At 45.1% G+C, this 283,521-nt stretch overlaps 5 protein-coding genes and 2 long non-coding RNA genes across 15 annotated transcripts in view; 5 read left to right on the top strand and 2 right to left on the bottom strand.

Moving 5' to 3' along the window:
• The first annotated feature begins 55,004 nt into the window (after positions 1-55,004).
• On the top strand, positions 55,005-173,024 carry LOC125325119. Its single transcript, XR_007203210.1, has 9 exons — positions 55,005-55,116; positions 82,748-83,079; positions 90,322-90,578; positions 113,168-113,217; positions 165,253-165,344; positions 165,515-167,057; positions 167,148-167,809; positions 169,875-169,917; positions 170,305-173,024. It is a non-coding gene; the product is annotated as an uncharacterized LOC125325119 (long non-coding RNA).
• A 5,242-nt stretch (positions 173,025-178,266) lies between these two features.
• On the bottom strand, positions 178,267-183,487 carry LOC125325120. Its single transcript, XR_007203211.1, has 3 exons — positions 183,378-183,487; positions 182,720-183,219; positions 178,267-181,147 (listed from the first exon to the last, which is right to left on the bottom strand). It is a non-coding gene; the product is annotated as an uncharacterized LOC125325120 (long non-coding RNA).
• A 17,003-nt stretch (positions 183,488-200,490) lies between these two features.
• On the top strand, positions 200,491-219,892 carry LOC125325014 (endonuclease domain-containing 1 protein-like). 3 transcript variants are annotated; one of them, XM_048301656.1, is made up of 4 exons: positions 200,491-200,635; positions 214,603-214,736; positions 217,410-217,729; positions 219,161-219,892. In XM_048301656.1, exons 3-4 carry the CDS (start codon positions 217,445-217,447, stop codon positions 219,704-219,706), a joined length of 831 nt encoding a protein of 276 aa, XP_048157613.1. In that variant the 5' UTR covers positions 200,491-200,635; positions 214,603-214,736; positions 217,410-217,444; the 3' UTR covers positions 219,707-219,892. The 3 variants fall into 3 exon arrangements, with proteins under 3 accessions (XP_048157613.1, XP_048157614.1, XP_048157612.1); XM_048301657.1 differs by lacking the exon at positions 200,491-200,635 and adding an exon at positions 205,183-205,343 and having other exon boundaries at positions 214,628-214,736; XM_048301655.1 differs by lacking the exon at positions 200,491-200,635 and adding an exon at positions 205,183-205,343.
• Positions 207,972-225,355, top strand: LOC125325016 (endonuclease domain-containing 1 protein-like). 2 transcript variants are annotated; one of them, XM_048301661.1, is made up of 3 exons: positions 207,972-209,727; positions 211,757-212,009; positions 223,878-225,355. In XM_048301661.1, exons 1-3 carry the CDS (start codon positions 209,443-209,445, stop codon positions 224,105-224,107), a joined length of 768 nt encoding a protein of 255 aa, XP_048157618.1. In that variant the 5' UTR covers positions 207,972-209,442; the 3' UTR covers positions 224,108-225,355. The 2 variants fall into 2 exon arrangements, with proteins under 2 accessions (XP_048157618.1, XP_048157617.1); XM_048301660.1 differs by lacking the exon at positions 223,878-225,355 and having other exon boundaries at positions 211,757-212,406.
• Positions 225,356-227,752: 2,397 nt separating this feature from the next.
• LOC125325015 (endonuclease domain-containing 1 protein-like) lies at positions 227,753-245,710 on the top strand. 3 transcript variants are annotated; one of them, XR_007203171.1, is made up of 4 exons: positions 227,753-227,870; positions 229,922-230,241; positions 232,036-232,643; positions 245,666-245,710. XR_007203171.1 is itself a non-coding variant. In XM_048301658.1 (3 exons), the coding sequence occupies exons 2-3, from the start codon at positions 229,957-229,959 to the stop codon at positions 232,573-232,575; spliced, it is 825 nt and encodes a 274-aa protein (XP_048157615.1). In that variant the 5' UTR covers positions 227,753-227,870; positions 229,922-229,956; the 3' UTR covers positions 232,576-232,695. The 3 variants fall into 3 exon arrangements, 2 of the variants coding, with proteins under 2 accessions (XP_048157615.1, XP_048157616.1); XM_048301658.1 differs by lacking the exon at positions 245,666-245,710 and having other exon boundaries at positions 232,036-232,695; XM_048301659.1 differs by lacking the exons at positions 227,753-227,870; positions 245,666-245,710 and adding an exon at positions 228,281-228,368 and having other exon boundaries at positions 232,036-232,696.
• On the bottom strand, positions 243,755-259,400 carry LOC125325018 (interleukin-2 receptor subunit alpha-like). 2 transcript variants are annotated; one of them, XM_048301663.1, is made up of 8 exons: positions 259,142-259,217; positions 252,697-252,763; positions 250,301-250,486; positions 249,964-250,086; positions 249,436-249,663; positions 247,034-247,087; positions 246,066-246,129; positions 243,755-244,790 (listed from the first exon to the last, which is right to left on the bottom strand). In XM_048301663.1, the coding sequence occupies exons 2-7, from the start codon at positions 252,752-252,754 to the stop codon at positions 246,086-246,088; spliced, it is 693 nt and encodes a 230-aa protein (XP_048157620.1). In that variant the 5' UTR covers positions 252,755-252,763; positions 259,142-259,217; the 3' UTR covers positions 243,755-244,790; positions 246,066-246,085. The 2 variants fall into 2 exon arrangements, with proteins under 2 accessions (XP_048157620.1, XP_048157619.1); XM_048301662.1 differs by lacking the exon at positions 252,697-252,763 and having other exon boundaries at positions 259,142-259,400.
• A 17,793-nt stretch (positions 259,401-277,193) lies between these two features.
• The window catches only part of RBM17 (RNA binding motif protein 17), a 12,382-nt gene continuing 6,054 nt past the window's right edge, over positions 277,194-283,521 (top strand). The window contains exons 1-6 of one of the 3 annotated variants that reach the window (XM_048301856.1): positions 277,194-277,263; positions 278,470-278,610; positions 279,737-279,853; positions 280,713-280,879; positions 282,761-282,858; positions 283,385-283,441. In XM_048301856.1, the coding sequence (XP_048157813.1) occupies positions 278,488-278,610; positions 279,737-279,853; positions 280,713-280,879; positions 282,761-282,858; positions 283,385-283,441 (562 nt within the window). In that variant the 5' untranslated portion in view covers positions 277,194-277,263; positions 278,470-278,487. Of the gene's footprint in view, positions 277,264-277,741; positions 278,072-278,469; positions 278,611-279,736; positions 279,854-280,712; positions 280,880-282,760; positions 282,859-283,384; positions 283,442-283,521 lie in introns of those variants that run through there. The other 2 variants (XM_048301857.1, XM_048301855.1) reach the window with 2 other exon arrangements.

Below are 283,521 nucleotides of genomic sequence, written 5' to 3'. Positions count from 1 at the left end.
TGCACTGTGGGCAGCAGAACCCTGCCGCTTTCCAAGGAAATTGATCTTTCTCAGAAGAGCTTGACTGTGGAAAGGGAAGAGATGGGATCTCCATCCTTCACTAGGATGGGAGCCTTTCTGAGGATACAAACTGTTTGTGTCAGCACACCTACAGCCGGTCCCTGTGGCCGTAGTGGGCTGCAGCATCTCCAGATCCCACCCAAAACCTCCTCCTCCTCTGCTGCCAGCTGATCCCTGGGCTGTGACATCCCAGGGTTTTGCTGACAGCGAGTGTGGCAGCATCCATGCAGCCAGGGGTTTTGGAGTGTCACCCCTAACTGGAACTGGCAGTGGAATTTGGGATGCCTGGCTTTGCTGCTGAGGCCCCAGGGAAATGGGGACAAGGCACTTCGCTGTTCTGTGCCTCAGTTTTCTCAGCTGTAAATGCACATTAAAACAATTTCCTAATTTGTCGGGTGCTGACAACCTCCGGCAGCGCCAGTGAGGAGCTCTGCCAGCCTGGGGGAAAGGTGCTGGTTCAGTGCAGAACAGTGTCGTGGCTTTCATGGCACAGTGTGTCTGCCATACGTTGCACTTATGTAACATTTCTTAGCACTCAGTCGGCACTTCAGGTCTTTAACTAATTACACACATTCAGACAATTTACCAGCGTGAACAGAAAAATATCCAATAATGACTGATGTGGAAGTGTTGGACTGATTTCCAGATTTCTCCAAGAGTGAGCATTTGCAGAAGGTGGGAAATAGGGTTTTGAAAAAGAAAGGCCAAACAAACAGATGCATTAAAAGAGAAAAAAAAATTGTATAAAAAGTGTGTCTGCATGGAAGGAATTGCAGGGTGAAACAGCCGACTGCAATTCCTTGTGGAAACACCCAGCCACGGCTCAAGCTGCAGCATCTCCAAAGTGCATTTAAAATTCACCTCCTCCTTCTTTTTGCAATTAAACACATATTCTTATGCACCTCGACATTTAAAATAAATAATGACAATTTTTAGTGCTGGCAATTAAAAGCGATGCTGTTTACATTTTAATGAGCTCCTCGAATGTGACTAGCTCAGCTTCTTTCAATCAGAAATGGATGGATTTAGAAACAAGACATCTTTAAATGCGCTTCAGATTTCTGTAAACAGTAGCCCAGCTCTGCTTTCAGGTTCTCAGGGTGGAGGGAACAGAGAGGCAATCTGCTGGATAGAGAACTCTGCACAGCTTTTCTTCCTGGTGGCGATTCTCTGTGGGAGTGCAGAAAAGGAAGTTTATTTTGGAAGTGAGAAAAATAAAGCAAGGTTTTGTTCCAGGAAAACACAAAGATAAGTAGCATCTGTGCAGCTGGAAGTCCTGTATGTGGCTGTGAAGCCCATATTTACAGCTGCAAAATGCCAGGTACATTTTCACATCCTGGTAAGACTTCAGAAGGCATCAAAGTGCTACTGAGCTGATTTCCAAGATGTATTTTCCACCCACCTTTGGCTTGTGCTTGGAAAACCATTAATCATGTTTCGGCTCAGAGCCATCCAAGGGTCTTGATTCGGCATAGTGAGGGTGGATGAAAACTGTACTTCTGATTTCAGTACAAATAACTGTGTTGTTCCAGCCTGGGTAATATGGGTGGGGGACACTGGGCCCTAGGGCTCTGCAGATCAACACTGCTCCATCTGAGCCTCCTCCAACAATTCCAGGGCAGCAGGCAGCAGGTTGGAGCCGGCACATCTGCATCTCAGATGCAAACCTCTTGGAGAAGAGGTAGATGTCAAAACACCACTAGGAAAGCTTTTGCTGCTAAATAATTCCAGCATAAACAGCAACTGTGAATAAGTTGACAAAGCAGGCAAAGGAGAAGCAGGTTCAGAAGCCCAGCAATAATAGGAGCGGGGTTGGATTTAGTGCTGCTAAAGCAGTATTCTCCTTCCTGCACCCTCATGCTGCTTGGTGATGAGGTGTCAGCATTTCTGACTCACAAAGAGACTCAGGCTTGCACAGGGCAGCAGGGAAAGACTTTGGAGGTAGGGTGAGAATTTAATGCTTTTTTGGGGAAAGTTATCATAGAATCATAGGATGGCCTGGATTAGAGGGGACCTTAAAAATCGTATGGTTTCAATCTCCCTGCCATGGGCAGGGACACCTTCCACTATCCCAGGTTGCTCCAAGCCCTGTCCAACCTGGCCGTGGACACTTCTGTTCCAGTGCCTCACCACCCTTATAGTAAAGAATTTCTTCCTAATTTGTAATCTAAATTTACCCTCCTTCAGCTTAAGTTCTGCCCAAAAATCCCTGTTTCCCAGTGATTTCAGCCCTGGCAGGCTGTCAAGGGAGGTCAAGAGGCACCACAGTCCCTGACAGCTCTAGCTCTGAAAAACACATTTACCTTGTCTCTGTGCTTCAGTTTCCTTCTACAAACAGCACTCCTTGGCATGGGGTTAATGTAGGGAAAATGCCCTATAAAGACCAACCATTGTTATGGAGTTGGGAGAGGAAAGGCAAATCGCTGTGATTTGAAAGATAATAGAGCATCCCTGCCACGGCTGAGTGTGTAAGAGGTATTGGGGGTTGTCTGGGATATTCCCGTGGGGAAATGACTCCTTTGTTCAGTGGATAAAGGCTGTAGAGATCCCCCCTTCTGCGATTCCTGGTGATTCCCCACGGGGGTGGCTTCTGGTAAGTGAAGGCTGGTCCCTGCCAGCCCCCGGATCCCATGAGGCTGGGACATTCCCTCACTGCTCGGTCTCCTCCAGCCACACAATAAGCAGATAAAATAGTAAGGGACCTCCAACGGCGTTGCATTAACTCGAGGACACCGCGGGCTGGGATCCGCCGGGTGCGCGCAGCCAGAATCACACCCGGGTACTGAGTCACTTTCAGGGAAATCCATTAACAGCAGGGCTCTGGGGAAGGAGAAGGACCTGGAGAGAGCCATTCCCTAGGGAAATGCATTTTGCAGGCTGACATCACCGCTCCTGTTTGCCCAGTGAGACGACGACCACCGAGTCCTTATGATTTAGCAATTATTTCTCATAGCAGGGCTGAAATCTGACACTGAATTCTCAGTTTAATCATGATAATGATTAAAGCGGGATATTTTTCCCCATTTTTGGTGCTTTCTACATAGCAGGAGTGGTATTTCCGGCATAGATGGGCATCCCCCAAAATGCTTCTGCATTTGAAACTCTCATCCTTTCCCCTTCCACAGAAGCCCATCTGGGTGGTGAGCGTAGAAACACTGGCACAAAATGTGTCCCCCGCCAAGGCCAGCACAGGGGACATTTGACCCAAAGCCAGGAGCCTCCCAGCTATTTTGAGAGCAGCCCTTGCCAGTGTCTCTCCTCAGAACCCCGAGCTCCTGGCAGCCCAAGGTGAGGAAGCTGCCAGCAAGGACTGATTGCTCAGGGTGATGTGGCAGAGCCTGGAGGCAGCACAGCAAGTGCAGGAGAAATCAGAGCTGTCACAGCTGGTTACGGCTGCAGCCCCGAGCTTGAGTCGCTGGTTCCTTGGATGCTTTGAAAAGAAGCCCGTGGTTCATTGGCTCCTGCTCTAAGGCTGGAGGACCACCCCAACCTCCCAAAAACTGCTGGGTTGCTCTGTCTTGTTGCTTCGAGGCTGCACTGAGCTTTTACATTTTTCCAGCCAATCCTCCACCCAGTCCCTGCTTCTCTCCAACTCAGCTGCTCATCCCAAAGTAAGGATCCAATGCAAGGGTCCAGAGCACGCACTCATGTGATGAGTTATGCTTTGGAAAACCTTCCTAACCCTACTTCTTATAGACTGGGAGTAGAGGGGAATTCTTGGACATGCAGCTTGTGAAAGGAGCTCAGCTGGCCCACAGTGAGGATTGCATAGAGAAAGAAAGAAAGAAAATAAAACAGGGATTTTGGGGGTTTTAAGTCTCTGCTTGAAGGGACAGTAAAAGCCAGAGGTGAGGGAGAAGGCTGGAAAATCCCAAGGAAGGTTCTACCTAGGGATGAAGTCCAAGGGTTTGTCCAACATAAAAGTTGTCCAAGGCTGAGTCTCAAGAGGCTCTTCAGGGATGGGGAGCCCTGGACAGATGTGTGCTCCTTGATCCAGCTGTGCCACTGGACATGCTCCTCCTCCAGCCTCTCCTCCCCACCCCCCAGCTTCTCCAGCCCTTTCAACATGGAGCAGCATCGCTTGTTGGAGCAGATTTGGGGTCAGAATGATACTTCATGGACACCATGGGGCAGACTGTCCTGTGCTGCTGAGGATTATTGGCTGGGGCGCTGTGACATTTCCAGCTGGCGCAGCCCTCTGCAGAGTGGACATCTGCCCATGGATGGAAAATATAGGGAGGTAACCATGTGGGAGCCTTTGGAGACAGTGAAGAATTGCTGGGAGGACGACAGTGAGCCAGGCAGGAAAACAGATTGGTCTTCATTGAAGGATTAAGAGGAGATTTACACCCAAAAAGGAAGCAGGGAGGTAAGTGAGGAGGAAAATGACACTACTGACAAGCCAAAAGAGCCAATACTCTGAGTGATCCTTAAAATCCTGTACTCCAAGTGCAGGGAGAAAGAGGAAAAAGGCGTTCTTGAGAAACTTTAAGAAACAAATCTGTGTGGGTTGCAGACATCCAGTATCCATTCTCAGCTACTAACAATGGGATTCTTTAATGAACATATTGATCTTTGGGTGGTTACATTTTGAAATCCTTGGACAGTGTGATCTTGAGAGGCAGAAGAAAGGAAATGAGGTGGTGATTTAAAACAAAGAAGGGGAGAATATAATTATGGCAATCACCAGCATATAAAAGTAGCAGAACAAATATTTTCTAAAAAATCAGGATGAAATATTTACAGCTTGGTTCTGTCCACACAATAGTGTCAATGGGGAGAAAATTTGCAGAAGCCAGATTCTGAATAAAATTACAATGAGACAACAGTCAGACTCAAGGGATGATGGGCACAGAAAACTGCCAGTTTTCTTATTTTCCAACTTTTTTTGGTGTGAAGAGAAATGCTGTTAGAGATCGGCATGGCCAGAGGATGAAAGCAGTGCAGCCTTTTATGAACATGTGGTTTTGTTTTGACTGATGTATTTTGCTTCTTTGTCTTAGGAAATACGAAAATTAGGCAAAAAAATGCCTTGGTCTGAAATGTGGTTTGTACAAACTGAAAACACATTGGGATGCAGTCAGTAATCCTGAACAGGAGTGGGCTACACGGTGCAAGGCGCAGTTACCAGGGCAGAACAAGAGTCAGGCCTAAAGATCAAGTTTCATTAACATCTTTGCTAATGATCTGGAAGGGCAGTGCATAAAATGAGAAACACAGAGGATGGTAAATTTGAAGCAGTTTGGTAAATAATGAGGAATTGTCTCTGGTTTTGTTGCAGACACCTGGAAATTTCCATCCAATATCAAGTGGTGTTGAACACCCTGAAACATCTCCTCTTGCTGAGTGACATCTCCATTACTCACCACTTAGCCCACTCAGTGTCTCTTTTTAACCCTCCCAATTTACTTACCAGCGTCTTTCCCGGGTCTTGCTGCAGACCCAGCCTTGGGTTGATATTTAGAGAGACATTTCTGGAGCAAACAGAGCAAACCAGCACACGTAGCCGCCTTCTCCAGGTTCAGTCTCCTTTCCCCTCCTGCAATGAACACCGCTGGGAAGGATGATGATGATGAGTACTGTGCCTTCAACTGTGTGTCCCACCCTGCTTTTCGTCAAGTGCTCCGACCTAACGTGGCATAAACTGGTCCCCTCAGCAGCCTCTGAGGTCTGTGCTGGCCTCAGGCTCCTCTGGCCGCCTCCTCTTTGCACTGTTTGGGTGATTCACGGCTGTTGCTCAAGACCTTTCCATCCGTGAGGGCTTGAGCAACAGCCGTGAGTCGCTGGAGTAGCCTGATCCAGGTCCCTGGAGCACTGAGCCGAGCTCTCTGGGCCGTCAGGAGACAGGGAGCAGCAGAGGACAGGGACCTGGGAGCATCTGTGTCCTCTCTAAGCAGGCTAGAAGGACACAGGATGTTTCTGGGGAGGACTTCATGGCTTTTCTCACAGATCAAGCTCAGTGGTGGAAGGGAATCAGGTAGAGCGTTACCCTCAGTGAGGGAACCAGGTGTCACTGTGGGAAGGGGACACCTTCATCTGGCAGTCTTCTCAGGACCTGCTGGGATTGAAGGGAGAGAAGGAAGAGCTGAGGCTTGCAGCAGAAGTGGTTTTCACCTATGTTTTTTATGGTCCCAAAACCTCACTCTCTGTCCTGGCTGAGTCTGCCTGTGCAGAGGCCCTGGTCGCCAGTTGTCCTTGGGGCTGCAGCACCGTGGTCTCAGACACCAGCACCACACAGGGAGCAGGAGGCCTGAAAAGAGGAGGGACATAAAATATTGACACCCTTTGGTCTGCAGATGTGATGAGATCTGGTCCTCAGGAGGTGCCTTTTGCAACTCCAGAGCTTTTGTAACTTAAAACAGGAGTTAGGGTTTGCAAAGTCTATCATCACCCACTGGAAGTCTTGAGTGCCCCTGAGATAGAGGGGGAAGAAACCTGGAGAGATCAGAAATGATGGCTACAGTGACTGATGAGCAAAATTACCAGGGATGGGATCTGGTTGGATCAGCTGTGGAGGCCATAACCTGCGCAGGGCAGGAGCAGGTGGTGTGGGGTAAAACCTTCTGGAGAGACAATATTTATCCAGTTTGGTTTGAGACTGTTTGAAGCTGCTAGAGAATTTGCTCCCAAACAACCAAACAAACAGAGGAAAAAGAAATGCATGTGAATGGATCCAAATGTCTCCTTACGGTGTGGGGGATTTTTTCTTCTTTTTTTCTTAATGAAATACATGGATTTTGCATTTGCAGCACATCAGGGCTAATTTAAGGAATGTGCAATTATTTTCTTAAAAAAAAAAATAGCCAGGGGGTTGCAAAAACCCTGCAGAAGATAATACATGGTCTTCAGCCCCAAAGGCTGAACCTTTGGCTTTCCTGCCAGAGAAGCAGCAATCCCTGGGGTGGGAGAGCAGGCTGTCAGCAAGGCCTTCCAACCAAGCCATGATCCTTGAGCAGGGCGGGGGACCAAAGAAAACTGCTGTGTTCCAAGCATGGGAAGCAGGGTGGCCTTCCCAGGGAAAGCAGCTCCAGGATTACCAAGAGCTGGTGGGACCCGCTGTCTGGTACCTCCTTGTCCCTCCCAGCCTCCAAGGGACCTCCTGGCTTAGCAGGGACAACACAAACCACAGCTGACCCTGTCCCCTCCCTTCATGCCGCTCTCCCGGACCATGCTGGAATTGGTTGCGGGCGCCTCGTTCTCTGACTCAGCCGTTATATCTGGGGAATTTATGGCTTTTCCTTCCTGCCAGCCTTAGTAAATAACCCTGTCATCTGACTGGCTTTTGGGAACTGACCAGGAGCAGGAGTCTCGCAGGCAGGCTGAGAGGAGGACCTGCATCCAAGTAGGAAGCAGCATTGCCACGGCTGGGGGGCTCCCAGCGGCACCCTCACTCGTGGCATCACCGTCCCCAGTGGGACTCTCACCTGCAGCATCACCATCCCCAGTGAGACCCTCACCCGTGGCACCACCATTCCTGGTGGGATGCATGGCATCACCATCCCCAGCAGAATGCAGAGCCACGACCAGGGAGTCTAACCCAAAGTGTGTCCCCATTCAGGATAGGGAACACTGGGCACAGCTGTGCTCCCACACCTGTGATGCCTGGCTGCGATTTGGCTTTTCTTTTCCTCTTTCTCGGAAGATTAGCCATGAAATTGGGAGGAGGACAGGAGGCAGCAGGAGGGCTGAGGCCATGGAATAAACAGGTCTCCATCAGCCACGTGCTTCAGCAGTGCTGGTACCTCCTCTGCTTTCTTATTCACCCAGTGGCAGCTGTTCCCCCAGCCCAGGTAAAAAGATGCTTTCACTCAGGGCATCCAAAGAGCCGGGGGATCCAGTGGACTGAGCAGAGCAGGGAGACCTGGGTTCTGCTGGAGGGACACCTCATTGCTCCAGGACAGACCAAAGTCACCTCCACAGATCCCCTACAGTAAATTTGGGCATCCTGGCTTGCCCCCTGGAGGCAGCCCCAAGCACTTGGATGGAGGCAAGGAAAATGATGCAGCAACAAATATGAGGATGAGCTGATGGAGAAGTTCAGGTACATCTGAAGGGCTGCAGGGAGAAGTATGCACTTTTGGGATGTTGAAGCAGCTCTTTTGGATAGATGGAACCATGCTGGACTGGGGATGGGATGAGCCAGAACCCAAATCCAGTGTCTAAGGTGAGGAGTGTCCCAGGACGGATGCTCATCCATCCCAGAGCACTTTCTCCCATCAGGCACCTCAAAGTTAATGGGAATTTTGAGCAGGAAGATCAGAGAGGTATTTTAACTCCCTGTGGTGAGGGAGGTCAGGCTGAGCCTCGGGGACTGCTGTGGAAACTGCCATCCATGTGCCAGGAATTACATGCTGCATCCTCCTGGCATGGGTGCGGGAAGTGCCTCTTCCTTCCTGGCTTTCCTCTTCCCTGTCATCACCTCGGCAGGCTTTGAGGACTGCTCCAACACGGGGTCTCAGCTCCACATGGCATTTCTGGAGCCGGGATGCCCAGGAAATGCCATCAGGCAATGAGTGCCATCTCTCCACCCCCTTTCCAGGAGTCTGCCCTTTGGAGGGTCTTCCAAGCAGCCCCTCCTCACACTTTTCCCTGGTGCCTCCTTCACCAGTCAGTTGCCTCACATTACCTGCCACTAAGGCTGCCCTTCCCTATTTAACAGCCCCACAGCTCCCAAATCCCTCTCCTCACTGCCATGGGGCTGCACAATGATCTCAGCTGGGGAACTGATCCAGCACAGAATAATCCATCAAATAAAAACCCTCCTTTGGACAGCACAGCTGCCGGAGAAATGTTCCAAGAGACATTAGGAGTGGAGCTGGTTTGATGACCAGGCACATCTCAGCATCCATAGAGTGGCAGCATGGTTTGGGTTTGAAAGGACCTTAAAGATCATCTACTTCCAACTCCTCTGCCATGGGCGGGGATGCCCTCCACGAGAAGCAACCCTGTGTTACTCCTACAAGGCTTCAGCACATGGTGAACTGGAAGAATAACATGGAACAAGAGCCGACCTCCAGGCCTTGGAGTACCTCTGTATACTCTTGGGAGCTGGGCTGCACAAGGTGTAAAACATCCTCTGTCTCATGGCTGGGCATTATTTTACCCTCTCATGGATGTCGAGCAGCTGATAATACATAATTAGTTTCCTGTCCAGTGTGCACTTATTGTGTCTGTGTGTTCCGTGCATTGGGTGGAGAGTTCATAAATCAAAAGCTCTCAAGAACTCTTCCGTCCCAAAGTGCTTTCGTGGGCAGGCAACGCCCAAGAGGCCCCAGAGCAGTGATTAATAGCACCCATCTCTCTGGTTTGGGCTGGTTTAGGGCAGCCTGAGTTACTGCTCTCGCTGAGAAATGTGCAGGTTGGCAGAACTTCTCACCCCCAGAAAGTGCAAGACAGCAAATTCCTGTGAAACAGCAGAGTCAAAAATAAGTGAATAAATAAAAAGTGCTGCTGGGAGCCTGGTGGAGACCCCGCAAGACAAAAATTGTAAAGACAATCCGCAAATTGCCACTCTGGACAAAGCTGTGGAGGCAGCGTCTAATCACCATCCTGATGTAGGGCCACCTTAGTCATCCTTTATTGATTCCCTTTTCTGTGAATCATCAGCTCCTCGCGGGGAAGGGCTTTCCAGCTCCCCGGCTCGGAGAGACACAAATTACCAGGGAGCAGCACGTAAACAGGAGCAGGAGAGCGGAGATGCCGACGGAGATGCCCTCGGTCACGTGCCCGGCAATTTGGGAAGGCGATTAGAGCTGCTAACCAGGAAAAAAAATAAATTGAATTTTCTATGGGAAAATGAGCCGGGTGAAAGGTAGCAGGCACGCAGAGGAGGCTGCCGGTCTTCTCCACGAGAGAAAGTCACCTCTTGTTCACTTTCCAAGGAGAAACGGGGAAGGGGTTTCTCCCTTTGATCAAGCACTCTCAGCTCATATTTAATCAGGTGAGAGGCTCCTCAAGTGTGAAGCAGCAGGAGCACATCGGGAGCAGTGATTTGAGGTCACGTACATCTCTCCAGCCTGCTCTAAACCCCTTTGAGTCATCCATGCCCTATCACACCTGACCCATCCCCTCCCCTGCTCTTCCCAGGAGATTGTTCAGCCGCAGGAGCCGAAATTTCCTCTGCTTGCCCCGTGGCCACCCTTGCTCTCACCGTGCGCGGAGCAAGGGGGGACCACTGAGGAAGGATTTGGACCTTCTGGCGGGGACCACAAGGAGAGCAGCCCTTGAGGCAGCTCTGGTCGGCTCTGCTGGCACTGGCGCTGAGCGCAGCTGGCCTCGGGAGCGGCTGCAGAGCATCCCTGGCGCTCTGCAAACACAAACTGCAGCAACAACACGGCTCGGGGGGAGGAATGAGGGGTGCCAGCCAAAAACCGGGGTGGCTTCCTAAACGCCCAGGGCTGTGTCCTTGCGATTAACCCCCAGGGCACGGGAAGGGCTGGAGTCCATCCCTGCTCCACCCTGGGTTTATTCTCCTGCCTTGCCGGAGAGACAGATGCCGCTGCAAGAGCGAGGCAGGCGGTTCCCCTGCAATCCAGAGCAGAGCGAAGGCGAGCAGGCGCTTCCGCTGCCAGGGAACGAGCTTGAAAGGGATCCAGCGGATAAAGAGATATTCAAAGTTCAGCTAATGAGTGAGATGAGTCACTGGCTCAACGAGACAAAGGTTAGGCTGGAAAATAAAAGCCCTCGCTGCAAGGAGCGGGGTTGGTGGGGATGCAAAAGGCAGAGGATGGGGCGTAGCTAAAAGCAGGAACTGCTGACAGGGGCAGAGGGGCAAAGCAATGGCTGTGGATGGGTTGTGACCCCGGGTTTGCCCCAGATTTGGCCCAGGATGGGTACAGGGAAGCAGAGACAGTGGCCGTGGATATTCAGGCACACGGCAGCTCCCTCCAGCAGTCAGCAGCCCTTCTGCAGCCCCGCCAGCCCCTCTCTGGGGTGAAGCACGGCTATTTGGGGGCCCAAGGAGATGCTGTTTGCAAAGGAAGCACAACAACCCTTCCTTCACTACCCAGCGCTGCTGACAAGGGACAGAGATTGGTCAGACCTCAGAAAACACTAATTAATCACTGAGAAGCATCAGCCTACTTCCAATGCTCCCATTGTTACCACCGTGCCCAAAGAAGAGAAATACTGTGGTAAATGTGGGTCCTGCTCCAAACCATCCTGAAAATGAGGACTGGAAAACCATCACCTTCCTGCTCCTTGAGGATGCTGGCTTGGGGTTACCCAAAATCCCTGTTAGAGCACCCCTGTGTCAATGCTGAGCAAAAGAGAGGAAAAATTCTTCTCTCCCCATGGTCTTTTACAGTCCAGAAACCAAAAGTCTGCAGCTTGTAGACAGCACAGAAGGGGTACATGTGGCGTGGGGCAGGTGCAGTGCTGAGGGACTTTTCTAGAGATCTCAGGACTTAATTTTTGGATGCACTTTTACTTCCTTCACTACTGGGCTCAGCCCGGGCCAGCTGAGTTGCCACCTGAACTGCTCCTCTGAATAAACATTCCTGTCCTCCTGAGAAAGTGAGAAGAAGAGAGATGGGGTGTTAATTTTCTCTGGGTTCCAACAATGGGGAAGGATGGAGCAGCTTTTGAGCAGCTCTGATAAAAGGAGCAGTGGGCAGGATGCTGACCCTCTCCCTTCTCCAGCTGCCTTGATTTCCATGTCTGAGGGATGGATCCCCGGCAAAGGCACCACGATTGGCCAGAGATGCTGATGGAGGACTGAGATGTCTGTTTGCTCCTTTCCCAAATCCACCCTTGCAGCTCCAAGCAGGCTTGGTTATGGTCCCCAAAATCCTTGTGCTGCTCTTTAATGAATTTATCTGGAAACTGTGAGCAGCACAGGAGGGAAGAGAGAGGCATAGCAGATCCCAACTTCTCTCCTCCCAGGGGATCTACAGCACAGCCCAGGCTTTCCTGAACTGGCTGCACCAAACCCCTGGAGTTCAGGAGCTCAGGTACAGAATCCATGAAATGTTGTTTCCAGAGTGGGCAGATGCCCTGGGTGCCACACCTGGACCCTGTGTGCCTGCTCTGTATGTGGGTGCCAATGTCACTGTCCCCAAGGGGATGAGACAACAAGCTGGTTCCTGAAAATGTGAGGTTGCTGATATTTATTGCAATGTGGAACAGGGATTATTCCAAAGGAAGCAGGATATCATGCAAACATTAAATTGACTGCACTTGGAGACTTTTATGGTCCTTAATGTGCTTTGGAAGCCTTAATTAATCACGTACTAGCTTTGCATACTCGCCCTGGCTCTGCTTTGCCAGGCCACTGTCCCTCTGCCCACCAAGACCTGTGGGACAGGCTAGAAACAGTGGGATGCACATAAAAATCCCTGGCACAGGGCTGATGGTTTTAAACTGGAGGAGAGTTGATTTAGATTAGTTGTAAGGAAGAATTTTTTTACAGTGAGGGTGGTGAAACACTGGCACAGGTTGCCAAGAGAGGTCATGGACCTCTGGGAGCATCCAAGGGTCAGGTTGAATGAGCAGGGACATCTTCAGCTAGATCAGAGCTCAGAGCCCACCCAGCCTGGCCTTGAGTATTTCCAGAGGTGGAGTCACCTCTCTGGGCAGCCTGTGCCAGTGTCTTACCACCCTCTTTGATTTCAGAGCTAAATGTGCGACCTGGGAATTAATGTGTGAGCTGGGCTGTCCCAAATGCACCACCTGCATTGGCAGTGTTAGAAAAGCCAACTCAAAGAGGTCCACAGCCTCCTGCAGCCTCAGATGCTGTCACTGCCAGGAGCTGGACCTGCTGCTGTCACCAGAGCTGATGGAAGCACCTCGCAAGATGTGAGAAATTGGGTGGGTTGAATAGAGACAAATGGATGGAGTCATCAGGGAGTTCAAAGAAAATGGTGACAAGTCAAATTGTTTTTAAAAATTATTTCCACTCTAGTGGTTGAAGGCTGCCACGGATTTCTCTCAAAAGCCCTACTGATGGAGAGTGACTCAAAATAATGCCTTCTGATAATCAGAGCATTGGCATTCCTAAGGCTGCACAAAGAGAGCATGACAAGATTTCGATCAAAATAAAACAATCCCATGACTGATTGATGTTTACAAAATAAAAATGTGGCTAAAAGGCATCAGTGGGGACAGAATAAGGATCCTCACACCAAAAATCCTCCGAGCACGTTCACCTCCTCAGCATCACCAGTGGCACACAGGGGAATCCAGCCTACAGCATGGAGCAGCCATATCCCACAGGCTCAAATCCTGCCCCCACCTCTGCTCCTGTGCCCCTGTGCTGTGATCAAAGACCAGCCAACAGCTGTAGACTGCAATGGTTTGATTATTTTGGTAACAGTCCTACCCAGGGCTTAAATAACATAGTAACTGAGTAATTGCCCAGAGAAGCTCTGGCTGCCCCATCCCTGGAAGTGTCCAAGGCCAGCTTGGATGGGGTTTGGAGCAACCTGGGATAGTGGAAGGTGTCCCTGCCCATGGCACGGGGTTGGAACTAGAGGGTCTTTAATGTCCCTTCCAACCCAAACCATTCTGGGATTCAATGATTCCATGAATGTGCACAAGGGGCTTGGAGAAAAGTTTCATTGCAACAAAAAGTTTTGCCTGTGCATATTTTCTTGTGCATCTTGAGCTAATCCTTTCCCAGGGTGGTGCTGAGGAGCTTATTAATTTTACAAGAGTGAAAACCTACCAAAATACCCTATTTGTTTTCAACCATTGGTCTGAAATGCCCGTAATTAAAGTGGAAGTGAAGGATCTTCTGCACAAAAGCAATGCAGCCGAGCCCTCAGCAGCTCATGGTGCTGGAACAGCATCATCCCAGCTGCCCTCTGGGGACACACTGTGAACAAAAAACACCTTCTGAAAGCATTGAATAAAACACCACTTGTAAGGATGTGAAATACAAATGGGTTTGTGTCTGTACAGCCGGAGTAAAAATGAGACAAGGAGGCAAATGAAAATAAACAAATCGGGTTTGAGAGTGATTTATGCCCAAGGGACGAGGTGAGGGCTGGACTTTGAGAAGTCAGCACTGTGTTTTTGCCGTGGGCTTCAGGGCAGTGAGTGTTTCAACAAACATTTACCCTTTGCATGCGTTCATCACACTTTTTCCACCTTCAAGCACAACCTGGAGACTGGCCTTTCTGATGATGGAGGAAAACCCTAAATTTGTGCCAGAGGGGTGTGAACAAGGGGGGGACCCGATGCAGGGAATCCGCTCTGTATCATCTCAGGCACCTGGGAGCATTTAATTCACCCAGATGATTCTCCCAGGCCAAACAGACTCATCCCTTTAACACGACATTATCTCGCTGCTGCTATGACTCCTGTTATTAGCTTGGAAACAAGCTTTATGATGGATTGCCAAGGGGATAAATGGGAATCCCCATTTAAATAAATTTCACAGGGGTGACGTGAAGAGAGGCAGTGTTTAAGTTAAATGCTGATTTTTCTCCTGGTGGAAATACAGTGAGTTGCCTCCAGCATGTACACTTGGACAAGGCTGAAGATCAGAAAATAAATAGAAAAACTCTACACTGGCAGAGATGAGGGCTGGGTGAGCTGACATATCTTCCCTCTCTCTATGGTCAGAGCAAAGATTTTGCTTTAATTGGCTTTAAATCATCTATCTAAGTTACCCCCAGTACTCTAGAACCTGAACAACAGCCAAGTTTTTAATATACTCATCCTCATGCAGCTCTGCAGGGGTACGAAAATACCCAGACCTGTTTTCAACATGGAAAACTGAGGCAAAGAGAGACCAAGAGCCTTAACCACAGCTTCCAGGGTGGGATGGCTTCACCATTGGGTGGGATACAGTGTCCCTTCCCAAGAAATAGCCAAAAGCTTGGCACATCCCTTGGGATGCAGAGAATGGCACTGACTGTGGCCAGCTTGAGAGAGATGTTGGACCACTGTGTAAAGCACCATTTCTTGACTAAGCTGGGTCTGTCCTGGCCAGATTTCTGTGGAGAATTTGGAGGTGTTGTCTGCTGGGTGGGTTCATCCAAAGATGCCACATGGGCAAGAGTGTGAATCTTCCCTCCAACACCTGCACAATGCTGCCGTCTTCTGAATCCTGAAAGGTGCTCAACTCCACACAATGAACCAACCACACTCCAGCACAGCAGAAAAATACTGATGGCAACTTGTATGAAAAACCTGGAGCTCCTGTGAGTCACATCTCACATCTTCCTCTCAATGATGTGTAGTAGGTCTACAACTGCTGGATTTGATGCCAATTTACGGCTTGTGTGACCCCATACCCTCCTCAGCAAGGCCATCAAGGGCATGGCTCTCCAGCACCTCCAGCAAATACCTGCCCAGAGATAAAGACATCCTTCCTCCTTCCCTCCACAGAGCAGCTCTTCACTTGGATGTTCTGCGTGACTTGACCTGCTGCCAGGCTTTGAGCTTTGGTCTTCATCCAGGAGAGGCAGAGACCAAATTCATCAGCTTTTGCCTCAAAGCATCCAGGCACAGGTTCCAGGTGTAGTGCTGACGAGCTGGCAGGAGCCAAGGTTGGCCAAGGTCACTTTGTTGCCGGCAGTGACTCTGGAGTGATGTGTCAGCTCCTCTCCAGCCAGTGGCACAGCACAGGGGGAACCCAGTTTTCCAGGCTCTTGCTGTACTGCGGAGTCACTGCCCCTTGTCGCTCGTGGCCTCTTCCCTCGTGGTCACATGAAGGCAATTCCTTGGTGAGATCCCAAGGCAATGGAGTCACGCTGGGCAGGGGAGGACTTTACTCCTGCCCTGTCCTTGCAGCTAGTCCAGGACAAGGTTCAGTGTCTAGACGTGAGTGACTGGCAGCAAAACAGGATAATTCTGGGCACTCTTTGCAAATCAGCAGTGGCTGGGTTTTGGCAGAGACAGCAGGGACCGAGCCTGTCGCGGGAGCAGGCGGTGACACGGTTGGGTGGCATCCGCTGCAGCCCGAGGGTTGGACCTTCTCTTTTGCGCAGTGAGGAAGGATTGTCCTTCCTCATCCCAGCAGGACTGCACCAGACTCCAGGGAAAGGGACAGCACTCATCTTCCCTGACTTTGGGGATAAACAGGAGCCTTCTGCTGCTCTCATCACCCTCTGCTCCCTTCATTCCCCTGCTAAGGGAGAGACGCAGCTGCACCTGGAGGTTGGTCTGTCAGTTTTGATGCCAACCTTAAAATGAAGCAATTCAGCCCCTGCTGCTGCAATTGGCATTCGTAATGTTATGATCTTTGTTTCTTGTGACTTATAAAGGTGCTTCAGTGAGACACTCCACAGCCCACCCACGAAACCTGACCTTTCACGTAAATGGTTCTGTTTGTCCTCTAAATATGTCCAGGTCTTTTAACATGTCAAAGCCTGGCATCCATTTAAGGGGTACCATGTTGAGATCAATGGATAGTACCAAGTTAATCCCTACAACAGCTTTTCATTCCTTGGGGAAGCACCATCTCTCATTTAGTATGACAACAGTCAGCTCAAAATCTGTGGATGAGGAGCACAAATCAGGAAGTCCATGAGCCAGTCCTGCCCTGACTCACCAGAGAGCTCTCTGCAAACACATCTCAAGATCTCATTCTCAGTATTTTGCTCCAAATACTTCTTATAGATCTTGAATATCCTTCAGGGCTTTGTTTTTTGGCTCTGGCACAGTGGGTCCCTATGCAGTGGGGGATCACCAAGAGGATGGTTTTGTTGGCAGATGTTTTGCTGCCATCTCTCAATTTGGCCAAGGCATCCTCTCTATCGCAGTGATGTCAGTCCTGCATTTCCACATCACACAGGGAGGAAGGAGGTTGTGGACCTTGCAGGACTCTCGTGGGCTACATCCGACGTGCTGGGAAGTGCACAAAGATGGTGCTTTTACAATCAAGTTTTAGAGCTATGGTAGCCTCTAATGGCTTTATTCAGACAATCTATAACACATCAGGTGCCCCTTTCATTCAGTTTTCTTTTCCTTAGTTAATACAGTTATGAAAGTTTCTCCCTCCAAACAGACACCCTGCACTGGTGAGATTGCAAGAGGTGTGGAAAGACACAAGGCGTCTGTTTCCGTGCTTATCATGGGTATTTCTAATTTCAGTATTTCCGCATTGTCCTTCATCTCATCAGGCTGAGATTATAATTTATTGTTAGTTCCATAATTATTTTTTGTCTCCCAAACTCTTCAGAAACCCTAAGAAAACTAAATGCCATGGTTTCCTTGTATCTTTGATGGCTTGTTTGTTTAAAAGACTTTTTGGGGAAGAACAAGGGAAACATCCTTGAGTCTAATCTGGAAACTGGATCTTTCTAAATGTTCCCCTTCCTGCTTGGCACTCAGCTGAGCTAAGCTGCTCTCTGGAGCAGTTAATTCCACTGACTGATGGAGACACATGATTTTTAACTTCTAGGTAGCACTCCAGGATGGGTTAGTAAATCACCCAGAGCTTCCCACTAGAAGATGTATTACCTTGCTTTCAACACTGTGAACTCTGGAATATTTGGGCAGAAGTTTTCTGTGCTGAGTGTTTTGTACTAATGCTCAACCTTCAGCCAAAACCTGTCAGCCATTTCTAAGAACAGGGGTAGGGAAGAGTGAGATGTTTCTTCCTTTTAAGAAAGTATCTGTGGATTTGAGCTGTGGAGTAGGATTGATTGTCCTTTGGATTCCTGTGAATGCCATAATCTTCAAAAAGGGCCATTGGCCAGCGTTCAGATGAGACATCTTCAATGGCAGCAACTGAAATCCCAGCAGACTCAAAGCCCACCAGGTGCCTCCCTGCACCTGGAGAAAGAGCAGGAGTGTCCCTGTTCCATCGGGGCTGCCAGGTCCATCGGCTCTGCGGGGTTCAGCCTGGAGCAGCCAAAGAACAACACTGATTAGCTGCTCATTAACTGAGCACGGCACATCCTGAGCACTAAAGGAGGCAGCAGCTCAGTGCAAAAAATAGCTCAATTAAGGGCCATCAGGACTCACCCACACAAGGGGGATCATTGCAGGTTGCAGGGATATTTTTAAGCCAGGGTCTTCCCAACTTGCGTTTGATCATCTTTGCTTGTTGAGGGTGTCTCACCACAAGCATGCCTGGAGTCTTTTCTGCTGAGATTTTAATCTAATTTGTGACAATAAATACTAAAATTGAGCAATGATTTCTTCTTTCCTACACCCCAAAAGGACCTTGCATCCCCTGGTAGGGCAAACCCGAGAACAGCCACACTCCTTTACCCACTGGAGCAACCACTCTCCGTACTCCCAGTGGGCACCAAGACAGAGCACATGTTTCAGAAGCACATACCAAGTGTCTGCCCTGTCCCACCAAATATTTGTCACGGATCCATCCATGGTGGCAGGAGTAAGGTGACCCTGCCCTCACCCCACAGGGCCCCCGTGTCACCTCCCCTGCTCCAGTTTCGGGGTGGTCACAAGGTGCTTACTCAGAGGGGATGAGGTAACACCCCTGTCAGCAGTGACGCCATCGCCTTCCCCATAAAGCATTCTTCTTATCGCCTTCTCAGTCATGTTTTCCTGGCTGGCAGCCCAGCCAAGGGATATGGTAATCTCCAAACGTTATCAGACAGGGTGATCAGCTGAGGCTGGGATATCTCCCTGCAGTGGTTGTGGTGATAGCATCCATCCCCATGGAATCAAAGAGTCATTCAGGCTGGAAAATGTCCTTAAGATCATTGAATCACACAACCATCTAGGTTGGAAAAGACCTCTCGGATAACCAAACCCAACCATGAACCCAGCGCTGCTGTGTTTACCACTAAACCACGTCCTCAAGTGCAAGAGTCTTCTGAACACTTCCAGGAATGGTGATTCCACCACTTCCCTGCTCCAGTGCTGGACAACTGCTTCAGTGAAGAAATTTTTCATAATATCCAACCTAAACCTCTCCTGGTGCAACTTGAGGCTGTTTCCTCTCATCCTGTCACTTTGTTACCTGAGAGCGAAGACCCCCCCGGCTGCCCCCTCCTGTCAGGGACTTGTGCAGAGCCACAAGGTCCCCCCGGAGCCTCCTTTGCTCCAGGCTGAGCCTCTTTCCCAACTCCCTCAGCCACTCCTGGGGCTCCAGACCCTTCCCCAGCTCTGTTCCCTTCTCTAGACATGCTCCAGCCCCTCAATATCTTTCTTGTCATTGGGGCCAGCAAGACAAGACAGAGATTCCTGGCTCCCTCACGCTCTCTCCCACACCTCCTGTCATTCCCTTCCTGCTCTTCCCATGGCTCTCTCCTTGCCCAGCAGGCTCTGTGCCATTTTGGTCTCACCTCTGCAAATGGGATCATCCTGGTGCTGTCTCCTGGCCCTTCCAGGGTCATACAGAGGGAGTCTCCACGGGGTTCCTCATCTGGAAAGGAATCCTAGGTACCAAGTGTGGGTTGTCCTAAGGCGCAGCTCAGTGTGGATTTTAGAAATCCACTGTTTTTCCCCTCCAGATGGCATTCTTGTTTCTTGTGGTACGTTTCAGCATTGATGACTTATGTAATTTTATTATAAATCTTGTGATATTTCATGCCATCAGTGACGCAAAGGTGGCCAGAATCACATGGCTCTGTGACAAGGAGCTTTTATGAGGGGCAAAAATAGTCCGGTGTATTTGTGCTCCTCATGCTATGAGGGAAGCAGGAAAATATGCCCCCTAAAGGTTTGGAAAGCAGACACAGAAAGGAAAGAAAAACCAAAACACAGCCTAAATTTGGATGATCATTTAGAAAAATCCCATGATTTTTAACCTGCTGTGATTTTTCCTGGTGCTGGTTCGCAATTCCTGCTCTCCTGAGAGCAGCTGTTGTGCTGGCTTCCAAGCTGTTCCCTGAAATGTGGAAATCCCCCTTACACAAACAATGGCACTGTTAGTCTTGCTGATTTTCTGGAAGCACAAAAACATGTTTGTTTTCAGCCATGATCCTCTGAGGGAATTTCCTCCCTGATTTGGAATATGGGAATTTTTTTTTATTCCTATGAAAGCCATTTTCCCAGTTTCCAAGATCCTTAATAAACTACAATTACCAAGATTAAGAGCATTACGTGGCTGGCATCAGACACAGACCCTGAATTGTGATTGCTTTGGTGGAATCTGGCCGGGATAACTGAGTGAAATGATCCCTTCTCCTGCACAGCGGGTGAGAGTGTGGAATTGATATGTTCCTGTTTGGGATAACAGGTTGCCCGTGGCAGGAATTTTGTGTCCATGGAAGCTCAGGCACCTGCCTCAAGTGCCAAACTGTGGAGGAAAGGCAGGGAGGACCTGCTGGCAGCATCAAAACATGCTGCTGGGGGCTTTGCAGGTTCGTGGAAAGGAGGTTCAAGGGCTTTTCCCAATAATGTCTGAGCCTCCAAGGATCCAGCATCTCATTTATCAAGGGAATAAACACACTGGAGCCCCAGTCTCCACTCAACATGCCCCAGATGTTGCTGGTGGCCAGCACATCCTGTGTGTCCTTTCCCACTGCAGCACTGTGCATGGCTCTCAGCAGGAATTCAATGGAGGGATGGATGAAGGACTCAGGTCACCACCTGGATGTGTGACAGGGAGGAACACACCTGTCCTCAGGAGGAGCATGGGAGTGCCACTCCTGGAGCTGGTGCTGGGTTTGAGGGCATGGAGCCCGTGACTCCTCTCAAATGATCCATCCTGGCTGACATCCCGGCACGTGGTGACACGAGGAAGAGCTGCTCCATGGGAAGAGCTTCTCCATTGGCATCGCTAGCAAATGATCTTGTAGTTCCTGGAACTTCCTGCTGCTCTTGCTCCAGCTGCTTATGTGCCCTTGTCTGGAGAAGTGTCAGCAACGCCAAATCCTGCCCAGACCTTGCAGGGATGGCTGAGTGCCACCAGCAGGGAACAAACGCTGACCCATCCCAGGGAGGCTTTTTGGAGCCAGATGAGCTGCAGCACTTGGAGCTGCCAGTGCCGCCCTTCCTTCCTTTGTGTTTCACTGACTATGGCCACTCTGTCCCTGTGCCCCGAGCCTGGGTGGCACCTTGAACCCTTTGATCCGTGCCACGAACCCGGGCAGTGCCGTGCGGACACCGAGCAACGCCCAGTCGGCTTTGGGAGAGCACGGGGTGCCTCAGCTGAGGGACCTTTGGCAGATCTGAAGGGATGTCTGATCCTCCCGGGGTCTTCAGAGGTGGGTAGTGCCACGAAGGCTCCACGCACATCCCTCCCGTGGGAGGAAGAAGCTCCTCTGCCAGGTACGCGTAAGATCTTCCCAGCAGGGAAGAGGCAGCTATTGAAGGAGGAAGTCTTTGAAACTGTACTCTGCTGCAAGTAGCTCAAACATCCTCAGTGACCCCTGGATGAGTAAGAAAGGACCTTTTTTTTCTAGACTAGGTTGAAGGATATGTGGGATTTCCTAAAATCCTTCTAGTTGTGTAGCTTTGATTCCAAGCTGCCTGGCACGTTAGCAGCTCAGCACACCCTTTGGAGGACAGAAACTCCTGTTGACCACTGTGAATCTTTCCACCACAGGTACTCAATGGAGACCCAGGTGATGCCAAAAATTTGCCAACATCCATTCTCAATCAGGCACCCACAACAGGCTTTACAAAGACATTCAAATCTGCCCTAAAAATTGTTCCAAGGGAAGTGTTCTCTTGTCACATCTGCAGCTTGATGGTGGGATTGCAGCCAGTGCAGGAGGATGAGGAGCCCTCACCCCTTTTCTGGCTGTGTGGGCTGACCCTGAGATATTCAGCACTGAACTAGATCCTGATGGGCTCAGGAGAGCATCCCACAGATGGATGTGCAGCACCAGCTACATCCTGGTGGGCTCAGGAGAGCATCCTGCAGACAGACACGCTGCCTTTCCCACGGCGGCTCCCCTGCAACGCTCCACCAGCGTGAGAGCTGCGAGGGAGGCAGGACTTAATTAGAGGAATCTGGAGAAAGGCAGATTTTGTCATGTAAATGATTCCTGTCATAGGACACGTTCTAAATTTGGATTCTGAAGCTGGGGCTGAGCAGAACAATCTCTGCCGTAGCGTGGCAGCTGTCAAAGGTAGGGAGAAGCGTTGAATGCCTACAGGAGTGATGGCTGGTGCCTTTTATTTCACTGCGGGGTGCTTTCAACCTCTGAGCACATCAAATGATTTCATATTGCTGGACAGGAATGATCCTGTGAGACAGCTTCGATCATCCCCACTCCTTTTAACTAAGGTAGCCAAACCCCCAAGTCCATGTGGGCAATAAAAGGAGTTGTTATCGCAGACGTGATTTGATCCTGGATTTCCAAACCCCCGGGCCTGTGCTGAGGCTGTCAGCCGATATCACAGCCTGTTTCTGTTTAATATTTTCTTTCTCCATTGCTCAGCCCCGCACAGCATCACAGCAGGAGGCAGCGCTTTCTGCTCGGCTCCACCTGCTAATGGTGCCTCTCACTGTGTTTTTCTTCTGATGCTGCACCACAAGGTACTTATTCCTTTAAAATAACAACTTTTAAATAAATTTAAAAACTCCCTAAGGTAGGTATGGTAGCAACAGATAAGGTTCCTGATAAGGATGCATTTTGAGTGTGGATTCTCTTGTGCCTCATGGGGTTAAGGCTCACCTTGCTTGCAGGCAAAGGTCTTACAAGAGTTCATTTCTCTCTGGATTCCCAGGGGAGCTGCAGTCAGCCTGTAATCTTTCTTTTCCTTGCTGTTTCCCTTTGCTTGCTTTCATTAAACTTCCAAAAACGTTCATAGAATCACAGAAGGGTTTGGGTTGGAAGGGACCTTAAAGCCCACCCAGTTCCAGCCCCCTGCCATGGGCAGGGACACCTCCCACTATCCCAGGTTGCTCAGAGCTCCATCCAACCTGACCTTGGACACTTCCAGGGATGGGGCAGCCACAGCTGCTCTGGGCAATTTTCACATCTCCATCTATTAAATTCAGATGAAGACGCCCACCAAGTTCAATAGCTCTGAGAGGTGCTGGAGAGACAGGTAGGGAAGTGTGGCTTCAAATGCACGGTGATTGAACACGTCAGCCTCGCTTCCTTGGGAAGCCAAAATAACAGGGAACAGTAAAAATTCTCTTTGGAAAATGGCTGGAACAAATCCTGTTGAATGTATAATGTGGATAATGTTCCAGTGTCTGGGAGAAGTGCTAAGAGAACCAGAGCAGAGCGGTAAGTGCATCATTCATAAGCACCACCTCCTTTAACAAATGTGGCTCCTTATTATGCTCATGAATTATGCATGGAGGAATCACAATTCCTGACGGTGTTTGGTGCTCGCAGTCGCTGGGTTCAACCGTGTGACTCTGCACGGACCAGGCACCGGCGCTGCTCTGGGGCTGATTCCATTTGGATGGGACCATCCTGGCTGGTCAGAAAGCATGGCTGCTCCCGACTGACTGATTATTCCAACAGCTTCAGCCTCGATGTAAATCTCTCAGCTGTGAATATTCAGTTGTAAATTTGACGTACAGTTTCTATAAGCCGGTAAAACTTGACCTAGACTGGCAAAACTGTTATTGAGCTAAAAGGCCCAGCCCACTCAAACACAAATCTAGCAAATCTCTTGGATTATGGAAGGGAATAGAGGCAAAACACTATTGGCAGAATTTGCTGAAGATTCTTCATCAGGTTTCAGTTTTGTGACCCATAAAGCATGTCCATATCGTATTAAATCAAACAGACCATCCTAATAAATCATTTTCAGGAATAAAGCCCCTGAGGAAGAGGTCTAAAAGTCACATTGCCTGCTATGCCATCATGGACAGCAGCAATCCGCCCTCCTCTTGCCCTCTCCATCTGCAGGGAGCGAGAAGCAGCAATTAGCCAGCCTGGGGGTGTGTTCCCTGCTTGGGGTGAATGACACCCTGAGCCCAAAAAATTCAGGTGTGACCCTGTTGGGTGGCAAACCTGGCTTGGGTTCAGGCAGCCAGCAGTGAATCAAGCTCTAAGGTCAAGCTGAGTTCACAAAGTGGAAAAACCCAGTGAGCAGCAGCCTGAAATCACGCCCTGAGTGCACCGATCCCGGAGCGGTGGCCCAGCCGTGTGCCAGGCTCCAGGACACCAGGTCCTGGGCTCTGGCTCATCTCCCACTCAAAGACGTGGTCCTGATTTTGGAGACCTGATCCTGAGCTTGGCTCAGCTCCAGGATGGAGGAAATGACTCAAGTGACACTTTGGCAGCAGCCATGAAGAGGAAATAATAAAGAAATCCTTGAAAATAAAAATATACCATCATTAGCAAAGGACAGTGAAAACCAATCAGAGTTTTTATGGTTTTTTTTTTTCCCAGTTGAACAACCAAACCCAGAGGGAAGCAGCACATGGTTCATATTGTTCCTGTACCTGGGGACTGTACATATGGACCAGGACTGGGCTGTGCAAGGAGTACAGACCCAGGGTAAAGGACTCACCTCACCCCAGTGATGGCTTCCACCTCCTGTGTTTGGCACAGGAGACAGCAGATGGACTCGGATTGAAGGACACATAAATGAATAGGAGATCTCAGTGACAAAGCCATCTGTCTAACCAAAGTCACCCACTTTTGTAGTCTGTGAGGCTTGGATCCACCCACTTGTGTTGTGGAGCCAGACTCTGAGCTCAGTAATTTTGCTTATGGTAGAGTGTGGTGTCTATTTTACGGGGAGATGGGTTGTGCCCTAAGGGTTTGTACTTCTCTGCATTTACTGCAAGTGCAGAGCAGGATTTAGTTGTTGTTTTGTCATCTATAGTCAACACATCCCAGGCAGACACTCAACAGTTCAGCTCTTTCCCTGTTAGAGATAACTTGTTTTAGTGTCTTGGTATTTAGGGCTTAAGTGATGGAGAAGCAAAGAGGGACTTCAGGATACTCTCATGATTTGACCCAATGGCAAAAGGATTTGTTCTCAGAAGGACCAGTCCTACCTCTTCTCACTCACTGACACCTGACCACATCTTCTCCTGGACTAGGAAAAAATTAGAAAAAATTTCTTCACCAAAAGAGTTGTCAAGCCCTGGAAAAGGCTGCCTAGGGCAGTGGTAGAGTCGCCAAACCTGAAGGGATTTAAAAGATGTGTACATGTGGCACTTGTAATGTGGCTTAGTGGTGGCCTTGGCAGTGCTGGGTTAATGGTTGGACTTGATGGTCTTAGAGGTCTTTTCCAGCCTCAGTGGTTCTGTACTCAAAGGGCCCTGCAGGAGCACAGCTAAATAAAACCTTTGATATTTTGGTGCAGTGATCTGTTCCAGCTGGAAGAGAGGTGAAGTTCCGTACTGTGCCACGAGTTTGCTTTTTGGTTTTGTGTGCTTGGACATGAAGAACTGACTGCTCACCCAGCCATTCATCCCAGTTTAGTGTTTCCTTTGAGATCCTACACACTGGGAACTGGCAGGAACATCTTGAATGCACTTGGGAGCACGGGGCTGAAGGGAGTAAAAACCTTTTGGGGCATTAGAAACAAGCCAGCCAAGAACTCCCATTGTCTTTGGATTAGGCTGGCTTTGTGCAGGTGTTTGTGTCTGCACTGGCCCCACAAGTCCCCTGTGGAGCAAACCCAGAGCCCCTGGTGCGGGGCTGGCTCCCTCCCTTCCTCACCACCCCTGCTGCTCACCAGGAGCCTGACAAAATGAAGCTGCAATGTCTCCATCTCCATGAATCCCTAATTTCTGCTTAATAAATAGTCCAGTGGGTGATAAAATCAATCACTTCTGCTGGTCCCACTGGATGGAGGGGGCTTTTCATGCCAAGGGATCTCAGAGCTTGGTAGGATTTTGTTTTCATGTTGTTATTTTGAAATTTCGGGACTGCTTTGCATTTTGCTGCAAGACCTTGGCAGGAGCCACCCCACCATCCATATGGGACAGGACAGGGAACAGGGAGCTGGGTCCAGCCCTGGCAGAGCCTCAGCCTGGGAGAGATTTGCAGAAGCCAACCCGTAGCCTGTGCAGAGTCTCAGTGCTACAGCCAGGAAAGGTGGCAGCGCTGCTTCCAATGTGTTTCCTTTGCTGTCCTCCCACCCTCGCTCCTACAAGCTCCTCATCATCATTTTTACAGCACAGCTGACAATTCCCTCCCATATTTTCTGTCCCTCAGAACTCTCTGTTCAGAGCACCGGCAAGAACTACCAGGTATTTAGACCGTGGGCTCACACAGGTTCCCCTTAAGAGCTGTTTCTCCACTATTTACCTGCTTATTTCTTGTGCAGTGTGCAAAGTATTTGAGGGGGCAAAGGCAGATTTGCCCTCTGGGCTCCTGGGCTTTTTATGGAAAGAGCATCAAAAGCAGCTCCAACCTTTCCAAGCTGTGCTGCAGAGCTTCTTGCAGAGTCATTGCTGTCCTCTGGCAGCGACCATCTCGTTAAAATACAGGTTCCCATTATCTCTGACTCGGCCAGGAGTGTTACAGGTGCCTTGCTAGTCCTGCACGTGTTTCTCCTGCAAATGCATCACTTTCCTCTACTCAGGCTGATTTTTCCAACCCTTCCCACAGCCACTCATTGATTCTTTAAAGCCAATTGCAAAGCAAACAAAGAAAGAGAAACAAACCAAACCACAACCCCCAAATACAACAAAAAACACAAAATAAACACCCCAAGACTCATCAACCTGTGTAGTTTAAAGCCAGAGAATATATTAAAAATTTCCATCATGGAAATTTCCTAGCTCAGCATGGAGATTTCCCAGTATATTAGACTCTTCTGTTTTTCAGGGCTGTAAGCAAAGAATGGAAATTTCCAATTACTGCATCAAAGGCTGCTGCTCTCCTGACAGTCTGCTTAGCAGGGGTCATCTGCTCCTGTAGGACATTAAATAATTTAAGGGAGGGACAGGGAGGATTTGCTCAGCTACACCATTTCCTGCACGAGGCACGAGCATTTCCTCTGCTGCTTGGTGGAAGAGAAGGATCTCGGCAGCTGAGAAGGACCTCAGGGTCAGGATTTTGGGAAATGCTTCTTCCTCATCCTGGCAGACCTGGTGTGCAGAGGTGGGACCAGAGGAGTCTGGTTACCTTTGCCTTGACTGGAGCTGTCCAGCCCTTAACCTGTTGCACAGTCGAATTCCCACCACTGGGATGCACAGGCAGAAAACTTCTCTCTACCAATAGATCATTATTTTTTTTTCCTCTCAGGTCACTGGACTAGGAGGAGGGGGGAGGAGGGAATATGCCAAAGCAAGAAGGAATCACACTCCCTCCATTTTGCAGCTGTGCCCCACCAGCACAGGCTGACAAAAAAGCTTCACTGGTCACCCCCAGCCAGGGTTTGGATGCAGGGAGTCAGAAAGGCAGGAGAACCAGTCCCTGCTTTCTTCTCCCACTCCACCATGGGACCAGCAAAGCCCACCAAGCCCTGGCGTAGTGGTTGGCAAAGGGGGGTGATGGTGCCTACCAGGGAGTGCACTGTGGGGTTTAATCAGTTTGTGCTTGTGGATGGTGCTGGAGCTCCCAGTGCAGGTCCTGTACAAAAGTGCCAAGTAATGCCATTACACGGGGATTTTCCTCAACAAGTCTCGGTGCTGCAACATGAGAAATGCTCGGGATGATGCCATTAACAGTAACCAGCTCCTTTGGCAAAAGCAGTGGGAAAGGAGGAAGGGGAGGGAGGGAGGAGAAATGAATACATATGACTCCTAGGAGAACTGAGATTTGAACACAGTGTCTGATTTTTCACAGGCTGTGTCTTATCTGTCTTTGTAAATCTGGCTCCAGGGCATTTAAAGGAGCTCTTTTGTACTAATGCTTCTTCTGAACTCTGGTAGTTAGACCGTGGTTTTTGTAGGTCCCAGCTCATTACAGAGGTAATCATGTAAGCCGGTTTATTTAAAAGGGAAACTAGATCTGAATGTTCTCCAAACCCAGAACACCTTTTACGAGCATGAGTCTGCAGTAGTAACTGCCTGTACTTCTGCAACCTCTCTCATCCAAGAAATTCAGGACTTTTTATGAAGCAGAGTTGATGTTGTTTCCCTTACAGTGACGGGGAAATGGAGAGAAAAAGGGGTTTGTCTCAATGTTTCTTTCTGATTTATTGGCAAAATATGATCAGAAGCTTGTTCTTGTTGGCTCATATACCTTCTCCACCCTCTCAGTTTTAAAATCAAGTCAGGCTAATTGTAGTCAAGCCTAAGAACAGGTATTTGTAGCATCTCACAATCAACATGGGTCACAGAGTTGAACAACAAAGTCAAACGAACTTTTCTATGAGTTCATCTTCATAATACATTACAGAAAATACAGCTGTTGTTAAGAGGAATGTCAGCATGAGTCAGGTATAAGACAAGTTTCCTGCAGCCAGCAGAAAAAAACATCACCAAGCCTTCTCAAAATTAAGGGAGATCATTTCTGACACAAATGGTCTTGCACCAAATGTGAGCCAACTGGTTCAAGCCTCATTATGACAGACAAAATTATATTTATCACTGGGCTGGAGGCTGGTGGCTGTTCACAGCCTTGTGAACATCACCTGCAACAGCATTTGGTATGAACTAAGAGAGAACAGACCCAAAGAGAGACACAGCAGCTGGTGACACAGTAGGTTTCCCAAAGCTGTGGAGAGAAATGGGATAAAACATTGATATGGAGCCTCCTGCACGGAAAAGGCAAGGTTGAGAGGAAGAGGTTTTTTTTAGAATGTCCAAAAAACTCAAGTGTTCAGTGTGGTGCTCATCTTGGGTGAACAGCAAGATGAAAGCAGCAAGAAGAAATAAAAAGCAGAATATAATCAGCAAAAAGCAGGGGAAGAAGGGGATATAGACAATGGATAGGAAGTGTCATGCAGCAATTAATTAGGTGAACTGTAACTTCAAGAGGCAACATGGGAATAGTTGGGCTGAGAGGCACAAGGAAGATAAGAAGTAAATGAGGAGCAAAGGGAGTGCTTGCAATGGAGATGTTAAATCACTGCCGAAAGGGAAGAGGGCTACCAAGCCTCAGTGCCTGATGCAGCCGCCTGCATTGCCTTTCTAAACAGCTGATGGAGAGAGACACCTCTCCTGGAGAGTGATTCAGTTGTTCCAGAGATGGGTGGGATGGGTTGCTTTCTAAAACTGCTTCCCTCCATTGACTAGAGAGGGGGAGGCCAGACTTGGCTCACACCGAACACCTGACGTTTTGGCAGCTAAAATTAGGTGAGATGAATCTCATCTGTTGGTAGAACCAAGGAGGATATTGGATATCTACTACAGACAAATATTTTTAGATTAGCCATCGAGGAAATTTGCATCAAGTGGTCCTCAAGAGCTGCCTCCATAGGCCTCTGGATGGCTTGTGTTAATATTTCTGCAAGCCTTGGCATATGGAAGAGCTCCTGAAGGCCAGGAGAAGGATAATCATAGAATCATTGAATCCTAGAATGGTTTGGGTGGGAAGGGATCTTAAAGATCATCTATTCCAACCCCTCTGCCATGGGCAGGGACACCTTCCACTGGACCAGGTTGCTCCAAGCCCCATCCAGTGCTGATGGATGACAAGGCAAGCAGGACAGCACAAGTAATTATAGGCATGACAACAGTCCCATGAAAAACAGTGGACATACAACTCAAACCATATGGTATCAAATGACAAGAATATAATCAGCATCGATCAAGTTGGCTTTGATAAAAACCCAGCATTTTCAAATGAGTTCGGCTTGTCGTTCTTGAGTAAAATTACAGGTTTGTTTGATAGAGGCAATGATGACAGCACAAAATGCTCAGACCTTTGTCCTTGCACCCCATACTCCATACTCACTCGTTGGGGACATATTTCCATTAAAAAACTGGCACTGAAAATTATCACAAATTATTATTTGCAAAATGGATTAAAAAGTGGCTGCCTGGCAGACCTCAAATTCCAGCTTTGGCTGGGAATTAGCACCAAATGCAATTTGGAAGGTGAGGTGTCACAGGGATGAGGAGTCTGGTGGTAAATACAAAGTCACTGCTGCTGATGTGCCTCTTTCTGATCACACATGGTGGGATGAATACCCTGACTCGGGCTCCCCAAGCAAATTCTTCTCATTCAAATACTTGCTAATTCTCCACCAAGGGAGAAGGATGGCCAGTCATCCCTGTCTGCTGAAGGATTATACTCTGAAAGATTAACTGTGGGAATCATTCAGGAGACAAGAAACTCAATGTGGTCTCCCAGTGTGAGACTGTTTGAAATGGTTGATGAAAACCTTCTGTAAGAAGCACATCCTTCTTTCTGCGCATGGTGGGGAGCTCTGTCCTGCTCCTGATTGTGAGAGGGTGTTGGAAAAGGGGTAAAAGGATCATGTTGGGGTCTCCCCCTCCTGCCATGTGGTCCTGGGAGAGGGGCCCTGGGGGGGAGGCACTGGGGGTTTCCCTGCCCCTGCTCAGCCTCGTTCCCCATTGGTTGTTTTGTGTTCCCCTGCGCGGGCAAGGACCCTCGGGTCCCGTGATTGAGCAGTTCCTCGGCGTGTTACAGTATCCCCACTGTAACAAATGGTGGCGAATGCGAGCAGAATGATCCCTGATCCCTAAGGACAGTGACTGATTTGTGAGTAAACTCTGGATTTCTCTTCTTGGTTTTGTTTTGCTGTTCCATCTCTAAACTATGGAGGAACCATGGAAAGACTCTTGGCTCTCCAAGCCACATATGCACATTTATCTTAAACTTGAAAAGATTCTTGAACAATGATTTGTAAATTTTAGCTTAATTCAAGCTGAAAAGGAGCTGAAATGCTTCCTGGCATGGTTGTTTAAGAACTTTTTCTACGTTTCTTGGGATTTGAGTCTTACCAAAGACTTTTGGAAGACCGTTTGGACACAGTTAATTTTTGAGTCAAAATATATGCCGATGGAAGAATATTTTCGTGAATATTATTTAATTACCGAGACTGTTGAGCAATGTCAGCTGTGTCTTGGCGAAGGGAAGCCTGCCTCAGGGACCATGGGACCCAGGCCATGTGGACCGAGCGCTCTCCGAGCAGCAGCGAGGCAGTTCCCGTGCACGGGCAGAGCGACACGAGCTGCAGTGTCAGCAGCAGAGCAAGGCGTGGTGGGAGTGGGGCGACCCCGCGGTGCCCGCCCAGCCCCACGCAGTGTGTGGTGGAGCGAGCCCCGTGAGAGGAGCGCGGGCGGCGGTGGCGGTGGAGCAGAGCCGTGCCTAGCTGAGACTCGTGCTGGAGCAGGGCACAGGGGGTCGTCGCTCGGGGGCCTGGCCGAGACGTGGGCGCGGCCCCAGGCAGCGGCAGCGCAGCTGAGAGCAGAGGAGGTGGCGGCACGCGGGGAGCTGAGCAGCGCGGCCCAGCTGGGCTCACGTGGCCCCAAATGCAACCCTGGGAAGAGCGCGCAGGCACGAGCAGCCCCGGTGGCCCCAGCAGCCCTGACAGCTCCAACACGGGAGCGAGCGAAAGCGAAAGAGAAAGCAAAAACACAGCGAGACAGAAAACAGTAGCCACTTGGAAAAAGGAAAAAATCATCGTAGCTAAGGTTTTAGGAATAGTAAAATGGTGTCATGTTAAACAAAATTATGGATTTATAACAAGATGTGGCAACCAGGAAGACATATTCGTGCATAGAACTGCTATTAAAAAGAATAACCCTGAGAAATACATCCCAAGCTTAGGAGATGGAGAAGTAGTAGAGTTCAAAATTGTGCAAGGTAGAAAAGGGTTACAAGCTTCAGAGGTCACTGGGCCTGATGGTGTTTCTGTAAAGGGCAGTATATATGCTAAAAATCGTAGTCATGTTAGACAATATCTCCATTGTAAACCCCCCCTACAGTCTCCCTTTCCTAATCCCACCTTTCCCTTTAACCTATACCCAATATGAACCCTTTCCTAAGTCTATCCCACCCCCAATTTATCCCTAATCCGTTTTACACCCCATGGTTTCCCTCACAAAACCGTGCCTTTACCAATTGTTTCCCCAAAAATCCCTTTCCAATGCCGAGTGGGGGATGAAGAGGGGGAGGGAAGTAATTAATTACGGTTGTTTAGAGTTCCAACAGGTACAAATGGAAGAAACCCTCTCCTGCCTCAGTTTCCCCACAAAGCATGCTCGGAGAGTCCTGTCTCCCTTCTGTCAGCCTTAAGATGTTCCACAGAATCTGATTGGACATTTAAAGACTCAGGAGGGTGGCTTGTATTGTTCTAAAACTGTTCTTGTTATGTTTATCCAGTTGTTTTCAATGTTAAGTTTTAAATCTCTTTTTGTTAAAAATAAACGGGTGAAATGTCAGGGTCTCCCCCCCTGCCATGTGGTCCTGGGAGAGGGGCCCTGGGGGGGAGGCACAGGGTTTCCCTGTCCCTGGTCAGCTTCGTTCCCCATTTTGCGCGGGCAAGGACCCTCGGGTCCTGCGATTGCCACAGTTCCTCAGCAGAGCCCCGGCCATGTGGCTGGGGAAATAAACATCTCTGAAACATCTATCAAGAATCTGTCCTTATATATTTCTTTTCCACGGGCCTCGTTGTCTGATACACGTGTTGCAGTATCCCCACTGTAACAGGATCAGGAGAGAAATACCACATCTAGAGAAGGCAAAGGAGCTGTGGAAGGGTCTGGAGCACCAGGAGCGGCTGAGGGAGATGGGAAAGGGGCTCAGCCTGGACAAAAGGAGGCTCAGGGGCACCTTCCGACTCTGCAAAGCTCCCTGACAGGAGGGGGCAGCCAGGTGGGGGTCAGGCTCTGCTCCCAGAGAATCAGCAATAGGATGAGAGGAAACAACTGCTAGCTGCACCAGAGGACATTTAGACAGGATATTAGGGAAAATTTCTTCACTGAAAATGTTGTCAAGCACTGGCACAAGCTTCCCAAGGATGTGGTGGAGTCCCCATGCCTGGAAGTGTTCAAAAGGCATGTGGATATATCAGCTGGGGATGTGGGTTAATGGTTGTATTTGATGATTTTAGAGGTATTTTCCAGCTGTAATGGTTCCATGATTCTGAGATCAATGCCTTGGGGTCTGGAGGCAAAGCTTTGGAGGGAGTGGTCAAGAAGCTCTGGCTTTTAGCTGGTGATAAGCTGGGCAGGAGTTTGCCCTTCCACAGGATGTGGGACAGCAGGCTCTCATGGGCTCTTTAAACATCAAACAGTCACAGCAAGACCCAATGATTCCAAGTGGAAGCCAGACAAGTTCAAAGAAGAGAAGAGCTTCAAGATCACAGCAGGAAACCTGATCTACCAGTGGAATGAGTGGTGAAGTGACTGGTGGCACCTTCCATGTGTGATGCTTTCCTGGCTGGAACACTGGGCATGTCCAGGGACCCCTGCACTGGGCAAACCAGGGAAATGCACCAGCTCACCCCCTCAGAAAGGCCCAAGCAGATGATCTCACACACCGCTCATGACTCTGATTTGAACTCCCCATGTCTCCCCAGGCCAGGGCACTCACCAAGCCCATCTCCCCTCGAAGGGGAGCTCTGCCTCAGAGAAGGAGCTGTGCAGAGCCAGCAGTGCCTCCTCTGAGCCAACTGTGCACCACTCACTGTTGGGATTTGCTCCAGGACTTTGGGCTTTTTATCATGTCCCTGCTATCGGTCACACGGCGGTGACAAGGCCCTGACTCATGAGGGGATGTGCCATGTGTGCATGACTCCATCTGCCTCCCTGACCCACTGCTTGTGTACCTAATGCCTGCTTGGTGATTTCAGGGTTTGGATGTTTTCCTTGAACCAGCTCCGATGACTTCAGCCGCAATATTTCCCCGAATGCCGACGGCTGCTTTTGCTGCAGACACTTAACACCAGCAGCTGTTTGGCAGCATTTTGTGCTGCTGCATTTGGGATGGAGGACAATGACTACACCAGCAGTGAATTTTGGGGTTTGCAGCCTGTGGCCAGGGTGGTGACACCCCAGTGGTGCTGCTGGCACTGGTCTCATTGCCAGCCATATGATTCCCCGTGACTGCTCAGCTCAGCAGGAATGAGCCGTGCCACCCACGGCCTGAGCACAGGCTGGGGAGGGAGGATGTTCTACACAGGGATCTGCCTCAAAACACCTTCTCTCCCAGAAGTCTCCCACCACGTGGAGAACCAGACAACTAGAAGATGGTAGCTTTACCAGGTGCATCTTACGAAGTGGGATTTGGCCTCCTCACAACCTGGGAAGGAGACTGGCAAGGAAAAAGCAGGTGCTCCAGGAAGTGCTGTGTGTGAGCTAACAGGTGATGCTGCTTGCCTGTGTGAGAGGGATCTTATGGAGCAGAGGAAGGAGATGGCGTGAGGTGCCCTGGCCATGTGGAGGAAACAACCTCCATTCTATGTCCAACCTGTTGGGTGATAGCAAATCTGTGCACTCATCCCCCTGCATGTGCCTCAGTTTCCCTGTTTATAAAACTCAATTCCATAACCTGAGCAATACAATGATCCCCAGCTGCATCCTACATGTGAGGTGAGAAAGAAATGTCCTGGCCATGGACTGCAGAAGGCCTTGTTCTTCCAAATCTTCTTCTTGGCTGAACCTGCTAATTTTCTTTAAAAATTCTTCCCTGTGAGGGTGATGAGGCCCTGGCACAGGTTGCCCAGAGAAGCTGTGGCTGCCCCATTCCTGGAAGTTTTAAAGGCCAGGTTGGACGGGGCTTGGAGCAACCTGGGATAGTGGAAGGTGTCCCTGCCCATGGCAGGGGGTTGGAACCAGATGGTCTTTAAGGTTCCTTCCAGCCCAAACAATTCTGAGATTTTTTCAGGCATCCTTTGTGTTGGGGTCACTGAGCCACCTTTGGATACTTGGCCACCCAGGTGGAATTTCTCCTCATCCTCCACAATGAAGGTAAGGGGATTTTCCCCCTGCCCCATTCAGACAGGTTTTGTGTTGTCTCATTGGAGGCACCACCCCGCACTGTGGAGGGTGCACCAATTTAATCCCATAATTAACCCCTGTAAATAATGAAAAGATCGCTGAATAATTCAGTCTAACCTTTCACACTCAAAGGACAGTGTTTTATGAACTGTAACACATTTTCCAGATGGGCCCTACTGCTGTCCTCATACCACTCCAGACTTTCAGGGACTAATATAATAAATATGATATAATATAGGATGCCTTTGTGACAGCCAGTTATACTTTTAAAAGAGAGTCAGAGATGTGCCACATGAGATGGCAAAAATTACTCCAGTAGCCCAAAAGATGCATTGCCAAGGCTTTTTTCATGGGATGCCCAAGCAATGATGCAATCTGATGCTTCTTGCAGCTTCACTATATCATGCAGGGACAGCAAGAGAAGTGTGCAGAAAGTATCCAAAAGTCCTGGGCTGAAATCCCAGAAAATCTGGTGGCAGGATTTCCATCCATTTCAGCAGAGCCAGGACATCTCCCCTGAGAATCCCTGCTGGCTCTGCTGGGCTGTGTGTCCATCTCCAACTTTTTCTTTGCTGTTACCAGTACAAAGGACACAGGAGCCCATTTTACTCACGGGGCTGTTGGGCAATTTAACTCACCTAGTTTTGCATGGTGGGTGGGAATTACCTTTTGGAAGGGTCAAAATGACCTCATTATTGTCTTTATTGCCTGAATTTCTGCCTGTGCTGAAGGGTAGGAGCAGATTCATGCTCGCAGTCTGTGCTGTGCCTTCAGATGCAAAGTTTGTTAACGGAGTTCTGATCCCTGTCCCCATCTTTTTGTTTCATCTCTCATTACAGGCTTTAAGCTGCAGCCAATTAATATCAATAATGGGATCAAAGGTGTGTTTTCCTGGCGTTTCCTCTTTCCTCCCTGGGGCACAGGTGAAGTCCAGCCCAGTGGGATGCTTGGGCTGGAAGCTGGACCAACATTATGCCACTGTCACATAGGGATCCATCTGTCCATCCATCCATCCCTCTGGACAACTCATGGATTCTTCTGCTCTACATTTTCTGGTCCAAAAGTAAAGCACAAGCTCCATGTGTTTTTCTAGATACTTTCACCGTACAAGTCCCTATTGCTCTATGTTCCTCCTGGACCCTGCGTTTATATCCCTAAAAAAAGCAACAAAACCAGAGCTTAGACTGTGCTGGGAGGGGGTGGGAGGAGTTCCTCAGGGAAAGCTTCACAGATCTTCATTGCCAATGGGTTAAGGTGAACTTAGATGGAAAGAACCATTGCCAGATGATTGAGTTCCTGAGTGAAACTCGTGGTGGTTGAAAATTCCTTCAAGTCACAGAATCATAGAATCATAAGGTTGGAAAAGACCTCAAGATCATTGAGTCCAACCTTTGACTGAAAGGATCAAAGCATGGTGGGTTGTCCTGCCCCTTCTCATTGGATGAGGAAGGGTGACCCAGTTCCTGGTCAGCGTGTCATGCCCATGTCTTCCTGAGAAGGCAGGAGATACTTGTTTTTAAAACTGAAATTTCTTTTCCTTAGGAAAAGAGAACTCCTGACACAGCATCCCTGTGATCCTGAGACAACGGGAGAGGGCTTGAAAGAGGGAGAAGTGGGGGGAGGCACTTTTGCCACTGGATGTGTCATGGGGGGGTCAAAGCCAAGAAGAAGGTGACATCACAGGTGCATCACTCTGCAGATCCAAGTCATGGGTAGGAGGGGAAACCAAGGGATGAGTCAGAGCCAGCTGCTGGGAAGGAGACAACACTGGTGTGCTTTGTGCTGGGTCTACATCTCCTTTGCTGTCTCAGGCAGAGGATTGCCTTGCTCGGGTTTATAGCTCAGCAGAATCACCCAGTGAGGTCCTGGAATATTCCCTCTGGGGGATGGACTTGAGTACTTGGAGCAGGAGGCTGCCATCCAGCCCTGGTGGGATTTGTCCCAGTCTTACCTCTGCTACCCTGTGTATCCTCCAGGGTCCCACATCCAATCCACTGAGAGCTTCAGCATCCCAGGTGAAACATGGGTGGTTTTCTCCATTCTCACACTGAGAGCCCAGAAGACTCACTGGGATCTGCCTGAACCCAGCGAATCAAAGAGAACCCTGGAGATCTCACCAGCAGACCCTTTGCAACTATTTCCTGGAGAACATTTTCAAGGCTTCCTTACTTCCCACATGCCAGGCAAGCCCTGGGCTGGGAAGTGCTCAGGTAAGATGCTGCAGCTCTGCCCATCAGCTTTTTCACGTGGTGATTCAGATCCCTTGTGTGGCTTTATCCCGACCACTCTATCCTTGTGCGGCGCGGAGGCAAACGCTGCCAGGAGTTTGTGAGTTTGAATATTCCTGACTAGCAGGAAGCCAAGTTTTGAGTTGTTCAGTGCTCAGGAGTGTTAGAGGAGCCCTAAATGGCTGAATTGTTACTTGTGCTGAAAGAAGCAGGCATGGTGTTTCCAATTATTCTTCATTTCAGACAACAGCAAGCTGTTTTGGTTTATTGGAGCAGTAGCTGGGTAGAGGAACAATATTGAGTAAAAGGTGCTGAAAAAGGCTCAGTGTGAGGCAACAAATTTTTCTGACATAGACCCAACCTTACTCTGGAATATTGCTGGCAAGTCAATAATAGGTATGGCAGAAATCAATTGGGAATAATGTTGCAAATGATTCAGGGAGCACAAAAAGTTCTTTCAGCGCCGTAAATAAATCCTGTTTGTTCAAACAAGTAACATTTATGACATGATATGGAGCTTCCAGAAGCAGAGATTTGCGCAAACGGGGGAAGACATTGAGTTTATTAAGCAGACAAGAAATAGGCAGCCTTTTTCTTCTTTTCCTCCCAACAGCGTAGAGATGAAATATTAGAAACAAAATGCAAGCAAGGGTTCTGGAGCTAAAACATCTTACAGAGATGCAGCTGGGGGGAGGCAGTCTCCTGTTAGAGATGATGCTCTCTTGGGCACAAAATTATTTTTAGGTTACAAACCTACGTTACGACCCTATAGAATTTAGCAGGAAATTATACCTTTCTGTTGAGCTCTTAGCTGATATTAAATCAGTGCAATAGAATTCTAGAGATTATTAAAAACTCTGTAAAAATTAAATTATTCTCTGTTTAACTCTACAGATTTTTAAAATAACTTCCATAAAACTGAGTTACATTTCTATTGACTTACACTGCTTTCTTTCCTTACCCAGTTCTACGAGATTTTTTCCCCATAAAGATATATTATGTAACATTAAAATTGCAGTTGATTTTCATTTGCAAGTGGACTGTCTTTCAGCTATTTTAGTATTTATTAAAATGTACTACTTGGTAGTACTAAAAAAACGGTAGCATGGCAGAAAAATTGCATAAAATATTCACGGATACATATGGAAAGAAAAGTGATGTTAAAATCACTTAGAACATATTGAAATTGTGGGCTTTAAACCTTGGAAGGTCTGGTATCAGCTGGATATTGAAAAGACTAAGGGACAATCAAACTGCAAACAAGAAAGGGCATTAGAAAAAATAGAATTTTTTAAATGCATGAGACAGAATAAGGAAACCTGGAAGGAAACTGGCAACCTTTCAGTCCATCAGAGAGTAAAAGGGGCAATTAGGATGTTGCAGAGAAGAGAAACGATTTCTTTGTGTCTGTTTCCAATCCAGAGGTTGTCAGTGAAATACTTGTTCTGTGCTTGCTCATTGCATGTAATAAATCTGGGAATATTGTCAAAGAATTAGGCTAAACCCGTACTTAAACATTTTGCTGGAATAACTGCGTCAGCAGAAGCCCATGTGCTTTTTATATTATAGCAGCAAAAAGTCAGCATAATGCAAAAGACAGCTTATTCTGCTGGAGGGAGCTTGTTTACCCAAAATTCATGAAAATTGAAGTGTCAACAGAAGATAAGCATGTGTAATATCCCCATTGAGGCTGCACAGTCCCATGACTTCCAGGATGGGTCAGGAAAGATCTGCAGGGTTGAGTAGCTCCTTCCCCATGGAAGTGTTCAAAGCCAGGTTGGACAGGACTTGGAACAACTTGGGATAGTGGAAGGTGTCCCTGCCCATGGCAGGGGGTGGAATGGGATGATCTGGAAGGTCCCTTCCCATGCAAACCATTCTGTGATTCTGTGATTAGTGGCTTCAAGAGCAAGGAGCCAGCCTGGGAGTCACAGGAAGAGCCAGGTAGGAGAGCATGGGTAGGGTCCCATGGGTGCTGCCTCAGGGGGCTTCCTGTGGTAGCCCTGGTCCTCTTGTTCCAGGGCTTGTGGTATGGACCCAGTGCTCTCCTGGGGGCTTGGGTGTCCTTTGCACAGAGAACAGGCTGGTGCACATTGGTCTTTCTTGGATACAGATGTAGGACATGGCCATAGAATCACAGAATCATTAAGGTTGGAAAACACCTTTAAGGTTATCCAGTCCAATCATTAACCCAACACTGCCAAGCCCATCACTAATCCATGTCCCCAACTGCCACATCCACACATCTTTTAAATCTCTTCAGGGATGGTGACTTCACCAGTCCCCTGGACAGCCTGTTCCAATGCTTGACCACCCTTTCCATGAACAAATTTTTCCTAATAGCCAATCTAAATCTCCCCTGGCACAGCTTGAGGCTGTTCCCTCTCATCCTGTCCCTGTTCTCCAGGAGCACAACCCAATCCCTGCTTGGCCGCTCCTGTCAGGGAGTTGTGCAGAGCCAGAAGGTCCCCCCTGAGCCTCCTTTTCTCCAGGCTGAGCCTCCCCAGCTCCCTCAGCCACTCCTGGTGCTCCAGACCCTACCCCAGCTCTGTTGCTCAGCTCTGGACACACAAAGAAGGCCCAGGCCCAGGAACCAGGGAGCTGTTTTCTCAGTATAGGCACTGCTAATGTCCCTTTTAGGCACCAGAGTATGCCAGGCTGAGCCTCATCCCATACGGTGGATGGAGAGATAGAGGGATCAGTTCAGAACATACACCTGTAAAGCCTACTCCTGGTATGTAGAGGACAGTTTTGGATGTTCTCATGCAAACCACATCAAAAATCCCCAAGAAAGAGCAGGCAAGTGCCCAGGGCTGTGTCCCAGCCGTTGTTTGTACATGCTGGCTGTGCTGCCAGGTGCTCTGCTTTGGGACAACCCCAACTACTGAGTATTTCCTAGCACCTCTCTCTGAGGTGTTTATCTAGAGAAGTCATATGAGAGCAGAAAAAGGGATGCTAGGAAAATAGGATGAACTGAAGAGCAAGAGGTTTTTAGGACTATTTAATGCACTTCCATGTGTTTTGGGGAAAATTAGCTATGAAGTATTAAACCATTAGGAAATAGATGTGTTAATTGCATTAAAAGCCTGTGACAAACCAAAGGCCTGGAGCACACCTGGGTAATGGTGTACTCTACTATGAAAGAACAGAGGAGTAACAGTGATACTGGCCGTGATCCCTGGCCCTGAGCCCAACTGGCAGCACCTGGCCACCAGGATAAACTCTTTCACCCCCCAAAACAGGGACCTTATAGTCCAACCACCCATCAGGAGAACTCAGACTCATGCCCCAACATGATCTGGGAGAGCATTCATCAGCCTTGGCAAAAACTAGACCAGGGACCACACAAAAAATTTAACAATGTGGGCAACGCTTGCCCCTGTGCCCTGATCCCACTGGTATACATGTCACTGTGGGATCAGACCAAGCTACAAGCAGTCCAACAGACGACCTCCTGCGATGCCCCCACACCCGTGGGGCTGTTTGCAATAAGCAAGTCTCCACCCAGGAGGAATTTGTGACTGTAGGATCTGTCTCACGTCTTGCAGCATTGCGCAAAAACAGGAAAGCCGTGCAGTCACCGTGGCTAAAAGTAAATTCATGATTAGCTAATATGTTTTGCTCTAATAGTAACACTGTCTGGTGCTAGCTCAATAGCCAAAAATGACTGGTGATAGTTACACCCTGTGCTTTGCACAGAACAATAAATAAATGATCCAACAAAAATGCCTTGCTCGGTGTGTCCCGTTTCCTTGCTAAGGTACAAGCAGGAGTGCCAGTCCCAAGCTCTTAGGGCCAGGAGTTGTCATGTTTTAGGCTGAGACTTCCAACATCCTCCATTCATCACTGTCCCTGGTGGTTTTCAAAAATCTCAGCTATGAAGCAACTATCCCAAGTGAATGCAACAGAAATAGTTGTGCTGGTAAAGGCTCAGCTTGTGCCCTGCGTCGTCACTGTCTACAGCCAAAGAGCTGCAGACGTGCAGGGGAGACTTCTCCCTGGTGGATCAAAGGCCACAGCACATGTTGGGGACAGCTTGTGTCCCCCAGCACTGCTATTGAGTGGCCTGGTGAAGGTGGTGAAGTGGCCTTGAATTCCTTCAAGGAGCACCATGTCCATCCGCCAAGAACAGTGTGATGGGAATACCACCTCTGACCACAAAGTACAGTCTACAATAGGTTGTAGTTGCCACATCCCTGGAAGGGTCCAAGGCCAGGCTGGAGAGGGCTTGGATCAACCTTGAATAGTGGAAGCTGTCCCTGCCCGTGGCAGGGGGTTGGAACTGGGTGATCTTTAAAGTTCCTTCCAATCCAAACCATTCTATAAAAGAAAAGAGCAGCAAGGACCTGCTAAACCTTTTCCCCTTTGGTTTCCATCTACAGAGCACTTTCCAAAGAAGCCAGGCAGGATCTGGCCCAGCATGAATGATGTGGCTTTTGGCTATCCCTTTTCACCTGTGGATCTCAAAACATTTGGCAAGGGGCTCCCCTCACTTTCCTGTAATTGCAGTAATTTCAGCAATGCACATAATGATTCAGAGGTTTTATCATTACATACCTTTGTGGAAAGGACATGGCACAAACCCGCCTATCTGCAACTCAAAATAATTTCCCCTCGTTAAGGTTGCAGTCATGAGTTAATTGCAGGAAAGAAAATGCAGAAGGCTCCAGACACAATCCCAAGAAATTGTTGCTGTCATTCATCCAGCTGGTCAAAATGTGATGATCAGTATCAGTTACTCAGCAACTGACCTGGCATTGGGCTCCTTTGATTTAAGGTCCCGTAGACTCACTTGAACTTGCAGGCAGAAATAAGTTCTTCTAAGGACAGACAGTCTCCTCTTGGAAACCTAGTACTTCTTGTGAATCCTGGAATTCCTTTGAATTGGAAGGGTGGGTTTTTTTCCACAGGGAAACTGACTGCTTGTGAATCAAACTTCTGAAGAAAAATTTAATTTGGTGATAATTTAAGATTTAGCTAATGCACAGGACTATCTTTTGGCAACAGTGTGATGCAAGCTTGACGTTTTCAGGTTATAAACTTCAAGCAAATAAAAAGAGAGAGAAGGATGGCTTCAGAAAAGTTCCATTGGGCTGAAAGTCAGAGGCTGTTCCACAACATTTTATCTCTGAAATGTCATGCTGTACTGGCCTCAAAGCAAGAAGAACAGACGGTTCATCTAATACAATTATTTTAGGATCCTTTCATCATAAACAGTGTGCATGCCAAAATGAAAACGTATCATGGGAAAGCATTTCTCATTGAAGCCTGAATCTCCTCCCTAATGTTTATTCTATGTCATGGAGAACACTAGGGGCCAAATACACTCTGGGTTAAAAACACTGGCATCAGTTCTTGCAACACAAATCTGGCAGGGATTCAGGATGTGACAGCTGAAGGAGGCTGCAGCCTTCCTTGTACCAACAAACCAGTTGGTGCCCAGTGCTGGCGAGTGAGGAAAGGGGAGGATGAAGAGAAATCTGGAGGGTGCCATGGAGGTTTGCTCCCTTCTGGAGCTGCTGGCTGGCACCCTGGATCCCTGCCGTGGTGTCCCAAGAGCCTGCAAGGTGCAGAGTAGGTGGGTAGCAGCAATATCGTGTCTTGATATAAATCCCTGCATGGTGGTGAATATACCTCCTTGCAACAGCTCTTCAAATGCCATCCTGGGTGGCAAATCAATCTCTTCTTCAGCTTCAAGAACATCCTGAAGTCTTTTTCCTGGGGGAAAAAGAAAAAGCTTTCATTGCTGTTAGTTGAATTGGGGTTGCTGTAAAATTTTCTCAGCATGTTCCCATTTAGTGGATTATTTGGGCTGTTTCATTGTTCCCACACTCCGGGCCATTGTATTTCTTCTTGCCAACATGATCCATACATTTAACAACAGTGATGCTGCACTTTGTTGTATTTAAATTCACCTTATTTCCTTGCCTTTCTCCTACCATGAGTCTGGAACTTCCACGTCATCTTCAAGTTTATCAGTGATGATTATTATCATTTCCTCTGGGTCAATCCCAAAGACACTGAACAACCCAGGGTCCAAAATAAATAAATGGAAGACTTCAATATCTCTAGTCTAATTGAATTTCAAATTGCATTATAAGATCTCTTGCTGAAATAGTTTTTAATCCATTTAGTATCCCAGATTAGGTTTTGTACCGTTTTCCTTTAATTGGGACTGTGTTCAGGAACTGTTCAATAACTTGCAGAAATCTAAGTAATTTATAACAGGCTTATCTTTATTAACCAAACTTACATTCTCATTAAAAAAACATTCATTTGTTTGACATGACAGACTTCCCATAAAACTGCTCAGGCATATCAATCAGGTTAGCATCCTTTAATTCATTACTAATCACAGCCTATATCAGATTTTCTTTGATACTGTTTGGGATCAGGTTTAAACCAATGAATTTGTAATTACCTGGGATTTTCCTATTATACAGTCTTTGGATTCTGCACAGAGTATCCTCACAAATTTATGCAAAACAGAACCAACATGCTTGGGCAGCTTTGTAATTTTGTTGGCACTCAGCTGCAATGAGCAGGACAGCAATAGGCCTGCCCCAGACCCACCCATACAGGATTTCAGCATCACAGAGATTTGGGGAGGGAAAGACCTTCAGGGATCTCCAGGCTCCTCTCTCACACCCTTTCATCAGATTTCCTAGAGCCTTTCAGGGGAGTTTTGCAAGGATGGAGACCCCCAAAGCTCTCTGGACTGGTGTTCCAGCAGTTAACTACTTTAGTTGTACTTTTTTTCCCTCCTAATATCTAGTTTTAACATCATTTGCTCCAACTTGGGTTGATTTTCTCTCGTCCCATCACTGTGCACCTTCAAGAAAAATCTGGTGTTTTCTTTTCATTAATCTCCTATAGGTAGTTAATGACAGCAATAAGCCTTGTTATCTCAATTACCTCCAGCCTTCTGGGTCCCACCATGTGTTCTCTGTGGGCCCAGGGCTGCCTCCAGGGTGCAGAAATGTCCAGCTTCACCAGCAGCCCCACTGATGGGGAACAGACTGCTCAGATACTGAGAGCTGCTTGTTTAATGCGCTCCACCAAAATAAAAGTGGGCAGATATATTGAACCAGCTTAAATGCAACCTCAGTTCTTGGACCTGCTCAGTGGAGAGTGCCCATGAGCCTGGAGAGCCTAAAGAAAGCCTTGAGCAAGAGTCATCTGAGTGCAGTTAATGAGAAAGAAGAGGCAGGTGGATGTACGTGGAACTGCAGGTCTCTGTGACCTTGCAGGTTTGTGTTCTTCCTTGTTCAGAGATGTAATCATTTTATGAGGAACAGTGACCCAGAGAGCTGGGGACTTAATTTAATACATCTCATATAGGCCTGGGTTTGTTTTCTGATTTATTAAAAGATAGCAGCACAATTTTTGGTGGAAAAAAAAGCCACCTGTGTGCTGGACAGTATAAATCTGAAATGGTAAAGGGATGTTTCAGTGCATGGTACACTCAGACCCCTTAATTGCCTTTCCTAAAAGCCTACTTGCTCTCACACCAGGCTGGAGAGGGGAGCCTCAGCAGGCAGGTGATCTCTGTAGTGCTTATGGGAGCATCATCTTAACCCACCACCCTAACAAGAGTTTTAATGAAGCCTCCTAGCTCTAAATCCAGGCCCTGGGAAGAAGAGAGAAAGAGATGAGGGGGTGGAAAATGTCCTCTTCCATCCTTCTAGATGGAGAAAAAAGACAGGGCAAGGACTGGCGTATTGCAGAGGTGAGCATGGGTTTAAGAGACAAAGTCATTGTTAATTATATCTGCAATAATAGAGTAAAATGAATAATGGTTTCCTATCTGGCAAATGAGCCAAGGGTGCTCTGCAAAGAGGGACTGTACAAAAACTGCCTTGCAAGCCCAGCAGGAGGGTGTGAAACTGTGTCTGCAGGGAACAGAAGTGCAAATGATGGAGCAAAGTTCCTGTGGGACAGAAACACTGGAGCTCTCTGGGATTGGACTGACTAACAGGGAGGAGATTGCTGAGGATGGGAAGGTGGGGGTTAATTAAGTTGAAAGAGATAACAAAATGATGGAGCATCTTCCTCCAAGGAGAGGAAAGCGAGAGGAAAGCAGAAAAAGGAGGATGGACATCAAGATGTACAAAGATGGGAAACAAGACTAGGAAAATTATGTCTGTAAAGGAATAGTGCTACTATGAAGGACTAAAATGTGAAAGACCAGGGGCAAAATGAGTTTCAATTAGGAAGGGATATAAAGGGCGATAAAAGGATGCTCTGCAAAGGTATTGAAATAAGAAGAAGGCAATGGAAATTGTACATAACTGAATTAATGGTAATAGAGAGAAAAGAAATAACAACAGAGAAAAGACTGGAACATTCATTAGTTTTTACACTTTAGCCATGGAGGGAAATAAAATATTTTTAAAAAAATTATGAACTGGTATTTATCAGGATCACTTTTACTGCAGAGGGCAAGACAATCCAAACTAGCAAATAAACAGAGTTTAAATCATTCAGAGAAGTTGGACAAATTCAAGTCAGCAGGACTGGATGAAGTTCCCCCTAGAGCACTTCAGGCACTGGCCAGAGCAATCTGACTCATTAGTAATTATCTGGGAGAGCGCATGGAGAAGGGAGGAAATCCCTGAGGAGGGGAGAAGGGCAAACACAGTGCCTGTCTTTAAAGAAGGGCAAGAAGAACTTAGGGAATTACACAGCAGCCAGTTCAGCGTGTAATGCAAAAACTGTAATACAATAAAGTGTGCAACGATCTCTTTATGAGCATTTGACTGACAATAGAAAAACCACACAGTCAGTCACACTGGATTTGTCACAGAGGAGTGATGTTAAAACCATCCAGTTTCCATCTTTGAGCCCAACAACTGCGTTGTAGAATAAGGAAGCGGGAGCATATGTCATGTATCTTGAAATAAGCAGGGTTTTTAACACCATTTCACATGACATTTCCATAAGCTGACCAGGAACTATGATCTCTGTGAAATCATCTTAAGACATACTCGACAGAAAAAAAATGTATTCACATAAGAATTACTAATTCCTTTCCTTTGGATTTAGAGGGTTTTCCAAAAGGGCTCCCTCAGGGTTTGCTCCTGGACCTGATTCTAATATTTTCATTAGTTATTTGGATGACAAAATAAAAACTATATAAATACTCCAGAGGATGTGTTCCAAAATGTGGCCTGGGAAATCAGAGTAACAGTATAAAATCAACCAGATTTGGTTCAGTAAGGTCATAAGCAACAAATATATCAATACAAAGTGGCAAAACACTGGTCAAGCAGGCGTTCAATGGAAAAAGAGCTGTGAAAGAGGCACTGGAGAGGACACAGCTGCTGCAAAATAAGGCAAATCTTATTCTGGGGCATATGAACAAGAGTGAAACATCAGAAGCAATGATTCGGCTCTAACGAGGGCTCCGTTGAAATACCAGGTGTGGGTTTGGATGCTGTGCTAGAAGAAAGCAGAAGAATGTCATAGACAAATTGTAGAGGGGATGGAGGAAAGCAATGGGAATTATGAGTGGTTAAAAAAATTTGGAGGATTTTCTTTGCTTTTTCCAGAAGGAACAAAAGGTGTGAGAAGATGAAAAGTGCCTTCTAAGGCAGAGGAGACTTACAAAAAGGATATTGACAATTGTTCAGGGTCCCACAGAAATAAATTGGCAAAGATCGTTGTTAGTAGATATCTGGGAAAGAAGAAAACTCCAAAAATTAAACCCAAAAGCTTTCTAATTCAAAGCAAATATCTTTGAATTAAAATTTCTAAATTAATTTGTAAGTATTCCGCCCTGGAAGTTGATTAGTTTCTCTCAGGGATGTTTGGATCTTGCTCAGGGCACTGAGGAGGATTCGTGGTCTTTCTTCATCTCGCCTGTTCCATGACTGTCTCCTCAAGGTGTGCCAATGCCATCTTCCCCATACCTGGCCAGAATGTGAAATATCGATGCAAGTCCTGTGTTTGCACTTTAGCAGAGCTTCAAACACTCTGTTGGTGTTAATTAATTATCCAAAAACAGCAGGAAGCCAGTGACACCGAACGAAGCACAGAGCTTCCCTGACCAATAACACAAGCACTCTTTCCTCCTGTGCATTGCAGAGCTCCACCAATTCTCTTCCCTAATGCACCACAAGCAGAATGAAGAGCCTCCCCTTCTGCAGACCTCCCACAGACAGCGTGTGGCTGCTGGGGATGAATGTGGTGCTGAGGTCCTCGCTCCTGAGGGCTCCAAAAATTAGGGAGCATGCTGGAGGGCAAAGTAGCCATGCAAAAACACGTATTGCATGCCAGGGAAACAGTGTTCCTCACTTTTCCCTAACAAGGAACATCTAATTTGTGAATAAAGGAATAATACACAGATAAAGTTTGCCAGAAGTGTTGTTCAAGAGGAGCAGGTGGTGAGGAAAAAGGAGGAGGACGTTTGCAGGCTATATTCCTATCTGGAAGAAATATACTTTCTCTGAACTCTAGGAAGATTATGAAACAATCTGCTGGATGTCTCTGGGTAGTGATAAAGGAAAAGAGAAATAAAAAAAACCCAGGAGCAGTCTCATGGTAGAGTCCATTGTACTTCAACTAATGGAAAAAAAGGAGCTAGAGGAGCATGTTTTTTGAAAAAGAAAGCAATTATGTAATGAACAAGTGCTGGTGGACCTGAAAGAAAATGATACATCAAAGATATTGTGAATGTTAAAGTGAGAAAAAAGAGAGGGAAAAAAAGGAAAAGAGACTAAAAAGACAAGAGGAGGAATTTCAGATTTTGACTGCTGTTCAGCACAGCCCTCAGGGTCTTTGGGAATTTTTTGGTACTCTGAACATGTTGCCTTCTTCCTTCGTAGACTAACACCAAGTTCTGAATGATCAGATGGCAGGGATGGGTTTCTGTGGGCATCTTTTTTCTTGCAAAGCACTTTGCTTATTCCATACAAGTAGCATGACTGTAGACTGAACTTCTCAGTGTAGACGTGCAGCATGGATTTGAGGAGGGAACGATATCCATCCATATTTTTGGAGAGGGCAACTGAGCAGAGGGCAACTGGTCAGTTCAGCTGGTCAGGCAGCATGGAGAGACCCTAGTGCCTATGAATTTGCTGCTGTATTTTACCTTGAATGTTTAACAAAGGCATGGTACCCAAGGTTTTTAACTTAAAAATCACTTTATGGATCTCGTATGATGCTCATGGCATCCCCGTCCAGCAACTAAATAATTCCTGTTCCCAGGAGGATGATACAGAGACCAGGAATTCAAAAATGTATATTTGGCAAATTTTTATACACCTTGAAGGTGAGACCCCTTCGTTCCCTGGAGAGATGAGGTGTGAAATCAACGTTCATACGGTCTCTGTACCTCTCTGCTTGGTCGCTGGGGTGGCTGCAGCTACTGCATTTCTCATGTTGCTGAAGAGGTGGATGAGGAAATGATCAGAGAGGGTAGGATGTGGTTAAAGCCTCGGTTTGCTAACTGGGGCTAATGTGAGGGAAGCACATTATGTCTCACATCCATTAAGGCCTCCAGCAATCACCTCCCACGAAGGCGAAGGAGCAGCAGAGAAGGAATTGTGACTTCCTGAGTCCCAGTAGCTCCTGGAGCTGTTCCTGTTAATATTCAATTATGTGCTGCCCTGGACTTAGAGCAGCTTAGAGCTGAACTACGTCTCACTCCAGCCTCGAGGCTCAGCTGCAGCAAACACAGCTGCAGGAGGCTGAGCCACGGAGAGAAACAGCCCCAAAACAGGGTTATGACACCTCCAGCCGCCTGTGCGGAACCAGCGTGTAGGAGGAACTACTCCGTTCACCCCTGCCCTCTCCACCTCCCCTCTCCAGACTGTGAGACTTTGGGGAGCTGGTTATTCTGTGAGCTATGGCCAGGGTCATCAGACTCTTCCCCCCAGTTTTTTAACCTGGATGCACCAATTGACCACAGAATGCTCTGCATGCTCTTCCTCTGCATCTCACAGCACGCAGCTTCTGCTGTGGCTTTTCCTTCATCTCATCCTCCCACCCTGAAGTGTGTCCCATCCTCGTTGACCCACCCACCGTCTGATAAGCCCCTTCCACTTCCAGATCATGGTATTAACTTGACATTTGCAAAAGGTCACCGTGTTTGCTCTGCCTGAGTGTTATATTGCTCACTCTTTTGTTGTTCTGCTTTGTAAGCCCTTCAAGGCAGAAGTTATCTCCTTGGGTATGACTACACAGTGGCCAGGAGAATGAGGCCCCTGGTCTCAGTTGGCGTCTAACAGCTAAACCAGAAATAATAACTTGCTCATTGATGGAGAGGCTGGCTCTGATTTGATAGATTATGCATCAGAGGTTAACAAATCTTAAATTTATATGCAAAAACCTTCCTTCCAGAAGAGGTCCATAAGCAGGATCACAACTAATGTCTTATTTTCAAAGACTATCAGCATCAGATCCCTGCTGTGTTTCCAGGAGTCCGTTCAGACCATGTGGTACTGCTGGAGCATATGCCATTTGCTGCAGGAACAAATGGGGGACATAAGGGAGGTGACACACAATACATATTTTGTGCACCCAGTTTATGCAGATGAAGTCCTGGCTTTTTTTAGCCTGGAGTTTGTCATGCTGGAGCTGTTGCATCAAACTAATTGCAATGGAGATGAGCGCGTATGGTACGCGCAGCGTCAGGGTGTCCCCCCTCCGGTGGCTGCTCCCAGCGAGGTGCAGCTGGTAGAGAAAGGACACATAAATTAATTCTTTGCTCTCAGGTGAGAATAGATCTGATCCTGTCCACAGTCCTGACCTGACCAGCATTCCCTGAGGCGGAGATGCAAGGCTGGAGTTCTCCCATCTCCGTTAGGCAGCCAGGAGGGCTCCAGCCAAGGTAGAGACCCAGCACTATCCATGAGGAGACACCCCGGGCTTGGCTCTTCTCAAACATAAACCAATTCTGAGCCTCAGCTACAGCGAGGCGATGCCAGAAAGGAGGATGGGAGAGTGGGGCTGTCAGATGCAGCAGCCTGAAGCCCGTGGTTGAGGCTACTCTTCACCTGATGTTGCCATTGCAGACGAAATGCATCTGTGTCTGGAAGAGGTGCAGCTGGGGGATCTTGGCCTTTAGCTTTATGCCAAGAACAACATGGCACCAGACTGACAGTCGTGCTGGCTCTAGGAACAGCCCGACCTGGCTCCTCTGCCATGGTTTGTTTTGGGACTGACACAAAAGCTAAATCATTCCCCAAAACAATGTACAGCCATTCCCAGGTATTAACTTTTCGTTGCTTTTAGTGATACTCCTTAAGTTCCTCTACTATTTTGCTTTGAAAACAGCTCATTCCCTGAGTTAGTCCAGTTCCTCTGCTTCTCCATGATATCCCTTGCCAGCCAGAGAAAACTGTACTAGGCAGGATAGGGCAGCACTGTGGCTCAGTCACTGCACAGAGATTAATTGCCTGCTACGGGTGGGTTGGTTGGCTGGAAGGTGGATGCCAACCCAGAGGCGTTGCTTCAGTTCTGCTTCAGTTCCTGATCTGAGTCTCTCCCTCTTGCCCGTGTGCACCTCACAGGAATATAACTGAGTTTGAAATATCTGCTTCCTCCCAAATTCATCTGAAATTCATTAATGGGTTCAGAAGCTTTTGGGAGAGGGGGATGGACACATACATGTACAGAAAAGCAGCACAGCAGAACCTTTATTTCCTTAGGGAGGCAGCCTAAAGAAATATTAGCATTTATTCTCATCTGTTGCTGAGCTTACGACCCACACAAATAACGGAATAGCGAGCGAGCAGCCGGCTGCAGAATGGGAACAGGGAAAATGACTCAGCAAGCTTGGCACCAATCTGGAGAAAATGCAGGTATATTATAACCTTGCTTGAGCATCAATCTCATCCGTGACGTGACGTAGAAACAGCAGCCAGTGTAGATATTTGGATTTGATGGAAACCTTCCTTCTGATAAATGATTTAGCTCTGCTCTTGCGAGTAGTTATACACAGGAGCAGAGCAGGTGAGAAGCTGCCTTCATATATGCCAGCAAGGGAGAGAAAAAGTTCAATGAAAACCTCTCACTGCTTTATAAATACCCTTCTTTTCTTCTGTTATCAGTTGACAAATAGCTGCTGAATTATAGTTTCATGCTTTGTTCATGTCATTTTCCCCAAGAACAGTATTTCCTGCTACATCACCTTAGAAACTCTATCAACAAACACTCTGCTCTACACGTAAACAAAGCTTTATTTTACCCTATTTTTGACAGCAGCCAGCGTTTTAGAAACCAGAACATTTTGGGTTCTCTGGGCTATTTGCCTCAATTTCACAATTTGATTTTGGTTTTGAGGGCCTGTCAGCATTGTTTATACCCAGATCTGTTGGAGTAATGATGTTTTTGTGTGAGTGGCAAGGAAAATATATTGCAGCAAATTGCTCTCTGGAATCAGATTTTCTTCTCTTCTCACGACTCTAAATGAAACTGCACTTTCTAACATATGGGAACTAAAGACTGAAATGAATTCTAAAGAGAAGTGAAACAAGAAAATTTAGTGTCAACAACAAAAACGAATCAAAAAGAAGCAAAGACAACTTTGACAATTAAGCAGGACCATCTCCAAAACTCAAGCTCCAGTAAAATCCAGGAGTGTTATCGCCAACAGAGCACCTGAAGAACTCTGCAGGGCCCTTTAGCCATTTCTTTGTGCAATAACATCAGATCTTGTCCTGACCCCATGACAAGGTCATTTTTTTTTTAACTGTGGAAAAACAAGATCAGAGCCCTATAAAGTTTTCTTACTTGGTTTCACAAGATGAGCATTTCCCAGGTAGCGGCTGTGAAAAAACAAATTAATCCAACAGCAAACAGGGGATTTTATTTGGCAGTTTTTAAAAACCTGCACAGGAGCCTCAGCTACTGAGCCTCCTGTGATCTGCCACCACATGAAGACAGAGTCCATCAGTTAGGGATTAATTTTAAGGCAGATATTAAAGCCTATCACATGATGAAGGATTTTCCTCTATGTGGACTTCAATGGGACGCTTTAAATCCTCTGTGTTTGTGTGGATATGTACGTGTACGTGCACATCAGTGTTTATTCGTGGGCAGACAAAGCCTCAGGCTTCTTCAGGTCTTTCCAAGGAACATAAATTTGGGGGGAGGGACAGAGAGAGCGAAGAGTCATCTTTAAACCTCACATTTTTGAAAGTTTTTGAAGGAGACAGGCTGAGGTGGAGGGAGCCAAGATCGTAAAGATTTTATAACTAACAACATTTTTTAAGAGGAGGCAGAATCTCTGCTCTTTTTTAGTGCAAGATCTTGCAATAATTTAAAGCAAATTTGGAAAAAAGCTCCCTTTTGACAAAAATGCTTCATTTTCCTTTTCTGCTGGGCTATAACCTAAAGCATCTTGGCTCGAGAAAATGAAATAAAGCTGAGCGATGATGCGCTGTCACTGCTGCTGCCGCCACTCTGCCTCCTGCAAATCTCCCAAAATCGTGCACAGCTCTCCAGGTCAGAGCCTGGGAAGGGAGCGGTGCCTTCTCCTTCCAGGCTCAATCCTGCACCAGACAAACTTACCCAGGGCTTTGTAAAACACGGCTGGGGTTTGCAGCGAGTGGCTCTGCCCGAGGTGCCGCTTCCAAGGGTTGGTGTGGAGAGGAAACTCTTCCTATGACACAGCAGAACAGCAACAGCAACAGCAGCAGCAGCAGCAGCAGAGTAAAACAGATCGGTTCTGGCAGTACTCCTAAAAGACTACTTCAAATCGCAGCTCCACTCTCTTCCTCCTTTAAGGATGATCTGAAGAAGGGAATACGGACTAAAAAGAAGCTTAGTGAGGCAGGGAAATGAGGCCCAGAGATATGGGAAGCAAGGCATGTTGTAGTTAGGCTCCACAGCAGTGGGAGAGCCTGGATAAACAGCAGAAAGGAGCCCAGAGAGGAAATTCCCCCAAAATTAGATGAGAAGGAGAGAGAAACATAAACAGGGTGTAGGGGGGATGGAGGGAAGAATATGAGAAGGAAGGAAAGGAGGATGAACTGCTCCTCACTCTGTTAACTCTTTCCAGCTAAAATCATTAGTAATTTTTACAAAACTAAAAAAAAAAAATTAAAAAAAAAATAGTAGAGGTATCTGGAATACTGATCTGTTAGATATACAGCTCATTGCATGGGCACCTGGAAATGAGCGGGGCAGAGAACAGGTACTTCAAGTGCAAAGCACAAATGGGAGAGCGGAGGGACACGATCCACTGTCACTGCAGGATTGGGCCTGTGCCGGGGTGGCCGGGAGGCTCTGGTCCCCTCCTGTGGCCGACAGGCATCAGCACCAACCCGGGAATCAGAAAAAGAAGTCGTTTACATGACTCCTTTCAAGAAAACTTGGTGGGACACCAAAGAAATTAAATCCCCAATTTAAAATTTACTGCATCTGGGGGTCATGTTTTTTTAATCTGCTGAAGGGCTGCTGGAAGCTCTAAAGAAGGAGTGAATGTGGGATTGCTTTTCCTCCTTCAGTTTTTAACACCAAATTCATTGCCCCTCTCAATCTAGCCCCAAAAGCCTTGCACTTGACCACCAACACCGACGTGATGCCACCGGATCGGGAGCAGAATTTGGGGGCCTTCGCATGAACCTTCCAGGGGGAAAACCCCGAGAGCCTCCAGCGCACTGTCAGCCCGGTGGTGGGACCGTGGAGCGGGTAGGCTTCAGCTCCCTGATCTCAAATCCTGGGGGCTGGTGGAGAGCAGGGAATAAAACCCACTTCAGCACCGCAGGCGGAACAGCAGCCGGAGGAGCGCGGCGCTGCTGCTGGCCGGCCCCGCACCCCCGGCGGCTGCGGCTGGGCGGCGGGATGCGCGGGGAACCGGGGGCTGCCCGAACCACGGGGAATTGTCGGCATCTTCCCCTTTCCCTTCTGTAAAGGCTGGCTGCTTGCTGGTAGTGTTGCAGTGGCCAGCACACATCTCTTGGAGCGGCTCCTTCCAGCAGCTCGGCCCAGAGCCGGCTGTCGGGAGCCGACGGTGCGACGGGTCGGGACGGTGAAATCGCTTCGCTACCGACTGGCAGAGTTAAACCGGTCGCGACCACCGCATCGACCCCGCACGGGCAGCACCGCTCACATCTGCTCCTCCTCAGTCCGACACAAACAAGGGTTTTCCCCCCGTTTTTCTTTTTTTTTTTTTTCTTTTGGTTGTTTTGGATTTTTTTTTGTTTTTTGTTTTTTCTGCCGCTTCCAGCACCCGAGACCCACCGCGGCCGCAGACGAGCACCGGATCCCTAAGCCTCCAGGAGCGGGGTCCATCCTCCCGCACGGTGCCCGCCCGGCCGGTTATTCCCCGGTTATTCCCTTCTGCGGAAAGAGAAGGGGAAAAAGGAAAAAAAAAAGCCAAACCCAAACACCAAAGCAACCCTAATAAACAATAAATAATAATAATAATAATAATGGAAGAAGCAGCAAGCGCAGCAACTTGCTTTAAGCAGAGGGCGGTAGGAGGCGAGAGCGCAGCCCCCCGGGGAAGGAAGGGAGGGAGCGGAGGGAAGGCAGGCGGGCACCGGCGGGGCTCGTAGCCCCCCGGGGGTACCGGCGGGTCCGGCGGCGGCGGACGTGAAAGTCCCCTTTAAGTTTCCATAGAGAGGCCTCCGGGTGTCACATGATGGACATGATATAACGAAACAACATCGTGGGGAGGGACGGAGGGAAGCAGTGGGGGAACCCGGGGAGGTGGCGGCGCCCCCCGACCCGCCCGCCCCGGCTGCACCTGTCTCGGCGCGCCGGGAGCGCGGTGTCCACCCCGCTGATGGGACTTGCGGGCGGCACCTTCCCCGGGGGAGGAGGAGAAGGAGGAGGAGGAGGAGAAGGAGGCGAGCCAGTGGCGGAGGTAAGTTACCGGCGGGACCGGGGCGGGGGGCGCGGGGCGCGGGCGCGGTGTGTGCGGGGAAAGGATGCGGGGTGTGTGTGTGCGGGGTGTCCGCGGTGTCCCCGCGGAGCGCCGGGCGTGTGCGCGCCCTCCCGCCCTCCATGTCCGCATTCCAGCTCATGTTGCGCAGATAAAATTCAAACTTGAGGTAAACACAAGCGGCGGGGGGGGGGCGGACGGGGAACTGGGGGGGAGGGAGGCTCGCTCCATCCCGGTTCCATCCCGGTTCCATCCAGGCTCCTGCCGCCCCCTCCCCGCCGCTCCCCCCGCTCCGCACCCGCGGAGCCCCCGCGCACCTGGGGGAGCGCCGGCACCGCGCTGCTTTCCCCGGGGAGGGAGAACCGAGCGTCCGTTTCGCCGCACCCCCGGTAGGACACGGCGGGTCGGGGGCGGGGGGGGGGACGCGGCGCGGCAGGTGCGCGGAGCGCTGTCGCGACATGGCGGGGGGGAGTGTGTGTGCGCGTCGCGACATGGGGGAAGCAACCAAGTGACAGCGCGGAGTGGTGGGGGGGGGGGGGGGGGTGAAAGGACGGGGCTGCGCCGCGTTGTTTTCCTCGGTGCTGCGTGGGTATCCTGTACCGAGCGGGAATAACAGCGGGAATAACAGCGGTACCCCCCCCCCACCCCAGTCCCGCTTTTCTCCAGTACGCATTTCCAAGTGCGTATGGAGAAAACAAGATGCGGAGCGGGGCGGGCCGGGGGGGGAGGCGGGGAGGGCCGCACTGCCGCTCGCAGCCCTGGTCCGTGACACAGGCGCTGCCTCCGCGGGGATATTTAAGCACTTGCCCGCGGGCTGATGATGGAGGCGGCCGGGGGAGCCCCACAGGTGGGTGCGTGCGGGGAGAGGGGGCCGAAGCGCTGGTCGTGTGGGGAGCGTCAGAGCGGTCCCGCACTCCGCGGACTCGCGGCGGGAGGCGCTGCCGGGGCTGAGAGTGAAACGGGGTGCGGGAACAGGACCTGGCAGCCGCGGGTTGCTGAGTGGCGCAGCTCCGGGTGCCGCGAGCGGTGCGGGGGTGACGGCGGTGCCGCCATGGCGGGTGCGAGGGAGCGGCGCCCTCAGGGGGGTCCCGGCGGCCCCGCTGAGGGCGGGAAAAGCGCGCGCGGCCCCCGCCTGGCGCCTCCTCAGCACTGCACCAAGGCAGCGGGGCGGGGGGGGGCGGGGGGGGTCGCAGGGGGGGAGGTGGCGGCCACGCCCACCGCGCCCCCCCGCCGGCCAATCGCCGGGGGCGGTGCGGCGGGGACACGCCCCCCCGGCGCGCGGCGCGCCCTCCCGGCCAATCGCAGCGCACCCCGGCCCCCCCTGCATCGCCCCCCTTCGCCCACCCGCCTGTTTGTTACGGTCTGGGCCACGTGCCGGCGCCTCGGGCCGGTCACGTGGCCCCCGGGGCCGGGGGTTCTGACTGGGACCACGGGGGTCTGGAGCCCTCCCGTCCGTGGGGCCTGACTGGGACCACGGGGGTCTGGAGCCCTCCCGTCCGTGGGGCCTGACTGGGACCACGGGGTTCTGGAGCCCTCCTGTCCGTGGGGTCTGACTGGGACCACGGGGGTCTGGAGCCCTCCCGTCCGTGGGGCCTGACTGGGACCACGGGGTTCTGGAGCCTTCCCGTCCGTGGGGTCTGACTGGGACCATGAGGGTCTGGAGCCCTCCTGTCCGTGGGGTCTGACTGGGACCACGGGGTTCTGGAGCCCTCCCGTCCGTGGGGTCTGACTGGGACCACGGGGGTCTGGAGCCCTCCCGTCCGTGGGGCCTGACTGGGACCACGGGGTTCTGGAGCCCTCCCGTCCGTGGGGTCTGACTGGGACCACGGGGGTCTGGAGCCCTCCTGTCCGTGGGGCCTGACTGGGACCACGGCGGTCTGGAGCCCTCCCGTCCGTGGGGTCTGACTGGGACCATGAGGGTCTGGAGCCCTCCTGTCCGTGGGGTCTGACTGGGACCACGGGGGTCTGGAGCCCTCCTGTCTGTGGGGTCTGACGGGAACCATGGGGGTCTGGAGCTCTCTTGTTCGTGGGGGTCTGATGGGACCATGGGGGCCTGGAGACGTCCTGCCTATGGGATCTGATAGGGTGACACTGGGGGTCTTGGAGCCCTCCTGTCCAGGGTGTTTCTGGTGGGAAACAGGGGTGTCTGGAGCTGTCCTATCTATGGGTCTGATGGGGAACAGAACTGCCTGCCAGATTGGGAGGAGCCTGAAGCCCCCCTGGCCAAGGGTGTCTGACCGGGCCTGGGTGTGGCTACCAGCCCAGGGAACCTGAGCAGGCCCAGGGAACCTGAAGCCCCCCTGTCCAGAGAATGTGGCCAGGACCCTCTTGCCATTGTCCCCAGGCCCTTGCTCACCATGAGTGTCCACTCAGCCCCAGCCCCATTAAACCTCCCCTCAAGGGCCTGTCCATGGCTGTTGTTCCTGTCATGGCCGAGCCGTGACAGCCTGTCCGTGGCTGGCTCTGGCCTCCGGAGAGGGAGGTGTTTCTCTCCCGAGGAGAGCTGTTTATGCCCAGTGATTTTTTTATTTTTTTTCTTTCCCCTCCCTCCGTGCTCTCCTGCGTAAGCCACAGCAGCAGCTCGGTGTCTGCCCAGCCCGGCAGTGTTACGGCATGGCTCTTATGTAGGTGAAGCCAGGGAACACTGCAAGGATTGTGTGGAGCTATCAGTCTCCTGAGCCTGGAGCTTTGAGCCTATTTATAGGTGGGTTGGGCAGTGCTCAGTGTGAAGGACTCATGCCACGTCCGAATCCGTGGCAAAGCGAGGTGTCTTAAATGATGGTGTTTTGTTTTCGGTGGTTGTTCCTGGGAATAGGGTTTTATGAAATGCTCTGGAGCATGGGTTGTTAGTAGGTTATATGGAGAAAGGCGAGTCAGTTTGGAGTTAAGGAACGTGATGCCATTTTAATGCGACTTCTCGGGTGGCAGAGCAAACAAACAGTAAGGGGATACTCGGTTCTAGATCAGCAGCTTTCAGCTTTGCAGGCAGTGGACAACTCAGGCAGGGTCAGTGGGAAGCCACAGAGGAAAGGACATCGTGTTTTCTGTAGGCTTATGCTCATTATACTGTTTTCTGCACTGCTAAAGATTTTGTGGCCGACAAGCTGAAAAAAAATATGGAAGTCCACTATTCTAGATCACTGAAATGTTTTGGTTTAGAATAAGTAGAGGAGGGGTGGGGAGAAAAATCCTCAGCTGTGTGTTTTGTTGGGTATGTTTCTATTATACAGCTTAAAAATTTAAAATTCAGTGTATTTTTAAGAGTTACATAACCTTTAGTAACGTGATGTGTCTCAAGTAGCCTTCAAGAGTTAAATAACAGCAGATCAACGAGACTGGGTCGAGAAGAGGAAGAGAGGGTTTTATAATGGTGAGGACTGTACATAGATATTTAAAACTGCTTTGGTGTTGCACTAGAAAGGAGTCTTTGCTTAGGAGGAGGAGGATTTTAATACCTTATAAATACAGAACATGAGAAGGAGGATGGGGAGATGAAGTTTGCAGTTTTATACTGGTCTAGTCCGGTAAATGGATCAGGAATACTTTATGATATTTCACATTCTTCAGCTTCTCTTCCATCTTGACTTTTTCAGTAGAGTTTTTTGCAATCTGAAGTTATGGGAATTTCCAGATATTGACCACTGTGGTTGAGGAAGGAAAGCTGGCATTAAAATAACAAGAAATTATAGAAAGGTGTGAGTGGCACTGTAGTGGTGAGAGAACTGGGGTGATGATACACGTCCTGGGAGAGAGCTGGTGCTTTGTGTTGGTTACAGGAGTAATTTGACACGGTGTTACCTACAGAAAGATGTTTATTCAGCCGGGGTGGTGCACTTGGTTCGCGCCGGCATATCCGTGTTATCTTTGTATTTTGGGGGGGGAAAAAAGAACCCTGCCTTAATAGAGGAAATTGCTGGGGAGCAGATGACGTGCTGGAGATGTGAGGATACCCGGAGGTGCGCAGTGGCACAGCGCACCAGCGCCTCGGAATTCGGAGCGTACGTGGAGGTGCTGGCGCGGAATTGATGCACCAGGAAATTGCTTTCTCTATTTTTGTTGGTGAGATGCAGTTAACGTAAAATGAGCCCTTTGGATCCCGTATCCCATTTCTCTTTAATATAACTAAGATCATTTATCTTCTCAGGCAGCAAGAAGAAAAAAAAAAAAAAAAATACTTTGTTTTGTAACTTGGTTCACCTTCTCTTCATTTGCTGTCAGCTGATGACAAGGCACAATGTGTGCTGCACACTGTGTTCCACTGAGCTGTTTTGGTGACGAATAAAATGTATATGAAAAAAGGGCTATGAAAAATAGGTATTGTGCCAGTTGTCTCCACTTTTTATATAAACAATCCTCATTTTGCTCTGAAGTACTCAAAAAGTGTCATATTAGGGTCTTATGCCTTGCCAAATTTTGGTGGGAAGAAGGTTGCTGTTTTAGTCTTTGTAAGTATTCGAAAAGCAGCTGAAAACCAAATATTTAAATTAGCGTTTGTATTGGTTTTGCAGTAGGAAGTAGTAAAACCTTTTTTCAGTTTTAACGAATAGGGAAATTGTGAACTTACTTTAAAAACATGTTTGATTGTGCTCTATTAGTCTGTTATATTGTTAAAATTAAGAGGATTTCTTTAATCCAGGCTAGATTTTAATTGCTGTGATCATGCATTTACTATATTTCATTTGTATTTATAAATGAAAACACAGAGTCATGGTTTTTGACCTCGTGTATAGCATGACTGGCTGTAGTTCATGCCATATTTGCACGGTGTTTTTCCATAAATATCTTGCTTCTGAAGTTATTGGTAGCACCAGAATATGAGCTCAAAAATACTGTCACATAAAGGCTTAGAGCTCTTGCAAACAGGAACGCTGAAATACAAAGTTAAAAACCAAAAAACCTCTCCCCAGCAGTTCTTTCAAGTCAGTTTGATGATAATTTTGGATCCTGACTCGTGGTTTTCTAAATGGCTGGAGATGGAATTAATGGGGCTGCAGCTCCTTGTCATGAATTTCAGCATAAACAGTATTTTTCTTTCGGCTTTGAATTTCATGCAAATGCAGTGAAAAATCCCCCGTCCTTTCCCAGTCCCTCAGGATGCTGCACCTCAGCCAGCAGACGTAGCATTGTTGTCTAACAGCGAGGCTGGAAATGGGAGTTGTTTGTGCTGAGTTTTACCCTTACCAAGGTCAGAGATTTCATCCTGCCATAGATTCCTGATCTGGGAATTTAACACTTGCAGTGGGTCCTGATTTAGGAATTTTCATGAGATACCTTGAGCTCTGGAATGAATTTAAATGCCCCCGTGTTGTGCTTCTTTCCAAGCGTACGTTTGGAAATGCCTGAAATCGTGACGTCTGTGTGGCAGAAATACTCATGTTGGTAATAAAACAGTCAAGCTGAAAATCTAATTTCTTACATAGAACTGATTTAATTGGCAGGACAAAAAAAAGCAATAATTGTAATAATATTCTTGTTTTAAACAGTTTTGGTCAATATGGGCATTGAAGTTTTGCTTTTGACAGTGGTTTATGACTTGTGGGAAGTAATTTGAATTAGGGGAGATGGTCCTACTCTGTTTCAGTGGGCTGAGTTTCAGTGTACTGTTACCTGAGAATTATTTTTTCATAATTATGAAGTATTAGTGAGCTGATGGTGAGGGATTTTTTAAAAATTCTTACTAGGCTAGAAATGTCTTACTAAAATACAAGCAAAAGAAATTGAGAAACAAATGGTTTAAAGGGCGTTTATAACACCATTTGTAAGCCGTGATTTTACAAACACTCCTCTGAATGTGTCTTGTGTAAGCAGCAGGTCCTATTAGGGAACGTAAATTGTGCAATTGTGTAGAAAATCAGCAGAGTTGGTAAATTCTGAAGCAGTCATCCTGTTTTTTCTGTCCTATATTTCGGATCCTTGCTCTCTGCAGCCAAGCCCATGGTGTGCTTATATGTGCATAGTGCTGAACATTAGTCTCATCTAAACAAAATCTTACAAAGTCAGCCTGCCAGTAATAGTGGCATGATATTATTTATTTTCCTTTATTTTATTTTTTTTTTTCATTTGTGTTCTCTTGCCAGTTATCAGAAGCAGCAATTAATTGTTGGGGGGGCGGGGGGGAAGATGAGGTGAGCAGAATGGGGAGAGAGAAACCTGGTAAACATCATTCTCTGTTGTTACAAAAATATAGCTATTTCTGCCCCAGTTTACCTGTGTGCTACACTAAAATGTACCAATTTCAGTGCTGAGCCTGAAGTAATCCTTGGGTTTTTTTGTAGTGATTATTAACTTGTGTTGAACATCATCCATGGAACTTCTTCTGTTACAGGTGGAGCAAGTTTGTATCTCTCTGGAAAATATACCTTGCATCTGGGCTAATTCTTTTTCATCTGTGTAGTCATCATGTATATTTTTTTTGGTAGCTTTCAGATTTTCAGAAAAGCAAGATGATTTTTGTGGTCATTTAATAGCATTGTATGTGGAATGCCCCCAAAATGTGCTGTTTTGAATAATACCTGCATTATGCTCAGGTTGCTGAATTTTAACACAACTGTAGTAGCTTCTCCAGGAGCTTCTGCAAAAATAAGAGTTGTAAAATGAAGGCAGGTACTGGCCTTGAATAAATTCCAGTGTGCTGAAGAAACAAGGGAAAATCAAACAGAGGTTCGGATAGAAAACAAGCATTTGCCTGGGTTTTATCCTGATGATTATTTACATCAGCACAGGAAGGTGTTTGCCAGAGATCAGGTGCTGGTGAGACGTGTCTGAAGCAGGAGGGATCCTTGTGTTTGGATTATTGGAACTTGGGAGATTTCTTGCTACGCAGCAGCTCATGTGAGCAGCTGTCAGGTCTCCTGGGAGGGAGACGAAGCCTCCAGCCACCGTGTTTACTTCCCGCAGGAGGAGGAAAAGGACATTTCTGGCTATTATCTGGATGTGTTTTGTAAACTGAAAGCACCGTTCATGTTCCCGAGCAGGGTGTAGTTGCTGTATCATTCTGCAGTGTCGTTCTCCACCGCTTTTTCTTATTTTAGTGTAACTTCAGTGTTCATCTGTCAACATCTGCTGGGTATTGATGGATCATCTGTAGCTCTTGGGAGATCCTTACATCCTAATTTCTCTGGCTTCGTGGCAGTGCTCCAGGACCCTGGAGCAATCAGGATTACATTTATCCCATTGATAGAGAACAGGATTCCAAATCTGGAAAGCAGCAGGTATATTTTTCCGCTCTGTAAAACGCAAGTGCAGGAAATACATCTGGAGGAGAAGGCTCGGCGGAGCAGCAGCGTTCAAGCCCCGCAGCGTGCAGTGCTGCGTGTGCTCCGAGGCAGAAGTCGGCGGTGTCTCGGTTCCATGGAATACTCCGCTCCTTTCCAGGCGGTTTTTCCAGTGTTGCCCTCTGCCGGAGGAGACCAGCAGCGCCAGGGATTGCTGTGTGGGCTCCTGGATGGAGTCCCTGTCACTTGGCACGTCCTTGGCAGCTCTTGTTCCAAGAGCCCACCTTCTTCCCGGAGCTGCAGCAGGGGCCCCTGTTCCAGCCAGAGCGTCTGATTCCTGCTCTTCCCTTCTTCTCTGTGTCCATGGGCATCTGTTCAGGGAAGCCGGTGGTTGTTTGGATAAACTGAAAGCCAAACAGGGGATCCAGCATTATGGGATCAGCTGCTTCTCCAAAGGTTATTGTCCTGGAACCACGACTAATTCTGGCAGGGGGTTGTGCACCTTTCCCATAAAACAACTTTAGTCTTTGGATTATTAGCCCTGTATGGCTTTGGTAATCCAGATGGTTTTAAAACAATATTGATCTAAAAATCAGTATTTTGAATGTAAATGCATTGAAATTTGGTTTAAATTTGTTTGGTGTTGACACAATGTGAAACAAGAATAAGATTGGAGCAATTAAATGTACAAGATTTCACTAACAGTGACTGTATCTACTGTTCTGATCAGCCTGTACTATAGCACAGCTATATGTTGTGGGTTTTCTTTGTTTTGAGGTTTGTTGGGTTTTTTTCTGTTTAGTTTTTGTTATTTGTGTGGGTTTTTTGTGGTTTTGTGTTGTTTTGTGTTGGGTTTTTTTTGTTGTTCTTGGGGTTTTTTTTATTTGGATTATTATTATTTTACTAAAAATAAAATAATTATTGTTTTGGGGGGAGGGGTGTGAAATTTTATTTTCCTTTGTGTTTTTGTGACTTAGGAAACGGCTGCCTTTTTGGTTTTCAAGAAACTGCAGGTTTCATGTATTGCTGGTCTTGATGTTAAAAGGAGTTAAGCAGGGCAGAGCTCAGCTGTACTATTTCAGTGGGAGTTGAGTGGCGACCTCTGTTCTCCCAGTCCTTATTAATGGAATTGCTGGCATTCACAGGGAAGTCCTTGCTGAATATTGGAGAGAAAAAAGTCAGAGATGGTGACTGTGTAGAAGTAAGCAGGAATTGTGAGCTGAAATGTTATTTATTGAATAAAACTGAATTCCTCAAAAGCAGTATTACTTCAGCAGTGAATGAGTCACATCTATAAGCAGCAATAATTTGTACTGGAGACCAAAACTGTGTAATACAGTGGGCGAAAAATGCTGGTAGGGACGTTTGATAGGTTAACTCAGGCCTCCAGCATTGTGATGGGAGAGCAGCATTTGTCAGAGCACTCTTCCAATTACAGAAACATGGAAAACAGATCCTCATGGTGCAGCCTGGATGGCAAGATCCAGCCCTTCACTACTGCAAGTAAATGTGCAGTATGATTCCTGCAACAGATTTCAGGCTCCAAATTGGAACCCTCACTGCTCCGTTTTTCAGTTTTTTCATGCCCTTCCCCCTTTCCAGGATATATTGCAGTCCCTGGTCGTTTAAAGACCACTGGTTTCAAAAACAAGCCCTGGTAGCCTTTTCCTGTAAAGTAAACGTTGTATTCCTGGGGGTAAAGTTACTCTGAGAAGGTTTAGGTAAGATTATTCTCCTGGTTGCTTGGATCAGGTAAATACTATAAACACAGTTTGTCATGTCTAATGTTTTCCTGATCAAGTTCTCTGTAGGATGTATCTGGTTGTATTTATCCCTTTTGTTGATGTTCGCTTTTGCAATTACAAAGTGCTCCTATATCATGAACAGGTTTAATTCTGTTCCAGATGCTGTGGGCTGATAAAGTGCTAATGCATTTTCTGGCAGTTTCTTGTGAGATCAGTTACCATGAAAAAATTGTATTTACCCAAAGTAAAGTCTGCTTTGAAGCACAGGCTTGTGATGTGCATACAATTCCTGGTAGACAAGGAATGTAATTTATTTTTTTCTAATTCTGCTACTTTAGAAAAATCTCCCTGGCTAGATGAAACCTGGAAGTCAGCTCTGAGACTTTCGGATGCAGTCTCTTTGGTAGCTGTGTCAACATTAATTATTGTATAGCTCTAATGTTACTGTATAAAGTGACACCTCTTCTGGCTTTCGACGTTTCTCCTGGGTAAACTATGCTTGGCTTATTTAATTTTCATACTTGATCCTTAAATCTTTGCAAAGATCTTAAACAACGTTGTTCAGCTGTTCGTTGTTCTTTCTGGTAACATGGACAGAAATGCATCATGTTTTTGAAAGACATTGCAGTGATTCTTTCCCACTTCACGACTTTTCCACTGAAATGCTCCCTCATGGTTGTGCCTGCGGTAAGTGTCCATCCTCGGTCTTGTCTTCAGGCTGCTGCTGGAAACTAAAATGAGGTGTCTAAATCTATCCTCCTCCTGTGAATGGCATTCATGACTTGTCTGTTTTCTTGAGTTGTTTTTCTGCTTTTTCCTGCAGCAAAAGGAGACTTTGCCTCTTTGCTGAGTGCCGAGTTATCTTTGTGATTTGTTGTTTCTGGAAACGCAAAGAAAGAATCTGCAAGAGCAGAAATTCCAGCAGGGAAGGGCAGCGGTAGGGAGGTTCTCTTCATCCAGTCACAGTCAGACTCCTCAGATCAGCCTTCCATCCTGACGTGTGTTTTGTTCTCTTCTTCCCATCACTGCCACCAGGCACCTAAAGCATGGGGATGGGCAAAATCCATCTTAGGCTCTTACTAGGGCTCGAGGCAATGTTCCCGTGGATTGTAGCAGTGTGGCTCATAGCTTAGAGGTTTCTGGAGTGAGGAATGGGATCATGGAATGGTTTTGGTTGGAAGGGACCTCAAACATCCCGTGCCACCCCCTGCCATGGGCAGGGACGCCTTCCACTACCCCAGGTTGCTCCAAGCCCTGTCCAGCCTGGCCTTGGACACTTCCAGGGATCCAAGGGCAGCCACAACTTCTCTGGGCAACCTGTGCCAGGGCCTCCCCACCCTCACAGGGAGTAATTTCTTCCTATAAAAGAATCATTCCAGTTTTTTTTTTCTAGACCAGGGCCTGTAAGTAACTGACTTCGCATGCTGTGGTTGTAAAGTATGTTTTCTTGGCATCTTCACTGTGTGTACTAGATGGATGAAGGTTTTCAGGGTGCTCGCTTTTAAGACTGATTTTGTAGCAGCCTTTCTTGCATAACTGACTTCAGAATGAATTCCCTGCTAGCATTTAGTTTAAAATGGATGAAGATCATAAATACATGTTTTTTCAACTAATCTTATTCAGCTGACCCCTCTACTTCTACATTCTGTGTCTCTCAAGGGTTCTGTTAAATAATATTTATATTAATAGTACCATCTACTGCTGAATCCCTCCTGTGGTTTATAAGAGCATATTTAAGTATTACATTATGTTAACCAGCTTCACTGGTAGCTCAAAATTCGAGCTGTTTGTATTTGCAGTTCTGCTGCAAAGTCCCTCATCTCCTGTGAGTGTTGTAAATAAGATTTGGAGCTGCAGAGAAGGAGGCCTGGGCAGCAGGGGCTGGGATTCCCCAGCCCTGCAGGGAAAGGGGATGTCCTGAGATGCATGCACAGCCACCTTTCCTCCTGTGGAATCTGGTGCATGTGGGTCAGCATCACCAGCACTGAGGGCAGATCAGAGGAGCTGGGGAGGGGATTCTGTCTGTGAGCATCAGTTCTGAAAGTGTAGAAGCACAGAAATCCAGACTGGGTAAGATTTAAAAATCAGAGACTGTGAAGAAAAGACAAATGGCTAACATAGGGAGACCAGAATAGAATCGTAAAATCATTCAGATTGGAAAAGACCTTTAAGATTGAGTTCAGCCATTAATCCAGCACTGCCAAGTCCACAGCTTAATGTAAAAGTCAAACAAAACTGTTTCCTCTGTACACAAAAATCAAATTTGAAGAGTTCATTGAACTTCTCTATATTACATCTGCTTATTACTAATTCATGTTCCTAGTACCTATTATTAGGCATTTTGGCTAACTTTAGGGGCCTGTCAATTATTGACTTTCATAAACTGTTTGTTATATTATATTATATTATATTATATTACTTACTTTTTGGTGGGGAAGACAGCCATGTATTCAGCTGGGAAGATGTTATCCTGTGCTCAGCTCCAAGGCAGCAGTTCTAAGGCTCCCAACTTTGCTGTCCCATGTTGCCACATGTCAGATTTTTGCTGGGATCTTCCATAATCCTTCCAACTGGCTGTGCTTCCTGTTGATTTGCTTATTGCTCTTCCTAATGAGTGCTGGTGTTCGACCTGGTTGTGTAAACACAGAAGGGTTTGGTGCCTTTTATTGAAAGAAACTTGGAATTTATGGAGGAATTAACTTCAGGGTTGTCAAGTGCCTGGAGCTGTGGCGCAGAAGTTAGTTCAGGAATAATGCAGGGATCTTAAATTTAGATTTCATGGAAAGATACGTCTTTGTGTTACTGCTAGATTAATGTGTTGGCCCAGGATAATGCTGGCTTTTGAAGAGCTTATCTTCAGATGTTTAAAAATCTGTTCTTGTGTTTTACCATAAACTGATGTGGTCCAGCAGTCATCTGGCTCACATACTGGAAATATTTTGTTTTTCTTTTAACATGACTCATTACCATGCATTTGTAACTATGGTTATTTTCTCTTAAAGGATTTGTTCTTCCCTTTAATTATCATGTTTTGGGGCATTCAGGTTTGACTTACTACCAATGTAGAAATTCCTCCAGCGACTGCTAGCTTCCAAAAAAATGTTTTAGGCTGCTTGCCCATAAAATTAGCAGTCTTCTTATTACTTCTCCGTTAGTCAAAATTAGCGCTTCAGTTATGTTGCCCTGGTGCATGTGTGAATCTTACAACTTACTTAGGGTGTCAAAAGTGTTGCTTTTGATGTGTTTGGGGGAGTTTAGCTGCTAGAGGTGCTCTCACTTGCTCAGTAGCAGTGGTGTGTGTTTGTACTGATGAAATAGCGAGTGAGCTATCATGGCAGATGTTATTACTGATCATTTGGACTTTAAAAAATCATGAAGAAACATTGTCCATGTATTTCTGTTCTCACTGAGGTATTCCATTAATAGCTAGTGACCATTTCCCTTTCTCCTTGCATTACTAGGTATGTTCTTCTGGTTTCTCTAAGATCTTTTTTTTACAGTCAGAGATTTAGAGTATTGTTTTTGTTTGCTTTCTGGAGGATGATTTTGCAGTTTCTACTCATTATTTTTATTCCTGAAGGGGTTATTTTAGATAGCAGAACTTTTGATTGGGTCAGTTTTCTTCTTTATTTCTTCAGTATTGGGTAATTCTCTTTCTTACCTTCGTTTCCTGTCTAATATACTTATTGCTGATGGTGTTTGTGATATTCCTGCAGAATTAATGCTAACTGCTAGTAAGAATATTGAACTGGAAATGGTTTCCTAGGATTCCAAGTCTTGTCACTTGATATAGGAAGCCTGATGCTGTATAATTGCTATACAATTTGTTCTTTAAAATAATCAAACTCCATCTTAAGGACAGGTTTTTTTCTTTCCATTATTGGAATTAGAAGAAAGATTCCAACTTTCAGAGCATCCAGGATCTTGCAAGTCTTCAAATTGCCAGCCTAACATCTTGAAGAGCCATTTCATGCTCACTTGTTAATGATAATTGTAGAGTTTGCCTTATACCTCTTAGCTTGTGTTTATTACTCTAATGCTTTTATGACCAGGAATTATATCAGTTACCACCTCTTCAGTCAGGTAAGCAAACAAGGCCTGTAGTCTGTGCTCAGTATTGAATTTTCCATTTTCCTGACTGCCCCAGACTGTGCCTGCTCTGCATTCTTGGCTCAGCTCGGAGCTGGCGTTGCACCTTGGTTTGCCTGCAGCCAGCACAGTTAAACCAGCATGGGACACTGTGTCCCTGAGGATCTCTGTATTCCTCTAGAACGTCTGTGGTGAGTTTAGCTCGCTGTGCTGGGCTCTGACGTGCAGTCGGAATCGTTCATCAAAGCACAAACATGATTCAAGGAACTATTCTTAATCATGTTGCTGTTGTTTGCTGCAGCTGAGGCTGCACAAAATGAGTGCTCGGCTCACCCTCCATTTCCTGCCTCACAAACCTCATGGTCCTGCCTTTCATTTTGGAGCTGGGGCTCCCATGTTGTTTCCCGGGGTGGAGGCTGCAGGTGCTGCTTCTGATCGCTGCCCTCAGCTGATGCCTGCAGTTGGACACAAACCACTGATGGAGCAGAGGACGGCAGAGCAGGAGCTTGTCCAGGCAAGGATTCATCGGTTCTGGGAGGCAGCGAGAACCAGCAACCACTGTCCTGTGACTGCTGACACTGATCTTGGCTGAGAAATCAGAATTTCAGGTCTAAGGCCATGGCTAGTGGTCAATGTCCTTTTTTCTTTGCTTTTTTGTCAATTTAAACTTGCAGTGAAGTGGGCCAGGTCAATCTGCCAAGTGCAGAACTCGCAGTTGCAAGGCAAAGCTTAACCATCTGCTGCCATTCCTGCTACCTAAATCCACCTTTCTTTCCGTGTTCCAGGGTGAATCCAGCTCCCTTAAGCAGGGCATGCACAGTAATTAGGTGAATTTTCCAGGCAGTTGTAAATTAGGGTCACAGTTGCTTTATTTAGCAGGTGTGTCACTCTGATGGCCGACCGTCACTTAGTAATGGGCTAGGATTTTTCCTCCTTCATAGTTTCCAAATTAAGGAGGTGTTTACCTGGTGGGAATATGCATTTTACCCAGATATATGACTGCACGTCTGCTGCTGTTGAAATTCATCCCACTTCTATTATTTAAGTTTATTATCTAAGTTCTTTTTGTACATTCTCCTAGTTCTCCTTTCCTAACTCAGTTTCATCAAAAACCATAAGCAAAAGTCAGGATTACTAGTGGAAAAAAAACCCAAAAACTTATCCCCAAACCTGACAAATTTGTAATTCTAAGCTTCTATGTATCCATCAGCCAAGACCATGACTAGTTACCAGTGGAGAACTTAGTGCAGTCCAGGCACTGAAAAGAGTTGGATTTTTGCATGTTCCCTTTTACTAAGGTTTTAAACATGTCCCAGGATATATGAGTGGATTTAAAAAGCAGATGGTGAGGTCCAGTTCTTCTTGGAGGTGTTGCAGCTCACTTGGAAATACTCTGCTCAGTGAGGTAAACCAGACAGAGATCCTGGAGATTTGAGAATGGAGAAACGTGGGAATTTCTTCCAGTCAGTGGTGTAAGAGCTCGTAAGGGAGTGGTTCCATTCTTGTGTTATTTGGATAGAGATAATGAATGCTTCAAATCCAAATACTTGGCTAAGTTCATTAAAGAAGAAACAACATAAAGAATGGAGAAAGGATTAAACCTGCCTTAAAAAATGAGAAGATAAGTAGAACCTGAAAGCCACTCTAACACATGTCAAACAACGATAAATAAATATCAGAGTCTTCAGTCAATTCAAATCAGAAATAGAATGGGGAAGCACAGCTCTCATTGCAGGTGATGGCATTTAACAGTTGGTTTAGTCCTTTCTTTGTAAGGATGAGGAAAGGCCAGATAATTAATGGACGTGATGGTTTAGAAGGTGGATAAGAGGTAGGGACAGGTAGTTTTGGAAGTGGAAGGAAGGGGTAGAGAATATAGGGATTTTTGGTGGTTGGCATGGCTGTGAGGGGTCCCATCCTCTGCCTGTTGGGGCTTGGCACAATGAAGTTAATAGTCAAAATACAAGGAAATCATTGAAAGGTGGTGATATTACAGAGATTTAATGGTGTTTCATATTGGATATGGCACAAGCCACAAGCACACATTAGTCTGTATTTTTAGACCTGTAAAAACCCGATTCCTTTGATCTGCAGTTTTCGTAATTGAGAAGCGTTGAGTGAACAGTGAACACGCTAAAAGAAAGGGCAGTGAGAGAATATTGCTCTTTTTCATGTTGTAATTGTGTGGTGTTTACATGAAGCTGTGAGGTCACTGGCTTCCGGTATGAGCCACTTCCTTAAAACCTTGTTCTACATGGTACGTCTAAAAATGTACTTCTTAGAAAAACTCAGCTGATTTTTGTTTTTCCTTCTCGTGCTGCTGCCGGACCACCTGACGTTTGTTTCTACTCCAGAGCTTGTATAGCACTGCAGTATAATGATCCTTGGGATGGAGGGTGATGCTGCAGGGGGCACTGGATGTACTGGAGGAGTACACAAAACCCAAAGCAGGCAGTGGGAGCATGGGAACAACTTAAACACATAGTCTGACACGTAGAAAGTATTGATAGTCTCAGGCTTTAGCAAACTCTGAGTCATACTTTGACAAGTGATGCAGTTAGGTTTGAAATAACGAGGTAAAACCGGCATCAGCAAAATTGCTCCATGTTCTTATTTTCCTGCTGAGTTTCAAGTGTGTAAAAAACAGTTACTTGCAAAACGTGTTGAAATGAAATAATTTTTTTTTTAGTGCAAAGTTCTCATGCTGTCAGTGGCTTCTGAACTCGTAGGTTTTGGAATCATGGAATCATGAGACTTGGAAAGGACCTCTAAGATCATGGAGCCCAACCATTCCCACAGCACTGGCAAAAATTGGGTTCCCAAAGATGACATCTTTGTGTTCTTTAAATCCCTGCAGGCATGGGAACTCTAACACTACGCTGGGCAGCCTGTTCTAATGCTTAACAACTCTTTTGGTAAAGAAATTCTCCCTATTATCCAACCTAAACCTCCCCTGGTGCCACTTGAGGTAGTTTCCTCTTGTCCTGTCTCTTGTTGCTCAGGAGATGGAAGTAGCCATCAAATTTTTGTAAGACATGAAGGATTTGGCAATAATAAAAGAACCCCAAGCATATATATGTGTGTGTGTGATAAAGGAAACAGGCAGCCAAGCTTTATTACTCATCACGTAGAACATAGTTTTGGATTGTATGACATTTATAATGTAAAAGAGATGATTCCAACCAAAACGTGTTATTTGAAGTGAAATATGGTCCTCATAGAGAAACATAAATTAACTAAACTGTGGTAGGTCAGCTTGTGTGGGAACCAGGAAAGATGAAAAGCATGTCTGAAGGAAAAGTTAGAATTCTAAGGCAGTTTTAATAGAGTTATGTCTGGGTTTTTAAAATTTTTTTAACCAGATTAGATGAACTGAAATAATTCAAAAGTGCATGCATATTTCTAAAATAACAGTATAATCCAAAAATGCCTGGATGACATGTTTGAGTTGAATATTTTTTCTTTGTGGGGGGTTTTTTCTTCGTATTAATTGGCTAAAATACGACTTAAGGCTAATACCTAACCTAGCAGAGTAAAGACTAGCTAGAACACCTTTAAAAGAGTGCTTTGATTTATAAATGATCTAAGTATTGCAGGATATGAAAATACAGAGATTCTGCTGTGAAAATGAGTGTTTGAACATCATGTGTCAGTTTGAAGGTTGAAGATAAATGTGAATTTTTGGGGTTAGTAATATACTCATTCATTTCAAATCAGGTCTTACTTTGTTTGATGACCATTCACAATATACTGAAACTTGCCAGGCTTCACAGAAGTAATAACAATGGGAAATTCTTAAGTATAAGTAGTTCTTAAATTTACAAGCACTTCTCATAATACTGTGGGTTTAGCCAGTCATCGTGCTGTTTTATAACAGCTAAAAACTCTATTTCCAGAAAGACATGCTGCCTGTCAACTTAAAGTTGGCAACATTCCTGTGAATTTCCATGGTAATTTTATTGGTAATTAGCATTTGTCAATAGCTTGTCTGTCATAACCCTTACATATCTCAAACCTCTTCTGCCTGTATAGCAATGAGATTCCTAAAACTCAACTTTGTGGCTTTTGTCACCCCTGTAGGAAGAACCAGGGGTATAAACCCCTTGAGGTTCCTGTGTTCTGTTGATACTACTTTCGTTTTTCCCCCTCATTGTCTGGGTTTTAAACTTGTAGCTGTGGCACCAGTATCCTCGTCTTCTGGCGTGTATTTCCTTTTATCCTGGGTATTGGGGAGAATGCAGTGTGGTCATAAGAATTGCAGGTAATCCCGAAAAGTTGTACTTGTTTGAGGGCCAGGTGAACTTTCAGTTCAGTCTGGTAGAGCTGTCGATGATTTTTGCATTCCTCTATAGGTTGGTGTTGTCATTCATCTGAGATAATCTGGGAATATCTCTTGAATTGTTTTTTTGTCAGTTCTCTGGTCAGTGCGTGGTCACCTGACAGGTGGAAAAAAAAGTCAGATTCTTCTTTGTTCTGTTTTGGACAAAATGCAATAACCTGTGATAGAAAAGGGTTCAGATAAAGTGACCTAAAGCCTTTGGCCTGCAGAGCTGTGGTCCAGCTGCTTTGTAGAAATGAAATTGAATCTTCAGTAATGATCACATTGGAGGAGCATTCATGTTTATTCGGATTTAAAGTGTTTTGTCTTTGGGTGAAACTGGCACGTAGACTTGGCTGAAAATCATGTTGAAGTCACTTAGTTTTCTGTGTTGCTTAAAAACCTAAGCCTTGAAGTACTTTGCACTTTGTTTGTTCTTCTGAAACCTTAAATTGCTTTATTGGTTTTACATTTGCTGTGCAGTAGTTAATAGTTATCTTTGCATCTTGATTTTATTCCCAGCAAATACCTAGTGCTGAGCTTGTGGGGGCTTTATTTGGGTGAGTAACCGTGAGCAGTATGTGGCTTGACAGCTGGAATTTCCCAAAATCAAAGTGGAATGAAGGAAATGAAGAGTTAAAGCAAGGACCGAGCTCGTAGCAGCGGATCAGTGCAGTTTCAGATAGTTATCACTAGGAGGACACACAGACCGTGATATTAAGGAACTAATTGTTTACCTTCTCCTATTGACTGGTTTGGTACTGGAAAATTTTGTCTTGAGTGGGTGCCATATAGTAATGTGTTAATTAAGATACTTTTTTTACTAGAAATTAAAGGAAAGAGTTGTGTAATGGACGAAACCCGGAGTGTGATGATTTGAGGAAATCTCCCGGCAATTATTTGTCGGTGAAGCAGAACATAGATTCTCAGGGGTGTTTGCCTGCCAGAAATAGGTGACATTTAGGTAGAAGTGATCCCTTTTTTTACCATTTACTTTACAGCTTTGTGTTGCAGGAATTCCTTACACCTTTCTGTGAAATGTTTGTGGAGTTTCCTGCTGGGCAGGACACCACGTGAGGTGGATCAGCGGCTGGGGTTTGATGCGGCGTTCACTGTAATCTTGATTTAATCTGTTTGTGATCTTTCACAGTGTTTGCAAATAGCTTTTCTTTTACTTGTCTATATGTGTTTACTTAGATTCTGATGTACAGTGTCTGTGTCAGGTTGAGTAATATGGAAATTAGTCTAATTGATTTAAATAGTTTGTAGACTGCCCATGTTGCTCAGGCAAGCTGTTACCTAATAAAGACTTTGGAATCTGACTCTTTCTGTATAGAATCATTATTGATATCACACATGCAGACAAAGATGATAACTGAAGCATATGTTTCAAATAAAATGACACAAGAAAATGAAAAATGGTTTCAAATTTGAAGTTACTGAAGGATGCACAGAAATAACACCAGATGGAGAGAAAGAGAAACTAAGACAGAGATTATTAATAAGCGTGGTGCGTTGCTGTTGTATAGAATAGAATCCTGCAGGCTTTCAGTGTATAAATGTTGTTACTTTTGTAATAGTCCCTGTCATCTGTAAAAGTGAAAATGCATCATTTCACTCCTCCAAAGTAATAGTCCCTGAGGATACAAAAAGGAGCACAACCCAGTTCTAAGTCACTTTTGAAAACATAGTTTTGAAAACATACTAACTGTTTTGCCGTGGTAGATGTGGTCAAGATTGAACTCTATCTTTATGAAAAATAATACTTGTGGGATCAATGTGATTTTACATCTCTGGCTTCATAAATTTACTTCATTGGGAGACATTTTCCTCAGTACTGAAACTTGTTTCTGTAGTTCATTTTGTCGGACTAAAAAACAAACCACTGAATCTCCCTTTGATAAAACCCGTGGTCTGGAACTGTTGCATAGTTGCTTTGTCAAAATTTCTGTGTTGGAACACGCTTGTTCACCTTCCCCTCAGTGTCTGTGTCTAACACAGTTTAATTGTTCGCACATTGCTTTCATCTTTGCAGCAAATCCTGCGTTTTAATTTTCCTGCAGACTAGAGTTCCTGTCCATCCATTTGTATTCCCATTAGTTCTGTTGACTTTATCATTATTTTTAGTGAGAATCAGTCTCTGCTTTGTTACAGAAACGTGGTGTTCTGTGTGAGGCCCTCAGTGGTTGGAAAACAAGGATCCAGCCTGGTTCCAAACTCTTGAGTTGAGTATCTGTGCTGACTCTGTGGACAAGACTGGGCACTCTGCAGATCTTGGGCTTCAGTCTCTTGGGCCAGTTAATTCTTCATCATTTGGGCTAAATTGTCAAGGTTTGTCAGGGCAACATTTTATTTTCTGACCCTGCAGAGATTTTCTGTATTTTGCAGAACTTTCTAGAAGTCTGGAGTAGGACCTGACTCAGCAAAGTACTTCAAGTTCTTTTTAATTACTGCCTAAGTTTTAATGACTGAGGCTTCTCAGTCTGTCTTTATGATTTTTAAAAAGACCTTTTAATCACTCGTCCTAAAAATAGCCTGGAATACGCTAAGCAGTGATTGATGTATGAGCAGAAACACTGTATAATGTCACTAGAGGTCTGCACTGGTTTTGTGAATGATCTGATTTGAATTTTGGAAAATCGTGAGCATGGAAGGCAGAGATGAGACCTCGTATTACTACCCAGAGGAAAGATGAGGATCTTTTTTAATTTAATGGGGAAAATGAGGGTGGGGCTGCAACACTGAATTGTAGAATGCTAAAAATAAGGGTTGGGTTTTGTTGGGGGGGGGGGGGGGTTTGCTGGTTTGTTTTGGTTTTTTTTTCCCCAAAAGCTGGGTGAACTGCTGTGTGCTGAGGAGTTACGCTGGATTGCTGGAATAAAAGAAGTTGCTCTCAGCATGAATAAATATTGAAGTACATTTCTTGTTCATACTAGGGAATAGTTGATGCTACTGTCAGGGTGTTAACACAGAGACTAACTATAATACCATGGAATATTTGCAGTGTTGTAGGGAAGCAGATTTTTGATTTTTCGGACCCTTTAAATTAAAAATTGCTTTGTAAGTTATATTCAATTACACACATTAATTTGATCAGGTTTTTGTTTTACAACAGAGATTTTTAACCTACTAAAAGCGAGTCCTCTGGAAGTCGTTCAAGGCGGCGCATTGAGATAATCATTCAGATTTTGAGAGCAGTGAAAACTGATCAATACTGGGTTCTTGTTCTGTGAATAATATCAAATTAAATAATGCCTCATAAACTCAGCTGTGAGACTCAGGGATGGACAGCTGGGACACACTCGGAAGCAGGAGCGGGTCAGGGCAGGACGGAGGGAGGCAGGAGGTTACAGCAGGCGACCATCTGATGGGCAGACACTTCAAAAGGAGCAGTGCAGATGGCAGCACTACTGTGAGTAGTGGCATTTGTAACGTAGCACATGAGGATCCTGTGTGCATTTACCACTAGGAGTGTACTCACACGTGAAATCCTAATTTCTGCAGCGTTTAGGCTCTGTTATGACAGATTTGCCAGACTTGGCGTTTTGCAGCCCTATGAGGTGTTGCAAAGAGCAGATCAGGGACGAAGCAGCTTTCTGCCTTCAGCTTCCCAGGTGGATAATTTGAGGTGGGAAAAAGGAATTGCTGAACAGAGGCAAGGGCTGAGGAAGTTCAGACGTGCTGAAATAGGAGGTTGTTATAGATCAGCTTTTCGCAGCTGGTTGGCAGAACTGCAGTGCTTCTCCCAAGAAGCTGTAGGTTTACTTCCAGAATATTCCCAGGATTGTTTTGCTCTAATCAGAAGACCAAATTAAAAAAAAAAAAAAACAGCAAGGGAGAAGGCTTTCCTTATCTCCATGACTCTTCAGGATTTTTATGCTGTCGTTTCAGTGAATAATCAGATTTGGTACTTGTTTCCCCAGTGTAGAACTGCATTAGCACTGGTGGAAAACTCTGTCATTGTAACACTGTATTGCCAAAATTGGCATCTTTTACACGGTAAAGGTGGACAGAATAGGATCTTGTTATTGTAGAGTGATGTAGGTTTCGGTGTAGTTTCTCTAGTAATTGTCAATTTTTTCTCTAATAATTTCTCAGTGTAAGCCTAAAAGTAAGAAACCAGTTTTGCATAACTAACAAAATTTTCAAAGAATCATCTGCATTTGGCTTTTTGGAAATTCTAAGGATAAAGCAGAAATTCTGGAATTGATTTTACCATCATAGCAAACAACCAAAGGGTTATATCAACTATTTCCAGTAGTAAATGTATCTTCATTTTTCTGTACTCAATATTTGATAATTTTTTTCTCCTGCTTTACATTAAAATCTTTTTGTCCTCTTTTTTGTTTGTACCCTTTAGATTTTTTTTTAAACTAAAAATGGTTTTAGTTGCTAAGTGGATTTTCTGATTTAAAGTGCCACAGGTGGGAGCAGTATTGGGGTACTGGGTTAGTCTGGGAATGAAAAAGAAGTATACATTGTGTAGGTGTCAGTGTTAGAATATAATCTTTTGTTTTGACCTGAAAGATCTGTTTTAACAGGAAAGCAATTTCTGTGTCTTTCGTGTCGGTATTGTCGTGTTGTAAATAGTTCTGGGAGCTGGAGCAGAGAAGTTCATGTTCAGAGGCTTTACCTGAATCCATCTGTTGTGCAGTTTTTAAGTAGATCCAGGGTGCAGGAGGGGAGATCCAGGCTGCAGCAGTCACACGGAGTGCCTTGGGTGGCAGAGGAGTGTTTTTACACTTGTTTTTTTAACTGTCTTACGGGAAATAGATGCTGCAGCCCAGTGGAGTTGGCTTTTTGAAGATGAAAGGTAATTGAACCAACATGGGATTAAGTAAGGCTTTTCCATCTCTCCATGTGACCCGTCTTAACAGCTTTTAACCAAACAGTGGAAAAGTACAGAGTGTGTCCGTGGCCATTTGGCAGTCGGTTTCTCCAGACACCATTTCCAGGGCCTTCGGTTGTTCCCTTCATTTGCTTTAGTCAGTTTGTTAAATTTGATAACATTATTTGATGTTATTTGATAGCATGTTCTTCAAGTTTGAATTGAAACAGAGAGTGGCTCAACAAAGGAGAATGAAGGAAAGGCCCAGAGGATTCACCCTGTATAATGTGGACAGAATAGAAGTAAAGAAATAAATCAGTTCTTGTGTACAAATGGGCGGGAGTCTGCTTGGTGCATGAAGGCTGGTCCAGTGGGGTTTTTTCCAGCAGAAACAGTGGAAATTCATATCCAGAGAGAGTTTCCCAAGTCCATTTATTCTCAGTTATCTCAGATCTGTGGGCCACTAAGGGTGAAGCTTGCTCAGCTTGCTTCAACCACAGGACTGATAAGTTCCAATGGAATTATGGCTCTGTGTTTCAAAGGATGCCTTGAAATTTATTGGGAGAGGAAGATGACTGACATAAATGTATCCGAACAGGAAAGGAAGCATGTTATTCTTGGTATCGCTCAGGGTGTTTTTCTCTTCTGTGGAATACAGTTGAATCATGAACAGGAATGAGAAACTGGGAAGTTTGGAAGGGACTGCAGTGATCAGACCTGATAGTGCTTGCTTAAGGAGTCAAAACCCTTGCTGAAACCAGGTCCAAGTCAGTGAAGTGCATGTTAAGACAGCCCAGGAGCTTTTCTGGATCTCAGTGGGATGAATACTCAGTAATAGGTAATTTTCTTTTTTGGTTAGAAAACTTCAGAGTTGATTAATTTTTTTTTTTTTTAATAGAAAACACTGAGTTTGTTTGGTGTTTTCTGGTTTTGGGGTTGGGTTTTTTTTATGATTGGTTTGGTTTTTTTTTTTTTTTTTTGTGTTGTGTTTTGTTTTTATAACCAAATGCTAAGTAAATTAGTAGTATTAGGTATTTCAATCTTGCATGTTGTGTTATGTGGGTAACAATATTGTCTAATTATAAGACATAGGTCACTGACTGATGTAAAGATCAGATGAGGGGAGCTGCTCTGTATCGTGCAGAAGAGAAATTGTGCTTTGCTACCTCCATTTAATTTCTGTTTTCTTCTGTCTGAAGGTCTTGTCTATCTGTTGTATCCTCTCTAGGTACAAAAGACTCAGCAGTTTCAGGAAATAGATGTGATGGTTCATTTCTCTCATAGAAAGATGAAATATCATCATGTCAACAGAGGGAGTTGTGGTCAGAGCAGGAGGGCAGAATGTCTTTGTCCTCAGCGTCATTTCCTTGGCTGATGACCACAGGGTCACTGTGTCTTTAATTAATATTCTGGGCTTGCATATGTAATTTTTGATACCAGAAGTACAAATCTTCCTTTTGCCAAGTGTTTAATTTTTTTGGACAGGAGCGTGGCCTTGAAACCACCTAGGAGAAACTTAAAATTGCCAACAAGATTAATCCCTCCAGGCTCCAGGAACCAGCAGTGTCAGGGAATGACTGATCTGAGCAGGTTACTCTGGACTTTACAGTCAGTGGAGGGCTACCTTAAGAAGTTTAGGATGTGATTCCTCATTTTCTCATGGAGAGACTGGATTTAGTGAAATGAACCATACTAAAAGCTCTGGTAGTTTAAGTAGATCTCCTTTACCTACAGGCATACCTGGATGGCTGGTACGTGGTGTGGACAACTGAGATAAATCCCAATAATCCATGATTTGATTACTGTGCTTTGTAAGAAATACGGTTTTATTACAGATGTGCTGTTTTTCTGTGGAAATCTGTAGAATCCAGGTCTTTTGTCTTCAATATATGCCAAAATAGGCTTTTGAAGGCACAATGGGGAATTATTAGCATTGCACTTTCCTTTTTTTTAACATATGTGTTGATGTGTAGAATCTTTCTTGAGTTGTAAGAATTGAGTCAGGCAGTTGGAGGGGAATGTACTGGGTTAGAATAAAATTAGTCTGTCAAATGTAGATACATAATAGACACCATGGTGCTGCCTTGGCCACTCTGTCATTAAATTCCCAGAAATAGTCCTGATGAGTTTTATTCTGTTCTTGTAATCAGACTCTGCAGTGCAGTTAACTGTAGTCTTAAAATACCTGTATGGATTGATTAAAGAGGTGCAGAATTACAGGGCTCTGCTCTAATGTTCCCAAATGATTTCACCATCTCTGGACGTGTCACCTGCCGTTGAAATAATGGGAGGAAAAGTAAAAATTGAATCATATTGGTGAAATTAGAGATTTTATTGGAAGGTTTAGGTGGGCACTAAGTACCCTGCTGAAATGATTAGGTGCAATCTTTCCCACTTGGTGCTTGCTTTACACCCAGGTGTAGATGTTAGCGTAGAATAGAATATTTCAGTTGGAAGGGACCTACAGTGATCATCTAGTCCATCTACCTGAGCAATTCAGGGCTTGCTAAAGGATTAAAACGTCCAGGTCATTGATAAAGCCATTGAACAGGACTGCCCTAGGGCTGATCTCTGAGGAGCACCGCTGGGGACAGTTCCCAGGCTGCTGGGGAGCCTCTGTGAGCTCTGCTCTTCAGCTAGTTCTTCACCCAGAGCACTGTGAACCTGCTCTTCCCACAGTGGGACAACTTGTCCAGAAGGATGCTGGCAGTACCAAAAGCGTTATTAAAATCCAGAAGAACTAAATCCCCTTCCTCCCCTGGGCAGCTGACGTTATCATAGCTGCATATCAAATTAATTAACCTTGTGTTGACTGTGCCTGATGGTTGTCATCTTCAAAAGACTCTGAGCAGCACCCAGTATAATGCTCTCCGTATTTTTTTCAGGAGCTGAGGTCAGGCTAACAAGTCTGTCGTGTTTTTAGCCGGGATAGAGTTAATTTTCCCTAGTAGCTCGTGCAGTGCTGTGTTTTGGATTCAGTGTGAGAATAGCGTTGATAACACACCGATGTTTTGGTTGCTGCTAAGGAGTGGTTATTCCTAGTCAAGGACTTCAATTTCCCAGGCTCTGCTGATGAAGACGTGGCTGGGACAACAGCCCTGAACTGGCCAGAGGGATAGTCCATACCGTGGGACATTATGCCCAGTATGTAAACTGGGAGATGTTACCCAGAAGGAGTCAGTGGTATTTTGGGATGGGCTGGGCATCAGTCAGTGACTGGTGACTTGCACATCACTTGTTTTCTCTCTTTTTATCATCTCTCTTCTCGTTACTGTTATTACAGTGATATTTTACTTAATTTAAATTACTAAACTGCCCTTATCTCAACCCATGGGTTTTGACTTTTCCCAGTTCTCCCCATCCCCCTGTGCTGGGAGCAAGGGGCTGCGTCGAACTTGGTTCCTGGCTGGCATTAAACCCTGACAGTTTTTGGTGTAAGTTCTTCTAGAATTATTTTCTGCACAAGTTGATGTCTCTTGCAGATAGTTTAATTACCGTGGATTATTTTAGGTATCATATTGATGACATGGGTGAGCAGAAGGAAAGGGAATGGGGTTGTCATGACTACTGTGATTTTTTTTTTTTTTTTTTTTTTTTTAAATTTTTGTACTTCGATTTAAAAATATTTTTATCTCTAAATTTTTTAGGGATAAGAAATGTCCTTTGCTGATTGTAAATTACTGGTCATACTTCAGACTCTAGTAATTCTAGCAGAAGCAGTTTTTCACGACATTTTTTCTGGAAATCAGAAAAGGGTAAAAAGAAGGAGCATTCTCTTGGCAACTTACATAAAGGAGAACTGGGTTAGTTTAATACTCGTGTAATAGTTGAGTATTACTTACTGTGGTGCTGACAAAAGGGCATGATTATTTCAAATCGAGTGGTTTTATGTAGAATTTCTCGAGACATTTTTTAAAATGCTGGTAATTTTTGCTTGAACTAGTAAATTTCTGCAAGCTTTCAGCTACTAACAGTAATTTCATTGTTTTATTTAAATCAATATAATTATTTTTCCATGAGGAGATCTTGGAGTGCTCATGCCTTAGTTGTGATTAGGAATGAGTTTCTCTTGTGGAACTGATTCAGGCCTTTAATTATTTTATAGCAAAGGGAAAACTGATGCACTTTTAAGGTATTTTCAGTCATTCAAGGGGTAAATTAACTTCTTTATGACTAATTGAGTAAATATTTCTCTAATACATAAGAGTGGGTGTTTTTTGTGTTCTGGGTGTGTTCATTCTTGACCTTTGCATTACTTGGACTATAAACATGGTAGTGCAGGGAGAGAATTCCAGTGCTCCCTGTATGTTGTCAGCATTGATCAAACAGGGATCCTTCCACAGTGAACAGCTCAGATCTGGCTTTTAAAAAAGAGAAGGAATTTTCTTGGGTTTTTAAAAACATGTCCATTTAGTTTACCCCTAAACGTACATATTTATGTGATTATTACTTACACAGTTCCCTCCTGAATTTGATTGATGCCTCTGGCCTCCTTTATGTGCTTACTCAGCGACAGCAGTGTCTCTGCTCTGATTCCCAAGCTGGTTTTAGCTCACATTGGCGATATAACCAGATCAGCCCAAGCTGAAAATGGGTTAATTTGTCCTGTTTCCAGTCCTTGCTGCATTGCCTGGTACATGAGTAGGCTGCCACTTGTCCCCCTGGCTTGCTCAATCTCGTTCTTAGACAGTCTGGCAGTCGGTGTTGGAATGAAAGTGCAGAAAATATTATTTCTCAGTCATCCTTAGGTTGCTGGTATCTCTTAACTGGGTGTTTTTGTACGTGTACTTGGAGGATGATAATCTCAGGTATTAATTTTCTGAAAGATTGAAATGCTTTTTTTTTTTTGTTTTGGGTTATTAGAAACAACACTGAAAGTTGTTTTGTTTTTGTAAAACCTACTGAATATTATTGACTAATGTAAATAACAGGATAAAGAATCTCTAGCAATGGATTTTGATGCTGACTCTGTCAGTGTCAGCTACATGCAGCTCATTCAGCTGAGGAGCTTGTCTTAAATCCCACACCTGAGCTACTTAAAGGAGCAGGTCTAAAGAGAGGCTGTGAATTTGCAGAAAGTATAAAAGGACTTTAAAGCCTCGTGTTGCTGAAGATATTTCTGTGTAGTGTGTTCCTTTACAGTTGGTTTTTAAGGTGTGTAAAGCCAGAAGCATCAGGTGTGAGAAGTGGTGGGCTTGGCTCTCCCAGCACTTGGTTCCCATCCTGTGTATCCGTGACTGTTCCTGACCACTCTTCTCCAGTCCACAGTCTGTCTCTGCATGATGGATTTAAAAGTGCAGTTTGCCCGTGGTGGTGATGAATTCCACTTTCCCTGGTCACACAGAAAGCAGGAGAGAATTGGGAAAAATCCTCATTCCCTGCCCTGCTTGTTTTATTTCTACTTCTCTGACAGGTGTTGCTATGTAAGTCAAGGATCTTGTAGTTAAACGAACACGGTCTTTATTTTAAAGTGAAAATAGAATTTTGGCAGAAGTTGGCAGCACTGGAAAAATGCTCCTACTTGCCCTGAGCGGATTGTTTCTTTCCAGGAAGTGTGTGTATGTGACAAAGGCTGGAAAAGAGAGGGATAAGTGTGTGTGGGCACTGGCAACAGGCCACACTCTTCAGGCCATGCTCTGTATCATCCCTCCCGTCTCTCATTGCCTTGCAGAATTTTATAGGCTCAGCTATATAAAATAATACATTTATTTCAAAATTGTGTTAAATGAGCTCATCTCAGTCACTCAGCAGTTACAAAATCCTGCCAAGTGCTACACGTCTTGTAAATTTAGAGTTTTGTTTTTCTTTTTTTTCTTTTTTGCAAAGGATGAAATACTACACAGTCACTGAAGCAGAGAGAAGACATCTTCCTTCACCCTGACATACTGAGGCACGAAGAACGATGCTGAAAGCCAAGGTTTCTGATTTGACCCTCCTCCTTAGAGCTTCTGAACGTGAAGATTCCCGACTCACAGAAGCTGTCTGCTCGTGGCAGGCAAAATTATCATTCCTTGCACTCACAGCTGAGGGTTTTGACGGGGTTGGTGACCAGCTCTAGCACAGCACAGCTCCTTCTCATTTTCCTTCTACCTCTCCTTCTCCCTCATCGCCAGCTTGAAACCGGGAATGGGTGAGACTTCTGCTTCCCTCCTAATGAGGTACGAGTTCCAGATCAAATGTTAAGAGCTGCTTGTTTCTACGTGCAGAAATCAGATTCAACCCCTGGACTTGTTCCAGGCAGGGATATCATTAAATTTGACTCTTGTGTTTCGAACTGTTAAAGCCTGCTGATCTGACACAGCCAGGGATGGAACTAAAATATATCTGCGTTTCAAAGATGGGAGGCAGAAGGAGCTGTTGGGTAATTTAGTCTGACATTTAGGGTGTTGCAGGTCATTACGTGTAACTGTTACTCTCTGTTTTGAGCTCAGTAGCTTATGTTTGACTGAAAATTTGAAAAATTAACAGGCATCTGCTGAAAATGTTTCTCAGAAGGGCAGGCTGGCTTAGTTGGGAGTTACTTAGAAATGAGGATTTCAACATCTCTCCTAGTAATTTGTTCTATGGGACAAACAGTCTGTGCTTGCTTCTTTTTTTTTTTTTTTGTTGTTGCTGTGTTTTGCTGCATTTCTAGCTTGAATATGCCTAATTCTACGTAGTTTCTTGGGAATTTTAAGCTGGCATAAACTGGCAGAACTGCTGAAAGAAGCAGTCAGCATCCCCCAGTTACTTCCTGGATGCCAGCTGGCCCCTGGTCCTGGCCTGGTGCTCCTAAAGCTGTGGGTGAACCCACTGCAGAACCAGCAACAAAAGCAGCAAAATCAGATTTGTCCAGGGTCAGTACCAAGATCTAGTTCATGGCACAGCTGTATGAAGGGGGAATGAACAGTCAGGGATGAGAAATGGGTAAAGGTGGTTTTAGCAGCAGGTGGTAAAACCATAGAGTTGCTTTCAGCTGTTCGTTCTTGGCATTTTCCTGGTGGGATTGATGTTGGTTCTTGGCCCTTTTCTGATAGGAATAGTGGTGGTTTGGGTTGCTGTGCAGCCAGCAGTGTCTGTGAGTCTGTGGGTTCATCCTCATGGTGTTAAACACGAAAACTTCACAGCCAGGTGTGCATCAGAACCCTGGAATGAAAAAAATATAGTCGTTTGATGTAGCAAAAGCTGTTCAGATGGAAGTGTTATCTAGGTATTAGCATTTATTTTGTTTCTGAGATTTTAGTATCTGTGTTGTAATTGGTAGCTAATACACAAGGGAAAAGGGCTTTGGATTTACTGGAGGGCTTATATGAGGCAAATTAGTCTGAGTATTAGGTTAAATGTGGAAATTCTCAGTATGTGATGACTGTTTTCAGTAAATATTTTTTCAAAAAATAAACTCTACTTTAAAGACACAAATTGATATTTATCTTAAGACCAGCTGTTGAACAATATTTAGTGCTAGACCAGGTGAACTTCACACTAAATAATTTTTTTCTCTCAACTGAACGTTTATTTCTCTTAGGAGAGCATTCGGTAAGAAGTCCCTGTGCCAGCTCTCATGTTTTTAATACTTTATCGTGCTTTGTAGTAAGAGGAGAGCATCTTCAGCCTGTAAAAGTCTGAGATGTACATCATACTAACATTGTATTAGTTTAATGTGCTTCCTCTGTAGTCTGAGGAAGGGCGAGGTTTTCTGAGATAGAGGAAGAAGGAGCTGAAGCTGTAAAGAACAAGATCCAAGGACAAGTCAACCCTGGCACCAAAGGATTGTGCAGTCTGGGCAAGGGAATGGCTCTATCACCACAAAGCACTGTGGAGTTTGTCCCTGTGGAGTTAGGAGCTAGAAATTCAGGATATACCCATCTCCTGGAGCATCACATGCTGATGTTGTTCTCCATAGATGGGAGATGACTTTTTCCAGATACTGCTGAAAGTGTTGACTGATTGTTTTTTTACTACTGTCAAAATAATTTTTGTTGTTTGCATTTCAGTTTACCAGTAACTCTTAATGTAGTGAAAGTTGTTACATAAAATTGGCCTGTCTTTTCTTACCAAAAGACTCCAGTACTGTTCAAGCAATGGTGCTGAACAGTTGAAGCAAAAAGTCACTATTCAGCACCCTGATTTCACGTCTCTTCTGGCAGCACAGAGCAAAACCTTCTTGTATTTCAGACTGAAAAATACTCCATGTTCTTTTGAGATGGATTTGGGTTTGGATAATCTGATTGTGAATTACTTCAGCAAGAGTTCACCTTCACAAGTGTTAGCTGGTACAGATCTCATTTTTAAGCATGGGAACTGATGAACTCAGCTGTACAGGCTTGTTTTGCAAGAGGAATCTTCTTTCCCCTTCGTTTTTGTTTAGGGGCTCCTGACAGCCCAGGTCATCAGAGCTGTTGCCACCACTTAGGTGGAAACCCTCTTTCCCTTGAGATCTGACTGAGTGTTCGTTCAACTCATAAACATCTTTAAAGTGACCATCTGATTTGGGCTGCCTTAATTGAAGCTTCTCAAAGTTGCCTGGCCACACTTGGCCCAAGGATCTTCTACTGCTGCACCTTGGCAGCTTTGGGTTCATGGTTGGACTAAAATGATCCTGGAGGTCTTTTTCCAACCTAAATAATTTTGATGTTCTCTTCCTCAGGTGTCTTTGTTTCTACTGACTGAGCCTCCAAACTTTGATACCTTCCTTACATTTTTTACTTCCCTTTCTACTTCGTTTCTGATTGGCATCTGATCTTGAGTAGTCCTGTCTGAGGCAGTGCCTTGTGTCCTGATTATTCTTTTTACATCTATTTTGTAAAATCTTGTCATTGAATCTGTGGGTAAGCTTGCTTGTCTAAAATTTTTCTGGCCACCTGCAGTTTTTATAGGGGAAATTCCCATATTTCTCATTTAAAATTCTTACTTTAGGTTTTTATTGAAGACAGAAAAGGGTGTCTTTTCTGCTTCTATTTTTTGTCTTTGTTTCAGTATTCATTGTGCAGATGTGTATTACCCTGGTAAAGCTGTAAAGTAGCCAAGTTGTGATGATCTTCAGTGGAGGTGGAATAGTTTAAAGAAGGTTTTGTGGTCTGCTTTAGTTGTTTATACTTGAAAATAATTTAAGAAAAAGGTGCCTTTTTGTTTACCAGGCATTTGCAAGTAAACCTTAAAAACCCATCACAGCAAATAGTAAATAATTTTCTTTACAACACAGGGTATTTTCTTTTTTTCTGTGAAGAGATGGGATTCTTGCCAGCCGTCAAAGTTTTCAAAAGATTTCTCCTAATTTCTTCTTAATATGTGTCAAATAGTAAAAGATAAAAAATTGTTGACAAGCTTTTTCAAAAAAAAATGGTGTCCAGGTTTGACACCTTTTATAAAATACCATTTAACTTCTTTTCAGGTGGAAAATAATGGATATTAGAAGAGAAAATTAGTAAACAGTGCTGAAATGGAAGTCGGAGGTTTTTTGTTTTGGTTTTTTTAGAAAGAATCTCAAATGATTAATTTCTTCTGGAACCTTAATAATCCAGTGGCTTTGGAATTTTTCAAAGAGGGCAGTGGGGCTCAGTCTCACTAGAGTCCCAATCTGCTATTGTATCTATGACTTTGTGTCTCTCTCTCTTTCTCTCTCTCTACTTACTTTATATATCTATATCTATATATAAATATGTAAAATGTTCAAAACATTAAATAAAATGAAGTTTTGTACTTGGTTCAAGCTGTCTGTGTGCCTCCTGCAGATGCTAGAAGTACAGTTATCAAGGAAACATCAGTTTTCTGGTTGGCTAAAGAAGGTGGTTGTTTATCACTTCTATGCATAGTGAGTTCTGAAGAACTTCTTTTTTAAAAAAAATTGTAACTAGAGAAACCAAAATTTTAACAATGATGGTCATCTATTCATTGAACTGTGGCTGAAACCAACAACAGGACAAAGAACTTTCCACTAAGAAGCCCGATCGTGGCTTCAATGTACCTTCCATGAACCAAACAGGAAATTCTGCAGAGAAAAAAGGGAAGTAAGAACTTGGATCTTGTTAATGAAGGTTTTGGCAAGCTGACCTTTTGGGCCTTTTTGAAAACCCTGTTTTTCATCGTGTCTGGTGTTTGAATTTCTTGTGTCTCTGCTGACCATGGTGGGGGGGAAAAGTTCCTTGTTGTGCTGTGTTTGTCATCAGGTGCAGGTCTCTGATAGGAGGGAGATGGAGCATTCCCTGAGAGTATCTGAGTGTATTTTTAGGAAGCAGCTTTTTGGAGGGTGGGATAGAGACTGGTCAGAAAGGAGCCTTTGATAGGAATGGAGACTGAGGAGGGGAAAACCAGCAGTCTCTGGAAATGTTCAAACAGGGAAACAAAGACTTACTTCAGGGATGCATAGGGATTTGGGAAATTAGGTTGTTAATGGATTGAGAACAAGCCTGAAAAAAAAAAAAGAAACCACAATGGACCAGTTACTTAAAAGTCTTTTATTCATCTTCCTTTTAGTTTTACTATTCACGAGTGCCATGTTTTATGTATTTTACTAATAACATGGAGCTCTGCAGTTTACAGTGCTTTTAGTGTTTCATGATGCTCATTCCGAAGGAGGAAGCAGAGCTCCTCCATCACTCAGTGACTCAGGGTCCCAGAGCAGGGCTGGCAGAGGCAAAATGTGAACCTTGAGGCAGCCTTGGGCTTGAGGGCTGGAAATGAGCAAAGACCTGTGTGCTCTGAAGGCTGAGACAGAAGGTTTTATTTGTATTTTAAAGAGTCAGTAGCACTCTACCAAGTCAGGGAAGGAATTGCAGTGTGTGACATCCCTTTCTTCAAAGCCTTGTTCAGAAACTCAGCTGGTGGAGCTCTGTGTTGATCCAGGTGTGTTTGTAGCACCTGATACAGATGAATGTTACAGAAAACAAAAGAAATCAAAGTGATTTATTGAGTTCATCCCATGGCTCCCATGCATGACCTTCATATGAAGAAGAGATGAAGTCTAAGAGCACAAGAATCCAGTCAGATCACAAGATAGGTAGAGATTAAACTGGGATTAAGAAGCTTGAGCAGGAGGAACATGGCAGAGATAAACCACTGCACAGGTGGGGCCACTCACAGAAACAGAATATCTGAAGAGTATATGTTAAAATGAGCATATTTAACATAAATACGTCGTACAGGGGGTTCCAAAATGCATCTTTAAAAAAAGGAGAAAAGCTAGCAAGAACTGTCTTACAGTCTTTAAAGTTATTTACTTACTCTGAGATGGTGAGGAGAGGGAAAAGATGCAGTAGTTTCATCACCTCCTGTAGGTGTAGACTTCAGAAATCAGCTTGTTGAGACATTCCTTTGGAACAGTGTAGGATTTAAGTCAGGTTAGAAGATGACTTGCAACACAACTTTGGAATTAATCTCAGGGTGCTCTGAGAATAAGGCAAATGAAAATGGGAGGCGTTTAGTGCCTGTTGAGAACTGGGTGCCCTGGTTTTGAAAACATCTCAGTGGGTTAAAAGGACTTAGACTGAGAAATTGGTCAAGCACCATATTTGGTCTGAGTGAACACTGCAGATCAAGTTCACCTGTCTGCCCTGTGAGAAGCAACAAAATTGGGATCATGAGTGCAGAGTGAGGACGTGCTTGGGAGTAGTGTTAAGATGCCTGAGGCAGGGATGAAAAATCCACCTTTCCTCAGAGGAAAGAATCATCTGTGATAAAAGGGTCATTTTGAGGCTTTGGAGACTTGGTTTGTCAGAGACACTAGAGGTAACTGGGGCAGAGAAGAGGTTTTCTCCTGCATTAGCAGGACATGCAGGAGGTTATAGCTGTAATTGGGAAGAGGAGGAACAGAGAAAATGCTCTGGATTTTCCACAGTATTTTAGAATGCCACTTCTGCAGGGGAAAATCCCCGAAAGAAGCTTAACAAACTAAACCCCATGGGCTGAAAAGGAGGCATGTTTTACCTCCCAGAGTATGGAGGTGGATGGCTGGATGGCAAGTGTGCCCTGGGCTGGTGGGATGAAGGAATTGGCAAAACTCTAGTTCATCCTAAACTGAATCCAGAGAGGATTAAACAGGTCTCACTTCTGAAAATGCTGGGAATGAAGGAAAGGAAATGGTTGGTTTTGTCACATCATCTTTCAGAAACCTTGTTCATAAATGGGAAAATTAGGTGACTGAAAGGGATGTGCAGGGGGAAGCAAGGAATGAAAAACTGTGGAACCCACCAGGAAGGAGGCAGCCTGTGAAGGACTGCTCAGATGTGCTTTGTCTTTGATGGGATTCGGTGACAGAGAGAAAAAAACTGGTTTCACGTTCTAATTTTTAATCAAGCAAGTGATAGAAGAAGACAAGAAAGAGAGAAGGACCTGCCCTGGAAGGGCAAAGTGAGCACTGAGGAGATAGTTTAGAAACAGTTTCATTTCTCTTATTTCACTGTGATTTTTTTCTGTGCAATAAATGTATATTTAATCTAGTTGGTTCTAGTAAAACTCAGCTGTAGAATTAACAAATATACTCTTGGCTCTTTTGGGTGTCTCATCATGGAAGGGTGAAAATAAATCCACCTCTCACTTTTGAGGTCCTGCCAGGCAGTTTGTAATACCACAAATCCAAGCACTTATATGTTGTGATATCTTGAGATCACTGACTTGGACATATTAATCATATCATCAAAGACAGGGAGACCTCTGAGTGCAGGAGTGCCCATTTCCATCATGGATAGTTTTAATGAAAATGATGTTTTTAAGGCTTATGTTAACCTGTCTTTTTGTTTAAAAAAGTGAAAATGGGGAAACAAAAAAAGATTCTTGAAAAATAGAAATTTATAGTTTTGACCAGTGACAGAAAGCGTAATAAGGTTTTGCTTTGGTTTGGTTTTGTGATGGTTTTATTTATATATTTATGTGCAAATCATCAGCTTTTGAAATGACGAGAAATCAGAGAGGGAAAGGAAAATGTTTTGTACTTTTAGACTAGTGACACGAATGCAGAATTGGGTGCTTTGCTGGGCTTCTAGCTGTGTTTTAAGCAAGGAGAATTTTCCTAATTTTTCAGGCTGAGTGAAGTTGGGAGCAATTTGCTGTATGATACGGAATACAGTGAATCAGCATTCTCGATGGCAGCTATTTATAGTTACTCTATTTTTATTCAAAGCAAAACAATAGCACTGAATTTCAGGCAGTTGGACCAGACGCTCAGGAAGGTCCCTCTTGAAGCTGAGGGAAAAAAATATCATCTTGCTGGGTCTTGAGAGCTGAGCTCGTGAGCTCTGCCGGCATCTCCGTTTCAGTGCCGTCCTCTGAAGGTGAAATCCGGGGCTGTGCTGGGGAGTTGCAGGAGCAGATGCCTTTAAAATGTAGTTTTTATCCACAGTTCAGGGGCTATCAGCATTCCTTGTATTTTATATTTGAAGAACGGAGCAATATAATTAATGCCTGTTAATTTTAACCATCTCTTCCAGGTTTTCTGTGACTCTCTCATGTCCTGCTGCTGCAGCCAACGTGGGTCCAAATGCCGTGGCTACAAAGGCTTGTTACTGTCTCATGCTGGGTCCCTCAAATCCAAGAGCTACTTGGCAGTTTCCAAGGCAACCACCTGTGGAATAATTAAAAAGGATGAAGTGCTATCGTGCCAGATATAAGGGATTCCTGCCTGGAGAGAGCGTTTCACTTTCATCTGTCTTGAAGAATCAAACGTGCTTCTGCCAGCAAAGTTAAGGTAGTACAATTAAAAAGCAATGGTTTATTTTCTGGAAGTTTGAGGTGGAGCAACAAACCTGATATGACTGTATGCTATACAGAAGTGACCATGGTTCCTTCTGGGTTAATATTTTGGATATATTTAAACAGAAAATGCACGAGAAAAGTGGTGATGGAACGGCAGTGTGGGTGATCAGTATTTTGTATTAGTAAAACAGTTGCATGGACTGTTTTGTACTTTATGCCGTCTTCCCTCGGATGATTTTAAGCTGGGAAGGACTAAAATGGAGCATACATTAGTTAGAGCATAAATATAGGAAGTGCAGCCTTCATGCCAAGTACACTGAGATTTCTTTGGCGTTCAGTGAAGTGATAGATATAAAAGGAATGTAGGAGTGGGCTCACTGCAAAATGACAGTCGGAATCAAGGATTGATCTTTATCCCAGAGCTTAAAGGGTGAGCAGTGACTAGGTCCATGCTGAACCAAACTGATAATCAGGTTTAGCTGCTTCGGTGAAGCAGCAGCTAAAACCATTTTGAAGTCACATATTCCCAGATTCAGAGCTGAAATTGCATGGTGGAAGAAAACAAATATTAAGCAAAATAACCCTGTTAGAATAACAAAAAGTGGCAACTTTCATTCTGAAAGTTTGAAATGTCGCTGCAGAAGTTGAGGGCAAAGGTGTTAGGCTTCGGATAACTGGAAAAATTCTTCTCCAAGTATTATATGTTACTGGATGTATCTGCTTATTATATCTTCCTTCTCTGCCAGTCATTCAAATATAGTTGAATAGAAAAATATTATTCATTTCTGACAATGGAGTTAAATGGAGAAAAACCACATTCCCATTCTTCCCATAGTCCAAATAACTGCTCAGTTAAGTCTGGTTACCTTGCCTGATGCTCTTGTACAGTTAATTTTAGGCGTGATGCTTTTGTGTAATTTATTTTAAGGAAAAAAAAAAAAAGGAGTTCTAAATTTTGAAGTAGAAATATTTGGGATGCCATCTGGGCTTTACATAATAAATTTTTCCTGCCAAAATGTTTGTGGGATTCTGTTGGGATGTGGATGGGATTTCACATTCCATCCCTTCCACAGCACAAGAGGATCATTGTTTTTTAGATACGGTGGGTCCAAGGAGAAATAAGAATTGTGTGGTGGCAGCTCTGTGATCTGAGGGAATACAAATAGAATCTATCCTGTAACTGCTGTCACCTGTTACAGATGTTACCTCATTTCAGCAGCAAATACTTGGAGGTACCAACTGAGCACAGCTGCAGTTTTTCACCCTAATACTTGATTTCCTGTTCATTGGTTTGTTGTCACCACATCTTAAATGCCAAAGTGGTTTTCTTTGTGAAGTAATTCTTCAGCCTGTTCATTCCTTTCAGTGTGGAGCTGAGGAAAGTGGGGTTTTCAGGCAAATGCTGTTTTCACATGTGGAAGGGGTGTGCTGGCAAAGTGTCTGCGCCAGGCACAGTGAGGGGGATATGGAATTGAGACACTCTGCAAGTAGAGTGAAGGTAGTTGGTGTGTGGGGATCCAGATCCTTGATCTTTCCAAGCAGCATAAATAACTCTCAGAGATGGAATTGGATGCTTGTAAATGAGTGTATGGGTGTATTTGTGGAAACCTAATATAATAGCAATCAGGTACAGTAACTCAGGATTCCCAGGAGTGTACACAGAGAAGCATCAGCTTGGATGCTCCTACAAAACATCCCAAATACATACAAATACCTCCATTTTTCTGTTCTATCTCAAATGCTGTGGGTGAGGTTTTTCTCATGAAGCTTACATGTCCAGGTAGTGCTGAAGCTGGTGGTGAACAGCAGGTAGGATGAACAACTTCCTGTAAGTTCCTATTCCACACCCCCTTGAAGGGGATGACTTGTGTCTAAAAAGGTGCCTCTAGAAAGGAATCCATTTTTTCCATGGAGAGTTCAGCCTGGACAGCTGATTTAGCCTAGGTGGCAGACCTTTCAGGAACTTCAAGTGTGCAATTAGATACATTTGTATATCAAATTCATTCATCCGTGCTTGTTTCTCTGTATTCCATTCCTACTCCAGACCTTCCAGAGCTAAGTGGAGTTGCATTTGATTACTGGTACAACCCCCTTGCTCATCCTCCTCTTCCCAACTTGTACATTTGGCCCTGTCCGTTTTTCCAACCTTCATCTGCAAGCCTGTGGTTCAGTATCAAGGGTAGTGAAGAGCCCCATGGAGTTTGTTAACATAGTCTGTAATAGAAATAAAAACATCCATGCTAAATTTAGGCAGCTGGGCTGTGTGAAAGAAAATACAGGCAGAATAGATTTTTGATGTTCTGTATATAGGTTATGTTTTAATAATCTTTATCTCTGGGAAGTTTTACAGAACTGAAGGGAATAAAAGGCTAGAAGTATTGATTGGTTCAGTAATTTTAATCTCTTAAAGTGATTCAGTACCTGTCGACATACAAGTTGTTCCTGTAGCCTTGGCTATTAGAATTAGCCTTGGCTAATTAGTATTAGTGCTATATGCACCCAGAAGAGTAAAATTTTCTTTCTAATTCTCTTTCTGTGGCAGAAGATTGATGTTATGCTCCATGTTGGGGTAACTTGATGTCTTTTTGAGAGGAAAAAAATGGGAAATAGTGATATGGTAATTGTTTCAAAGATTATTTTGATACAGTGGTTAATATTCTCCTATTTTTATACCGTCAGAACAACTGTATCAAGAGTCAGTTACTGTGTGGTAGTCTAAAAGTGTCATTAAAATACCCATTAATTTTGTTAAATGAATTGGGACTGTTTCCTAGAATAGGTAGGACTTTCATCTTGTTGCTTGGAAATTCAGGTGATTTTTCAGGTTGGGATTTTTCAAAGGGAGTTTTTCCTTCTAGAAAGAAGTGCTTACAGTGGAAATATAGGGGAAATTCAGGATAAGAGCAATAAGCTCAAGTCACTTTTGTGGAAAAGGGAACTCAAATAATGAATGGACCCTTTTGCCTAGGCTTGATTTTGCTTTCAGAAGGAGGGAACTGTCTGCTGCACTTCGATGGATGGATGCTTTATGGGGAGCAAAGCTGCATCACAACTTTAATGCAAACAGAATTATCTACAAGGTGACAGACCTTATGCTTAGGCACCAGATGCCTTTCTCCCCTCCACCTGCTCCTGCTGGGCATTTTGGATATGCTTTTCCAGCATAGTTCAGATGATTTTCCCTGATAGACAACACAAAAAGTCCAGAATAGAATAAGAAGGTCTGACAGCTTGCAGAGAGGCAGTGAGGGTTAGGGTAGAAAAGCAGCTCTTGTAACACACTCATCTAGAGCAGTGATTTGTCTTCAGCAGTGGTCCCAGGTGGGTTATTGAGGAGCACAGCAACAGAATGAGCATAGGATCCTCCTTCTGCACACTCTTCATTCTCCAGACGTCTGTAGTACATGGATTGACTGAGCTGGATGTCTTTTTTTTTGCAGTGTTTACTGGACTTGGCTTTTGGAATTCATTAATGAGAAGTACTCGGAAGTCTGAAGCTCTGTGGTTTTCCAGCTTAGCTAACACGTCAGCCTGTTCAGTGAGGAACCATATTCTATTGTTAACTGTTGAGCCTGAGCTTCATTTAAAATCCACTTCTTGCACTGGAAAAGACTTAAATAATTCATACATAACTATTTTCATTACAGTCATCATTCAGCTAGAGCTCAGCCTGCTACAGGTGTTGAGTCAGTTCAAAGCCTGCTGACCTGCACATGAAGTAGGGCCGCTTTCCCCACCTCCAGTCATCCTACTTCACACTTAATTTGATTGAGATTCCTCATGAATTTCACTCCTGAATTTCATTTATGCATTTTAATGTCCAGTGAGTAATCTGCACACATTTCTTTTTGGTTTTTCCTACTTATTTACTGCCTTTGCTACTGTGAATAACTTTACTATCATCAGCAGATGTTGTCATCTCACTGTTGAGCCCCTTTAATGTCATTTATGAATTCACTGAACAGTGCTGGGAACAGATCCCAGCTCAGATCCCTGTGGAAAGAAGAGCTGAAATGGCACCAAGTCCTGCCAAAAGCAGAGTGGGTTTGCCCGCTTCTGCACGTGGCACAGCTGAATTTGTGGTAAAATCACTGTGCTGTTTCGGTACACTTGCAAATGTGGAGTCACTGTAAAATACTTTATAGGAATGGATAATAATATGTAAGATACAATGTCATTCTTCATCACAGAACCGTTTGGAAAAGACCTCTAAGGTCACCAAGTTCTGCCCTCAACCACCACCATGTTCACCACTAAACCATATCCTCACGTGCCATATCCACGCATTTTTTGACTCCACCACTTCCCTGGGCAGCGTGTTCCAGTGCTGCCTGTTTGTAATTTCACCTTCGAAAGATAGGGTGGGCAAGGGATTCACCTTTCTGGATGACTGAGGATGATGTTTAATGTTTAAAAGGTCCACACCTGCTTTGTTCACAACTTTTTTCATCTTCTGAGTTTTCAGTCTGAAAACCAGCTTGGTTGGAACGTGCTGGTTTTTCACTCTCTGCATTACCAGTAAACAGAAAATTAGATTAAGTAAGGGAAATTAGGCTACAGAATAGATCTCCACAATCATAAATACATGCTTGTGGTAGATGATTAAGTGTAGGAAGTTGCCTGAGCAGTAGAACTGTTACTTGCTCTTGTTTCCTGACATTAACATAGCAAACATCTAATATAAAACTGGGCCAGATCTAAAGGACGTCTAATTTTTCCAGTGGTGTCCTGCAGCTGCAGGTTAGGGAAGTGGAGAGTTGAGGACATGAATGTGTTGCCCATGAGTGCAGTGTCCCAGTGTCCCACTGCTGCTTCCTCTTACCACCTCTGTTTCTTCCTAATTATTCCTGAAATTCTGTTTGCTTTTCATTGCTCCTGTTACCAACCCCTGTGAAAACTATATTTTCACGAAGCTATCTACAGTGACTTCAAGGTCTCTCCTAATCAGGAAAAAAACTAATTTAGAACCCCTCATTTTCTGTGTGTAGTTGGCTGCTTTTTCTATATACAGGGCCTTGGAATTAATCTACTTGAATTTCATCTTCTGTTTTCTCTCCCAGTCACACTGTATAATAACTAGCTGGAAGAAAAGATTGAGGATAACTGCTTTGATGCACTTACTGGTTTATCTGTATTAGACCTGTGACCTCACAGTGTGTCCTTTTCAGCATAATTTATTGTTCAGTTAAATGAGAGAGGTCTAACTCCAGACCTGTGTAGGATTTTATGTGCGTGTGTAAGGGGTATGTTCTCTGCATGTAAATTAACTGTTGATTAATGAGACCTTCCTCCTTCCTACACCAGAGTTTTCTTCAGGATCTTCTGGAGAAGTTGGTAATTTTTAGGGGCTCTCAATATCCACGGAGCTCTTTCAGAGCCCTGCTATCTGTGACCTGCGGATTGCAGTCCATCAGTTGGTATTTTTAATAATTTGGTTTCCTTAGAAATCTGGCTGCGTCCACGTGCTCCTGGCTGTGTAATTCCTGGTAGGCTTTGGCAGTGAGTAATGCTCAGCTTCCCGGAGAGGATTCTCTTTCCTGGTCCTCTCTGCAGGCAGGCGCCAGAGGTGGAAGTTCCCATAACTGTTACATACTGAACAGTGAGTTCATTTGGGTTTTCGTGTGGCAAAGAAGTATTTCTGAGGTTTTTTCCCCTGCCCCACAGCTTTGTCCTGTTGAGCCTTTTGTCTTTTGTCGCCTACTGGCCGAGCAGACTGTCTTATAAGCTTCACCCTTCTGGTCTATTTGATAAAATTTCCTCTTAGCACATCAGTTCTCAGTGGTTTTTTTTTTTTTTAATCTTAGAATTTTGCATTTAGTTTGTTAAAGTGTTCATTTTTTTCCTGGAATCACAGTATGACTTCTCTTTCTGAAGGACATGCTTTTGAACACTTTCTTAATCTTGTTCTTTGTTTTGTTTTAAGTTGCACTTACTCTGTTCTTCCGTATGCAGTATGGGGTCTTTAGCAAGCTGTCACCTCCTTAATAGCTTCACCTTTTTGCCTGTTTATTTTAGTTTTCTTTAAAGTAGTTTCCTTGTTTCTTCATGACAGAATGCTTGAGGTTATTGAGGACCTGACTAAGGTCATCTGGTCCAACCCTCATGCTCAAGTGGGGATTTTTTTTTTTAGTTGCACAGCTAAAAATAGAGAAAACTACTGTTTCAAGTACTGAACTTGAGTGCTTTGTAATCAGTAATGCAGCCACTCTTCAGCAGTGAAGATCCTGTACACAGGTCAGGACTGGGTCAAGTCTTGCCTCTGCTGTGTTTTCAGAGTTGTTTGAAGGAGTGCTAATTGATGGTGTCTTAAAAAGGCAGTGTTTGCATCACAGTGACTATACCTAGAATTCATCTGTCTCCAAAATCCTACAGTTTGGCCACTTTAATTTGAAGAGGTGATGGTTGATGCTGACAACTGTCGGGTACCTTCATGGGGCTGGGAAGTTTCAGACCCACAGAGTGGTTTTGGTTGGAAGGGACCTTAAAGCCCATCCAGTTCCACCCCCGACATAGGCGGGGCCACTTTCCACTAGACCTGGTTGCTCCAAGCCTGGCCTTGGACACTTCCAGGCATGGGGCATTGTCTGGAACTGGGAAGTCTCTCTATCCTGCTGAACTTGGTTTTGTGTCTTTTCTCCCTTAATATGCTCTTCTTGGAAGGAAGAAGTTTTGAGCTTCATGGGCGTCCATGCACTTTGAGATACTCATGTCAGACAAAACAACATGAGGAAGTTTTTACCAGAAAATTTGTCCTTGTTGTGGTTCTCATCCTGCTGGAATAATTGGAGGATGCTGCCCCAGCCAGTGAAGTGGAATGAGCAGTTTGATTTATCCTGCCACCATCTCTGTGTGGTCAGATGAGCTGCTGTCCGCGTTCTCTGAGCTCTAGTGAGTGCAGGCATTTGAAATTCAGTGAATAAAATCCCACCCTGTTATTTCAGTGTTTTGAACTGGTGAATGTTTTCCCTTTTAGAAAGTTTTTTCTGTCACTATGGTGGTTAAGAAAGAGCAATTTGATGCTTGATTAAAAGCAAGGAGAAGGCTTGCAGAGTCTCTCTGGGTGAAAAGAAGTTACAGTTTGGTGGGTGACCTAAAGGGATGAAATGAGAGTGGAATTTTAAATCAAATATAAGGATGTAATAAAATTATGCTGATTGCAAGGAACAGCTTGGTTTGACTTGGGAGCTTGATAATTTCACCTGTTTCTCCTCATTCTTAGATAAATAAGTGAAAAGTTTGCAACTTGGAGATGTACTCAGAGACTGCATTTCCAGCAGTATAAATTCCATTTCAGAGACTATTTACAAAAGCATACGGTGACAGGAAAAGGGGGAATGGCTTCAAACTGAAAGAGAGCAGGTTTAGATTAGATATTGGGAAGAAATTCTTCCCTGTGAGAGTGAGGAGGCCCTGGCACAGGTTGCCCAGAGAAGTTGTGGCTACTCCTGGATCCCTGGTTGGATGCAACCTGGGATAGTGGAAGGTGTCCCTGCCCATGGCAGAGGGTTGGAACTGGATGGGCTTTAAGGTCCCTTCCAACTGAAGCCATTCTGTGATTCTGTGAAATGAGGAAAACCCCAACATACTCAACAGAAGAAACTGGGTGAGATGAATCTGTCTTTAAAGGTCAGATTGTATTTGGGTGTTACCACTTTCTGTTCGTTCCATATGGTCAGTGGCAGCACCAGTTGAGCTGTTTTTGAATTTTTAAGATGAGTTTGTGTCTGCACTTATTCACACACTACCAAGAAAAGAAAAACCCAAAGCCAGCCCTGAAGTGGATCTTTTAGCATATTAGATGTTAGTGGCTGTTCATCCAAATAAAGGACTGATCTGACTCGCTGGAAATTTTGTGGTGCTTTACCCTTGATATTATGAGATTGTAGTGCTAAGGTTTGTGTGGGTGAGTGGGCAGTCCTGCCTCAGTGTGCAAATACAGACTCTTCAGCAGCCTCTGGGCTGAGGTTAATGAACTTTTTCTGTTCTCTTTTGTTCTGTCTGTAGCTTCCTCAGTTTTGGGCTCTGCAAGAATGCAGACTGGTCTAAAAACTATGTAGATTACATAATGTAGGGCTGGGGTTTCTTCCAGCTGAGTGGTAGCTGATCTCAGTTTCTAGCAGGTTTGAAAAGCTCTTCTGCCCACCAAACCTTGGAGCAGGTGCTTGCTTCACCACTGGCATTTGCTGATCCCTTGTTATGTTAATTTGGGTAAAGACAATATTTTTTTGGAGGACAGAAGGATGCTTCAAGAGCTTGGTGTTTGTTTTTTCCCATCAAATAAGTGTGGATTGAATGCAAATGTTCAGGAATGGTGTCAGGACGGAGAGGATGAGGTGTGTTTTTGGTTAATGTCTGCCAAGAATTAAGGAAAATTAACACAAAGTTCTTGTGGTTTGGGAGAATACTCACTGGAGGAGTTGTCTGCTCCACAGATGGGGGCTGTACGGAGTACTTGGGATAACTGGTTTGAAACAAGGGTTCACATCCAGTTTGCAGGGGGATGATTCAGCTTCTTTGGGATATAGTACCTTGTAGTTCAGTTGCTGAGCACTTCTAAAGGAAAGGACCCCACAGTCCTTGAACAGGCAGAAATCTTGATGAAATCACTGATTTGTTGGTAGCAAGGCCTGAAGAAACCTCTGCACTGCCTTAAGGGTGGGCAGGACTCCTCAGGAATCAGTGAATAATCAGGTTGGTGTTTATTCAGAGCGTTTGTTTCCTTCAAGTTGTCTATTTTCACCTTCTGTAAGGTCCTAAGGCTACTTCAGGCATGATGTTTCTGGTGTTGTCTATTTTAGACACTTGATGTGGGATTTCAAACTCTGCTGAGGTGTTGGCAGTGGTACAACATGTGACTGGTTTACGGTAACTCCTGCTCAGATTTGTAATGCAAATACCATCTCTTCTACAGGTTTTCAGAGCCCTGGTTCCCCTGGAACTGAGGGTTTCACCATGTAATCCTATTGGATTAAGATTAATCTCACCTGGATGTCTGCTTTTTAAAGTGAGATGAGATTTATCCAGAGTCTCCTAATTGCTGGAATAATTCCAAACAGCAAGTAGTAAGATCTTATCTTCTTTCTATCATCGTGGTTCTAAAGAGGGAACTTAAGCTTCCTTCATAGTTGTTATTTCTTGGTGTTCTGCCATAAAAAGCAGAGAACGGTCTAAAGATAATTGGGCAAAGGAAACTTGGTGCTGGATGTGGAGGGTTTTTGTGTTGGTAGAAGAGGATGAGCATCCTAAAGACTGAAGTGAAACTCACTTGAAAAAAAAAAAAGACTTGATTTGGTATATAAGCAGTTTTTTAGAATGATGCTGCTTCTCCTCCTTGAAGCTCTTCCAACTGAAATACACACTGCCATATGCTGCTGGAATACCAGCACACGGACTGGATTAAAATACAAATGAACAGAGCTGCAGTTTGAGGCTTTCGTTCTGCAGAGGGATTCAAAATGGTTCCCTTTTTCACTCTATTAAACACCTAAAGTTAGTTTTACAACATGCCTGTGCGAAACATTTTGGAGGCTTTGGGTCTGAAACAGGGATGAAGAGTTTGAGAGGGAGAGAAAATAAATTTTTCCAATTTCTTGTCCTGATCTAGGGGCAGGCACAGGTGACTTGGTGCCAGTGCTCCAAGTAGCAAATAAAGAGATAAGGGAAATTTTGTAAGCAGCTCAAGAAGCTTGGATACTGCATTGGACATCCAGCTACCCTGCTCCGTGGGACTAACCCAGATATTTGGTAGCTTCCAGACCTGTAGCAATAGTTTCACACTTGTCTCTACTGCTGCTCTTTACTTAAAATAGCTTTGAGGCACTGATATTTAAGTGTTAGCTAGGATTTGGACTTCTTAATGTGTGTGTTAATCTTCTAAAATCTACTTGTGTATTTTAGGAGAATTTGTGGACCATATAAACAGGCTTCCTAATTGGGAACAGATAGTTTAGATGCATTTTTATGTTTTACATAGATATTTGCTAAGGAAAAATGCAAAGTTTCCCAGCTACTCCTCTCCTGAAAGTTGTTTTGAGCCAGAGTAATGATGAATAATAATGAGAAATAAATTAACAGAGCTGTATGTTGCTGTCATTGATGGGGAAGTGCTCCTGCTGATTTTATTCCAAATGCTGATCCCATAGTGGTTGATGCCGTGATACTGGGAGGAAACAACTTAGTTTAATTCATGTGTTTTATTAAAGCCATAGATGTTTATTTTAATAAAAACATCAGGTACTTGTAATCTAAAAAAGGCTGGAAAACTGTGACGCAAACCAGTTCTTTTTCTTTTTTCTTCTTCTTTTTCTTTTTTCTTCTTTTTCTTTCTTCTTCTTCTTTTTTTCTTTCTTCTCTTTCTTTCCCTGGATAAAGAAGACCGGACAGGAAATCATGGAAATTATCAACAACATTCCTGACCAAGTATTCAGGAACAATTGGGCTACTAGTATTTCAATAATTGATAATTAATGAGACTTCATAAATAACACTTTGAGTTCTTTTTACGTGCTTGCTGGGTTTTTTTTGGAAGAGGGAGGAATGTCAGACAAATTTCTGGCGTTTCTGTGCTACCTTGGAGACTAGAAAAAGTTTCATTATTGGCATCTGAGATTCTTATGTAACTTGGTAATTCTGGGAACAAGAATTTTAAGAAAAATGCTGAGCAGTTCAAATCTCCTCGTAAAATTAGAAGATTTAAAACCACTGTGCTAAATACTTCAGTGATAAATTCCCCAGAAATACTAGTGTTCCAAGCTCCTGGAATACGTTGATTTTGCTAGGATTCCGTCCTTAAGGAGTTAAAACTCCACATCCCATGGAGTGAATGACACACTGGCAATTATTACACAAACGCAGTGTATTTGCTTTTGCAGAATATTAAATTGCAATACAGTGGAAGTGTGAGGAGAAGGTGAGGAGCTGTTGCCTCGTGGCATCAGGAGCAGAGCTGGTGCTGTTTAGGATGTGGTTTGTGTGTGCAGCCCCCAGCACAGGGCGGTGTGGAGGAGGTTGCCCTGATTTCTTACTGCTGTCAAGAGGTTTATTATTTGTTTTCTCCACGTTCAAGGTCTGTAATTCTAGTGGGGCAAGCCAGGGAAGGACTTGACCTGCTTTTTTTCTTTTAGAGCAGTGTGGCTTATCTTATCCACTCTTTTCAGAACTCTTAACTATATTCAATAGAGAGGGCTTGATTGATTTCGCCCCCCCCCAGTATAAAGTGAAAATGGTGGCTTGTTAGTGTTACCTGCTGTGTGAATTTCCTGATTCTTAAGTGGGTTAGAAATTGGCATATTCCATTATCTTCTTGAGGGCACAGATAGTCTGACACAGGAATCCACTGATTTGGGAATTTTCAGGATTAAAAATGAGTCAGTTATTCCTTATTCGGTTTAATTTTTTTTTTTTTTTTTTAATACAGAATTAGAAGTAAGTAAGAGTACAGAATATGTGTACTTCATTTCTTGTGTCAGGAAACAATATTCCTTCCTTTATTTTTGTGTTTCTCATTTCTCAGGGCTCATTTGTGGTGTTGGCCAGTTTGTTCTCTTTGTTCCCCTTTCCTCTCAAAATTCAAGGTGTTGGAAGAACAAGTATATTTAAAAGTCTTATCTTCTCCTGGGTTACTGAACTGGGTGTGCTGTGCACTTTGGTGCCTCCAAGTACTGTCTAAACTTCAGTCAAAAATTCAGGTTCAGGAGTTGCAGGAGGGGTGGCAATAAAATGTGTTTGGATGATGTAAGGGCTGGAAAGTGGGAGCTGTGTCATGCAAGCAGCAAGCATGTCTTTAGTCACTTCTGTTAAGTGCTTTTCTGGCTAAACTAGTGTCCTCTTGCATAAATTCTCATCATATTCTAATAATACACAATCAGAGTTACCATTTACTTCTCCTCTAAATTAAGGTCCTATATTCTCTTGCTTTTCTCTCTTGGTTTTCCGTGTTATTTCTTGAAGTAATGAGGTGCAAGAAAAATAGTAAATCAGGTATTTTCCATGCCTGTATTTTTGCAGATAATTTTACCAAGGAGAAACTATCTTAGAAATGCTTATTTCCAGACAAAGGAGCACAATTTGATCTTGAGACCAATATAAAGCAGTAGGCATTATGTAGCAGTAACAAAATTAAACATGAAAATTAACTTCAGTACTAACTCAAGGATTTCATATCTGGTTTTTAATAAAAGGCAGGCAGTGTTAGGAGAAGAGGAATGGATTAAAGCTGAAAGAGAGTAGATTTAGTTTGGATATTAGGCAGAAATTCTTGGCTGTGAGGGTAGTGAGGCACTGGAGCAGGTTGCCCAGAGAAGCTGTGGCTGCCCCATCCCTGGAGTTTTTCAGGATCACGTTGGGTGGGCCTTAGAGCAACCTGGTCTAGTGGAAGGTGTGCCTGCGTATGGCAGGGGGTTGGAACTGGATGGTCTTTAAGGTCCCGTCCATCCCAAACTATTCTGTGATTCCATGGAACTTCTAGATTCATGTCTCTCTATCAAGCCTCTCTGGTTTGCTGTGAAAGAAGATGAGAATTCTTCCTCAGAAGAGCATCTAGGAGTGCTGTTAGAAGCTCTGCCATCCTAAAGCACCAAGTCCTGATAAATATTTAGCAGTGCTGTTGCTAGAAAGTGACATATTAGTTCAACGTCGAGCTTGTTTGGCTTCCAGCTGTAATATCTTGCTGTGCCGTTCTCTGCAAGGATCACAGGGCTGTTTGTTATTTGTTGTATTCACAAAGTACCTATGAAAACAAGGTCAGGGACTCATCTCCCTAATGAAGGAGAGGTTTGGCCTGGTGTCACAGAGTCTGTATCCCAGCCAGACCCACTGTTTTCCGAGCTCTTCCCTGAACACTTGCCAGTCCTTTGGTGTCTCCGCAGCGTGGGTATCAGAACTGGACATGAAGTTCTAGCCTAGAACTCAGCTTGATTTGTTGCACGAACACTGAGCTGATGTCATCAGCCAAGCCCTTCATGTGGTTTTGCCCTGCACTGGCCATCCCTACCAGGGTGATTCAGTACGGCTGCTCCCGAGCCCTTTTCTGGGAGGAAGTGTCCAAGTCATGGAGGAGTAGCCTGAATTCCTTCACATCTGGGTGCCGTTGATTTGTTAGGATTAAAATCAGTTGTTGCCTTCAACCACTGTCTCGCTGTGGAGTGTTACTGTTTCCTCTGCCAATGCTTCAGTTATCTAAAAACTTAACTCTCAAGTATTTTTATTATGTGGATTGTTCATAAAATTTCTAGGGCCCAGTCCCATGTCTGTTGCTCCTCATGTCACCTGTGCTTTAATAGGGAAGCTGCCATCTACCACCTTTGCATGAAAAAGCTGTTACCAGCTCTGGAAAAGATGAGGGGACTTGGGTATCCCAGGTGAATATTCTTACAGACAGAATGAGTCATTTTTGTGTGGACTTCTAATGTGTGGGTGAGTGAATCATCAGGTGTTGAACAGATTAATCCTTCTTAATAGGACATGCACAAGATAGTGTTTTCTCACTGAGACAACTTGTAGCTGCCTAAAGACAATATTACAGAGGCAGAAATACAATGACGTCGTGTGCTTTGGAGCATGATACCTTGGGAGGTGATCCATGAAACAGCCCAGTGTTGCTTTTCATAGTTCATGGCGTGCGTGGGGGGTAGTGGCCTCTAAAGAATTGTTAAGAATAGAAGATTTTGGTGGGGGGAAATAATTAAAAGTTGACTGATAGTTGCATAAGGAACTGATCCAGAGTTTGACTTTCTGATGTACTTGTCTTACAAAGCAGTTGTAGGTGGGTTGTGTTTGTCTTTTCCCGGTGATAGGACAGGAGGAAGTGGCCTCAAGTTTCATCAGCAGAGGTTCAATTTGGATTTTAGTAAAAACTTGTTCACCAAAAGGATTGCCAGGCCCTGGCACAGGCTGCCAGTGGCAGTGGTGGAGTCGCTTGGAGGGATTTAAAAGATGTGGCACTTGGGGACATGGGTTAATGGTGGCCTTGGCAGTGCTGGGTTAATGGTTGGACTTGGTGATTTTAGAGGGGTTTTCCAACCTAAATAATTCTGTTTAAAATTTGCACACCTCATGATGTTGATCCAGCATAGATCAAGAGCATGTGAAAAAATAAAACCATGTCTTTGGTGAAGAGCTGCGCCCAAGGCCCATTTAGGTAGAAAAAAAGGGGCTAAATTTCTTAGATTGTCTCAGTGTTGGGGATTTTTTTATCCAGTCCACAGCCAAGTTCCACTATCCAGAATTATGCTTACTTTTGGGTTTTAATGAGGTCTGAAAATGACGGAGCAAAACCATCTTGCTGTTATGGCTGATTTAGGATAGGAAATGAAGTATGACATTCAGCCATGGGTAGGCAGAGTTGAGGGCTTCAGTGAAAACTCACCACAAGTTTACGTGAAAAGCTGGTGGTTCTTTCCTAGAATTTTATTTGAGGTTTAGTTTTGTACCAGTACTGTGAGCTCAGGCAGTTTTCTTTAGGTCTCACTGGAAAGCACTTCTCAGTAGGTGTCTTCTAGAGGGTTTTGAAGGGATAAAAATTATTTTGGAGAGCATTACATGGACAAAACAATTTTTTGAGCAGCACCACTTTTTACATAAGTCAGGGCTACAGACTAGAAACACACATTTTGGTCACCAAAGTAAACTTGAAGGGAGATTCATTCATTGCAAATGAAGGTGCAGATGCTTTTAGAGTCTGACCAAATCCTTGTACGTAAAAGCATCTTCATCCTTACAGACTTCTGAATATGGATTTCGTATAGAGTAGAAGGGTTGAACACCAGAAGTGCAATAATAATAAAAAACCACAACACCACCCCCACTCTTCACACCCCCCCCTTCCCAGCTGTCTAGCTCAGTGAATTTCACACCACGGTTGCAAGGCCAGAATGATTATGAATTAGGGTTAGCACAAAATCTAGCTATTTGAAAATTTTACAGCGTTTTACTGTAATGTAAAGGCTAGAATTTCTCTGAAAATCAAACCTGAAAAATGCACAAGGGCTGGGAGGTCTCGCTTTGAAAACCCAATTAATTGTGACAGAAAATGAGATTTCTAACCTTGTCTTTCAGTCAGAACAAATTGTGCCTTGTCCCCTTGCACTTTGCCATTTGAGTTCTCATCTGTTCTTCACTCCTTCAAGCCAAAATCTGCATCCCCAGTTGAAGTACATTAAAAATCTTGTGTATAATCAACATTTTTTGACTGCTGGTTAATTTTTGATCTTTATTCTGAGTGTCCTTGGGCAAGGCCCCAGGGTGTCATGACCAAGTTCACAGGAGGTGCAGGCTATGGTGAGGTTTTTTGAAAATATTACACTGTGAAGTGGCTCTCTGAGGGAGTATCTTTATTGTGGTGAAAGTCATACTTCAGGTTTTCACTCTGATTGCAGCTTCAGCATAGCTCACTCTAATTTAGTTAGCCCAAGGCTATAACATACTGCTTTTCAGGATTGTAGAATGGCCATTAATGGGAATTTGCTGAGAGTGGGTGTGTATGCCTGAAGGAGAGTGCGCATAAAAAATTAAAAGCCTCATGCTTATGGTGTAGTTGGTGTGCGCTGTTGTCCTTGATCTAACTTAACTGGGTACTACAGGTGAGAGCAGCACAGCAGTTCTCTAAATAAGTCACTTTAGCCTTGAAATCTGCATTTGATAAGATTTTGTTGGCCTCAGTAGTGTGCAGCTGGTTCTTAAAAATGAGTTTTAATTTGTGTACTCAGTGATTTACAGCCCTGCACACAGTGAAGTGTCTTTGCTTTATGGATGGCAGAAGATACGTGGCTTTCAAATACCTTTACACACAGGTGGTATTTAATTATGTCTTAACAGTAATTGGTGATAAAGAGAAAAGTCCAGGTCCTCAGTGCATGACCCCTTGCTCTAGCCAGTGTCACCTTTCCTTACACTGGCTTTTTCCTTTTCATATGAAAAGAGGGCAGGTTTAGATGGGATATTAGGAAGAAATTCTTCCCTGTGAGGGTGTGGAGGCCCTGGCACAGGGTGCCCAGAGAAGCTGTGGCTGCCCCTGGATCCCTGGAAGTGTCCAAGGCCAGGTTGGACAGGGCTTGGAGCAACCTGGGAGAGTGGAAGGTGTCCCTGCCCATGGCAGGGGGTCTGAACTAGATAATCTTTAAAGTCCCTTCCAACCCAAGCCATTCTATGACTCTGTAATACTTAATAATACATTTTTTCAGACTGTTGCTATTCATGGCAATATCAAGAGGTAAAAATTCTTTTATTGCTGCGGAGGAGTATTTATAGAAATAAAGCTCCATCCCAGCTCCCTGCTTGCTGCCATGTTTTAGAGGAGGTGTGAGAGCTGTGAATGCATCCTTCAGGGTTTCAGGAAAGCATTGATGTTTCAGTGTGCTGAGCCAGAGCACCTCAGTGTTTGTTAGGATTTAGTTCATGATAACATCCCCCAGAGATAAGTCAGAGTTCCCCAAGAAATCCCAGATGGAAACCAAAACCAGTGTACAGCAGGGAAATGGTGGTTGCCACTGCGGATGTAACAATCTACCTTAATTCTTCTGAGACAAGGGTGGTGAGGTGGCTTGCTAGCTTTTCTTCTTCCCACTCCTTTTAGCCCAGCATATTCCTGTGGGATTGTAGGACAGGAAAGCTGCTGTGTTCCACAAGGCACTTCCACACAGGGCTCTCTTATCCCGCTCTAATTATGATCGGTGTGGCAGCTGCTGCTGTTAAGGACATGCTGCACTCATGGAATAAAAAATTGCTAGAATTCAGCTTTTAATTTATTTGTCCTCCCATTTGTAGAGAACACTTAATGTGATTTCATGTAATAAAGCCAACTATGTGAGCAGCCACAGAGGTGATTTTCTAAATTTAAGGTTTCCTTTGAATTTATTCTTATCTCACATAGATTGGATTACTATAGGCTGTGTCAGCGTGAGTCACTTGTAAGTGCCTGTTAATCCAATAAATCTGAGCGGTTTCTTATGGAAATACTATTTTCTGATTTCTATTTATATGGTGGTCCTGGCCTTGTTGAATCCGTGCTGACTTCACTGGAAATATCTCTCTGGAAAAAAATGATACCATTTCACATGCTAATGGAAATTGCAGTGAAGCAGTAAAATGAAAAACAGCCTCAAGTAATTAATAAACGGTTTAGAAGTTCTTTGTGTCACCTTTATTAGGTATTTTGTAGTAATACTGCCCGAGTCTAAAATGAATCGTCAGAGGGTGGTGTTTTGTTCTGTTTGTTTTATGGGTTTTATTCCCCAGTTAGTAATGCTGTTCTATCCTCCATATTATGTTTTTACATTACCCTGCAAGTTTTTTTCCTTCAGTTGTTGCCACTTCCCTACTCAAGGGTGTTGGTGGTTGCATTACTTTGGGCATTAATTTCCCACCCATAACATACTCAACTTCTGAAAACTAAACACTTAAATAGAGAAAAGTAGCTGTTTTAAAATAACTTCAGCCTTTTTCTGTTTTACTTTTGCAGCAACTGGTATTCAGCAGCAGCAGAAGGCAAAAGCTTTGCTATGGTTTGGAATTTTTGCCTGAAATAAGAAGGAAAAAATCAGCATAAGAAATGTTTTTCCAGCCTGAGATCAGTGTGCTTCTGTACCAGAGAGGGAGGGTCTAAACACTCCTAAAGGCTGGCTGGTAAAACGTGGTCCTCTTTTGAGCTAGAAAGTGCAGAATATAATGATTTATACTATGCGTTGGGAATTTCTAGTGCTGAGGTGGGGAAAAAAAAAATGCATTTACTGGAAATAGTTAGACAAAATTCGATGTTTGTAACATGTGCAACAGTGCTGCTACTGTAAGGCACCACAGTTTTCATAATCTTAATGTGCTCATATGTACCAAGTTTCCAAATACCTTCCTCCTCTCTGTCTCTGCCGTTGAATTTTCTCGTGCATGGTATGAGGGATGGGATGCTGAAAATCCCTGGATTTTTTGACGTGTTAAGACAGACTTGTGTGGATGTTCACTGCCTGCTTGATGACACATGGAATGTTTATTGAGCCTGTGCAGTAAAATGCTGCCGAGGGAACTGGATCCGTAGTGGAGGAGATGAGAAATTTTAATCCCCGACTGAGGCATTTTGCAGAGGCAGCTCAAGACTGTGAGGTTGAGATTTTGGATCTCTTAGTGGTAGTTTATTGGTAGCTACTCCAGATCCTGATTAATTGGCATTGCAGCTAATTTTGCCAGCTAAACATATAACCTGGTCTAGGGGAAGGTCCTCGTCTAGTGGAAAGTGTCCCTGCCCACGGCAGGGGAAGGAGGTAGAGGATCTTGAACGTCCCTTCCTACCCCAAACATTTCATGAATCTGTGGTCTCTCCAGAAAATACTTAAAGAAATACAGAGGATACACAGAGGCTTAAAGGTTAACAGTGTCTAAAATAAAATCGCAAGAGAAAAGGGAAAACAAAGTTGTGTGTGTCATGTTGATATATTAAATTTAAGTCATTTGAAAAGTAAATACAAGGATACAATTTAAAATCAATGTAAAAGCTCATTAGAAGCTTAGAATGGTTTAGGTTGGAAAAGACTTTAAAGAGCATGTTGATCCACTCCCTTACCATGGGCTGGGATGCCTTCCACTATCCCAGGTTGCTCCAAGCCCAACCCAGCCTGGCCTTGGATACTTCCAGGGATCCAGGGGCAGCCACAGCCTCTCTGGACAACAGTTAGATAGGGTTTGTATAAAAATCTAAGGGACAGAAAGATGGATAACCAGCATTGACAAGTAACATGTAAAAAACCTTGTAAATACACTGGAAACTGGAGGAAGTCAAGGGATAATGCAGGTCTCCTTACCAGAGTGAAGATAATAAATCAGAGATACTACACTGAGTTAAACTGCTGAGCGTAACTGTGTTAAATCATGGATCTTCTGAAGGAACTAAAATCCCTTTGGACTTGCTGTGGGAATAATTTTGGTAATTAACAGGTCTCATTTGAAGACAGTGTATTGTGATTTTTCCCATCTGAGACCGGTGCAGACTCTGGCATTTTACCAGAAAACAGGTGTGGGCAGTGTGTATAGGCAGGCTGACTGAGAGACTCAGATGCCAAATTTTTCTGAACACTGTTAGTTTAGAAATTAGGAATTTACAGGTGTTTAAATAAGTATATTTGTTGCAGTGGATTGGACTGATTTAGGTAAGGCCAAATTGCTGTATGTGCCCAAACAGGCTGTGTAGCAAAAAGAGCAATGTATGGAGAGATGTGGAGAGTAAAGTTGTGGTCTAAAACAAACCTGGTGTTTCCTAGACAAATCTGGTTTCTAAACCCAGTTTTTATTTCATATAAAGGTTAAAATTCAGATTTCTAGTAAAAGTACAGACCTGTTTCAAAAACTATTCTAAACTAAGAAAGGGAGGGCACAAGTGTTTCCAGGACTGGGACATGGAAGTGTTTTTTTTGTTTGTGGGCAGCAATGTGGCACAAATTGCCAAGACCTGGGTTTGAAAGCTCTGTTCCCTTCCAAACACTTACAGTAACCATAAAACCCAAAAAAGATAATTTTTTTTTGTGGTTTATGACCTTGTTGCACTCCTACAGAGCTACTGAGTGTCGAGAAAGGATTCTTGCCCCAGGTACTTGGGCATGTGAATAAGGAAGGCTGAGTTCACCCTGTAGGTTTGCTGATTTATATGGAATCATGGAGTTGTTTGGGTTGGAGAAGACCTTTAAAGGTCACTTAAATCCAACCATCAACTTACCAGCACCGTCATGTTCACCACCAAAACCATGTCCTCAAGTGCTCTATCCATATTTTTTTTTAACATTTCCAGGGATGGTGTCTCCACCACTGCCTTGGGCAGCCTATTCCAGTGCTTGACCACCCTTTCTATGAACAAATTCTTTCTAATATCTAATCTAAAGCTCCCCTGGCACAACTTGAGGCCATTTCCTAAAATGAAAGGTTCAGTTAGTAGGATATTTTAACAACAACAGCAACAACAAAATTACAGGGTCCGTTCCATAGCCTTTGTGCACACCTGGGGTTCCCTAAGTGCTGCATACTCAAATGGAATTACATACTTCCTTTTAAGAGCAGGAGATGCAATTTCTGTGCCATTTGATGGGATAGGTTTGGTACTGGCTGCTTATCAAACACTGAGAGCACTGCAGAGAGGGAAGTGAGGGAAGAAAAAAACTGAAAAGTAGTAGCAGAAGATGTTTTGGCAGTTAAAGACTTCTCTTGTAGAGGGATTGTTTCCAGGACGACAAGGTTGATGGAATTACAAAGTGAGAGTTTTCTTTCCTCTTCAGCTTATTAATCAGTGAGGTAGGAAAACTTCGCTTTGTACGTGAGCTGTGTTACATCAGTTATTTTTAGTCTGCACTTGATTGTCCATGTGGCTCTTTTTAGCTATTTAGGAGATACCTGGCATGCAAGAAATCATTTTAGCTTCATAGGTTTTTTTTAAGGTCACATGGTATTTTAAAAAATGACAATCTGGACTATTAACAGCTCTTTCTGTTTTTTTTTTTTTTGTGTGTTTGTTTCTCAGAGAAATAAAACAGCTTTGTGCTTTAAGTTCCAAGCTCATCTCACTGGTGGGATGTGAGTTTCTTTCACTGTTTGCACAGAATTTTTCCTCTGTTGGTATAATACATTTTTTTTTTTGTATATACTAATGATATACTGTCATGCAAATGAATTTGGAATAAATTAAAGTATTAATTTTCTCCCAGAGTATATTCAGCTGTAGGATTCCATTGTGAGATCTATTTTCAACTGGAGTTTGGGACTTGGAATAAGGCGGCACTGAATTAAATGTAGTTGCCAATTTTAAAGGGGCACAGCTCGTGTAAAATCACACCCATCTCCAAAATATGTTGATCTATTTAAAATCTGGAGGAGTATGATGAAATCTGTGCTTGTGTGGTTTTCCTTTGTATATTTGATTGTATTCCGAGTGTAATTTTTTTCTTGATTGTTTTTTTTTTTCCTGCACAACAACATTTTGAGAAAGAAATGCCATTTTTTTAAAAAACCACAAATATTGGCTGTGCATTTTAGAGGCTGAAATAACAAAAATAGTGTCCAGGTCATTAGTGAGAAACACACTTCATAAAGCTGTATTGTTCTGCTAAATTAAATAGCTTGAAGTTTAACTCTGCCCCTTATAAAGGAGTTTGATGATTTCATACCCCCTAATGATACATGTATTTATTTCATGTTGTGATTTTAGAATTTAGGATTAAGAAAACACTTCTCCTGCGTAGTTGACTGATGAATTAATGAGATACTCAGCTTCTTTCTGAATGTTTTGGGGTTCTGCTGGTGCTGAAGGTTGGATGCCATGTCTTAAGACTTGGGTGATCACTTGTGAGCAGTTAAGTTTATTCTTTGGATGTGTCTTTCTATCCAAATCCCTGATCCTTTATTGATTTGGGAGAATGACATGGCATGAAGAACGCCATGCTCAGGTGACTCTGGTGATCACTGCACTGTTCCTGTATCCTGGGGCTTTCCAACTTGTTGGAAGGGGAAGGGAGGCTGTTGGACAAATCCACGCCGGCATTTACTTGTTGCTTTGTTATCCCTTCCTGGCTGCAAACCATAGCCAGAGTCAGGATTCTTTCTGGCTGGTGTCCTCCTCCTTCCATCTCTCTCTCTCTTTTTTTTTTTTTTTTTTTTAAATACTCTTTTTTTTCTTTTTTTTCCTTGCAAGTTACCATTTTCAGCAGAGCAAGAGCAGCCCTGACCTTGAGCGATGAGATGTCTCTGTGCTTCATTTTCCACTCTGTCCCCAGTTATTTAGTTATTCCATTATCTGGAGCATACCAGTTTTTCTTCATGGAGGTTTGAGAAGTTCTTCCAGGTCGCTACTTAGCCTAGTAAGGGAATGAGGAATTTTTTTTGCTACTTCTTCTGGAAGTTTACTAATTATGTGGTTAAATAGAGAATGTAGCATCAGAGCATTCTTTTTCAGGACAATACTCTCATAACTCTGCTTAGTAGATTTTTCTGTTTGTTTTTCTGGTTGCTTGCTTTTCTTTTGCTTCAGTTCCCAGTAAGGTATGGATATACTTTCTCCTTTTCTACGTATTTGAATCCAAAGCACACAGCAGGACATAAGGGACAACCCTTTCAATATTCAATTCCTGCAGAAGTTACTTAGAGTGCCTGAAACACAGGGCTGCCCAGGTATGATCCCACACCGAGGGCAGGTCATCACCTCTCTCAGTTAGGTGCTGGAGGCCAACAAGGAGCACTCACAGATCTAAGAAGACATATCTAAAAATATATTTTTGAGCAATTAGATGATTTTTAAAAATGTTTATTCACTTTCTCTGTGGATGCGAGGAATTTCTTTGGTCAACTCTGCAGTAGGTCTTGGAATTTATTTCTAGTTCTTCAGTGTTATGCTCAAGTCACCTGGCAGTCTCCAAGGTTCATTTTTATAGAGCAGTTTCATGTAACAGGAATACTCTGGCAATCAAAATCAGAGAGACAAGAAGGATGGAAATATTTTCCAGTGTTGACTAAAAGCAAGCAGTAAACTTGAAGCATTACTTAACAATGTGATGAGAAATGTCAGTTCAAGCAAATACTTTTTTTTTTTTAACAGAATTTGTTTTCTTTGTTGTGTTGCAGAAAAAGAAGCGGTGGCTGAGTTGCACAAGTGAACCAGGATGACACAAAATGTAAGTCAAAAGGAATACTCGTTTTCCTATTTTATAAGACTATTGGTCAGCTGTTCTATAAGACATCCATTTAATTAAAAAGGCCATTAGTTTTCCTCATTTCCTGGACCGTCAGTGCAGTTTGTGGAACTGTCTGGGTTCCCTGGTTTGGAGCCACATGGCTCAGGGTGAGTGGCACGAGGTGGATCTTCTCTCTCCCTTTGTCATCACTGTGTCAAGGCACAAAGGAATTCAAGGTTGGGTTGTGTCTTAATTATTGCTGTTGCAGCTGTGGTGGTCCAGGGATGTAGAGAAGAGAGGTTGGAAGGAAAGAAGGGCTGGAAAGAGATTTTGGCCTCCAAAACTTGTTAGTATTGTCTGTAATACCAGCTGGTGTAAGAAAAGCTTGGACCTTACTTTAAGGCTGCTGTATATTGGCTGAGTATTTTGGAATATACTTAAAACATTTACTTGAGTACCGTAAGTGTTCATGGTTTGATGTGGCTCCATGGTTTGGAGCAGCCTGGTCTAGTGGAAGATTTAGCACAAGAGTTTTTCCATTTTGGTCAAGAGAGCAGCATGTTCTTCAGTGGTATTTTGCATAGCAAGCCTTAAAGACCATCTCTTTGATTCACTTGTAGTAGACAATGGCAAATTTTAAAGAGACATGCTTCCAACTGTCTTGAACAGAGCATGTTCTGTGTGATAACAACATCTACATTGCAATTGTAATAACAAAACCTAAGGTGATTCTGAATCTGGTTTCACACCAGCTAACAAGTGGACTCATTATAAGATGATGTGAGGTTTTCTATGTATTGTTGACTCAACTCTAAAATTTCTATAACTCTGCAGAATGTGTCTCAGCTTGTTTACTAAGCGAGAAGTATATTCTTAATGCATAGGTTTTGAAATTATTGGTGACTCCAGTTTTTCCAACAGCGTTTGCAGGGTGTTATAGTTGTAATTTTTTTTTTTTACTTATATGAATGCCATTTTAATTTATACCCATGTCTCTCTTTTTAAATTTTTTCTGTTGGAAAAGTTCTAAGTAATTCTGCAGAGCTGCTTTTTATAGATGCTCAATATTAAAAAAAAAAAAAAAAAGTGGTAGAACATGTGTCAGGCATCTGCAATTCCTTCAGCATCATGTTTTCCACGATGATTTAATAGCTAATGAGTCTCCTCAAGTATCTTTGCTTCCAAGACCTATTTTATGGTAATAAATCCTCTTTGCTGTAAAATTCTTGAAATGATTCAGTAGGACAATTGTTTCCTTAGCACATTCCCTGAGAGATCATAGACAGAAATGGAAAAGTCCTTAACCTGGTCACTTTTTTCCCTGCAATACATGTGGTCAGTGCTGGAAGTGATAATGATGTTGCCAGCATTTGTGCTGGTGAACTTCAGTTGTCCAGTGCTCCCTGCTCATCTCTTGCGGATTCACAATGAGTTTTCTGTTAAGAGGTGCTAAATTACACTGAGAAATGCTGATCCAGATGCAGAATAAAAGATTTGTCATGGTGTGATGCAACTTCTCATTTTAAAAAAGGTCTGTCTCAAAATTCATATGAAAGTACCAATGAAATTACCCAAGACTTCCTTAATTTCCTCATCCCTTTGCACATGAGGGTGGGGATGGTGCAGTCCTTGGGGTAGAGGTTGATTTAATAAATTACCAGGCATGTGAGGGTGGTTGACTTCTGATACCTGATCTGTCAATCTCTGGAGGGCGGTCATGCATTATGTAACCCCTTGTGGCTTTCTGACACCTGGAAAAGGCTGTTTAAATTGGTCTTTAGTTACTGGGGGCAGGCAGGGAAGGAATTCAACCAAGAGCCCATGAGGAGTTCTGTGTAGTAAGTAGCTCATCTAGAACATGATGCGAGCAAAGAAAAAGGAGATGGGTTTTTGGTGAAAACTCTGCACATCTGGAGTTCCAGGTGAAAAACGAGCAGGTTAGAGAGGGATTCAAGGAGAAATGGCATCCCTTGATTTTAAAATTTGTATCTTTGTGCATTTCTGCTGTTTCCTTCCTGTGATGTTTTCCAAGTTGAACATCAGATATGGTTACAACCTCTAGGATTGCCCAGAGAAGCTGTGGCTGCTCTGTCTGGAAGTGTTCCAGGCCAGGTTGGACAGGGCTTGGAGCAAACTGGGATAGTGGAAGGTGTCCCAGCCCATGGCAGGAGGTTGGAATGAGATGATCTTTAAAGTCCTTTCAAATCCAAGCCTTTTTATGATGCTTGAATCGTCCTTCAGGTTTCATGCTGAGGGAAGCAGTAAGTTCTGGGGTTAGTTCTTCACATGAGCATTTCCTTAAAATAATCAGGCTTTAGGATCTGGGATTCTTGATTCTCTTTCCTACCTCAGAACAGGAAGTAAAGCTTTGCAGTTACCCCAAGGTTTAGAGCAGATTAATGTATTAAATTAGATTAAATCTCTTACATTTGTTTTGGAAAAGGGAACCTTGTATTCCTACAGGCCTCACCTGCCAAACAGAGATAATTCCATTTAAGCTGTGCATTTTAATCAGGTGCTTTTACTGCAAGGCATAAACCTTAGTTTTTTCAAAGATGTCCTTTAAAATGATCCAAAATAACTTTTGTTACAGTCACGATAGAGAACAACCTCTGCATTTAAAAGATGGACTCAAAAATTCCATCTGCCCTGTAGGATCTTGGCAAGGGTATGCTGTGTCATGTCAGTGTATTCACTCCAGTTTATATCTTACAGAAAAAATGGTAGTACCATGCACACAGACACATCTAGGGTTGGTAGAAGTGTGTTCTGTCATAGCCCTGTTCAAATGGTTGGTTGGTTGTGTGAGGCTGGTCTTAAGAAAGGGCCAGATGATAAGAAGCCCTTTATTGGCTGAGGGAGTGTTCTGCTAACTCATGTTCCTTCCACAGAGTGGCTTTGTCAGTCGTGTTTGTCACTTGTGAAGTGAGGGCACCAGGGCTGCTTCAGATCTCAGGCACAACAATAAATATTAATATTTTAGCAGTACTCTTTAGCTGTAAAAGCCCAGTATCTGACCTCAGGAGGAGCTCACTCCTGGCTCATCTGTGAGCAAGTTGGTGTCTTGGAGCATATTCCCCTTTATTCTGAATGAGAAGGAGGGTATGAAAAGAAAATTACAGACAGCAAGGGTAAATAGGAAGCCATTTCCCTCTTCAGGTGTCCCTTTTTTTCTGAGAAGGTCCACAGGCTTGGATGGCAGTAAGGGAGACAAACCCTGAAGAGGTCAGTGTTGTTGGAAGTGAGGGGAGTAGCCATTCACACAGGCAGTGGGTATTCAAAGAGAAACTCTCCATTTGACAGTGCTGTCTTCTAGAAGACTTAGAAACATAAAAACACAACTTGGTTTTGAAAGAGGGCTTTTAATTTATGTCAGATGTGAAAGTACCTGTGGGTTTAATGTGTGCTCTGCAAAAAGTGAGGAGCTTGCTAAGATGAGTTCTTAGATTTCCTTTTTGTGCCTTGCCTCTGTGGTGAGGTGGCTTCACACAGAAAACCCTGGCACCACCAGTGGTCACTGAGAACCTTTTATGTGCCTTTTGTAGGGGTAGTCCTTGTGCCACATGAGCTGTGTGCTGGAGTGATCTGTGTTACCCACTGCACTTCATGGGGCTAAAGGATGGTTTGTCAGTGTTTTGGGTAATTGCCTCATCTCTGCCTGCAGTGAAGTAAATCTGCATCTGAACAGAGAATACATAAAATGCATTATACATTACATTAATGCAGGAAATAGAGGCATCATAAATATATCTATTTAGTAGCATCTTAGCAATTTCAATTTTCATAGTTTCCAAGCAGTGTTTTCTCTCGTCATAAGATGAAGGAGTGCTAGTTCAATTCACTGTGCCCATATGAAAAAGAATTTGCCTTTAGATAAAAATTTAGGACTTTCTTTTTTTTTCCTGTTTCCTTGGTTCTGAAATACTAAATCCTTTTATATAATATGTGTAGAGAGGAGGAGATAATGGGTGAGATACCACATCAGGGGAAAAAAAAAATCTACGCAGACCAGAATTAACACTTAAATGTATGTGGAAGACCTTGTTGGAGTGTTGGAGTGCAAAATGGATTTAGGTTTTTAAAATGAAAGAATGGTAGGACACAGAGATGGAGCCTGGAGATCTGTGTGTTGTTTGTGCTCCTCATCTGTTGCATAAGCTTGGACAAGCTGCTTTGCATTTTCCTGCTTCATTTCTCCTGTCAGAGATCTGTGTGTTTCACTTGCTGATGGCAAAGCACTTCAAAATCTTGAGTTAGTATTATCATGGACTTCTCTAAGCTTACTTCAAATCCATTTCCTCCTCACTTATGCCCTCCTAAAGACAAGAATAAATGGAAATGTCTTTTTTTTTTTTTTTTTTTTTTCTAAATGCTGTGGATTGACTGATATTCTGCAGCTGCTCATGGCAGGATTTAACTGGTCCTTCCTGATGTCTGAGCATCCACTGAGCAGCTCCAAATCCAGAGCCCTGTTGGGTACATAGTGTCTCTAATTCTCTTAGGGCCATGGTCTGCCAAGAGGTGTTTCCTTCCTCATTGTAATCAGCAGCCTGGAGTTTCCCAACGTCCTGGTGTAAGAGACCTTCACAGGCTGATCTTCCACAGAAATCAGCCAGAGCCTGGAGCATCGTGTGTGGGTGGCTGTCCTGGGTGATGCTGGAAACTCAGTTTGTATCTCCCAAAAGCACTGCCAGGGTATCAGTGTTCTCTGCAGCATCCTTGGGTGTGTGGCACAGCGCTTCAGCACCTGTGCTTCTCCTCACCTCCTGGTCCTCAGAGGTGCAGGACTGATGTTCCTGTGCCAAACTAGGGCAGAGTGAGTGTGAACCTCAGTGCAGGGAGACATTCTTGACCTCAGGTGCTGCTGCTGCTGCTGCAAATACGTGAAGTGAATTCAAGCAGGAATTAGAGGGTGTGGATGCAGTGGCTAACCAGGAAAATGCATCGATCCTGCTCAGCCAAGTGTTCTAGAAATTTAGTTTATGGAGTTCAATCACTGCCATTAGAAGAAACCCCTCTCCAGTGAAATCTGTGTGCTCAGAAGCAGCTGCCACACTGCTGGGCAGCTTTGCATTCTCCATTAAAACATTACCAGCATCCTGGCAAGGATCCCAGGGACGGAGCTGAGGAAGTGGATGGTATAAAAGAAGAACTCTTCGGGCTTTTTGTTCTGCCTTGATCCGTCAGCCTTGCTGCGACTGTGCTGTGACAGAGCATCTGCATTCTGCGTCTGGAGACACGGAGAGTGAACTCCTGAAGGATGGCTGCTCATCCCTGTGCTTCCGTTCAGGGGTGTTAAAAGCCCTGCAGGCTGTACACAAGCGAGCTGTAATTTATTTTAATTAAATACAATAGCTGCATGCACGCTGCAGAAGGGATAAGACAGGGATTCCCCACCTCTGATTTATCGTCTTGCTGTTTGGATTTCTTTGCCATTGTCTTCCCACTCACAGATTTATGCAGGGATGTCTCATCCTTTCCCTCCTGTGCTGTTAGCAATGGCATCTGTCTTTCAAAATACAGTTTTTCTTAAATTTTTCTGTTGTTGAGAAGCCATTCTTACCGTGTGTAGCAGAGCTATCCCTGCCTTCCTGACACACACATACCTGTGCAACATTTATTTTAATCAGAGAGCTACAGGAAGCAAAATCCGCATCCCTTGGAAGCCTTCTCATGGCTGATGTATATTTTTTGAATTAGGGAGCTGGGAGTACCCACCCTGGGGCTGGCAGGCAGCCTGGCAGGAAGCTGGACAGACTGGCCTGCCGGCCAATCTTGTTGCCTTTTATAGAGCTTTTTGGTGAAATCAGCACATTTCCACGCAATCGGTGCTTTGCAGTGCAAATTTGTTGTGTTTGGGAGGTTTTTGGGCAGCTCTGGTTTTAGACTGCAGCTTGTGACTTTGGGAAATGGTTGACTAATTTTAATAATTACTAGAGATGATTCTGGGAGAAGAGAGGAGGTGGTGTTTCTATGGAAGAAAATCCTCTTGGAAGGATGTTGTTTAGCTGGTAGAGGGATTGCCTGATGCATGACACATTCAGGTAGGTGAGTTGGCTGGCAGCGACCTTACACTCCCCATCCACAACTCTTGCATGACAACTATTTCTGATCAAACTGCTGGCCACTGTTCTTTCTTAGAATGGAAATCCACACCATGTAGGACCTGGATCTTCCTCCCACCTCTTTTGGTAGGGCAGAGTAAGAGCAATCAGTGGGGAAACACAACCTGGGACAAGCAGCAGAAGCCTTTGGGTCTGGAGGACAGTGTGTGGCTGCACTCCATCTGCACAGCCATGCCTGGTGCTCTGTCAGGAGTCATGGGACTCTGGCCTTTGGGTCATGGAAGTGCTGGGAGGAAGCCAACTTGCATTCCCGAGGTTGAATGTTGAATGATGTTGGCATTTTCTGGACTTCTTCAGCATCTGCTGTAAAACCCCTCAAACCCACTGGCACAGCAGAACATCCATCCAGCACTTGAGACAGATCAGGCTGATCGTGAGTGTATTTTCTCTCTTGGTTCTCTTCAATAAATGAATCTGCCTCAATGGAAGGTTCTTTAGATTATGAAGCATTTTGAGCCTCTGAGTTTACAGTGAATCACAAATTAGCAGTTCTCTGAAAATAATGTCAAGTAAAACTGGTCTTTGCTTAAGTTGTTGCTGCTTTCAGAGGAAACATGAATGTGACCTGGATTCTCAGAAACAGCTCATGTTGTTGTGGCCTTTGAGTATTCCTTAGAATGGATCTGATGTTTACACAGACATAAATAATCATCTGTACAATTTTGCTAAGCCTCTCTTAAATGAAATGCCATCCACCAGGGAAGGATATATTTGAAAGTACAAAAGACTTAATATGTTTGGATTTTGTTGTTGGCTGTTGGAGCTCTGGTATTTGTACAGTCGCTGTGTGAAAGGTGAGTGCGTAAATCCCATTGGAGGAGAACCCAGATGATAACCAAGAGCAACAGTAAAACCAAAATGAATAGGAAAACTCTCCTATTGTGTGATTAGTTTGAATAGGTTTGGTGGTTCTTGTGTACATGGAGTGTTAACTTCACAGGATCCCATCCAGGGACACAACACATAAGTAGTTCCTCAGAAATCAAAGGAGGTTTAATCTTAGAAAACTTTCGTAGTAGGAAAGTGTGGCCTTTGTATTCAGAGGCTAAGCTGGTTAAGCAAACATCGGATATTGACTTGATTTCTTAGTCTGGCTTTGGGTTTGAAAAGTATCTACTGAAATGAAACATGCCTCTTGTAAAAAAAATATATTCATCTTCTTCCCCAAAAAAGTGTGTGTGCCATGAGCTCCTGCCTTAGCAAACAGTGACTCTTTTAACTCCCTTTGTGCTTTCTGTGTTCTCCCTGTACTCTGCTCCAGTGCTCAAGGTGCACTGGGAAATTGAGGTCTCATAATGTGGCTGTTGTTAAGTAAAACTACACTGAGATTCAGGAGTTCAGAGCCTGCAGGAGTCAACTCTGCAAACTGTTTTTTTCCATACCCAAGAAGCGTGAGTCAGATTTTGCTAAATGAGTCAAACCTGTCCTCGGATTCGTTTGAAGACAGTCTAATGGATTTATAAATTAGACCAGTATTATTACTGTGCACAGAAAAGGCTTCTGAAGCTGATTTAGTTTGCAGTGTCCCTTTGAGTGCCAGGGGGGACAGGGTGGACAGAGGTGATGGGGCAGTGTGGCAGCTCAGGTTTGCCTGGGTGCCCAGGAGGGGCAGGGAATCATCCTCAGCATGGAGAATGGACACAGGTTCCCTTTAGTTCATTGCTCCTGTGGGAGTCATCCAGGGCCTGAGAGAGGGTTCGTGTGAGTGTGCTCATCCTGGGTGATGCTGCTCAGCTCTGCCTTCCTCCTGGACAGCCCCAGGGATACGAGGATGAGCATTGTCCCTGGGATTGAAAAGGTGGCAAAACCCCACTCTGCTCATCCCTTGGGAGCCATGTTGGGCTTCCAGACACAACTCTCACAGCAAGAGCAATATTCTCCTAATGCCTTCCTGAAATGAATGCCTTTCCCCACGCTTTGCATTCCTTATGCCAACATTTGTGTGCATAAAGCTGTCCTCCCAGGTCAAGTGTCTGGAGCTGCCACCCTGCAGCAGGATGTGACTCCCGCATGGTTTGCTGGCTGTGTCATGCAGGAACCCTCCCTTTCCTCGGAAGGAACTACATGACCATTAAACCTCGAGCCACAGGCACTTTCCAAGTCCCAGTTTCTTCTCCTCTGTTCCGGTGTTTAACCCTCACTCTGAGAAATCTCTCATTGGATTCTGACTTTTTCACCAGGAAATGAGTTTGATGGCTCCATTCTGAAGCGCTGCTCTTTGACTGGCCGAGTCAACAAACATCCTAATATTGTGCTCAGAAAAGTGACTAATCCCTCCTGTGTTGAATGAACTGGTAGACAGGCATGCATTTATTTTTCCTATTCCTATGTGCTATCAATCTAGAAGGAATTTTTGAAACTTGCATTTTTTTCCGCTGTTTTTGGTGGGGACCCAGAGGAAATGAGTGATGGAATTCAAATGTAGCAGTTGAAAGATTTCTGCCATTACTTACTTGTGATACAAAGATGGGTTGGCAGCATCAGATACATGATATGCACAATCCTTTGTAGGTCCCTGGATGGTTCTAATTCTTGTATAACTCAAACCAGCACAGAGTTGTCTTCACTCTCAATGAAGAACGTCATGTTTTTGAAATTTATTGGGTTTAGATCATTCAGATCTTCATTATCTTTTCTAAAAGGTTTTGATTTATAAGATGATGATTGTAGAAGAGTGGAATTCAGGATTCCAGCAGCAATCCTGTCACTTTTTTGGTTTTCTTTTTTTTTCTCTAGTTTAATTCTGGCAAAGTTTTGTGAAACACAGTGTTTAAAAGGTGTTCTGTACTTTTTTTACTCCTTTTCTGTCTAGTTCCTGACTTCTTCCATCTCTGTGAGTTTGTGATTCCATTACCTTCCTTCATCTCCAATCTGCCAGTAATTTCTGAGTTAATTAGCAAGAAGCTGAGAGCAACAGGTTTGAGATTTTGTCATGCTAAGATTTCTTTTTGGGAAACTCTATGTTCCAATTGGAGAAAGTATCTTTTGCCTGAGGGAATTCAGAAGTCTGCTTCCCTGTCATGCTGACCTGCAAAGCTGTTTCTCTCTCTGATGCTCATGTAAATTTTTATTTCTAAGGAATTTAACAAGATTCACCACCGGCAGTTGCCTCTCTCTGACAGCTGCTCAAGGATGTAGTTTAAAGTAAGCCTGTAATTTTTTGGCACCTGTAGCTGAGTAAGATAAACCCAATCTTGATCCACACCAGTAATCTAGTCACTGTTGTATGGGTGTAGAGTCTCCCAGAAGGTGTTTTGTGTACATGAGTGCTGTATCCTATTCACTGCAGATGGTTAGGGGTGCTGGAGTGACTCCAGAGAAGACAGGTTTATCATCAGCACTCATTTTTATTCAGGATTTCTGAAAAAGAACCACTTCCTGGACAGGATGATAAACAGTTACTTCAAAAAAAGGAAATCTTCCTATCTTGTTTGGAATCTTTCTTGGGGTTGCTGCCCCACATGCTGGAGACAGATCTGGCTGTTGTGATGTACAGGAAAATACCTGAGGATCTGGTGTTTAAAGACTATGAAAAAACACTTTAGGGAGTACCAGTTGTATTTTCAACCACCTACATTATTGCTCAGCTCTTTACATGAGACATGTGCCATGTCTCTTCAGATAGCACAGAAAAATCTGTCTTCAGTGAATCTGTGTGTCATTTTTAAACACAGCAATAAAATCACATTGTACTGAAACTGGACTGTATCACTAACCCCATGTATAAAATTCACCCAGTTGATTCATATTTTGTTGCTACAGTGTGTGAAATAGAGTTTAGGTTTCTGACCCCTAAGAAGATGAATTGCCATTATGGTTTTGTTGTCTGCACACATAAAGTCTGTGTTTCACCAATTGTTTGTCAAAAGGGAGTAGAGTCCTTCAGTATTTAAAAGAGGGCATCGCATTAAAACTGAGCTCGTACCACAGTGTCTTTTTTCTCTCTCCTTTTTTTCCACTTTTGGGTCAGATGATTCAGGTTTTCCTCAGTGCTTTTAACCTTTTGCCATCTGAGTGAGCTGCTCAGGGGACAGCAGAGCTGTGAGGCCATCACTGAAAAAAAATGCCTCTGCAGGGAGAGCTCTGTTTCACTGTCTCACAGTGTTTGCTTTTAGTTCTTAGCCCTTTGTTACTCTCTGTTTTTCCTCAGCACTCAAGTGGCATCCTGGTAAACATTCCTCTTTACTTATTCTTTCACCTCTAACACTTTCCCCTTTTAGTATAGAAATCCATGTGTGAGATAGAGGAAAAAAAAGGGGTTTGTAGCTTGTATAATTTACCAGCTTTTCGTGGAAATGTAGACTTAATTGCTGGCAACAGAGCAAAAAACCAGATCGTTACTGTTTCTTAATTGTCATTGGTACAAAAATTTCCATACCTTGCTGGATGCTACATCATAAAATCATCCTAATATTTTGTCCCCAGATAATAAAGTGAGTGAACCCTTTAACTTCCTTTATGAAATGCAAGAGAGAATTTCCAGTGCACTTGTGGGCTGTCCTGCCTTTTAATATTTTCGAGTAGATTTTGAAACATTCATGGGGTGTGCAAGAGTGTGTAGCACACCAGTGAGTATGAGTTGGATTATTTGGAGGCAGAGTGGTAGAGATGGCAGAAATATATTTGAAAATACCCTCCGAATAGTTCATGTGGTTTTTGTGCAGACAGAAGTTCTTCACCGAGCAGACCTGAAACAATTATGCTGTTTGAAATCTGATTTTAGAATGGCTTTATGTTCTCACAGAGACCAAATATTTTATCTCGTTTTGAACGTGATAAATCTGCCAAAGGCGACAGAGTTAGAACAGACCCACATTTCTGTAAGTGAAAGCCGAATTTGGTCCTTCTTGTTCTGTGCTTTTTAGTCATGTGATAATCTTTCCATAAATCATGTACTTGAAAGGTTTTCTTACTTCCTGCTTTTACAAATCAGATCATGTAAAATGCAGACGAGCCCAGCTTCTGGTTTATTAAGCATAAGCAGAACACCGCCTCTAAATCCCCTTTGGTCACACCAGCCCTGCTTTCCCCCCATTTGAAAAGAAGACAGCAAGAATGACAAACTTTGACTAATAAAGCGGAGTTTTTTGGTCTCCTCCCTTTCTTATTCTGACCTGTACTGTGCTTTCGTTATAAAGCAAACGTAGAAATTACCCTGTGGGAGTGGTGAAACTGCAGCAGAGAAACAAAAACTATTTGGATTCATCCGAAAGCTGTTCATTCGCTTGCTCCTCTTTTTATTAGCGGCTCGAAGCGTGCAGCCTGTCTTGTTCTGACTGCTTGTCTGTCAGCAAGAGCAGAGGTAATTCTTCGTGTGTCTCTTTCCTTTTAATAGTGCTTTAATTTTACCAGAAGAGTTATTTATATCTTTATGATTATCTGTTATTTTAACTGCTTTAAATATGTGGATACAGCTGCCTGGGCATATTCTGTCAATCTCAGCGAGCTCCTTTTCCAGTAAGTTTTATGGCTTTTTTGAGTAAAGAAACGGGAGGGTTTAGACTCAGATCCATGTTTTACAGGTGGAAATCCCAGCTCTCTCCACTGGAGGTTGCAAAGCAGCTTCCAGCAGACATCAACAGCCAAAATTTAGTCTGTAGTGGGTTTTTGTTTTATTCATCCACATCTACCACGGTGAACATCTCTCTGTGCTGTTGGTGTTGCCAGCACTTTCGTGTTAGGGAAAATACATTACTGTAAACTGATGAGCAAGTTCTCATTGCTGTTTGCTCTGGCGGGGTAGGATATTTTTAGAAAGTCGTTTCAGAAGTGTAGAACTTCCTGATACTTTTTTGTGAATTCGCTTCGAACTGAAAACGCGGGACTGGCAGCGTTTAAATTCCGAGAGGATCGCTCTCCCGAGGCAAGGGAAGTGTTCCTGGTCCCTGGCTGCAAGTGCAGGTTGTTAGAGTTATGAGACCAGAGGTATGTTAACGACCAAAGAAAAGTTTGGTTTGGCTGGTGGCTGAAGCAGCACTGGCAGAAAAGCCTCTTAAATATCGCCGGGTAATTTTGTGCTCCTTAACGCCTTTGCAAGGTTTTTTAATGGGGGAAGGAAGGAAGGACAAACGGAAATCCTTTCAATTCTGCTAATATTACCTCAGATAGCCACTTCTGGAGCTATTCCAGATATATTACTGGGTGTATTTCTGTGTTCTTCACATGAAACATTTCCCTGAGCATTAATCCTGGAAAGTCTTGGGTCTTCTTGGCTTGTGTAGCACCAACAAACATGATGATTGTGAGCGTGTGTGCGAGGGGAAGTGGTGGCTGTATGGGAAAGGGCAAGACGACAAGTTCAAAAAGAGAAGGACCCTCTGGTTATGTGCCCTGGTTTTAAAAAAATATTGCCAAGTGCTTAATGATATGTGTAAGTGTGGCTTCTGATGTTTGCGTTAATTTTCACGGTTGCAGTACAGGTCAGTTTGTCTCTGAAAATGTAGATTTTCTGAAGTGCTCGGTGAAATCTGTGTTTGTCAGTCCAAGGAGTTGGAAGAACAGCAGCCAACTGTATTGAGCAGGGAAAATGTACATCAGAACCCTTAAGTTAAAGGTTAAAAGAAGAGTTCTCTGCCTGAGATCTTGGGCATGTGATTGCATTCTTCTGTGTTGCAGTTTCCTATCTGGAAAATTAGGATTAATAATACCTACTGGTAGATGTGGTGCTTAGGGACATGGTTTACTGGTGGACCTGGCAGTGCTGGGTTAATGGTTGACTTAATGATCTTAGAGGGCTTTTCCAACCTTAATGATTCTCTTTCCTTATATGAAGGAAACTGAATGAATCCATTATTGTTGTTGTCTCAGTATAATCTGTAAGAATCAAGAATTGCTACAGTCAGGAGCTCTTCCAAGTGACGGTAAAGGTTTGACAAAGAAGACACGATAAGTTACAATTGATGGTTAAACTCTATTCCTGTAGCAGCTCATGCTAGTACTCTGATTGCTTCTGTTGAGTTGCCAGCTGATTAGAGCCTAAAATTAGGTTTGTTGAAGAGCAAGAAGAGTTTACATGAAGGGTAGTCATTACCATCAGCTAAATAAGATTTTATTTAAATTAAAATTGTGCAGTAATACATGGCAGGGAGGTTGGAACTAGATGATCTTGAAGTCCCTTCCATCCTGACACCTTCAGTGACCAAGCCAAGATAACAAAATTCTCACAAATGGATTTGCTGTTGTGGCAGTTGTGTTCAATGATTAACTGCATGTAGTTCTTCAAAAATTCTTTTTAATATGTATTTCTCCAGACTTAAAAAATAACTCAGCTATTGGAAATTTGGATTTCAGCCTCTTTGCTCAAAAGCTGTGAATGTGCTAACATACATTTACTGCATGTAAGAAGCTGACTAAGTAGAAATGCAGTGTACAGGAGGTAAGCAAGGTGATACTGTTTCTTCTTGCTCTATTTCAGCTGGGGTTTAAAGTGGTAAATCAGTGAATTGGTTTTAACATATTTGTATTTTTGCCATTGATTCCCAAGTTGTTAAGGCAGGAAAGGTTTTCCTCATTTATGCTGAAAAATGGACATGAGAGGAGCAGAGTTTTCCACTCCCTGGCTTGCTGGGTCATGCCTGGGACACAGACTTGGTGTTCCTGTTGTCAGTAAAATGAGGGTAATAGATGGAGTTGTTCACAGGTTCAGAAATTCTTCAGTGATTCTAAGCCCCTATGAAAACAAGAGATGGAAACTTCCATAATAATTTGTGCCAGTGTTTTTAACTGGCTTTTAGAACCAAAACTTTGCAATGAGTTTGCACCTACATGGCAACTGAAGAACCTGCCTCTTCTTTGTCCTTTCTTTCAACCCTCTGCTTAACCACAGCACACATCAATATGTGACCAAAAAAACTGAGCGTAGGAATTCATATTTGTAGAGCATTATCCATAGATGACTTTGTGCTTGTTCCAGTCTTCCTTATTTTGAGGTTCTGAAACGCTTTCGTAACTTTTTCCATTCACATCCCTGCCTTGAATTGAAGCCATGTTGAAAAAGAAAATGATTTTGCATTCTCTAACGAAAACTTCCAAAATTTACCTCCAGCTTCAGCAACACTTCACTGCTACAGCCCTTTTTTTCCTAATCTGCAGAACAGAGCAAATGAAAATAAATAGAAGCTGGCATGTTTCTTCTTGTGCAGTTTTATTGGTGTGCATGTTTGTTCATTTGTCTCTTCACTTGTAGAATTCCATGATCTTACAAAGTGGTTTGCGGTTTGGTCTGAATTGATGAGGCTTTCCTATTTTTCACATTTCAACCATTTCTGACATTTTCATGCAATAGAAACAATGCAGCAGAGGAGCCGCAGTTCTTTTGAAAATAGCCATCAGATACATTGGTGCCATCTTACTGCTTGGAGAAGATTTAAAGGGTATCTTGATGGATTTTTGAGCCTATTTTACTGAAGAATTTCAGAGGCCCATTCATTTGTATTTCCATGCTCAGTTGTCCAAAGCTTGCTAACAAATAGAGAGACAGACATATCCCAAAGTGTGGATTTTATACACAAGTCTGATAAGGATGGCTACAGATCTTGCTGATTTTATGTGGAATATCTGGGTTGCTCCTTTCAAGGGTTTACCCCTTACCTACAGTCACCCGTTACGTTGTTTTCATGATTTGTCTTAAAATGGAGGAGAATTTGGCTGTATCCTAAGCATGGGACTGGGCAGCAGCACATGGAACAGGGTTTGATCAGACCTATGTGACTGCTGGAATGTGGATTTGAGTGTGGTGGCACAGCCACGGCTGTATTTTCTTTAAAAAGCAGCACTGTATGCTGTACACGCTGTAACAACAATAACGCTCTGAAGCAAGAGGTCACATTGATTCACACTGGAGTTCACTGGTCCTCAGACTTCAGCTGAGGTCAGTAATGAACTGAAACAACCTTTCCAGCATTTGCTTTTCCTAGTAATGGTGCCAGTGGAGATGCTGGGAACGACCTCCTGGAGTTTTCAGGGAAACTCATTGTTCACATAAACTCTGAGAAGGAATTTCCCTTCCTTCTTGGCCTGCTAGGTATGCAGCGAACCATACAGTTTGTTTTAGCTACATACCATCTGCATTTTATTTTTGTTTTGTTTACTGACTTTCCACCCTCCAGAGTATCACTGTGTTGTTGTATAGTCCACCTTTGTCAACAGCCTGGGATTTGCTGCTCGTGTTGTGCAAGTTGTTGGTCATGGAAAAAATGGAAATTGGTGTAAATTCCACCTGCGTTGCCCCTTCAGGAGAATGGGCATGAGTGCTTTGGTTGTTTTGGGGCTGCAGTTTGCCTGGGGCACGTGTGGTGACATATTTTGTCCTGATGGAGCTGTGTGCTGGGACCTGCACTCTGGGGAGGACATCGCTCTCCCAAGGATGAAGGTGGCTTCTTGCTTGTCTCTCTGAAGAAGATCTAAAGCTGATGGACTGCAGGAACAACCCCAGCCCCCAGGATGCCAGTAGTTCTCTGCTGTTAGAGCTGGAACGCTCTGGGGTGCGCAGTCAGGTCGGTGATGTCTTGTGTGCAGACCTTGGGGTGGCCAAACACCAGAGCAGCCGTGTTGACTCTGGACTCTGGTGGTGCAGGCTTTGTGCAAAGACACCAACTGCTGCGTGCAAGCCCTCGAGGCTCAGGTGCTGCGTTAGAGTGACAGGGCCACGTAGCTCTGGGATCCAGGCTGGATCTGTGCCTCTCGGAAATGCCATGGCCAAGGCAATAAAACCGCCCAAAGATGCCAGGAGCTGCCTTTGCAAAGAATAGTATTGTTATTGATGGTTTTTCATTAACTAGGTTACTCCAGCTTCCTGTTATCAGGCATATTTGAGAGTTGACTGTGCTGTATTGTATCAGAGTTCCTTTCTCCTGCTTCATGGTCCAGAAGTTTGCCTTTTCTTTTGAGATAGCATTAAGCTGTTTATTCAGTATCACTTGTGATCCAAACATGGCTGGATTGTTTTGAGAGACAGATCTTCAGTATCACTGCGGTCACTGTATGAGCTTCTTCAGAGCTGGGTGAGATTGAACAATTGCTTAACGTTCAGTGAGCAAAATTTCCTTTTTCTGTACAGAACTTGCATCCAGCAGCAATGTGATGATAGGGCTGCATGACCACATTTAGTAAAACAGTCTCGTACCAAGAGTTCTTGCTGTTAAGTAAATCAAAACATGCTATTTCACTGGGTGACTTGTGGAAAATTAAGTAAAAGTTTTATAATTGGAGCCTCTGCAAATGCTAAATAGCACATCATAATAAAATCGTTCAAGTCTGCTTACATAAATTGTTTATATGCTACTAATCCTTTTTTATGATGAAAAGAGCATCCAGGGGGCTTTTAGTATGGGGAATTTGTATAATCTTGTAGTTACTCATGCATTTGACTTCCACAGTTTGGCTGACAAATGTCTTGACAATTTTTAAATTTGAAGCTCCTACCTGAGCCCAGTTGGAAGTTTCTCGTGTGGAATACTGCTCAAAAGTCCTGTTATAGCTGTAGAATAATCTGGATTACACTGACTCTGCAAAGGAAAGAGATTACACAAAATGCATTTTGTTGTCAGTCTTTCCAGAGTGAAATTTCATCCTTCTTGCAGAGCGCAGTACCTTTGTCCCCTAAATTCTGCTGATGATCCTTTCCTTTTCACTTGCACACCAAGTCCTAAATCTTCGTTCTTGGCTGCTTGCATGTTGAAACCTGGGAGAGACCTTCTGTAACCTTAACCTTTACTTGCCATGGAGAGCAGCCAACACATACCAAAGCACTGGTGGAGAGTTCGGGATGCGATGGCCAATGCGCGCTCGCTGTACTGGGAGTGAAATCCCTGGGCTCAACTAAAATTTAGCCCCAGAGCTCCAGATCCATGTCATTTCTTGCAGAGGAAGACGTGAAAGAGGACTGGTTGTCAAAGGATTAAGTTCTCAAGGTTTTAGAAGACATAAAGCAGATTTGTTCACGTGTGCAATGCTGTGACCTTTAACGTGTTACGTGTACGTGCGTGGGCTGGAGGAGGCTCAAGGGAGGCTGAGCTGAAGTTGGGTGAGAACAGAATTAGGGCTGACCCAAAGTCTGCCCTCAAACTCTGGGGAATAGAACGATGTCCTGAGAGCAGCATGGTTGGGTGGAAGTACACAGTCAAATTTTCCCTCAGACCCTCAACTGTGGATAGTAAATGAGGACATACTGTCTCTTTTGGTGACCTTTCTTCAGTCGTACTCGTCTGGTTGCTCCATATCCTTGCTTTTTCCAAAGAGGAACTCACAGGGAAATAAATAAGGTATCACTGACTGTGCCAGAGTGAATTTGCTTATAGACATGTGAGCGTGGTGTTACGAAATGGAAGTCGAGCGTAGGGAATTTTCGAATCCCAGGATGAAAATAATTTTGGAGAAGTATAGACAAGTTTGAAGCATTACCAGTAGAAGTGAAAGTTGGTAGGTCCTTTTTTTTTTTTTTTGCTGCCACCCAATTCCCTACCTTTTGGCAGCGGAGATGGGTTTTGTTTTATTTTGTTTTTTTCTCCACGAGACTCAAAAAACATGAACAAGCCTGCATGGATTTTTATAACATGATACTCACATCATGGGATCACAGAATAATTTAAGTTGGAAGGGACTTCATGAGGTCTCCAGTCCAACCTCCTACTCAGAGTAGGATAAGCTTTCTCTGGAATTTACCTGGTAATGTTGCTGCAAATGAAATTTTAGAAGTAGTTGTGATTATTTAGTCTTTGTAGTGAAAAAATACCTGGCAGAATAAAGGCCACTGGTCAATGCTGTGGAAAAAAATAATTTCCAAAAAGCAGGTGGTTTTGGGAGATGCAGGCAAAGAGGATAAAGAGAAGATCAGACATAGCAATAACGAACTTATTCTAACTGATCATCCCTGTACTGATTTTCAACAATTACCAAATATGTATTTAACTAACCTGTAAGTGATGTCAGTATTGGGACCCATTGCCCTGTCTTTTATCTTTAATCCAGGCTTGGACCCTGCTCTGGTGCAGGATTTGTGCAGTGGGATGGCTGCAAACAGAGGTGGAGTTGATGCAGAATTGGGAGAGTGTGAATGGCAGCAGGACACGTGAGTTCCCCTGTTTCAGCAGAGCTGTGTTTCATACTGAGCTGCACTGGAATTTCTAGAAGAACTGGAGATCTCCTGATAGGTCCTTCTCTAGCAAAGTGCTTTATGCCTATCAGTAATCCACATGAAATTAGGATCTTGTGCACCGAGGCCTTTATTTTTAATAACAGTTACTTCTGAAATTCCTCTGTGAGCTGAAAGAACAACAATAAAATAATTATCAAAATTTGATAGGTCTTTTAAAAAATGGGATTTCCTGACTTCATAATTAGACATAGGGGATTGACTTGAGAGTCTTGAGTATTCCCAGTGAAGACCAGTGACCACTGCTGATTTTAAATGATACTTGAAGTGGAAATAATGTGACACAAATGTTGGACCTGGAAAGAAGTGGAAGGCTGGGTTTTTTTGGTAACTGATGGAGCTAAGGAGAGAGTTAATTCCTGGGTACCAGCTGAGGCCAGTGGAGGGACGTGGGTACATGTACTGAGGGAAAGAATTATATGACAAATCTTAGAAATATCCAGCACATTTGGAAGAAGAGGAGTTCAGATAAGCCCCTTTGAAAAGCAGGAAGCTGTGCTTGTTAAAATCAGTCCTTGCTGTGAGCTGCAGGTCTTGGCACTGCTTGGCACTATAGCTCGTCCAAGGCATATTTTGGCACAAGCTGGGCTTGACCAGGAAATTACTTTCTCTGGAGCTTAGTGTTGAGGGGAAGCAGCTTCGCTTCTCTTTGAAGGCACGTCTGGGGAAGGTGTATCACAAGTGACTCTGCCTGAGCAAGTTGATAAAAACGTGTCTGGGTGACAATAAATGTTTTCAGCTTTGCCCTGAGCAGCCACTTCCTTTGAAGTTCCTGTAGTTCCATTATATGATGTTTGCAGTGGTGGGAGAAGTACCTCAAACACATTTACGAGGCAACTTCTATGTTACAGAAAGCTCCCAGAAGGTGTGACACAAAGCTTTATATAAAAATCAGGACCCTGCTCCCCAAAGCGGATTTACATGATAAAAATCTCATTTATCCCAGTGGGTTTAGTCCATGTTTTCCTGTGCAACCTCAGTCATTTCCCAATTCTAGTAAAATCTTTGTCTCTCCTAATTCAGGCTCAACCTGCAGAGGAATTTTGCTTCTCTTCCCATCAACCCATCACTGGAAAGGAAAGAAAGAGAGTATCTAAAACTGAATTATGACTTAGTTGCCAGGGTTTTAGAGGTAAAAGGGAGCATCTGAGAGAATGTAAGTTTTAATCCTACACTAATTGTAGTAGTAGTGAGTAAAATTGGGCTGTAGAATGAAGGTTTCATTAAATAATGTTCTCAGCTGTTGGTTTAAGTTGGGCCTCATGTGTAGGAAAACTGATTGAGGGATGAACAGTGCAGAATAGACTTGTGGTGTCTGAGTCTTTCATAGCCAGCAGAAATTCACAGGGTTTTGGTAGCAGCTTTTTTCTTTCTTTTTTCCATTTAATTGCATCTCTTGCTCTTGGAAATGTGTCCTATCATAGAGTTTCATCTGCAGGACGGTGTGCTTTACATCTGCTTAAGGTTCCAGCGTGCTGTATTTCAGATCTTCCATGGACAGGAGATTGCAGCAGCTGATGGCCCTGTTATTTGGCACACAGATGGAGCAGGAACAGGGTGGATAAAGGCAGTGTGGAAGCAGGAACCTGTTTCTAACCTGTAACAAAGCCACTGAAATTGTGATGGGTAATGGCAGTGCAGTGTTGTTAACGAAATGTTCTTCAGTTAAAAGGCAAGTACCCTTTCAGACCTCCACTTCTGCCCAGGGAAACAGCTGTTGCCAGTAACAGAGGGATGTTGGGGCACAGTTTATAGGAGTCTTACACAACCTCAAAGTAAATGTTCAAACTGGGTGTAGCAGCCCTGACTGGATCAGGTGGGAGGCCAGGACTCAGGTGATGTGGAGCCTGCTTTTATCTTGGAGAGTCATCCTGTTATTTCAGCACTCCACTTACTTTCTCCATGCATTAGCCTCCTGATTTTTGCAAAGTAAATGGAAAGGTTTCAGGCTATCAATGTAATTGAGGAAAAACATGTGGTAACACGTGGTAGGGATGGGAGAGGCAGGTTTGGCTCAGCTCTTTGTTGCTCATCAATACAAAGATAGCATGAAAGATCATTCTCAGATAGAACAGGTGCTGAGGAATCCACTGAATCCATGCAGCTTTTTAGGGTGGGAACAAAACACAAGTGGGTTTTTTTTTTTTTAAATCCTAAAGGGAGATTGTCAGAAATTTCACAGAATTAAATGAAGACTTCTCTTTCTCTGGGGTTCCTGTGGAAAGAGATTGGGTATAGCCATAGCTGTCAGCTGTCAGAATGCTAAATGAGAATTGCAGGTAGGTAGGTGGATAAACAGGGACAGAGCTGTAATTACTGCCTGCTGTTTGGAAAGCACCCTGGTGCTCTCCAGGCCTCCCAGTGCAGCCCTGTGATGCCAACCCACTGCAGAGGAGCCACAGCTGGGTGCCAGCGATTCATATCCATTTTGTGGAGTGGCTTTGAGATCTGCAGATGATAGAGCTGCTAAGTGTTGTTATGAATGATTCAGAGCTTCTGGCTCCTGTTGCCATACATGGATCATCAGGCTGTCTTTCTCTGCCATTTTAAAATAATTGTCTGAATGACCTGAATATCTTCGAAGTAGCTTGAATTTGCGCTCAGGCGCTGGCTTTAGAAGTGAAGTCTTTCATCTGATACACTTAGTGTTAATTTTGCTTCTTTAATGGGATTCTCTTTACCCAAATTTACATGATTCAGCTTGCAGTCTGTTGGAGGTGATGTTCTCTCCCAGTGATAAATTTGCCCGAGCATCTCCCAGTATGTGTTGGGAGACACGTAGGTAGCTGTGTGTGTGCCATCCGCTTCCACAGGCACACCAACAATGAGGGGTTTGTTCGGTTGATGCCTGAACAATACTTGGGAAAAGCTCATGTCCCGCCTGGCTGTCACTTCTGTTGTTGTACTTTGCTCTTGGTGACATCATTTGGTAACAGCTAAATGAAGTTTATTAATTGTTGGATGCTCTTTGACCGAGGATGTTGACTCTCCCTGGCAGCCAGGCAGGTTTTCCAGAAGAAGCTGGTAATCTACCGTAATACAGTAGTTCAGTTACGAGGGTTGGTGAGAGTGGAGTGGGTCTGTTTTTCTGGATAGGAGATAAATAAAAAGAGAACTGAAAAGCTGGAGAGAGACTTCTGACAAGGGCAGGTATTGAAAGGGGGGTTGGCTTTAAACTGACAAGAGGGCAGGGTTAAATTAGATATTAGGAAGAAATTCTTTACTATGAGGCTGGTGAGGCCCTGGCACAGGTTGCCCAGAGAAGCTGTGGCTGCCCCATCCCTGGAAATGTTCAAAGTAAGGTTGGACAAGGATTGGATCAACCTGGGATAGTGGAAGGTGTCCCTGCCGGTGGCAGGGGGTTAGAATGAGGTGAGCTTTAAGGTCCCTTCCAACCCAAACCATTCTGTGATTGTCTCAGTTACTTACACAGAATGCAGAATTTCTGATTCTGCACCAGCAAGAGAGAGCTCAGAAATGACAAAACTGTCTGCTGCGTTCCCAGTGAGTGGGGTGCCTCAGAGGTCAGTCCTGGCACGGGGAGCTCGGACAGAGCGCAGAGGGCATGGCCAGGCCGGTGCCACCTCCCCGGGACACGCGCTCAAGCGCTGCGAGCTCGCGTCGCTTCCGCAGAAGTGACCCCTGTGGTCTCTCCAGTTTCTTCAGAAAGCTGTTTATATACATGTGGTCGTCTGCTCAGGAGGAGAGCAGCAAGGGCAGAGAGGCTAAGGAAATGCTGGTGCTCATTCTCCTTACGCTGAGAACAAGGCTGAGTGGCCAGGGAGTTTCCAGATAAGATACATCAAATGCAGCCATGCTGCAGAGGTCAGAGCAAAGTCATGAGTTTCAGCTCTGCTCATTAATAGCCATGTCCTTGTGACTGTCCGTGAGATCCATCCTCTTCTCAGTCAGCTTTTCCATACAAGGGGGGCTCAGCTCTTGATACTGTGCTAGAGAAAAAACAGCCTCATCTTCCTCCCAAGACCTCCTTCCCCGACTATGTCCTCTCCAAAAATGTAAATCTGAGGCAATAAACATAATGTGTGTGACACTGAGGTGGAGACTGAGTGGTGAAAAATGCAGTCCAGGGCTAGCAGTGCACTTTGAACATCTTGCCCTTAACCATAAGATTACTCCTCCTTCCTCATAAACATCCTTTTATTAACGTAAAAGGGTATTGCGTGATGAAATCCACTGTCTGCTCTTTAGGTTACTGTGTTTGCTTTCAAATTAATTCTTTGAAGAGGGAAATGGATCAGTTACTTTCACATTGCCCAAAGTTCTTTGTCCATCTCTGTGCACTGTGCCAGCACTGCAGAATTTAGTTTGCAAATTTGAGGAAGAAGATTCTTGGAATAAAAACTCGTAAGGGGCACCATTCTTCCTTGTGGTTTTCCACTTAAATAAGTACATAAAAGTTTATGCCACAAGTCATTATCTAAAAGTTCCCATTTTTTTACAGTAGCTTAAAGCAGCATTTGAGAATTGGTGTCACTGTAACTCATCTGACAGGGCTGTGACATTCCTGGCTTCCCTTCTGAGAGGGAAAACATCCCAAGTAACTGCTTGGAATAAGTCAGATGAATAATGTCATGCAAGTGACAGTTTCTTTGCGCTGACTTTAAAGGAGTTCCCTGTGATTAACCCAGATATCAACATCTGTGCTGCAGGTATTTAAATAGAAGTGAGAATAATCCCACTCCTGAAGTATTTTCCTCGCTTTCAGTTGGGATGCAGTTTACTGAGTGTTTCATTGCCTTAGGAGGAAAATCTGAACCAGCATTCCAACGATTTTCATTTATAGATGATCCACCATTTTTTTCCCCCACAAAAGTTTGCAGTGGGGTTTGTAGTTACACTGAGGAATTTACCTGTGTGTTGGAGTACTTGTGGTTTTCATTTAAAAGCAGTCAAGACACATCATGGTATATTCCTGTTTGGAAGAGGTTCAGCATCATCCACCATTAGAGAGAGAGGGATGATTAGAGGGACAGAGCTGCATCCAAAGTGCAGGCCCAAGGGGACTGGAAAGATTCAGATGAGATTATTGCATCATTATGTTTGAAATTGAATTCTCTCGAGTTGTTTGTCCATTGAAATTAGAGGCACTGCTGGAATATTTCAGCAGGATGCTACAGCCACATGTTGATGTCTACAGACTTGCTGGCAGAGCCTGCAGACATCAGCACAAAAATGTACTCTGGTGTGTTTTGAGGAGTATTTTCCCAGCAGGTCCATACTGTGTAAACAGGAGCATGTAAATACACAAAATAGTGCCAAACTGATGGATCAGGAAAGAGCAGAATTCCCAAAGACCCGGGTAGGATGGATGGTGCTACAGCAGAGCTTTCTTGTGCTGCCTTGGGAGTGTATTTTAGTCCCTTCATTGAGGATGATGATGGTGAGGGCAGAGCTAAATCCTACATAAGGAATTTTTTTTTTTTTTTGCTGCAGTTCTGGGCCTGAGCTGTTCTTTCTTGGAAGAAGGAAGATGGTATTTCTTCTTCCACCCAGACAAGAAGCACTCTCTGCCAGTGCCCTTGGGGGTCTATCAACAACATCTCTCTCCTTCTCCAGCTCAAATTGACAGGTTTTTTTCTTCCATTGACACGAGTGCCCATTCCAAGGACTGAGTCAGATGTTGAAGTGCAGTAGATTGTTAATCCCCGTCTATTGAAGTTGCCCATGGAGGGAATGTGGGGTGCAATGCCATGACAAGTACCAGCTCCGAGTGCCCGCGATCGTTACAGTGGCGCTGAACCGACTTGTTCTTCTTTGAGGGAATGTTACTTGCTTGGTTGGAATGTTGGTACATGCTTGTGCTAATGCACTTTCTAAGTGGGTTGAGTTAAATTAAGGAACTGGCAGCAAGAACGAGCCAGAAGCCTTAAGGAAGTGGTGCTGCCAGGCTCTGGCATCCCTGCCAAGGCCAGTACACTGGGGCACATCCAGGTACACTCCAAAACGTGTCCTGCACAAGAGGTGACTTGCCCATGAGGCTGTGACTCAGTGTCGTGGGCTGCCGTGTGTTTGCTTATCTGTTGTGGTGGTCTGTGGGGTGGGAAGTGCTTGACACTTCTGGAAAAGTCACGTCTTGCATGGGATGCTGTGGGTTGGCTACATCTTCCCCTGTTGTTTGGTGGTGCCCTGAATGTCTCCCTCCTGTCAGTTCATGCCAGTGATGTGTTGGAGAGGCTGTGGATGGTTTTTGGTCTGTTGAGCTCTCAGGGACATGCAGAGAGCAGAGCATTGCTCAGCTCACAGTGGAACGTGGTGTTGTGAATCCAAAGGCTCAACTCTCACCTTCCTTTGCCATATTCCGCTTGTCTCAGCTCCCTCTGGCACACACATTCAGATACTCTCCCAAGACATGAAGAGATTTACCAAGGCCACGGCAAGATGAGAGCTGGAAGTGCTGGAGCTCAGCTCTGCACATCAGTCCCTCCCTCAGCTTGCTGGCAGACGCTGCCTTTGCATGCAGGCGCATTTTTCCGTGCCATTGTCCGCCTGTCCCGGTTCTTTGGCTCCTGAGGTATCATTTTACCTGTACTTTTCCATCCCAGGAGAGGATAAACATGGTGCGATGCCGAGCAGAGACTTGTGATTTCACTGAGATGCCAGGAGTTTCAAACGTGCCATCTAGTGGTATGAGCTTGGAGCACTCAAAATAAAGGAAATCCCCCCCAAAAATCCACCCTCCTCCAAATGCTCGTTATTTCTGAAGTGTTCCCGTGTTTGGGGCAGAAAATGAGTGTTCATGGCCCTTGCTGCCCTGTTGGGTTTTCTGCATGTTGGGGAACTGAGCTGTTCAAGGATTTCTTAATCAGAAGAAGGAACAGGGAGTTTTTAGTCTGTTATTTAAAGCATATGCTAAGAGATCTGTACCTTCATACCAAGAAAACAGTTCATGCTGCTGTTGTCTCCCATTGGAGGAGCTGAATCAACTTTGCAAAACAAAATAAATCTTAAATTAAAACACGCTTTTCTGGGGAGGAGGGGAGAGGGGGGTAACAGTAATGCGCTTGTCTGTATCCATGCAACAATTCATTATCAGCGCTCTGTCATGAGATGCCCTGTGTTTGTGGATCAGTACTAGGACATATTCCACCCCAGCTCATAACCTGAAGTACTTCCAGCTTCCTCCCAGCTAAAGCAGGGAGCACCAAAATTGCAAACGGCTCAAAAAAAAAAAAAAATCTTTCTAAAATCCTACATTCATCACCAAGATAAGAATAGGCCTTACAATGAGGAGTGTTAAAAGGCATGAGGTTTGTACCACAATTTGGCATGTTCATGCAGTGAATTACAGCCTGAATTAAATCTGTCTTGGGTGTTTGTCTTTGCTGTTATCTTCAGTTCAGGCTCTGGCACAGAATTAAAGTTGCTCAGGTTGATGTTTATGTGTGCTTGCTGTTCCCAGGATTTTTACCTAGAGGTCATCGTGTCCTTTTCTCTCATTACCAAGAAACTTGCTCGCTGTTTGCATTGGGTTATGTGATCCATCTGTTGTAGCTACCAGAGTAAGTCAGGAGAGCAATTCCGTCCTGCCTCGCCTGCCCCTCACGTCATCCTTTCCATGCCAGGGTCAGAATTCAGCCATTCCTGTCAGCTTCTACAGCTCCAGAATGTATTTGTGAACATGGGTTGTGTGCAGGCCCATGAAATGAAATCTAATAAACAGCCAACCCTGGAATTGCAGACATAAAATAATACAGCAGATGCCTGTAGAATGAATAAGAAGAGTTAAGCATCTAAGACTTGCCAGCAAGTGAAGTGGGAAGAAAAGGGTGTGGCAATATTAAATGGTGTCCTGACTTGGGGTCTGCTTAAACAGAAAGAGAATTAAGAAGAGAAATCAAAATGTAGACTTCCAAATGCCCAGAGAAGTCCTTCTCTCTGTAGGGTAAGGGTCAAGCTGTGCTTGCATATTGTCTCTTTCTAAATCTTTTATGTGATTTGGGAGCAGTGGTGTGTTTCAGAAGGAGGGGTGAGAGGTCACTACTGAGCTCATAAATGTGTAGTATCGGAATTACAGCACAGTGCCAGGCTGTGGGCATAGGAGGGAAAAAACAGACTACAAGTCTCCCACGTCCCGGGGAAGAGACTTTGCAATGGGAGGATGCAGAAGAGTGAGTAGCGTCTCCTTCCCAAAGAAAATTTTAGTGTTGTGCTTTGTGCTGAACCTTAGTGCTGGCTTGTGAACCCCTCTGAAAGGCTGAGCCAAGGTATCTGCAAGGTCAGTCCTGTAATAATTTAATCTTAAGCAAGAGGAGGTTTAGTTTTGATCTGGTTTAGTCCTTGAGCTGCCTCTGCGTGATAACACAAAATGGGACATGGCCGCAGGGAAAAAAGCCTTGGTGCTATCGATGAAGTGCTGTGCAGAGTGCATGTGCTAATCCAGTGTAGACTGATTTATTTATTTGGATGTAGACACCTAAATGACACTGAGGTGGGTGGTTTTGTCTCTCTGGCTGTGTCTGTGCTGCCTGTACCACTCGGAGCTGCGCTGTCCTCCCAGGCCACGTAAGGCATGGCTGTGTTCTGCCCAGGCAGATTCCTCTGCAGCAACACAGCATGGAGACCACCATAAGATGTTAATCATAACCTGTCATTTCTGTCAAGTGGGTTTTTTTTGTTGGTTTGTTGGGTTTTGGTGGTATTTTTCATTTTAAAGCTTCTGATGCTAATTACCAATTTAGTGGTTTTATTATGAGTACAAGAGCTTGAGTTTTAAGACCTGGTCACATACCCAGCTTTTTGGTCCTAATGACAATTTGAATTTGGAGTGATTTGACTCCCTGGTGGTCCTGGGAACTGTAGACTCTGCTGGAGCAGTGCCAGAAGCCTGCATGGTGATGTGGGAATGAAACCTGGGATGGCCTGACCTGCGCTGCATCCTTGAGGGTTTTTGGAGTGAGCCATCCCTGTAAGCATGCTGGGCTGTGCTCTCTCGTAACAGGCCACAGGGATAATCTAACAGGTTTATGCTGCAGCCCACGGTTCAGAAAGCTGTGTTATTTATTAGTCAGAGTGGACGTACCTGGCAGGAAATATTTGTTTGTACTAGTGGGAAGCAGCATTTGACTTTATGACGGCAAGGCAGGTCTTTTATTAGTAAAACTTAATGTGTAACAGAATAATTCCGTTGCACCTACTACTATACTGGCATGATTTTGTACAAAATAAGTTTCTGTTTCCTTGAAGGCCTTATATAAGGCTTAAAACTGGGAATGAATCCAGCGTGTTCGATCACAATAAAGGAGCTGCTTCAGAACAGGCTCTTCTTCGGGAATAGCCGTAAACACGTTTATATATAGACACTGCTATTATACACAAAACTTGCTGAAGAAATGTTTCCTGAGATCCCGTGGTTTTACTGTGTGCCATGGGGACTCTGCTCAGGCTAAACCTCTTGTAGGAGCTCAGGGGAAGGTTTAAAACACAAGATCATCTCTCAAATCCACGTCTGCAGACAGGGCTGGGTGTTGAATGGCTCTTGGCTGTAAAAAAAGGCATTCGATAAAAAGGCTCGGAAACTTCGGCTGGCATCCTACATATGCAAATGCAGGTGCTGTCCATGTTATATTTGGATTTCAGGGTTTTTCAGATCCATTTCAAGGCGATGGGTAGCAGCCTTATGTGGTTTGATGGCTTGCTTTCATCACCCATCTCCAATTATTATACATGAGATCCACCAGCCCCCTCGCAGCCACAGTGCCTGCAGCTGAGCATCAGCACGGTTGGGAACAATAAGGGGCTGGCATTTGGGAGTTTCTTTCCCTTCTAATTGGGCAGGACCCAAAATTACTCCCTTGCACAGCTCACCCATCAGGCTCCTGTCTTCAACAGGTACGCTTCCATCTGAGCAGCGTGAGGATGTGGGATTTGGGGGAGATTTGTGACCTGTTTACATTCAGCATTGTTGGTTGTGTGCTCCGATAGAGTTTTGGAGAGATACAGGACAAAACATGGAAAGACTTCTGCCTTTGTGGTTGATTTTTAAGGATAATTTGCCATTTTGTTCCTCGCCTCCTTCCTAATGAGCTGAATTGTTAAAATATGTTAATGTAAGGAGACACACGAGGAAGGGTGAAGCAATATACTGACACGTTGGATAATTAGATCATCTCCTGCGCAGGAAAAAAGTCAAGTACGAAACAGGAACAAGAAACGCTTCCCTCCCCCCCTGTAGAGGCACCAGGTCTGGCTCTTTCTGCATGCAGAAGCAGGTTAGACAATTAGATCTTTAGTCTTAATTAATTTTTGTGAAATTCCTGAAGATTGAAAGCAGCGTTTGTAGTAACTGTCTTGTATTTGTGGGTTGTTCTTTTGGGGAGAAGTTGGGAGCCTTGTTTCAGAGGGCTGAATTCGTGTGCTGCGTAATGTGTGATGAAACAAAAAATGTCTGTGGCTGGGACTGAATTTGTGAATGTTGTAAGTGGTTAATCAGGTCTTCCCAGGAAAATACTTGTGAATTTTGTCCTGAATAGGCATTAGATCAAGGGAATTTTGTAGAGAGCCACAGGACATTGTGGCTGCCTTTCTGCTAGTATTTGGTGTTTTGGCAAAGCTGTGCTTCGTATTTCTAATAAGATTTATTTCTTTGAAATAATTATTTTTTAATATTCACTAAGATCCCAGCCTGGTGTGAACTGATGCCTGCAGGGAGGGCTGTGGGAGTACTCCACCTTTACTCGCAGGAGTAAGCCCTCTCCATGGGTTAAGTTCACTTGTTTGATAAACATAACACTTTGCTTTTGTTCTCTTAATCACTTCCTTCGAAGAGTTAACTTCCTAAGCAGCCACAGATTAGTTCTCTCAGTTGTTTTAATTATTTTTCTTGTCACGCACAGTGAAGGTCTCGTGTTTGTGAAATGTCTTCTTTTATTTTTGTCCCCCCTTCCATGGCAGCCTCAGTGATGCTGGCACTGAGAACCCAGCTGAAACGTGCTCTCCCTGCACTCCTGGCATTCATCTCTATCTTTATTTTAAACCAAATTTCACTTTTTTGAATGGGAGTGCTACAGGACGTAACACTTTCCTTTCAGGGTGATCCGAGTGCTCCAGAATGTTGTATTCCCGTAAGGGGCACGCCAGAGGCTGTAGCAGAGGCTTCCACGTGCTTGCTGCTGAGTAATTTCCTTTTGTATTGCTGACAGGTGACTCAAAGCAGGAGGGAGCAGATGGCCACGTCGTTAGCTCGTGGCCACAGCCTTCCCAGATGAGTTTTGGAATTTCCATCAAAATCGGGATTAGGCGCAGGATATGCCGGTGGCACAGAGCACTCCGGGGGAGCGTGGAAGAAGAGGAAACCATTCATAGCGATTCATCTTGTGGTTGGGTGAGTCAGGGGTCTGCTGTTGGTGGTCACAAAGGCACGTGGCTGACGACACCACCTTTGTGTGCTCTGCAGGATGCAAACTGTGTCCAAAAATTAATTCTCTCCGCTTGATTCGTCCAGTGAGTTATTTCCAGAAAGGAGTTACTGTATTTTCTGGAATGACTATTGTGAAATTCTTACTGTCTCTCTTTTTTCTTCTTCTTTTTTTTTTTTTTTTAAATACAGTGGGCAAGTTTTCAGCTGGTGATTTATCAACAAAGTATTTTACAGGATCATAGTTAAAGGCTCATCTTAAAAAAAAAATTGCACTCTGTGCAATAGAGAAAGTAAAAGCATCTTGGTTTCCAAGTGATGAAGGAATAACCGAAAGAGCTGGTTCTTGGAATAGTAGCTCCATTGGCACTCGTTGGTGATTTCCTGTACATTTGCTGCAAGAATCGCTCTGTGATGTGAGTAGGTGGTACTAAAGGGTTATTACGAAACCAATTTTCAACCAGACGTTTTGAGTCATGGATGGGGAAGAGGGATAGCAGCTCCGGAGCTTTCTCTTTGTTCAAGCAGTGCTCCTGAAATGCACACCCGGGATATTCTGTGCTTGCACGGAACGAGGCACGCAGGCAACAGGTCTGGGGTCACGTGGAGTGCTCTCCTTCGTGCCACTCCATCCCAGGCATGGGAGATGGGAGCGTGGGCTGCGAGCCGGCACAGCCTGTGCAAGGTGCACACGGAGCAGTTTCCCTCCCGGCTGCCTTTTTAATTGTAAGTATTTTCTCATGGCTTTTCCCAGACGTGGGAGACAAAATGGAGTTGCGTCAGGACGGATGCCTGTGCCAAAACGAGGTGGTGGTTTGGAGTGGTTTGGTTCTGTTCTGGAAGCAGATGGGCTGCCACTGGCAGGAGACAGTTGGCTTCTCCATCAGAAAAAAAAAGGGGGTGTTTAAGGGAATTGGTCTGGCTCCTAAACCGAAGGAATTGTTGACCCACTGACTCAGTTCTGAAGCATTAGGGAAGCAGTCTTCCTGTGGTTTCTTTTGTTGGTGGCAGATTCAGAGCCCAGCTGTGAGCATTCGGGTGTGAGCAGCAGAGGAGAGGCAGTTCTGGTACCTGCTGCTGTGGGATTTACTTGGTGCCAGGGAGGAGCTGAGGTGCTGACGGGCTGAGTAACACCTGAACTTTATTTCTGATGCTTCTCCCGATAGTGCATTGGTAAGTTTATGTGCTTATTTTCAGTGCTGAGATGGTATCTTGCTAAAAGTGATTGAGAGAAAGTCAGCAGCTCTTTGAAGAGGTGCTTTCATTTTTTTTTTTTTTGCTGGAGCTTTTACAGAAAGCACTGTCTGCCCTGCCACAGGTTAGGAGTCTGTGAATGAGGGGGAAACTTTTTTGATCAGGGTGACAGAAACAGTTTGAAACTGCTTTTCCCTCCCACCTTTCACCTACAAACCTCTGCTGACATTGGTACTGAGCAAAGGGGATGGGCCAGAGCTCCAGCTTTGGGATCACATCATCCCAGAGTCATGGCTAAGCTGTAATTTCCCTGTTACACTAATGAACAAGGCTCTGGTCTTCCAGAATTTCACATGAAAATCAGATGTTCATCCCTGGAATTAAATCTAATGATACTTTCCCTAAAATATGCCTAGAATAGAAACGATGTTATTTTCAAGTGGCTCTGAAAAATGCCAAGAAAAAAAGATATCAATTAGTGGTTTCTCAAAAAACCCCAAATCATTAACATACTATTGGCTGAAAGGAATCACATTGGCTGACAGAGCTGGGTCTGGAAGTTGTGCTCCATGAATCTGCTGTCGACTGTCACTGTATTTGGGAGGAATTCTTTGGAGGGGGGAGCTTTTTGGGCAAGTTGGTTTTTTTTAGTTGTCGCTGAAATGAGGGCAGTGATATTTAACTTTCCTTCGTTGCTTTACCAGCATTATCGCTGTGTTTTCCATTTAGAGAGGATGCTGATATGGGATACTGAAGCTCTTGGATTTCCAGAGCACTGTTTGGAATGCTGAGATTATTAGAAAATGGGAAAAGCAGAATAGTGATTATTGAATTTATCTTGCTCTGTGACATGTCTTCTCCGAACAGCAGCTGTAGGAATTGCAGGTTCTCCACGAAGGGAGAGATTCACTGCTGCTGTTATTTCCCTGGATGGGGACACCAGGACACTTTGCTTTCCCAAACCCACTTATGTTGGCACTTGTAGAAGGCACTCAGGGATTTTTTTTCCCTTTTTTCCAAAACAGCTACAGAGGAGGCAGTCCGTGCACCACACATCCCTGCGGAACAGCAAATAAACCCAGTGGTTTAATAAAAAAAAAAAAAAGAAAGAAAAGAAAAAGGAAGGTTCAGCATTGTGCTGGGTTTCCTCTCCCTTCCTTAAGTGCTTCCTCTGGATCTTGGGAGAAGAGCTCAAGAGCGGGGAGCAGTTGTACCAAAAGGCGTGGGAGGCCGGGTCAGGGAAGAGTCACTTGGTTGTTATGTGGGTGTGAAAAGCCTATGAAAAGGAAAGGGTGGAGGAAAATATTTTACTTGAATTAAACAAATAAATGAGAACGTTATATGAATTAGATATTCAAAGATAGATTTTTGCCAAATATTTTTGTGGATTAATTGCGTATCTCCTGAAAATCATTTATTTAACCGTAACCTTATCAGAATGTTCTCAGGAGGGATTTTTTTTTTTTCCAAAAGAAGAAAAAAAAATCATTGTTTTCTTATCACTTCAGATGAAAAGAAAGGAAGTTGCAGATTTTTATTGCCACTGAATTGTTAACTGTTAAACCTGTATTGAAGCAGTGGATCGAATTTCCCCAGGATCACAGTGGAGCAGTTCCATTTACTTAAAAATCCCAAGCAGGCCCTGTTTGAGGAGAAGGAGTCTTAGATCTTGAGCTCACTGCTGTGTACCCACCTGTGGGACAGCAAAACTGCTCTTGAAAATCACCTGTTTTGGGAAACTGGCTTCTACCTTTGATGCGGTGCACAGGGATGGTTTGCACCCAGAATAATTGGAAAAAAAATATTTTAAACGTGATTTTTTTACATAGTGTCATAGAATCACAGAATTTGCAGAGTTGGTCATGCAAGCAGTTATCTACTTTTATTGGCAGCTTTTAAAATGTCACCTAATATGATTGAAAGAATCTAAATTATATGTTGCAAAGGTGATGTTTTTCCATGCCTTTGGTTATTATCTTGAGCCAAAAAGCAGCACGTGGAGGCGGGTGGAACAGCACTTTGTCTCAGGAGCAAAGTATTGCTTATTGCAGTAGTTAATGAAAGTCTGGATTTTTTAAAATACCAGGCAAACTAACAAAAATTAACCAAAAAAAAAGCCTTCATCATAAATAGTAGCTTTTGAAACACAAGCCATAAATTGCATGTAAGGAAAACACTTTAACAGAGTCCAAACTTGGATGCACAGGTGTGTAGTGTGATGTCTTGTACCAACACAGTGCTTGATGTTTTAGGTCTGGGTAGTGTTTTGATAGTGTTGATTTGTACTGATATCTGAGGGATTCCCATGTGGAAGTTCACAGGCTGTTGTTTGTTTTGTAAATTTTCAAGGTTTTTTTATGGCCCGTGGCAGCTACGTTTAGCTTTAGTTTGCAGCTAAAGTTTGCATAGGGAACAGTGAGCTCAAAATTGGACCTGGAAGAGAGGAGTGAGGAGTCTTCCTATTCCATCACTCCACTGGAATGGTAACACCAACATCTAAAACAAAATAGGTAATTGAGGCAAATAAAAGTGCATGTTTTCCAGAAGCATGAGGTATGAATGGAAGCCACTTCTATGGGTGCATTTTCAGAGTAGAGTTGTGTGTGATGATCTCTGGTGTCTCATCCCCTCACTTCCTTCCCGCATCATAAAATCACAGGATGGTTTGGGTTGGAAGAGACCTTAAAAACCATCCAATTCCAACCCCCTGCCATGGGCAGGGAAAATTTCCACTAGACCAGGTTGCTTGAAGCCCTGTCCAGTCTGCCCTGGAACATTTCCAGGGATGGGGCATCCAGAACTGGATTTGTGTCTGCTGCCAAACTGGGCCACCTCCAGGCAGTGCTGCCATGCCCTGCTGGGACTTTGGGCATTCCCTGATGCAGCAAACGGACACTGACAGGCAGTTTTCACTTCTCTCCAAAGTTCGGGCTCCTGAATTTTACCTTTAAGAACCCAAGTGGCTACAGAAATTCCCTATATGACCTGTTATTACAGGCTCAGGTGAGACTGTATATGCAGTTTTATTGCCAAAACATGAGGTTGGCAGAAGTGAGTCATAACTGGGAAGATCTCAGCTTTGCTCTTTGATTTACTTTTATCCACCAAGTATAAAAATATTTCCAAAAATACAGGTAGGAATATGCCATTCTCCTGTTAGGGCAGAGCTCTCACTGGCTCTTAGGTGTGTTTACATAGCTCATAGGATGTATTTTTGAAGCTTTAGCATAAAAGGAGCTATGTATACATTTTATCTAATCTTCAGTGCAGTAGGCATGAGCAATTCCTGGAGAAGGGACCAGAATCTAGGGCTCTGCCCCTACTCCTGGGAGTCTCTTTCTCATGGAGTCATACTTGCCCTGCAGGGCTTTCTCCTTACGGCTTTGTGAGTTTTGAATTCCTCTGTGAGCTGGCCCGGCTCCAGTGGGAGGGCAGAAGGCAGCCTCAGCCCAAGCTCTGCTTGAAGCCTGCTGGTTCAGGGACTTTGCAGGAGGTGGGATCTGCAGGGGGCAAAATGCTCAGCCCTGGGAGAAGTGCCCAGCCTCCCAGGTGAGCTCTTGACCGCCGGGATACTGTTTAAAGGTGACAGTATTGTCCTCTGTGGACATGGCTTTGGGTTGCAGTGGTGGTTGGATGTTGTTCTGCTGTTGGTGTGTCAGTGTGAGCAGAGGGTACCTGCTCTGCAGGTTTCACATGTGGTTTCAAGCTCATCTGCTTTCCATGGCCATCCCTGATGGCCACGTGGCCTCGGAGTGCACCAACCTGAACAGCTCCATTTGCTGAGTTGATAAAGAGATTTTTCTTCTGCGTTTCTTTTCTCTGGGGAAGTTGGAGCTGCTCCGTGCCATGGCGTGGCTGCAGGGCTGCTGGTGCTGATGGGGAGGTGGGAGGAATTCATGGGCAGAAGCAAAGGAAGAGGTGACACTGTCCCTTACAGTGGCACCTGCATGAAGTTTATCAGAGTGTTCAGGAAACCTCACCTCTCTTGTCTGTTCATCACACTGGAGCTCGAGGTAGAGCTGATTTAACCTTGTTCTCCAAAACAAGCAATCTGTTGAACACAGTTTCCTGTGTTCCTTTGGCATCTGGGTTTCAGGTGTCTGCCTTTAGCTTAAGCATCTGTTCGGAGCAGAAGGACCTAAGAAAAGGGATAATAATACGGTATAGTGACAGAGAGGAGTCCATCCCTTGCTAAAATTTCTGGTTATTGATCATAGAATCAAAAGATGGTTTGAATTGAAAGGAACCTTAAAGATACCGAATTCCAGCACCCCTGCCATGGGCAGGGACACCTCCCCCTCTCCCAGGTTGCTCCGAGCCTTGTCCAGCCTGGCCTTGGACGCTTCCAGGGATGGGGCAGCCACAGCTTCTCTGGGCAGCCTGTGCCAGGATCCTCACCCTCACAGGGAAGAATTTCTTCCCAATATCCAATCTCAACCTTAAATCTTACTGTTATAAATAAATATATAGAAATAAACTTTATAGATAGCCTTGATAGGCTCATGGCGTTTATCAAACCGGCATTTTTTCAAACAGTGTCACAAATTGTTCTTCTGTTCACACTTTTCTCAAAACTTCCCATTGTCTGTTACTCCACAAATCACATCCTGTTGTAATCAGAGCTGGGGTAGAATTTCCACTGGCCAGGGTAAAAAAAAAAAAAAAATAAAAAGGCAAAATACCCCTGGGCTCATCTCTGCAGGAGGTTTTGGGGCAGCAATAGTTGGGGCAGTCAGCTTCCAGCAGGCACAGCACAGTTCTGCGTGTCGGGAAGGATTATCTTTCTACATGCCTCTGCTTTCTGCTCTTCTGCTTTGGAGTTTTTTCTCTTCTTCTGCATTTTTCTCTCAATTCTCCTGATTGAATCTTAGTGCTGTTGCTATAATCCATTTTCCTCATACTACCTTCTTTAAAACACCAGAGGTGAGCTCGTACCGTATGTCCTTCTGCGCTGTCTTCTTCCTGCATGTGTGCTTACCTAACAACTTGAAAATAGCAAACAAAGCACATGATCTGAGAAACAAGCTGGTATTTTACCCTAAGGGAAGATTTTCTCAGTGCACAAATCAAGAGTAAATAGTTAAAAATGCTGTTTAATATAGATCCAGCCACACTAAGGCTCGCTCGCACGTAGGAGCGGAGTTATTTGCATACATAAATGTTGACACAGTTGAACTCAGCATTATCAAATCCACTGTCAAAAGCTGACCCCAGGCGTTTTGCAAGGAAGATGATGATTTTCTCTTTAATGACATAAATTCTGTTGTGCCTGTTTAGGAGAGCTCCCCACAACCCTGTCATTACTGAGCCCCTGCCAGTCACATCCCTACTGGCACGGCTTTGATGGGGAGTAGCTACAACACCCAGCTACAAGGGCCTCCTTTTAATGGAGCACTGTGATTATCACACACCAATCAGATGATTGAATTGCTGCAGAAGTTGGCCAGCCCTGTGCTAAGAGCTTCTATGGAATTACAGAATCAGAGATGTTAGAGATGGAAGGTGCATTAGATCATCCAGGCCGTCGTCTTGCCAGTACATGTTTCCTGCTGCGTGGTTTTGGGTGGTTGTTTTGTTGGGTTTTGCTTTTTTTTTTATCTCCCTGCACTTTATGGATAGAGATACTCTAAGAACTTGGCCTTCCACTTTGATCCTCTGGAATCTTTCCCACGAAGTTTGATGGCAGGATTTTTCTTTGCCTAATATGTGCCCTAAATTTTTCCGTTTCTTATTTTGTAATATTTCGTATTATTTCAAGTCTACGTTCTCATCTTTCAGTAATTCTCTCTGGTGTTAACAGCCCATAAATATGAGTGGAATAGTATTATGTGCTCTTGAATATTAAATGTATCACTTACCTTAAGTGCTGCATGTTCAGTTTTTCAGGATTTGGGAAAATTCTACTGATTGAAGATAGGTTTTAAATTTAACTGCTAATAGTATAATTTATCAGACACATATTTTATTACAGTATAAGAGTGGTCTGTTCTGGAGTCATTTGAGAAATTGCTGAAAATTACCTGAAAAGGCCAATTTGAATTGGAAATGAAAATGTTTTTGTATGGAGGAGATAAAATTTAAGTGATTTTTAACTCCATTGTGGCATTTAATCTGGGAAAGCTATGTGTGCAGGCAAGTCTGCAGAGGGCATTGCAGGGAAACCAAAAAAATTAGTTTTCTGTTAGTGACAGAATTAGTGGAAGTTGCAGTGTAGTTACTGGAGTCTTCCCCAACCCCCCATCCCAGCTTTCCATTCAAGTTCTTCATAACTATTGTTTCTTTTTATAGTTGTACTTGTTTCTGTGGAATTTGGGGTTTGCTTACTTGCTGTTTCTTCCTCAGGGCTTGCTCTTCACTACCAGAAGCTTCGGGTGCCTGACAAGGGTTGTCTCAAAAGTTTTCCTTTGTTCTTGACCACTAAGAGCTAGATCAGTATCCCTTCCTTAAAGAAAAACATTCAGTGTCTATAAAAAGGACAAATGGACTTTTTTTTGCAGTCAACCCCATGAGAGAAAGACAGGGTGGTTGGTGTGAGCTGGCACACGGCCACGCTGGCTTCAGCCAGTCCCTTCAGAGCTGCCCTCTGGTCATGATCCAGCACCTTTACCCCAGTCCTCGACTCGTTCCTGAAGCATTACCTCTGTTTTTCTTTCCAGAGTATCCCAGAGGTTGAGAGGGTTGGCTTGGAAGCCTCCAGGAATGGGGTTTTTGCAGGGTGGGGGTGTGCTGGGTGCCTGCTGTGGAGGCACAGCGTGCATGGACATGGCAGAGGCAGGGCCAGCAGTGCCCAGTCCTTATCCCACCATCCATCCTCACTCTGTCCAAAGAAAGCGTTTGGCTCATCCAGAAAGGATGGCAGGAGAAGGTTAGCAGTGATGTGAGTGGAGGGATTGATTTATGGAGCTTCATGGACACGGGGAGCACGGAGCAGTAAGCCATCTTCCCTCAAACTCTGGGAAGCTGGATGCAGGGCGTGGGAATGTTGATGAGAGAGATGTGGACAGGTGGGTCTTGGGAGGCAAAGTTCCTCTCCCTGAGTGGATTGGAGGTGTTTGAGGCGCAGGTTGTGTGAGTGAATGGGGAGATGAATGAGGAATGTGTAAATGGGTGGGTTATGGAGTGAGTAAGGGAAAGTGTGAGTGGGCAGGGAACGAGACTGGCAAGTGAGAGAGGAGGTGGGAGAGGGGGTGAGTGCCTGGGGAGGGAGGTAGCAAAAAGTTGGAGTAGCGTTATGGGCTGGCTCTGTGAGGATACCTGAAATTTTGGGAACAACCACGCTCCTCGAGACAGACAGAGAAGATGGAGAGCTCCACAGACCCTCCTGCTGCTTCCCAGCTGGTTTGGGTGGCACTCTGTGATTTACTCTGCCTGAACCTTACTGTGTCTGGGCATGCAGTAAACAGTAATCCTCACCTTGGTCAGCTGGTTGCATGCTGCTGCTGTTCCTGCAGAAAGGTGTAGGACCATAATTATGCATTTGCAGGTTTTTTTGACTCTAACAAAGTCACAGACAGAGACTTTTAGTCTGTCTGGATCATTGTAGTTTGTAGTGGACATTCCCAGGAGCTGAAATGACCGGGGAGCTGCAGGGGGAAGGAGTTACCTGACTAATAAAAGGTGTGAAGATGAGGGATATGCTGGAATTACAAATCTGCAATGCCTCAGCATAAAGACACCTCCCTAACTTGAACTGCCTTTAATATTAATGAATGAGATGGGAAAGTAAAGTAACTTTAAATCATTATCAGACCCTGCCTGACAAGGTTTTTATATTAGGATCTTTTCCTATAAGTGCTGTAAGGTTGGATGTAGTTCACTGTGACTAATCTGTACCTGTTCTTAATTACTATGGCAGAGTTACTGTCCCAGCTGTGACCACTCTTTAGTCAGGTGCAGTCAGGCTGTTGTCCAAGGTAAGGTGTCTGCTGTCCTGTTAAGTTATATTAAATTGTACACAGTACATTCTCAATATTTAATGTATTAGAGCAAATCCTTTTTGAAGCCCAAATAGAGGTGAGTGATTGCAGGAAGTGACAGGTCTTAGCTGGCAGAAAGGTATTTACTAAGGAATAACTTCATATGCCGTGTTCTGAAAACATCAGTCCCCGCAGGTTTTCATCAGTAGCCAGATAAGATGCCTTACCACCCTCCCTAGGAAGAATTTCTCCCTAATACCAAATCTAACCCTGCCCTCTGCAGTGTGAAGCCATTCCCCCTTGTCCTGTCACCCCAGGCCCTTGTCCAAGGTCCCTCTCCAGTTCTCTTGGAGCCCCTTTAGGCCCTGGAAGGGGCTCTGTGGTCTCCCTGGAGCCTTCTCCAGGCTGATCAACCCCAACTCCCTTGGCCTTTCCTTGTATCAGATGTGCTCCAGACTTGGGAGCATTTTAGTGAAATCTTCCTCATCTTGAACAGGGTCACCTGTTGCGAAGTAAGTTTCCTATAAAGCTTGGAACTGCAGCCAAGACAGCTTGTACAGTAGTCAGTGTTTACTCAATTTTTTAATCCTAGACAAATCCAGAAACAATTTGCTGTACTTAAGCAGATGTTTCTTACCATTAAAAAAGCCCAAATCTCTTGCTGATGTTCAAGTGCTGTAGTAACTGCGCAGAATAAAATCCAGAGGAACGTGGGGGTATGTTTAATACAAGCCTGTTGGGTTGTAGATCTGTCAAAGCCCCAAATTTGCATTCCTTACATAAGCAGGGATCCTGGTGGTGTTTACACGTGCTTTAGGAACTGCAGGAATTGAACTGCTTTGTCAAAAAACACTGCTCCCAATTGCCACCTGTGGGTCTGCACAGACACAGTTAAAATATTTACAGTGGCAGGCCTAACTAGAAGTATGTTTATTGTTCTGCTTGATATGAAAACTTACCACAACAATCATAAGAGCAGCATGAGACTTCTGTGGAAGTGTGGACAGATTCTGAGTGTACACAGGAATGAGAACCTTGAAGTTTTTCTTCTGGTTAATTAGTAGTTTGTTTTTGTCATTGACAGCATTTGCACAGCATTTGCAATAAGCCTGCTTTGTCTTTGGCCATTTTTTTCCATATGGGTGTGTTCTTCCTTTTCATTATGTTGTTTTTCTTCCCTTTTTTTTTTTTTTCCCCCTAACACAGCCACTCCTTTCATTTTAAGAATAAATGAGCTGCTTGCTGAGCAGAAAAAACAAAGTTTCATAAACACTGCAGTTCTCATCCGTGTAATCCTTTATTACCTGTAGGGGCAGGTGCAGGAAGCTACTACAGGAGTAGAGGTTACTGACTTTTCCAAGGCTTGGGTTACGAAAGGGATCAGTATGTTTCAGACAGTACAGAGAAAGTTGGGAACAGCACGATTGAAAGGCTCATTGATGAGAAATAAACCCCTTTGTCTTGGCTTGTTTCACTTCATTCTGCCCCAGAGAGTTCTGAGCCTTTCAGCTCCTGTTTGAAACACCACAATGACATGAAGTTACAGGATCACAGAATGGTTTGGGTTGGAAGGAACCTCTCAAAGATCCTCTTGTTCCAACCCCTGCCATGGGCCAGGGACACCTTCCACTAGACCAGGGTGCTTCAAGCCCCATCCAACCGGGCCTTGAACACTTCCAGGGATGGGGCAGCTTCTCTGGGCAACTGTTCAAGTGCCTCTGCCTTACTGCCCTTAGAGTGAAGAATTTCTTCTGATATCCCATCTAATGCTGTCCTCTGTCATTGGGAAGCCATTCCCTGTGTCCTGTCGCTCCATGTCCTTGTCCAAAGTCCCTCTCCAGCTCTCATAGAGCTCCTTTAGGTGGGAGAAAGCTGTTACAAGGTCTCCCTGAAGTCCCTACATATTACCTTAAATTTGTTTCCTGCTGTTGTAAAATAGATTTTATTACTGGAGATTCTATCTTCTAATGCTTTCATTACCCAGAGTTTTTCTGTTTGTTGCTCAAGAGAAAGTGAAGGGAACCACTCACTTGATCTCAGCAAACCAGAAAGCAGCAGTTCATGGCTGTAGTGGCTGCATAATGCTGAGATAGTGTCTGTAGGAAAACAACCAGACAGCTTCAAGAAGTAAGATTTTTTTTTAAATTTGTTTTTTTCTTTTTTTTTTTTTAACATGCTGAAACCATTTAAATTGCTGCAAAGGGGTAGGGCAATGAGGGTGGTAAAAAATACATCACCCATCCCTTGTGATTCTGTGGTTTTGTCTGAATATTTTTTTTTTAATTCCCTACGATCAACCAGTTGTGATTGCTGCCCCAAGAACGTGGCTGAATGTAAGATGTCTCATTTGCCTAATATTAAAAATATGTGTGTGTAATAACATTTCTTCTAATGCTTCCCATCTGGAAGATAATGTCACACACCTTTGTATTAAAATTCATAGCACCCTTTTACATATTACAGTACTTTCTGATAGAGACTGTGCGTGGACTTGTTACTTTGCAATTCTGGGCTGAAAAATAGTTCAAAGCAGCTTGTTATTTATTTATTGCCAGAAATAAGTTTTCACTATTTGTCTGTCTTACTTAGTCTGGTAGAACCAGTACATTTGTGAGAGGCAATTTGTCTGCCTGAGAAGGTTATGGTTCATTTACCAGAAGAAATGCTGAGCAACTAACACAAAGTGAGGTGTCTGAAGACCTTCCTTCCTCCAGTCCTTCAGGAGATGCCTGGAAGCTTTAAGGTTTTGGTCTAAAATATGTGTAGATCAAATCCTAGTGGTACAGCATGTGAATTCCTGTCAAAAATTGTCTCCAAATGGTAGAACTGTTAAAAGATAATCATTGCAGTGCCATGGATTAGCAAGGCTGCATTCTTTATTGAGTAAACTTAATAAAACAGTGTCAAAAGAAAAGGACAGGGATCTGTTGGGATTATAGTATGTAGGAAAGGAGCTTCTGAGCTGCTTGTGTACTTCAGATATATTTGGTGATATGGACTGGTTAATACAGCTCCATTTTAAGAGTATAACCATCCTTTTAAGATGTGATTTTCAACTTCCCAGGCAGGAGGAAGCACCTGTGTGCTTAATTCCAGCTTGTGGTGACATCTTCTGGATGCTGAGCACTGGGAAAATTTCACCTGTTATTTGAGCAGTTGACTGAAAGTTGAGTTTTTCCTTGGCAAGATCTATGGTCAGTGTTGTAGTAATAGGAGAAACCAGTCCAAATCTGCTGTCTCCCAGGCTTGTTGTCTGAACTGTTGGAAAATCTTTGCTTTTCAAAAGGCTTTAAAAACATAACAATGCAAATTTGAACACTCTCTGCAAATTTGACCTGTATTTATATCAGCGTCTTTGGAAGAAGCCCATCAAATGATTTCCATGCTGTTTTCAGTGTCTCTCCACTTTATTATTCTGAGAAAATTCGATGCATCTGCAGCCTGCACGATCTGGTTTTCTGATATGCAGATGCACAGCCTCGCCTATCTTGTGGAATCAGTGTAGCAACCGCTCTTACAAACGCTGTGACAATGTACAGCCTCCTATCTGAGAACCAGATCAGACTGAAATTGGGACTCGGTCCAAAAAGCAAAATACTGCAATCAATCTACTTACTGTGTCAGCATTCAGCTCCGTTTCTGTTCTGTGCACTGCAGGGAAAGGAAGTGGGAAATGCACGCTAGCATCCAGAAACGGATTCCTGAGTCACGGAGGATGGCGGGCAGGGGTGTCGGTAATAGGAGGTGCTTAAAGGTTCCCATTTTTGCAGACGCTGTGTGGGCTAAGAGATGTTGCAGGCGATGTTCTGAGCCCGGGTGGCACTCAAGAAGTCACTACATGACACTGTGGGTGCCACGTGACTTCCCTGTTTACACTCAGCCCCTGTCTATGAAGTGACAGAGTGACCGGATCGTGTCACAGCGTCCTTGGTCCTTGGCCTCTTGAGTCACAACCCATGGTACCAGCGGGCATTTGTGGAGTCAGGCCCTTGAAAAACCATACTTCAAGTGCTGATGTGTTCAGACTGGGGTGACCTCTTGCCTAAGACTGTACATTTCCTTCCCTTCTGCCAGCCCCGCTGCTATTCTGGGCTGTGGGCTGGCACCGCTCCTCGTCCGGCGGGCATTGCTCCTGGGGGCAGGTGGGCGTCCTGCTGCTGGCTCACCCTCCACTCTGCCTGCTTCCCACTTAACCCTCTCATTCCTCAGTTCCTAGGCTTACCCTTCTGTCCTAATATTGGCTCAATCTTGGGAAAATTGTCCACCCACGCTCCTGGGAGAGGGGGACCCATGTGTGCGATGCCGCTCGGATCGCTTGGGAGCGCAGCGTGTTCTGCACAGCAGCAGGGTCATTTTGGGGTTGTAACACTAAATCTTCCAAAAGTAAGCACAGTTCTGGAAGTGTGATTTAAGCACTCAAGTTTCTGAGTGAAATTGCCAAGGTTTAATCTGCAGCCTAAAGCTCTGCTGATAAATCTGATCTGGCAGTTCTTCCTGCGTATGGGGGGAGACACCGACAGCAAAACACCTTCCCTGATAAAGAGCAGTGGGAGCTTCAGTGTCCACAGCAAAAATAAAAACATTTTAGAGGGTTAATAAAGTTATTATTGCCCTGTAGATGTGCAGCAGAATACATGGATGGGGTTTGGCTCTCATACAATTATTTTTTTAATAGTAAATTGGGATGCAAAGGAACTTAGTGCAGCTGGAGCTCTGTGCTGAAGAAAATCATTAGATCCAACGCCAGGAACTTTTTATGACTGTGATTACAGCTTGTTGCTTGCACTTCCCATATAACTTTCAGGGTCATAAGCGCTTTTATTTATCCATTAAGCTTCTCTTTTTGGTAAATTAAAATTTTTGGATATGTTTTCCCGTGGCTATCTAGTAAGTACTGCATTTCTTTTAGGGAAGCAGGGGACAATACGTATTTTGAGCGTAAATACTACAGCACCCAAGAAAATAGGGTTTCTGTTCTTAATTGCCAGTTTCTTTCTGTCTTTTATCGTGTCTTGGTTAAAAAAAAATCAACAAGCCCATTGTGATGCTTTTCATTAGGCTTCAACAGAGATAATAAAAGTGTAGTGTCCCTTTGTGAAAGGAGTTTTTAATTATTGTTAATTTACTTGCCAGCTTCATTTCTGAAGGGAAACGGAGGTGACCTCATCCTGAAAGTTGTCAGTCTCATGCTGGTGTCATTCACTGCCTGGAAAAGAGGTTGGGGTTTTGTTCCTTGTTGCTTCTTTAATTGAGGAGCTATCCACAGGCCTGATGGGCTCTGTGGCTTTAGGAATGCTGTCCAAACTCTGCTTCAGTAGCAGGCTTGTTTCTGAAATGTCAAACTCAGTTGTATCTTAGGGCATCAGCAGTCTCAGACCTGTGATGTGCCCATTCTAGTAAGGTCTCTAACAGCAGCCAGTACCGAAGACATCAGGGAGAGGTGATGGAGTCCTTATAGAGGGCAATTACTAAAGATTCAATGGGTTATTTCTGCTGTTTCATACTAGTCTAATAATCTTGGGTGTTTCCATTATCTGTCCAGAAACTTGATTTCTTAACCCTTCTCTGTTCTTGGCATATTTTTGTGAGGTCCCCACTTCACCTGTGCTTTGCATTTAAACAGATGCCAAGAGAGATTTCCTCACCCTTTGGACTGCAGAATGTGCAGGGCAGTGGGGGCTGTGTGTCTGGGGAGTTTCCAGTGTATCAGGACAAGTCAGCATTCAGTTGTGGCCATGATGTAAATGCCAAAATATTTACAATCATTTTAGTTCATTGAGCGTCTCCGTATGTCAGGAGAAGGATGAAGAGGATACGTTTTTATCTCCCTTCACTGCTCTGTATTTCTGAAGCTGTTACCTCATTTCATCTTAAATGAACCTTCTCTGAAATACCCTGAACTTTTCAATTCCATTTCAGTTCACCCAGTGCCATCTGCCAGAGTGTCTGCGATGTATTTCAGTCCTGACGAAATCCCCCTTCCTCAGCGGTACCTCCGCACGCTGTCGTAAGGATGATGTGACAAGCAAAGCTGGCAAGTTGTTCCCACCTCTGTTCCCAACTATAGAGCAGTGTAAAGAGGCAAATTCTGACAGCCTGTGTCCTTAGAGGTGTTTGAATACCTAACTCATAGTGAAATCATCAGCAGTGAGGCTCTTGAGCATCCCTGAGGCTCTGGGCTGGGGTCTCTGCTCACCTTTTGCTCAAGTAGTCTTTCCCTGACTTCCATCACTTCTTTGCCTGACTCGGGTGTGTATTTAAAGCTGCTGATTATTCTTTAGCATCAAAACATTGACTTGTAGATACAGACAGCACAGTTCCCTGTAAAAGGGAATAAGCCTTCAGCTTATCCTAGAGAAATCTGCAAGGTCGGTGAGCTTGGTGTGTGTAATGGGTCTCCTCGCAGCTGCCGGAATGTTTTAGGGACTGTGGTCTGGAGCTCCCAGTTTATCTCATTCCTTTACTTTCTGCTGCTCATTAAAAGATTAAAAAAGAATTAAAATCCCAGTGGTGTGAGATGTTCGGGCTGTCTGAAATGGTTTTCATTCTGCATCTCCCAGATTTTGTTCAGGCAGAAGGAGCAGAAGTTTTCCTGAAGCATTTTTTCAGTAAAAACACTGAACAATGGATTCAGGTCACCCTAGACTGACTCTACTCAGTCCTTCCTTTGCTATCTTAAGGTGAGGATTGCAAGAGCGCCTCAAAGGATTGTTGTGAAAACGATGGTAGTTAGCACTTCTGCAAGCTGTCAAAATACATACTGAATGCAAATATTTTTAAGCCTTTTTACCTCCCAGGGTTGTTTGGTATCTTGTTCTGGTATCTTGTTCTTCATCCTGAACAGCAACACGCAAGACTGAGATCTTGTCTCATTCTCACAAACCAGTGCAGAAATTGTGGCCTTTCAAAGTGCTCCTTGAATCACTGCTCTCTATGTTGTTGTCGCGTTCCACTGTGAGAAACTGCGGAGAGTCCTTTCAAAAATGGGTGGTCGGGAACAAAACGAAGCCAAACGAGGCAAACATTGTATCAGAGAACCGTTTATTGACAACAAAAAGGAGACGGAAAAGGAGTTGCCCGAGCGAAAGACGGCTAGAGGAGACAGAAAAGAAGAAAGGAGAATGGAAGAGGAATGGGGGAGAAGAGAGAGAGGGGACAGAGAGAGAAAGAGGGCGTTGCCAGCAGCGAGGCAGGGCAGTGCTGTCGGTGTCCAGGCAGGGCAGTGCTGTCGGTGTCCGGGGCTGTGCTCGCTGCCTGCCCGCGGCCGGGCCGGCTCCGACCGAGCCCGCGCAGCTCCCGGCGGGCGCGGCTCCCGCGGCGACGGCCCCGGGCACGCGGTGAGAGGGGGCTGGGATGGGCGGAGCAGGAGCCGGGACAGGGTCTCGGCGAGGGGCTGGACCGGGGCACGGCGGGCAGTGACGGCTGGATAGGGGCGGCAGGGAAGGAAGCAGGCAGTCCGGGCAAGGACACGGGGTGAAGTGGCAAGGCGGCGGTCAGGGGTGAAGTGGCAAGGCGGCGGTCAGGGGCACAGGAAGGCAGGAGCGAGGGCGAGCCAGCGAGGGCGGGAGAGCCAGAGGGCGGGCCGGGGCCGGGGCCCCTCCAGCGAGCAGCTACGCAGTCAGTTTTCCAAAGTCTGCTCGCTAACAGGGAACCATCGGTCCAGTCCAACCTTTCTTCGCCGTCCATTGGTGGAGACCTTTTCACGACCTGATGGGAGAAGCTCCCCCACAGCGTCTCCTGCTGCCGGCCTCGTGTGGGGTGTTGCCAGGCGAAGTCCTCCCCGAGACTAGGCTGCTTCTGGCTGCCTCCTGCATGTGTGCCCCCCTCCTCTACATGCCTTCGACAACCCTTGTTGAGGCACAACAAAACTGAATTGGCTCCTCACAGTCGTACAGTTGTGACTCCCAGGTTTCAAAATGGGATAAAGGACCTGTTCCCAGCAGGAGCAAACACAACACAGCTCTTCTCCCATGCCAGACAAGCTTTTCATGGTGTGTTTTGGAAGTACATGTTTCACATGGACACAACTAGCTCTTGACTTAAAAAATAAAATTGCTTGAAACTACTCTAGGACACAAATATATGACTGTAAGAATACCAGAGGATTGAGCAACGGGCAAAGGACATGTTGTTTCCTTTAAGAATTCTGACTAGAAATGACGTCACTTAGATAGTTCGGATGTTTGTGAGCACTACAGGACTTGGAAAGGGAAAGCAAATCGGAAAAACACTGGGAAGCTGAACAATTTGTTTTGTTTTATGACTTCCTGGTAGTTTAATGAGGGAGCTATTACTCATGCGCTGTCACTGCACATCTAGAAAATTCCTCTGGGTTTAAAAACTGGCAGGGAAAAGTAGTTTCCTAAAAAACACTGAATTAATGAGATAAAACCCATTGCTCAGGAGTCCTTAACAGGAAGGGTCGGAGGCGGAGCTGTGCAGGGCTCACGGTGTGGTGGAAATCTCCACGGGGGATTTCAGAGAGCAGATAGAGCTGGCAGGGATTCAGGGAAATGATGCAGCAGATATGCTCAGCATCTGTCTTTTAGAATACAGAACTATGGATTTGGGCAGAAAAAAAAAATTACAAGTTTGATTGGGGCATTGTAGCCAATCCTCCATTCCTTTGCATCTGAAAATATCTGGGACTGGAGTGTTTAAAGAATGAGGTTTGTACCCATGGGCAGTAATACAAGACAATATATTAATAATATTGACACATGAAGTGAAGGATGTTGTATTTAAGAAGAAGAAGAAAAAGAAGTATTTGTCGCATGGGCTTAATTATACAGCTTTAAATGAATTTTCAGTTTCATGGTCTGTATTCCTATGGTTTGTCAGACTTCTGACTTCTTGCTTTGGGTCTGCATTATTTTATAGATCTGTACAGTGTTTTACAGATGTGTGCAGTGCAGTTTGCATGTTTACTTCAATTATTTTAACTGGTTTTAGCCTATCTTGTCACATCCACACAGGATACACATCATCCTCACCTTAACTGGAAACCTGATTTACCTTTCATGGCCCTGAGGGCAGGATGAGGGTTGTTAGAGTTCAGTCTTGTAGAGAGCACAGTAAGCAGAGTGCTGCTCCAGTCTGGAAATGCAAGGGAATATTCCTCACCAACCCCCTGACACAGTTACTCCCTCATAGCAGAAGTTACTGTAATTTCTTTTGCCAAAAAAATGCTGATAAAGCAGAGGCTGTTAGGAGGGAAATCCGTAAGGAGTCTGGAAAGTGTGATGTAAGGATTAGTAATAGAATTAGCAAGCTGCTGTAGCAGTTCTGCTACAGTTTGTCTTAAATTACAGTACCTCAAACATAATCATAGTCATTCCTTGTCTCACTGCAGTGCTGTGCTGTACTCTGAATCAGTTTTGTTTTCTCTCTGTTGCTATCATTTTAAGCACTTTGAAAATTCTTTTAATTATTCATTTTTCATCAAGAATATTACCAGTTTTCCATGCAAATACAGAAAGAGTTCAGGAAAGGTTGTGTATTTTAAGCTTCAGCTCAAAATGATGCTTAGGTGTGTCCCCTTGTGCATTCAACATACACCCTCTTCAGAAATATCCAGTACTGAGCTAGTTTTAAATCACTTTAAAGCACATAGATGCCCAGTTTGTGTATCCATGCTGGATTTTTGCCCTTGGGTGTGGAACTCAACTGCCTGGGCCAGAATTAGGAAATGTTTCCTACATGTGATGTGAAAAAGTCCTGGATCACAGGGCAGAGCTGAGCTTCCACCAGAATGGGACAGAATGAGACTGAAAAGGCTGAGGGGAACCCTTGAGGTGTTGAGAAGGTGACAAGGGTATGGATGTCATGAAATTTTGGTATCAGAATAACCAGTGTAGAGGGAAGCACTCCAGAGGGACCTTGTTTGTGATGCATTAGACCAGGATTTGGGCATCGGTTGCTCTAAGGGTGTGTTTGCCTGGCAGGGAAGTTCAGGTTGGCTCTGAAACAGCCTGTTGGGTACCAGGAGCCACACAGATGATGCAGAGATGTGTTCAGCCTCACATGTGGGAGCTGTACTGCTCCAGTTTCCCAGGGTGGTGTGAAGCTTAAGGCTGAACAGGCACAGAAAGGGTCTCTCCTGCTTTTTGAGCGGTGCTTCAGTGTCCGGTGGAAGGTAGTGACCACCACGCCTCCTGTGCAGCCTTGTTCTGGAAAGGGTTCTGGTGGTGGCATGGAGTTTGCTGGATTTCAGGCTCTTCCAGGGGACTTAGTGGTGTTTAGGCTTCCTTTTTGATTGCAGAAAAGTCTACGTGAGAAGCAGGTTCCCTCACTCCACCTTTGACTGTGATACAGCACATGCTGATGTCCCAGCAGCTACTGAATAGAAAGTTCTATCACTCTGGAGTCTAAGCACCTAAATGCTGCCAAAATCCAGGCAGAACCAAGACAGGCCATGTGGCTGATGGCTGCAGACTCCCAGTCTCGTGGCAGGGGATACGGTAGACTGCCATGTCTCCCTGCCTGGTGCTGCATCACCCATGAAACAGGACTGGCCTTCCGGGAGCTCCAGCCATGTGTGTGTTGCTCCAACACAAGAAAAATTTTATGGCTTGTTCCTGACGGAAGCCTAACTTAATTTTCCTGTTAATGAAGCTGTAATTGCAGTCCATTACCGTTATCATGGTTCAGCTGATTTCCCTCCCTGGCTGAGGGTGCGTCCGCCGCTATTTTTCATCTGTGCTGGAAGGGTTGGTGAGTGTGAGAGGCAGATCTGACCTAGCTGGGGTTGCTCCCACTTCGGCACTGCTGCAGAAACCTCCATCCCACACCCATCCCGAGCTCTCCTCCCAGCTCCTGCTTTACACGTGGACTTTGGAGTACAGATATGTTAAGGGACTGTCAGGTTTTATATTTAAAGGCTTTCCTCTTCTATTTTTTTCTTAAGCTTTACTCTGTCAAGGCCTGTGCAGCTGGCATTACACAGCACATACTTTATTATCCCAGTCATCACTTCAACCGTTTAATCCTTTTAACCTTCACAGTGGCTACAGGAATTATGGGGAGTGAATTTCCTCTTGAGTGAGTATCTTGAGTGAATTTCCTTGGCCACTGTTAAAACCACAAAGAAATCCAGAGCAGTTCCATGAAAAAAGGGATCTCTTGATGAAACTGTTCGCAAAGGACTGAAAGGGGTGAGAGAAATGAGAAGTCAGTCCAGCTGCAAGGAAATGGCTGTGGGGACACCACCATGGGCTGGCAGCTGCCACATTCCTGCACCCAACATCCCAGACCTGTTCCAACCACAAAACAGTTAATTCAAAACAGTCAGCCCTGCTGGGCAGGGAAGGGACCTTGCTGCCAGATGCTATTTATGTTGGACATTATCTCCATAGGTTTTGCATCTGTCTTTGCTGCAGTTTTATTTTCTGCTTTCAGAATTCCCTTTTTCTCATTGTGTCTAGTAAATTAAATTGAATTTCCAAAATAGTGCAAAGTGACATTAGGATGTGCCTGTTAACAGAGGAGAATAAATTAATTACACGCTGTGAACTAACTGAACTCATTTAGTAATTGATGAATTAACTTAATATGTCTGTTACAAACAGGAGAACTTGAATGCTGGCAGAATAAACAGTGAAAGCTCTCACTGACTGAATCACTAGGGTTTTTTTAGGTTTATTTTTCCTTAGTTTAGTAATGGCCACATCTTGAGAAGTAGGAAGTTGCACCAGTCATTTGCAATTTAGGGTTCACCTCTGTAATTCCATCTTACACCACTTCCAGACTGACATCTGCCTCTTGAATTTGTTGGAAGCTTTGAAGCGTCTAGTTGCTTTTTTTAAACCAAATATTAACACTTGTTCTACATCCTTCCTTTTTTACACTGGTCAAACTTTAAACAGCATCAATTATGTTTCCACTTGAGATTCCATCCTGACTGGATGTCCATGATTCTGGGGGATTTTGTGGTTTTTCTTAGTCATATTTTTAATGTACGCAGGGATGTTCTCTGCACATTCTGCATCTTCTCTCTTCCCAGATTTCCATTGCAATAATGGATTTGATTACTCAGTCTCTCTCTCTCTTTCTCTGTAGTCAAGTTCCAGACCTGCACCTGTGTGCATCATTTTGTTTTCCTTCCAGGATGTTTGTGTGGCTTGTACACGTGGATTGATAGCAATCTGCTGCAGCTCAGTTCTGTGTCAACAGAAAGGAGCTTTCTCCCATGCCAACCCTCTCTAAATGCCACAAAAACACCTTTGTATTTAAGGCTCTGTTTTAAAACTATATCTTCCTATGATTCCTGCTCTATCTAGAGTAGAAAGGGCGTTAATCAGCCTTTATATCAGATTTTATTGCCTTATTATTCCTTATACTTTCTCTTCTTTTTTGTGTCTCTTCTCTCTTTCTTGCCTCGGGCAGTAAACTAGAAACCAAGCTCATTTTATTCTGTTTTATATGAAGCTTCTAGATCAGTGTGTCTTGATCCATGAGAGGGACTCTGCCCTGCTGTAGTAGTTGCCTGCCTTGGAAATTACTGGGAAGCTAAATACCTACTGCACAAACAGAGTTTCTCAGGTCCCAAAGAAAATCAGAATTTCATCCATCCTTTAACACTCCCAATTACGAGATGCTGACTTTGTTTGTAGCTTCAAAAGGTGGAGCAGTTGTGGGGAGGAGACTAAAAGGATCATGAGTAGTTTGGGTTTATGTACATTATGTTTTCTGATGGACAGGGACATATTTTTCCAATGCAACTGAAGTTGTTTAATAGCTGTTGCAGATCAAAGCAAAAATTAGTCTGTAAACCAATTTTTTTTTCAGACTCCCAACATCCCCTTTTCCCATCCCTTCCTGGCTGTGTTCAATACATGAAGCATTATGTTGTCCTCTAATTAGCTCTGTAATTTCCATGGTGTGTGCCAGCATCAGTGTTTGTTACTGAAGCACAGTGTCTGCTTTTATCCTCATGATGTGACTGTCCTGTCACAGAAGTCACGTGCACAAACTGAGTAGTAAAAAGGGTTCAGGAGTAAGGATCAGTAAATATTCCAAGCCATGCATGGTTGTGCAGATGTAATTGATTCCAGCACTGCCAGATGCTCACCAGTTGATCCAGATGATCCTTGCTCAGCATACAGTGAAGATCCCTCTCATCTCCTGGCTCTTCCAGTCCCTAGCACAGCTAAAAGGGCATTAATTAATCCCCAAAATCTTTATTTTTACCATAACCATGTGACTTCTCTGCATTTCATGAGAAGCTGAAGGGGAAATGCAAACATGCATTTAAATAAACCATTTTGTAAATTCCAGGTGCTGATCTCATGAGGGTATCTTGCATATGCCAGAGGAAGAACACGTTGTGTGAGGGAAAAACCTGCTTACAAATCTGTGCAAATTGAAAGGTAAATAATTTCTGTTTCCAGTACATTGATGGAATGAGATCTCTGCACTGGTTATTTTTCCTGCTGTGAAGTATGTAGTATATAAATGTATCTGGCATACATATTTGTCACTGTGCAGCAGCAGAATGTAGGAAGTGAATATCTTTAAAAAATACTGATTTCTGCTTCAGAGAATCATAGAATCACAGAATGGTTTGGGCTGGAAGGGACCTTCAAGACCATCTTGCTCCAACCCTCTGCCGTGTGATGGGACACCTTCCACGATCCCAGGTTGCTCGATGCCCCATCCAGCTTCTTTGCTTCTTCAGCATAACAAGGAAAGGTTCTAAAGTGTTTTGTTTCACTCTGAAAATATTTCTGGCTTGGGTTTCGGGTTTTTTTTGCAGTGTCATATGGGATGGGAGGAGTACGGACTATCTGTCTTTGACTGAAAGGTCCTCTGCAGTGTGTTTGTGAGGCGTGGGAATTGAGCTGGGGTTAAAACTTGAAGTGGTCTGATTGAACTTCCTATCTTTCTTAATTGTTATCGTCTTTCTGTGTGATAATTTTAACTTCACTTCCTCTTGGGTAATTGTGAAGAAGTCCGTGTTATATCCGGCAAAGAAAACACAGACTAATAAATGTTTTTGTGCGTTTATCGTTATTTTTTAAAGATACTTAAGAGCAGTTCTTTTCAGGCTACTTTTCATGCTTTGACAGACGAAGTGCCATGATGATGTGTGAAGCAGCACAAATTAATCCAGTGTGGAGATAAGCAGAGCAGCAGTGGCATGAGCCGGTGCCTGGTTTTGAGAGCTCACTTTGTAGGGACAGAAGTGGCTGTGATCCAGCTCATGGCACGAGGATACAAACAGCAGGTGTAGCTTTGGAGTGCTTGATGACGAGGGCATTTCTGCTCAGGGGTGGGATTAGAGCTGCTATTGAAACTTGTATAACAGCCATGGTGCCAGGGTGGTTGCTAAAAATGATGCTCATCTCTCTTATGTCCCAAAAGCTGTAAGTCAGAAGAACTATTTTAAGCTGAGGAAATATTTTGGGTTTTATTCTTAATGGTCATTGGTTTTTTTCCCAGACCCCAATGAGATGATTTTAAATGTGTAAGGCAGCAGTGGGAATGAAAATAAGTGTTTTTATAATGTAAGACATGGACAATCAATAGTGAGTTTTGTTGTGGGTGGCTGCTTCATTATCATACCCTCATTAACGTACCTCAGCAATCAACAGGAATCACATTTTTTTATTACAGCTGTTCTGTCCAGTTCCTAAAAGAAAGCATCAGCTGCTTTTTTCCAGCAAATGGTGGTGCATTTGGGAAAAAAACCCCACTATTTTCCTGCCTCTGCTGCCCCAAAGGTTGGTGTTTTGCAGAAGGAGCAGTCAGCTGCTATGGTGATGGGCGCAGGGTGGAAATGTGGACAGAAATAGAGGGAGGCTGAAGCCAGACTGTTCCTGCTTCCTTATGGTCTCAGTAGCCCTCTCCGAATTGGATAGTAACTGATTCCAAGGATTTCGCAGGTTATTTGTGGTTTTCTGCCTCAGATTCTCACAATTAGCACAAAATAATACTCGGGCAAAAAGGAGAGTGAGATTCTCAAATGGATAATGTTTGTACAGGATGCATGTAATTCCCTGCAGAGCAGCTTGTGCCCGTTGTGCTGGGATTTGGATGCTCAGAAATCTCCCTCCTCCCATCCAGACTGAAGTCAGTTTTTGGTAATGCATAATTCATATCCTGAAGCCTTTGTCACAAAAACATCTTACTGCCTTTCCCCCAGCTTGATAAGCCTGCTTTTGTATTTTTAGGATTTCCTTCCCTGCTAATCCCCAAAATCAGCCTGAAGAGATTTCAAAACAGAGTTCAGAGTAAATCTGAGACAACTTTTACGTCAAGGATGTTGTTCTGTGCAGCAGGTGATTCTCTGGCACCTGCTATTTATGGATTCTGCCTCCACAAAGAATTATTTCCCTGTGGCACCATTGCCACAGTCAGTGCAGAAGTGGACTGCAGCTTGAGGCATTTTACCAGGTTTGGATATACCTTAGGATACATCTCATAAGGTGTGCTTACACGTACACTTTGTTATGAAACAAAGACAGCAGGGTTTTTTTGGTGAATTTCAGAGCTCTAATCCAAAATTACTCTTTCCATAGGGACCATGATGCCTGGACTTCATGATGGACTTAGACACTAAAGTGGCACACCTCGATTGCCTGTTCTGACTGTAAATGCCATCACACAAGTACAGATTGTGAGGAGTCATAACATGGTTAAAAGTGTAAAACCTGGAGAAAGAGAAAATTTAGTCTCAAGTTGTGTTTTAATTCATCTCTTTGCAGAACAACACAGAGGGGACTAATTCAAACAGCTTCTGGTGTTTTTTTCTTCCAGATTCTGAGGACAAACCTGTCAGTAATGAATTGTTCCACGGATAAAGCTGTAAATGGTGGAGACTGTTTTTTCTCAGGTACAGCAGATCTGTGTCCTTCCTTAGTATCAGTTGTTGTAAATACCTTGTAGCCATCAGACCTTTCCTGCTCAAAGCTTTGAGGACCTCTGAAATTAAAAAGATAAATGCATGCTGTGCCTGCATAATGGGTAAATTGGATGTTTCACTAGTGGGAAATAATTGTCTTTATTTGAAGGCTGGTTTGCGTGTTCCAGAGGAATGTTCCCCAGATCTCTTTACTTCATAGCACTTCTCAGTGCAGCTAAAAAAAGCACAGGAAGGGATGTGAAATACTGTCATCGGTGTAGGAATCTTTTCAGTAATGGTTTGTCGTTATTTTCCTCCCAAACGACTCAAATGCTTTTTTTTTCTTAGTGTTTATATCAAGCCACCACAGACCTTCTGATGATACTAAATTCCAGCTGTGGAGGCTTTGATTGTTCCTTGCTCATTTTAAGATGACAGAATTGTTCAATGAGAGAAATTCAAATGGAAAAATCCAGCCAAAGAGGCCTGTGGGAAAAGTTGAACCTTGTATAAAAATCCAGTAAAACTTGAGTAAGAACCTCAGAGTTCAGTGTATTGATTTTCTTGTGAAAGTTGAAGAACTGTGTTTCCTTGTAAGCTGAAACTCATCTCAACTCCTCGTGACCAGCTGAGCAAGAGAGATGGGATTTGATGCTATCCAAGGTGTAATTCCACAGTTCATGTCTTTTGCTAGTGCCAGCTTAATCAGTTTCTGCCCACTCCCAGCCATTCATTTCCAGCTCAGCAGCAATGCAGTGCCACCTCTCCCCTGACTGTGTGGAAAACCAGATGACTGAAAATAACTCAGTCAAGAAAAGAAACGCTTCATTTTTTTCTTTGAATTAGAATCATTTGAATGAATTTCATGGCCCACAGGCAGTTGTATTGGTACTGCTGAAGGTGACAAGAAGTGCAGCATCAGAGGCAGCAGTGAGCACTGGAGGGTGTCCCAGTGCTGTGTGATCTTGCTGTCAACAAAAATCTGCTCTGGGACTGTATCCTGAGTGAAGGGCTTTCACTAGCCACAGGATTATTTATTGAACTGCTGCTTTTCATTTATTTTATTAAGGAAGATTAACATCTTCTTGTTAGGGCAGGTTTATTTTCTTTACTTGAGGAGATAAACCATCTCTGTGAGAAGTCAGTCAGCTTTGTGGACAGCCATGAATGTCAATAAAGCCTTGGCAAACACAGTAGGTATTTATTCAGCCTTGCAAATTAAAAACATTTTTCCTGCTTGTTTAGTGAAGGGAACAAAAAAAGACAAATTACAGAGCGGATGAGCTCTCTTGATAGTTGGAATTCATTAAGCTGGTGGTGAAAACGCTGGGGGATTGATGGTGCAGAAAAAGAAAAGATGAAGCAGCTTTTCCCCAATAGCTGTGGTTTAAGTTCAAGTTGAAAATGACCGAAAAAAAAGAAATCCCTTAAAGACATCTGTAACTGACTTCACAATCCCAGTTTCTATCTGGGTAGACAGTTCTTTCTCACTGCAGTTAGTATTAGTTGGTTTTTCAGTTGACACATAATTTCTCAGTGGCTCCTCCATCTCGGCCATGCCATGGGATGTCTGCAGCAGCTCATAAATGAGATCCATGGCCAGGCGTTAAGTAGGAAGTTCACACAGTCCCTTCCCATGGTACAGACAGAGCCTTTCTGCAGACTTGTCACTCTGTCATCTCGGCTCCACATTTTATTAAAAAAGGGATTAAAAAAGTTACAGTAAGTTGAGCAGTTTGTCAGATGTGATGTTCTCACAGGCCATTGTCTGCAGATTGCAGGCTGGCTCTGACTTTCAGATGGATCTTAAAGCTGTCCTAAGTACAGCTCTAACAAAATCCATTTACACGGCTTCTGTTATGGCAGGGCATGGAAAGGAAGCAGTGGGACTGATTTTTTAATGAATTTCCTGTACAGGATCATTAGTCCACCATGGAAGTCTTTCCAAGTCGCACCCAGTGCTTGTTCTGGCTGATGATCCCTGATTAATGGGATAAAGTGCCCCCACAGTTGTCTCTTGCAGTCACAGAAAGTTCTCGTGTTACTCCAATTGCAGGAATTCTGCAGGAATTCATCAGTGGAAGAGAAAGGGCTCCCTGGTAAGTGTTTCAAAGCCCCTAAACCACCTGTAAATCCCTAAAATTATTCAAAAGCAAAACAAAGACTTTGTAAACTTCATTCTTGCCATGCTTTAATTGCAGACAAAACTTTACTCATTCAAGTGATCCCATCAGTGTCAAATAAAAACATGAATTACGAAGCTTGTAAGATTAGAGCTTGAAGTCACTGACATGTCATTCCCGTAATTTTCTCTGGAGGATTACAGAACACTTAATTTGTAACTGGAGAAACCTAAGTGTAATCAGATGCTCTTCCATGTACAATTTTTATCTAAGTCACTGAATTCTGGGTTTGTTCTTCCCTGTTTCCCAGGTTCTTACTTGGAAATGTATAGACATTAACAACTCTGTTGTTCTTCTTCCCAGTTCAGCGAGGAAATTACCCTCAGCTCTTCCGATCTTTAAATCTGGGAAGGATGGAGCAGTCCAAGATTTGAAAATGTTTTAAAACTTCGAGCACCTAATTAGAAGGAGGCATCTTGGAGCAGCACAATAGCTCTCTATCTGCAGTTCATTTGGTTTTCCAATTTAGAAATGACAGTTTACAGCCCTGGTGCGAGCGTGTTTCTCATTAGCCTGTTCTAGAAACACACAGAGTTATTACAAGTTTTGAAAGATGCTTTCTTCAAAAGTGCAAATGATATTAAATGGCAGAATTTGCTCTCTGGATAGCCAGATGGAGATGCTGTGGTCTACAGCCGTCCTGAGGCTGGTGGTAAAGGCAGAGCCACGCACCTGGACCTTGGCTTCAAATCCGTGGATGTCATGGATACACAACTTCATGGAAGAGATGCTGCAGCAGGAATTAGCCTTGTCCAGGGGAGACACTTGCCACTGCTTTCCTTGTCTCACAGATGGATCTCAGGTTTCTTGGGCTTTTCTCATGAAGATTTTCTTGGAGAGGATTATGTTAGCTGTGCTGCTGACAGATTCCCATGTGAGAACTGTCCACACTGGTTTGATTTCCCTCCTTCAGCCATCTAGGAGTTGGATTCCTAGTCTGAGCTGGTTGGATTTGTTGTCCTTGCGGTAAATGAAGAGAGAGCTGCATCTTGGCAGGTGATGAAACTTGAGGAACAGATGTAATTAGTTGGGGGTTTTTTTTACGTGGTTTTCTGCCCCCTGAAGAGAAGGAGATTGAGAGATTTGCCTGTCATCAGGACTCCACAGATGGGTTCATCTTGCATGGTGGTTTAGGATCTGGAATGTCAGTTCTACTAAGGACTGGCTGAGGGTTGAAAAGGAGACTCAGGGAAGACCTTATTTACCTGAAGACCTACATTTACCTGAGACAAGGTTGTGATGAGGTGGGGAGCCTTTTCTCCCAGATAACAAGTGACAGGACAATGGCAAATAGCCTCGAGTCTCGGCAGAGGTTCGGGTTGGATATTAGGAAAAATTTCTTCACTGAAAGAGTGGTTTAAGCGTTGGAACAGGCTGAGGGCAGTGGTGGTGTCACCATGCCTGGAAGTGTTCAGAAAACAGCTGGATCTGGCACTTCATGATATGGTTTAGTGGGCATGGTGGTATTAAATCAAAGGTTGGACTCAGTGGTCTTGGAGGTCTTCTCCAACCTCAGTGGTTCTGTGGTTCTAATCAACTAAAATCAGCTTTCACAGGACTTCCAGAGGCAGGAACAGAGCACACCCAGGAGTAATAAACTGAAGGAGGGAAATAATAAAGATACTGCAGTCTTCTTGAAAACAGTGCAGCAAGGCAAAATTTTGGACTTCTGCATGGCTGAAGGAAAAAGAGTTTGGTTCTGCCTGCACTTCAAAGCAGCTTTATTTCACCCATTAATGTTCTGTGAGCCTGTGTGGAAGATTCCCAGGCAGCTGCGTGCTCGGGGTAGAGCCCGGGGACACGGGCACAGCTCCGTCCTGCTGCTTCCTGCCTGCTCTGCTCCACACAGGCACTTTCTGGACAGAAAAGCTGCACAATAAATCCAGTGCTGATGTGGCCTGGCATGGTGACAGCTCTTCCAGTAACTGCAGGAACTGCCCGCTTGCGGAGGCCCAGCCTGCTCCGATGGGTTGTTTCCCTTAAAACTCTGTTGTTCTACACCGGATGGGGCACGCGGTGTCTTTGTGCCTTCTCTGCCATGCAGGCACTTTGTGGTGCCTTCTGTGCCACTGCCCGGGGTGATTTGCTCTTTCCAAGAGACTGTCATGTACCTGAGTGCTTCCCAGAACATGTCAGCGAGAGTGGGGCTGTGCAAACACTCAGGACTTGCTCGACATCGCTCTGCAGATGGGCTTCGGGTCTGATGTTTGTTCTGCCAGCTGAGATGAGGAGCTGCAGAGAGGTTATGAAATGAAAAAAAAAAATCTGTTTGAAAGGGAGTAAATTGTCTAGAACGCACTTCAGTAGCAGATTTCTAGGAAAGAACCCTGTGTCAGACTTCTAAGAAGCAGTGCTGTCTCCAGGTGCCAAGTGCCAGGTCTGAATAGCCCGTAATCAATGCAGTCCTTAACGTTAGTTTTGGAGACAAACTTTTCCCCCAGTTTGCAAATCCCACCTCAGCCAGAGCTAGCTGACAGGTGGGCAGGTTTCCAGGCTTTCTGCGTGGCCTTTGGGATGAATATTCAGCTTTTAGGCACTGATATGTAGCGTGTGTCACACACTGGTCCTTGTGCTGCTGCTGTTGAAAGGAAGATTTGGTAACACCTTACATGTTCTGCTGTCACAAGAGGGAGTTTTGCAGCAGTGCTGCCCGTGCTGGTGTGTCTGGATGTAGTCGTGCTGTGGGCAGAGCTCAGCAGACAGACTGTGTTAATAGGAGACAGCAGCACAAGTAGGATGAAGGTCCTTCATTCCTTGTTAAAGCCTTGTACATGTTGTTCAAGCTTGACTAACAAAATTCCTCGGAGTGACACTGCTGCAAGCAATTCTCTTGCTGTTGGTAGCGCTGTAATAGAAAACAGAAGTGAACATTTGAGTGACTCAAACCAAAATCAAGGGTAAGAATAAGAAAAAAGCATCAACTGTTTAACAGGAAAAATAAAAACCCAACGTGGCTAGGTATTCTTCTGTGGCATTTCCAATTTATTGTTACAGGAATATCCTCTCAGCTAGACACAAGCTCCCTCAGGAAGCTGGTTTCATATGGTGGTTTAGATTTAACTATTCATTGTCTAGCACCATTTGAAATCAGTGTTCTTGGAGGAAGAATGCCGGCCTTCGTCAGGGAAATGGACCCTCGGGAGCCTCAGAGGAAAAGAAGAGAAAGATCTTCCTTGTGTGGTTGTGCCATTCCAATTAAGCTCCACCACCAAACAAAATCCCTCAGTGGGACTCTGGGGGTCTGTGACCCAGGTGATCCCTGGGAGAGCAATGTAAAGAGGGATTTCAAAGGCAGAAGTTCTGCTGTCAGCATATTTTAAGTGGTGAGCAGCAACTTCAGAACCCAAGAAGGTTTTGAGGCAGAAACAAGGCAAAAGAGTAAAATACAGAATTGCAACTCAATATTGAAGATGTTGATTTTAATGCCCCAACTAGTAAAAGCTATACAACTAGTCATACAGCATGGTGAGGGATAAGGTAGGGAACTACACGTGCTCTAAATTTTTAACTCAAAGCCTGTTTCCAGCCTTACCTAGATCCATTTTTCTTACCACTTCATCATGCTTGTAAATACTTTGTACATATATCATACAAGACACACTACAGAATTCGAAACAGGTAATTCTGCATTGGAGCCCTGGGAGTTCTGGATGCTGTTTGCATCCCTCCTGCGTGTCTGGCATTCTGTTGTGGCATGTTTGGCAGGTCAGAATATGTTATTTATTTTCTGTGACAAGGCTTTGCCAGCGTGCAGGTTGGTGGCCGGATGTGCGCATGGAAATAGCCAGCGACTGGGAGGATTGGACCACAGGTGGTTGGTCACATTGTCCAACTCTACTGAAATCTGGAGAAGTGTTTCAAGATTATATTTTTTGAAGTATTTTACTGTATTAAAAAATGTGTGTAGCTGATGGTTGATTTTGAAAATTCTCACTGTCTAAATCTTTGTTTTCTCACCAATGCTTTAATAAGAATATCAAGTATGTGGGGATTCTCCAATGTAAAATACTGTCCAGCACTTAACTCTTCATCCTTGCAGATCTCCGTAACCCCTTTAGAGGATGACTGATTTCTTTTGGTGTTCAGAGTCAATAATAATTCTAGCACCATTTGAAATCGGTTATAGTGATTGGGGAATTGCACCTCATGAATTTTTACACAAGAGGCTCCAGAGAGAAACTTTAATGGTATTATCGAGGACTGAAAACAGGGAAGTGTGTTACTTCAGTGAATAGAGTTGCTGAATTCAGAAATGCTGCAAGTTTAAACTTGTGGGAGGGGGAGAATTGTAAAGTGTATAACCCAAGGTCCTGGTTTAGGTTCTCTGTGTGAAGATGATCCTTGGAATGGTTTGGAAAGCTTTACAGTGCTGAGAGGGAAGATCAAGGGAGGTGGTTTTCCCAATGAGAATAACCAGTGTGGACTTGGGATCAAAGAAGAAGAACCGCTCCCTGTTGGTTTAATGATCCATCTGTGAGGTATGAGGAAATAAAAGGAGCAGCAGAAAACCTCCCGATTTGCAGTTCCCGTACTCCAGACGTACTGAAAGCAAGATCTCACGGAGGTTTTTCCTGCCAGCCTGAGAGCTTCTTGCATTTTTCTCTCCTACACTCCTTGCAGTGTAAGCCATAAAAAAGCCTGAGTCATCTCTCCAAGGATGTTTAATATATAAGAATTTCTCTGAAATTTCAGTTCTTCAGAGGCACAACTGACCGGAGGCAGAGTCAAAAGGTGGGTCGTGTCCCCAGTTCCAGCAGGATCTCGTTATCCATGAAGATAATCTCTGAAAATCATCCTTCAATCAGCTGGTCATTCTACATCCAGCTTTTTGGGAGTTAGTAACACCAGCCAACCTACAGCAGCACAGCACACACCAGCCTGCAGCAAGGCATCGCTGTAGCGGGGGATGTTTTCCAGGATGTCCTGGTGAATTCAGCAATGTACTGCTTTTCCCACTATTCATATGGGGAAACGGTAAGAGAGGGGTTTTGTGAACAAGTGGAGCAGCTTTTGAATATTCAGAGGAATTTCTAAGGTTGTGGCTGGTTGTTGGAAGCAAATTTACCTTTCTTCTATCTCCTCCAAATCTTTTAGGTGTATGAAAAGATATTGAAAGCTGGAGAAAGAATTTTGGCAAGGGCATGGAGTGACAGGACAAGGGGGAATGGCTTCAAACAGTGAGCAGGATTAGATTAGATGATAGGAGGAAATTCTTCCCTGTGAGGGTGATGAGGCCCTGGCGCAAGCTGCCCAGAGTAGTTGTGGCTGCCCCATCCCTGGAAGTGTCCAAGGTTGGACAGGGCTTGGAGCACCCTGGTCTAGTGGAAGGAGTCCCTGACCATAGCAGGGAGTTGGAATGAGGTAGTCTTTATTTCTAATTAAGATAATCACAAACCAAAAGGGACTTTGTGATCTCTTTCAAGTCTCTTGCTTCCATCCATTCATAAAATCCACCCTCATGCTCTGTCTCTTTTTAGATGGAGCTTTGAGAAGTGGCAAGTACTGTGTTTAGTACAAAAGACTGTAGGTTAAGCCCCTAAATTAATGCAACAAATTACTAAAATACGGAAAACATAGACTGGCTAGCACCATGGGGAGTTTGCAGTACAGTGCAGAGAGCTGCATGTTTTAGGGGGTTTGACAGATGTTCTTGTGGAGGTTAAAAGCTGTGCAGAATGAAGTGGTGTTGGAAGTGTGACTTGCAAGTAATCTCTGTGTTTTAAGTGCATCCACTGCCTAAGTAGCTCCCATGCAGACAGTTGCATAAATGTTTTCTTGTGGGAAGTCCCTGAAGGAGCAGATGTATCTGTTTGGAGATTTGCTGCTTGTGGTGTGCGTGTAGGATCGAAATGTCTGGACTTACAGGAAACTACAAAAACTAATCTTAAGGTTAGAACCAGTTACAAGGTGATGCAGAAATAAGTGAAGAAGGTTAATAACATTTTAATTCTGTCTTAAGTTCTTAAGATGTAGTGATTTCTTCTGTTTGCACCACATAGGAAAATGGAGCTGCCTAGTGCTTGGATCTCGTGGCAGTATTTTCAAATCTGAGCACTGCTGCTGGTGTGCCTGTGTGCCCACACAGAGGATTGTGTCCTGGTCATGCTGGATCTTCCTTACAGCAACAGGGAAAGAAAGGATGAAAAAAGGAAGAAAAATGCTTGATGAAAACAGAAGCATTTCAGTGTAAAATATATCTGAGGAAGAGGGAAGTGTATGTAATGAGTTTTTGGGTTTTTTTTAATTTATCCTCTTTGCTCTCAACCCTTGACCTTTTAAAGAAGTGAAGCTACTGGAAGACAGTCTTCCCTGTCACACAAATTTGGATGGAAAATGGTGCCTAGAAAACCTGCACCAGTCTCAAAGTGTCAATCAGGTACCACAGTGCATAACTTAAACTATTAGTTTGCAAGTCTGCTCCATCCTGTTAACAGACCCTGCAGCAATCACAAAATGCAGCGTGGGGGGGGGATTGTTTCCATGGCCAGAAAAGTTTGTCCTGTGGCCAGTGTTCTGGAAAGATGTTAAAATGAAATCAATGCTTGGACTAAGCCAAAAGCAGCACTAGAAGTCAACTGCTTCTCCCAAAAAATCCTTTCACTTCTGGATTAATACAAAATGTGCTGGATGGTGGGATGAGAGGGAGTGAAAGATGATGTCTATTGGGAAATTTTTAAAGGAAAAATATTTCAGAAGTGTCTTACAGTGTACATAATTTTTATTAGTGAGTCATGAAACCACTTCATTCTACTACATAAAGCCTAAACTTCAATTGCTGCAATTAATTTGTCTGAAATTTTTGTGATCTTGCATCACAATCTCAAAATGTTAGCCTTCTACATAAGTATGTTCTGTGAAATCCATCATATATTGGGAATCTGGGGGGAAAACATCCTGATCATGTTGAGTAGGGGCTTGGGCTGATGGTGAAAAACGACTTTGTTTTCACAGCAAATAAATTGAGGGTCAGAAGTATAATTTTCATTATCATTGATAAAATTTTCAACATTAATTGATGAAACATCCAGGCATAAGATGCTCATGGAGTGGAACAGTGAACAAGACAAAATTGTGATATTCTACAAGATGCTCCCTGATTTATTCCAGGCCAGTTTGAGACTTGCTAACCAAAAATAACCTGTTTGTGTGGGATTTGCTGTGTCCCTAGCACACATTTCCAGTGCCAGAATGGGCAGCAGAGGTACGAGGAGGATAAATTCGGGTATTGTGGCTTTCACTGTGGGCTGGTCAAGTCCTGCTGGGACCTTTACTATGTATGAAACAGCAGAGGCTTGTGCTGGCAGAGCTTTGCTGTGCAGTAAAACAGGCTGTTAGAGCTCACAGCAGTGTAAAGGTGCCAGGAGAGCAAATTCTTCCTTGTTTGGGTAATCTTAATGAAAATAGTGTCAGAATTTCTATCTGGTGAATCGGATCCAGTGAGGGCAGTGATGCAAACTCCAGTGAGACAACCTGAGTTAAGCTGCCTGCAACGAGAGGTTCTCACTTTCCAGGTGTCACTAAGACAGCTCTTCTCTCCTGGTTCCTGACAACAGTTCATCAAACTGCTGGGTTCTCTTCTCCAGGTGCTGCCAGGTGCATTTCCTCTGGGAACATGCAGAACTTCAGGGCTCCAAGCAGAAAAGCTGAACCAGCTGGCTGCTCCCACCTCTGCTGTTGAGCAGACAAGAGGATGTTCAGTGTGTACTGGTCAGTGTAATGGTTACAGACCCTGGGTTGGAAGATACTCTCATTCAGCTCCTTGAAATTGGAGGCAAAAAATGTTTTTCCTGGTGTCATTCTCACTCTACTTGATTTCCAGCAACTTTCCAAGAACAGTCCATGGAGAGATGAGTGGCTGCCTGCTCTGCTGCGTGGATTGCTGAGTATTTAAATTACCTTATATGCAGTTTCTGTCTGTGCTGCCTTCTCAGCATCACATCTGCCTCTCCCAGAGGATTCCTCTCTGGAGAACCTGCCGTGAAACCTGCAGATGATCTGTCTTCAGTCATGGAGCAGGTCCATAAAAACATTTTTTTCCTTGTCAGAGAAGTTTTTTTAATGGCCCCTTGTCATTAAAAGGAGAGGTGAGCCTTGGGATCACAAGGATTTGAGTATTTTGGTGCCAGTGAAATTCAGTCACAGAATGGTTTGGGTTGGAAGGGACCTTAAAGACCATCCAGTTCCATCCCTCTGCATGGGCAGGGACCTTCCACTATCCCAGGCTGCTCCAAGCCCCATCCAGCCTGGCCTTGGACACTTCCAGGGATCCAGGGACAGCCACAGCTTCTCTGATCAACCTGTGCTGGGGCCTCACCTCCCTCACAGGGAAGAACTATTCACATATTGCTACAAAGGAAAGGTTTTTTTGGTCTCTACTTTCCCAAAGCAATCAGCATGTCAAGCCCTGCACATATCTGGCTGGATTCCAGCCTGGAAAGCCTGACACTGACCCTCATTTGGAGCAGCACAGCCTGGGATGAAGTGGCTGGGAAGGGTCATCAAAGCGCTGTGTGGAGGAGCCGGCAGTGGTACAGTTTGCCAAGCAATGCATGGCAGAGTACAGACATGAAGAGGAATATAAGGCAACTCTTCTAGCTTCGTGGCTTCAAATATCGTGACTGTTTGTTCTTCTGTAACATTACTGCATAAAAACCCAGCGGGATTTATTTATGATTGATGATTTTACATGGAATATACTCCAGTGCCACCATGCGGATTAAATCCCAGAACAGACTGACAGCTGTAAAATCCACGAGCACAGGTGAGTGAGTTGGTCTGTTAATAGCCTCCAGAGGACCACAAAGTGATTTTCTCTGTTAAATTTTGCCATGATTTAATCTTCAGTCTTGCTTGTCCTTACTGTGGAACAGACTGGGAAGAGAATGGCTTGATAGTCTCCCAGATAGTTCATCATTACTAAAAATGCCTTGGGGTGGTGGGATTGCCTGCTGAAAGGTGCCACAAACCTTATAGATCCAAACCTGCTCAAAAAACACATCTGGGAAAACTTAAATTTCTCAGGAAATTCATGGGAATTATGAAGGATTTCCAGGCTTCCAAATAAGTTGTCATGCAAAGATTCTCCACTATGTTTCCAGAGTGAGAACTGAAATCACAACTTGAAGGAAAGAAATTCAGTGCAAGTAAATTTTCAGATTTCGCTATGCAAATCAAAATTCCAGTTGGAGAACTTGGGAGCGAAACAATGGTGTAAAAACCCCCACTTTTTAGTTGAGATTAGCCTGGAAATTTTAAGGCACTCATGAATAATTTATAAACCAGTCTTCCCACGGATGAGCAGCAGGGCGAGAGAGTGGCTACGTTTGTCACTGTATTGAGATGTTTCCTGGCAGTGGTGGAATTTTTATGGTGTTCTTGCTCATAATGGAGTTGTTGCTTAGCTTTTAATGTCCCAAATATAAACAGATCCGAGGAAGCGGATCGTTAAAAACGTTTAGAAAGGGCGAATGAAAAAGTGAAGTACTTGTGTGCTGCATTCCAAGCAAAGCCTATAAATCACCGGCGTTGGAATTCTCTGACAAGGAGAAAATGGTTTTATGGACTCACAGAAATGGCATCAGGAGGAATAGTCAAAAGAATAATTTTCTAAAATCATGGCAAAAGAGCAGAGGGAATAACCCAAGAGGTTTGAGAAGCTGTCCTGTGCTCTGTTTTCAGTTTTAACACTTTGGTTTAACAAATTCAAAATTTGATTGAAATCTGCTTTGCCATGTTCAGCTCCTCAATCTCTGAAGCCGTGGGACCAGTTGACTTCACTCCTTGGTGCTCCTGCATTAGCCAGGCTGGGAATGCTTAAATCCACACAGAGGTTTTATGTCTTAGAGTAACTCAGAAAAAAAAAAAGGGGGGTGGGGGGGAAGGCAGTTCTCATTTGGTTTTCAACCCGCAAAGCTGTTTTCTAAACTCAAACTTGGGTCTGCACTTCTTGAGCATTCAAGAGTCACTTCAGTGCCCCATCGCCGTGTCCTGGCAGGGAAGCTGGGGATCCCCTGGGATGCAGGGGTGGAGATACCACCCCCTGGAAGGCACTGGTGCAGGGGGATAGGTGAGGTGCTCCTTGGCTGCCCTGCCCCTGGCCGAGCCAGCGCAGCAGATGTGGGATGCTGCCTTGGCGCGGGCAGCAGCGGGAGCTGCGCGGTTCGGCTCGTCGGGAGAGGCCGTGGGTGGAGAGGAGCTGGCAGGGATCCCGGGAGCCGCTGGGAAGAGGCTGCGCGGGGGAGAGCGAGCTCACCACCCACCTCGGATGAAATCATGGAACGGGCAAGCGCTAGGGAAGGCTGGTGAGGAGAAAGAGACCTAAAGAAAGAGTGGGATGGGAGAGGAAGGATGCTGGACCAGTGAGGAGGGCAGTTCCTGTGCTGGTGGGTCCAAGGAGGATCTGATTCTCACAGGAGTCACTTGTAATAGCTCTGGAGCCCGAATAAGGGCAGGAATTTGTCACAGGAAGGTTTGCTCCAGCAGCGTAAAAAAGAACTTTGATAGCTAACCCCTTTGGTGGAAATTCATTAACGTGTTTGAATGGAGGAGTGATTGCTCCCAGACAGGCTGCTGCTTTCCCAGTCTAACCTCTAACTAAGCTTGGACCAAGGAAGATGCATTCCTAGAGCGAGGAGAAGGAGGAGATCTCTGGAGCTGGCTGGTTTATAACAGTGTTTTTAAGGGCTGCTGGCAGAGACTTCACAGTGCCACTTTCCTTAACCCAAGAAGTGGTTGCCTTGGTGTTCCCAGCTGGATGGGCACATTGTCTCATCCCTCCCCTGTGCAAACCAACAAGGAAAACATCCAGTGTGGCTTCCTGCTGCACTCTCAGACTGAACGTCACCCAGTGTGAACTCCTTGGATTTTTCCCCCTCCATATTACCTGATTTGTGATAAATTACACCACTCATGAGAGTAGCTGTTTCAATCCACTGAGACGATCTTCAGTGTCCTTGTTCTGCACCTGGATTTCTGTCCAAGCTGCCGCCTTGCAGCTCATCCTGCATCATTTCTGGAGAGCTCAGGTAGGTGAGGAGCCAGCGGAAGGAGTGGGTGTCCCTGGAGTGATCAGCACGAGGTTTTGTCCAGTGCACCCGCTGAAGACAGCCTGGATCTTCTGCTGGGTTTTGCTGGATCCTTTTTGCTCCTCGGAAACACAGTTCAGGACAAAACCATCACGGTCTGACTTTGAGGAATGGGATTCTCAGCACTTCTGTCTCTACTTTAGCAAGTCAAAAGTGATGTGTAAAACTCCTCTCCACCCCCCACCCCCCCACCCCCCCCCGCCCCATCAACTCCAGTGGGTGCAAAGTTGTAACTGTTTCAGGAAAGATACAGCCAAAAAAAAAAAAAAAAGAAAAAACATTTCCCTAGCTCATTTTCTTTTCTTTTCCCAGAAAACCAGATGGATGAATCATTACAACAGCAGCTATGACAGGGGACCAGACAACAGACTAGCCCAAAGCCCAGCCCAGTCGAGGCAAGATGAAAAACTGTCCAAGGATTTACCAACCCTCCCTCCCACATCTGTTTAAAGGAGCAAGACTCCAGAATCAGGGCACGTGGATTTTATCCTTCGTCTTGCATCCTGCATAGCAGCAAGAGCAGCCATTGCAGAGACCCAAGTGTAATAAAGCCAGTGGGATCCAGCAGTAAGGTCCAGTGAGATAACGTGATGGTGTGGTCGATGATGATCACCAAAGCAGAATCACAGAATGGTTTGGGTTGGAAGGGACCTTGAAGAGCCCTTAGTTTCAATTCTCTGCAACTGCAGGAACAGCTTCCACTATCCCAGAGTGCTCCAAGCCCTGTCCAGCCTTGGACACTTCCAGGGATCCAAGGGCAGCCACAGCTTCTCTGGGCAACCTGTGCCAGGGCCTCACCACCCTCACAGGGAACAATTCCTTCCCAATATCCCATCTAACCCTGCCCGCTGGCAATGGGAAGCCATTCCCACTTGTCTTGTCACTCCATGCCATTGTCCAAAGTCCCTCTCCAGCTCTCTTGGAGCCCCTTTAGGCACTGGAAGGGGCTCTCAGGTTTTTTTTTCCCCCAGCTGTCCCAGCCTGGCTCCAGAGCAGAGGGGCTGCATCCCTACGAGCATCTTTGTGGCCTCCTCCTGACTTACTCCAATGCATCCCTGTTTTTCCTTTGTTGTGAGCTCCAGGGCTGGAGGCAGCTCTGCAGGGGAGAGCTCACCTGAACGTAGCAGAGGGGCAAAATCCCCTCCCTAACCTGCTGCCCACACTTGTGATGCAGCCCAGGACTGGGGGGGTGTCTGGGCTGCCATCAGCCACTGCTGGGTCATGTTGAGCTTCTCATCCACCAGCACTCCCAAGTCCTGCTCCCCAGGGCTGTTCCCCATCCATTCTCTGTGCCTGTTCTTGGAATTGCCCAAGCACAATATCCATCTCTGTAGACCAGAGGAGAAGCCTCGAGGCTCTGTTTGTTTGTGCCAGGCTTTCCTCTGCAGGCAGAGTTACTTGTGAGATACGTAGACGTGCTCTTAATATAGCAGAGTCCTATGCATAAAACCCATCAAAATAACACCAGAAGTGACAAGGCTGAGAAAGCATTTAGAAGTTAAGAGATGCCTGCCTTCAGGCTGCCCACAGAACCCCTGTGGGCATGTGTGGTTCATCCTTAATTACATGACTGGGAGGTATTTTTTATTCCAGAGCACACTGCCCTGCTCCCCACACGCGATGCTGGTACTCACTTGCTGAAAAGCCATAGAGGGTTGGGGTTTTTTATTCCCTTCTTCATCCTCATCTCTGCAGCATCTGAGTGCTTTGGCTGGAGCAGTTGCTGTGATGGCATCTTTTTTTTTTTTCTTGGTGAGGCTCTACTGTGGTTTCTGCTTTACAAACAAAGAACAAGAGTACAGAGAAATGAAGGTCAAAGAATCTATTAATTTCAGGTGCCCAATTTGAAGTAGCCAGTACAAGATATTCAGGACTCTCTGTTCAAAGCGCAGATTCCTCTCATGCCTTTCTTTGTTTTCTTCCAACCCCCTGCTTTGTTCATTGCCCTCTTCCAACTTCTCCCTCTTGGGCACTGTAATTATGATTTTTAAATTCAAATGCTGCTCTTAGCTTTCGAGTGTTTTGATTGCTGACTGAAAAGCTGTAGCTGAGCTCCACTAGGCAGCAAATGTTCCCTTTCTCTGAAGGTAAACACCGAGTCAGGGAAGGTCACTGCAGGTAAAAAGCCACAGGTCTGGAAGAAAAGAACAGGACATCTTTCAAGCCGAAGTATTCATGAGCAATATGGAGATCTCTTCACCTCTCCTACCCTCTGCAGCTCCCATGAACCCCATCACAGACCACAGGCAGCACAAAGAAGCTGGATCTGGGATAGAAAAACCTGGGTGTTACCTCAGGTGCTCAGGGTTTGGGTCCATCGTTGCTTTAGCAGAGGCAGCTATGGAGGAATGGTGTTTGGGGAAGCAGAGCAGACCACGGGCGGAGTGGGAGGGCAGAGGAAAGCCAGCAGTACCGAGCGTGTGTTTGTTGTGTTGGGAATAGCTTGTACTTGTGGGACTTGGTTAAATGCCAGGAAAACCCTGAGGGTGAGGCTGCAGCGCTCCTCTTGAGATGTTCCAGCCCCTGGAGCCCTTGGGAACTGCCGTGCTGAACACTGTGTGCTCTCAGCTGCCCCAGGCACAGCCGGATCCATTCGCACAAGGACACGTGTCCTGGGCTCCCTCCAAGCTGGAGCTTTCAGCACATCCACCTTTTATTTCTGCTGCAGAGTCCTCTGGCCAGGCAGGTTTTGAGTGACCATGTCCCACATCTGGAAACACCCTCCAGCCTCAGCACCTTGCAGTTGGCTTTGGCAGAGGGAAGCAGTGGAGCAGTGAGGGGAGGATTTGTGAGGCTGCATTAGCTAATGGCTGGTGAATTTGCAAAGGATCTATCCCAAATGTAGGACAGGAGATGGGGAGATGAGCACAGCACCAGTGAGCTGAGACCTCATAAGGCCCCTGGGGTGTGGGTTTGAGTAGGAGGGAGCTGAGAAGGACTTGGGAGCAGGAGGAATAGTAATTAACCATGGAACAATGCCTGGATGGCTCCGAAGGGGACCTGGCACCCATCTGTCCAGGCATTTCCTGCTGCCGCAGGGGATTCCTGTGCTCCTCCTCGCTGCTTCCTCCACCTCTGGAGCTCTGCATCACTGTTGCTGTTGGAAACACCGATATTTCATAAGCTGGAGAGCTCAGGGCTGCAGAGACAGCTCAAAAGCAGCTCGAGGACACACAGAAGCAGGAAAACCAATTATTTTAAATCAAACTTGCATAGAAATGTTGGGTCCGAGGAACATCCCAGCCTCCCACTCTGAGCAGGACTGCAGCCAGGCTGTCAGCCAGGGTCTGGCCAAGCCCTAAAACCCCTCAGTATGGGGGTACAGCTCCGGGCGTCTCTGGCCCAGGGCAGCACTCTTTCCCAGTGAGGGATTTTTTGCATCCAGCCTGAGCCTCCCATGTCCCAGTTTGCCAGTAGTGCCTTCTGTCGCAGACCAGCACGGCGGGGAGGAGTGTCTCTACACCCACCTTTCATGTGGTTGTGGCCGGTTCTTAGCTGACCATCAGCTCCTCGGGGCTGTGCAGAGCTTTCTCCCCACTGTTGGCACCATTTGCTCATAGTGAAAGCACAGAAACCCTCCTTCAAACCCCGCTGTGCTCCCCCAAAACCAGGGCAGCAGCCAGAGCGTCCGTGGGCACACCTGTGGGGGATGAGTCACCAGCACAGCATCTCCCACGGGATCCAGCCCTGTCTCCCACGCTGGGGGCTTTCTGTCCATGTGCAGGGGTCCAGACAGCCGCTTATAATTCTCCCCACACCAGACACCTCCAGACTGCTGAACTGGGGAGATGTGAAGCCCTGGAAGGGGGCAATAGGTCCAGGTTCCCTGCTAGACCCAGCCCCATCCAGGTGAGAACTTCCAGAGCATCCTGTCCTGCCCTTGGAGGGGGTGGCAGCAGGGTTCGGCCAGGGGAAAGAGTTGGACACACCATTCATGTTTTCCATGCTAGAAACATTCCTACGTGCCAGTTCATGAGGATGAAGCTGTAAATCAGCAGGAACAACTTCTCAGTCATCACCATCAACACCGGGGGAAAGAGCTGTCTGGGAGGAGAGATAAGGGAGTGCGTTGGTGGTCCTTCATTGTCCCCTTCCTCAGGGCTTCGTGCTGGCGATGTAATTAGTGATTACTGTATTTTCACTTTTAATTTCACAATGAATATGAGCAAGGCGAGCCCAGATGCAAATAGGAGCCGAGGGCCCTCTGTGGGGGCCCCAGGGGACGCTCCGGCCACCCCACACTGAGTCACCACAGTCCCCGGGAACCCCGAGCAGGAGCCAGGAGGGGACGGAGGGGTGACAAGGCCGAGCTGCCTGCTGAAAAAAAAGTCCCCAGTTTCTTGGTTTGGTAAGGAGAGGGAAATAGAAGTTAATGCTGCGACCTAGTGGGGAAAAACCAGACGTGCAGAGTCTCAGGCGAGGGGAAGGCAGAAGCCTGTGGAATTTGTGCCTGGTTGAGGCTGTGATAGTGCAACTTATTTTTATAGGATTTCACACCTGAGAACGTGGTTTGTAACCTGTTCAGGTTTCCAGAAGTTGTTCAGTTTAGCCCTAAATGATCTGGGGGTTGGAATTAGATGGTTGCTAAGATGCCTTCCACCCCGAACCATTCTGTGATTCTGTTTTTATATTCTCATGAGAAGGCTGCAAACACCCCCGTGGCCCATGTTAAACCCAGCACAGCACCAATGTGACTGCAAACGGGGTGGATAAAGGTCTGCTCCTGGCAGTGTCCACTTGGGCTTGGATCTGTGCTCCCAGCTATTCCATCCAGCCCCAGAAGGAACTGGAATTGGAGCAGAAACTGTTTGCTCGGCAAAACTGGGGGGGAAACAAGTCATTGGTGAGATGAATTGCCTGGCACCTGCAGCTGTGTAAACCTGAGCCTGGTACGGTCTGGGATGAGATCCAAGGCCAGAGCACCTGGACTTGGGAAGTGGAAAATCCCTAAAACACATGTTTTGGGTCAGTAATCATCCAAATGGGAGACACAAACACCACCTGAGCTAAGGACTACTGTGAGTGAATACCAGACCAGGGCAGGGAGAGTGTGTGGGGAACGGCACAGGGATGCTGTGCCCAGGCTTGGGGTCCATGCTGCAAAAAGGGAGCTGAAAAATGGGAAGGATTTCAAAGGAGAGCCTCAGGAGTGAGGAAAAGTTGGAAAAAAAAACTCTCAGAGGGTGAAGCTGAGCTCAGTGTGTTACCCAAATGACGAGGGTGGATCTCTGCCTGCCACTGCCATGACCTTTTTCCAAGGGACCCCAGTCCTTGGTTCCTGTGGTGGGTGGCCTGGAGAGCACCCAGGGACTAAACCCGTCTGCTGAGATCCCACAGGATTTTGTACATCCAGGAGGGTTTGACACAACAGAAGGGTCAGGGGAAGCTCCCTGGGATGCAGCCTCTGCTTGGCCAGCATCCCCATTGTGCCGCGGGTGTTGCAGAACTGAGACGCTTCTGGGATTAAATAACAGCTGAGCTGGGGGATTTACAGACCCAGGGCTTGGCTTTAGGTGCTGCAGTTGGCATCAAGCTGCCTAAATCCCCCCCTCCACGTCTCCGTGGCTTCACAGACTCACAGACAGCAGCTCCTTTGGATCTGGTGGGGACCAGTGGTTAAAGCCACCCGGGCACCCAGGACACCTTGTGCTTGTGGCGTCACCTCAGGTAAATCACAGCTACTGAATTTTATTCCTTCTGAACATGGAGGAATGAAGGGATAGGCTTGATCCTGCTGTCTTGTGTGCTCAGCCTGGATCAGGGAATGAGTGGCTGCCCTTCAGCCTGGTGTCCAGAGGCTGGTGGCACCTTACCCTGAAGCCCTGCTCACCCCACATGTCCTGCTTCCAGATCTGTGCTGTGCAAAACCTACCCCACACTCCTGCTGCCCTCCAGCTTCTGTTTGTCATCAGTGAGGCAGACTCAGACTATTAAAAATATCCAAACATTGCATGGAAAAGGCAGCAGGGGAATAGGATGGAGGAATATAGCCAGGAGTAGCAGCAGGAGGAAAATGAGGAGGAGGAGAGACTCTGGGGGAGCAGAGAGGAACACAGCAGCTCGAGGCAGCTGCGACAAGCCCGACAGCTGGAAGCCAAAAATAAACTTCAACGGTGAATCAATTTGCTCTGGGGACTGGGTAAATCGGGGGAAGCAGCAGCAAGGGGGAGAGGATGGGGCAGCTGAAGAACTGAGTATGCAGGAAAATCCACAGAGCAGTGAATCATCTCCCCAAAAAGCCCCTGTTCCCGAAACAAGGCTGTGATAAAGCCGAGAACAGCAGAAACAATCAATTATGAGGCAAAGGGGAGTTTCCCCCTGGTGAATAAACCTGCAGGACTGGCTGACCAGAAGTCAGGGAGTCAATCAGTGAGTGGATAAATTGGAGCAAACATGATGGGGGGGCCTGGCTGCCAGAGGCACCTGGAGCGATGATCCCTCAACATGTCCACCCAGCAAAGGGGCTTCAGGGCTGCCGTGGGGACATGGAGCACCTGGAGATGCTCCTCCAGAGCTGGCTGCCAGCCCCCGAGTGATGGGAGGAAAAGGAGCAAGAGGAAATGGGCTGCAAGTGTTAAGCTGGGCAGAGGAGGTGATGTTGGGCACTGCCGTGGGATGGGTGGTGGGTCTCAGGGACCAGGATGCAAAGCCCTCTAAGCTCCAAATCACATTTTTGGGGCATGGGATGAGGCACTTGGAGCATCACAGACAGTAGACATTGGGATTGTGGTTTGGGTCATGGAACAACATTAGAGGGTGGCTGAAATTTAATAGAAAGTACATTCAGAGCTCCTCGAGGAGCAGTCCAGCTGTTACAATTGTGATGAGGAGAGCCTGGAAAAATTGTGGAGAGAAACAGGTTTCTTGAAGAAAATGCTTTGTGTACAGAAGCTTCGGGATTAAAAAAAAAAATCTGTAGGGAGACATCAGAGATCACATCTTGCAAAAAGCATGGATTTGTTATTAGGACATGTCTGCCTCTGGCCACTGTAGGAGGGTTCCTGTGTAGAGGAGTCAGAAGAGCAAGGAACCATTATTTGTCCATGAGTTTTGGGTGTTTTATCAGAAAACGAAGGGATTTGAGCCTGCTTTTTCCCCAGCTGAGTGCTCCAGCCACTAGACTGGAGTCCAGCTCTGTCCCTGTTCCATCCTCACCCGTTGCCTCATTGCTGCCCTGTGAGGATGATGGGCATGAATGCTGGAAGGACTCTGGAGCCGGGCTTGTCTCTGTGGGAAGGGGTCACGTCTCCCACCAAGTGACCCCTCCCTGTGCAGCTCCTCTCCAAATCAGCCTTTCCCAGTTCACCTTCCCAAGGGTCTCAAGCATCCCAACACTGAACAGGTGCAGGCAGAGGACATGGACTGAGAAATGAAGATTATTCATGTGGACACAAAATCTTTCATGTCAAGCTCTACACAACTGAGTGGGGATGGAGATGATCCCACCCCCCTATCCATGGAGCTTGCAGCGAGGGCTCCAATCCCAATGGTCCCGTTCCCCAGGCGCCAGGGAAGAGCAGTCATCCTGCTGATGTGAGTCCGTACTGTCACTAGAGGGAAGCAGAACCATGTGCACGGGGCTGAGCTGGCACTGCTGGCACCGCCAGAGCTGCTGTGGCAGCGAGGGGACAGTGTGCAGAGACACCCAGAGTGGCTTTGAGCTGAAGAAAGGGGACAGCTTCGTCACCTCGGGCTGGGCAGGGCGCCAGCGAAGGGCGGTGAGTGGAAGCCACAGGGAAAGGAGCAGCTGAAGTGATGCTGGACTCTCCAGGAACACACCTGGGCCGTATCTCCTCTCTGCAGTGCCTCTCACTGCTGAGGACCTGACATGGGGGCTGAAACGAGGTTCAGGGGCACCCCATAATGCAGGGTCGTGGCCAGCAGGGCTGGCTGGGGACTTCGAGCACCGTTGGCTCTGCCGAGGATGTGGCACTGCTCCTGGGGACAGTGGGGACAGCTCATGGGGCGGGGCATCCCTCTGCCGCCACCCTGCCGGGAGCATGAGCCTCCTGGGATGGGTTAACAGGAGGGACAAGGGATCTGGGGGCAAGGGTAGGAGAGGCACGAGGTGGAAGGAAGGGGACAGGGCTCCAGACTCCCCCTGGAGGGATGACCATGGAAGGATGACCAGGTAAGGATGAGCCTGGAGGGATGACCATGGAGGGGATGAGCATGGAGGAGATGAGCATGGAGGAGATGAGCATGGAGAGATGAGCATGGAGGGATGACCATGGGGGAAATGACAATGGGGGAATGACCCTGGAGGGATAAGCATGGAGGGATGAGCATGGAAGGATGACCATGGAGGGATGACCATGGGGGGATAAGCATGGAGGGATGAGCATGGAGGTTTGACCACGCTGTCTGTACTCAGTGTTGGCGGTCCTGCTGGTCTGTGCACCCCAGGGAATGTGCAGCACACACTCATGGAAGCCACACCACCCACAGACAAGGCTGGTCTCCAAACCAGCTGCTCTGGGACCTGGAAATTTTCTCCTTTATGAAGATAAGCAGCCAAAATAGTCATTTCCCCTTCACCCCTGGAGATGTGGATGATTCCCCTCCTCTCCTTGCACACTGAGCTTGGCTCCATTTACACCCTGAACTCTCCCATGGGGCTGCCTTGGCCACAACCCACCTTCAGCCCATCCACATCTCTGGGGAAAACTTCCGCCAGGCATTTGTCAGCTGCAGAGCAGGATAATTTCCTGGCATATTTGGAAACAAATGCATCCCATAAATTTCTTCCATTTTCTACTGCTCCTGAGAGATTTTTGACACAAAGTCGACCTATTCACCAGCAACTGCCAGGAGTTTAGTTCAATAACAACTCTTGCTGCCGGATCTCTGCCCGTGTCAGTACAAGCCTCAGTCATTGTGGTTCTACCAGTGCAGGTCATGGAGCTGGGAAATGCCAGGGCTTGCTGCTTTGGCCAGCACAGGGCTGTTTCTCTCTGCCAACCTCACAGAATACAGGTTAACTTGCTGTTTTTCTCAGTGCTATCTCTCCTGCAGAGAAATTTCAGGGCATTTTGGTAGCTCGGCCATGCCATTCATGGAAAGCTGCATTGATGCCTTGGCAGGAGACAGGGCAGGAGGATCTGTGTGGTGCCTCTGGGTTTCTGGGGGAAGGCAGGGTGTCAGGAGAAGACACAAGCTGACAATGTCAGCCTGGATGATCAGAAGTGATGTTTCTCAGGTAATGGATGAAGGACACTTCCTCTGGTCCCAGCACAGTAGCTTTTGTGTAAGCCATGGGGCAGGTGCAGCCATGGATGCAACTTAAGGAATTTCCATGGGGAGCCACCAGCAGGTCATTCCCATGCACCATTCCCATGCTGCGAGGTTAAACACTTGACAGAAACCTTACAACAACAGAAACCTTCATTCTGCCTTGCTGTGAAATCACAGAGCCATAGAATGGTCTGTGTTGGAAGGGACCTTAAAGATCCTCTAGTTCCAACCTCTCAGCATGATCAAGGACACCTTCCACTGGACCAGGTTGCCCATAAATAATTGTGCTTTGGGGTTTTACACATCCAGATCATTCTCTTACAGGTCACTTTCAGAGCTGGTGTTTGCTCAGCTCGTTATTAGTTGCAAAGAATGTTCAGTGCTGGATTTGTATTATTCTTGAGCTGACAGTGGTGATGCCACAGGTGGGGAGAGCTGGAAAACAGCCCAGGCATTTTAGCCCAAGGTGATAAATTTGCATCAGAGACACCCAAACTGATCCTTTCTGGTGGCACTTTTAAATGTGTGGCCAAAGTAGAGGCCAAAAAGAGAGCTCAGCCAAGATTGGGGAGGGGAAGGAATATCCTCAGCAAATTGGGGGTGATAGCAGGTTTAGGGTACATGAAAAATCATTGCAATGAGGAAATAGGTTTGTCTGCTATGAAGTGCTGGTTTGGAAACAGGAGATAAAATATTAGCTGGTATTAGATCTTGAGCTCAACAGCTAAAAATTACTGCCAGCAGGAGTGATTTAGGTGAGGAGGGAGAGACGCATAGGCAAAATGGCTCACCTCGGAGCACGGGGCAGAAAACCAAAAAAAAAATACTGCAAGGAAAGAAATAGTGTTGCATTTTGTTCCTGAGAAGTGGAGGCCCCTGGAACTCCTGGGGGGATTATTGTCCACTGGGGCAACAGCAGGCTGGATGATGGGTGCAAAAAGGCTGCGATACTGCAATGACCCAAAGGCAACTGCGAAGCGAAGAACAAGAAGTGCTAATGAATGCCTTGTTTTTAAAAGGAAGTTTTCTCCCCATCAGAGAACTTCCTACAGCAAAACCAAGTGCAGCTGCTCCCTTTTTTTTTCTTCTTTTTTTTATTTTTTTTTTAAATTTATTTCTTTCAGATTTGCTGTTTGAGAAGGAGCTGGTTGAAAACTGGTTCTGCGGCACCCTACGAGCTGACAGACTCCTGGACAGGCACGTGGCAAGGGCTGCTTCAGCCTGGCTAAGTGGCCCCAGTCACCAGCTAAACCAAACACTTGAAGTCTAAATTGATGCCTAGAAAGAGCAAATCAGTTCTTAAGGTTCCTAGCAAACCTCAAAGTCCCACACAGTGAAAATCAATGCCATGGAATGCCATGTCTATGGATACCTCCAGCACCCCTGCTGGCTTTGTGTTCCCCTGTAGCTGGAGCTCTCACTAAAGGTTAAATCAACCTGTAATTGCCCCTGAAAGCCAGGGAGACCAGCCTGTACACTGGCTGTGTCTGTGGTCACCTGTTCCTTCCAAGGCTATGGACCACGGGGCAGCCCAGCAGAGTTGGTAGGGACAACTTCTGCGTTGGGTTGAGTTCAGCCTAGGGACAGAGCTCAGCATCTGGATGATAACACATCCTCTGCACCCACAATGTGCACCCACGGTATCCCACCTGGGACATTTTCTCTATTTTTATGGTGCCTCTGGATCTGGTCCTATATGGCATTACCCCAGGTATGGAACCATTCAGTGAGTTTAAAGCACACAGGTTCACTTCTGACATCAACTCACTGGGTTTGCCACTCGTCTGATGCAGTAACTTGTTTTGTTGGCTGTTTTCCTCTTTTTTACCAAGGTTTCTGGGCTGCCATGAGCAGCAGGACTAAACATTTGCCTTCACATGTTCAGCTCCACTGTTTTGTTTCATTGCTGGGACCCCAACCTGCAGCAGTAGCTCTAAATTGAAGGGAAGACACTTTAATCCAATCAGTGAAATGTAAAGGAGATTGGTTTCACAGGCTGGACTTAGGAATGGGGGATTTTTATTCTGTGCTCTTTGTCAGGACACCTGGATTCTCCTCCTATCCTTGTCTCCTGTTAACCAGAGGGGATCATGAGGACCTTGCAAGAGTAAGATCTCATCAGTACATAGAAATGTAAAGGTGGGTATCAAGGGGATGGTGCCAGACTCTTCTCAGTGGTGCCCAGTGATAGGACAAGAAGCAATGGCTATAAACTAAAACACAAGAACTTCCGCCTCAACATGAGGAAGAACTTCTTTACAGTGAGGGTGGCACTGGAAAAGGCTGCCCAGGGAGGGCATGTCTCCTCTCTGGAGACATTCCAAACTCACCTGGATGTGTTCCTGTGTAACCTGCTCTAGGCAGGCAGGGGGGTTAATCTCAAGAGCTCCCTTCCATCATTAAAGATTCTGTGATTCTGTAAGAAAATGTGGAAATTCTGCCAGGACTGTGCTGATGGATGTAGTGCAAAGTAGCTCCACTGGGACAGCAAGTCTGCTCCAACATCATTTTCACATGGGGGAAAGAGCAAGGAAAATTAGTCCAGTGGGTCATTTTCCAGGTGAAGAGCTGCAGTTGAGGCTCTTCCACGCACAAGTGCTGGTTTGTGTTGGTAGCTGCAGTTACGGTCCTTTGGATTTAAACACACACCATGTAGCAAGACAAAAACCTATAGACTCAGGATATAGACATGGATGATCATGGACAACCAGCCCCAGATCCTGCCCTGGCCACAGGAACCCCAGGCATCCCCTGTTACCTCCAGAGACCACCATGGGGTCCAGAGGATGCAGTGCTGAGCTCACTGGGGCAAAACCCGAGGGCAGGTATCCAGCCAGCCCTTCTTCTGTGACAGGTCTCATGAAAGGAAGCAAATTTCTGGCCAGAGAGGTGTTTGGAGGGGAGATGTCTCTTTGGGGCTGGCCAGTGGGCCCGGCTGGGGAGTTGTTGTAGGTGTTGCATGGGTTTGCCTATCACTGGCACTGCTGCAGGAGAAAGCTGATAGCAGGGAATGATGGAAAACAACACCTGGCATGCCAGGAGGGCTGCAGGGCTAATACTTGCCTGCCAGGTCATCTCCCATCTACAGGAATGATGGCTTTTTATCTGATCCCACAGGGCTTCATCCACCCCACAGTGCCCATATAAAATTGCTGTGCTCTCCCCGTGGTGGTTTCCTCTCAAGGGGACAGAATTGCACTGATGATTGCTCCCAAGACAGGTTAGGGATTTGAAGCAGCCTGGCAAAGCCCCCTCATGACCTCATCCCACCAAGAAGGGCTCTGCCTTGTAGGAGGTGACTGGAAATGATGCCCAGTGAGCTGCTGGAGAACACCTGACTGAGGAACTACCCTGCTCCCAGCCCCTTGCTGCACCCAGGCATCTTTCTGAAATGAGAAATTCCCGTTCTTTTGGACTCAAGTGTAAGAAATCTGACCTTCTGAACTTCTGCTTTTCACTTTTGCCTGGTAAGCATCTGTGCTGGTGACCCCCCATGCTCCCAGTCACCAAGTTTCCCATTCATGACAAAAGCTCCTTCCAGCGCAGAAAGCACAAGAAAGAAAACTTCCCTCTCCTTCCCATCCTTGGCCGGTATTTGCTCTGGGGAGTCATGTTGCCCATTGACCATCAACAGGAATTCAGGTTTCAGAGTCAGAACCCTCCTGAGGTGAGGCTGCAGGGACAGTGGGTTTGACAAATATTGTCAAAGCCCCCCTCTGCCCCCATGCACAAGCTGCTCCGTGGTGTCCTGTCAGTCAGTCAGAGGCTCATCTCCATTACGGGGCTGTAATACCTGGACCTGGCTTTGAGGCCTGCTTTGGGAATCACTGGGGTGGGGGACATTTAGGAGATTGAATTGCAAACCCCTTCTCCTCTTCCCTGTGTGTGAGGGCTCCTGCTGTGAAAGGTGCTGCTGGTGGTGATTTGAGGACAATTCCTAGGAGTGTCTGCAGAAAATGGATGGCTGCGATGCCATTTTCCTCCTGCTCCTCCTGCTCCTCCTCCCTGGGCAACATGTGGAGAGGAGCCTTTTACAAGAGCATGGAGTGACAGGACAAGGGGGAAAACAACAGAGGACAGGGTTAGATCAGGTATTCGAAAAAAATTCTTTACTGTGAAGGTAGTGAGGCACAGGTTGCCCAGAGAAGTTGTGGCTGCCCCATCCCTGGAAATGTCCAAGGCCAGGTTGGACAGCGCTTGGAGCAACCTGATCTAGTGGAAGGTGTCCCTGCCCATGGCAGAGGAGTTGTAACCAGGTGATCTTTAAGGTCCCTTCCAACCCAAACCATTCTGTGGTTCCATAATTCCTCAAAAAGACATGCATGAGCAATGTCTCTCTTCTGAAAAGAAAATAGCCCTTCCATGCCCTTCACCCTTTCCAGGAACTGAAAAAGAAATCAGTCCCTTTCTTCAACCCCCACCACAGAAGTGTGGGATCAGCACCCTGAATCTCCATTATTGGGGCAGCTGCAAAAATCCTCCCAGCAGCAGCAGATCAGCCCTATTCACACCAGTAACACCAGTAACACATCAGGAACTCTGGGCCATGCTCTGAAGATCATAGAATCATAAACTGGTTTGGGTTGGAAGGGACATTAAAGCCCATCTCATTTCAACCCCTGCCATGGGCAGGGACACCTTCCACTCTCCCAGGTTGCTCCAAGCCCTGTCCAACCTGGCCTTGGACAGTTCCAGGGATCCAGGGGCAGCCACAGCTCCTCTGGGCAACCTGTGCCAGGGCCTCACCACCCCACAGGGAAGAGCTCCTTGCTTGTATCTAATCTAAATCTACCCTCCTTCAGCTTAAATCCTTGTCCTGTCACTGCTTTTTAATGCAAAAGGTCCCTCTCCAGCCTTCTTATGAGCCCACTTCAGGTACTGGAAGGGGCTCTAAGGTCTCTGCAATAAGATGATTTACACACTCTGCCCTACAAGTGCTTTGCAACCATCCCCTTCCCCCTGTCCTGAGAAACCACCTAACACAGACGCAGTGATTTCCTCTCAGTCACTCCAGCCCCTGCAGAGCTTTCTGGTTCCCTCCCTTCTGCTCCTCTGTGAGTCTCTGCTTTTCAAATTTCAGCATCTTCCGAACCTCCCCTCTCTCATGGATGTGCTCATCCCTGCCCTGGGGAACTTTAATCACCATGGACCACCCAGGACTGGAGGTATCCAACAAGGGCTGCTGTCCAGGGACTGCCAATTCTTGCAACCTCTCCGAGTTTGAGTGCCAGCTATTAGCAGGAATGCACAAGTGTGTTACACTCAACTTCTGTACAGTGTGTCCTGCAATGTTGTCCCTTACCCAAGTGGGATCATGGATAATTCAGGGAATACAGGAGTCTATGCCCTCCTGCCTGGACACCCAAGCTGTGACCTTGCCTTCATTCTAATCCATTCCTGTCACTGTTGTAACTGCTAGACTCTGCCTAGCAGGCTGCAGCTCCCTGAGAGCTCAGCGAGGGTTTCCCAGGGCCGTGTGATCAGTCTCATCCCGGAGTCCATTTCGGACAGCCCCGTGATTTGCCTCTGGCAGCCAGCAGCGTTACAATGCAGTGGTGATGAAGGAGGCAGAGAAGGGTCTCCCATGAGGGTGGTAAGATGGCTTTATTCACATCTTGTCCTGGCACCCTCGGAGGCAGAGAGAGAGAGAACGAGGTCTGGGTGTGGGGTGGTTTTGTCAGGGGCCCAGGGGCGATCCCTGGGCAGGGTTGGGGTACAGGAACAAATAGGGAGAAACCGAGGGAGTGGCCAGGGCTAGGGCAGGGAACAGGGGGAAGATGGCATCACAGAATCAGGGCGTTAACAGGCTACCACATTTCACAATTGCCATTGTTCAGTATTTTCAAGGGTAGAGAGGGAAATAAGCGTGGCCCACACGTTATCTCCTGAGTGATCCCATCCTGTGTGTTCATGGAAAGCTTTCTTTCCCAATGGCTGAGTTACTCTGACTCTGCTTTTGATCATGGCATCCACCCTTGTTTCCACCTCCAAAACCTCCTTCCTGAAGGTCTTCCCTGTGGTTTTTATATGACCTATGTTTCTTCCTTGTATCCTCAGAACACTGACGAAGTGCAACTACTTCCTGATCTTGTTTCTTATTGTTTCCCCAAAACTGTTCTTCCCCCTCCTTGCCCTTCCTGAAATTCTGCTCTTTCTATTTCATTTCCCCTTCTCATTTAAATGGATTTAATTTGAAACAAGCATCTGTGAAGGGATTAGAAATAAATGCTGAATCACTGGCTCCCATTTATTTTTGTCTTGCCCTCTGCAACAAGAGGAATGTACTGGAGGCCTCTGGCATATAAGAATAGTATTTCCAAAAACTGTGTCCAGCTGAGGCCTCTGCTCCCTCCAGTTATGGATCCCTCTTTTTTTATGTGTCCTAGTCAAACTTTGATGACTCCTGAATTGGTGATTTAAAGGGAGGAGGAGTTGAATAGGGGCACCTACCCACAAATGGAGTGTCACACTCACCCACCATGGGTTGAACACCACCAGTCTTCGGTGTTCAAAGGAAAGAGATGTGAAAGTGGCTCCAGGGATTGGTGTTTCTGGCAGATCCAGACACTTAAAAGATTGGATAGAATGAAAGAAGAAAGTTCTGACTCAGAATGGTCCTTCATTGCTGAGCATTCCCCAGAGGGTTCAGGGACAGCAAAAAATGTCTCCATCCCCACTGTTGGGAGAGATGCAACTGAGCTGAAGGACTTCAGGGAGGACTTGCCTTCCCTCAGCTGAAGATCAGCTCTTCAGGGATGTGATGGCAGCTGCAAAGGCATTAAGATGAAAGAATCTGGCCTGGATTAATCATGCTCTTTCTAACATTTTGGAAGGATGTTGGTCAGAAGCAAATCAAATGTTCAATCAGGCAGTTGTTGGAGTCCTTCACACCTTGAGGGCACATTTTCATCACCAGTCAGAAATTTTCAGGATAACTGAGCAAGCTTTGGTTTTATGACTTAGTGCTGGGAGGAAAACAACTCCAAAAATCTGAGTCATTTGATCTCAGACACACAGTAAATCAGCAGCAAGCTCAAGCAGAGTCATAAGATTAGAGATAAGAGAAATGTTTTCCCAGAGAAGCTGCCCCATCCTTGGAAGTGTTCAAGGCCAGGTTGGACAGGGCTTGTAGCAATGTGGTCTAGCTCCCTGCCTATGGAAGGGGTGGGACTGGATGATCTTTAAGGCGCCTTCGAACCCAAACCGTTCTGTGATTCTGTTATTTGTGATTCTGATTCTGTGGCTTGTGGCTGCCCTCAAAGGTCATCCCATGCACTTCCCAATGAAGGTCCAGAAGTAATCGTGCTTGTGGTTTATGTGGAAGGCGTCCCATGATGGCGTCACCTCCTACCTTCCCTGAGAGCCTGTTCCAGCAGACAGAAAGCTGGGGAAACCTTCCTAATGTCCGACCCAAACTGTATTAACTCAGTCTGCCACTCCAGCTGGGCCTTTGCTGGATATTGGGGATGGTGTTTGAATCTTTGAGGAATCTCATGCCAAATGCCATATCCTGGTGCTGTTGTGTTCTGTGCCATGGTGGACTGCAGGATTCAGCACTGTCACGTCACCACCAGACACCCACATCTTCAGGCACCATAACTTCCAGATTAGTTCTGATATCTCCAATACTGGTCTTGTGCTCTGCCCTCCAGTGTCTGCCCAGGCTGGTCTGACCCCACGGTACTTCTGTCCCAATCCAATCCATTCCATGTCTCAGATCTTTGTTAACTCTCGTGGTGGAAGTGGAGCGGGGATGCAGTGGAACAACTGTATCTCCTACCATGCTTATGAAATTTCAGAGTGTTGTTTTTCCACCTAGAATAACTCTCTAACTTGTTTTTATCCTGTTAAGTATTAATCCTGCTCCCCCATGTCCTTGAACTCTTTTCCTGCTTGGAACAGAATGTGAATTTAACAAGGATGTGGTCTCCTCCATCAGCTGAGCTACCAATGAAGGCATTGAACAGGACCTTGAGGGACTGTGTGGAAACCCATGTTCTTCCACTCTGGTGTGGACCATTAAAGGCAGTTTACTGGGAGCACTTCCCATCACTTCCCACAGGTATCCCAATGCATTGTGTCAGCCTCTGGTCTCTCAAATACTGCCATGGGAGATGTCATCCAAAGTCTTTGTAAAAAGAAGGGTTCTGAAATCATCTTTCTCTCCCTTACCCACAAGGTCTGCTACCAGCTCACAAGAGGAAATCAGACTGGTCTGAGAAAATTTGGCCTTTTCAAAGCCCCTCTCCCCTGCTGCTTTACAGGTGCTTGCAGAAAGGTGGCCTCAGCAGTTGTTCTGGAATTAAAAGAAGCTCTTCCTCCCAGGTTTATAGGTCTGGGTCCATCTTTTCCTTCCAACCCCTTATTTCTAAAGATAAGCACGGCTTCCCTTCTTTCTTCCTGTGAAAGCATTTTCTTACCCTGCTCAAGTTCCTCAAGTCAATTTCTAGAAGCTGTTTTTAAGTATTGCAAAGGAGTCCCTGAGACAGGCAGGTGAAGGCATCTCCTGCCCCTGGGTACTCTCAGCTTTGTAGATGTCCCCATCAATAACCACCCCATGCACTGAGAAGCACATCAGAGATCCTCCTGGTCATATGATGATGGTCTGAGCACATAAAACAGGATTTTCCATTGCCCCAGATCAGGTCTGAGCTGTGTTTGGCCTTTCTCATTTAGTCCCAGCATGTTCAACACCAGGAGGCTCATCTCTTTGAAGCTGACCTGGTTTCTACTTTATGCCACCTCCTGAAGTTGAGGTCAAGGAAGAGCTTGAGATTTATCTGACCTGTAGTGATGCTTCTTTCCTTCACTTTAGAGAACTCTGACCTTGAGATCTCATTATCATTTATTTTAAATTAGGAATGAGTCAAGCGGATAGGCATACGTGTTCAGCTGCAAGCATTTGCAAATCTGAATTTCAAAACTCTTCCAAAACACCTTTAAAGAAAAAAAAAAAGATGGTTAGTCATATAATTATTGACTAAGGGAAAGAGCAGATTTCGGGACCTAAAATACAGAGTGAATTTATGGGTTATTTCCCCTTTGGCCTGACTCATGTAAAAAATCTTATCAATTATTGAAAGTTGTCCTAAATGACCAACTGTAGTACACCAAATGGCCTCAATTTGTGCCTGGGGAGGTTTAGATTGGATATTAGCAAAAATTTGTTCACTGAAAGGGTTGTCAAGTGTTGGAACAGGCTGTCCAGGGCAGTGGTGGAGTCACCATTCCTGGAGGGATTTGAAAGACATAAAAATGTGGCACTTGGGGATGTGGTTTAATGGTGGCCTTGGCAGTGCTGGGTTAGTGTTTGGACTCGGTGATCTTAGAAGGCTTTTATAATAATTTTATAATAATGCTGACCTCCTCCTCCTTGATGTGCTGATGGACAGAACGTTAAATCAACGTTTCAGCAATTTCAATAACAATTTAGGATTTACCATAGGAATAAAACAATAATCCAGCAGGAAGGGCAGCCAATGCAGTTAGGTAATGCAGGTAAGGATGTGCTGCCCAGGCATGTGGTGGAGTCTACAATAAATAATTTTTTGTGAGTAGAAGGGACGAGCAGCTGCCAGGAATGGTGTACTCTGGATTGAACCTTTCTGGTAGTTGGTGATGGACCAAATGTCTCTTCCAGGATAATCTGCTGTGCCGTTTGGGACACTCACAAGCTCCCAAGTGTTTCATGTCAGTCATATCGAGGTAGGGAGGCTGAGGCAGAGGATTTAGGAGTTTGCAATGGTCCTTTGGCAAATCCATGTGAAAGCTGAGGTCAGAGCTCAGGAAATCCTGGCTCCCATCCTGCAGCCGGCGGGGTGTTGTTCATAACAGCAGAGACAAGCCAAAGGAAGACCAAGGCTGACATTTCTCATAAAGAATTTCACCTGTGTTCACAAGTTGAGCACACACCATCGTGCTTTGCCAGTGAAACTCTCGCTGTTGGAGTGGCTCAGGGCAAAGATAAAGAAGCTTTTCTGCTCCAGGGAAGGATCCCATATGGCTGCCTTATGGGGCTTCTGTCAGTCTCCAGCTGAAACCAGGGTGCTGCGGTCTCAGCAGCCACTGAGAACGGGGAAGAGTTACACCACTTCCTGCACTCAATCGCTGAGCGTGACCTAGCACAGGCAACCTCCTTCCTGTGCCGGGGTTGTTGACAGTGTTCTGCTTCTCCTTAAAAAAAAAATGGCCAAAACCCATCCCTAGTTCCAGGACAGCCTTTTCCCCAGCCTCTTCCCCATCTCAGCACGGTGCAGAACATGATGTGGCGGCCTGGCTCTTTTCCTTCTCCGTGTGACGTCTTTGCAGCTCTCTGGGTAGGATGGAGTGAAATGTATGTGCTAAAAATAGTTGGGGCTTTTTGAAAGTAAAACTTCATTGCCTTGTGTTTTATTGCTGGTGTAGGTTCCTACGAGCCTCGCAGCTTTGGGGTTGGGAAGATGGGACTTGCATGATAGGGTTTCTTCAAAGAACATAGTCAGGCCATAAAAAGTCTGGAGTTTTTAATACCTTTGTGTGTTTTGCCCTTGAACATCACTGAGCAGAAAATAGACAAAGAAATTCTCCATACTGGCATATTATTTTTTCTCACAGCTTATCAGTAAAATTATCTAACTTTGTTACAACTAATTTCAAAATTGAAATTGAAAAATATTAATTGCAGTGTTTGTAACACACAGAAATTTGTCTTCTACAGCAAAGTCAGTCTCTGGCAGACAAACCAATAAAAGCTGTGAGTTTTTACCTGCCCTTAGTAAATACTATTTGCTTATCTTTGGGGACAGGTTGTTTCTTCAGGTTAATTTATTTGGATAAAAAACATGCAGCCTTTTAAAGATGAGCTGCCTGAATGGATGCTAAATGAAAATAATTTGGAGAATGAAGGAGTATTTGAGAGTAAATAATATCTTTAAGTCTGTTCCTCTGTTTTCTGAACATTTGAGTGATTTCCAAGAGTAAAAACCTATAGTTCAATACATAATATGACACGCAGAGAAAGAATCTCAGATGAGCAGAAGACTTCACAATAAAAGCACTGACAAATAATGCCCAAATAGCTGCAGGGCACCTGTGATCTTTAGGAGAGAAGAGCTCTGTAATGGAATAATCTGTCTGAGCAGTTGCCCTAGGTTACAATAAAGAAGTGTGTTCCCTGTTTTAATCCTGCAGAAACACGATGTTTTGAAAGCTTGTTATTAAATAATTGCATGGATTTTAATGGCAAGTTTGTGCCACTAACCCCAACGTGCCTTCCAAATAATGCATCCACGGGGAATGGATGGAGGGCTGGAACACCTCTGCTCTGGAGCCAGGCTGAGAGAGTTGGGAGTGTTCAGGCTGGAGAAGAGAACCTGAAGAAGACCTTAGAGCCCCTTCCAGGGCTTAAAGGGGCTTCAGGAGAGCTGGAGAGGGACTGGGGACAAGGACCTGGAGGGACAAGACAAGTGGGAATGGCTTCCCCCTGCCAGAGGGCAGGGTTAGGTGGGATGTTGGGAATAATTCTTTGCTGTGAGGGTGGTGAGGCCCTGGCACAGGGTGCCCAGAGAAGCTGTGGCTGCCCCTGGATCCCTGGAAGTGTCCAAGGCCAGGTTGGATGGGGCTTGGAGCAACCTGGGAGAGTGGAAGGTGTCCCTGCCCATGGCAGGGGGTTGGAATGAGGTGATCTCTAAGGTCCCTTTCAATCCAAACCCTTCTGTTATTCTGTGATTATAATACTCAGGAACAAGTGTATGCACAGAAATGGTCATGTTCTCAGCACTGTGTTTCCTGTAGTACAGACTCCCAGGACACCCTGCTGGGGCTGATGATAACAGCTCTGTATTTATAAGAAACAGTTGTTACCACCAAAAAAACGTAAAAGTATCAACCATTGCATTTTGTGCTGATTTCTGTGATTTTGATCTGCAGCTGACTGAAAAACAAGAACGAGGACATAGAAACCGAGTGCTAAACCTGGCACTTTCAATCTTCTTATTGCTCCAGCCTTGCCCACACTGACCTGTATTTTGGTATTTTTTTGAATAAGTCTGCACATTTTTTTCCAAATGCCCATGGTTGGATAAAGATTTGCCTTTTGACATTTGAGGTTGGACTTGACTCACACTGACTCCTTCTCCCCACCACTCTCAGAGGTGAAACCTCTGCATCAAGCTCTGTAATCATAGAAAGGTATTTTTTTAGAATTACAGAACCATTTAGGTTGGAAAAGACCTCTAAGATCATTGAGATCCTTGCAGCAGATCTGCCATCAGTGCTGGATCAGACTGCTCAAGATTGGCTCCGTCCTGAGCTTCATGGTGTCTCCAAGGGTTCCCACTGGACAGTTGGATCAAGTGCATCTCTTTGCATTCAGTACCTCCACCTTGATGTTGATGTGCTTCTGGTTTGGGGTTCCCCACACCCAAATTAAGCTGGTGCTGTTTGATCTTGCTTTGTCCAGGCACAACAGCCTGTAACAGAACTAGTGAATCTGACTTCTTCTACCGAGGCAGCCAAGAGCTCCAATGAGGTCAACCAGATGTGGTCTAACCCCAGAGGTTGAACAGGTACAAAGACCTCAAAAGCCCTAAAAATTTCACTGTTATGGGATCTGCCCCTTGTAAGCCAGACTGGATTTCAAATTCATCTCCTGTAAGAGTTTTGCTGAGCTGGTTTCCTCACTTGTGACAGCAGATGCTTTTGCTTTTGCTTCATAAGAATGAAACAGCTTCTCCTTAGGCCCATAGTTGGGCTGTGGGTACTGCTGCCCAGCACTTCCCTAAGCTCAACAGCTGCTTTCTCTGCCCCTGAAAATATCCCTCACTGAGGGCTGGGTCCTGGCAATCAGTCCCTGGTGTGAAGGTTGTGTTCTAGGGAAGTGCCTTCATTGTCCAAGAGCCGGCTGAGGTGAGGTCTGAGCTGGCTACACGTGGGTTTCTGCTTTTCCCTGGAGGGTTCCTGTCTGATTTAGTTTGAGGGAAATCTTGGCTCATCACTGAAGCATTTGCCCATTGTTATGGCAGATTTTCTCATCCTGTTCCGAGTTACCCCTGCAAACCCATCCACCCTCCATGTTCCCATTCCTCTCTCTCCTACTTGGGAAGTGAGATGCTGCCCGTGTACACTTTCAGAACCACATCAGTGCAGAATCCCAGAAAACAAAGGAAATGCTGAGTTTGCTTACCATATTTTGTGACTCATCACATCTTGTTGACCTAATGCTGGAAATACCCATCTAAAATTTCCACAGAGGCTTGTTATGGGCAGAGGTACATTTTTACCATAATTTTGTTCTCTGGATCTTTCTGAGTGAAAAGGAGCATCAAATTGTGCATCCATAGCATCCAGACTCAGGATTTTCTCACACATCCCATTGGCAATGGCCATGTCCCATGAAATGGTATCTACAGCAGAAAACCAAGCCACAGAGGAAGCATCACTGGTCTCCTCTGAGGTCACCTGTTAGGGATGGAAGGGGGGTGTTGCAGGTTAAGGCTGGATCACGAGGAGAGCCCAGAGGAGGCCTAAGGTGACTTTTGACTTGCTTTATTGCATCCATGAGCTGGCTCTTGGTCCAGCAGGAGGTCTGACTCAGAGCAAGTCACCTGCACAAAGAACTTTTGACTTCACTTCTCAAGAACCCAAACCTACATCTAGTCCATGGCCAGTTCAGCATGAGCTCATCTTCAAACCAGGTGATCTTGTAGTGCTATCAGCTCTTTTGGGCCTGAGTAAGACCTAGAACACACAGCCAAGCCTGCCAGGAAGTAAGGAAAAAGAAGCTCTGTTCCTTACCCTCTGTTGTCTTCTGCAATCACACCAAACATCTTGGTCTGAGAACACTCAGACTGAATTGCATGAATTGCATCCTTCCCTCCTGTTCCTTGCTATGCTGATTATTTGTTTGTTGTGCTCTCAAGAAAACATCCTCCCACACAGGTTACAAAACTCCCCTGGAATTCCTACTGGATTAGCACATCAAGCCCATGAGAATGAATAAGGAGAGGCTCTTTGCATTGGAGGTCTGTCCAGAAGGAAAGAGCTTTGGAAAAGGATGGCTTTTGTATTTTTCTGTTGTGCTTTGGCTAAGTAATGTGATACAGACATCATGGATTTAGAGATGGCAACATAAAGTGGGACTCAGCTTGTTTAATGTTGGAGGTGTAAATCAAAACTTGTCCGTCTGTGAATTCTTATGGCATCAGAGAGGAATAAGCACTTTTGTAGTGTAATTCCCATCATCTTCCAGATGTGAGCTGTGCCCTGGAAATGTGGATATTCCTCTTGTATTGACCCTACAGGGAGTGCTGAGAACCAGCCCTTAAACAGGGCAAATCCTTCTTAGCCAAAACCAGAGCTCCTGGGACTACAAGTCATTTAGATGGGGTGAGCCAGGAGGGAATTCCTATGGCTGTTTGTGTTAGTCTGTCCTCAAGGGCCAGTTTCTTGTGAACTCATTGTAATTAGGACATGTTCTTAATTAGGCCAGGATTTGAGTCTGCCACCTCCTACAACACAGCATTATCATATCTTTTCTGGCTGGAGGCAGTGAGCTCTGAGTGACACCTTCAGAGGTGAAGGTCAGCGTTGCCCACTGCACACAGCTGGCCCTCCCTTTCCGTGCCACATCCACAGACTCCAGGGGATGCCAAGCCCAGCAGAGCTGACCAAAGGCACAGCCCCTGAGCACAAGGGCTGCTCTTCCTCATGAGCAACCAGGCTCTTGTCTGAAGTCTGGTCTGACATATTTCCTCTTGCAATCAACAGCCTCATTTCCATATGGAGTCAGCCAGCAGTCAAACTGGAAATCATGTTGACGTAACTGCTAATTACCCTTGGCATAACTAATGTGCACTAGCAAAGCTTGTATTTATTGACGCATGGGGATGGCTAGCAGAGGAACCAAACTGGTCCAGACACTTGAAAAAGATCAGTCTCTCCTCAGGGAGAGAGATGGGCTGCTGTGGTCTCATCTAGTTGCTGTCTTTTCCCTGGAGGAGTCTGAACCAGGATTCTGGAAGTGTGTCTTCCTCTTGGCTCTCTGAGGTATGTGGTTTGTTTTCTATGGCTTTGGGCTATAGAGAGGCTTAAAAGTACAACTCTCAGGACCAGAGGATTTGGCCACTTACTGTGTTGTCATAATTTTCCAGGCAATATCTGAGTGTGGCAGGCCAGGATGGGGTGGAGAGAAGATGGGAGATGTATCTACCATAGGATCAAAGAAATCCTGTTTGGCAACATCAGCCGCAGGACTCTTAATTCAGCAATGTTTTCATCCGGCTAAGCCTTGAGTCACCTCTGCAATTCATCATTTGTTATTTCCCAACAACCTGTCCCAGTGCTGCAGTACCTGCCTAGAGGCATTTTTTATCCTGCTGTGCAACCTGCACCTCCCAAGCCAGTCTGTGAGTGCTGCCCTTTATTACAGTGCTTGGCTCTGCCACAAAGAGCTCGACTTTGTTGTCCTTGACCTTTTGAGTAGCTGTAGGCAGCTGTTGGGCTGCCCTTTGGCCTCTCTCTGGCCAGACTCAACAAGCCTGAATCCCTGTTTTCTGAAGGTATGTGCTCCATGCCTCAGACCACCTTGGCAGCATATCTGGGAGCAGCTTCCAACCAGCCAAATCTCAACAGCATTTGGGAGTCACATATGTGGTAAAATCCTGGCCCTAATATACAAACATCTTCCAGGAAGAGAAATCAAAGGAGGCTTAATAAGCAGGTTGTACTAATAAGTAAAGATATTTCATCCTCTTAAAAATGTATCTGTATGAAACCATAGCATGGATTAATTTCTATACAGACCAAAATGTTCATGAAATTGAAGTGCAGTTATAAGTGTTGGTATAGCTTATGAGGAAGTATGTCGTTATCACTGTGTGGTGGAAAGAAAATTCCACAAATTCAGAATTCAGGCTCCAGAGCTGCTTTAATACCCTGGGGCTTCCATTTTACCTGAGGAACAGCTGCAGAGTGTAAGGCAAGGGTAACCCAGGTTCTTGTTAATAGATCCCTTGGGGTGGATTAGAATGGAACAACACTGAATGACCAGTGTTTATAAGAGTATATATGTATATGGGTTTATTTTAGAACAATTTGGTTGCAATGGAAAGGAGATATGTAGTCATTTTGGTTAGTATTATCTTCAATAATATCCATATTATATATCCATATAATATATATACCCATATTATATATATATATATCTCCATATATCTCCATTAAAATATCACTTAAGAAAATATATAAAGGAAAAAAAGAAAGAGAAAGAAAGGGTAAGAGTAGAAAGACCTCACCACCCATGGATCAAGGGACAAAACTTGATTGTTGCTATTTTGATGTCTGTTGGTTGAAGTGTTGATCACAGTCTTGATCCATGGGAGGTGGGGGGAAAAGCCCCCAAACAAAAAGTCCAGTGAGTTAAAATATGCTCAGGCTCAGTAAGAATACCCGGGTACCTCCTCCAGAGGAGAGTCCTTTGGTGGAAGGCCTCAGAAATGAATCTGGGGGCACTTCAAGGGGTCTTTGATGGTTTATGACCCCTTCTAAGACATGACAGCTGCCTCTCACATCAGTGCAGTTGAGCCCATTACAGCCCATCAGAAGGGATGAAAACCCTCAGGTGTGAATGTGACCTTCTCTGAGGGCGAGGGGCGGGAGTTTTACGGTTGAGCCAGTTGTGTAAGGGAGGACAATTGCCATGATAAAAGCACCATCCCACCTCCACAAGGTCTGCTTCTTATCATCCTTCTCCCTTATCTGGCTCAAAACCTGGCTTGTAGCCTCCAGTGATGGTTGCTCACCCCCTCTGTCTTATACAGTTCAGAGGTTTTGCCACATGAGAATCAGAAAGTGAAAATAACGTACTGATTTTTCGTCTCCAAAGCTGAAAGAAACTGAAAGAGTGACAGTAACCGCAGGGAACCTGACAGCTCTCAGCTGTGAGTGTGCGTAGCAGGGTGGTGCTTCACTGGTGGCAAGGAGGTGACCCCTCTGTCACCTGAGTGTTACCTGCTCTGCATGCACAGGGACCGTGGCACTTGGTCTGGTGGAGTTTAAATAACCAAAGGTATCCAAATCTCACACCAGCTTTTTCAGCTGAACTGTATGATACTAAAAAAGCTGTTGATCCTTGTGAGGAAAGAATGGATTGAACATATTTATCTCCAAAATTCAGGGATTGCCATGAGCCAGCATTTGGAGTGTTGCATAGAAATGCTTGAGGAAAAGAGTTTAAAATGGATAACGTATAGCTGCTGTCCTTGGGGGGGATTTGGTAACATAGTCAATCTTCTATATCCTTACCTTTTCCTTGAATTTTTCTCCATAAAATTGATACTTTTCATATGGCTCTGGAAAAAGGTCTATTTTTCACAGAGAAAATGTTCCTTGAGGGACAGTTGCACAGCAGAGGTGCTTTAGGATCACTTCTGGGACAGGGGAAGAATAGAAGAAGCAGCTGTTGCCTTTTCTGGGAACCTCTAATCTTTGGTCTGATTGGGTCAGTGTTTTACCTGTCACTTGAAGCTCACACTTGTTTGAACACCTGGCAGAGGCAAATATGTGAATGCCCCATCCCTGGAAGTGTTCAAGGCCAGGTTGGATGGGACTTAGAGCAACCTGGTCTAGTGGAAGGTGTCCTTGTTTGGTGTCATAACAGGGGGGTTGGAACTGGATGACCCCCAAGGTCCCTTCCAATCCAAATCATTCCGTGATTCTTTCTGTGATTCTATGAACATACTTTGTAAGGAGAGACATGCATGTATCACCATCCTGGTTGATGCAAAGAGTGTGCTGGCCTCGAGGTGTCTACACTCCCTCTCTGTCCTTGCTCACAGCAGCAGAGCACCTCCCAGAAACAGAGGTGTCACACAGGTCAATGAGAGTGGAATGTCCACCATCCAGACACCTCCAGATCCTGCCTGTGGCCGTGGGATCTTTGCTGCCCTTGAAGGAGAACAGTCCAGAAGAACACAAATCTCTTCAATCCACAAGTCCAAACAACATTTCTTTCTCGAATTTTGTTTTGTCATGTGCATTTGGCTTCTGCTGCTGTGATTGACTTTGCCCTGAAGACCTACAGCCTTCCATCTACTTAGCATCTCTTTGGCGATTCACTTCTTTTTTCCATGGGGAATGAAGACTCAGGAAAAGGCTTTGGTGACACCTCATTTTTTGTCAGTAGAATCACAGCATCATTTAGGTTGGAAAAGATGTCCAAGATCATTGAGTCACACCTTTAATCAACCACCACCTTGTCAACCAGACCATGGCACTGAGTGCCACATCCAGACATTAAAGTAGAAACAGTACTGCCCTCTGGTTCAAAATCCCCTTTTTCCAGTACTGCCTTCATAAGAGCTGTTTCCATTTCCCTGCATTTGCTCAGCTACTTCACAGCTTGCCCTGCTTTGAGCATGAGATTGGACTGCTGCATTTAGCATCTGATAGAAAGAAAACTGAGGGAGAAATCAGGAGAACATCCACAGGGAGAAGCCAAATCTGGACTTCAGTACAATTTCCCTAGAGAGGTGTTACAAGTCCTGTTTTTTTTCTACCATGATATGGAAAACTTACCAAAAGTACTTCATGTAGGAATCTCTGAGCTCCCAACTGGAATAAGGCTGGAAGATCCAATAGAATTTTTTACAAGTTGAAGAAATGGAGGTTTGTCTTATGGAACAGACCACAGGGGAGTTGGAACAATGGGAGTAGAGCTCATTGAGTGTCTCTCACAACTTTCCATCCAGAAAGTGCACAGCTCAAGACAACACATAGGCACTGCCTCCACTGACTTGAAAGGCAGAGAAGATCCAGTTATGAAGTATTAGAGCACAAATTTTTATTAAAAAGAGTGAAATGCAGAAGCATGAGCTTGTAGACCTCAGGAGTAGGTGGAGAGATTAATTACTTCTTATTCTTGTATATGATTATAAAAACCAACATGTTGTTACAGTACTCCCGGACTTCTGGAAGTGGAGGAAAATTAGTCCGGTTTAGTTGTCAATGAATGAGCAGTGGGAAAAGACTGCTCCTCTGCCAGCTGTGTCCCACCTGCACAGGCCATGACCAGCTCTCTGCAAGCTGAGTGTCCGTCTGCATTTGCCTTCCAGGGGAGCAAGAGCCCTTCACTTGAAATCCTCCCACGATGCTGCGCCTGCTGCTGCTGCTGCAGGTGTTGGCCAGCTGCCTCTGGCTGGGACACAGCGAGGTGGTGAACTCCTTTGCAAGCTATCCTAAGTTTTCCTACAGGAATACTGCTCCAGATAATGGCCTGGAGCCAGCGAACCCAGCCTGGATCTGCCAGCGCTACAACAGCTCGTATCACTTTGCCAGCCTGTACGACAAAACATTGCGCATTCCCGTGTACTCTGCTTACATCTACCAGCCTGGACTAGGCAACAGATCTAAATCACAGTTTGTTGAGCCTCAGGTGAGTGTCTCTCTTACAGTACATCACCCTCCAGTCATTAAAAGATGAACTGCAGCATTTAACCCAACTTTTCTATTTCTTCCTGCTTCCCTACACACATGCAAATGGACACACTGGATGGGATTCTCCTCATTTAACTTCAAACACCTGCATCACATGGTTCCTCTGATGCATCTGAGACATCAGCAGGAGGATGAGATGAATCATATCCCAAAGGTGCCCAGTTTTTAGCATTGACCTGACAAAAACATCAAATTGCATTGCATTCCAAAGTCAAATGATTCCCCTCCCAGTGCCCTGCTGTGGTGGGTGACCAAGTGATGGGGAAAAGGCTTCCAAGAGAGCCTAAACTTGAGGGACCAAGAGTCCTGCTGGGCTCTGATCCCCACTTTGCCCTGGTCTGTTTGGCATCCCTGGCAGAGCTGATCTGCTCCCAGTGCAGAGTCAAACAGGCTTTGTGAGTGGTGTGAGAAGAGGGAGGAGAAACTCAGAATGGGGTGAGATGGCCCAGGGACAAAGCCTCGGCAGGCACAGGCACTGGAGATGAGAGGGTCAGGTTAACACTGGGGGGATCTCTGGAGTGATGTTTCAGGCAGTGGAAAGTGAGGAGCATCAGTGTCAGTCCAGTCAGAAGGGTGTGATCTCCATCCATGGGCAGTGACCCCTGAGCCCCTTTGGCTCAGGCTTGGTCCAGAAGGATCCAGCAGACAGCCAGAACTCCACAAGCTACAGAGCCCTCACAAATGTCCATCAGACTTTCAGTAAAACAGGCCAAGCAAATTAAGGAACAGAAAAGCAGGAAATTCAGGACCTTTCTAGGGGCAGATTAGCCGGAGATTTTTCAGTGAAAATGTGCCAGAGCATTATGCCCAGTTCCAGAGGAAGGCTGAATATGTTTCCCTAAAGAGGAACAAAAAGACCTTGAAGTTACGAAAAAAATAATCATTTGCACTTGTTACTCACATGAACTTGAGCAACTAATCTGATCTTGCACCACTGCAGCCTCCATATTAGGGAGGGATAAAAACTTCTGTCTTTTTGTAGAATCATAGCATCATAGAGTGGTTTGTGTTGGAAGGAACCCTAAAGATCATCTCAGTCTCCAACTCCCCTGCATGGGCCAGGCCAGCTGCCACTAGACCAGCATGCTGCAAGCCCCATCCAGCATGGGCCTTGTCCTCCTAGAGCCTGGACACAGGACACCAGAAAAAGCTTTGATTGCAGTCACTTTCTCCAGAGGCCTTTTTGGAGTAGTTAGCGTGCCCAGGACTCTTTTGGGATTGCAGGCTCCTCTCAGAGGCTGATCATTTGTAACTTCTTTTCAGTGATGCTGCAGGAGATGCTCCCTGGCCCAGATCAGCTCTGAGACACATTCTTAGCACCACAGCTGCAGATTCCATTCACATTTTTTCTTTTTATTCACTTTATTTTTCTTTTACTTACTGAGCAAAAATCTTCATCCTTGAATGAACTGTAGCCCTCCCAAGGAAACCTCAGCTCCAGAACTGATTTCCCAACACCTTTCCCTGTGTATGTGGTTAGAGGAGGCAACCTCTGGTGTTCCAGGAGTGGGGAACACTTGTAGCAACAACACAAAGCATCACAGAATCACAGAATGGCCTGAGGGACTCCAGGGAGAGCCCTGGGCAGATTTGGGCTGTGGAGACAGGAGGAAAGGGAAGCAGATGTGCCAGGGAAGGTGTCTCACCAACGTCACCTTTCAAACCTAGGAGTGGAAAGTGCTCCTTGTCTCATGCACCCACCCATTCTCCCAGCACAGGCTGCAGGTTGGATCCCAAAGGTCACAAGTCAAAATGAGAGCAGTCAGATTCTGAGCTTCTTTCTCTTTAAAGCTTTTGTGTTCATGCAGGAGGGGCATGTCTATGATTTCTCTCAGATTCATTCATTTTCATACACTGAGGTCACAAAAATTGGGATCTTGACCATCAGAGACTTCTGCTCTGGGGTAATCTGTTTCATTACACGCATCCTCAGTGCTGACACTGTTTCATCTTCTTTCCCTTTCAAGCTGATCCAGCCAACTTATCCCAGGGACATGAAAACAGAGAAGTTCCTCAGAAAGCAATACAAGATCAGTCCACAGCAAACTGGCCAGAGTCAGGCTGTCACCCAAGACTACAAGAAGCTGCAGGGTTTGGACCGTGGCCATTTGAGCCCCAGTGGCCATCAAAGTGGCAACAACAGCAAGCTGGCTACCTTCACCCTCACCAACATAGTGCCCCAGAACAGCTCTCTCAACAGAGGTGCCTGGAAGGACTACGAGAACCAAACGATGGCCCAGAGAACCCAGGGCTGTAAAACCACCTATGTCATCACGGGTGCTGTGCCTGGGAACACCTCCATTGCCAATAATAGGGTTAACAGACCCAGCCACATCTGGTCAGCTGCCTGCTGTCAGACCAACACCAACATGAAGACTTGGGCGGTCATTGCTGAGAACAACAAGAACCAGGTCCAGAACCTCACACTGGCGCAGCTGGAGGCCAACTTGTCCCAGCTCTATGGGAGGAAAAATGTTTCTCTGTTCCACAGTGCCTGCCCCCGCTAACAAACCTCATATTCTGGGTGGAAGAGGCTCGGCATCTTTTTCCACATGTCATAGAATCACAGAATCACAGAATCACAGAATGGGTTGGTTTGATGGGACCTTAAAGATCATCTTGTTCCATCCCCTTCCCTGGTGCAGTGACACCTTCCACTACACCAGGTTGCTCCAAGCCCCATCCAACCTGGCCTCAAACACTTCCAGGCATGGGGCAGCCACAGCTTCTTTGATCACCCCATGACAGGGCCTCACCACCCCCTTAGTACAGAATTTCTCCCTAACACCTCATCTAACCCTGCTCTCTGTCCGTGTGAAACTATTCCCTCTTGTTCTGTCACTCCATGCCTTTGTCCAAAGTCCCTCTCCACATCTATTGGTGAACTTCAAGGTAGTGGAAGGGGATCCAACTTCCCCCAGAGCCCTTTCTTGTCAAGGCTGAACACCCTCAACTGTCTCAGCCTGTCTCCATGGCAGAGGTGTTCCAGACCTTGGAACATCTTTGTGGCCTCCTCTGGATTCCACTGCAATAGGTTTGTGTCCTTCTCATGTTGTGAGCCCAAAAGCTGGAGGCAGCATTCCATGTGCAAGGACAAGATTCTGGGCAACCTGCTCGAGCTGATCCTGCTTGACCAGGGGTCTGGAATAGAAGATCTTGAGAGGTCCTTCCAAAACCCAGCTACTCAGTGATTATGTGATTGTGGGACATGGTTTTGTTTGCTTGCTTTGAAACTGTGCCTTGAGAGCAGCAGCTGAGGTATCAGAAAGGCAGGCTTTGCCATCAGATATACAGGATGCTTTGAGCAGCCAAAGCTGAATTCCTGTGACGCACTCCTTGGATACCTTCATTCTCTGCTCTGCTTCTGGAGCTTATCTGCAGATTTATGGAAAACTGCTTTGGGGAAATGTATTCAATATATTCAATGTATTCAATTTAATCAATGTCATAATCGAAAGATCAACATAGGACAGGTCATTTACTTCCTGAGTAGTTCACAATAAAAATGATTTGCTGCAGTGCTGGTTTGCAGGGTCACCTCATGTATAAGCCACAAATTTCCTCTTGCTGAAATTTCTACTACCAGTAACATCACAGTCCCCAGAACATCAGTGCAATTTCAGGCTGAGGCACCTCTGCAGACACCTCTGCTGTACCTCAGGGGCTCCCTCTGAACTCGCTCACCCACCTCTGCACACCTGCTGGGCCTTGAGACCACACTCATCCTCACCACTGCTCATCCCAGGCTCTGGAACCATGGGTGATTGACCACCTCTGTGAATCCCAGCTCCATCAGCTCCCTGAGGTCCTGAGGACCTTTACCCCTGACAGTACCCAGAAATGCCCTGCCCTCAACAGCAAGCTTGTGAAACACTTGGGAAGCCAAAACCAGAAAGGAATCAGTTTCACAGAATCACTGAATGATAGAATCCGAGAGGTTGGAATCGACCTCCAAGGTCATCCAGTCCCACCATCCTCCCAGCACTATCACTGTAACCCTTAAACCACTAATCCATATCACCCAGTGCCAAATCCAGATACCTCTGAAACACCTCCAGGGGTGGTGACTCCAGCACCTCCCTGGGCAATCTGTTCCGTTGCCTGACCACATGACAGTTGAAAGCTTTTTTTCTAATATCTAATCCGAATCTCACCTGTCTCATCCTAAGGTCTTTTCCTCTAGTCCTCTCACTACTGGCATGGTAAAAGAGACCAACCTCAACCTTGTTACAATCTCCTTTCAGGTAGTTGTAGAGTGCCCTGAGCCTGCTCTTCTCGAAACTAAAATCCTAACATCTAATCTAACCCTGCCTTCTGGCAGTTTGAAGCTGCTCCCTGTTGTCCTGTTACTCCAAACCCTTGTCAAAAGCTCCTCTCCAGCTGAACCACTTTCAGGTACTGGAAGAGGCTCTGAGGTCTCCCAGAGCCTTCTCAGCACCAGGCTGTGGCATGAATAAGGGCTCTTACAAGCCTTTGCAATAAGGCAAGTGAAAATATGCAGCCTGACCATGCTAATTGTATTCTGAGAGGCTGCAGAAGAGCAGACTGTGAACATCTGGGTGTACTCAGAGACAGAGCAGTCAGTCTAATGCCACAAGAGATGTTCTGCCAGGAACGGAAACACACATAGGTCCCCATTCATGGGGAATGAGGAAATGAACAGAGAAGTCACCAGACCCGGTTATTTTCTCCTGACATGTGATGCTGCAAGAACCTGGGAGAAATCCTGAGGAAACTGCAAATAGCAACCATCACCCCACTTCAGGGCAGGCATGAACAAATCTCCTTGAATAACAGAAAATCTTTCTTTCAGTGAAATTCCCTGTTTATCACAACAGGCAGATTTATGACCAGGTATATATATTGCACTGGGACTCCTGAGGGATCAGCCAAGCGCTTCTCCAGGCAGAAGAAGAAAGGTTGCCTGTTCTGAGACTCTGTTTCAAGGTAAGCTCTTGCTCCTTTCTCACCATTTACTCCAATATTCAAAGTCTTTCCTGAGCTTTGGAGTAAATATATATAGACAAAGCCTAGGCTGGAGTTGCTGAGTTCCAACATCTGCCCTCCAAGGAGCAATCAGTGTTTATGCATGCACTGAATTTTGCATCTCTTTAACACCTTCTGTAAAGGAGGGCAAGGACAGAAGGAATTATTTGGGAAAGAATTTCAAGCCAAGCCACCTGGAAAATTAACATCAAACTGTTGAATAAGAAGGAGGAGTGAGTTTATTGAGCACCAAAACTCCACCCATGACCTTGCAAAAAGCCTCTGGGCAAACACAGGTGGCTGAACTCCTGAACAAATTAATTTTCAACTTTGTTTGGGAAATCTAACAACTCTTCCTTCCTGGAGATCATATAAAACCAGCCAGTCTCAGACTGCAGAGAGGTATTTGAGAGTCCTCTGCCACTTTGGGGCTGTGAGCAGGGTCTGGTGCTGCTCTTTCCCACGGTAGGTTGGTTTCTCTAGATCTGATATTAAGTTATATATTACGTTAGTTAAATACATTTTTTCAGCTCGTGGAGGGGGTCATGCAAAAGGACTTTTCAGGAACTTCTCTGCTTGATTTGGGGCAGCTATGGGCACGCTCTGCACAGTACTGCAAAAAGTCACTACTTGTTCCTGTTCTTAATTTCCAGCTTACTGGTCACCATGTTCCTGATCTGGGGTTGCTAAAGAGAAAAAGGACCAGATGTCTTGGGTCAGAGCCAAGGGTATACGTAGCTTAATATCCCAATGTCAGCTGAGAGGCAGGACCCGAAGCTGGATTACTTTGGGTTCAGTATTGGACGTGACTGGAAGAGCTGTGTGTCTGTGTGAACCTGGATGGGGCCAGAGACATGTAGGAAGTGCAGCATCACTGTTATTTCCCTGCCCAATGCCCCATGAGACTAAAGCCCAACTCAGCACTGAAGGTGGCTGAGCAGAGTCCCTGCCCAGCTGCAGGTGTCTGCTGTGCAAGGTCCTCAGAGCATAAGGGAGTGAGAATGGCCTGAAGCTGTCAGGGGAGATTTAAGCTGAATATCAGGAAGAGGGTTTTCACCCAGAGGGTGGCTGAGCCCTGAACAGGCTTTCCAGGGAAGTGGTCACATCATCACACCTGCCTGAGTACAAGATGTGTTTGTACAATACTCTCAGGCATATGGTGGGATTTCTGGGGCTGTCCTGGGCAGGGCTCAAAGTTGGACTCGATGGTCCTGATGGGTCCCTTCCCACTCAGCATCCTCTGTGATTCTGTGAGATCATGTTTGGAAGTAGGGGCTTCCAGGCCCTGGTTTGTTGCAGGATTTTTTCTCCAGTGCCAGTGCAAAAGCTGAGCTCTTGACCAACTCAAGTAGGTTGCAAAAGGTGACCTTGTCCCAGTGCCATACCTCAGTTACATGATAACTGTGCTGTGAGAACTGTTTAGGCATGGGGTGTGTTTGGAACCCGCCTCAGACAGACTGAGTTCCCCAATGCTGCCTCCTCTAGGCACTTAAAACCTATTTTAGATTTCACCCTCTCATGTGAAAAAGGGAGATTTGCTCAAACCCTTAGTGTGTGTTTAGTCTGTTAGTGCCACATGAAAGCCAAAATCCTTCTGCCTTATCAGTCTGTTGGTGTCCTGTTGTGGGGACCCTTCACTGAGTAGCTCTCTGGGTTGGAGGGTTTGACTGACTTGTTCAGGGTCACACACCAACCAGAGAAACCCCTCCTGGGTCTCTACACCTTTACCCACTGCCAGAGACTGCCAGCATCCTTGAAGGACTCACTTTAACTGTTTAACTGTAACAATAAAACTCTTCATTAATAAAACTGTGACTGGTTAAGGTTTGAGGCTTGACAGTGAAAGTATCTGACTGCAAGAAAGATATTCAAAGCAATATTCAGATAATTCAGAACAACACATTAATAAGATTTAATCCCCAACAAAAGCTGGCTTGAGGTAATCATTCAGCATGCATAAAGTAGGATTCGTACCCAATAGGCATCCCTAAGTGAGAGAAGGCAGGTTCAGCCCATTGACTGATCCCAGAAGTTACAATGGAGTCTACCACCACTTCTGTCCATTTTAAACTCACTTTTATGCTATTTCTTTACATTTAGGTGGCATTTGCATGTAGTCATACATCTTTCTCAGTGAGGGGTTCTCATGCCTTGGGGGTGGATATCTCAGTGACGTACCTGCAATAACCTTGGGATGGGGATGTGCGTCAGTTCAAGGAGAGGAATTTTGCCGTGGTTGTTGATTCAGCAGCAGGGCATCTTCATTTATCTCCCATGGTCTTCAGCTGCCAGGCAGATTGTCAGCTAGAAAATACCACCGAGGTGTCTCCTCTGCAAGGGTTTTGACAGAGCCTGGCCGTGGTGTCTTCACTCCACTCCACGCCACTCCACCCGCTGTTTAGCCCTCCTCTTAGATTTGGACCTCCTTGTGTGTGGGAGGCCACATGTGCTGACTGTGCTTCATCCAGGGAGAAGCAACCATATTTTCCCCTGTAACTTCTGTACCATTATCCTTTTCTCCCCAGTCATCTCCCTACACAACCCTATAGCGCTGATGATTTTTCCATATCCAGGAGGACAAACTTACCCCCTCCTTGGTCTCTCATAGTCCCCTGCTCTGCATTTGCCTTCCAGGGGAGCAAGAGCCCTTCACTTGAAATCCTCCCGCAATGCTGTGGCTGCTGCTGCTGCAGGTGTTGGCAAGCTGCCTCTGGCTGGGACACAGCGAGGTGGTGAACTCCTTTGAAACTTCATGTCCTCAGTTTTTTTTCCGGGAGACCCCCCCAAATGAAGGCCTGGAGCCACAGAACCCAGCCTGGATCTGCCAGCGCTTCAAGAACCAGTATTACTTTGCCACTCTGTACGACAGGAAGATGCGTATTCCTGTGTACTCTGCCTACATCTACCAGCCTGGACCTGGCAAGAGACCTAAAACATGGCTGGTTGAGCCCCAGGTGAGTGTCTCTTACAGCACATCACCCTCTAGTCATTAAAAGCAGTATTAAAATAACCATTTCCATTTCCTCCCACACCCACACACATGCAAATGGACACACTGGATGGGATTCTCCTCATTTAACTTCAAACACCTGCACCACATGGTTCCTCTGATGCATCTGAGACATCAGAAGGAGGATGGGATGAGTCATATCCCAAAGGTGCCCAGTTTTCTGACTTGACCTGACAGGAAGAGCAAATCAAATCAAATTGCATTGCATTCCAAAGTCAAATGATTCCCCTCCCAGTGCCCTGCTGTGGTGGGTGACCAAGTGATGGGGAAAAGGCTTCCAAGAGAGCCTAAACTTGAGGGACCAAGAGTCCTGCTGGGCTCTGATCCCCACTTTGCCCTGGTCTGTTTGGCATCCCTGGCAGAGCTGATCTGCTCCCAGTGCAGAGTCAAACAGGCTTTGTGAGTGGTGTGAGAAGAGGGAGGAGAAACTCAGAATGGGGTGAGATGGCCCAGGGACAAAGCCTCGGCAGGCACAGGCACTGAGTGTTGCAGTGGGGATCCTGCAACATACATATACCAAACCAGGAGTCCCGTGGAAAGGAAATATATATGGACAGACAGATTCTTGGTAGATGTTTCAGAGATGTTTATTTCTCCAGCCGCATGGCCAGAGCTCTGCCCAGGAACTGTTCCAGTCACGGGACCAAGGGTCCTTCTGCCCGCGCAGGGAACACAAACCAACCAATGGGAACGAGGCTGAGCAGGGGCAGGGAAACCCCGTGTCTGTGCCCTCAGGGCCCCTCTCCCAGGGCTACACGGCAGGGGAGGGACCCCAACACTGGAGATGAGAGGGTCAGGTTAACACTGGGGGGATCTCTGGAGTGATGTTTCAGGCAGTGAAAAGTGAGGAGCATCAGTGTCAGTCCAGTCAGAAGGGCGTGATCTCCATCCACAGGAAGTTGTCCCTAAGCCCCTTTGGCTCAAGCTTGTGTGGAGGCACTTGGTCCAGAAGGATCCAGCAGACAGACAGAACTTCACAAACTACAGAGCTCTCCCAAACATCTTTCAGACAAACTTCAGACCTTTAGGAAAACAGGCCAAGGAAATAACAGACACAAAAAGAGGAAATTCCTGTCATTGCTAAGGACAGAGTGGCAGGGTTGATTTAGGTGAAAATGAACCACAGAAGAAACCCATATGCACTGTTTCAAAGGAAGGCTAAATATAATGCAGTAAATGTGAAATAAATTTCTGAAATAAAAAAATATTTGCATTTGTTTCTCATAGGAACTTGAGCAACTAGTCTGGTATTGTACCACATCAGGACCAGACAAAAACCAGGATCTTGACACTCAGAGACCTCTGCTCCAGGGAAATCTGTTCCATTATTCCCATCTCCAATACTAACCCCTTTTCCTCTTCTTTTCCTGTCAAGCTGATTGGCCCAACTTATCCCAAAACTATGGAAAAAGAGTGGACACTCTTAAATCAATACAATGTCAGCTTAGAGAAAATCAGCCAGAGCCAGGCTATCCTTCATGACTACAAGAACCTGACAGGTTTGAACCGGGGCCATTTGAACCCCAATGGCCACCATGATGACTACAGCAGCAGGATGGCTACCTTCACCCTCACCAACATAGTGCCCCAGGATGCGGAACTCAACGGCGGCGCCTGGAACAACTACGAGCAGCAAACGATGATCAGGAGGACCCAGGGCTGTACAACCACCTACGCCATTGTGGGTGCTGTGCCTGGGAACAACTACATCGCCAGGGGGAGGGTTAATAAACCCAGCCACCTCTGGTCAGCTGCCTGCTGCGTGGTGGACAACAACTACATAAAGGCTTGGGCAGTCATTGCTGAAAACGACAAGAACCAGGTCGAGCTCCTCACACTGGGGGAGCTGGAGGACATGTTGACCGAACTCTATGGGAGGGGACAGGTTTCCCTGTTTGATAGTGACTGTCCCCGGGAGTAAGCTTCCCATCCTGGGTGGAAAAGGCTCAGGAGCTTTTCCCATATGTCATAGAATCATAGAATGGTTTGGGTTGGAAGGAATTTCAAAGACCATCCATGTAGTCTCAACTCCCATGCCATGGGCAGGGACACCTTCCACTATCCCAGGTTGCTCCAAGCCCTGTCCAGCCTGGCCTTGGACACTTTCAGGGATCCAGGGGCAGCCACAGCTTCTCTGGGCAACCTGTGCCAGGGCCTCACCACCCTCACAGGGAAGAATTTCTTCTTAGAATCTAATCTAACCCCACCTGCTTTCAGTTTAAAGCCGTTCCCTGTTGTCCTGTCATTCCATGTCCTTGTCCAAAGTCCCCTTCTCTTTTAAAACCCTTTAGACACTGGAAGGGGATCCAAGTTCTCCCAAGAGCCTTCTTTTCTCCAGGTTCTCTCACCCTCAGCTCTCTCACCCTCTCTCCAGAGCAGATGTGCTCCAGCTTTCAGAGCATCTTTGTGGCCTCCTCTGGACTCCACTCCAACAGCTTTGTGTCCTTCTTCTGTTGTGGGTCCCAGAGCTGGAGGCAGCACTGCAAGTGGGGTCCCAGCAGAGCAGAGTAGAGGGGGTAATGGACTGTAGGGGGGGAACAAGACAACCCAAGACTTCCAAAGGTCTCTGACTCATTTCCAGAAAGGTCTGACAGAACAGACTTCATATGATATGAAGTGAGAAACCTGTCTTGAGGGCAGGGAAATTTATCCATAAAAGGGTACCCGCTGCCATGTACTTAGAGAGTAGTTCAGGGACTAACATACCAATTTCCCTGCCAAGTGTCTAATTTACTAATAAAACTTTGTGAAATTTTACGGATATTCTGACTTTTGTCGTTCCTTTCAACCATGAACATTTAGGGATCCTGGGGGGTCCCTTTCCCTTAAAGGTGGTTTTGTGGGCAGAATGGGAGCTTCAGGCAAAGGTTAATAGAGAAACCTTCCCACTGAGTCATGAGGTGCAGAAAGGACCCTCTTGCCTGGTAAAATCCTTCTCAGAGAGGTGTCTGGGTTCAGCTGAATCTGATCTTAGCCCTGGACTTTGTCAATGGTTTAGGTCTAAAGGATTATATAGATGTAATTGAAACTTTATACAACTTGTCCCACAGGTTTGAGGATTGCAAAGCAGATATATTTACATAAATATATATGACTTATGATGATAATGATTAGGCAAAAATATCTTAATCAGAATTATTTAGTTCACAGTATGGAAGCTGTAACTACCAGTGTAATACTGTGCACTATGAAGCAGTATTGAAGTGAATACATTAAAGCAGTTATATTAAAACTTGCAAAAACAATTAAGTAGAGATTGATGTTACTCACCCATACCAATGACCATGGTCAAATCTCTTTGGCTCAGCCTCAAGAAGTGACCTGGAGAGTCATCTCCACTCCAAGGAGGAATCTTCACACACACACTCCAGGAAGGTGTTTGTTAGAAGACCCTGCCACTAAAAAGTGGGACTGGGCTTTTTCAGTATAAAGTGATGGACTGTCAGTCAGATGTCTCCAGACCATCTGTGTCAGCTCAGCAGCTTTAGATAAGCTATTAGTAGTATAACTTGTTTGTTCCTTTATTGGCTACTTTTCCAGGTCTACTGTATCCTTATCTCACCCTCAGGATGTTTAACTTTGGGATTGATGAGTCTGGCTGGTTCCAGCATTATTCAACAGCAAAAGCAGCATGATGGCCCCTTCTCCATTCACCACTGGGAGCTTGGCAAATAGGCCATTGCTCAAGTTGTTTTACCCCATTCCAGGCAGAGCATCCTGCTACAGGTGGGATGACACATTTTTGGCATCATGTATAGGATGCCATGGTTGAGGGGGCCCATACCCCCCAAGGATATCATTGCTTTATCCATGATAAATTCTGGACAGGGAGGGCTAGGAGGTTATCCATTGGCTGTTAACAGATGGATGGCATTCAAGCAGCTGCAAGCCAAGACTCCCCAGGAAATGTCAGTGCTTGAGTGCTCCCCAGTTTTGGAAAAATTGAGAGTATAACATTTGCATTGTCATCTGGTGATGAGCAAGTAACATTAAGACCAGTAATTGAAAGTAAAACCAGAGATGATTTTCGAGGACAGCAAATTTCTACTAAAATGGTGCCGTGTATGATGACTGAGATGTCAGAGTCCCGGGAAAGATACAGCAGAGATACATGGGATGAAAACGTATGGGGTGATTCTGATGACGGAGAACCAGGTCAAGATGATTCTTTATCTCCTTCAACTTCCCCCAAATCTACTAGTCATTGTCAACAATTAATAAAATTTCTAATAGATAAGGGAGCACAAATTCAGTATCACAGCAGCGGCGAGATGCCGTGAAGTTCGGTTTATGACCCAGATGGAAAAGAGTTAAAACCATTGCAATAAATGGAGCAACTGTCACCTGTCAAGCTGATAAGGCTGATTCATGGCTCCTGGGTGGGAAGCTGGTGTCAGCTGTCTTTGAAGTTAAAGATCACAATGAAAAGCTTTGGGGTTTTGATGTTCTGAGTGATTGAATCTGGCACCTGCTGGATGGCTGTGTGTGGTGCCTTGGTCCAAATGTCAACAGTAACCCTAAAAGAAATCCAGACTCTGCAGTGTGCTCGCTCTATGTGGCACCTGCACTTCCTGATTCAGGCATTGCCAGAGTATCACAGTGCCGGATACTTGGTACTGTGTACGGTGGGGTTTCTGAAGTCCTAGTGGAGTGAGCCAGAGAAGGAAGCCATATGCCCAGTTCCAGAGGAAGGCTGAATATGTTTCCCTAAAGAGGAACAAAAAGATCTTGAACTTATGAAAAAAATAATCATTGAAGCTTATTACATGTAGCAACTCGAGCAAATAACCTCGTCTTGCACCACCACATGTGGCAGCCTCCACATTTAGCAAGGGGTAAAACTTCTGTCTTTTTGTAGAATCATAGAATCATAGAGTGGTTTGTGTTGGAAGGAACCCTAAAGATCATCTCAGTCTCCAACTCCCCTGCATGGGCCAGGCCAGCTGCCACTAGACCAGCATGCTGCAAGCCCCATCCAGCATGGGCCTTGTCCTCCTAGAGCCTGGACACAGGACACCAGAAAAAGCTTTGATTGCAGTCACTTTCTCCAGAGGCCTTTTTGGAGTAGTTAGCGTGCCCAGGACTCTTTTGGGATTGCAGGCTCCTCTCAGAGGCTGATCATTTGTAACTTCTTTTCAGTGATGCTGCAGAAGATGCTCCCTGGCCCAGATCAGCTCTGAGACACATTCTTAGCACCACAGCTGCAGATTCCATTCACATTTTTTCTTTTTATTCACTTTATTTTTCTTTTACTTACTGAGCAAAAATCTTCATCCCTGAATGAACTGTAGCCCTCCCAAGGAAACCTCAGCTCCAGAACTGATTTCCCAACACCTTTCCCTGTGTATGTGGTTAGAGGAGGCAACCTCTGGTGTTCCAGGAGTGGGGAACACTTGTAGCAACAACACAAAGCATCACAGAATCACAGAATGGCCTGAGGGACTCCAGGGAGAGCCCTGGGCAGATTTGGGCTGTGGAGACAGGAGGAAAGGGAAGCAGATGTGCCAGGGAAGGTGTCTCACCAACGTCACCTTTCAAACCTAGGAGTGGAAAGTGCTCCTTGTCTCATGCACCCACCCATTCTCCCAGCACAGGCTGCAGGCTGGATCCCAAAGGTCACAAGTCAAAATGAGAGCAGTCAGATTCTGAGCTTCTTTCTCTTTAAAGCTTTTGTGTTCATGCAGGAGGGGCATGTCTATGATTTCTCTCAGATTCATTCATTTTCATACACTGAGGTCACAAAAAATGGGATCTTGACCATCAGAGGCTTCTGCTCTGGGGTAATCTGCTGCATTACTCCCATTCCCCATTCTAACACCTCTTCCTCTTTCCCTGTCAAGCTGATAGGGAATAATAATTTCAAGGAGATGGAAACAGAGACGATCCTCTAGAACAATGCAAGTTCAGCTCAGAGCAAATCAAAGAGAGCCAGCCTGTCCTCCAGGACTACGACAACCTGATTGGTTTGGACCGTGGCCATTTGAGCCCCAGTGGCCATCAAAACAGTTTTAACAACAAGTTGGCTACTTTCACCCTCACCAAGACCGTGCCCCAGGATAGCAGTCTCATCTTTGGCCCCCAGAACGTCTACAAGTTTAAAACGATGGCCAAAACCAGCAAGGGCTGTACAACCACCTATGTCATCATGGGGGCTGTGCCTGGGAACCCCCACATCACTGATGGGAGGGTTAATGTACCCAGCCACCTCTGGTTGGCTGCCTGCTGCCTGGCGGGCACCTTCTCCTCTGATCAAAGGCACAAAGACGTGGGCAGAGCCTCCAGCTGCTTTGCTTTGCTGCCCATCTCAGGAGAGAGCTCTTAGGGACAAGTCCTCTCCTCCTTAGCTGTCCCTAAGAGTGTGCAGCTGACTTGTCCCTCACCTCCTTAGGAAGGCTGTGGGACCAGGGCATCTCAAGTTGCCCAGAGACCTTGTCTGGAGATCTCCATGTCTGCAGATACTCAAACTCTGACAATTTATGATCCTGGACAACCTGCTCTAGCCGATCCTGCTTGACCAGGGGTCTGGAATAGAAGATCTTGAGAGGTCCTTCCAAAACCCAACTACTCAGTGCTTATGTGATTGTGGGACATGGTTTTTTTTGCTTGCTTTGAAACTGCACCTTGAGAGCAGCAGCTGAGGTATCAGATAGGCAGGATCAGGCATCAGATATACAGGATGCTTTGAGCAGCCAAAGTAAATTGCTATGATGCACTCCTTGGATACCTTGATTCTCTGCTCTGCTTCTGAAGCTTATCTGAAGATTTATGGAAAAATGCTTTGGGGAAATGTATTCAATATATTCAATGTATTCAATGAATTCAATGTCACAATCAAAAGATCAACATAGGACAGGTGATTCAGTTCCTGAGTAGTTCACAATAAAGTTTATTTTCCCCAGTGCTGAATTGCAGGGTCACGTTATATATAAACCCCAAGCTGATTCCCACTGCAATTTCCACCAGCAGCAGCAGTAATGTCACAGTGCCCAGAGCATCCTTGCAGGAGGTTGGGTGTCCAGGTGCTGTCAGGGGATGCCATAACACCCATACAAGTGTCAGCATCAGACTCCACTTACTTCTCCTATGAATGGGCATGAACAAAGAGGCTGGGGTGCCAACAGCTCATACAAGATACCCCCATGGCTCCAGCAATGAGACTCGCAATTTTCATCTCCTCACTCTTGATCCTTTGGGGGTGGCGGCCTGCGCAACAAAGAGTTCAACGGGTTCTGTGTGTTCAGGCTCATGTGGGATTGCCTCACTTTTCCCCTGGGATGGGTTTTACACTGTGTCATGCAGCACTGTGGAGCTGGGGGACACTTTGGGGGTCTTTGATGGTTTATGGCCCCTTCTGATTATGTGACCACTGCTGGGCCCTGCTTTGTTGTGTTGAAACATAGACTTAGAAGAAACATAAAGATTTTAGTTATAGGCTAGCTGTGTTGAGATTAGTTGGAATAGGAAAGAACTTGGGCTCAGTGAGAGTTAATTAAGAGAGTTAGGAGAGCTGGACCTGAAATGGGTTTTAGGATGTTAGTAACTGATTACCAAATAACTGATGATCTGTCATTTGCATGTTTGCTTAGCTGTTCTTAGAATGAGGAAGACAAACACTGATAAGTTGGTGTAGGGAACAATTACCAATTTCCTCCTTCGTTGGAACCCGTTCAAATGTCATGCAAGAAGAAACTTAGAGGTCACTAAAGTAATTAGGGTTGTTAAATCTCAGAAAGGCAAAAAGGTCAAAATGAGGAAGATGAGTTACTTCATCTTTTTTTAGGACCACTGACCCAATTCAAGACCACCAACTCCATTCAGGACACACACTACGCATGCTTAATGACATGTAAGCTCATTTCCATACGAAGTGGAGAATGGGAGGTGTTAATGTTATGAATATGCATTTGTATTTTGGATATTCATAATTTTTGTAAATAAAAACTTTTGTGTTTGCCTCATGTCAGGGCCCTGCATCTTCGGGAGCTGTCCCATGCAGTGCCTGGCGCCAAATAAAACATGCACTTTCTAACTCTAAACTGTCAGAGAGCTTTTGTCCGTCTCCGTTGGATATCGATATTAGTTCGATATTCATATTTTGGTAAATCAGTGTCAGCTGGGCCTCATCAGAAAGGAGAAATTTCTCCCACCTCTGCCAGATCTGCTTCTTACAGGCCTTCTCCCTTATTCTGGCTAAAGCCCACATTGTTTAAGACATCAGTCCCAGGTTAACAGAGACAAAAGAAACTGCAGGTCTCAACCAGCTTGTTTAAACAAACTTTGGTCTAAGACACTTCTTCTGGATATTTCTGGTTGTAACAACCAAGTCAGCATTCTATCATTCCCGGACTTTTGGAAGTGGAAGAAAATGAGTCCAGTTTAGTTTTGAGTGAATGAATGATCATCCAATCACAGAACATTTTGGGTTGGAAAGGACCTTAATGACCAGCTAGTTCCATGTATTGCCACAGGCAGGGACACCTTCCACTATCCCACATTGCTCCAAGCTCTGTCCAGCCTGGCCTTGGACACTTCCAGGGATCCAGGGGCAGCCACAGCTTCTGTGGGCACCCTGTGCTGGAGCTTCACCACCCTCACAGTAACAAATATCTTCCTCATATCCAATCTAAACCTACACTCCTTCCATTTCAAGCCGTTTCACCTTGTCCCAATGTTGTGGTTTAACCCCAGCCAGCAGCCACGCCCCACGCAGCCGCTCGCTCACTCTCCGACCACCGGGATCAGGGAGAGTATTGGAAGGGTTAAAGCTGGAAAACTCAGGGGTGAAGATAAAGACAGTTTAACAGGGAAAGCAAAAGCCGTGCACACAAGCAAAGCACAACAAGGGATTCTTTCACCATTTCCCACGGGTAGAAAGGTGTTCAGCCATCTCTAGGAGAGCAGGGTGCCATCCCACTTAACAGTTACCTGGGAAGACAAAAAGCATTACTCCAAATGTCCCCTCCTTCCTCCTCCTTCTCCTCACTTTATATAGTCAGCATGATGTCACATGGTCTGGAATATCCCTCTGGTCAGTTGGGGCCACCTCTCGTGGCTGTGTCTCCTCCCAAGCTCCCAAGTACCCCCATCCTCCTTGCCAGTGGGCAGTACAAAAAGCAGAAAGTGCTGTGAAAGCTCTGCTCAGCAATAACAAAATCATCTCTGTGTTATCAACTCTGGGTTCAGCACAACTCCAAAACACAGCCCCACGTCTGCCACTGTCAAGAAAATCAACTCTACCTCAGCTGAAACCAACACACCTATCAGCTCCATGCCCTTGTCCCAAGTCTCTCTCCAGCTCTCCTGTAGACTCTTAAAGTACTGGCAGGTGCTCTTAGGTATCCCCAGAGCCTTCTCTTTCCCAGGCTGCTGGTATGAAGCTGTTACAAAGCCATGGCAATCAGGCAAGAGAATATACGTAGCCTGGCCATATGAATGATGTTATGTGAGGCTGCACAAGAGCAGGCTGTGAATATCTGAGTGTACTTAGGCCAGTCGACCTAATGTCACCAGAGATGTTCTTTTGGGAACAGAAACACGTGTAGGTGCTGCAGCAGCAGCAGCTGCAGCTGGTGGGATTGATGAAGTGAACAAGGAAGTCACCAGACCCTGTTAACTGGTCCTGACAGATCATGCTGCAGGTCAGCAAATTTGGGAGAAATTCTGAGAAATCTATAACGAACAATGGTCAACCCATTTCAGGGTGGGCATGAACAAACTCCCCTGAATCAAAATAGAAAACTTCTCTTTTCTGTGAAATACCCTGTTAGTAAGAAGGAGCAAATTTATAACTGGGCAGATATATTTAAGTGATCCTAATGTACCATGCTGCAAGTCAGCAAATTTGGGAGAAATTCTGAGGAAACTGTAACGAACAACGGTCAACCCATATCAGGGTGGGCATGAACAAACTTCCTCAATAAAAATAGAAAGCTTCTCTTTTCTGTAAAATTCCCTGTTTATAAGAAGGGGCACATTTATGACTGGGTATATATTGCAGTGGCACTCCTGAGGATTCAAACAGTCCTTTCTCCAGGAAGAAGAGGGAAAGAACAGTTCAGCTGCCTGCTCTGAGACTCTGCTTCAAGGTAAGCTCTTGCTCCTTCCTCACCATCAACTCCAATATTCAAAGTCTTTCCTGAGCTTTGGATTAAATATATAGACAAAGCCTAGGCTGGAGTTGCTGAGTTCTAAGGAGCAATCAGAGTTTATGCATACACTGAATTTTGCAGCATTTTAGTATTTTCTGTCAGTCAGGAGGGCAAGGACAGAAGGAATGATTTGGGAAAGAAACTCAAGCCAGATCACCTGAAAATTAATATCAAGGTGTTGATGAAGAAGGCTGGGGGGGAGATTATTGAGTACCAAAACCCCATCCATGGCCTTGCAAAAAACCTCTGGATAAACAGAGGTGGTATCTGAACTCCTGGAAAAATTCATTCTAAGCCCTGTTTGGGAAATCTAACAATCTCTTTTCCGGGAGATCCTATAAACCCAAACAGCCTCAGACTGCAGCAGAGGCATTTGAGAGTCCAATGCCACTTTGGGGCTGCGAGCAGAGTCCTGTGCCACTCTTTCCCACAGAGGTAGGTCGGTTGCTATGTATCTATTAAGCTAGATCTTACATTAGTTAGGTATATTTTAATCTTGTGCAGGGGGTCATGCAAAAGGACTTTTCAGACACTTCTCTGCTTAATCTGGGGCAGATGTGGCTGTGCTCTGCACAGTACTGTAAAAAGTCACCACCTGTGGTTCCAGTTCTCAGTTTCCAGCTCATTGGTCAGCACGTTCCTGATCCAGGGCTGGTAAAGAGAAAAGGACCAGATGTCTTGGGTCAGAGCAGGGCTGTGTGTAGCTTAACATCCTGAATCCAATGGAAATGGAGAGATGAGGGCCAGGGAGAAGAACAGGAGCAAATGTGCAAGGTGACTTGTAAGGACTTCAGGAGTCCTCAGCTCAGACCCTTCCCAGCCAAAGGTGGGCTTTGTGTTTTAGAGGCTGTGGCAGATTTCTCTCCCAGGAACCCTCTTAGCTGCCTGTCCTGCCTGCCTTATTCCAAATGCTGCTGATGTTAAATCATTCCACTGAGTGTCTGGCAATGCAAATGGAAGCATCCCTGCTATCCCAAAGCCTGTGCTGCCTCTGAAAGGAGACAAAGCCCCTTGCTTGGCTGCCAGCAACACAGGGAGCTTTTCAGAAGTTTTCTCCTAAAGGAATGATCTTACTGACTGCTGAAAATCATGTCAGCAGTGAGAAAGACAAGACAGGACAGGTGGCTGTCCAAGAAATAGAAATTCCTGCAATGGTGCCTTTGACTGTACAGGAAAATCAATCGGCAAAGCTCTAGATGGGCATCAGCAGGAATCCCATGCAGCCACGGGAAGAGGTGTCCCTCCGTGCTTGCATTGCAGCAGCCATTGTGCTGATAAGATAAGAGGAGTTATCCCTCATGCCTGCTGCTACCATCTGCTTGGCACCTTCCTTTTGTCTCTCCATGCGTCTGCAAGTTCAGAGTCTGGGGTTGGATAATGTGGAAATGCAAGTTGAGCAGCAGGACACCCACTGGCCAATGTCAGCTGAGAGGCAGGATCCCAGGTGGACCATTTGGGGCTCAAGATTGGGGCTGAGTGGCAGAGCTGCACATCTGTGTGAACCTGGGTGGGGCCAGAGACATGTAGGAAGTGCAGCATGGCTGTTCTTTTCCTGCTCAATGCCCCATGAGACTAAAGCCCAGCTCAGCATTGCAGAAGGCTGAGCAGAATCCGTGCCCCGCTGCAGGTGTCTGCTGTGCAAAGGTCCTCAGAGCAGGAGGGAGGTGGGAAAAGGTGACCTTGTCCCAAAGCTGTGCCTCAGTTCTAAGATAACTTTGCTGTGAGAGCTGATTACACTCGTGGTGGATTTGGATCCTTTCTCATACGGGCTGAGCTCTCCCACTGCTGCCTCCTCTGGGCTCCTTAACCCTGGTTTATATTTCACCCTTATTGCCCTGGTGATTCGCCATAGCCAGGAGGACAGAAGTTACTCCTTTCCTGGTCTCTCACAGTCTCCTCTTCTGCCAGCTCTGTCCCCCTGCACAAAAAGGCTCCAGGCCATGACCAGCTCTCTGCAAGCTGAGTGTCCCTCTGCATTTGCCTTCCAGGGGAGCAAGAGCCCTTCACTTGAAATCCTCCCACGATGCTGCGCCTGCTGCTGCTGCTGCAGGTGTTGGCCAGCTGCCTCTGGCTGGGACACAGCGAGGTGGTGAACTCCTTTGCAAGTTGTCCTACGTTTTTCTATGAAGGGTTCACCCCAAATAATGCCCTGGAGCCAGCAAACCCAGCCTGGATCTGCCAGCGCTACAAAAACCAGTATCGTTTTGCCACCCTGTACGACAAAACACGGCGCATTCCCGTGTACTCTGCTTATATCTACCAGCCTGGATCTTCCCCAAGACCTCAATTATGGTTTGTTGAGCCCCAGGTAAGTGTTTCTCTTACAGCACATCACTCTCCAATAGCTAATTGAAAAACTACAGCATTTGACCCAACATTTCTATTTCTTCCTGCTTCCCTACACACATGCAAATGGACACACTGGATGGGATTCTTCCCATTTACCTTCAAACACCTGCATCGCATAGTTCCTCTGATGAATCTGAGGAGGATGAGATGAATCATATCCCAAAGATGCCCAGTTTTAACATTGACCTGACAAAAACATCAAATTGCATTGCATTCCAAAGTCAAATGATTCCCCTCCCAGTGCCCTGCTGTGGTGGGTGACCAAGTGATGGGGAAAAGGCTTCCAAGAGAGCCTAAACTTGAGGGACCAAGAGTCCTGCTGGGCTCTGATCCCCACTTTGCCCTGGTCTGTTTGGCATCCCTGGCAGAGCTGATCTGCTCCCAGTGCAGAGTCAAACAGGCTTTGTGAGTGGTGTGAGAAGAGGGAGGAGAAACTCAGAATGGGGTGAGATGGCCCAGGGACAAAGCCTCGGCAGGCACAGGCACTGGAGATGAGAGGGTCAGGTTAACACTGGGGGGATCTCTGGAGTGATGTTTCAGGCAGTGGAAAGTGAGGAGCATCAGTGTCAGTCCAGTCAGAAGGGCGTGATCTCCATCCATGGGCAGTGACCCCTGAGCCCCTTTGGCTCAGGCTTGGTCCAGAAGGATCCAGCAGACAGCCAGAACTCCAGGAGCTACCCAGCTCTCCCAAGCACCCTGCAGACAAACTTCAGTAGAACAGGCCAGGCCAAATGCAGAAGAGAAAAAGAGGAAATTCCTGTCATTGCTAAGGACAGGGTAGCAGGAGGCAATTTGGGTGAAAATGAGCCAGAGAAGGAAGCCATATGCCCTGTTCCAGAGGAAGGCTGAATATGTTTCCCTAAAGATGAACAAAAAGATCTTGAAGTTATGAAAAGAATAATCATTGAACCTTATTACACATAGCAACTCAAGCCTGGACACAGGACACCAGAAAAAGCTTTGATTGCAGTCCCTTTCTCCAGAGGCCTTTTTGGAGTAGTTAGCATGCCCAGGACTCTTTTGGGATTACAGGCTCCTCTCAGAGGCTGATCATTTGTAACTTCTTTCCAGTGATGCTGCAGAAGATGCTCCCTGGCCCAGATTAGCTCTGAGACACATTCTTAGCACCACAGTTGCAGATTCCATTTATGTTGAGATCTTTTTGCTTACTGAGCAAAAATCTTCATCCCTGAATGAACTGTAGCCCTCCCAAGGAAACCTCAGCTCCAGAACTGATTTCCCAACACATTTCCCTGTGTATGTGGTTAGAGGAGGCAACCTCTGGTGTTCCAGGAGTGGGGAACACTTGTAGCAACAACACAAAGCATCACAGAATCACAGAATGGCCTGAGGGGCTCCAGGGAGAGCCCTGGGCAGATTTGGGCTGTGGAGACAGGAGGAAAGGGAAGCAGATGTGCCAGGGAAGGTGTCTCACCAACGTCACCTTTCAAACCTAGGAGTGGAAAGTGCTCCTTGTCTCATGCACCCACCCATTCTCCCAGCACAGGCTGCAGGCTGGATCCCAAAGGTCACAAGTCAAAATGAGAGCAGTCAGATTCTGAGCTTCTTTCTCTTTAAAGCTTTTGTGTTCATGCAGGAGGGGCATGTCCATGATTTCTCTCAGATTCATACATTTTCATACACTGAGATCACAAAAAATGGGATCTTGACCATCAGAGGCTTCTGCTCTGGGGTAATCTGCTGCATTACTCCCATTCCCCATTCTAACACCTCTTCCTCTTTCCCTGTCAAGCTGATAGGGAATAATAATCTCAAGGAGATGGAAACAGAGCAAACCCTCCTTCAAAACGGGTTCACCATGGAGGATATCGAACAGAACCAGGCTGTCCTCGAAGACTACGACAACCTGATTGGTTTGGACCATGGCCATTTGAACCCCAGTGGCCATCAAAAGAGTTATATCAACAAGGCGGCTACTTTCACCCTCACCAACATCGTGCCTCAGGATACCAGTCTCAACAAGGGTGCCTGGAACATCTACGAGTTTAGAACAATGGCCACAGAGAGCCAGGGCTGTACAACCACCTACGTCATCACGGGTGCTGTGCCTGGGAACACCATGGCCAAAAACAGGGTTAATGTACCCAGCCACATCTGGTCAGCTGCCTGCTGCCTGGTGGACACAACGCCAGTGAAGGCGTGGGGGGTCATTGCTGAAAACAACAGGAACCACAAGTTCCCGCTCCTCACGCTGGGGCAGCTGGAGTCTGATTTGACCAAGCTCTATGGAGGGAATCAGGTTACTCTGTTCCACAGTGCCTGTCCCCGCTAACAAACCTCACATCCTTGATGGAAAAGGCTCAGTGTCTTTTTCCACATGTCATAGAATCACAGAATCACAGAATGGGTTGGGTTTGATGGGACCTTAAAGATCATCTTGTTCTGACCTGCCTGCCATGGCCAGGGACACCTTCCACTAGACCAGGTTGTTCCAAGCCCTTTCCAGCCTGGCCTTGAATGCTTCCAGGCACGGGGCAGCCAAAATGTCTCTGGGTAACTTTTGCTCATAGCACAGCCTGCTCATGGTAACTTACTTCTTTATAATATCCCATCTAACCCTGCCCTCCATCAGTGTGAAACTATTCCCTCTTGTCCTGTGAGTTTTTACCCTTGTCCCAAGTCCCTCTCAAGCTCTCTCAGAGATCCTTTAGGTACCGGACTCCCAGGAGTCTTCTCCAGGATGAACACCTACAGCTCTCTCACCCTCTCTCCAGAGCAGAGGTGCTTCAGCCCTCCGAGCATCCTCATGGCCTCCACTGGACTCCACTCCAACAGCTTTGTATTCTTCTTGTGTTGTGGGCCCCAGAGCTGGAGGCTCAGCTGCAGGTGGGGTCTCACCAGAGCAGAGGAGAGAGGGACAAATGTCCTGTGCAGTATCTGTGCTGCTTCCTTCTCTGGTGTGTTTCCATCTCTGCCCCTCAGGGCACCTCCTCCTCTGTTCAAAGGCACAAAGAGGTGGGCAGTGTTTATGTGATCATGTGATTATGTGATTATGTGATTCTGGGACATGGTTTTGTTTGTGTGCTTTTGAAACTGCACCTTGAGAGCAGCAGCTGAGGTATCAGACAGGCATCAGATATACAGGATGCTTTGAGCAGCCAAAGGTGAAATCCTGTGACGCACTCCTTGGATACCTTCATTCTCTGCTCTGCTTCTGAAGCTTATCTGCAGATTTATGGGAAACTGCTTTGGGGAAATGTATTCAATGGTTGTAAAAGATCAGTGTGTGCCATTTAGTTTGCAAGAGCTTACAATAAAAGTTATTTGCTGCATTGCTGGATTCCAGGGTCACCTCATATATAAACCACAAGTTGCTTCTTACTGAAATTTCCACCACCAGCACTGATGTCACAATACCCAGAGCATCCTTGCAGGACACTGGGTGTCCAAATGCAATCTGAGGATGCCATAACACCCACGCAAGTGTCAGCATCAGACACCAGTTATTCTCCTGTGATGGGCATGAACAAAGTGGGCCATGGTGCCAAGAGCTCATACAAGCTGGGTCACTTCCAGAGCTGCCAGCTTGAGCCTGCATTCTCAGCTCAGGAGCTGTTGTTCATCGTCCTACTGGGTCTCATTGCTCAGCCAGGACCAACCTCTTTGGGGGCTGCACTAAAACATTGGTTCTGGTGGCGCAATGCCCAGAGCATCCTTGCAGGACATTGGCTGTTTAAGGGCCATCAGAGGATGCCATAACATCCACACAAGTGTCAGCATCAGACTCCAGTTACTTCTTCTCAGCAAATACCTCTGCTGTACCTCAGGGGCTCCCTCTGACTCGCTCACCCACCTCTGCACACCTGATGGGGCTTCAGACCACACTCATCCTCAGCACTGCTCATCCCATGCCCACTGCCCCTGCTTTCCAGGCTCTGGAACCACGGGCTGCTTGGCCAACTGTCGTGGTTTGACACTGGCCAAGTGCCAGGCACCCATGAAAGCCGCTCACTCACTGTCCCCTGCCACAGCTGGACAGAGGAGAGAAAAATTAACAAAGGGTTCATGAGTTAAGATAAGGACAAGGAGAAAACACTCCAAGGGCAAAACAGGCACACCTAAGAGAAAGAAAGTGAGTTTATTACTAACAAAATCAGAGGATGATAATGAGAAGTAAAGTAAGCCCTTAAACACACCTTTTCTTCCCCCAACCCCTCCCTTCTTCCCATCGACAGCTCAGGGGGACAGAGGTGTGGGGGTTTGGTCAGTTCATCACCCAAGATTTTCTTCCACTGCTCAGCGACAGGAGTCCTTCCCTGTGCGACTGTGGGGTCCCTCCCACAGGAGACAGTTCTCTGTGAACTTCTCCAGCGGGGCTCCACTCTCACTAGCAGCAGTTCTGCCAAACCTGCTGCAGCGTGAGCCCCTCCCACGGGCACACAGCCCTCCCAAAACTGCTGTGCCGTGGGTCACTCTTCCATGGGGTGCAGTCCCCCAAGGCCAGGCTGCTCCAGCCTGGCAGCAGGAGCCCCCTCTCTCCACAAGGTCTCCCACTGGATCACTGCTTCCTCCTGGCATCCCCCTGCTCTGGCACAGGCACCTCCCCCACGGGCTGTGGGTGGATCTCTGCATCCCCCGTGGATCCCCGGGGGCTGCAGGGGCACAGCTGCTTCACATGGTCCTCACCATGGCCTGCAGAGGAATCTTGGCTCTTGTGCTTGGAGCACCTCCTCCTCCTCCTTCTCTACTGACCTTGGTGTTGCCGTGTTGTTTTCCCTCATGTTCTCACCTCCTCCTCCTCTTCTCTGGCTGGAATTAAAACTACATGGCCCACTTTGTTTTGGTTTTTGTCTTAAAAATGTTATCACAGAGGCATTACCAACTTCTTGAATTGGCCCAGCTTCGGGCCATGGCAGCATGTCCATCTTCAGAGCCACCAGGGATTGGCTGTTGGACACAGTGGAAGCTTCCAGCAGCTTCTTCCAGAAGACACCTCTGTGGCCCCCCCACTATCAAAAACCAGGCTGTGCAAAACCAACACACCAACCCCATCAGTCCTACCTCTGTCAACTTCACAGGCTCTTCCCAGGACCTTTACCCCTGGCAGTAATCAGAAATGCCCTGACATCCACAGCAAGCTTGTGAAATACATGGGAAGCCCAACAGAGAAAAGGATCAGCTTGGATTCTGCCTTGTTTCATGTAGGAGGAGTGCTGCTTTCCATCAGTCCTGATCAGGGCTGGGTAACTGGGGAGGTCCCATATGCCTGGAGCTTGGCCAGGCACTGTGACATCCATTCACAAGAAGTGCTGGAAGGAGAATATGGGGAACTACAGGTGTGTCCACCTGACCTCGTTTCACAGAAGGGTTATGGAGCAGATTGTCCTGAGTGTGATCACACGGCACACACAGGATAACCAAAGCATCAGACCCAGCCGGGAGGAGTTTTGTTGCAGTGGGGATCCTGCAACACGCATATATCAAACCAGGAGTCCCGTGGAAAGGAAATATATATGGACAGACAGATTCTTGATAGCTGTTTCAGAGATATGTTTATTTCTCCAGCCGCATGGCCGGGGCTCTGCCGAGGAACTGTTCCAGTCACGGGACCAAGGGTCCTTCTGCCCGCGCAGGGAACACAAACCAACCAATGGGAACAAGGCTGAGCAGGGACAGGGAAGCCCCGTGCCTGTGCCCTCAGGGCCCCTCTCCCAGGGCTACACGGCAGGGGAGGGACCCCAACACCTCACCCGTTTTATTTTAATAAAAGGAGAATGAAAACAACTGGATAAACATAACAAGAACAGTTTCAAAACAAAACAAGCCACCCTCCTGAGTCTTTAAATGTCCAAACAGATTCTCTGGAACATCTTAGGGCTGACAGAAGGGAGACAGAATTCTCTGAGCATGCTTTGTGGGGAAACTGAGGCAGGAGAGGGTTTAACTTCTTCCCTCCCCCTTTTCATCCCCCACTCGGCATTGGAAAGGGATTTTTGGGGAAACAATTGGCAAAAGCATGGTTTTGTGAGGGAAACCATGGATGAAAAAACGGATTGGGAGTACACTGGGGGTAATAGGATATAGGGTAAAAGGGAAAGGTGGGATTAGGAAAGGGAAACTGTAGGGGGGGCTTACAATGGAGATACTGTCTAACATGACTACGATTTTTTGCATATATACTGCCTTTTACAGGAACACCATCAGGCCCAGTGACCTGCGATGCTTGTAACCCTTTTCTCCCTAGTACAATATTAAATTCCACCACCTCTCCATCTCCCAAGCTTGGGATGCATTTTTCAGGGTTATTCTTTTTAATAGCAGTTCTATGCACGAATATGTCTTGCTGGTTGTCACACCTTGTTATAAAACCATAATTTTGCTTAACATTATACCATTTTACTATCCCTAAGGTCTTAGTTGCTATGATCTTTTCCTTTTTCCGAGTGGCTGCTGTTTTCTGTCTCGCTGCGTCTTTGCTCTCTCCTTCGGTCGCTCCCGTGTTGGAATTGTCGGGGCTGCTCGTGCCTGCGCGCTCTTCCCGGGGTCGCGTTCGGGGCCGTGCGGGCCGGGCCGGGCCGTGCCGCTCAGTTCTCCGTGCGTCGCCTCCTCTGGTCGCAGCTTCGCTGCCGCTGCCGGGCGCTGCACCCACGTCTCGGCCGGGCCCCCGAGCGACGACTCCCCCGCGCCCTGCTCCAGCGCGTGTCTCGGCTGGGTGCGGCTCCGCTCCACCGCCACCACCGCCAGCCGCCGCCCCTCTCAGTCGGGCGTTCCCGGGGCTCGCTCCACCACGCGCTGCACGGGGCCATTCGGGCACCGCCGGGTCCCGCCGCTCCCCGCTCCGCCGCCGACACTGCGGCTCGCGTGGCTCCGCCCGCGCGCGGGAACTGCCTCGCTGCTGCTCGCAGAGCGCTCGGTGCACGTGGCCTGGGCCGCACGGTCCCTGCGCCACGCTTCCCTTCGCCAGGACACAGCTGACATTGCTCAACAGTCTCAGTAACTAAATAATATTCACGAAAATATTCTTCCATCGGCATATATTTTGACTCCAATATTAACTGTGTCCAAACGGTTTTCCAAAAGCCCTTGGTAAGAATTAAATCCCAAGAAACATAGAAAAAGTTCTTAAACAACCATGCCAGGAAGTGTTTCAGTTCTTTTTGAGCTTGAATCAAGCTAAAATTTACAAATCGTTGTTCAAGAATCATTTTAAGTTTAAGATAAATGTCCATATGCGGCTCTGAGAGCCAAGAGTCTTCCCACGGTTCCTCCATAGTTTAGATATGGAATAGCAAAGCAAAACCAAGAAGAGGAATCCAAAGTTTCCAGGGTTTACTCACACAAATCAGTCGCTTAGGGATCGGGGATCGTTCTGCTCACAAATCTCCACCATTTGTTGCAGTGGGGATCCTGCAACACGCATATATCAAACCAGGAGTCCCGTGGAAAGGAAATATATATGGACAGACAGATTCTTGATAGCTGTTTCAGAGAGATGTTTATTTCTCCAGCCGCATGGCCGGGGCTCTGCTGAGGAACTGTTCCAGTCACGGGACCAAGGGTCCTTCTGCCCGCGCAGGGAACACAAACCAACCAATGGGAACGAGGCTGAGCAGGGACAGGGAAGCCCCGTGTCTGTGCCCTCAGGGCCCCTCTCCCAGGGCTACACGGCAGGGGAGGGACCCCAACACCTCACCCGTTTTATTTTAATAAAAGGAGAATGAAAACAACTGGATAAACATAACAAGAACAGTTTCAAAACAAAACAAGCCACCCTCCTGAGTCTTTAAATGTCCAAACAGATTCTCTGGAACATCTTAGGGCTGACAGAAGGGAGACAGAATTCTCTGAGCATGCTTTGTGGGGAAACTGAGGCAGGAGAGGGTTTAACTTCTTCCCTCCCCCTTTTCAGAGTTTAGGAAAGGCAGGTCCTGCCTAACCAACCTGATCTCCTTTGATGGCCAGATGACTGGCCCAGCGCATGAGGGGGAGGCTGGGGAAGTGTCTACCTGGACTTCAACAAAGCCTTTTGAACGGTCTCCCACAGCATTCTCCTGGAAATGCTGTCAGCCCAGGGCTTGCACGGGTGCACTCTCAGCTGGGTGAAGAACTGTCTGAATGTCCAGGCCAAGAGAGCGTTGGTGAACGGTGCCACATCCAGCTGGCATCCGGCCACAAGCGGTGTCCCCCGGGGATCAGTGTTGGGCCTAGTCCCATTTAATATCTTCACTGATGATCTGGATGAGGGGATGGCGTGAACCCTCAGTAAGATCATGGATGATGCCAAGTTTAGTGGGAGTCTCAACCTGCCGGAGGGTAGGAAGGCTCTGCAGAGGGACCTGGGCAGGCTGGATCGACGGGCCAAGGCCACCTCTGCCGGCACTGCAGAGAAAGGCCACGAGGCTGGCGAAGGCCCTGGAGGGCAAGGCCTGTGAGGAGCAGCTGAGGCTGCTGGGGTCGTTAGCCTGGAGAACAGGGGGCTCTGAGAGATTATTTCTCTCTATAGCTCCCTGAAAAGGGGGTGTAGCCAGATGGCAGCTGGCATTTTCTCCCAGGCAACAAGCGAGAGGATGAGAGGACAAGGCATCAACCTGCAGCAGAGGAGGTTCCGGTGGGACATCAGGAGGAATTTTGTCACAGAAAGGGTGATTCCACATTGGAATGCACGGTATGGGGAGGTGGTGGAATCCCCATCCCTGGAGACTGGATGTGGCACTCAGTGCCATGGTCCAGTTGGTCAAAGGTTGGACTCGATGAGCTCAGAGGCCTTTTCCAACATAAATGATTCTGTGTTTCTCAGAGCAGCCCAGCTTGGAGCAGAGCAGAGGGCTGCCCCAGCTCCTCAAGCATCCTGCCAGGCACCTTTCATCTGCGATTGCCTCTGCTTTCTGCTGGCCCTGCTGTGAATGGGGAATAGGGATACAGCCCTTTGCTGGGCCCAGAGCTGGTCCATGCCCACAGTGGGGTGGGAAGCACCTCTGTCCCCTGGGAAGTTGCAGCTGCACTGACATGGGAGGGTGATTTTGCAGTTTGCTCTGTGTCTGTCCATCTTTGGGGAGAGCTCTGGGCTCCAGTGTGTCACTGGGATTTTAGACACTAGGGAAAAATGATTTTTGCTGGGAGCTGTGAGGAGATGCTGGGAGCTAAACTCACTTCACTGCCAGGTGTTGGATCATGCAGCTTGCTCAGTCCTTTTCCAGTAACACCAAGGGCTGGGATTCCATGAAATGAACCAGTTGTCACATGCCATTCCAGAGGAGACGGAAACAAAAAAATCAAGACATAATCTGACCTTGAGAAAGCAGCTGGGCAAAGCTCCTCTGGTCTATCCAGGAGTATCTTTGGCTGTCCATTGGGAAGACAGCTTGGGAACTGCTTACTGGCACTTTGCCAACCCCTGGGCAAAGGAGATGCCATTCCCATCTGCTGGGTTGGACACATGGAAGCTGCTGGATGTCCCTCATGTACGCAGCAAATGTACTGTGTGTGCTTCTGCATGAAACACGTTCTGTTTGTGGCAGTGCCAGGCCAATCTCCAGCTGCTCGCCCAGAGAAAATGCACATTTCTTCACGTCAACCTGCAGGGACAGGTTTTTCTTGGGAAATGATAATCAAAGACATGAGGGTCCTTCCTGAGTCTCACATGAGGGCCCACTGGGAGTTTCCTGTCTTCAGGTAAATGGCAATCTAGAAAAAGGAAAACACTTTCTAAGTGCTTTACCTTGCTGGGAGCTATTAGCGGAGTGGAAAGTTAAGTTTATCAAAACCCAAATGTCTATTCTCATGTGTTACTTTCACATCCAAAGTCAGACTAAGAAATTGAGTCAATATTAGATGTTTGCTTAACCAGCTTAGCCTCTGAATACAAAGGCCACACTTTCCTATTATGAAAATTTTGTAAGATTAAACCCCCTTTGATTTCTGAGGAACTACTTATGTGTTGTGTCCCTGGATGGGATCCTGTGAAGTTAACACTCCATGTACACAAGAACCACCAAACCTATTCAAACTAATCACACAACAGGAGAGTTTTCCTATTCATTTTGGTTTTACTGTTGCTCTTGGTTATCATCTGGGTTCTCCTCCAATGGGATTTACGCACTCACCTTTCACACAGCGACTGTACAAATACCAGCGCTCCAACAGCCAACAACAAAATCCAAACATATTAAGTCTTTTGTACTTTCAAATATATCCTTCCCTGGTGGATGGCATTTCATTTAAGAGAGGCTTAGCAAAATTGTACAGATGATTATTTATGTCTGTGTAAACATCAGATCCATTCTAAGGAATACTCAAAGGCCACAACAACATGAGCTGTTTTTGAGAATCCAGGTCACATTCATGTTTCCTCTGAAAGCAGCAACAACTTAAGCAAAGACCAGTTTTACTTGACATTATTTTCAGAGAACTGCTAATTTGTGATTCATTGTAAACTCAGAGCCTCAAAATGCTTCATAATCTAAAGAACCTTCCATTGAGGCAGATTCATTTATTGAAGAGAACCAAGAGAGAAAATACACTCACGATCAGCCTGATCTGTCTCAAGTGCTGGATGGATGTTCTGCTGTGCCAGTGGGTTTGAGGGGTTTTACAGCAGATGCTGAAGAAGTCCAGAAAATGCCAACATCATTCCACAGCGGTACCTTGGGAATGCAAGTTGGCATCCTTTTGTTTTTCTTTTCATATGAAGTTACTACCTTCACACAAGATTCAAAGCCCAAAGCAAATGAAACCGTATGATATAAACATGCCAGAAAAACCTGCAAGCTCAAGAAGGCTGAACCAGTGATTTCTGAGCTGGAAGCAAACACATTGCACTGCCTCCATCCCTCAGAGAGTAAGTGCTAGGAGCAGTGATTTATCTCTGTTTATCCCATGCTGGTTTATATGCAGGTGGAATTGAATGACTACACTTGGTGTCCAGATAAACTTTGGATCTTAGATATCAAAAAAGATTTTAAAGCAAGTGTTTTTATCTTGCTTTTTGAGAAAAAAAAGGAAAGAAAAAAAATGAGGAGAAGGTTTTGCTGCTAAGTGTCTTCCAGTTTCAAGCATGAGAAGTCTTCAGAAAACTGCAGTTTAAGAGTATCAGACAGATGGTGATTATCAGAGAGCACAGGTGAGGACGGTCAAAATGAGCTATTGAGCACATAGTTTGGGAATGTATAAACCAGCTCTTGTGAATACAGACACAGATATTTCAGATTAACACATCACATCTTTTTTTTTTTAACAGCTGAACTACTATGGGAAAAGGGGAAAAACAAGACTCAAGAGTCCCACTCCCTGGGGCTTCATTGAATTATTGAATGGTTTGGGCTGGAAGGGACCTTAAAGATCATCTTGTTCCAACCCCCTCCCAAGGCAGGGACACCTCCCACTATCCCAGGTTGCTCCAAGCCCTGTCCAGCCTGGCCTTGGACACTTCCAGGGATCCAGGAGCAGCCACAGCTTCTCTGGGCACCCTGTGCCAGGGCCTCACCACACTCACAGTTAAGAATGTATCCCTAATATCTAATCTAACCCTGCCCTCTGTCAGTGGGAAGCCATTCCACCTTACCCTGTCACTTCACGCCCATGTCCAAAGCACCTCTCCAGCTCTCCTGGAGCACCTTTAGGCACTGGAAGGGGCTCCAAGGTCTCCCTGGAGTCATCTGTTCTCCAGGCTGAACACCCCCAGCTCTCTCAGTCTGTACCCTGGAATATGGCTGCAGACAGAGAATCCAAACCTGCCCATCCTTTAGCCCCATGAAGTGCAGTGAGTGACACAGATCACTCCAGCACACAGCTCCTGCACATGTGGCACAAGAGGAGCACTCCTACATAATGCACATAAAAATTTCTCAGTGCCAGTGGTGGTGCTAGAATTTTCTGTATGAAAGCATAATCTGGCAGGTAAGCTCATAAAATGGAAATCTGAGAACTAGTCCTAGAACACATCTGTTTCCAGGGTACACATTAAACTTACAGGTACTTTCACATCTGACATAAATTAAAAGCCCTCTTTCAAAACCAAGTTGTGTTTTTATGTTTCTAAGTCTTCTAGAAGACAGCACTGTCAAATGGAGAGTTTCTCTTTGAATACCCACTGAATGGCTACTCCCCTCACTTCCAACAACACTGACCTCTTCAGGGTTTGTCTCCCTTACTGCCATCCAAGCCTGTGGACCTTCTCAGAAAAAAAGGGACATCCGAAGAGGGAAATGGCTTCCTATTTACCTTTGCTGCCTTTAGTTTTCTCTTCAAACCCTCCTTGTCACTCAGAGGATCAGTTAGGTTGGAAAAGACCTCCAAGATGATCGAGTCCAATCTTTGACCACCTTGTGGCACCAAGTGTCCCGTTGAGTCATTTCATGAGCACCTCCAGGGATGGTGATTCCACACACTCCCTGGGCATCCCATTCCAATGCTTAACAACCTTTTCTATGAAGAAATTCTTCCTGAGGTCCAATTTGAACCTCCCCTGGTGCAGCTTGAGACTATGTCCTCTGATCCAGTTGCTGGTTGCCTGGGAGAAGTGACAGACCCTCATCTGGCTGCACCCTCCTGTCAGGGAGTTGCAGAGAGCAATAAAGTCTCTCCTGAGCCTCCTTTTTTCCAGGATAAACAACTCCAGCTCTCTCAACCACTCCTCATAGAATTTAGCCTCCACAGCCGTCCCCAGCTCTGTTCCCTTCTCTGGACTCACTCCAGCACCTCAATGTCTTTCCTGAACTGGAGGACCCAAAACTGGACACAGGACTTGAGGTGTGACCTCACCAGAGCCGAGTACAAGGAGAAAATCACTGCCCTGGTCCTGCTGGCCACACTACTGTTGTTACAAGCCATGATGCCACTGGCCTTCTTGACCACTTGGGCACAGCCAGCTCATGTTCAGCTGCTGTCACCAGCATCCCCTGGTCCTTTCCCACTGGGACACTTTCCAGCCACTTTGCCCCAGCCTGTAGCACTGCCTGGGGTTATTGTGGCTGAAGAGTAGGACCCAGCACTTGGGCTTGTTGAACCTCATTCTGTTGGCCTTGTACCATTGATCCAGCCTGTCCAGATCCTTCTGCAGATCCTTCCTACCTTCCAGCAGATTGACATTCCCAGCATACTTGATGTTATCCATGAACTTACTGAACGTTCACGTGATAAGATACGTAGTACAAATAAGTCCTATTCCAACAGGAATAAAAAAGGCCATGAGAAATATAAATATCAAGGCTACAGAGTGAGAATAACTCAACAGGAATACTAACCAGTAAAGCAATGACACATACATTCTATCTCAAACCAGAAAACTAGACCAAGACCTCCTCATGTCTTCTGAGTTATAAGGAAGGGATCAATCCTATTTGGCTTTTGTCATATGCCATGTAAGCATCTGCAGTCAATCTGGTCAATCTGGGCATTGTTAAACTCAATGCAGAGAAATAGGTCATGACCCTGAGACATTTGACCTGTATATACACATCAGTAACTATGTATCTCTGTGTGTGTATAAATAAATACATATTCACCTACATATATTACATCATGATAAAACATTTATTACTATATATAGTATATATTTATTATATCTACTTAGGCAACAGGGTGAGATGAACTGCTCTCTAAAGGCTCTTGTTCCTCCCCACTGCCTGCCTCAGACACAGATACTTGCATTCAGCCAGGTGAAACCCATCTTACTGGGCTGAGCGTGGCTAAAAAGAGGCAGAAGAATATCCAGACCTCACAGATTCCCAATAATGTAAGGACACGTCAAGTATTGTGTGTGCTTGAGCCTGTCCTCAGCTGCCTTTGCGCTGGGTTGTCTCATGCTCTGCAGCTACAAAAGGACCTGTCAAATTAATCAGCTGCCATGATCTGCAGCATCCTTGTCTGAGCTGGAGGAATGATGCAGGAACTGTTGTGGAAAAGAGTAATCCAAAATAACTGGGAAGAGGGGAGTGATGAGGAATGCATGTATATAGTGAACCGTAAGGGAGTCCAGTCACATTTTCAGCTGCAGTGCAGGGGGTGAACAGGTTTAATTTTGAAAGGGAACACTTTGAGAAGGGGAAAAGTAGGCCTACACTTGACCCACCTGGGTGGGGAAGAGGCAGGGGGACATCAGGTGTCCAGCAAAGCAGCTTTGTTTGTGGGGAGGGTGGAGTGTGGGCTGAAATGATGGTGGCACCATCTAATGTGCTTGGGACAGGGGTCCATATGTACTCCTGGTCGCTTGGGAGGGGCTGCAGTTGTATTAGAAATATATCTGCTGCATGGTAGGAGGAGGAGAATTGGGTTTGGGAAGCAGTTTCAGGCAGGGCTCTTTCCCCATCTGTCAGTGATAGGATGCCCTCCTCCTCCCAGCACTCTGTAGGTGGAAAGTCACACTGTCCTCGTAACAATTAAGCCATAACATCTTCTGCCTCCTTCACATTTTGGATTTGAGTGTCCAGGCTTTCTCCTCATTTGGCACTGCTGCTCTTGGAGTCGCTGGTACAATCTGGTTTCTTCTGTGGCAAGTCATTAATTCCATGAGTTTGCATCTGAATGCCACGATTCCCTGAGAAGTCTTCCCTACAACGGGAAAAAGACTTTACTACAGGTGGGAAGAAGCTGGTGTTCTATGGCTTCTTCTATATTTACTATGAGAAACAACAGAGTATTTTTTGCAGAAGACACCATTTAGGATCTCAGTTACTTTTATTTGTCAGTTACTATTTCATCTGGGATTGGCTATTTCACCATTTGTTCCAGCACAGAGCCAGTAAAATGTAGATCATTCTTGACACTTTTTCACCCAACCATTTTCAGAAATCCTACAATGGCCCAGGCAATCTGCACCATAGTTGACCATCTTCAGTAAAGCATATTTCAAAGCACTGTTTACATTTTATATGGCTTTGTCTAGTCATGAATTGACAAAAATCCACTTCCGATGTGATTTCATGAGGTCCTCCCTTCTCACTTTTCAAGAAAAAACCCCATTCAGCTAAGAAGTATCAGTAATTAGTAAGGAACATGAAGAGAAATGAGGACAAAGATTAGCAAAGAGAGAGGAGAAGAGGAGAATTCCCAAATGTCAGATAGGGACATCCTGGCTTAACTAGGCTGGGGATCCTGTGAACAGGAATAGCCTTGGTGCACCTCAGTGTAGTAACAGAAACAGGGAGGAGGCCAGACTGAAATAAATCTGAAGTACAAAGTTGTTATGACACAGTTCTGAAATCAGGGGGATGAAGGAAACAGAATTACGTGGTTGTGGTGGCAGATGCTCCCCCAGACTTCCCACAGTTTGGCCAGAGAGAAAAAGACTGATTGCATAATCTATCTGAAACAACATATTTGCATAATTAACCTTAAATTTCCCACAGAATTAACCTCCCACTCATTATTTGAACTGCCATTCTCAGTTCCACAATGGCTGGGACAAAGAATTTGTCCAGCTTTTTAGAATTATAGAATCACAGAATGATTTGGGTTGGAAGGCACCTTAAAGCCCATCTTGTTCCACTCCCCTGCCATGGGAAGGGACACGTTTCACTAGACCAGGTTGCTCCAAGCCCCATCCAACCTGGCCCTGGGCACCTCCAGGGATGAGGAGTTCATAACCTCTCTGGGCAACTTGTTCTGAGATTTTTTTATTTCATAAGCTCTGATTCCTCCTTTTCTTGTGCCAGTATTTAACAGCTGAATCAGACAATCCCAAAATCCTGGGTCATATTTAACACCAAAGAAGCTGTCCAGAAATCTAAGCAGTGCAATAGGGAGAGGCTGATCCAGCTGATAACTCTTCCACCTCTAGGGATTTTTTGGTTAGATTTCCCATTTTCCTCGTTGTGTCCCACTTACCTTATTGTCTGCTTGGTGAGTCACACCAAGACAGTGGGAATGATAAGCAGAACAAACCAGATAGCTGTAAAACCAGAAAATCAATATGGTTAGCACTTGGAGTTATCTTATTTATTGCATTTACGCCAGCTGGGAGAAACACGCAAGATCAGGGATAGGGCCTCATCTTGCCCCTGTGCCCAGAGGCAGGAATTTTTCCATGTTTCCCCATTGCTTCCAGGACCCAGACAGAGGTGACTTGGGCAATGGAGAGAGATTGACCACAGCCAAATAACCAGGGACTACTGATGTTGTGGTCTCTGGTTTGCAAAACTCCTCCTTTCCTTCCTTCATCTCACTCCATTATTCCTCCTCATCATAATGTGCACTACAGTTTTCGACAGACTCCAGCTGGAATCAAGAGCCCTTGTGCAAAGGCTTGAGCATATGCACAGTAAGACACAATTTCTATTTCATCAGCTAATGGCTGAGTGGAAGATGGGGAAGGGAGAGAAGAAAATCACTTCAGACTGATCTAAATGCACTGCTTTAGCCGGGAAGTAATGTTCTATTTGCCCATCTTTTTTTATTCATTTGAAAATGAGAAAAAAACAGCATTTAAATATTTACTTTTTTTCCCCCTGCTTTTTTCCAGTTGAAGTGGTTCAATGAATTCACAGAAAGTCTCAGAGAAGAATCTGAAAATGGCTCCATTTAAAAAACAGGCTTTTGGTTGATCCGTTTTCTTTTACATTTACATTACATTTACACGAGTCTTTGAAAGTTTCTTTATAAAAGCTTAAGTGCTTAAACAATCAGTTTATACTGTCTTCACTAACTTCTCACACAATACATGGATATAGATGTGTCTTGCAGCATATTTAGTAGCTCTTCTGACAGAAATGGATCTCTTTGGAATAGAACAACAAACTGAAAGACCAAGTAAGTGCTCTGGGTGATGGAGTGAAGTTTTTAAGAAAATGGCATACCTGTCACTGGCAGTGTCCTCGATGAGGAAGAGAAAGTGGACAGAAGAGTGAAACCTATGAAGAGAGAGAAATTCTTGATTTTTGTATCAATTCTCTCTTCAGATGAAGAACACCAGAGCAGTGATGAGGACAGAGGCAGGCAAAGAGTCAGCTTGTTCCAGCACCAAAGCAGTGCCAAGGGTAGAGTCTGACAGCTCTCCCTCTGCACAGAACGCTTAAAAATTGCCATGTTTGTTTCTTGGCCATCAGTAGATCTTTCCAGCCTAGATATCAACACATGTGCTGATCTGATACCTGTTAATGGTGGGCATGAAGCGAACTGGAATGGGATCCATCAAGATCTTTACTTCATATGAGACTGGAAGGATGACTTTCAAGGTGCCAAGTTAGGATTTGGAAACATGGTTTCAGCCAGGACCTGTTTTTGCCCAGAAATAGAAACCAAAACTTCCCTGGTGCAAGAAATTAATTGAAGTTCTCTCTTATCCTGAAAAGGAAGCTCTGAACTTGCCCCAGTATGAGATATGGACAGATTTTTCACAAGATGTCCTGTAATAGAAGTTTCTTGATAAATTTCTTTGTGCTGAATGCTGAAGGAGAACTGAGAAAGGGGAGTATATTCCTTATTCAACCTCATTATAGACATCACATCATAACCAAGACAAAGGCAACACTTTAGGGGAATAAATATTTGGTGCTCTAATTGCCAGGACATGATCTTGCTCAGGTTTGAGAGCATTTTGCAGGAAACTGGAATTATTGTTCTGCTGAATTAAAGGCCAAGGGGTTTTTTTCATTGCCCAGTCTCATGTTTTTCACAATCCTAGTTTAAAAATTTTAAGATATTTGTAATTTTAAAATACTTGTAATTTCAAAAGGCTGTGTTATTTTCTGGGGCTGGTTTGTTGGTGAGTTATTTCCATCACAGCAAGAAGTTCCTTCATCCTGACAGCACCAAGTGATATTTTCAATGGAAAAAAGTCTGGTGTTGTGATGGAAGAGGAAAGACCAGACAACAAATTGTGATTACCGTACCTGGAACACTCTGAACCAGGCACCACAGGGAAACAGATCTATGAAATAGGAGAGAAAGTCCTGGGTTGATGCTGAAACAGGGTGTGCAGTGGTCTGGTAAGGTCACAAGGGCCAGAATGCTCCTCACCCACTGTTACATAGATGTGGCCTCTGAGGTAGTCACCGAGGCTCAGCTGTAGGCACTGGGCAGAAACAAGGCTTCACAGGGCTCATTTCATCTCAAATAGGTGTAAAATAGAGCAGCTGACAGAGCACCATCAACACCTATTCCCTCTGTTGGTTTTACAGCCAGCCCAGCTCAGATGTGGCCATCTGTGCAGTAGACATCTACACTTCTGCATGATTAATTTCCTCTTAAAGGAAGTACTGGTGAAAAGCCTTTTTTTCCCAGTCTGTTGGTAGGAAAAGTCCTCTCATACTGTCCTTGCATTGGCTTCCACCTCTTTAAATTTCATCCCATTGCACTTCACTGCCTCAGAGGAGGTTGGGAGGGTACTGGAAGCCTGAGGACTGCAAAGGGTGTGGATAGCTGGGTCTGTCCACCTTGTAGCAGGGCATCTTACCCCTGTTTGTTAGCCTGTCAGATAAACAGGACAAGCTGTCTTGTAGTGAGTTATTTTGGCCACATGGAGTTAACACTGGTCTGGCATCCCCCAGCTGCCAATAAACATCCTATTTTTGAAGATCTGACAAGAAAGGCTGAATTTCTGACAGCCATTCATTTTACAGCTATAAAAGCCACAGCAAAATTTCACAAGGCAGAAATCTGTACATGTTCCTGGAAACGTGTAGAGTTTCTCCTGTGAGTAGGGATATCTATTTCACAGTTACTTCCTAAGGGATTAAGTGAAGGAATCTGTGTAGATTATCGTCATTTTAGTGGTAAATTACATTTGACTCCTAATCAATACTATTTCTTTTGCTGGCTTTAATATAGGTACCTTGATCCAGTGCACTGTTTTATGTTATGCTATAATCTACTAGTAGTTCTTTAAGTTTTATACTCCGTAGTGAGTAAATCTGATTAAGATCTTTCATCTGTTATCTCCTGTCTGTTCATTTGTCTTAATAAATATTCATTTTTATATAAATACATCTGATTTGTCATCAATAAAACTTGCAGAACAAAGTGATTCCTTAAACTGTTGCCAAAATCTGAGGCTAAGGAAAGATTTATCATCATTTAAACCCCTTTCTGTGAAGGCATTTAAATACACAAGGGAGTTCTTTCTTCCCCTCAGAGTCAGCAGCAGGGCTTCTTTAGTAAACTTTTTTGAAGCTCCCACTCTCCCCACAACAGTTGTGGGGTCTGGACCCCCCGATGAGCAGGTAATGACACTGATGTGGCGTAATCACAACCATCTTACCTGGCCCAATGGTCTGTGGTGGCCACTGGTTGCTGTCATTGGTGCATCTCATATCAAGAGGTGTCCAGATGATTTTGCCATTCACCTTCTTGCACGTCCTGCTGCCAAAGGTGGGGGGTCTCTTATCATAACCTGCTTGGCATCTGAAATGTAAGACTTGTCTCACGTAATGCTGTGGAGGCAGCCTTATGGAGGCATGTGGAACCGTCTTGGGAGGACCACAGAAATCTGTGGGAGCACAAGGCAGCACACAGTTAAAGCAGACAGATTTTGCATACTGCTTTTGTTCTTGAAAATCTTGTGCTCTTAGAAAATATAGACAAGCAGGATATACCAAGCCTTTCTAATTCTTGGTCAGGACATAAAATACTCATCTGCTTACACCATATCACTTGTTCAGCCAAGATATTACAGCAATTGTTTCTTTCCCTCTGTCTGCAAAACAATTAAATATTACTCACCATTTTCACACCACACCATGGAAATCAGCAGGAGAAGTGTTACAGTATTGAATGAGTTCTTATTTACCTTTTTGCTTGAACTCTGAAAGTTCTTCTTGCTTCTGGGGTGCAGGGCTCCTTGGTTCTCTTTCTGGCTTCTGTGTAAGTTCTAACTCCGTCATGGGAGCCATTGATGAAAAATTTTTCTTAACTGTGGAGAAGTTACAATTGCTGAGTTACAGCAAGACAAATATCAGAACAAAGCCAGAACACTCAAACTTTTGGAGGTGGGATAGAACTGTTTCAAGTTTTAACTTAGAGAGATAAGCATGAAAGATCTTTTGTTAATGCCCAGTTGTGTTTTATACCAAGTAACACATTGGAAAAACACCTCTATGTATAGAAAAAAGACAATGCTCACTCACCAAGGCATTTAAATTCCCCGTATTTCCAAACAGCACCCTGCTGTTCACTCTTACACTGAATTCCTGGGTATGAACCACGTTCTCTGTAATAGCCAGGGTGACACTCATAGTACAGTTTGGTCTGTAGTGGATACATTTCAGCAGTAACATCAACAAATTCAGTTGTTGGAAGACGTGGGCACATCTCTGCAAATAGAAAGCCTGAGAATCAGGACAGCCTGGCATTCTACTTTATGCATCAAGAACTTCCCCATTCTCAATACCAGACATGTCCAGCAGATGGGAAACATGAAACACTATCAATATTTTCTTAATGAAGCTGTGCACACTCATTTTGGAGAGCAGCTGCCTGCACCAGAGTGTGCTGCCCTGAGTCTATGGAATGCGGCACAATAGGCAAAAGCAAGCAATTAAAAGTTGCAATCATCTACAAGCAAAGATTTGGAATGGGCGTAGACTCAGTTCTGTCTGAGGACACCAAAGAGCAGCTTACTGTGAAATAAGTTTGTAAACCTAAATATATCTTGTTCCAAAACAAGGATGTGAAGTGTCATGTCATCAGCAAATCATATCTAAATATACTTCTCAATCAGTTGGAATGAATTAAGTTAGATCATTTCAGTGCACTTGAAAAGCCTGATCAAGCTGAGCTGGAGACCTAGAAGTTGATAAAGGCACGACTTAATGATTATTTAAGGCCTAAAGGCTGTGAAATTAAAAGATCAGTCTGGTTGCACCAGGGCTGGCATTCTGGATCTTTGGGTGCATGAACCATGGTCCTTTATGTTTATGCACAACAGTAACAGCTTTTAGGATTGAAATTTCTTAGTCACCATATCCTCACATTTTCTGCAGCCATAATTAATGCAGCCTTAGCAACCAGCAGGAATGACTGCGAAAGGCCCTTGGGTCCCTGACAGCTGTTCATCATTTGGAGTCTGCCCTTGACTCCCAAAGTGCCTTCTCCTTGAAAGACCAACAGCGACTCAACCAGTGACTCCCAGCCCCAGCCCTGCAATGCCCTTTTCTTTCATTTCCTCACTTTGCTATTTTCTGCCCTTTGTACTTTACATTGTCGTGCTGTTTAGTAAAAGTCACAAAGTTTGAAGAAGGCAACAATGAAAAAGTATGTGAGCATAGTTTAACAGCTAATCTGCATAAGGGTTGTTTTAATCCCCTTGTACCTTTGTGTTATCAAAGGATTTGCCTTGTAAACTACATCAGACTGTGGCTTTGAGAGAAGTGACTGCACCCGAAATAGTTAACCACATGTTTTACCACAGACTGTCAGGGTGATTAAAATTAAAAAGTTATCAGATCAGCAGCAAGCTGAGATCATGTACTCTCACTTTCCCTGAAAGCTAAAAGCTTGTTTCCCTCAAGACTTCAAAAGCCTCTTTGAAGCAGATTGCAGATCCGAATCTCAGCACAAGGCACTCAAACCTACAACTCATTAGTCTCTTCTTAAGAAAACCCACAACATTTAACCTACTCATCATAAAGTGGAAGCATTCTTTTAATTGATGATTAAATGCTGGGTTCTTCTGAACCTGCACACATCAGACAGAGATTGTGCAGAAATGGTGCACTTGGGACATGGTGAACATCCACATTGCAGCTGGATCACACACAACCTTCCTCGGATCCAGCCTTTTATTTTCATCCACATTGCTCAAATTCTTGTCTTCTCACATCTAAATAACTGCAGTATCTTCTTTGGCCTTTACAACCATATTCCTTTCCCTGATCCACAAAGAATTTTGAAAGATGACTTTCCCAGGTCTTGTTGTGACCTTCTGCCTGCCTCCCTTTAACTTTTAATGGCTTCATTGTCACATCAAATATTTTGCTTCCATTTTCAAGAACTTTCTCCTTAGTAACCATTCATAACCCTTCAAAACACTGGCTTCTCCTCCCACACTAGAGCTCCTCACCAATGTGTTTGATATCAAAGTCATTGGCTTTTGGGTTTATTGTACCAGTCCTCATACTGGTGAGAAGCCGTGCATGAATATGGATATTGCAAGATACCCTTCACTATGATTACTCTTAATTGTCTCAAAATATCTTATATACCTTCAGAGGTGCTTGTCTTTATTTGGTTTTTACTCATCTTTCTAGAAAAAGTAGGCACTCAGCATGTAACCCATGCACCGTCCTGCCAGGGAGTTGTAGGGAGTGAAAAGGTCCTTCCTGAGCCTGCTTTTCTCCAGGCTGAGCCCCCCCAGATCCCATCAGACTTGTGCTCCAGACCCTTCCCCAGCTCCACTGCCCTTCTCTGGACATGTTCCAGCACCTCCATGTCTTTCTTCAGTTTCATGTCATGGGACCTCCTGGAATAATGTGGGAAGACTGCAGAGAGGATGCAGACCTGGCAAGGTCTGGACAGTACTGACCTCGGGAGTGAATCGTGCCTAAAACTTCATTCCATCTCTGTGCCCAAGGAAACTGCATGGTTTGCCCCTAAAAAATCAACATCATTGTTGCATGAGTGGTAAAAGAGCCAAGGGATGGGAAGAAGCCAGGGAATAGGGAATGGCAGGGTAGGTATGCTCCTTCATTAGATTTCTGACTTTTTACATTTTTAGCAAAGAATAGCTTTGCTTTTTTTTCTTTTAAATTTTGCTTTTTTGTTTTGTTTCTTTTTTTGGTGGGTTTTTGTTTGTTTGTTTTTTGGTTTGGTCTGGGGTTTTTTTTTTTGCTGTTTTGCTGTTTTGTTGGGAATTGGTCAATCAATTTGAGTTCACCTGACATGAAAATAACAATCTTTAAAAAGGCCAGCACATCTGGGCATAACACAGGCTGCCTCACAGCCTGTGGTGGCTCAGTTTTGCACAGCCCAGATTTCCCTGGATTCTGCATCCCTCCATAGCTGCTCCAGGGTTGTACTCCTGCTATTATTTGTTGAAAATATTGCCCTCACACTGCCTTGAGATCTCGAGGTTTTGTTTGCCTCTTCATTTTCCCTTCCCACATATTCCAATTTTTCATCCCCATGACAAGGTGTTGTGTGCCACTATTCCCTTCTCTTTCTATCCTGATGTCCACTGTTCTCTCTTTCCTTCATTCACAAAATCCATCATCTCCTACCTACCATTCTCACTTCCCACACCCCAAAAGTGTCCTGGGACTCCATTTCTCTGCACTTAGAGGGGCCAGAGAGGTTGGTGTAATTGTGTTCATGGGGATTTTGCCCTTCTGTCAGCTGCAGAATTATGAGAACACATAGCTCTCCTAAGGCAGATGTGAATTTCTGTTTCTCCCCATATCAATGGATTTTTGGTGCCTATAGCATTTGTGGAAATTCTGGAGGTGGTTTCAATTATCATGATGGAGTGGATGGAGACAAACCCTTGGAATTAGAAGGAGACTTGTGAATTCAGACAATAGCCATGAAACATAAGAATTTAAAAGTAGTATTGTTTCTGCTGGAGTGCTCCCCAAATTAAGTTTGATAAGTTTTTTGAGACCTTCAAGCTCTGTCATCTGAGCCAACAGATATGTGTGAGCTAGGGTGTCTGATGCCATTTAAGATGTCTCAGGGCCTCTGGGATTTCCACATGAGCTGTCAGATACCACACAGGAGATACTGAGGGAAAGAAACCCAGCAGATAAATCAGCAGCAGTTCTTTTAGGTTTCTTCCCTCACGCTTCCCATTCAAATACGTCACTCACCCAACCACAAAACTGCTCTTAGTGGGTGTGCTGGCAGTACAAGGCTTCATGAAACCCTCCTGCCTGTTTCTCTTCCATGTCTGAGTTGGCAGAGCAGTGTTAGATGAGGCATCAGAACAACACCTTTAGTCCACAAGAAGTGAGTGGGGAAAATTTGTAACAGGTATTTTTAGTGCTAGGTAAAACACAGACGGTGAGTCACACCACAATAACCTAAACTCAGAACTTCCTCTATCACATGGCCATGTGTCACCAGTGCTGACATTATTCTTATGTCGAGTTAAAACAGCAAGGTGCAAAAATAGGACGATTTTCCCCTTACTACAAAGGCAGTAAAATGGGATTGGTAGAAGCTGGATGTTCTGAAGACTTGGGCAGAAGCAGTGGAAGAAACCAGGCACTGCACACACCTGCCCAGTTCAGAGATGAAGAGCACCTCTCCCCAGAGACACCAACAAATCAAACCAGGCCAAAATGAAGATATTTCCCCAGCTGTGCCTGAAAAGCTAAATCAGCCCTGGGGATTTATGTGCTGTGTGAAACTGTGCTCTCTGAATGGTGCAGTCTCCTGAAGATGAAACTGATACAGGCAAAGCGAAGGAGTTGATACCAACAACAGGACTGAAATGGTAATGAACTTTTTCTAACTTTAAAACTTATTCCCAAAGGATCCTTTAACAAGCAAGCCTCAGCTCTGCAGGATTTTTTCCCCTCCTATTAAAATCATCATTTATTGCTTATGTGGATTTGCAAGATGGGAAGAGATCCCAGCTGTGGAGTTGGGGTACAGACCCCAACTTTACTGTAATTTGCTGGTGAGATTTTTAATTTAGCTGTACCTTAGATTATAGAGAGATTATCTTAAAATATATTTTGAGTAGTAGTGAGTCTGCAGAGTAAGTGACAGAAATACAGTGGAGATGAAATGACCAGGCACAAGTTTTAATACGAACAGCAATGAAGGAGAGATCAGCCTTACAGGGCAGGAGGTGGGTTTGAATATTCCCAGCAGTGGAGAAGAGGAATGTCCTGTTCTAAGGATTTGGCAGTTCAGTGCCTGCTGAGTTTTCTGTACCAGAAAATGTCTCTGTTGGAAAGACAATGTAAAATAAACTGGAATATGAACTGGCAGGAGCTCTAGGACCATAGAAAACTGGGTTTGGGAGAAATGCACTTCTCTTATCTCTTGGCTTAATCCTGCTGACCAGCTATTTGCCATTGACCAAGGCAGTAGAATCTAATGCAAAAAAATTCCATATACAGCAAGGCTAAACTTGGTTGGACAGTGGACTAAGCTTTCTCATGCTAAGCATAATTTAGCCTCTGGCATGTGCCTTCTTAGCTCCTTCTGTGAGAATTGGAACTGGGCAAACCTCTCTAGAGCACAGCAGACACCTAATTTACCTTCTCCAAAGCAAAGCTTAAATGTGCTTCTTTCTTTTTATCAGCTGCAGGGGTGGGAGAACGTTCTTCCATGCTCACGTTGATAATCAGAGTGGTTTACCTGATGCATTGATGGATCTCACACCTGCCCTAGCAGGGACGCTGGGTTGGGGACTTGGACTCAAAATGTGGAATCGGAAGTGGGAACATTAGGAAAGAGGGAGAGGGAGGAAAACTAGCCTGGGCACAGTGCACTGCATAGAAAGTGCACTAAGTGAAGAATGGGGAACGTTTGTTTTTGTTTCTGGGTGTTTATAACATCCTTGGTTCCGCGGTAAAGCCGCAGAGCTCAGATTCTCTACATGCAACCACGGCACATGGTTTTGTAGCAGAACAGAGCCAAGTCTTGAGAATATCATATGTGAAAGCCTTGTTTTGGTGTGTGACATTTTTGCTTAAAGAGATAACCTCAGTAACACACATGTCTTTGGTATTCTCATCTAAAAGGAAACAAAAAATTGTCTTTTTAAACAGCATCAGAGGGTTCAGATTCTTTCCTTTGTCTGGAACTTTCTCAGCCTTGCCTTTTGTAGGGCTGAAAGGGCAGTAGAGAATATCCTCTCTGAAATTAATTGAATGGTCTAACAAGTGTGTGTCCCAGTCTTGGGAAAGTGAAAAAAAAAAAAAAAAAAGGTCTAGTGGGGAAATTTCTATTTCAAATGTGGCCTAAGGACTCATCTCACCTGACTTAGGGACTTAGCATGGTCATGGAACTTTTCCCCCAAAAGTGTGATGGAAATTTTCTACACATGGCAAGAATTTTTCTGACCTCATCATGCATGAAATATTTTTCCACATAGAGAGGGTTATATATTCTTCGTGTGAGGGCTCACACTTTACAAATCAAGAACATCAAGAAAAAGCAGCAGGTGACAGAGTGCTGCTCCCCTGGCAGGGCTGAGGAATAGGGAGCCAAGTGAGGAAAGCCATGGAAGGACTTTGGAAATGTGAGTTTTGGGGAAGTGTTGGAGGAGATGGAGCAAAGACTCAGTGAGCGACGTTGTTCCAAAATTCAGGACCAAGGTCAGGGAATGGAATCCGTGAGTAGAAAGTACCCGGAAGCTGGACTGTGAAGACAGCACTAATGCACCAGGGAAAACAGGGCAGACATAGCTGAACATCGAGGATGTAGGGGAACCAAAATAACAACACTCTGAAGGCAACAGGGAACAAAGGCAGAAGCAGTGGCTTTCTAGAAGTAGATACAGAGTGGATTTTTTTCTGCAATAGAAGGAGAAAGGATATAACATCTCACCTCTGATGAGGTGGGAAAACAATTCGTCCAGCTGAAGATGCAGGTACTGCAGGATCTCTGTCTGTAATATCTGCTTTTCCTCAGCAGGATCACACTTTTAAAACATTTTTTAACATTTTTAAAATTTCAGCTGTATATTGAGCCCTTTGTTGCTGAGGGCCACTGTAGCTGAAAGGTTTATAAAGGTATTTGCTCTCTAGTTGACCTTAAAAGAATCACTTGTCCATGTTTGACAACTTTAATGTATTCTGCATTGCATTTCAAATCCATGGGAGCCAGCACTAATATGCAAGTATAATGGGAAAGAAATTCCTCTCATTTACATGACTGAGATCTGGTACTCATCTTGTGTGAATGAGATTCACTTGAATGAAATTCCTTCTTTTGTGAGTTTTAATCCTTTCCAGGTTTAACTTGCAAATCTACTCAGTGTATCCCTGTATGATGAACAGCAAGATGGAAAGGTTGTAGGAGCACAGCTTTTACCTCGTGTTTGACCCTCACTTCAGGCTTCACCCATGCCTACAGCTTCTAGGCAGCTGTGCAGAATAAAGGAGATAAATGAGATGCTCCTCACAGGAAAATCAGCATTTCTCTTATTTTTAGTACTAAGGTGTGGTTTAATTTTTAGTAAATTAATAAATGATCATCCCATGCCTTAACTTCCCCAGTCCCCCAGGACTTTGCCCTCTCAAAACACTTTGAGAACCATCAGTGAAACTGTTCTGTAAAACAAAGGCTTTTTATTTTCTTTTTCCTCTAATTACATTTATTCCTGATAGTGCATTTTGCCAAACACCATCTGGGGCTGGATCTATTTACAAACCTAAACTTGCAGTGCTGGGATGAGCTGAAAAGACTGAGGCAAAATAATAAAAAAAGCACTGTATGTGCTGAGGCCTGGTTGGTTTTTGACCAGTTTGACCCAGCCTCTTTCCCTTTGCTTTGCTTATGTCTATTCCTAGGTCTCCTTGTTGATCCTCCCTTAAGGAATTAAAACCAACGGGTCTTACAGCCACAACACCTTGAGTGTGTCTATGATTAAAAACCCCTAAATTGGTCAAAGGTGGTGTTTCTATTTTAGCATATTATTTGCAGGAAGAAATTGCAAATATATATATAAATATTATCTTTAAACTTTGAGAGAGACCTTGAAAATAAGTACAGGAAGCTGAGGAAAGAAGAGCTTAGAAATACAGTAGAGAATGCAATACTAGGCATTTATTCATTCAGTGGTGAATAAAATCACATCGAATACCATAAAATGCAACTGCTCTGACACGGCTCGATTTTTTTTCCAAAAAACCAGAAAGATTTCTGATAAACGAGGTCTGCCTGCAAGAAATTTCACAACATGTTCCAGGCACAGTAATACAGAAAGTGTGATCTGGGGGACCTGACTCATCCCAGAACTGATCCCACTGACACATCTCTGGCTGAGCATCTCACGGTGCTGCTCCTGCACACAGCACCAAGCGCTTCCTGTGGGCTCTGGCACCTCATCTGGCAGTGAAAATGCCCCATGCAGGAGAAGGTGCAGCATTTACTGGCAAAATAACAAGAATAAAATCACCTGGGGCTTCAACATTTGTGAAGGTCCTTCCTGCATTAATGAGTTTGGTCATTAGCAACACACTCTTCCCTTGAGATGGCCAGCCCCAAGGAAAATTCCCAGCCCTGCTCAAGATGATCCATCAGCAGTTACACAACCAGCATATCTGAGAGCCTGCCTTAGGCTGTGTCTGTTCATACCTCTCAGCCTGGACATCATCATCAGACACAGAAGGAAATATCACATTTATGGAGCACGGAAAATAGAAGATATTTTTCCCCCCCTTCGAACAAGGCAGTTTAAATTTAAATACACTAATGTATCACCAGACCATTTCTCAGTGCACACACTTGTCACAACAAATAAGCCAAATCTAAGCAGTGTCACCATTTATAAATGTGTCAAATTATGCTGAATTGGATTAGCTGTCTCCATTCACAGTTTATAGGCACTGCTGATTGAGAGCCATGGCTGAAAAAATATTTCATGTCTCTAGTACCCACAGCAAATTTGGATGGTATCTTTTAGCTAATAGCATTGCCATCAATTTTACCTACAGGGGTACTGGCATTTCGGTGTCTATTTTTATGTTTCCTAAAGTTACAAGCAAAATGGAAAAAGCAAATTCAAAGGGCTGCCTCAGGCTGCTTTGATCTTCCCACTGTTCCAGTGATGAGTTGGAGGATACATATATTAGTCAGACAAAAAATATCCTCTAAAGCTCTGGATTTTCTGCAGTTGACAGTTTGTGGGCACAAAACCCATTTCTCTCATTTCCTTAGAATAATAAATTCCTTAAGCTCCTTAACATTTTTCCTTTGCTGAAAGGAGTCAGGATGTTGTGAACACCCTCTAACAGCCACAAAAACCCCCAAATCATATTTTCCCTTCCCAAAAGGCAAAAAGAGTCCTTTACCTGGCTTGAGCGCCTTGATGAATCCAAACAAGAGCCACATCAAAAGCCACTTGAGTTCCATGGGACTTGTCCACATCTTTTCTCCGCAAGTCTGAGGATGAAGTTTCTCAGAAGTGATGAGCTGTTGCCAACCAAGCCAAAGAGCTGGTTACTGCCTGATGAGTCTGTCTGGGAGCGTCACCTACGTGTGCAGCGAGGGCTTTGGTCAGCAAATCATCATTTTGCTGGCTCCACAGGAAAGAAGAAAGGCTGCTTTCTGTTCAGGTATTAGTCTTTTATCCAGGAAACCAAACTCAATGCTCGGTGTGGCAGAGCGTGCCTTCGTGTGTAGGAAGTGGTTTGACACATCAGAGCTCCTGGCTCCAGAGCTCTTTCCCGTTTCACTACAGCTGAGGTCAGTAGAAGTGGGGAGACTTTAACAGGTTTGTGCAGGTGCTCACCCCAAAATCTGTGGCTGGACAGGTATTAGAGAGGGACCATGGCTGTGGAATAAATGTCTGATGCATGACAATGGATCTCAGGCAACACCTGTGGGCTCTACCTGCAAAAAGAAAAAGGTTCCACAGCTTATCCTTTTGGCTTTTCAGGGGTCTTCTGTCAGTGATGATAAAGCCACACTGTATTTGGTTTTGATGGAAGCGTGCTTGCAGTTTCTCTGAATCCCAGCTGATCTTATGAAGAATGGATGGCTTGATTTAAAAAAAACCCAAACCAAAACCATGAGGGTGAGGCTGGCAGGTTTGGAAAAGGTTCCCTTGTTTCTAAATTGTCTGAGTGTGACATGCTTCAGTGACATTCTTCCAAATGCCAGTGGAAAACTGGAAATTATCAAGGAAGTATCACACTTTATGTAGTTTTACTTCAGCCATTTCCACAGAAATTATTTCCTGTTAGTAACTAGAGAATTAATTGTGATAGACTATAGAAAAAACAGATTTAAACTATCTGTAGTATTCTATCATGATTATTACATGCTGGGCACTTATTTCTCCTTTATAAATTCTCAGTGAATTAAACCCTCTTAACAGGCAAGCTAAGGAATAGATGTCACACATTTTTAACTGCTGCTATGGCTGCATCCATCAGTCTGCCACCTTTCTCCTGATAAAGCTCCCTTTGCTCCTTCCATGAAAGATTTTGTGCAGCTTTGTGATGCAGGTGACAAATCCTCCTGCAGGGTTTGCCAGCTGCGAGGCTTTGCCAGGAGATTACTTCCCAAATCTAAATGCAACAGGGTGTGGGAAACAAGTAAGACTTCTGAAGCAGCTGCTGTGGGTAAAATGCTCTGCTCACCCTGGGCTGCTTCATGCTCCACAGGTATTTACTGCCTTCACTTTAGTATCAAGTCATCTTCTGTCTTTAACAGTGTAATAGGAAAAGCTCATGCCAAAGCCCTCTGAAGGACTTAAGAAAGTTTTGCTCCTGAAAAATCTGTCTGAAAGCCTTAGACCCCCAGTCCTTCACCTTTTTCCAAGATGCCTGGAGATATGTAACTGCCTGAACCCTGCAGCCATCTGGGCTGGTAAAACATTTATTACATTGCCTGGAAAGAAATCCCAACCTTTTTATCCTTTCCCTACTAAACATTGGATCTGTTCTTTTGAGGTGAAGGGATTTACTGGCCAACATCTGCTTCAATTTCTTGTTTGGTCTAACTATCTAATTCCATAGCTATTTTAATGATGGAGACAGAGATGGGGGGTGTTTTCTGCAGTCCTCCAGCTCAATCTTTCATGTAGCCATTTGCTTTCAGGTAGCAAACCTCAGCACAGGTGGGTAACAGCTACTAAGATTTTATTAGAAATTTAGAGATTTTATCCAGGAATGAACATGGAAAGTACAGTTAGTGGTAGTGGAAAGAATGGTGACTTTGGGTGGCTCATTGCTACAAAACCAGGTTGCATGAGAAAGACCTTTACACCTTTTAAAGGTCAGAAAAAACAGTTATGGTTTGTGAGAGGAATTAGCCAGATCAGCTTTGGGAAATAGGTCAGTTTGCTGAATGATTCTAGGAAAAAAACAGTGCTGATTCTGCAAGCAACTGCCCCAAGGCAGAGTGAGGAAGGGAAGGGGAGAGTGAGGATGGAGAGAGCCAACAAGGGGGAAAGGTGTCCAGGCACAGATGAAAACAGGGGTTTATGAGAAAAAAAACCATAACTGGCACTATAATTTACGTGATTAACATGAGATGTTAGCAACAGAATTAGGTGTGGCAATAAAGGAAGGGGAGTGCTGTGAAAAATCCATGGATATCTGGGAACTGGTGGAGGGATATTAAAAAAGGCATCTTGAGAATCAAGGAAGGTGTAGGAGAACAAGAAGGTGCTTGGGTCTCTGTTGCTCCTTGACTTTCCTCCATTGATGAGCAGAGTTTTGCTGCTCAGGGAAGTTCTCTGTTTCAGCATAGAGCTGGGAGGAAAAGAGCCTGTCACGTAGCTCAGGCCACCACAGACAAGATTATAAAGATTATTTTTATTCAGTGTCACAAGACCACAACAAATTCAGAAATGGAGTTGCCAGGGAGTAAACCACAAACACAGCTACAGCCTTTTTAGGTGTAGGTTTAACAAGGGCCTTTTGAAACGCTCTAAGTGCTTTTAAAACTCTACACAAACTCATTTGCTCTGGAGGACTGTCCTTTCCTTAAACTGATCTCTCAGCCAGCTTGCAGAAAGGACAACAGTGTGATCTTATTGCAGCTCTTCCCAGTTCAAAGCAGTTGTAAACATCCATGTAACTCACTGAAATAAGCAAGCGTTGTGTTTTGTTCAACTTTTCTGCTGTGAATCACTCTTACACAAGTCCTCCATTCAAGGGAATAACATTTCATATGGACCTTCCCAGGGAGGGTATGAGGGTAGCTCTAACAGCTACCTAAACTCTATTAATCAGCATATTGTTTTTGCATCCTTAAAATGATGGTAATGGTGGTTGTGAACTCACATTATGCACCCACAAGGGCTCTTCCCAACCTCCACAGCAGCATCCAGCTCTGCTGCAGAGCAGAGGTTTGGGGAATCCCGAGTTATACCATGTCCTAGAAATTATCATCAGAAAATTTCCATCCAATCCATAAAGGTCAAACTGGTTTTAATCACTTTTTATTTCCCATCAAAGTGAGACAGAGCTGACACAAGGCACACAAATTTCAAGCCTTAAATGGAGCATCTTTACAAGGTCCACAGGGTTCAACTCAAGAGAGAGTTGTATGGTCAATACAGTTGTCAAAGTTCCCCCTTGAGTCAGTGGAGAGTCAATAAGGGCATCTAGAGAGTGATTCACCTCCTCTTCTGGACATCTACCTCCACCACTTGAATCACTATTCTCATCTTCTCTCCCTCTCTCCCTCCCATCTGCAGACAACTGTTAAACCAGCACAACAAGTCTTTTAGGTAGCCCCAGCTGGATGAGACAAATCCATCCTGAAAATCCATCCTGAGTTTGAAAAGAGAATTTAAATTGATTGTTTAGTGACTGAGAACAGTCTTTCCTGTCAAACATCCTGGATATGGTTCATTATGCTCCTATTAACTATTCCTTTCACTGGTGATGAGTTGTAAGAGAAATACATGAGGAACATGAAAAACCCTTGGATATATTTAGTTTCCATGTAGTGAGTTCTGCCACAATGTTCTTAACACACCAGTTCCTAGACTGGTTTCTTTAATACTTCCACATGCAAATACAGCTGAATAGTACAGATAACTTCCTTCCTATTCTTATTTGCAATCATCATTCCCTTGGCCTGAGCAAAAAAAATTGAGGAACTGGTAAATGAAGTGTATTATTGCATGGTAATATTTGCTCCTTCTCCTCTTTTTATTACCATGAGGTTATAGTGAATCAAATATATTTAATCCTGTAAAGTGCACAAGTCTTAAGACAGCCTCTGCAATGAGCTCCTTACCCAAGATAGCATTTCTTTGCTTGATTTCAGTAAGAATTTTTATATTATCTGTGAAGTTATGGAAATATAATCTAGATGAATCATGAGGTGAGTACAAAATTTATTGGAAAATCCCTGAAAAGAGAGTGCCCTTAAAATGGTTCAAAACTCTGTCAAATGGAAGAGCATATTGATAGGCACTGATAAACTCTCAGAAGAGAAGGATGCACTGAAAGGTGGTGCCCAGGTGATCCTTTGGTTATTCAGTATTTTCAGCAGTTCCCTGGACAATGCAGACCAATTGGCAATGTCACACGTGAAAAAATTAAATCTAACTCTGAAATGTACAGCACATGCAAAGAAATCCCTTGTTAATCCCTTGTTTTGTGCTGTGATGGTGAAGCCGTGGATAGGATCCTGCCCCTACTCGTGGGCATCGCACACTGAGAAAACATGGAGCAGCAATGGGAATGACAAAAGGGCCTCGAAAACCTTTTCTAAAAGAAAGAACCAAATAACTTGAAACTGTCTGAGCAATGATGATGGAGAAGGGAACAAAATAAGAGCCTTAGCAGTGGTAGTGATGGAGCTGCTCTAGGCATGGACTAGATGAGCCCTCAAGTCTCCTTCCAGCACTAGAGTCTAGGGACTATCTGAAATAGGACAGATCCCCCTTATTAGAGGCATCTAAAATCAGGAGAGATGAATGTGAGCAAGTTTCAATGCTCACTTTGGCACCTCACACTATTCCCATCCCACCTTTGGCCCTTAAATTGCCAAGTGAACTTCCCATGGTTGAAGATCACCATTAGAAATCTTTCTGCTGCACTCAGAAGGCACTTTCCTACATCTTTAGCTTCACAGGCTGGGTAGGTGCTTCTGTTTAGGAAGGCATAGCTCAGTGCCTTCCTTTAGCTTGGTAAAAGCACAGTTAATCTTGGCTGTATGAATTTTGTTGAGTCAGCTCTGAATTTACCACCTCATAGGAAGCTGATGTAGATGTTCCAAGAAGCGGGGCTAAATTCTCTGCCACAGAAATTAAAAGCAAACAGTTGCCTTTCAGTTCTTAGACCTTAAGCTACCTGGGAGTGAAATCACTTAATCACTACCCTGGGAGTGAAAAAAACCTTCTGAACTGGATGGATTTTGAGGATTTCTTATAGAAATGCAAAAAATTAGAACTTTGAAATGCAAATAGTAGTAGGAACTATTTAGAGAAGTGTTGGGGTTTTTAGGAGTTCTCCTGTTTTCTTTTTCTCTTAAAGAATTTTTCCCATATATGTTGCCAGGGCAACAAATTACTGTATGCTTAAGAAAAACCAAAGATGTGGCCACAGAAGGAGGGGTTCAACTGGCTACTCTCTTTCACCTGGGGGTTGGGTACACCCCAGGCAGGCTGGTGTTCTCGGCTTTGGGACAGAGAGAGGCTGCCATCGTTGTGGAGGGATTTTGTCACTGCTGCAGGCTTCTGCTTTCAGCTGCCTTCCTTCTACAGTGAGTGGAGCCTGCTCACTGGAGCGGCTGTTGCACCAGGACCCTAACACCCCACCTTAGTAAAAGAGGGACCTGTTCACCATCTGCTCGGGTGCCTCAGGGAGAAACCCCGGGGTTCCCAAGCCCGCCTTTCCCTGCCCTGCTGGGAGCCGGGCTTCAGCCGCTCTGCCCCTGTCACTGCTTCGAGCCTTCGCTCTCCTGTAGCCCTGCTTGCCCCGCCTGCTGAGACCTCCCGGGGTTCCCACTGCAGCTCCGGAGTTCGATACATCTCGTCTGCCACCTGGGATTTGTGCTCGTCCCTGCCATTCCAGCCTGCTGTTCCCGAGGGTCCGGCCGGACACCGGGATCGGCTGCCCAGGGGTTTGTGAAGCCTTTGTCCCATCCCTTCCCGGGATCCCGGGGCACCGGTGCCGCGTGCTCCCCGAGCTCGCTCCGGAGCGCCCCCTGCAGCCGCGGGGGAACCATCGCACCTGCCCTGCTCACCGGGAGCCGCCAGCGCCCCTGCCGGCTGCGAGCGGAACTGCACCCGAGGGGAAAGGGCCCGGCAGCCGAGAAGGCTGGGACTGGGTTTGTGATTGTTTGCTGTTACTGCCATGGTTATTGCTGTTTGTTTGACTGGTTATACACATTTAGATATATAATAGGAAAGAGCTGTTATTTCTGTTCCTCATATCTTTGCCTGAAAGCCCCTCAATTTCAAAATTCTCATAATTTGGAGGGAAGGAGTTCGCATTTTTCATTTCAAGGGAGGCTCCTGCCTTCCTTGGCAGACACCTGTTCTTTCAAACCAAGACAAGAAGTTCTTCAGCTTGAGTAAGTTGGAAATTTCTAGATCTAACCACTAACCAAGAAAAGTTGGTGTTCAGGTGTGAAAATTTGTGTGGTAATCAGGAAGCAAGTACACAGTGAGAAAATGAAAAGCTGAGTGGAAAGGTCAGGATGCATTTTGCTTCAGCCAGGCTAAAGAAACAGAAAATAACAGGAGTTTTTCCTTCTTGAGCAGAAATTACTAAAGCTAACCCTTTTATTCCGTGCACAATAAGGGTTCATGCCTTGTTTCTTTGCTTCTAATGAGGCTCAGGACTTTGTCCAACATCTTTGTGATGAGCCCCAAATCCTCTTCTTACAGAATCAAGTGCAATCCTTCCAATTACTGCCAGAGTAACTCAGGCTAAGATTTGTTACAAAAGTCAGACCTGATGATTTGGGACAGAATTTTGAAACCATGATTTCCTGTGGCTGCTCTAAGGTTTTCTCTGTAGGGCATTTTTCTAACGCACATTCTGTGATTCTCAAATACTGCAGTGACCCCAGTACACCTGGCTGTAGATGAGGCAGACTAAAATGGGATAATTAAGCATTAATGAGGGAGCACTGATGGTCAACAGAGCTGGACGTTTGAAGACAGAAAATTATGGATGAGATATTAAATAAATAGCTCACTGATGGGTACCCTTTCCATTGGGTCAGATCTCCATGGGCCGTTTTGTTGCAGTTAACCTAACACCATTTTCACTGACTGAGCATTATTTGTGAAGGGTGGGATTGGGATGGAATCTTGGGATTACCAAATCAGAGAATTTTAGAGTCACAGACTGGTTTGGATTGAAAGGAGCCTTAAAGATCATCTTGTTCCAACCCCTCTGCCATGGGTAGGGACACCTTCCACTGTCCCAGGTTGCTCCAAGTCCTGTCCAACCTGGCCTTGAACACTTCCAGGGATGGGGAGTCAACAGTCTCTCTGGGAAACCTGTTCCAGTGCCTCACCACCTTCATAGTAAAGAAATTCTTCCTAATATCTAATCCAACTCTACGCTCCTTTGGCTTAAAGCCATTTCCCCTTGTCCTATCACTCCCTGCCCTTATGAAAAGTCCCTCTCCAGCCTTCTTGTGAGCCTCCTTTAGATACCAGAGTCTGCTCTAAGGTCTCCCAAACCATGAGGTGACAGATGTTTGGGGTCCAAAGCTCTGAGTAACCTGACAGGCCTGTGGAGGATTTCAGAGCACTTCATATCTTTCTCCTGAGGGAGCTCGACTGCTAAGACAAGATGAGAAAAGAATTTTGGATCAATAAGGTGATTTTCACCTTTTCTCGGTTAATGAGACGTTGGTGTAGACACAGACTTCTGAGTTAGTCACCTGTCTGCTGTCACTGTGAAAGCAGAGGAGAAGCAGCAGCTCAGATGACCTATTTCTGATGTCTGCTTTGGGGTGAAATGAGCTCTACTGTGAGGTGGCTGCTTCTCTGCACTGACTGTGAACACCCAAATGCAGTACATATCACATCTGGTTTGAGGGCACCCACCAAACCTCCCACCTGGCATTCATCTCCCACAAACAAACTCTGTCTGCTATAATTAGCACCAAACATTGCCCTGCGTTGCCTTGGTGTCCGTGACAGTCTCCCAGTGCTTAGAGACCTCAGCAAAAACAACTTCTGCACCACCAGGTTTAATCTCTTCAATCAGATGAGCTAGAAATTTGTCAATTATCCTGGATACAGACCTTGTCACCAACCCCACCATCTCTCTGACTCTTGTGCACAGGTTATAAATGCTGGAGCACAGCAAGTTTGGGGCTGAATTCTGGACAACTTCACTTGTAGATACAAAAATGCTGCTACCAAGGATTTCTTGCTATTTTCTAAGCCCATGAGAGACTTTTCTCTCTCACAGAAGAGGTAGCAGAGTTATATAAACAACCAAACACCTGCAGCCTTGAAAAGTCTCATTTATAGTACAGTAGGAAAATATTTTGACAATAGATGCTTTAGGATTTTAGCCAATCACCCCCAAGGGGTGGCTGATTCTTTGTCCAATTAGCCTATGAAGAAAAAAGTCTATAAAAGAGTTTGTAAAATAATTAAATAAATCAATCTTGCTGCACGATTCCTGCCTGCTGGATCTTCTCTCCTCCTCCCTACGGCTGCGGGACACGGTGATAGGGCCTAGGACAGCGGCAATATTCACTCTTGAAGGGTAATGCAATTAGAGGTGAAAGCAATGGATTGCAGCTGGCAAATCTGTAGTAGGGAAAGGTCCACGATGCTCACACCAGCCCTGATGCTCACACTTCAGGACTTCTGATGGTCAGTGCCTCTCTAGTGCTTGGGAGGAGAAGGAAAGAGGAAGGTGACCTAGACAGGATCAAGCTGACTGTAAAGCATGTTAATGAAATGCAGGAGTTATTTCCATAAAGCAGTTCATATTTCATGCCCTGTAGCTGTTCTTCCAAGAAAACAGCAGCTATTTATCAGGCTGTTCAACACAAGTACTCGTACCCTGAGGAAGTTCTCCTCTGACCCTAAGGAATTAAACTGTCCACACTTCACAGCCAGTCTTTATTTCATGATCTCCATTCATCCAACTGAGGGAACTGCCTGGTGGTTGGCTTTGGAGGTTGCAGAGGAATCATTCATGTGGGGCAAATGGCCTCAAACTTTCTCCCAGAGATCAGGACAAAGCTCTTTGTAACATAAGAAGATTCAGTGCTGAAAAGGGGTCCTGAAATGCTGAGCTCAGACAGTGAGTGCAATTGGCTTTGAATCTGATTGTATTTACCAACTGCACAAAAATGTGCAAATTTTGCTGGCGGTCACCTTTATCCAGCAGAATTCCATCATGTGTGGAATGGTCTTGTGCTTTGAAAGGGTACAGTGACACTGCAGGCAGGAAATCAGACAAAAAAACAACATGTGGGATCTTTTATATCTCTTCTGGATGTACACTCACCCTCTTCTCTACTGATACCTCTGACTATCACAGTTCTGCCCTTCTGAAGCCCTGTCTATTTTGATCACTGCATGGTGATCACCAAGGACAGCGCTATATGGTCCTCTGAAGAAAGCATTAAACAATCTTATAATTTCAGGCTCTGTCCTAAGGTGGATAGTTCCAATGCCTAAATTTCTTTATTTCTAATTACCAGACATCAACATTCCCTCATCTTGAGAGTCTGACTTGCAACTTACTTTTAATATAGGGAATTATTAAATAAGTCTCTGAAAGTGAGAATATTTTGGGCAAAGAGTTTCACATGTCGTCATGTCACACAGACGCTGATGTCACTTGTGTTGAAGGAACAAAGAGAGGACAATTTCCAGTGCTGATTTACTTCCTATCAGCCAGACTGCCCCTCACTCAGATGCCCTCATGACCATCTTCATTATATCTGTCACCTGCATGATACAAAGAGTAGCACTCAAAAAACATCTCATTAGCCGTTTTCATGGTGAGCAAGTGGAAAACCTGAAATATGTGATGTGACTAATAAAAGCCAGACACTGAGCCTCCTCAATTTGGAGTGTTTTTGTCAGGTCATTTAAAGCTAGAAGTGGAAAGTACTCCAGATGCTGTGCCAGATATGTGCAGCTCAGATGCTATAAAAGAATAGATAAAAGACAATATGAAAAAATAAATCATAATAAAATGTTAGTATCTACCTGCTTGGCTGTTCAGTACTCATCAAGATGATTACATCTGTATCATCTCTCTTTAGTGCGATCAAGAAAATTCAAAAATTAAATATTTGCACAAAGGCAGTAACTGCACCCATTTTAATGCAACTGGATTTGAATCCTGGTTGCTGTGGCATCCCAAACGTCTACGCACAGCCAAACCTCAGCTTCTCATGCTCCCCAAAAAGTGACATTGTCTGAGCAGAGCTGCTGGCACTCACTGATTGTCACAGGCATTGCTGTGAGCTCCCCATGGTGGCACAGCCTGGCTCTGCCCTTGGAATGCTCCATCCCGGAAACATCCAGCTCCAGTGTGGAGCTCTGAAATGAGAAATCATAACCAACAAATGGGGATTTCTGATAAATGGGAAACCAGAGGAGCTGAGAGAGGGAGAGCTTCATGAGAAGGACCTGCTGCCAAAGGCAGCAAGCATCATAAGGAGGAGCCCAGAGGAGACAGCTAAGAGCACCTCATCATAATTTTGGCTCCTCCACTAACTCCAAATGTGGATTGGGAAGTCACCTCCTTGCCTTTCCCCTTGCCCAAGACCTGTAAACTCTTGAGTACAATACATTCTTGATAAAAACCTTCATGTTAACTGCAGAGATGTCTCTATGTTCTGCTTGATGCCATGTTCAGTCTTTGAGTTAAGACAGGACTTTATCTTAGAATCACAGAATCATTTGGGTTTGGAGGGACCTTAAACATCACCTTGTTCCAACAAGCCCCCTGCCATGGGCAGGGACACCTTCAACTAGACCAGGTTGCTCCAAGTCCTGTCCAACCTGGCCTTGGACACTTCCAGGGATGGGGCAGCCACAGCTTCTCTGGGCAATCTGTGCCAGGGCTCACTACGCTCACAGTAAAGAATTTTTTCCTGATATCTGATCTAAACCTGCCCTCTGTCAGTTTAAAGCCATCCCCCTTTGTGCTGTCACTCCATGCCCTCACACAAAGTCCCTTTCCAGGTCTCTTGGAGACTGCTTAGGTACTGGAAGGTACCTGAAGTTCTTCCCAGACCCTTCTCTTCTCCAGGCTGAAGGATCACTAAAAACATCTCCTCCTAATTCTGAATAACTAGAAAACAACAGAGCAGAAGCTCAGTCAAAATGTTTCTACCTTACATCTAAAAAGAAAGAGAGAAAAGCTTCATTTGTTTTTGCTTCAGGAAGCTCTCTGCACCAACGGAGAAGAAAGTCCCTTTCTAAAATAACAAGAAATTCATTAGCACTTCTTGTACTTTTTTAAGGTCACCATTATAGATATTTTTGATAACACATCCTTTTACGCACATGTGGTCTGGTCTGATGGTGGAGATAATGCTGTTTACCTGAAGAGTAGGTTTGGGGTGGGTTTTTTTAATGTCTTCCTTGTTTTTCAGGAACAGAAGGATGGATAGCGCTCACACCTGGCCATTGCTCATTTATGGTTAAGGTATTGGAATGAGTGTAGAAGGAAAAACAAGGCACATGGTGAACATTGTCAGGCTGAAAAAGATGACAGCTCAGTGTTCAATTTTCATCATTTGCCTTCCATGATACAATGATCTGATCCATAGTAGGATCAGATCATCAAGGACTTTAAGGGACTCTATCTCTGGCTACACCGCTTTTTTTTTTTTAAGAAATGTAAGAGTTGACAGGCTGGGCTACATTACCTGTCGGGGTAGTTCAGTATCAGGTCCTTTTCAATAATCATATAATATTTCTGAAGGAAGAGGCAAGAAATCCTACCTAGACAAATGCAGAATAATCAGCTTTTGTTCCTAATCTTGTTTTAACATATTGTTGTTTTGTAACATATAAAAGTTTTTCTGTCTTGTAAGAGATGTACACTCAGAATAAACACACAACTCTTTGTTTCTTACTCGAGCAACATCTTGTGAACTGTAGAGTTACCAAAACTTCATGGCAAACAATTATTTATTTTCATAAAATTAAAACTATGACCAAAAATAAGTCCTAGGATATAAAGTGGAATATGGAAAATGTCCCAGTAAGTAAGGAAACTGCTGTTCCATGGATTCTGTTCTAGAAATGATTGACCACCTGGCCTCAGTCCATGCTTGCAAACGTATTGGGCATCTCAGTTTTAGAAAGCTAAACCTGGATGAGATTAATTATAATTGTATAAGACAACATCCTTGAGTCCATATATCCAATATACATGGTCCATTGGTGAGATGGAATGTGTAACTTCTAAACAGCTGGAAAATGCTGCTTGGGGCTTGAGGAAGCTCTGAATCCTAAACCAGAGTCATATCACTTAGACCAGATTGGTCAGGGATGAGTGTGTTCCAGTGCTCCTGTCGCTGTTTGCATCACACACCTCTGTGGCAGAGACAATCTTGAAGGGTTGACGTTTAAGTCCTCCAGGACTGCCCTAAACCAGAATTCCTACATTCAACAGATTCTGAACATCTGTCTTAGCTTCAAAAATTCACCTGGAATATCAATGCCACTGGACATACTTCAGGGCTCAGGATGCTGCGCATGACCCACATGGGGAGAAATCCACACAAAAAGACAGAGATGAGACCATGTCCCAGTACAAAATTCTGCATGGAAAATAAGCTGAATTTCTGTTTAAAAGCTGGCAATCCCTAATGGAGGAGCAAACTCCTTTTGACATTTTCTCAGTAGTCAGAGCACTGGGAGAGTAAATCCAGAGCAAGTCTGGATGCTAAATCTTCTCCTTCATCTCTCTGGAGAAGTACAGCAAGCAACAAAGCCACAGAAATAATCACTGACTCATCGAACAGTTCAGATTGGAAAGAAAAGGCTGGTTATGAGATCCCACCTGGATTTTTACTCTGTTGGAGCTTGCAAACCTCCAAGGATGGAGACTGTGCAACCTCTCTGGGCAACCTGTTACTGTCCATGAACATCTCAGTGCCCATCAATGTGCTGTTAACACCAAATAGTTCTGTTTATACCCAGAATGTCGTGACAGCCACCATGACAGGATGTCAGAGAATTCTCTTTGAACTTCATGTTCTTGGACTCAGCTGTTTTGGACTGAAAACAGTTGTTCATGAGAACTTGATATGAATCTTGAGCAAGTGGAAGGGTAACCTCACCTATCAGTGAATCATCAGAGCAGAGGCATTTCCAGAGTGATGTTGCTCCGCTCAGTAACAACCCACAGTTCTTAGAATCTAATCTCATATCCAGAATTTTATTTCAGTCCAAAAAGTGTGCCTGTAAATTTGGACAGAGATTTCATTTAGATGTTTGTAAAGCTGATTTTTTCCTTCCCTTCCAAACCCTTCCTCACTGTTTGCCTTGGCTTCCAGTATCTTTCTCAGTTATTAGTTTTAAAACTGGTGACCAATGCAATGGACGTTTAACTCCCCCGTCCCCCTCATTTTCATAAAATCACAGAATATTTTAAGCTGGAAGGGGCACACAGGGATCATTGAGTCCAACTCCCAGCAAAGGTTCTTAACCCAGATCTTTGTAGGTCCCTTTCAACTCACAACCTTCTAGGATTCTAGAAAGACAAACCTCCTGAAATCCCTCCAATTTCTCAGGCAGTAGGATTTTCAGTATGTAAGAAACCTGCATTTTTGGCACAGAGACCCACTGTATGGCTAACACAGGGGAGTTCTGAATAATTTCTTATCCAAATCCTTCCTCTAGCAGAACAGCACAACCCTTTTTTCCCTCAGTGATGGCAGACATCCCATCTGTACTGAGTCTAGTCATGTGTAATATTTTCACTGTTATGTTTTTGACATTTTCTCACTTTTTCAAGCAAGCTTCAGACAGTGGTGGTAAGACAAAATGGTCATTTCCTCATTTAAAGCATGTTATTTTTCCCATGGCTGGCCAAACAAAAACACTTCCTGGGCAGTGTCAAAAGCAAAGGAGTTTTCTTTAGTTGTCATCAAAAAATATCGAAGTATGTGTGTTGGAAACTTCATCTGTGATGAAATGTTTCTGTTCTGAGACATTTCTTACTCATTTTAGTTTTGCAACTCAGCCAAAGTATGAAGTGAGGTGAAAATGTGAAGCAAGTAAAAAGTAGGTGAAAAACCCCCACAATTTTCTGGGGGTTTGGGTTATTCTATATATGGCAAAAAGGCACTGTTTCCTTCATGCTTTCACAGTCACATTTTCAGCTGTTCCCTTAGCAGAAGAAAGAATATTTCAAATGCCTTTCTAACCATTTTCAATTCCTTCAGGTTGCTACTCCTCGAAGTTTGGATTTGGTGTTTTTTCTGAGCCAGCAAACCTAAGCCAATCTTCCCAAGCCAGGACAAGTTTTCCACTGGGACTTTCCTCTTCATATTTCATTTTGCCACGTGGGTAAAGCTGAAGATCGTTGGGAAGACAACAGCAAGCAATTATTTTCTGGGGGAAAAAAGTTAAAGAAAATCAAATCCAGAAAGGTTTGAAGGTGCTGCTAGGGCAACCACAAAAGAGGTAGAAGGGTTGGTTCTCTGCTTGGGATCTCCACCCTTGGCTGTAAACCACCATTTAATGAGATTTAACTACTTTTTGAGCAGGTTGACACTGCTCTGATCAGCCCTAGTGTTTTGCTTTTGTGCCATGTGTTGGTCCCCCACCATTTCCCACCTGTGTGAGTGGGAGCCCCTCTCTTCTGATCCTCAGAGGTTTTCAGAGGTGGCTTCCCACACTCAGGATTGCCACCCCCAAAAATTCAGGTTAGGTTGCCATGCACTGCCCTCTAATGCCATTTTGGGATATTAGCAACCCTCACCCTCAGAGGAGATCTGTAATGTAATACAAACGATTCACATCCACCAAAAACTGCTATCAATGCTTTACAGAAATGAGACATAAAGGAGACATTTATAGGCTACTCTTTTTTTCCCCCAGCACTGCCTTATTTTACACATTCGTAGAGATCACCATCAGGGAGAAAAATGAGAACTCCCTATTTACCTTTTTTGGACCATTTTGGGTGCTTGATGCTTCCAGGGTCCCCTTCAGCTGTCTCTTTTCACCCAACATATCTGATTTCTTTACGTTTTTGTATTGCACTGCTGGTTCTTGGAGGCGATAAGATGCCCAGGAATGCAGGTGGCCACTCAAAGGTGCATGTGCATGTTGGATTTATGAGGATATTTTCTCATTTTTTTAATTTTTTATGCTTCTCAGCAGCCTGTTTGCTTTCCTGCTTCCTTCAAAGCACTAAGTAGGCATTTCTGGGAAATTATCCACAATGAATGCAGCATCTCTTTCCTTAATGGAAGCAGCTGATTTAGAGCTGCTGCTGTGTGTGTTTTGTTAGTGCTATTTTCTCTTGTGTGCATTGCTTTGCATTCATTAACACTGGGTCCCATCTGCCATCTCATCACCCAGCCAGTGCTATGCCATCCTTCTGCAACTTCTTGCTTCCAGCTTTTGGCTGATTACTCTGAATAAATTAGGATTTGCAGCAGATTTCATCACCTTGGCTGTTCACTTTTTCCAGGTGGCTTGTTGGTAGAATGAGGGGTACTAATCAAGGCTGGTTGCTCTTCTCACAGTGGAAAAATCAGTTTATTCACAGCTTTTTGGACCTCCCTGTAATGAATCCATAATCCCTCTCCTCTCCTCTCTTCTCCTCTCTCTCTTCTCCTCTCTTCTCCTCTCTTCTCCTCTCTCCTCTCCTCTCCTCTCCTCTCCTCTCCTCTCCTCTCCTCTCCTCTCCTCTCCTCTCCTCTCCTCCCCTTCCCAGAGTTCAGGAGACCCAGCTGCATCGAACTCACTTCAAAATGATGAGAAAATTGTGAAATTGGGAGAAAAGAGCTGCAAGGTACAGACAGAGCCATTTGAGATAAGAAAGGCAGGTACAGAGGTAGAACTGCTGACACAGCAATCATGAGTGGGATTCAAGAGGAAAAGCACCACCATGGAAAGGTTTGGAATCTGAATGGAAAAAAAAATAAAGATAACTGGAAGATCAGACTTCAGCAACTGTGAGGGTCTGTTGGAAGCATGGAGCTGGCCAATGCTCCTCCACCTTTGCAGATGTAGCTGAAAAGGAGATTTCAGCCACAATTACCCACCTTCAAGATGTGTAATGCTGGGGATGACTTCACAAATTTCCCCTCCATTTCCAGTCTGTCTGGGACCTTGGCAGCCGGGTGAGGTTTCTGTATCTGCCTGAAGCCTCCCTGAATTTAATGAGAAGGATTTTTTCGGCTCCTTTGCTCCTAAATGGGTGTGGACAAATACATTGTGGCTATTATTACAAACAGTGATGGATCAGTTTTGATCCATGCCTAATGCATTTTTCAGACTTAACCAAGAGCTGCTTCTCTCCTTGTGAGTTATGTGATTCATGGCTTTAATAGGTACTTATTTACAGGTCTGACAATTTAGCCTTTACCCTCCCTGCTATGACTTGTTCTGAGGAGGAACTGAAATCTCCCCTTGCTATCATGTTTTCCACCTTTGCAGACTCTAATCTCCTTTTAGTTTCTCCCAGTGACTGTCATGCTGTGATATTGCTCTGTGACATTTCAACTCACAGGGATTTCTCTCAGTACCTTTTGATGCAATTAATTATTTGATTCCTTCCTTTAACATAGGATACCAGTTCTTTTCTCAGTGGGATTCTGACACCGGAAAAGTAGTGCCTGGCTGATTTTTTTGCTTCCATAAGGTTACAAATACATTAATTATATCAATCCTTCCTTTAAAAAATGCAGGCATTGCTAAGGCAAGGAACCGCAGGAAGATACTTGGGAGATCCCCTATAAATAAAGTGAAGATAATTTCTTCTTATATTTAAGAAACTTTCACTGTTACTATGAAAATAGACATATCTGTAAACGTGTTTAGAAAGATTGGGTTAATAGAAAGCAGCATAAGTAGGAGGGGAAGTAGTAGCTTTATTTTATTTATTTTTTCAGCTAACCATGGGGAAATAAACTGCACAGTAGCACAGTCGGAAGCAGTGCTGGAGATAAAGGCTTTCTGATTAATACAGAGATAGTACTTCTAATATCTTGAGGCTGAGGTGCCAGATCTATCTGCTTCAGGGCTGGAGGTTGTGTTTGGCTTTGCAGACAGTCTTGCATGTTTATTTGCTTCATCATGTGGTGCAAGAAGCCATGATTCTTAGAAAACTCAGCTCATCTATTTCACTTGCTTGGTATGAGCTGGAGATATACCAGCCCAGTATAAATACAAAGGAAAATCCATTTTTGCCACTGTCGAAAAGAAAATATTAAATAATTAGTGCAAGATAGTGGGCTGGAAAACTGGTATGGTTGGGTAAAATCCAGGCTCAGACAGATACAGAATTTTAAGGTTTGCTTTAGAAAAGAAACCTATTTCTGCAGACCTAACCAGTCCACTTCAAGCCCAAGTGACATAATTCAGTAAGTCCTCCTAATAGCCCAATATTTTGCAATAACAATTAACCAGTGACCTCAGTGGCAGTGATGGCACAGTAAAACGGCAGCAAACATGTTAGAGTATTAGACAGGGATGTTTAATATACACTTGATGAGAAAAAAGTTTTCTTTCTTTCCAACTTCCTCAGTACATGTGTGTTGTCAAACTCAGAATCATATTGTCTCCATTTTTTTCCCCAAAATCACAGGCGCCCTTGGTATGTAACTGGGAACGCTGAATGCCCATGGGCACGGGTTACTCGTTGAATAAGCTACCAGAAATTTCTTAAGGAGTTGGAAACATGGTATAGAAAACAGGGAACACAGTATAGTACAAGGAAAACAGTGTTGGGCATAAATACAGCCCTGCCCTCGGTGTCTGTCACTGTCACCACGGAGATGCGTGCCTGCCCTCCTGCTCTCGGGGCCATGCTGAAGACCCCCCTGAGGTCCCCCCTCAGCCTCCTCCCGCTGCACAACCCAAGTGCCCCTCAGGGCTTCCCCTCCACACCCTTCCCCATCCCCGTGGCCTCCTTCGGACGCTCTCCGTGGCTCAGTGATTCTCTGATTCCATAAAAGCTCAGAGCGCCGATTACACTCGACGTGCGCTGTGCGAGCCCGAAGGAAACGGGGCTTCGTATTCTTCGGGCAGGCAGCTTCTTCGCGACTGGGAGGGCAGCTGAGGCGGGGGCAGCATTCCAACCGCCTGCTCCGCTCCCTCCCGCATCTCCCAGTCTCCGGGAGTCGCTGTGCCGCGCTCCCAGTCCCGTACTGGGGAGGCCGTGAGGGGTGGGAATGGCGGGGGTGCCGCTCCCCCCTCCCGCCGCAGGGGGGCGCTGGCGCGGCGGCGGCGCGGGGCGCAGTGCGCAGGCGCGGCCCTTCCCGGCGTCCTCAGCGCCGGCTCATGGCGGCGGCGGCGGCGCCGGGACGGGTGAGCGGCGGCTGCGGGCCCGGGCTCGGCCCCGAACGTGTGGGGAGGCGGCTCCGGGCCCCGCGGCGTGTGGGAGGGCCGGGCGGGGCGGGTGTCCCACGCTCAGCGGCTTCTCGGTGGTGTTTGGGCCTGTGTGGAAGGTGGGGGGGGACGTCAGGGCCTGCTTCTCCCCTTCTGTCCCCAGATCGACGGAGGTCGCAGCCCGTCCTTTCTTTTATCGTGGGGACAGCCCCTGTGCCTCGCTCCCTTGTCCCTTCCTCGCGGTGACAGCGCCCTTCCTGCATTCATCCGTACATCCATACATTGTCCGCGGAAGGGCAACGGAGCCGGGGAAGGGTCTGGAGCACAAGTCTGAGGAGGAGTGGCTGGGGGGGCTCAGCCTGGAGAAAAGGAGGCTCAGGGGGGATCTTGTCGTTCTCCACAACTGCCTGGCAGGAGGGGGCAGCCGGCTGGGGGGTCGGGTCTGCTTACAGGTAACAAGCGACAGGACAATAGGAAATGGCATAAAGCTGCGCCCGGGGAGGTTCAGGCTGGCCATTAGGTAGAATTTCTTAATGGAAAGGGTGGTTAAGCATTAGAACAGGCTGCCCAGGGAGGTGGTGAAGTCCCCGTCCCTGGAGGTATCCAAGGAACCATTGGATGTGGCACTGAGTGCTCTGGTCTGGGTGACAAGGTTGTCTTCAGCCAAAGGTTGGACTCGATTATCTCAGAGATCTTTTCCAACTTGATTGATTCTGTGATTCCCCCAGTGCATCCTGTCTCCCTCTGGACAGCATCACTCCTGCTTCCTAAATCCAACTGCTCTGTGGTAGGTGGGAATTCCTACAGTGCTCTGTCCTCATCCTGTGAATCTGTGCCTTTATAACCCCTGCTGTGTTTCATCCCGAGGCCAGATGTTTAATAATCTTCAAAATCTCCTAGTTCTTTGTTGCAGTAAACTCCATTCTGTTGAGCCCTAATTGTTCATATTCCACTGCGGGAAGAAATTAGTTCTTGAACAGTTTTCATTACCTTTCAAACTGTTACTTTTATACAGCTTTGCTCTGGTTATATGTATTTGCCACTAGCCAGAAAAAGGTCAATTTTCTATGCCTTTAGGAAAAGTAAAATAAAATATGGTGTACCTATACATGCAAGCTATTAGCAAATAACCTGGAAATAGGTTTGTTGTGTCATCTGGAGGTTTTTTTTCCTTTTGTCTTTCAGTTTTAAATTGAAGAGAAAATGTCACTTTACGATGACTTGGGGGTTGAGACCAGTGATTCCAAAACAGAAGGCTGGTCCAAGAATTTCAAACTGCTGCAGTCTCAGTTGCAGGTGAAGAAAGCAGCTCTCACACAAGCAAAGGTACAGTCCCTTTGTGGTTTTGCTTTCTGTTTTTCAGACTTCTTTTGTGTTCAGTGCATTGTGTTTGTGACCTCAGAATACCAGTTTGGGGTAATTTGCTGGGATTTGTCTATGAGTTTGTAGCAAAGAACCTGGCAAAGTGGAGGGGGGGAAAGGGAAGATGCATTTTTCTTGATGTGTCTTAGAGGGAGTGTTGCAAAATTAAAATTGAAGGAAGCACTGATGTATGTGCTGCAAACTTCAGAGCTTTTAACAAGCAGAGCCAAAAGCTAATCTTCAAGTTTAGCTTTAAAGATAATGAAATTCAGCTCTTTAGGGTTTTTTTTTAATGTAAGTAGGGGTCACACTGTGACTGATTATTTACACGTTTGCATCATTTTATGGTTGTTATTTAAAAGGCTCTTGGTGCTAACCTGCAAATCATTATGTATTAGAAATTTTTACAGCAAGTGTTCTCAGAGTAGATGAAAGGGAGCAGTACAAGCTAATTCTTTTTAGACTGTGACAGAGCTATTTTATCTTTTTATTGCTGCTGCTTTTTATGTCACCCTTTTTCTTTGAGCAGTGTTGATATTTTGGTTCCGGCAGGACAGGAGTGCTCTGTGGGGTGTGTAGGTTCTGTAGAGAGATTAATTAAAAAAGAAGCAGTAGCACTGATGCCAAATACTTAAGTAGGCACAGCATTTTTTCCCCTGGAATTACTCCTGATTTGTGCTGCTGAAATTGAGGGCTGGATTTAGTTGATCCTTGGAACAAACTGCATGGATGAAACTTACTGATTGCTATATTAGTTATATTCTTTGTCCGTGTAACTGATGTGCAGTGTATCCATAGCCTAACAGAAGAATAGGATAGGATTAGAAAACTCAAGTTCAGAATAGATTAAAATATTTTATCTGATGATAAATGGGAAGAACAGTAGATCTTTGGGATAAGTCTGAACTTCTTAAAAACTAACTCAGTTCAAACTCACCTGAAGAGGTTGTATGGATTTCTAATGGGTGTTCCTGGTCCCAGTGAAAACCAAGGACCATTCACCTACCCCTGCATGAGTAATCAAGCAAGCTCATTTTTAGAAAACTGTATTATCTTTTTTAGACATTGTGTGTTTTGGTGATTTTTGCAGAGTCAGAGAACAAAACAAACTACGGTCCTTGCTCCAGTGATTGACCTGAAACGAGGCAGCTCCTCCGATGAGAGACAGATAGTGGACACACCCCCTCATGTAGCAGCTGGGCTAAAGGTAAGACCAGGGGGGCTAAAAGTCCAGCTGTTAACAAATGTTTTGGAAATTAAATGTTTCCTAGTGGTCAAAAAAGTGATTGTTTTCTGAGAATGTTTTCCTCTGCTTAGAGTTTTTGAGTAACATTTCAACTTTATACAGACTTACATGTGGTACAGCATGGAATTACCACGGTTAATGTGCAGTTATAAAACAGTGTTCTTAGAATCCCAGACAGCTTCAAACTACCTAGCAAGATAGCAATTTGGGCAGCTAAGTAATGACTATAACTGTGATTGCACCAGTGTTGGAACTGGACCTGTATAACAATCAACTGAAAAATAAATGAAAGCCACCTAACCTTTTAAATGGATTTCTCATGGTAAGGAATCAGGAGAAAGTTTGTCCCTGCGGCTTTTTCGAAGAAAAAGTTCTGAAATGGTTCTTTCAGATTAGAGAAGAACAGTCTGTGTGCCTCTGTTGGTACTGTATTAATAGCAGCTGATAAAAAGCCTGATGAGATTGTGTGGGAGGACCCTGGCAGATGGTTGCAGCAGCAAGATGCCATAAAGCTTATAATAATGCATTAATGGGGTTTGAAAATTCTTGTCCGTGCTGATTTGCTGCTGCTTTGCATTTGACAAGGGGAGGGGGTGGTTCTTTCTTCATGGGAAAATTTGAGATAATGAGAGACTGGATGAAATGCTAGTTTTAAGTAAAGCCAAGATTTCTTGTAGTACCAGTGGGATTAGGATATTACCTGACATTACAGAAGTCAGGAATCAGAAGTGTTACATTTTTGCTTTCCAACTGAGTGTTGTTTTCAGCTCTCAGCTGAAAAAACTCCTTTTTCTTTTTTTTTTTTTTTTTTCCCCCCCAGGATCCTGTCCCCAGTGGTTTTTCTGCAGGAGATGTATTGATTCCCCTGGCAGATGAGTATGATCCCATGTTCCCAAATGACTACGAAAAAGTGGTGAAACGTCAGAGAGAGGAACGACAGCGGCAGCGGGAGCTGGAGAGACAAAAGGAGATTGAAGAGAGAGAAAAGTAAGGCTTTTGTTTAAACTCCTGACATATTGACTCTTATGTAAAGAATAGACATGTCAATTTGTTTCATTTTATCTCTCTACTTTCAGGGAAATTCGTAGAGGTTTTGTGAATACTGCGTGCTTGTAGAAACAAGTGCAGTGTTTTAATTAATATGTTTTAATGCCCCTGGTAAAAATCACCTAACAGTGCAAAACCAATAAGAACTATCAGTTTTGCAGCCTCTTTGGCTGAAAGACCTTTGTCAAAATTATTCTGAATTTACTTTGTTTCAATAATAGCAGCAATATTTAGGTACTTCATGCATCATTATCAGACTTCCACCTTGCAGGTGTTTTAGAGTATTTGTTGTCAGTGCCATCTGACTACAGAAAAACCTTTTCAACACTCAGTGATGAACCATCCTTTTTGCTTCTAAAAACTACAAACTGATCCATGAATGCATTCAGTTTTACATGTGGCTAGCAGAGCCTTTGAGAGGCATAGTTGCATTTCCTTTTTTAATACTCTGCAGTCAGTAATTTAATAAGTTAATTATGTGTTTAATACTCTGTTGTCTTTGGAGAAAAGAAAATACTACTTTATTTTTAATGCCCTTTCCCTGAAATAAGAAATCTCTGTAATCACATTAAGGAAGTTGAATGCAGACTCAGTATCTGATTGTTGTAAGTGGTAAAAGGTCTGCCAGCCAGTCAGAAGATTACATTCACTCGTTTTAAGTGAAGTGAATAAGTTGTCTTCATCGCAGTATGAATCATCTGAAGTCTGGAATTACAGTTCTTCTGCCCTGTTTAGATTGTGGAAATTAATATTTCTAGTCATTGGGACTTCTCTCTTCTCTTGGATATATCTTTGTTGTTTTGCTGGAGAAGGAATGCCTGAGGCTCTGTCCTACTGGCATGCAAGACCTCAGGAATCTCGGATGTCATTCCTACAGTTTCAGCATTGATTGCTCTTTAGTCATATTTGTACTTGTGTGTGGGCCAAGAGTCTTTATACATATAAACATTAGAGAAAAGAAGTGAAAAACAAATAGTACATTCTGATTTCAAACTGGGGGAAATAATCTCAGCCAAACCTGCATCAGATGTGTGCTTTGGGATATCAGGCTGTACATTTGTTTTGATTTCAGAGTGTAGAGATTCAGAAGTTCTGTGTGGTTCCACAGTAGAGCTGTTTTTAGCATCCTGTAGCACAGTTTTGGTGGCTGTGCTAGGAATGAGATCTGATTTATGTACTTTGTGCTCTTAACTTTTGAGGAAAAGTGCTTTTCCTTTTTGTTGTAAAGTATTAAAATGAGTAATTTCCTGATCACATTAGATAACAGCTGAAGTGCAAACAAATCTTGAAGCATTCCTTACTTCACGTTAAAAGTTATGCCTGAATCTTATTTTAATTAAACTTCTCAAAAATCTGATGTTTAAGCATGAGGATTTTTTTAAATTGAGTAAATCATATTACTCTGTATTGCCTGTGATGGGAAATGTAAAAGGGATTCTGTGCAAAGCAGGGTGATCAATTAATGTCTGTGACCCTGCTCTCCGCTCCATCCAACACCTGTTCCACTGCAGTCATTCAGTCACTCTGGCCTCTTTGGACAAGATTTATTCGGGTGCTTCCTCCTTTCCATACATTCTTCTTGGCTGACTTGCAAGTGGAAAATGATCTTGGTTTTGATTCATCTTCTGTTTTACCAAAAATGCCCCATGAGGATAAAAACAAAAAAACAAACGGTGAAGGTGTTTACTTGCACTTTCATGGGAAATGTGTTAAATGTCAGTTGGATGGAGCAGAATAATTCACCTTGCACAGGTGGGATCACAAATAAAAGCAAAGAGTTGATTTCCATGGTTTCTCATCCTAACTTGCTGTGTCTCCTAGAAGGCGTAAAGACAGACACGAAGCCAGTGGGTTTTCAAGAAGACCAGATCCAGATTCTGATGAAGATGAAGATTATGAAAGGGAGAGACGGAAAAGAAGTAAGGGAACTGCTTATGGTTTTGGTGTGGAAAGAGGAGAAAAAGAGGGAGGGGGATTCACAGTCCTGTTTCATGGATTCTGTATTTCTCTGTCCTCACATGAGTACACTGTTAATTCTGAGCCTTTAGAATTAATCTGGCATTTTATTACAACATCATATAATCCAGAAGACTGCTATTTTTCCATGGAGATAGATGGCAACCAAGTTATTTGTGAAAATACCTCTATTTGCCTTAGTTTGTAGATACTTGTTGTAAGTTTCTGCATGGTGCAGGTTCCAAAGAAGGGGTGAGGCATGACATAAAATCAGGTTGTGAGAATCACTGTCAAGTTTTCACTATTGCAGGCTTTCATTCCTGCATTTGTTACTTCAGTCCCCTTAGAGCTTGTCAGGTGATGTGATCAGAAATACATCATTGCATAAGCAAAATTAAGCTTTACTCTCTTTCAGCAACAAAGTTACAGTAAATAAATCAGGTTTGTTGTGATATCCTCCAAATGTGTTGTGTTCCATTTTGCTCATAGGTATGGGAGGAGCTGCCATTGCACCACCCACTTCTCTCGTTGAGAAGGACAAAGAACGTGAGTGCTCCAAAAACCACTTCTCTAAACCCAGCAGTGTTAATTTCTCACTCAACTTTCTGTTTGGCTAAGTCCTCCTG

This window comes from Corvus hawaiiensis, chromosome 4 (assembly GCF_020740725.1).
Source record: "Corvus hawaiiensis isolate bCorHaw1 chromosome 4, bCorHaw1.pri.cur, whole genome shotgun sequence".
NCBI lineage: Eukaryota > Metazoa > Chordata > Aves > Passeriformes > Corvidae > Corvus > Corvus hawaiiensis.
Note: the sequence above shows the minus strand (reverse complement) of the source record. Positions and strands in the feature narration are given on the sequence as shown.

Coding starts and splice junctions, on each gene's coding strand:
- LOC125325016 (XM_048301660.1), top strand. CDS start 209,443: ATGCTGCGCCTGCTGCTGCTGCTGCAGGTGTTGGCCAGCTGCCTCTGG. Junction 209,728..211,756: donor CACAGTTTGTTGAGCCTCAG/GTGAGTGTCTCT, acceptor TTCCCTTTCAAG/CTGATCCAGCCAACTTATCC.
- LOC125325014 (XM_048301656.1), top strand. CDS start 217,445: ATGCTGTGGCTGCTGCTGCTGCAGGTGTTGGCAAGCTGCCTCTGGCTG. Junction 217,730..219,160: donor CATGGCTGGTTGAGCCCCAG/GTGAGTGTCTCT, acceptor TTTCCTGTCAAG/CTGATTGGCCCAACTTATCC.
- LOC125325015 (XM_048301659.1), top strand. CDS start 229,957: ATGCTGCGCCTGCTGCTGCTGCTGCAGGTGTTGGCCAGCTGCCTCTGG. Junction 230,242..232,035: donor TATGGTTTGTTGAGCCCCAG/GTAAGTGTTTCT, acceptor TTCCCTGTCAAG/CTGATAGGGAATAATAATCT.
- LOC125325018 (XM_048301662.1), bottom strand. CDS start 259,217: ATGTGGACAAGTCCCATGGAACTCAAGTGGCTTTTGATGTGGCTCTTG. Junction 250,487..259,141: donor CATCAAGGCGCTCAAGCCAG/GTAAAGGACTCT, acceptor TTCTATTTGCAG/AGATGTGCCCACGTCTTCCA. Junction 246,130..247,033: donor GAGGACACTGCCAGTGACAG/GTATGCCATTTT, acceptor CTGGTTTTACAG/CTATCTGGTTTGTTCTGCTT.